The sequence below is a fragment of the Salvelinus namaycush genome, chromosome 8, assembly GCF_016432855.1.
Source record: "Salvelinus namaycush isolate Seneca chromosome 8, SaNama_1.0, whole genome shotgun sequence".
Lineage (NCBI taxonomy): Eukaryota > Metazoa > Chordata > Actinopteri > Salmoniformes > Salmonidae > Salvelinus > Salvelinus namaycush.
This window is the reverse complement of record NC_052314.1, coordinates 4167170-4455527: the sequence shown is the minus strand read 5'-3', so window position 1 is coordinate 4455527 and position 288358 is coordinate 4167170. Positions and strand designations below refer to the sequence as shown.

The following is a 288358-nucleotide window of genomic DNA, read 5'->3' as shown; positions in this document are numbered from 1 at the left end:
CGCCATAACGCTTTTTAGACTTCAATAGCCTAGATGAGTTGTCTCATGAGTCAAGAAGGTATACCTAATGTACTTCTGTTGGTATTTGATCAGCAACAAGTAATACTGTATTGCAACAATGTACCAGTTACCTACCTGAATCATAACAGGTTACCTTCCTGAATCATAACAGGTTACCTTCCTGAATCATAACCAGTTACAAACCTGAATCCACATCACTTACATTCCTGAATCACAACCGGTTACCTTCCTGAATCACAACCGGTTACCTTCCTGAATCACAACCGGTTACCTTCCTGAATCATAACCGGTTACCTTCCTGAATCACAACCGGTTACATTCCTGAATCACAACCGGTTACATTCCTGAATCACAACCGGTTACCTTCCTGAATCACAACCGGTTACCTTCCTGAATCACAACCGGCTACCTTCCTGAATCATAACCGGTTACCTACCTGAATCAGACGGGTCAAGGTGCTGAACAGCCAGTGTTTGCTATAAACTGTCTCCCCTATAGCATCCACTTTTTCCCCGCCCTGCTCCCCCTCTCTGTCCGGGGGTGGTGAGGGGTTACGGTCCATGACAGGAGAGTTCGCCGGGGAGGATGACCGGATGCTGGAGTTGTCGTCATCCACGCTGTGGTTCTCTAAACAGAAACATAATAAGGTAAGGTAAGACGCACAATGCTGGCTGCTACCTCTGGAGGTGTGCAGGGCCAGATTCAGTGCGTAAAACGTTCTCGAACATTGCAGATATACATATTTTTTTCCTGCCATGTCATTGTCAGAGATGGAGGTCTGTTTTTATCTAGGTAATTTCTATCTGAACGTTCCAAAACGTCGCGTCCTGCTGAATGCGCCCCAGGATAGGGTAAGGACGGCTTCACAGGGGGAAGCTAGCTACCTAGCTACATTTCGCCGGTCGATGTTGGCTAGTAAATGTTCCTGGAATGTTAGCCAAGACAGAAGATCAAGGCTATCAAAGCCTTAAAAATATAATGACCTAGCCTTTGCAAGCTAGCCATGTTAGCTGCTCAGACCGGCTCGTTTCAATAGCTCTATTAACGTTAGTGTCCCTGTGCACATTACAACAAAGCTATCAATTTCCTTGAGCTCACCCATGAATGATGACTGTTGTTCCTCGAGTATAATGATGGGTCTATATCACTGTATTATCCAGAAACGAATGTTCACTTTAGTCGAGTTGCTTGCTAACCAAAACAAACATTGCTAGTCACGGCTAATGTTTTCAAATGAGCCTCCAACGCAAGAGAAGGAACGCGCATGCGTGTGAAGTGTATCATACCACAGAGTTTCTAAACCCAGAGGCACAACATCGCGAGATTTCCGGGAACGCTTGCGAAACAGACCATGCCGGGGTTTGAGGAGTCAATGAGAGAATTGAAAAAAGCCTTCCTTCGATAACACCGACAGTGTTCCTGCGGTTTGGTACACCAGAAGTACATTCATTTCCAATCAAACGCTGCGTATGCATAGACGGCTTGGCATAAATGGTAGCAGAAGGTGAATGTTGAACTTTTGTTGTACAGATATCCAGATGATTAACGGTTAAATAAAACAAATAAAAATGATGCTGCGTACCAAAATCATTACAGCTGTGATGGAAACAGGAATTTCGGTAACATTTTGTAAATACCAACAGATCATTTGTTAGTTTGACATGGTGGGAACTTTTTGTGTCGGTCAAATTAATTATGCGAGAAATGGCGGTGGAAACGCCTTTACGCTCAAATATTGATATAATAACTATCATCAAAGTAAACTTGGAGTCACTCCGATGACATGTTGTGTGGTCCTCCGCCTACAACTCGAGAAACCATGCAGTTTATTACGCTTTGATCACACCGACAGTGTTTTGCATCTTGGTACACCAGAATTTTTCATTCATTTCCAGTAAAGGCGTTTGCCTTGCAGAGTCAGTTGCATTATGTACGATGTGGTGCATACGTTGGATTTATCGAACGTATGCGTCAAACTGTATGTGTAGACGGCTTGACAGAAACTGTAGTGGAAGGTGAATGTTGAATTTTTGTTGTGTACACATCCAGACGATCCTGCGTACTATTTTGCGTATTCGCTGTCGGTGGTTTCGAAGCATTAGGCTACAGGTTAAATAAATGATGAACTTCACAGTGAAATGAGTTTGATGCTCTTTTCCAATAAATGCAGAGGGTCTTATTCAGGTGACATCTTTTTCAAACAGAAATGTGCATCCTGCTGCACAAACTCCAAACAGTTCTGGGACACTGTAAAGTCCATAGAGAATAAGAGCACCTCCTGCCAGCTGCCCACTGCACTGAGGCTAGGAAACACTGTTACCACCAATAAATCCTCGATAATTGAGAATTTCAATAAGCATTTTTCTACGGGTGGCCATACTTTCCACCTGGCCACCCCTACCCTGGTCAACAGCCCTGTACCCCCCACAGAAACTTGCCCAAGCCGCCCCCATTTCTCCTTCACCTAAATCCTGATAGCTAGATAACAAAGTCTGGACCCCTACAAATCAGACGGGCTTGACAATCTGGACCCTCTCTTTCTAAAATTATCTGCCGAAATTGTTGCAACCCCTATTACTAGCCTGTTCAACCTCTTTCGTATCGTCTGAGATCCCAAAAGATTGGAAAGCTGCTGCGGTCATCCCCCTCTTCAAAGGGGGAGACACCCTAAACCCAAATTGTTATAGACCTATATCCATCCTGCCCTGCATTTCTAAGGTCTTCGAACGCCAAGTGAACAAACAGATTACCAACCATTTCGAATCCCACCATACCTTCTCCGCTATGCAAACTGGTTTCCGCCATCGATAAAAGACAGTACTGTGCAGCCGTCTTCATCGACCTGGCCAAGGCTTTCGACTCTGTCAATCACCACATTCTTATCAGCAGACTCAATAGCCTTGGTTTCTCAAATGACTGCCTTGCCTGGTTCACCAACTACTTCTCAGACAGAGTTCAGTGTGTCAAATCGGAGGGCCTGTTGTCCAGACCTCTAGCAGTCTCTATGGGGGTGCCACAGGTTTCAATTCTCTGGCAGACTTTTTTCTCTGTATATATCAATGATGTCGCTCTTGCTGCTGGTGATTCTCTGATCCACCTCTATGCAGACGACACCATTCTGTATACCTCTGGCCCTTCTTTGGACACTGTGTTAACTAACCTCCAAACAAGCTTCAATGCCATACAACTCTCCTTCCGTGGCCTCCAACTGCTCTTAAATGCAAGTAAAACTAAATGCATGCTCCTCAACCGATCGCTACCAGCACCTGCGCGCCCTTCCAGCATCACTACTCTGGACGGGTCTGACTTAGAATATGTGAACATCTACAAATACCTAGGTGTCTGGTTAGACTGTAAACTCTCCTTCCAGACTCACATTAAGCATCTCCAATCCTAAATTAAATCTAGAATCGGCTTCCTATTTCGCAACAAAGCATCCTCCACTCATGTTGCCAAACATACCCTTGTAAAACTGACTATCCTACTGATCCTTGACTTCGGCGATGTCATTTACAAAATAGCTTCCATCACTCTACTCAGCAAACTGGATGCAGTCTATCACAGTGCCATCCGTTTTGTCACCAAAGCCCCATATACTACCCACCACTGCGACCTGTATGCTCTCGTTGGCTGGCCCTCGCTTTATATTCGTCACCAAACCCACTGGCTCCAGGTCATCTATAAGTCTTTGATAGGTAAAGCCCCGCCTTATCTCAGCTCACTGGTCACCATAGCAGCACCCACCCATAGCACGCGCTCCAGCAGGTATATTTCACTGGTCACCCCCAAAGCCAATTCCTCCTTTGGCCACCTTTCCTTCCAGTTCTCTGCTACCAATGACTGGAATGAACTGCAAAAATCACTGAAGCTGGAGACTCATATTTTCCTCACTAACTTTAAGCACCAGCTGTCAGAGCAGCTCACAGATCACTGCACCTGTACATAGCCCATCTGTAAATAGCCCATCCAACTACTTCATCACCATACTGTTATTTATTTTTGCTCCTTTGCACCCCAGTATTTCTACTTGCACATTCATCTTCTGCACATCTATCACTCCAGTCTCTATCACTCCAGTGTTTAATTGCTAAATTGTAATTATTTCACCACTATGGCCTATTTATTGCCTTACCTCCCTTATCTTACCTCATTTGCACACACTGTATATATACTTTTTTTTCTATTGCGTTATTGACTGTACGTTTTGTTTATTCCATGTGTAACTCTGTGTTGTTGTTTGTGTCACACTGCTTTGCTTTATCTTGACCAGGTCGCAGTTGTAAATGAGAACTTGTTCTCAACTAGCCTACCTGGTTAAATAAAGGTGAAATAACTAGCCTACCTGGTTAAATAAAGGTGAAATAACTAGCCTACCTGGTTAAATAAAGGTGAAATAACTAGCCTACCTGGTTAAATAAAGGTGAAATAACTAGTCTACCTGGTTAAATAAAGGTGAAATAACTAGCCTACCTGGTTAAATAAAGGTGAAATAACTAGCCTACCTGGTTAAATAAAGGTGAAATAAAATAAAATACCCAGCCTTAAGTCTACATCAGCACCACCTTGTCAGAAAGTCCTGGCGAGAGCCCTGATTGTATATCTCTAAACGTTTTTCTAGTTAATTTTTAAATAAACATGGTGCTTGACTGCCGTTTGACAAATACAAGTATTCTGGCTCATGTCCATAATAGTTTCATCATGTAGACTGGTTTACCCTCAGAGCCTGCCAGCACTGTATCTACAAGCTGTTGGCAAAAGCGCATGTGCAAAGACCAGAGGAGGCACATTTGCTTTTTAACGCAACAGTTTGGGACAAAACTATCGGTAGAGTTGGAAACACATTGAACATTCTATGTTCATTCGGTACACACAATTTAATTTTGTGTGCACTGTCATCACGCACTGATTTTTACTGCAACAAGTCCGTCTGGTGGGAAAATGTGCATATTCTCTTCATGCCGATTTTAGAATATTCACTTGAAAATCTGTCTCCAATTAGATGGAAACCTAGCTATGCATGAGCTTAGCTAGCCAACCTCGCCATGGGGCGACCCAAGTGGCGCAGTGGTCTAAGTCACTGCATCTCAGTGCTAGAGGCGTCACTACAGATCCTGGTTCGATTCCAGGCTGTATCACAACCGGATGTGATTGGGAGTCCCATAGGGCGGCGCACAATTGGCCCAGTGTCGTCCGGGTTAGCCTTTGGCCGGGGTAGGCCGTCATTGTAAAATAAGAATTTGTTCTTAACTGACTTGCCTAGTTGAATAAAACATTTAAATGACATCGCTTACAAGTGTGATGGGGGACTTCTATTGGAGAAGCAGCTCTAGCCTGTCTTCATACTGTACTGTCTTTGGAATTCGCAAAAAACAGTATGCAAAGGTTTAGATGACGCTGTGCTCTACGTGCCCAAATTGATGACGTATGCAGGGCTGACAACCTTGGAAGTGAGATTTCCTATGTGAATTTCATTGCTCCCTGGCACAACCCCTAGATGGGAGGAAAATATTACTGTTTTAAAGCTCATTTCCTGCAATTCTACATATTTTGACATGGCTTAGGGCTATTACCAGGGTGGAAAATAAAAGGAATAAAAACCACAAGTCAGGTGTATTCAGGATGCTTTGAACATTAAATGAACACTCACAATTTGACGATTTTGTTACTTTGAAAAAAAATTTTTTTGGGGGGGGTGAAATTTAAAGTATGCTAATATTTATTTTAGGTGCTCTGACATTTTACTCAGACAGTCCAGTCAAAAGGGAGAAACAGTGGTGGAGCTTGGAAGCAGGGATTGATCCCTGTTCTCAGGTGGAAAGTATGTGACGCGTTGGCTCTGCACCGGAAATACTAATATTAATGGTTGACGGCAGTGGGTAACCAAATCATAGATTGTAGTCTCCTTGTCCATAGACCGCTTTCAAGGTAGAAACATTTTGTATTTTGTAATTTGGGTGAACTCTCTTTAAAATAGGACCACCCCTGATCTATGTTTCTCAAGTGCTGGGTATTGGAAAATGCGTTGACGGCTTGACTGAAATGGTAGCAGAAGGTAAATGTTAGAACTTTTGTTGCACACATATCGAGATGATGCTGTGTACCATTTTGCGCAAAATCCCTAAATGTAAAAATCCCTAAATGTGTGATTGAGGGGTAACAAGGTCAATTTGATGTGCGAGTCGCGAATATCATCCGTGGAATCGGCGATTTGCCTTCAAAATAAAAGTCCCCCATAATGCCCATGGAAACTGATGCAAACGGATAGCAATAGTGGAATCATGCCACAATTGGACTATATAATACTAAACAAGGTTGGAATGTTATATAAATTCAACAAAATAGAATAATAGTTAATTTGACATAAAAAATGTAAAATAATTTGAAATCACACTGTGGATGTAGTGTATTAGAATTCAGAATTACATTGAGGGCATACTTATATGCACTGTACAGCCTTACCTCTGGATCTCGGGTTAATGAAATGGGGTATCAACCTACACATTCACAATTCTGAAGAGTTCCCAGAAATATTGGCGTCGTTGCTCATTTTGTGGAACTTTAACTGGTTGAAATCACCTCACTATTCTGCCTATTTTGTGTCTTGAACATTCATATTGAAATGTCCAGGTTTAAAACAAAATCAAATAAGGTAGATTAGCTTTAATATTGCAGATAGATTTTGGTTTCCATCAATGTAATTGTCTGCATCATTTTCAATCCCCATATATATTTTTTTGTAAATAATGTGGCGTACATCAGGTCAGCCAGCAAGGGGACACTCGTCAATGCCTGGTTACAGACGGAGTCTACATCACGAGGCGATTGCTCCCTCTGCTGGACGTGCCAGGTCTCGATGGGCTCTCCGGCCAGGACTAATTAGGGCTGATTGTGGTTGGTGAGTAATCAAAGGACTGATTGCGCACCAGCTGAACGAGTCGCATAAAGCTGCCACAATGGCAGCACACGAGAGAGGGGACTGGGGGATAGTCATGCGCAGTACCAGAGATAACAGAGGGAGCTCGGTTTTGTTCCCCACAGGAAACAGCAAGATTCCGGAACACAGAAGACGGAATCTCCTGGAGGAGACCTATTATATTTTTGTTATTTAATAAACAGCCTTGAAACCGAACTAATACAACTCTGTCTGTAAACGTCTTGACCAAACCCCCTGGTCTGCCAGAATATATATATATATATATATATTTGTATATATTTGATATATATTATCTCTATTATTTTCCCCTAACCCTACCACCCCTCCCCTAAACTAATGGACAACAACACTTCTACTTCCAGCTTATACATACTATATACATTTTAGAGACACAGTATATTGTACAATAATTCTCTTTTATTTGTTATTAGTCCCACCCTTCAGCTCCATTCAACTCCTCCCATCTGTCTCTTAACACCATCCCGTCTTCTGTTTGCCATATATTTGCCATAACTGTGCTGTGATGTTCTACAAATGTTCTGACATTTTTATATTCTCATAGTTTTTACAGATTTTTTTATTAAAGATACACATTTTTCCTGAGAGTATTATTATTTTATTGATTGATTGACTATGACTTTTTAAATCACCCAGCAGTGCTATTTGCAGAGTTAGCTACAGGTAAATGTTGCAGCCTTACCAGGGGATCTTGGGTCCATGAAATGTGGGCGTCCCAGAGTAGGCTGATACCCCATTTCATGGACCCAAGATCCATAGGTAAGGCTGTACAGCATCCATACCTGCTATTGACCTTACCATCCATGTCAACTGTACAGCATCCATACCTACCATTGACCTTACCCTCCATGTCAACTGTACAGCATCCATACCTGCCATTGACCTTACCCTCCATGTCAACTGTACAGCATCCATACCTACCATTGACCTTACCATCCATGTCAACTGTACAGCATCCATACCTGCCATTGACCTTACCCTCCATGTCAACTGTACAGCATCCATACCTACCATTGACCTTACCCTCCATGTCAACTGTACAGCATCCATACCTGCCATTGACCTTACCCTCCATGTCAACTGTACAGAACCCATACCTGCTATTGACCTTACCCTCCATGTCAACTGTACAGCATCCATACCTGCTATTGACCTTACCCTCCATGTCAACTGTACAGAACCCATACCTGCTATTGACCTTACCCTCCATGTCAACTGTACAGCATCCATACCTACCATCGACCTTACCCTCCATGTCAACTGTACAGCATCCATACCTACCATCGACCTTACCCTCCATGTCAACTGTACAGCATCCATACCTACCATCGACCTTACACTCTATGTCATCTTTATCAAAGCACTGTACCTACAGTACAGACCATTCTTCACAACACTTCAATTCATTCGTAAGAAGTGTGTAAGCAAATTATCACCTCGCAATTTAAAAAAATATAAATTAATGGAATGCTTATGAATGTACAGCATTTGAATGTGTAATGTACGCACGGGTTCGCTTCACGCCATTCACAGAATAATAACATACGATAGATAACCTCTAATTACACAACAATGTCCATCTTATTTACAATGACGGCCAAACCCCGGGCGACACTGGGCGCCACCCTATGGGACTCTCAATCACGGCTGGATGTGATACAGCCTGGATTTGAACCTCTTGCACTGAGATGCAGTGCCTTAGACCGCTGCGCCATACGGGAGCCCTAAGAGTCTAGCCAGGGAGCCAGTACGTTGTTAGATTGCCTATATAACGTCTTATGAAATTGTCACCCAGGCTGTAAAGGGTCTGAAAGTCTTCAGAATATGGGCAGGACCAGGATGTAGCACTGTTAATGACCTCGGTTGATCCTCCTTCAAGAGAGACAGATGGTAGATAGAAGGTGACACAACCCTGAACCATGTCTAGATGACTCTATCCCTGATAGAACCCTTCTACTGAGCTGCTGCTGCTGCTGCTGCTGGGGGACAGACACTGGCTACATCCCAAATGGATCTCTATTACCTATATAGTACACTACTTTTAACTAGAGGCCTATGGTAGATAGAAGGTGACACAACCCTGAACCATGTCTAGATGACTCTTGTATGTCCCTGAAATTGTGTATAAGAGATCATACAAAACGTTTTTTAATGATTTCCTATGTTGAAAATATTTTTGTTTGTCTGTAATGTAGACCATCCGGAAGCTGCAGTTGATTAATTTATGAAATGATTTCTTGAATTCTTTTTTCTTGTTAACCTCTCTGGGATAGGGGGTGGTATTTTCACGCCCTGATGAAAAGCGTGCCCAAAGTAAACTGACTGTTTGAACTGTTAAGGCTCCATGGATTGATGAGGAATTGAAAAACTGTATGGTTTGAAAGAGCCGGGGCAAAATGAAAGAGCCGGGGCAAAATGAAAGAGCCGGGGCAAAATGAAAGAGCCGGGGCAAAATGAAAGAGACGGGGAAAATGAAAGAGCCGGGGAAAAATGAGTGGCTAATAAGCACCCTTTACTGGTTTCAACAGCTGACCAATCAGCTTGCTGACAACTCTGCAAACTTTATGAAAAAAACATGGTGTTTGGCCAGACACAATGCTATTTCTCTGTAAACAGACATTCAGCATGCTTATAGAGAAGGGCACTCAACATGTACTGCACTGACACAAATGACTGACGATTGATTGGAAATACATAGATAATAACAAGATTGTGGGAACTGTACTGTTAGATTTCAGTGCAGCCTTTGATATTATTGACCATAACCTGTTGTAGAGAAAACGTGTGTGTTTATGGCTTTTCAACCTTACCACTTGACGCAGTAAGGAGAGTGAAGTTGCTAAATAGTGTAGCCAGCAGTGTGGTGAGGAGGAGAAGGCTACTGTGTCCAGAAGCAACTTCACTTTTAATTTTCAGGATTCAGGATCACTCAAACATTGTTTTGAAGCTTTGTTTTACTATTGACAGTTACAGCTGAGTTCAGGATTGTATATCGATTCGCTCTCCTTAAATATTTGTATATCTGATGTATTAGTTGCAAGACTACAAAGCTTGTAGGGATTTGTAGTCTTGCACGATGTCTACTTTGAATCTCAGAGTAAATAGAGTAGAATATATTGATAAATGTCACATTGTCCAAGAGATATTTAGATGGTTATCAAATCGTCATGACAGGGTAAGCCTACACGGAACACAGGTCTTATATGAAAGTGTTTTTAAAATCCCCTTATGGGAAAAAAATGAATGGTTGAAAAACGATTAGAACCATTTCCCTGTTTGACCTCCAGGTTTTATGGGTATTATGACACCTCCACTGTGGGACTCTATAGCTCCAATGAGTGACTAAATGACTTCTGGACATGAAGGGTCCAAGGAGCTCCTCCTCACCACTTCATATCAGGCTGACAGTTATTGCACATTTAATAAATACATCTACAGTACATAAAAAAACATTTTTTTTTTCAGATAAACTGATTTATTCCGAACACTCTCTCAACTCCCAACTTCGGCAGTTCAAAATTCTCACGGAAGTTTCTAGCCACTAGCTAGCTTGGAAGGGGCTCGTCAGGAGGACTGACTGAAATGACTGAATCGAATCCGTTGGCCTCCACTTGACCTTCGCTGCGCAATATACGTCATCAATTTGGGCAGCAGGTGTGTCCGTATAGTCTCTCCCATATCGGAAAGGTGTGTCGCTGGTGCCACAGTGCTGCCGAGCTCCTACTGTATGCTACAGGAGTTTGAAAGGTGTGTCGCTGGTGCCACAGTGCTGCCGAGCTCCTACTGTATGCTACAGGAGTTTGAAAGGTGTCACATTCTACCCCTCCTTTTCTTTTCTCCAATAGTTAATTTCCTGGTTGTGTTTTTTTTTCTTGAATTCCCAGCTTCAATTGAAATTGACATGGTTTATAATAAGTGCCTAATTCCGGTATATATATTACTACAGTTTGTTAGATGTTTTGAGTTTTAGGTCCCGCTCTAAATGATGCGCAGCTTAAAAAGGCTTCATAAACACTACATAAATGTTGATTCCCAGGACCACCCATACGCATGACTGTAAGTCGCTTTGGATAAAAGCGTCTGCTAAATTGTATATAGTATACTATATTTCACTAAAACATTTCCAGGAAAGCCCAACGTCTTTCCCTCCTGGGTGCATAGTCCTGACCTCAACTTCCCCCACAATGCTGTGCCGCAGGATGACACTCTAAAGTGCAGTCACGCACAGCAAAACACGTTGCTTGGGCCTTTTTACCTACTTCTGTTTTTTTTCTCCCTCTTGGTTTTGTTTTTCCAGGTTTTGGATTAAATCCCATTTTTTTCTGGTTTTTGTCACACTTTTTTAATAGAAAAACAACTAAAATGTGATTTTCTGTGTTTACAACAATGCTTAAACAACATCAGGGGATTTTTTTAGTATATATTTTTATTTCACCTTTATTTAACCAAGTAGGCCAGTTGAGAATAAGTTCTCATTTACAACTGCGGCCTGGCCAAGATGACTTTTGAGGTCTGGGAAAATGTAAGGTTGAGAACTTGTTATTTTTAAGGTTGGAACCAACATGCAGTACCTTCAGCTGGACGAGAGGCAAGAACCATTCGTCCACCAGCTCAGGAACAAGCTACACTATTCACAGTCCTGTGTAATGTTCAATGTACAGTACCAGTCAAAAGTTTGGACACACCTACTCATTCCAGGGTTTTTCTTTATTTTTTTACTATTTTCTACATTGTATAATAATAGTGAAGACATCAAAATGATGAAATAACACATATGGAATCATGTAGTAACCAAAAAAGTGTTAAACAAATCAAAAATGTATTTTAGATTTGAGATTCTTCAAAGTAGCCAACCTTTGCCTCTATGACAGCATTGCACACTCTTCACTACAATGTAGAAATTAGTAAAAAATAAAAACCCTTGAATGAGTAGGTGTGTCCAAACATTGGACTGGGGCTGTAATTGCATTGCTGGACTTCATGTATTTGTATTGTTTAAAAAAATGTACAAATAAAAGCAAATGTATGGTTTTTAACATGTCTATAATGTTTTTTTTTTTTTTTAGCTGTTAATGATAATTCCCTAAGTGTTTAATACATTGGTGTTTACATCATTAAGTCTTTACGGATGTGTTATGAATGACCGAAGGTGTCTCACATCAAACTAAGTACTACAGGACACTACATAAAGTGTAGATAAATAGGTTATTAACGCTCTGATGAATTATGAAGGTTCTCTCATGATCAGCAGGTTACTGCCGGGTGTAAGAGGTATTTACATGGGTTGATGGACCTGCAAAGCTTGCGTTTGTGTGTGTGTGTGCGTGTGTGTCTCTGTGTGTGTGTGTGTGTGTGTGTGTGTGTGTGTGTGTGTGTGCGTCTCTCTCTGTGTTTGTGTGTGTGTCTGTGTGTGTGTGTGTGTGTGTGTGTGTCTCTCTCTGTGTGTGTGTGTGTGTGTGTGCGTGTCTGTGTCTGTGTGTGTCAGAACCAAGATGATTTGGACTAGTCCAACCTGAGACTACGGCATCAGGTATTCCTCTTCTGTTCCCATGGAGACTGGGGATTGATTACATCCTGTTACAAAAGGTGCCAACATTTTGTGGCTGATCTTTCAGCAGGAAAGTGTGTTAAAGACCTGACTGGGCCCAGCACCATGTGGTAAGGATAGTTATATAGTTCTGTTAAAGACCTGACTGGGCCCAGCACCATGCGGTATGGATAGTTATATTGTTCTGTTAAAGACCTGACTGGGTCCAGCACCATGCGGTATGGATAGTTATATTGTTCTGTTAAAGACCTGACTGGGTCCAGCACCATGCGGTATGGATAGTTATATTGTTCTGTTAAAGACCTGACTGGGTCCCGCACCATGCGGTATGGATAGTTATATTGTTCTGTTAAAGACCTGACTGGGTCCAGCACCATGCGGTATGGATAGTTATATTGTTCTGTTAAAGACCGGACTGGGTCCAGCACCATGCGGTATGGATAGTTATATTGTTCTGTTAAAGACCTGACTGGGTCCCGCACCATGCGGTATGGATAGTTATATTGTTCTGTTAAAGACCTGACTGGGTCCAGCACCATGCGGTATGGATAGTTATATTGTTCTGTTAAAGACCTGACTGGGTCCAGCACCATGCGGTATGGATAGTTATATTGTTCTGTTAAAGACCTGACTGGGTCCAGCACCATGCGGTATGGATAGTTATATTGTTCTGTTAAAGACCGGACTGGGTCCAGCACCATGTGGTATGGATAGTTATATTGTTCTGTTAAAGACCTGACTGGGTCCAGCACCATGCGGTATGGATAGTTATATTGTTCTGTTAAAGACCTGACTGGGTCCAGCACCATGCGGTATGGATAGTTATATTGTTCTGTTAAAGACCTGACTGGGTCCAGCACCATGCGGTATGGATAGTTATATTGTTCTGTTAAAGACCTGACTGGGTCCAGCACCATGGATAGTTATATAGTTCTGTTAAAGACCTGACTGGGCCCAGCACCATGCGGTATGGATAGTTATATTGTTCTGTTAAAGACCTGACTGGGTCCCGCACCATGCGGTATGGATAGTTATATTGTTCTGTTAAAGACCTGACTGGGTCCAGCACCATGCGGTATGGATAGTTATATTGTTCTGTTAAAGACCGGACTGGGTCCAGCACCATGTGGTATGGATAGTTATATTGTTCTGTTAAAGACCTGACTGGGTCCAGCACCATGCGGTATGGATAGTTATATTGTTCTGTTAAAGACCGGACTGGGTCCAGCACCATGTGGTATGGATAGTTATATTGTTCTGTTAAAGACCTGACTGGGTCCAGCACCATGCGGTATGGATAGTTATATTGTTCTGTTAAAGACTTGACTGGGCCCAGCACCATGGATAGTTATATTGTTCTGTTAAAGACCTGACTGGGCCCAGCACCATGGATAGTTATATTGTTCTGTTAAAGACCTGACTGGGTCCAGCACCATGGATAGTTATATTGTTCTGTTAAAGACCTGACTGGGCCCAGCACCATGCGGTATGGATAGTTATATTGTTCTGTTAAAGACCTGACTGGGTCCAGCACCATGCGGTATGGATAGTTATATTGTTCTGTTAAAGACCTGACTGGGTCCAGCACCATGGATAGTTATATTGTTCTGTTAAAGACCTGACTGGGCCCAGCACCATGCGGTATGGATAGTTATATTGTTCTGTTAAAGACCTGACTGGGTCCAGCACCATGGATAGTTATATTGTTCTGTTAAAGACCTGACTGGGCCCAGCACCATGCGGTATGGATAGTTATATTGTTCTGTTAAAGACCTGACTGGGTCCAGCACCATGCGGTATGGATAGTTATATTGTTCTGTTAAAGACCTGACTGGGTCCAGCACCATGCGGTATGGATAGTTATATTGTTCTGTTAAAGACCTGACTGGGTCCAGCACCATGCGGTATGGATAGTTATATTGTTCTGTTAAAGACCTGACTGGGTCCAGCACCATGCGGTATGGATAGTTATATTGTTCTGTTAAAGACCTGACTGGGTCCAGCACCATGCGGTATGGATAGTTATATAGTGTGTGTTTGTGTACTGAGGAACATGTAACTTGGTTCCAGAAGAAAGACTCTTTCCATTTCTTTATGTTCATCAAGTTACGTTTTTCTTTATGTTGTAGTCTTTCATCAAAGTCAGTGTTTCTTGGTGTGACGTCGTCCCCAGGCTATTGAACACACAGCACATATAAGCCTGGGATATCAACCATTCAGAGTTGGCCTTAGTGGGACTGACCATGGAATTCTATAGGAGCGATCTTATTCGGTAAAGTATTTGTCATCATCATTACTTAACATGGCTAAACCCTGCCCATTGCCACAATGTATCTTGTTAAAATGGTATGTTAAACCTCACCCTATATAATGAAGGCCAAGTTCGATGCGTTGGTCCACTGCGTGGACCATGCGTTGGTTCTGCGCATTTGGGCGGAAGTGTCTGGGAACAAGATTAGGTGTAATGTGACTAACATGACATCACTTTAGAGCGTATGACATCACTTTAGAGCGTATGCCATCACTTTAGAGCGTATGACATCATTTTAGAGCTATGCCATCACTTTAGAGAGTATGACATCACTTTAGAGCGTATGACATCACTTTAGAGCGTATGACATCACTTTAGAGTGTATGACATCACTTTAGAGCATATGACATCATATGACATCACTTTAGAGCGTATGCCATCGCTTTAGAGCATATGACATCATATGACATCACTTTAGAGTGTATGACATCACTTTAGAGAGTATGCCATCACTTTAGAGAGTATGACATCACTTTAGAGCGTATGACATCACTTTAGAGCGTATGACATCACTTTAGAGTGTATGACATCACTTTAGAGCATATGACATCATATGACATCACTTTAGAGCGTATGCCATCGCTTTAGAGCATATGACATCATATGACATCACTTTAGAGCGTATGCCATCGCTTTAGAGCATATGACATCATATGACATCACTTTAGAGTGTATGACATCACTTTAGAGCATATGACATCATATGACATCACTTTAGAGCGTATGACATCACTTTAGAGTGTATGACATCACTTTAGAGCATATGACATCATATGACATCACTTTAGAGCGTATGCCATCGCTTTAGAGAGTATGACATCACTTTAGAGCGTATGCCATCACTTTAGAGCGTATGCCATCGCTTTAGAGAGTATGCCATCACTTTAGAGCGTATGCCATCGCTTTAGAGAGTATGCCATCGCTTTAGAGAGTATGCCATCACTTTAGAGAGTATGACATCACTTTAGAGAGTATGACATCACTTTAGAGAGTATGACATCCTTTAGCACAACATGTTACCCTTTATAAAGCACATGTTTATAGCATATTCGACATAGTGGGTTATAAACTTATGTCACATTTGACATTGGTGGTTATGTCACACAGTTATGCCACATTTTGAACCCTTTATAAAGCATGACATATGGTTATAGATGAGTTTTTAACACATTTATGTAGTGCTTATAAAGGCATTATGAAGCCTTTATAAGCTGAAAGTCATTTAAAGCAGGATCGAGTTTCAATTTAGATTAAAGAGAAACACACATTATACCTAAATTAAAGTTAAATTAAAATTAACTTCCCGGTGAAATAGCCCACATAAAATGTGAAAACCCATATGTAACCTCCTCGAGGGAGTGTCTGGTGTATGGATTAACCCACACGTATCAGTCAGTGACAAGTATTTGATCAAACATAACAGTGTCAACAACAGACTACAATAACGCATTGTTAATAAACGTAATGACATTTCTAAGAAAGGAGGGCAATACAGCCTCCCTGCCATCCACCCTAAACCAACACTGTAGACTACCTGCTGCTAGATGGAGGAAGGGAATGGGTGAGGTCATGACCAAGTGTACAGCTATCTAGCTGAAGGGAGTGGTTCGACTCATGCGCTTAACTTGGACGGTATAAAGATGCCTGTATTTGACCTTGGAAGGGTTTCTATGGTGCAGCAACATATCTGACAACTGGCTGGCTGTCATTCTGTTTTGAATGGGACAGAACTGTACATTACTGTTTTGCTGCCAAGATACTGTAGCCAAGATACTTTAGCCAAGATACTGAGGCCAAGATACTGTAGCCTAGATACCGAGGCCAAGATACTGTAGCCAAGATACCGAGGCCAAGATACTGTAGCCTAGATACTGTAGCCAAGATACTGAGGCCTAGATACTTTAGCCAAGATACTGTAGCCAAGATACTGTAGCCAAGATACTTTAGCCAAGATACTGTAGCCAAGATACTGTAGCCAAGATACTGTAGCCAAGATACTTTAGCCTAGATACTGAGGCCTAGATACTTTAGCCAAGATACTGTAGCCTAGATACTGTAGCCAAGATACTGAGGCCTAGATACTTTAGCCAATATACTGAGGCCAAGATACTGTAGCCAAGATACTGTAGCCTATAAATTCATGGAATGCTTACAGTTGAAGTCGGAAGTTTACATACACCTCAGCAAATACATTTAAAATCAGTTTTTCACAATTCCTGACATTTAATCCTTGTAAAAAATTCCCTGTTTTAGGTCAGTTAGGATCACCACTTTATTTTAAGAATGTGAAATGTCAGAATAATAGTAGAGAAGGATTAATTTCAGCGTTTATTTCTTTCATCACATTCCCAGTGGGTCAGAAGTTTACAAACACTCAATTAGTATTTAGTAGCATTGCCTTTAAATTGTTTAACTTGGGTCAAATATTTTGGGTAGCCTTCCACAAGCTTCCCACAATAAGTTGGGTGAATTTTGGCCCATTCCTCCTGACAGAGCTGGTGTAACTGAGTCAGGTTTGTAGGCCTCCTTGCTCACACATGTTTTTCAGTTCTGCCCACACATTTTCTGTAGGCTTGAGGTCAGGTCTTTGTGATGGCCACTCCAGTACCTTGACTTTGTTGTCCTTAAGCCATTTTGCCACAACTTTGGAAGTATGCTTGGGGTCATTGTCCAGTTGGAAGACACATTTGCAAACAAGCTTTAACTTCCTGACTGATGTCTTGAGATATTGCTTCAATATATCCACATAATTTCAGTTCCTCATGATGCCATCTATTTTGTGAAGTGCACCAGTCCCTCCTGCAGCAAAGCACCCCCACATCATGATGCTGCCACCCCCGTGCTTCACGGTTGGGATGGTGTTCTTCTGCCCCCTTTTTCCTCCAAACATAACGATGGTCATTATGGCCAAACAGTTATATGTTTCATCAGACCAGAGGACATTTCTCCAAATGTATGATCTTTGTCCCCATGTGCAGTTGCAAACCGTAGTCTGGCTTTTTTATGGCGGTTTTGGAGCAGTGGCTTCTTCCTTGCTGAGCGACCTTTCAGGTTAGGTCGAAATAGGACTCGTTTTACTGTGGATATAGATACTTTTGTACCTGTTTCCTCCAGCATCTTCACAAGGTCCTTTGCTGTTGTTCTGGTATTGATTTGCACTTTTCGCACCAAAGTACGTACATCTCTAGGAGACAGAACGCGTCTGCTTCCTGAGCGGTGTGACGGCTGCGTGGTCCCATGGTGTTTATACTTGCATACTATTGTTTGTACAGATGAACGTGGTACCTTCAGGCGTTTGGAAATTGCTCCCAAGGATGACCAGACTTGTGGAGGTCTACAATTCTTTTTTCTGAGGTCTTGGCTGATTTCTTTTGATTTTCCCATGATGTCAATCAAAGAGGCACAGAGTTTGAAGGTAGGCCTTGAAATACATCCACAGGTACACCTCCAATTGACTCAAATGATGTCAGTTAGCCTATCAGAAGCTTCAAAAGCCATGACATAATTTTATGGAATTTTCCAAGCTGTTTAAAGTCACAGTCAACTTAGTGTATGTAAACTTCTGACCCACTGGAATTGTGATACAGTGAATTATAAGTGAAATAATTGTCTGTAAACAATTGTTGGTAAAATGACATGTGTCATGTACAAAGTAGATGTCCTAACCGACTTCCCAAAACTATAGTTAATTAATAAGAAATTTGTGGAGTGGTTGAAAAACGAATTTTAATGTCTCCAACCTAAGTGTATGTAAACTTCCGACTTCAAATGTATATATTCTCATCCCATTCCTTTACTAGATTGTGTGTATTAGGTTTTGTAATGCTTATGTATGTACAGCCTTTGAATGTGTAATGTACGCACGGGTTCGCTTCACACTGTTCACAATGTGGTAGCCAGGGCACAAAAACAGCGGAGAAGTTGAGACTAGCACTTCATAATTGGCGTGCCCTTGAATGACAAGGAGTTGACAAGATAGCAGAAACCGACTGTCACCCAGGCTGTAAAGGGTCTGAAAGTCTTCAGAATATGGGCAGGACCAGGATGTAGCACTGTTAATGACCTCGGTTGATCCTCCTTCAAGAGAGACAGATGGTAGATAGAAGGTGACACAACCCTGAACCATGTCTAGATGACTCTATCCCTGATAGAACCCTTCTACTGAGCTGCTGCTGCTGCTGCTGCTGGGGGACAGACACTGGCTACATCCCAAATGGATCTCTATTACCTATATAGTACACTACTTTTAACTAGAGGCCTATGGGGCCTGGTCAAAAGTAGTGTACTAAATAGGGACTAGGGTGTCATTTAAGACTCAGCCACATTTTGTCACTGGTGTCATCCAGGCCTCAAGCATACTGGTACATGCATCACTACACAGTTTAAACTGAACGGTTGAAGTGCTCTTAACCTGTGTAATGTTGACACATTCACCTTAGATTACAGGAAGTACGAGGCGTTTACGATTATGAGGATGTAATAAAGTGATCATGACTCTAATCTGAGGTATTAATCCATATTGATCATGTAAATAGTGATGCTGATGCTGAGATATACTTGATTGAGGTTCAATCAGGAGGATATATAAGAAAACACAGTAGGAAGTATTTTTGGTGGTTGCTATAACAACTCTTAAGTGGGATTCAAACTGTAGGGCCCAAATGAGTCAAGTGAAGCTGAGCCGTACAGGGTCGGCCTGGTTACACATCCAGCATTGTTGTTGAATAGGACAATGTAAAAAGGGTCAACCTTATAATGTGTATTAGGCTATTTACTCCATATAATGTCCATATTCACACAATATCGTTGCTTTTTCAATATTGTTTCATGCTCAAACAACTGGAGTAGCCTAGTGGTTCGAGTGTTGGGCCAGCAGCGAATCCCCGAGCTGACAAGGTAAAAATCTGTCGTTCTGACCCTGAACAAGGTGGTTAACCCACAGTTCCCCGGGAGCTGAAGATGTGGATGTTGGTTATGGCAGCCCCCCGCACCTCTCTGTTTCAGAGGGGTTGGGTTAAATACAGAAGACACATTTCACTTGAATGACTAGGTATCCCCCTTTCCCTTGAAAGTCCTATGGGGCCTTTGGCTGTCCCCATAGGAGAACCCTATTTGGTTCCATGTAGAACCCTTTTTGGTTTCATGTAGAACACTTTTGGGTTCCATGTAGAACCCTCTGTGGAACCTAAAATGGTTCTTCTACCTGGAACATAAAATGGTTCTTCAAAGGGATCTCCTATGGTGACCGCCGAACAACCCTTTTAGGTTCTGGACATCACCTTGTTTTCTAAGAGGTGCTATACCTTAAATAATCAAACGATGCATCATTGAAGGAGGCACGACACTGTCTCCGTTATGAATATAGAGTATTTATTGTAAGTCCAAAGTTAAAAACATTGCTTTTTTCGTTTTTTAACATTTACATTCAGCATAAAGGAAATAATAGATAGTAAAGGGGATTTCTGAAAGTGGTTGAATTTCCTTAGACAGGGCTGGAATAAACACAAATCTGGGCCACTGTACAATAACAGTTTAGAGAACCCCCCCCCCCCCCCCCCCCCTCTTGGCAACGAAGAGAAAATGTTGCTGTTTTAAAGCTAATTTCCTGCAATTCTTCAAATTTTGCAATGACTTATGCCGTGTTCTTATGTTATCTGATTGCCCAGTCGTTAATCTGGCCCTGTCAATAGACATGTTTACCATGTCTCAATAAAGATGTCTGACATCCTCCTTCTGATGGGTGTGAACTGACAGACAGATTAAACAATGCCATTATAAAGGAGGCTGTCGAGCAGAACTCTACACTTTTACCTGAAGCCCACTTCACCTGGACACTAACTATGGGGTGGACAACTCTGTGGTTGTGTGTTCTCGCTCTGCCACTAACGAGCGCCGTCCAGGTGAAAGCCAAGAAAGGTAAGACGATACAGGATCATTTTGGAAATAGCAGTGATTTATTTTGATCTATGCAGACAAAGACAAACAGTCAAACATAGAAATAGATACTGTATAGAGATGGCGTTAGATTAAGTTTCTATCTATTTCGAGGCAACTATCAGTCAGGAACAGACACATTTTGTTATTATGAACAATTTTGCTTGGAGCTAATCTGAGTGCAGTCTTTCTAAGAGTGTCATATTTTTTAATATCTTGATTCACAATCCACTACAATTGGATATTTTGAAATAAATGCTGCATTATTTACAATTTACAGCAAAGTTATAAATTGTGTCTCTTTCTGATTCCATAAATTTAAAGTGGGTAACTTTTTCTGTTTTCGTCTCCATAGCTCGCCAGTCCAACCATGTGAACAGCATCTGCAGCACCTGGGGCAGAGAGCACTTCAAGACCTTCGATGGAGACGTGTACCAGTTCCCAGGGACGTGTGAATACAACCTGGCCTCCGACTGCCACTCTGAGTCCTACCAGGAGTTCTCTGTGCACCTGAAGAGGAACGAGGCTACTGAGACCGAGGGGAACCCTACGGTCAAACACGTAGTGGTCACTATCAACGACCTGGTCTTCCATCTGACCAAGACTCAGGTCGCGGTCAATGGAGAAATGTAAGTTTTCCACAAATGTTTTATGTTATGTGTCCTCTAATTCATCAGGGATGTTACACTGAGATTTACATCCTCTTTCAAGCGAGCCAAGGAAAAATCAATTAGACTGTCATAAATAAATAAATAAATTGTTGATATACTCTATCTATCTATCTATCTATCTATCTATCTATCTATCTATCTATCTATCTATCTATCTATCTATCTATCTATCTATCTATCTATCTATCTATCTATCTATCTATCTATCTATCTATCTATCTATCTATATATATATACCATTTCCTCTCTGCAAAAAGTAATGGATTTATATTATGCTGTTACCTATTCCCATCTGAGACAGTACTCTGACATATTTCCAGGGATTCCATTTTGAATTCAAAGGATTTAACTGTATTTTGTGTCTCTTTGTTGTTAATTGACACATTGGTACATTTCTATGTGATCTCTATTATTAATTATGTTCTTCATCCTTATTCCCAGTGTAACTCTGCCATACTACAATGGAGGAGTCCAACTGGAGAGGAATGCAGTTTACACCAAACTTTACTCCAAGGTTGGCCTGGTTGTCATGTGGAATGGAGAAGATGCCGTCATGGTAAGCTTTTATAAGAATCAAAACATTACTTAGAAGAATGCATACAGAAGTGTATTTATTTATTTGCTTTGTAAGAATCAATAAGTTCATTGAAATTGACTGCTGTCATTAAACAGTGAACAGTGTAAAACGAACCCGTGCACATACACAGATACCATGTGTGTGACTGTGTGAGAGTGAAGTCTTGTATCTCATCTCAATATCTGCGCTGCTGCTCGTGGCAACGGCATTTCTCTGAGTCTACCTTAGAGAATAGTTGACCCATCACTGTTTGCGTTAGGTGGAGCTGGACACGGAGTATACCAACCGTACCTGTGGTCTCTGTGGAGACTTCAATGGCCTTCCAGTCCACAGTGAATTTATTCATGATGGTGAGCATTTCTAAGAATTATTAGCGTTACAATTCATGAGGATTATAACATGTATAGTCATTTATAACACACTTTTAATAATTTATATTAATATGTACAAGTATTTCTAATGGCTTATTCCTGTAAGGTTTTAAGGTGTTAAGTGTAATCAATATTTTCCAAGTGGCTAATATTATCATTTATTACATGTATAGTCAGTTATAACGAATTTCTAAGCATTTATCTAAATATATATAATGACTTATTTAGTTGTTATTATTAACATGCTATTTATTTATATATTCTAAGTGACTGTTATATATTCTTATATCTAGTAGCATCAGTGTAATTTCACACAGGTTGTAAGTTCATTAATATACATTTATACCCATTTATATGCGTTTTTAATCACTTATTGATGAAGGATGACATCGTGTTATTTCCGTGCAGGTCGTAAAGTGAGCCCCATTGAGTTTGGAAACAGGCAGAAGGTCCACAGGCCCAACGAGGACTGTGAAGACCCCTATGAAGAGGAAGAGGAAGATGAACCTGCAGACGTTCAGCCTAAAGAGGACACATGCAAGGAGTTTGTAAGTTCTACCTCCAGTCTGTTCAGCCTGACAAATAGACTACAGTATTTCCATGTACTTCACTTCATTCTATTGATTTATTTGACTGCCATATGGAACGAATAAAGTTCAAATATGGCATAATATTATTCGTATTGCAACTTACAACCTCCTCCTCCTTCTCTTCCCCCTCTTCCTCCTTAAAACCTCTTATGCGTCCTCTGCCTGCCTCCTCCTCTCCCACTCCTTCTCTCTCACTCCTCTTCTCCCTCCACCTCCTTTCCACCTCTACCTCCTCCTCCTCCCCCTCCTCTCCCACTCCTTCTCTCCCTCCACCTCCTCCACTTCTCCCTCCACCACCTCCGCCCCTCTTCCTCCTCTCCCTCCTCTTCCACCTCTAACTCCTCCTCCTCCTCTTCCTCCTCTACCACTCATCCTCCTCCCCCTTCTCTCCCTCCACTTCCTCCTCTTCCACCTCTACCTCCTCCTCCTTCTCTTCCTTCTCTCCCACTCCTCCTCCTCCCCCTTCTCTCCCTCCACTTCCTCCGCCTCTCTCGTCCTCCTTCTCCTCTCCTCCTCCTTCTCTCCCTCCACTTCCTCCTCCATCTCCTTCCCTTCTTCCACCTCCTCCTCCTCACCCTCCTCCACCCCCTCCTCCTCTCCCTCCTCATTCACCTATACCTTCCCCTCATTCACCTCTTCCTCCTCCTCCTCCTCTTCCTCCTCCTCTTCCTCCTCCTCCTCCTCATTCACCTATACCTTCTCCTCATTCACCTCTTCCTCCTCCTCCTCCTTCCCCTCCTCCTTCTCTCCCTCAACTTCCTCCTCTTCTCCCTCCACTTCCTCCTCCTCTCTCCTCCTCCACCTCTTCCTCCTCCTCCTCCTCCTCTCCCTCCTCATTCACCTATAACTTCTCCTCCTTCACCTCTTCCTCCTCCTCCTCCTCCTCCTCCTCAGCATGCCCAGTGTGACCAGCTCCTGCGCTCGGCGTTGTGGAGCTCCTGTGGTGCGGTCGTGAACCCTGAGCCCTACATCCAGGCCTGTGTTCAGGACCTGTGTGGCTGCAGCAACACTTCTGATAGCTTCTGTGTCTGCAGCACCCTGGCAGAGTACTCCAGACAGTGCTCCCACGCCGGGGGACAGCCACCCCACTGGAGAACAACAGCCTTCTGTGGTAATGGGACATCTCAATAACTGTCTGGGTGTTCAGGAAAACATTTACTGGATTACAGTACAGTTGTAGATCAAAAAGTCACATGCAAAAAAATAACTCTTTATTGTCCATAGTCAGCTTCAGATCACACAAATGTCTAAAAATATAAATAAATATATATATACATATTAACATATAATAATAAAATGCACTATAATTGATTTTCTTTGTTTTCTTAGACAAGCAGTGTCCGTTCAACATGGTGTATCTGGAGAGTGGCTCTCCCTGCATGGATACCTGTACCCACTCAGACACCAGCTCCCTGTGTGAAGAACACCTGATGGACGGCTGCTTCTGCCCTCACGGTCAGCCTTTAACCAGAACACACCTCAATGTATCAGTATAACAGTGATGATAGAGAACTACAACACACCTCAATGTATCAGTATAACAGTGATGATAGAGAACTAGAACACACCTCAATGTATCAGTATAACAGTGATGATAGAGAACTACAACACACCTCAATGTATCAGTATAACAGTGATGATAGAGAACTACAACACACCTCAATGTATCAGTATAACAGTGATGATAGAGAACTACAACACACCTCAATGTATCAGTATAACAGTGATGATAGAGAACTAGAACACACCTCAATGTATCAGTATAACAGTGATGATAGAGAACTACAACACACCTCAATGTATCAGTATAACAGTGATGATAGAGAACTACAACACACCTCAATGTATCAGTATAACAGTGATGATAGAGAACTACAACACACCTCAATGTATCAGTATAACAGTGATGATAGAGAACTACAACACACCTCAATGTATCAGTATAACAGTGATGATAGAGAACCAGAACACACCTCAATGTATCAGTATAACAGTGATGATAGAGAACTACAACACACCTCAATGTATCAGTATAACAGTGTTGATAGAGAACTACAACACACCTCAATGTATCAGTATAACAGTGATGATAGAGAACTACAACACACCTCAATGTATCAGTATAACAGTGATGATAGAGAACTACAACACACCTCAATGTATCAGTATAACAGTGATGATAGAGAACTACAACTCACCTCAATGTATCAATATAACAGTGATGATAGAGAACCACAACACACCTCAATGTATCAGTATAACAGTGATGATATTATATATTTAGTCATAATACACATTTGGTTTACATTTAGTAATAATACATATAATTTATAAAGTGTATTTGTACAGATTTCGTTATTATACAGTTCGTTCCATTATACCACAAATTGCATTAGACTAACTCACTGTATCTCATTCTGTGACGTTCACGACATGTTGTATGTTTTCACCACTCTGGAGGGACTGTGGTGACGTTCATGACATGTTGTATGTTTTCACCACTCTGTAGGGACTGTGGTGACGTTCACGACATGTTGTATGTTTTCACCACTCTGTAGGGACTGTGGTGACGTTCACGACACGTTGTATGTTTTCACAACTCTGTAGGGACTGTGGTGACGTTCATGACATGTTGTATGTTTTCACCACTCTGTAGGGACTGTGGTGATGTTCATGACACGTTGTATGTTTTCACCACTCTGTAGGGCCTGTGGTGATATTCATGACATGTCTGTTTTCACCACTCTGTAGGGTCTGTGGTGACGTTCATGACATGTTGTATGTTTTCACCACTCTGTAGGGACTGTGGTGACGTTCGTGATGACATGTTGTATGTTTTCACCACTCTGTAGGGACTGTGTTTGATGACATCTCAAAGCGGGGGTGTGTCACTCAGGACCAGTGTCAGTGCAAACATGACAAAATTTACAACTCTGGGGAAGTATTCAGACAGGACCGTGAAGAATGGTGAGTCAAAGGTTTAGACTTAAAGTGCTCAATGTAAAGCACTGTACAGTTAAAATAACAAGTTAAGTTAAGACAGAAGTCTTAACAGAGGGTTCATGTATCTGGTTTATCCTGTAAATTACTTCATCATTTATTTTGTGTCTGTGATTCAGTGTCTGTCACCATGATCAGTCGTCCTGTAAATGACTTCATCATTTGTTCTGTGTCTGTGATTCAGTGTCTGTCACCATGGTCAGTGGTCCTGTAAAAGTCTGCCCAGCCCTGGTACATGTGCAGTTGAGGAGGGTTCACACGTGACGACCTTCGATGGGAAAGCATTCACCTTCCATGGGGACTGCTACTACCCCTTAGCCAAGGTGGAAAGCAAGGTAACTGACAATTACACTACACTTTTATGAAGAGACAATCTAGATAATAAGTGGATGACATTTTATATGTCACAACGTTTTCTCATAAATTTTTTGTTTTAGTTTTTTTGTTTTCCCTTCTCTGTTTCAGGATGAAGCCAGTCCAAAGTTCACTGTGCTGGTCCAGCTGGTTCCCTGTATAAGACAGAAGTTTGACACTTGCCTCAAGAGTGTTGTGGTCTTGTTAAACAATGATAGAAACAACGTGAGTATTACCTTCATTAAAAGATGGAGATTTGACATATACACTTGAACATATACACATGTATATTATACACTATCTCTGTGTATTTACAGTCAGGTACAAATTAAAAGGCATCCTTGATAAAGATGAGCAAGAAAGACTATTTAATGAAGCTCTTTGGCCACACACACACCAGGGGTGGGTTTGGTGTCAAAAAGACGAATCATATGCAAAACAGAGCTCGATACCTGCTGTATAAAATGGTGGTGGATCTTTGATCTATGGGGCTTTTATGCTTCCACTGGTCTGTATGGAGGAATGGTCTAAGATACTTCCCAATGTGTTCTCCAGTCTCCTAAAACCTTCTAGAGAAAGGCTCAGTGTTGTTATCCTCGCAGGGTGAGGTATTGAAAAATAATGAAAACATGGGTGCCAATCATTTTGGATCTGACTGTATAAGTACTTATATGTATGTAAAATGTATATACTGCACATATAGTCTTGTGTTGAATAGGATTAGTTGATCATGGCTTTTGTTTTCATTTTCCAGGCTTTGGTGATTACCGCCGATGGGAAAGTCAGCCACAATGCACAGATCACTCTGCCTTACAACACAGGTGGGACATGGAATAATTAATAAGCAATTATGCCCGAGAGGGTGTGATATATGGCCAATATACCATGTCTAAAGGCTGTTCTTGGGCACGACGCAACTTCCCTTACCAATGTTACATTGGTCATATACTACAATCCCCCAAGGTGCCTTATTGCTATTATAAACTGGTTACCAACGTAATTAGAGCTGTAAAAATACATATTTTGTGATACGGTCTGATATACCACATCTGTCAGCCAATCAGCATTGAGGGCCCGAATCACCCAGTATATAATAAAGATTATGTACACTCTTCTATGTTATGAAAGTGCAACCAGTAACATATAATGAACATAGAATGAAACATTCGCCTGTATAGATATCAACTGCGTATTTCTATGTATTATTACACTGTGCTTCCAAAGCTATTGACACAGTAATAAGTACACTAATGTTTAATGTTAATTTAAAAAAAAGTTTAAATAAAAAATGAATCATATTTAATTTAATGGTAATCCCCCCCATCCCCCAACCCCCCTTTCTGTTCCCAGCTGACATTAGTGTACATTGTCCATATTAGGACTACCTCAGCAGGAACTCTTTCAGTCTTGTTCCCATCTGTCATTAGTCAATTTGTTTGTCTTCCCGTAGCTGACATCAGTGTGTTCAAGCCGTCGTCCTTCCACATGATTCTCCAGACCAGCTTTGGGCTGCAGGTTCAGATCCAGCTGGTCCCTATCATGCAGGTCTATGTCACCCTGGACGAGAGCTACAAGACCAAGACACAAGGTAAGTTAACTCCTAAGTTGTAGGCATATACCTCTGAAGGTGAGCAGATATCAGTTATATATGGCGTTTGAATTTTACTTTATGTAAATGTAATAAAAATTTGAAATTTTATCATTAAAATAATAAAAACAGCAAGAAATTACAAAAATGGTGTTGATTTCTGTTTGGTGTAGGTTTATACAGTGTTGATTTCTGTTTGGTGTAGGTTTATATGGTGTTGATTTCTGTTTGGTGTAGGTTTATATGGTGTTGATTTCTGTTTGGTGTAGGTTTATACGGTGTTGATTTCTGTTTGGTGTAGGTTTATACGGTGTTGATTTCTGTTTGGTGTAGGTTTATACGGTGTTGATTTCTGTCTGGTGTAGATTTATACGGTGTTGATTTCTGTTTGGTGTAGATTTATACGGTGTTGATTTCTGTTTGGTGTAGATTTATACGGTGTTGATTTCTGTTTGGTGTAGGTTTATATGGTGTTGATTTCTGTTTCTATTTCTTCTAGGTCTGTGTGGGAACTTCAACAAGGTTCTTTCTGATGACATGAAGACCCCTCAGGGTATGGTGGAGGGAACAGCCTCTTCATTTGGGAACTCCTGGAAGGCTAATCCTACCTGTAGAGACAGAGAGGAGAGGCTGGACGACCCCTGCTCCCTCAGTGTGGAGAATGGTAAGCCCTCTTCACAAACTCTTTAGTTGAAGATTAACCCTTACATAACTCGATGAAAAGCAGAACATAAGCATTTCATAAATGTTTATGTCAACAACCGCAGTATCATGTCGTTGGATCCAAAGCGATGCAGCAAGCAGCAGTTTATACAGTATCAGACATATTTGAACTCTTGCCATCTTCTGTTTACTCAGAGAACTATGCTAAACATTGGTGCTCCATGCTAAGAAGTTCTGACAGCACTTTTGCCAAGTGCCATGCCATGGTAGACCCCGAGCTTTACTACAAGGTAATACATTTTGTATAAATGTAACTGTTACGTTTAATAGAGTTACGTCTGGTTTGGAACGCTCACAATTATATCTTGGCTGGTTGTGGTATATGTACACTTTATTACTGTTTTGAATGTTGTTTGTAATACTGTTTGTCATGCGAAAGCTCTGGCCAATGAGATTTGTCTTATATTTAATACGTGTGGAACATTTACTTAAACTTGATATTTTCTGCAGCGATGCACGTACGCTAGCTGCAACTGTGAGAAGAGTGAAGACTGCCTGTGTGCCGTCTTCTCCTCCTATGTACGAGACTGTGCTACCAAGGGAGTGGTCCTGTCGGGCTGGAGAGAGAACGTGTGTGGTAAGTGATTTACACTTCTCATATTTATGTCTTGTCGTATATTAGTGAAAGGAGATGACAGTAGAGGCCTCTCCTGGCTACCAATGAAAGGTTCACTGAAATTCTGATTAGAATATACGCATTCTGCAAATGGTTCTACTGCCATCGCTAAACGTATGGGAGACAGGGGACAACCCTGGCAAATTTGACTGCCATTGCAAAAAGTAGGGGAGACAGGGGACAACCCATGGCGGATTCCACTGTCATTGCAAAAAGTAGAGGAGACAGGGGGTAACCCTGACAAATTCCCCAACCTCCCCGGTTGTGAAGGTTTCTAAAAGTTTTTATTGTGGCATCTAGTTTGTATGACAACCACATTTTGTATTTATTCTTGGGGAATAAATGAATACCTTGACCAGAGCTAAAAAATAAATTACCGTGTCTTCTCATCTCATCTGATGTCAACTTTAACAACACTTACTTACTTAATCCTCTTCCTTCCTGGAGTAAAATAGAGCCTTTAGTGAAGTTTTCCAACACTGCCAATCTTAACTTTATCCAACACTTTACATATTTCCCTGCAACCAGACAAATACACTGGTAACTGCCCAGCGTCTCAGACCTACTCTGACCAGCTCCAGAGATGTCAGCTGACTTGTAGCTCCCTGGCCAGCAAACGCCAGGGTTGTACCAACGACTTCCTCCCCGTGGATGGTTGCTCCTGCCCGGACGGACTCTACATGGATGATAGGGGCACCTGTGTACCCATGGACAAATGCCCCTGCTTCCACAACGGGGTCCACATCAAGCCTGGGAAGTCCATCAACATTCAGGAGGAGCACTGGTAAGAGACTGTTTCTATCTAATAAAGTGTCTAGCTACCTATTTAAGTGACTACTTACCGACCTACCTACCTACCCGTCTACTTATTTACCTAACTTACCTACCTACCAAAGCAGCAAATTTGTCATATTATCTGCTAGTATAAAAAGTACACAATCCTGCAATGTTACTCCAATATTAAAATAGCTCATGATATCATGTGTGTTCTTCTAGTGTCTGCAACAATGGGAAGCTTCACTGCCGTTCCTGGAAAATGCGTTCAGAGAGTAGTAAGTAGCCTTTCTGTATCCCTTTGCTATTCATATCCCATTATTCCTTTGATGTGTACAGTATTTTACCTAGACTTGTGTTCAAATACTATATGAGAGATAATTTAAATTACTTGAGTCCAGGACTAGGCTTAATCTGTTTTAAACCGGCCCTAGAAGTATTTGAAAGATAGTATTTGAACCCAGATCTAAATTGACAACTTATTGTGTAATAATAATGAAACTGCTTCTGTTACAGCCTGCCAGTCGCCGAAGGTGTTCTTGAACTGCTCCAATGACCTGGGAGTACAGTGTACACGGAGCTGTAGGAACCCAGATTTCATGGACTGTGTGAGTTGACTTGTTGACTTCCATTAGTACCTGACCTAAGGGTTGACTTCTTTATTTAATTCCGTCTCTCTCCTTGACCACAGTTCTCCGCAGAGTGTGAGTCTGGGTGCAAGTGTCCCATGAGTCTGTGGGAGGATGGGAAAGGTATGTGTGTGAAAAAACATGAATGCCCATGCAGCCATGATGGATTCCTCTACGCCCCAGGAAAACAGATCCCAAACGGATGTAACACTTGGTGAGTTATTGAGCTTTTATGGTTATATGTTATTATCTGATATAAAACGATACAATGTGAGGTTATGTGGTATGATATGACATTGTATGATATGGTACCATAAATAATAGAAATTCTAGACTAAAACGAAATGGAATGAGATTTCATGACACAAAATGAGGGCTTCCTTCATCCTCTCTAGCTAATGTGATCAGGATTGTATTTGAAGAGGATATTTGACTTAGTGTCTCTCATACTGTACACATGTAGCACCTGTAAGAGTGGGAAATGGGAGTGCACAGATAAGAAGTGCCCAGGAACCTGTACCATCTACGGCAGTGGCCATTACAAAACCTTTGATGAGCGCACATATGGCTTCCAAGGAAAATGTGGCTATGTGGCTGTCCAGGTAATCAATGCTTATCAGGACATCTCAATACATTGCAATTTATTTCAATTAAATTGTGATGTGTTTTTATACAAAAAAAATATGTTTGTATAATAGTACTGCTGTTGTCTTCTATATTACCAACTAATCATTTAAATTGCAAAAGTCTCATTTGGTTTCTAAAGTACTCTCTCCCCCTGTCTCTCTTTTAAGAACAAATGTGGGAACCGGCCTGTCCAGGACAACTTCATGGTGATCACAGAGAACATACCGTGTGGAACCACAGGCACCACTTGCTCCAAGTCTGTCAGGGTTCAACTGGGGGTAAGACTGGACAAAAGACTCCCTCTAACAGGCGGCTGGTGGCACCTTCAATGGGAAGGATGGGCTCACAGTAATGGCTGGAACGGAATGAATGGAATGGCATCAAATGCATGACTGGTTTTGATGTGTTTGATACCATTCCATTTACTCCACTCCAGGCTTTATAATGAGCCGTTCTCCTTTCTATATCGGTTGGATCATATTGAGAGATCATTTGACATTCATACATACAATAACAATACATCATTTTGCGTTATTTAGCAAATGCTCTTATTCAGAGCGACTTATTCAGAGTGGCAGTACAATTAGTGAATTCAACTAAAGTAGGTAAAATGACCATCACAATCATTGCAAGTAAAACTTTCTTCCAAATAGCCACTAACCTCAAAAATCAGTACGACATTCAAGCCATTTTTTTTCTTCATAAAAAGCTTTAGAAAGTGTATTGTTTGTCATAGTTTTGCAAAATTCCAGTAACTTTCCCCAACTTCCCTGTTTTTCCAGAAATCATAATTGCAAATTTTCTGAAATTACGAGGGAATAAGGAGGAAATCCTTCTGGAAAACCTGGGATTTTGGGGAAAGTTACCAGAATTTTGCAACCCTAATTGTCTGTGAACAGGAAGTGATAAATCCTTATCCTTACAGAGAACAGAGCTGAAACTATCAAAGGGGACTTATGAAATGGTGAACCTAGGAGTGGGCTCTCAGATCCAGTACCGAGTGAGGACCGTCGGTCTGTACCTGATTGTTGAGTCAGACATCGGGATCGCAGTGCTGTGGGACCGCAAAACTACCGTCCGCATCGTCCTGGAGCCACAGCATAGTGTAAGTTTAGTGTTGAAGGGTTAACACATAGAGAACCTGTGATGAAATAGACTCGAAATAGATGAACAAGACATCAGACATCAGTATGCATTGTGTATTGCTAACAGTGACTGATTTGGTACAGTTCCACTGTGTATGCCTTATCGTTTCTATGTGTCTATAGGGAGCAGTGTGCGGCCTGTGTGGGAACTATAATGGAGACGGCAGAGATGACTTCACCACGCAAGGTCAGCTAGTAGTCAGCAGCCCTGTGGATTTTGCTAACAGCTGGAAAGTGTCAAGCACTTGCCCCGACGCAGAAAGCAACGTGGACCCATGTGGCGCCAGACCCAACCGTCACAACTGGGCTAAGATGCAGTGCAGCATCATCACAGGAAAGACTTTCCAACTGTGCCACAAGAAGGTACAGTGCTGCAGCGGATTGCTATGTATATACCATACAATTATAAACCTAGTGAAAGTATCAGGCAGAACACTGAAAGACTGGTGGACAGTCAAACTTCTGAACCAAAAAATACACCCAAATCGTTTAAAACATTGACTTTCTTGTCATCCTCATATGATTTTTATATGTGTTTTGAAAAATGCTGTAAGAAACAAAATAAAACAAAAAAAATAAAGTATTAGTGCATCTTGTGTGCTCTCCCTGTATGTGTTTTACAGGTAGACCCTACTCTGTACTTTGAGAACTGTGTGAAAGACTCCTGTGCCTGTGATACTGGTGGAGACTGTGAGTGTTTCTGTACAGCTGTAGCAGCCTACGCCCAGGCCTGCACTGAAGCTGGAGTCTGTGTTGCATGGAGAACACCAGAGATCTGTCGTAAGTACAACACATATTTTTTGGGGGTTCATTATGCTTGTGTCCCAAAGGTCACACACTTCCACTGTTTGACTGTCAGGCTTGGCATTGAAATGATTTGACATGTCTGGTGTAATTTGACTGATTAGAATTTACAATGCTAAGTAAATGAATATGTTGTTGAAAGAACCCAAACTTGGTGACAATGTGAGGATGTGGATCTAAAGTATATTTTAGCTTGTTGGTTTAAACAGATATCTTAATGTGTAACGTTATAGTGGATGAATTTGACCAGGGTACCTAGGGTTCTGATAAAAAGTAATGCACTTCATATGGAATAGGGTGCCACTTGCTGAGGGCATGCAATGTGTATTCAGTGTATGAACCTGTACGTTTTCCCTTTTGTAGCTGTGTTCTGTGACTACTACAACGATCCAGGTGAATGTGAATGGCATTACAGCCCTTGCCACACACCTTGCTACAAGACCTGTCTGAATCCAAATGGGACCTGTGACAACCCTCTTCCCAATCTGGAAGGTGAGGCAGCATGCTATTTGATTTGATTGGCATCAGCCTGCATGTTTGTTCCATATGCACATGCCCTTCTTTGCAAAATATGAATTTCATTATATTCATTATATTTAATAACTCAATCAAAACAACTAAATCACAATGTCTTCTTTATAGGTTGTTACCCACAATGCCCTCCAGATAGGCCAATATTTGATGAAGAGACCGGGGAGTGTGTTGAGGAATGTGTTAATAAAACAACAACAACACCAACACCAACAACAACACCGTGGACACCAACAACTACCACATTGACAACAGAACCTCCAACAACAACACCAACACCACCAACAACCACACCAACACCACCATCAACAACAACAACACCAATACCACCAACACCAACAACAACAACAACCACACCAATACCACCAACAACAACCACACCAATACCGACAACAACCACACCAATACCACCAACAACTATCCCCCAGACAACAGAGCCAACAACTACTCCTTGTATTCCTACCTGTGAGTGGTCAGAATGGTATGATGAAGATGATGATAAAGACAAGAGCGACTGGGAAACGTATTGGAATATCACACAGAGTGGAAAAGAAGTGTGTGAAGATCCACAGGATATTGAATGTGTAGCTACAGACTATCCTGATACGAGCCTAGAGGACTATGTAGCTTCGACAGGCCAAGTTGTGGAGTGCGATGTTGACTTCGGATTAATATGTGAAGAAAAAAAACAGACTCAGAGACCATATAAGTGCAAGAACTATAAGATTAGAGTCCTGTGCTGCGTTGAATGTTTATCAACAACATCACCAAAACCAACAACACCACCAACAACAACAACAACACCTTCACCACCACCAACAACAACAATACCAATACAAACAACAACAACAACACCAATACCAACAACAACAACAACACCAATACCAACAACAACAACCACACCAATAGATACAACAACAACAACAACACCAACAACAACAACCACACCAATAGATACAACAACAACAACACCAAAACCAACAACAACAACACCAACACCAACAACAACAACACCAACAACAACAACCACACCAATAGATACAACAACAACAACAACACCAAAACCAACAACAACCACACCAATAGATACAACAACAACAACAACACCAAAACCAACAACAACAACCACACCAATAGATACAACAACAACAACACCAAAACCAACAACAACAGCCACACCAATAGATACAACAACAACAACAACACCAACACCAACAACAACAACAACAACACCACCAACAACCACACCAATACCAACAACAACAACCACAACAACAACAACAACACCCATACCACCAACAACAACAACACCAACACCACCAACTACAACAACACCAATACCACCAACAACCACACCCATACCACCAATACCATCAACAACTACACCAACAACAACACCATTACCACCAACAACTACCACAGCAACAACAACACCAATACCAACAACAACACCAATACCAACAACAACACCAATACCAACAACAACAACAACCACACCAATACCACCAACAACAACACCAACAACAACAACAATAACACTATTACCAACAACAACAACACAACCAATACCAACAACAACAACCACACCCATACCATCAACAACAACAACAACCACACCAATGCCAACAACAACACCAATACCAACAACAACACCAATACCAACAACAACACCAATACCAACAACAACACCAATACCAACAACAACAACAACCACACCAACAACAACAACAACAACACCAATACCACCAACAACAACCACACCCATACCAACAACAACCACACCAACACCAACAACAACCACACCCATACCAACAACAACCACACCAACAACAACAACAACAACACCAATACCACCAACAACAACCACACCCATACCAACATCAACCACACCAACACCAACAACAACCACACCCATACCAACAACAACAACAACACCACCAACAACAACAATACCACCAACACCAACAACAACCACACCAATACCGACAACAACCACACCAATACCACCAACAACTACCCCCCAGACAACAGAGCCAACAACTACTCCTTGTATTCCTACCTGTGAGTGGTCAGAATGGTATGATGAAGATGATGATAAAGACAAGAGCGACTGGGAAACGTATTGGAATATCACACAGAGTGGAAAAGAAGTGTGTGAAGATCCACAGGATATTGAATGTGTAGCTACAGACTATCCTGATACGAGCTTAGAGGACTATGTAGCTTCGACAGGCCAAGTTGTGGAGTGCGATGTTGACTTCGGATTAATATGTGAAGAAAATAAACAGACTCAGAGACCATATAAGTGCAAGAACTATAAGATTAGAGTCCTGTGCTGCGTTGAATGTTTATCAACAACATCACCAAAACCAACAACCCCACCAACACCAACAACAACAACGACAACACCTTCACCACCAACAACAACCACACAAACAACAACAACAACACCACCAACAACACCAATACCAACAACAACAACACCACCTTCACCACCAACAACACCACCAACAACAACAACACCACAAACAACAACACCACCTTCACCACCAACAACACCACCACCAACAACAACAACACCACAAACAACAACAACAACACCACCACCAACAACACCACCAACAACAACAACAACAACACCACCACCAACAACAACAACCACACCAATACCACCAACAACAACAACACCCATACCACCAATACCATCAACAACACCACCAACAACAACAACACCACAAACAACAACAACAACAACACCACCAACAACAACAACAACAACACCACAAACAACAACAACACCAACAACACCACCAACAACAACAACACCCATACCACCAATACCACCAACAACAACACCAACAACAACAACACCAACAACAACAACAACCACACCAGTGCCAACAACACCCATACCACCAATACCATCAACAACACCACCAACAACAACAACCACACCAATGCCAACAACAACAACAACAACACCAACAACAACAACACCAATACCACCACCAACAACAACAACAACAACACCCATACCACCAGTACCATCAACAACACCACCAACAACAACAACAACCACACCAATGCCAACAACAACAACACCCATACCACCAGTACCATCAACAACACCACCAACTACAACAACACCCATACCACCAATACCATCAACAACAACACCAACAACAGCAACACCCACACCACCAACAACAACAACAACAACACCCATACCACCAATACCATCAACAACACCACCAACAACAACAACAACCACACCAATGCCAACAACAACAACACCCATACCACCAGTACCATCAACAACACCACCAACTACAACAACACCCATACCACCAATACCATCAACAACACCACCAACTACAACAACACCCATACCACCAATACCATCAACAACACCACCAACAACAACAACAACCACACCAATGCCAACAACAACAACACCAACAACAACAACACCCATACCACCAATACCATCAACAACAACACCAACACCAACAACACCAACACCAACAACAACAACAACAACACCAACAACAACAACACCAATACCACCAACAACAACAACAACACCAATACCATCAACAACACCACCAACAACAACAACAACACCAATACCACCAACAACACCACCAACAACAACAACAACACCAATACCACCAACAACAACAACACCCATAACACCAATACCATCAACAACAACAACCACACCACCAGTGCCATCAACAACACCACCAACAACAACAACAACCACACCAATGCCAACAACAACAACACCCATACCACCAGTGCCATCAACAACACCACCAACAACAACAACAACCACACCAATGCCAACAACAACAACAACCACACCAATACCAACAACAACAACACCCATACCACCAGTGCCATCAACAACACCACCAACAACAACAACAACCACACCAATGCCAACAACAACAACACCCATACCACCAATACCATCAACAACAACACCACCAACAACAACAACACCCATACCACCAATACCATCAACAACAACACCCATACCACCAACAACAACAACAACAACAACACCCATACCACCAACAACACCAACAACAACAACACCCACACCACCAACAACAACAACAACAACACCCATACCACCAGTACCATCAACAACACCACCAACAACAACAAAAACCACACCAATGCCAACAACAACAACACCAACACCAACAACAACAACAACACCCATAACACCAGTACCATCAACAACAACACCAACAACAACAACAACACCAACACCATCAACAACACCAATACCACCACCAACAACAACACCCATACCACCAATACCATCAACAACACCACCAACACCAACAACAACAACACCAACAACAACAACAACAACAACCACACCAATACCACCAACAACAACAACACCCATAACACCAATACCATCAACAACACCACCAACAACAACAACCACACCAATGCCAACAACAACAACAACACCCATACCACCAATACCATCAACAACAACAACACCAATACCACCAATACCATCAACAACACCACCAACAACAACAACAACAACAACCACACCAATACTACCAACAACAACAACAACCACACCAATACCACCAACAACAACAACACCCATACCACCAATACCATCAACAACACCACCAACAACAACAACCACACCAATACCAACAACAACAACAACCACACCAATACCAACAACAACAACAACACCAATACCACCAACAACAACAACACCAATACCAACAACAACAACAACACCAATACCAACAACAACACCACCAACAACAACAACAACCACACCAATACCACCAACAACAACACCCATACCACCAATACCATCAACAACACCACCAACAACAACAACCACACCAATACCAACAACAACAACAACCACACCAATACCACCAACAACAACAACACCAATACCAACAACAACAACAACACCAATACCACCAACAACAACAACACCAATACCACCAACAACAACATCAACAATACCACCACCACCAACAACCACACCAACACCACCAACAACAACATCAACAACAACAACCACACCAATACCAATACCAACAACAACAATACCACCAACAACCACACCCATACCACCACCAACAACAACACCAATACCAACAACAACAACACCAATACCACCAACAACAACAACACCAATACCAACAACAACAACCACACCAATACAAACAACAACAACAACACCAACAACAACAACCACACCCATATCACCAACAACAACAACAACAACCACACCAATACCACCAATACCATCAACAACAACAACACCAACACCAACAACAACACCCATACCACCAACAACAACAACACCAACACCACCAACACCATCAACAACAACAACCACACCAATACCACCAATACCATCAACAACAACAACACCAACACCAACAACAACACCCATACCACCACCAACAACAACAACACCACCACCACCACCACCAACAACTACCACACCTAAACCACCAACTACAACGGAAGCCATAACTCTAACCACAACCCCAACGACAACAGAAGAATCAACCACAACCCCCAGGACAACTGAAAAACCAACCACACCCACCCCTGTCATAGACACCACAACCACTAAAGCTCCTACAACACCTAAACCACCAACTACAACAGAAGCCACAACTCCAATGACATCCACATCACCAACAACCCATGAATCAGTTGTCACCGGTCCTCCAATAACTGTTCCGACACCAGTAACAGGAGGTGTAGTCAGTTCAATGCCAACCACAACTGGGACACCAACCCCACCACCAATCACTTGTCCTGAGTGGGACAAAGTGGTAAGTACCTCAATATAACCATCCCATAATCAACTGGGCTCCCTTAACTTTGATAACACATAGCCAACATTTGATGTCAACGAGGGTCGAAAAGTCCTTTCAGAGACTTATCAATTGATTCCTGTGTGAATTGTGAAAGATCTCTGATGACGTGTAATTTTCTATTCTCTCGAAAACATCAGCAAAATGAGACTTTCTGGCTGTGCAACTGCACTTTGGCCAGATGCATTGAAAACAACACCATTGAGATCATCGCATACAAATGCCCAGAGCCTGAGCCAATCACATGTACCAATGGCAAGAAACCAGTGCTACAGTGGGATGAGTTCTACTGCTGCCAACACTACGTGTGTGACTGTGAGTTGTGAAAGCTTCTTCTTCTCCTCCTCTGACCTGGTCAAGAAGGTCGATGGCCATGTCCAGTTTCTGTAATAACATACACGTCCTTATCACTAACATTTGGAATAACACTCAATATAAATATTACTTCAGAAAAAAAAATTGTTAACAGAGGATCGTAATGTCTGTCTGCTTTATAACAGTGTTTATTTTCATTACAGGTGTCTGTGAGGGTTGGGGAGACCCCCATTACATCACCTTCGACGGGCTCTTCTACAGCTTCCAAGGGAACTGTACCTATGTGCTGATGGAGGAGATGTGGCCGCGTCACCAATTTAAGATCTACATCGACAATGTCAACTGTGATCCCACCGAGGATGTGTCTTGTCCTCGAGCCATCATCGTGTCCTACCGCTCAACAGTTATAACACTGAAGAATCACAACCTCATTGGAGCTGCTCAGTTGGAGGTAACTTAAGTGGATAAACTGGCTCAGAAATCAATATAAGCAATTAAGGCCGTATATACGTTGAATGGCTGGATTTGGGGCCTAAAGGACTGGGGAAAAAATCTTTGAAAATGAAAGACAATTCTCTTCCATTATTTCACTCTCTGAACTGAATTGTGTATTAGTTCTCAACATCCGTAGCTTTCATTGATACAAAATATGAAGTTGATGTTCTCCATCAACTTAATTCAACCTGTAATGTCATGATATTAGTAAGTCACCTTGCCTTTCTTTAAGAGATCCTGAAGATGGATTGATCTCTCTCTCTCTTCCATCCCTTTTTCCTATCCTTTTCTATCCCCCCATCCGTCCGTCTCTCTTTCATCCCTCTCTCCCTGCCATCTGTCTTTCAGGCTCTTATTGATGGAGTTTCCCTGAGACTACCCTTCACACGGCACGGTGTGAAGGTGATGAACTCTGGTATCAACATGGTCTTGGAGATAGCACACCTCCAGGTGGTAGTTACCTTTGGTGTCACTGGCTTCAGCGTCAACCTTCCTTGGCAACACTTTGGCAACAATACACAGGGTCATTGTGGTAAGGACTTAGTTTCATTCATTTGTTGTCCTCAAACTCTGTATCTTGTGCATTTAAACAAACAGCTATAAGAGCTGAGAAATGATTGTGAATCACTTAACTTAAACAGAGAGAGGTCACGTGGTATTCTGAGCAGGGTGTGAGAAAGACTAATGGAGTGATCCTTGAATTGATGGAAATCATTTAGCCAAGGTTGCAGGTGAACAACTAGCCTGGTCCCAGATCTGTTTGGGTTCTTTATACCAAAACCCTATGGTTGTTGTCAGATATCGAACCTTAGGGTTTGGCAAGACAGCACAAACTGATCAGGGACCAGGGTAGCAAACAATGGTTTGGGCTTTCCTGTCTGGTGTCTGATATTTTTACTGTATGTGCTGTACTAAATGTGAGAAAGCTTCAACAAAGGTTTCCAATGTATGTATTACTTTTAATAGCTGCAAATGTCAAAATAAACGACTTGAACCTGAACTGTATGAATCTCTTTCAGGAACATGTAGCAACAACCAGGCTGATGACTGCATGTTGCCAGGAGGTCAGCTGGTGGAGAACTGTGCTGTGATGGCAGACTACTGGCAAGCCAAGGACATCTCCCAGCCTGACTGCCATGTGCCACCTGGAATCCCCACCAACTCTCCTCTCCCTGAACCCACACAGAAGCCATGCAAGCCAGACTCCTCTGTCTGTGATCTCCTGAAGGACAGGTAAACCTCCCTAAAGGCACTGTGATCTCCTGAAGGACAGGTAAACCTCCCTAAAGGCACTGTGATCTCCTGAAGGACTGGTAAACCTCCCTAAAGGCACTGTGATCTCCTGAAGGACAGGTCAACCTTCCTAAAGGCACTGTACATGTTCTCTAATAAAATATCATGCTTAGGGTGATCACATTTAAATGACCCAAATGCAGGACTGTGTGGGAATGTTGCCAGCTACTACATTGAACAGTCTTTCAGGAGTGGCCAGCTACTCCATTGAACAGTCTGTGCTGATTGGCCAGCTACTACATTGAACAGTCTGTGCTGATTGGCCAGCTACTACATTGAACAGTCTGTGCTGATTGGCCAGCTACTCCATTGAACAGTCTGTGCTGATTGGCCAGCTACTCCATTGAACAGTCTGTCAGGAGTTTAAGTAAAGTTAGAAGTCCTGTTGTAACGATCAACAATCTAACTTATCACAGGCTAAATTCTCACATGCAATGATGTAGCTCTTTACCTCTAAACTATACACAGAAGTGTGTTTTGTGTCTGACAGAAACATATATGATTCTTACAGTGTATTTGGAAGGTCTGTTTCTCATATACCTTCATCTCTGGTTTTCAACACACAGCATTTTTGCAGCCTGTCATCCGTTTGTCTCACCTGACAACTTCTACAAGGGCTGTGTCTATGACAGCTGCCACGTGTCCAACCCAGCGGTGGAGTGCACCAGTCTGCAGACATACGCTGCTGCCTGTGCCCAGTTTGGAGTATGCATCTACTGGAGAAACCACACCGAGCTCTGTGGTAGGCTTACTGTACTCGTTATAAAAATCCAGACTCACCATGTTAAATAGGACTCACCTAATAAGGATAGATAAATAAGTTCACCATTGAAGAGATAGGAAGTACTATGTAGATGACCAGGAACCAGGAACTGTGTAGATGAGACCAGGAACGATACTATACTAACACAACTTAGTATGTGTTGTAGATCAGACCAGGAACAATACTATACTAACACAACTTAGTATGTGTTGTAGATCAGACCAGGAACAATACTATACTAACACAACTTAGTATGTGTTGTAGATCAGACCAGGAACAATACTATACTAACACAACTTAGTATGTGTTGTAGATCAGACCAGGAACAATACTATACTAACACAACTTAGTATGTGTTGTAGATCAGACCACACAATAGAGGAGGGGGGTTTCTATTTGTAAATATTAGATTAGTGCATTTTTGTATTTGAAGTGATAAATGATGGAGATAGTGGACATCCTTGTCTGGTTCCTCTTTGTAATGTGTAAAATAGTATCGGGCTTCAGTCCTACAATCAACTGATTGTAAATAATTAGTCAGAACATTTTTCCATGGTGATAACACTTTTTACATTAGCAGTTGTCACAAAGTGCTTATACAGAAACCCAGCCTAAAACCCCAAACAGCAAGCGATTCAGATGTAGAAGCACGGTGGCTTGGAAAAACTCTTTAGAAAGGCAGGAACCTAGGAAGAAACCTAGAGAGGAACCAGAATCTGAGGGGTGGCCAGTCCTCTTCTGGTTGTGCTGGGTGGGGATTATAAGAGTACATGGCCATTAAGGCCAGATTGTTCAACAGCAGGTTCAGTCGAGAAAGAAAGAGAGAGAGGGAGAGAGAGAGAGAGGGTCGAAACAGCAGGTCCTGGACAAGCACATCCGTTGAACAGGACAGGGTTCCATAGCCGCAGTCACAACAGCAGAAAATGGATCAGCATTACGACCAGGTTGACTGGGGACAGGCACAGCCAGGAGTCGTCAGGCCAGGTAGTCCTGAGGCATGGTCCTTGTGCTCAGGTCCTCTGTGAAGGGAGAGAGAGAGAGATGAATTATAGGTAGCATACTTAAGATCACCCAGGACACCAGAGAAGACAGGAGAATGATACCAGATAGGACATTCTGACCCTAGCCCCCCGGCACACAGACTATTGCAGTATGTATACTGGAGACTGAGACAGAGGGTTCGGGTGTCACTATAGACTGAGTTGTATCTTTCTTCAACAGCCAGCGACTGCCCAGCTGACAAAGTCTACAAGCCCTGCGGTCCTGCAGAACAGCCAACCTGTGATGACAAGTAGGTTTCTATTTAGAGATTGGCTAGCGGCATGTTTTATGTTAACTGAGGTAGACAACGTTATGACTGTCAAATAAGACAAAGAGAAAATACCTACCTACAGTTAAAGATAGAGTTGCTGTACATTGGAAATAGGAGTTGTCACTGTAATGTTGTGTTCTACAGTCCAGACGAGTCTAGGATGAACTTCACCACAGAAGGCTGCTTCTGTCCTGATGGGATGAAACTCTTCAACAAGGAATCAGGGATCTGTGTTGATAAGTGTGGTGAGTGTTCCCAGTTACTGCCATTGGTCCATTTCATGTTGACGATACAGAGAAGATGGTTAGGACTTTAGCCTTTTCAAGGATGTTTCAGGTCTATGAATGTTCTACTAAATGGTGGTGTTTGTGTTTTTGAAGGATGCCTTGACCCTGAAGGTGTTCCGCGAGAGGTAAGTTAGACCTTTTGGTTTTGATTCATCGTTATTTTATTTTACTACTTAATAATAGCCTGTTATCTAGTCCACTGGCTCTGTCATGGATGATGCCAGAGGTTTCTATGAGGACCTACTTACAGCGTCCACACAGCATTATTCCACATTGTCTGAAACCCAAATGCCCCCCTTATGCCCTATAACCTATTTAGTGCACTACATTTGACCAAACCCATTGATAGAATCACACTCCCTTCTTGTTGTATCTCATCACAGTTCAACGAGAGGTTTGAGTACAAGTGCCAGGATTGCGTTTGTTTGGAGTCCACCAAGGCTGTGACCTGTAAACCCAAGGTCTGCTCCAAACCACCAGTAGAGATATGCACTGGTCCAGGCTTTGTATATGTCAACCAAACCGATCCATCCGATCCATGCTGCTCCAGCCTCGTCTGCCGTAAGGATCTCCCAACACTTTTTCACCTTACATATTATAATCAGATCTATTTCAACAGTATTGTGCCGACCTGAACCGTACTGTGCAGGCTTGGATATGTTCTTTTCACATTGTCCTTTCCAGCACGGTTCCAGGAACTGTGGTGGACGTGTAACCAGGCCAGTGCCGTACAGCTGGGCTCAGCTCAGTCGTGTTGAAAACACACACATAGTGAAGACATGAATCAGCTCATATTATAATGTCCATACTCTGTTATTGTTTCCCCTTCTAGGTTGTGACAGCAGCACTTGCCCACCAACCAACATGAACTGTCCTATTGGGTTCGTGCCAGTGGTTTCAGTCCCGGAGGGAAAATGCTGTCCAGAGCACACATGTGGTAAAGTCTCTTTACCTAGATCTACACTATCTAGACTATCTACATGTGGTATGGTCTCTTTACCCAGATCTATACTATCTAGACTATCTACATGTGGTAAAGTCTCTTTACCTAGATCTATACTATCTAGACTATCTACATGTGGTAAAGTCTCTTTACCTAGATCTATACTATCTAGACTATCTACATGTAGTAAAGTCTCTTTACCTAGATCTATACTATCTAGACTATCTACATGTGGTAAAGTCTCTTTACCTAGATCTATACTATCTAGACTATCTACATGTAGTAAAGTCTCTTTACCTAGATATATACTATCTACATGTGGTAAAGTCTCTTTACCTAGATCTATACTATCTAGACTATCTACATGTGGTAAAGTATCTTTACCTAGATCTATACTATCTACATGTGGTAAAGTCTCTTTACCTAGATCTACACTATCTAGACTATCTAAATGTGGTAAAGTCTCTTTACCTAGATCTATACTATCTAGACTATCTACATTTGGTAAAGTCTCTTTACCTAGATCTATACTATCTAGACTATCTACATGTGGTAAAGTCTCTTTACCTAGATCTATACTATCTACACTATCTACATGTGGTAAAGTCTCTTTACCTAGATCTATACTATCTACATGTGGTAAAGTCTCTATCTTGTATTGCTGTGTTTTTATTGCTGAGATAATCATGGATTGGTTGTCTGTGTCTCTCTCTCAATTGGTTGTTTGTCTCTCTTGTCTCTTCCAGAGCCTAAAAGAGTTTGTCTTCACAAAGGCGTTGAATACCTGGTAATGACAAACTGTTCTGCTCTCTCATCTGAAATGTTTATTACATAAATTAACACTGTTTATATATACTTGTTTTAATATATTGCAGTACATGTACAGTAAATCTCATGCGCTATATGGGTTCATGTCAAATAGTTTCGAAGAGAGTGGGTTTCCTTGATCCACTGTGATAGAGAGAGTGGGTTTCCTTGTTCCACTGTGATAGAGAGAGTGGGTTTCCTTGTTCCAATATGTCAGAGAGAGTGGGTTTCCTTGTTCCACTGTGATAGAGAGAGTGGGTTTCCTTGTTCCAATATGTCAGAGAGAGTGGGTTTCCTTGTTCCACTGTGTTAGAGACTGTGGAAATCCTGGTTCCCCTGTGTTAGAGACAGTGGAAATCCTGGTTCCCCTGTGTTAGAGACAGGTGGTATCCTTGTTCCCCTGAAGTAATGTGTAATGTAATGAGTTACTTGTTCTTCTAGCCCAATTCTAAAGTACCAGGATCAGAGTGCCAGGAGTGCACCTGCACCAACAAAGTGGACCCCAAGTCTGGTCATTACCAAATTGACTGTGGATTCATGCAATGTGACAAAGATTGTGAAAAGGTAAGAACTGGTATAGCTGCCGTGTCTGCTCACATTTCAAATATTTACCAAAAGTTGAAATACCATTGAGTACCTTAAACTTATTCAGTCAACAAGTTTTTATACTTTAATCGGCTGGTTTCCTAGACCCAGATTAAGTAATTAAGTAAACCTTGTCTGATTCAGAACTGCCGACAGATTAATCCTAGTCCTTGATTTAAAAAAAAATCTCAATTGGAAGTGAGGCATCCGGGCGGTGAGGCATCTGTTCTTGAGTTATTCTATTCTATAGAGTCTACTGGGAAGGCTATCGGTTGTATTCACACTTTAATAACATGTATAATTATTATCATTATTTTTAGGTGTTGCCGCAAGTCACTCATGTGTTCCTCTTGTCCTGCAGGGATATGAGTACCAGGAGCCAGACTATTCCTCAGATGACTGCTGTGGTAAATGTGTTCAGACCCACTGTGTCCTCCAGATCAATGGGACCAAGCAGTTGTTGAAGGTAGGTAGCGGTTCTGTCAGTTTAACTGTCACAGATTAACTAAGAAGTAGCAAGTAGTTCTCTGATAAATATCTATATTGTTGTGTGTGTGTGGGGGGGGGGGGGGGGGGGAACAAGCTTCCCCATAATGTGAGGACAGAGGAGTGCCTGCCCATCTTCCTAAAACCTCTGACACCCTACCTCTTTAAAGAGTGTCTTAAATAAATCCCAGTCCGCCCCACCCCCTACGATTGTGGTATGTTGTTGTCTCACTTAGCTATCTTATGACAAATGCACTAATGTAAAAACGTTTTGGATAAGAGCGTCTGCTAAATTACAAACATTTGTGTGTGTGTGTGTGTGTGTGTGTGTGTGTGTGTGTGTGTGTGTGTGTGTGTGTGTGTGTGTGTGTGTGTGTGTGTGTGTGTGTGTGTGTGTGTGTGTGTGTGTGCCCAGCATGGAGATACATGGTCAGCTCCTGGTGACAAGTGCCAGCAGTACAGCTGTGTGAAAAACGGTGATAACTATCTGACCCAGAGCTCCAACATCCATTGCCCACCCTTCCAGCAGGCCAACTGCCAGCCTGTGAGTACAGTACACAACATAACAAGAACAGAAAGGCCAGCCTGTGAGTACAGTACTCAACATAACAAGAACAGATAGGCCAGGCTGTGAGTACGGTACACAAAATAACAAGAACAGAAAGGCCAGCCTGTGAGTACAGTACAGTACTCAACATAACAAGAACAGATAGGCCAGCCTGTGAGTACAGTACACAACATAACAAGAACAGATAGGCCAGCCTGTGAGTACAGTGCAGTACTCAACATAACAAGAACAGAAAGGCCAGCCTGTGAGTACAGTACTTAATATAACAAGAACACATAGGCCAGCCTGTGAGTACAGTACTCAACATAACAAGAAAAGAAAGGCCAGCCTGTGAGTACAGTACTCAATATAACAAGAACAGATAGGCCAGCCTGTGAGTACAGTACTCAACATAACAAGAACAGATAGGCCAGGCTGTGAGTACAGTGCAGTACTCAACATAACAAGAACAGAAAGGCCAGCCTGTGAGTACAGTACTCAATATAACAAGAACAGATAGGCCAGCCTGTGAGTACAGTACTCAACATAACAAGAAAAGAAAGGCCAGCCTGTGAGTACAGTACTCAATATAACAAGAACAGATAGGCCAGCCTGTGAGTACAGTACTCAACATAACAAGAAAAGAAAGGCCAGCCTGTGAGTACAGTACTCAACATAACAAGAACAGAAAGGCCAGCCTGTGAGTACAGGACACAACATAACAAGAACAGAAAGGCCAGCCTGTGAGTACAGTGCTCAACATAACAAGAACAGAAAGTCCTGCTCACTGCATATGCTCTCGATTACCAACATTACTGAAAATGTTTCGATACACAATCATTTTCATCAGATCGACAGTACAGTACACACGATATACCAGTTTTCATTTGACAGAAAAATTACTTCACTTATCCTAATATGAAATGTATTATGTAAAGAAAACGTTGAAACTTTTTTCTCCACAGGGTTCAATTCAGACCGCTGCAAACGGCTGCTGTAGAATTTGTAAGTATGAAAGTGAAATATTCAAAGCTGTTAACAATTTCATATCAGGATTGGAATATGATCAGATTCATGCATCATAAAACCACTGATATTCCTAATTGATCATGATTGAGAAGGAGAGCCACCTTGTAGTCAGTGGACTCAAACAGGTGCAGCTCTTTTTCATGGTCTTTCCAGACGGATCATGTATAATGGTGTGTCTCCCTCCAATACCAGGTGTGGAGAAGGACAAGGCCTGTAAGAGAGGATCCATGAAGAGTTTCATCAACCACAAGAACTGCCAGTCTATTGAGGAGGTGGAGATGCCGTACTGTGAGGGATCCTGCAACACCTTCACCAAGTGAGTGTGGAAACAATGCAAATATCACAACCAAGTGGAGCCTCATAACAGCCACAACACCATGGGGAGGTTTCCACTATCCACTTTAAGCAGAGTGATGGACTGAAAATCATTTTAAATGAATCTCTATTGAACATGCTTCTTAGTCCAGGACTCGGTTTAATCTGGGGGGAACATACCCCCCATATGTATTTGTGTTTTGTGAAACATGTCATTTGTTGAGGTGTCTTTGTCTCTTGGGAAGTAGATGATCTCTTAATCTCTGTGAACACCTCTCTTTCACTCCCGTCCTCCAGGTACTCTGCGATGGCTGCGTCTCTGGACCACTCGTGTGCCTGTTGCCAGGAGTCCCGGTCCAGTAACCGCACGGTGGACCTACAGTGTCTGAATGGAGATGTGGTGCCCTACACCTACCTACACGTGGAGGAGTGTAACTGCAGACACAGCGACTGCCACAGAGCCATTAGGGTGCCTGTCCGTAAGACACGCAGCAACACGCTGGTGTAAATGGGATCCGTACTAATCCAGATGGGACGAGTCCAGCACCAATCCACTCGCTGCTTACTAAAGAAGACCCTGCTTCACATGGCTGTTATTTATCTAATCGCTTTGATTTATATGTAAAATGTAGGTTAAATGATATTTAAAATGTAGAAACTTATGCTTACTTATCTTATTAAAATGCAACCTTTCAAATACTTATGTCCGTTGTTTGTTTTCTTGTAGAAGTCCATGCACCTTGTTTAGGAAAGCTTTGTTCTATTAAGCTGTGAAACCTCTTTAGCCTTCTTCACACTGGCAGTTTTGAAGAGATCCCCCCCCAAGAAATGTTGCATACCCGATTAGAATCTGTTTATTTTCCAACAGTTTGAACAGCCAAAAAGAACATGGAAGCAGATATTTCCAGCCACATTTCAAACCACCTTCGTAGGTCATTCGACTTGTGTCTGAGCGGTCCAATCTCGCTCAATTTGACCTCAGGTGGTTTTAAGACTGTTATTTGGCATATTGCTGGCCAGCTACTTTGTTCACAGTTTGACAAGAACGTTTGGTAGCTAACTAGTTTGTGAATCGTTTACAAACAAATTACTGAATGTGCTAGAAAGCTAAACAGTTACCTAGCTAGCTAGTAGACTGCTGTGGCTAGCTAAACAGCTACCTAGCTAGTTAGTGGACTGCTGTGGCTAGCTAAACAGCTACCTAGCTAGCTAGTGGACTGCTGTGGCTAGCTAAACAGCTACCTAGCTAGCTAGTGGACTGCTGTGGCTAGCTAAACCGTTACCTAGCTAGCTAGTGGACTGCTGTGGCTAGCTAAACAGCTACCTAGCTAGCTAGTGGACTGCTGTGGCTAGCTAAACAGCTACCTAGCTAGCTAGTTGACTGCTGTGGCTAGCTAAACAGTTACCTAGCTAGCTAGTTGACTGCTGTGGCTAGCTAAACAGTTACCTAGCTAGCTAGTGGACTGCTGTGGCTAGCTAAACAGCTACCTAGCTAGCTAGTTGACTGCTGTGGCCAGCTAAACAGCTACCTAGCTAGCTAGTGGAATGCTGTGGCTAGCTAAACAGCCAACTAGCTAGCTAGTTGACTGCTGTAGCTAGCAGCTAAACAGCTACCTAGCTAGCTGGTTGACTGCTGTGGCTAGCTAAACAGCTACCTAGCTAGCTAGTTGACTGCTGTGGCCAGCTAAACAGCTACCTAGCTAGCTAGTTGACTGCTGTGGCCAGCTAAACAGCTACCTAGCTAGCTAGTTGACATGCTGTCGCTAGCTAAACAGTTACCTAGCTAGCTAGTTGACATGCTGTGGCTAGCTAAACAGTTACCTAGCTAGCTAGTTGACTGCTGTGGCTACCTAGCTAGCTAGTTGACTTCTGTGGCTACCTAGCTAGCTAGTTGACTATTGTGGCTAGCAAAAAACCGACTTGTTTTGATAATCTGGATAAATTGGATAATCTTGTCCTTTGAGACATTAAACGTGTTCTTACACTCTGATTCTGAACATTCAAAGCAACTAGGAAATGTCCATGGCAGGCAATATTGTCACCTTAGCTTGCTACTTAACGTCTGAGTGTTAGGAAGCATGAGCGCCACCACCAATTAGCCTACACCACTGCTCACACATTACTAAGACAACTAGCATAGCCATGTCAACAAATGACTGCTGTCTGAATACACACATGAAGGTGATTTGGTCACTTGTAACTGTTTAGACAGTCAGTATTGGTGAACCACTGATCCGTTCACATCCCTTTGTCTTTTGCCAATGTTAGGGACCCCCATACATACAAACAGTGCTTTTAACACACTTCTTTATTCCTACACTTTGCACTTCAAAATACATTTCAGCTCTGTTAAAAAATACACTCAATAAAAATAATTATATTTATCATAGTGATTCAGGAGTAACTTTAAAACAGAACAATATGACCAACCAACATTAGACAACTATCCAGAAACCACTCATAATGCTGAGGTGAATAAATTACAGTGATGAGAGAATAGTCAGTTTAACTGATAACTAAATTAGTAGTGCCAAGGCAGCAGCTACTCTTCCTGAAGTTTATTATGGATCCCCATAAGTTCCTGCCAAGCAGCAGCTACTCTTCCTGGGGTTTATTATGGATCCCCATTAGTTCCTGCCAAGGCAGCAGCTACTCTTCCTGAAGTTTATTATGGATCCCCATTAGTTCCTGCCAAGGCAGCAGCTACTCTTCCTGGGGTTTATTATGGATCCCAATTAGTTCCTACCAAGGCAGCAGCTACTCTTCCTGGGGTTTATTATGGATCCCCATTAGTTTCTGCCAAGGCAGCAGCTATACTTCCTGGGGTCCAGCAAAATTAAGGCAGTTATATATATATTTTTAAACATTACAATATATTCACAACAGATTTCACAACACATTAAGTTTGTACCCTCAGGCCCCTACTCAACTACCATATATCTACAACACAAAATCCATGTGAACGTGTATGTATGGTGCGTATGTTATTGTGTGTGTGTGTATGCATGTGTCTGTGCCTATGTGCCTATGTTTGTGTTGTATTTTTATCTGTTTTTGAAATCTATTTTTACTGCGTGCATTAGTTACTTGATGTGGAATAGAGTTCCATGAGGTCATGGCTCTATGTAGTACTGTAAAGAGACCTCTGGTGGCATGTCTTGTGGGGTATGCATGGGTGTCCGAGCTGTGTGCCAATAGTTCAAACAGACAGTTTGGTGCATTCAACATGTTAATACTTCTCACAAATACAAGTAGTGATGAAGTCAATCTCTCCTCCATTTTGAGCCAGGAGAGATTGACATGCATATTATTAATGTGAGCCAATTGAAAAAAGTAAGAGCCCCAGACACTTACCCTGGGGAATTCCTGATTTTACCTTGATTATGTTGGAGAGGCTTCCATTAAAGAACACCCTTTGTATTCTGTTAGACAGGTAACTCTATATCCACAATATGTCAAGGGGTGTAAAGGGGTGTAAACCCTGTGTTTTTGTTACGTGTTTGTTTGGTCTTTGTCCCCATGCCCTTACACGGCACGCCCTTACACGGCAAAACCCATATTATGCATTCCTGCATCTGTCTCCCGGATCCTTCATACCGACGTGACACAGTCATGTATTAAAGTAATGACGGCCTGTCATTTCTCTTGACTTATTTGAGCATTTCTTGCCATTATATGGACTTGGTATTTTACCAAATAGGGCATTCTTCTGTATACCAACCCTAAATTGTCACAACTGTTTAGCTCAAACACAAGAAGTAAAGAAATTCCACAAATTACCTTTTAACAAGGCACAGCTGTTAATTGAAATGCATTCCAGGTGACTATCTCATGAAGCTGGTTGAGAGAATTCCAAGAGTGTGAAAAGCTGTAATCAAGGCAAAGGGTGGCTACTTTGAAGATTCTCAAATATAAGATATATTTAGATTTACAGTATGTAACACTTTTTTGGTTGCTAGATGATTCCATATGTGTTAAATTATAGTTTTGATGTCTCCACTATTATTCTACAATGTAGAAAATAGTACAAATAAAGAAAAACCCTGGAATGAGTAGGTGTGTCCAAACTTGTGACTGGTACTGTATATTCTTAAACAGAACCTTTTGTTAGAAAAATAACATGCTGTTAAATAAAACAAAACATAAAATGATCCCAAAACTGTGAACATACATTTTGTGTGCATCACACACTCCACATCAAACATAAAATGACTCCTGACATAATGAAACATTGTCCCATAATTACATCTCAGAAATTAATTAAACTCCTTTCAACCTTCAAGTATAGTATACAAAAGTGGAGAATGTGGAAGGTATGTAGGTGGTGTATTGGAGTAATGTGTGGTGGGGTAAGGTGCAACTTGGTAGTGTGGTGGGGTAAAATAAGGTGTTTCCCATCTTGGCACATAAGGTAGACTACAGGCCCCAACTGTGTTAACTACTGGCTATAGTGAAGGCAGTGTCTCGTAGGTAAGCATTAGTCTTGGTCTTCTATCTTTGGGGGACCGTCTGACTTGCTCCTTAGTCGGATCTTGGTCTAATTGTCTATTGTCCCTAACAGGCTCTTAATTCCCTACATCGACTTCAGCTTTATCAGGCTGATCCATTTCAGGTAAGTACTTGTTCTTAGATTTGTCTTTCATGTCTTTCATTTCCAGCCGCGTCCTCAGAGCATGCGCAGACCAGCTGGATGATGTGTTTATGGGCATATTCAATCTCTCCCTATCCCAGTCTGCTGTACCCACATGTTTCAAGGTGGCCACCATTGTTCAGGTACCAAAGAAGGCAAAGGTAACTGAACTTAATGACTATCGCCCTGTAGCACTCACCTCTGTCATCATGAAGTGCTTTGAGAGACTAGTCAAGGATCATATCACCTCTACCTTACCTGCCACCCTAGACCCACTTCAATTTGTTTACCGCCCCAATAGGTCCACAGACGATGCAATCGCCATCACACTGCACACTGCTTATCCCATCTGGACAAGAAAAATACCTATGTAAGAATGCTGTTTGTTGACTATAGCTCAGCATTCAACACCATAGTACCCTCCAAGCTCATCATTAATAAGCTCGAGGCCCTGGGTCTGAACCCCGCCCTGTGTCCTAGACTTCCTGACGGGCCACCCCCAGGTGGTGAAGGTAGGAAACATCACCTCCACTCCGCTGATCTTCAACACTGGGACCCCGCAAGGGTGCATGCTCAGCCCCCTCCTGTACTCCCTGTTCACCCATGACTGAGTGGCCAAGCACGCCTCCAACTCAATCATCAAGTTTGCAGACAACACAACAGTAGTATGCTTGATTACCAACGATGATGAGACAGCCTACAGGGAGGAGGTGAGGGATCTGGGATTGTGGTGCCTGAAAAACAACCTCTCACTCAACGTCAACAAAACAAAGGAGATGATCGTGGACTTCAGGAACAGCAGAGGGTGCACCCCCATATCTACATCGACGGGACTGCAGTGGAGAAGGTGGAAAGCTTCAAGTTCCTTGGTGTACACATCACTGATAAACTGAAATGGACCACCCACACAGACAGTGTGGTGAAGAAGGCACAACAGAGTCACTTCAACCTCAGGAGGCAAAAGAAATTTAGCTTGTCACCTAAAACCCTCACACATTTTTACAGAAGCACAATTGAAAGCATCCTGTCGGGCTGTATCACCGCCTGGTATGGAAACTGCACCGCCGGCAACCGCAAGGCTCTCCAGAGGGTGGTTCATTCTACCCAACGCATTACCGTGGGCAAACTACCCACCCTCCAGGACACCTACAGCACCCGATGTCACAGGAAGGCCAAAAAGATCAAGGACATCAACCACCCGAGCCACTGCTTGTTCACCCCGCTATCATCCAGAAGGAGAGGTCAGTACAGGCGCATCAAAGCTGGGACCGAGAAACTGAAAAACAGCTTTTATCTCAAGGCCATCAAACTGTTAAACAGCCATCACTAGCACATTAGAGGCTGCTGCCTATAGGCATAGACTAGGAATCACTGGCCACTTTAAGGAATGGAACACTAGTCACTTAATAATGTTTACATATCTGGCATTACTCATCTCATAAACTCAGCCATAAAAGAAACGTTCCTTTTTCAGGACCCTGTCTTTCAAAGATCATTCGTAAAAATCCAAATAACTTCACAGATCTTCATTGTAAAGGATTTAAACACTGTTTCCTATGCTTGTTCAATGAACCATGAACAATTAATGAACATGCACATGTGGAACGGTCGTTAAGACACTAACAGCTTACAGATGGTAGGCAATTAAGATCACAGTTATGAAAACTTAGGACACTAAAGAGGCCTTTCTGCTGACTCTGAAAAACGCCAAAAGAAAGATGCCCAGGGTCCCTGCTCATCTGAGTGAACATGCCTTAGGCATGCTGCTAGGAGGCATGAGGACTGCAGATATTGCCAGTGCAATAAATTGCAATGTCCGTACTGTGAGATGCCTAAGACAGCGCTACAGGGAGACAGGACAGACAGCTGATCGTCTTCGCAGTGGCAGACCACGTGTAACAACACCTGCACAGGATCGGTACATCCGAACGTCACACCTGCGGGACAGGTACAGGATGGCAACAACAACTGCCCGAGTTACCTCAGGAACACACAATCCCTCCATCAGTGCTCAGACTGTCCGCAATAGGCGGAGAGAGGCTGGACTGATGGCTTGTAGGCCTGTTGTAAGGCAGGTCCTCACCAGACATCACCGGCAACAATGTTGCCTATTGGCACAAACCCACCGTCGCTGGACCAGACAGGATAGGCAGAAAGTGCTCTTCACTGACGAGTCGCGGTTTTCTGTCTCACCAGAGGTGATGGTCAGATTTGCATTGATCGTCGAAGGAATGAGCGTAACACCGAGGACTGTACTCTGGAGCGGGATCGATTTGGAGGTGGAGGGTCCGTCATGGTCTGGGGCGGTGTGTCACAGCATCATTGGACTGAGCTTGTTGTCATTGCAGGCAATCTCAATGCTGTGCGTTACAGGGAAGACATCCTCCTCCCTCATGTGGTACCCTTCCTGCAGGCTCATCCTGACATGACCCTCCAGCATGACAATGCCACCAGCCATACTGCTCATTCTGTGCGTGATTTCCTGCAAGACAGTAATGTCAGTGTTCTGCCATGGCCATCGAAGAGCCCGGATCTCAATCCCATTGAGCATGTCTGGAACCTGTTGGATAGGAGGGTGAGGGCTAGGGTCATTCCCCAGTAATGTCTGGGATACTTGCAGGTGCCTTGGTGGAAGAGTGGGGTAACATCTCATAGCAAGAACTGGCAAATCTGGTGCAGTCCATGAGGAGGAGATGCACTGCAGTACTTAATGCAGCTGGGGGTCACACCAGATACTGACTGTTACTTTTGATTTAGACCCCCCCCCCCCTTTGTTCAGGGACACATTATTCAATTTCTGTTAGTCACATGTCTGTGGAACTTGTTCAGTTTATGTCTCAGTTGTTGAATCTTGTTATGTTCATACAAATATTTACACATGTTAAGTTTGCTGAAAATAATTACAGTTGACAGAGAGAGGACGTTTCTTTTTTTGCTGAGTTTGTGTATACTGTTTTCTATACTATTCTACAGTATCTTAGTCCGTTCCGCTCTGACATCGCTCGTCCATATGTATATAGTCTTGATTCATTACTTCTTAGATTTGTGTGCATTGGGTACACGTTGTGTAATTTGTTAGATGTTACTTGTTAGACATTACTGCACTGTCGGAGCTAGAAGCACAAGCATTTCGCTACACCCGCAGTAGCATCTGCTAACCATGTGTATGTGACCAATAAATGTTGATTTGATTTGATTATTGTATTTACCTCAAACACAACACTTTGTGTTCAGGACAAAAGTGAATTGCTTTGCCACATTTTTTGCAGTATTACTTAAATGTTTTGTTGCAAACAGGATGTTTTGGAATATTTGTATTCTCTACAGGCTTCCTTTTGTCACTCTGTCAATTAGGTTAGTATTGTGCAATAACTACAATGTTGTTGATCCATCGTCAGTTTTTCTCGTATCACAGCCATTAAACTGTAACTGTTTAAATTCACCATCGGCCTCATGGTGGAAATCCCTGAGTGGTTCCTTCCTCTCTGGAACTGAGCAAGAAAAGACATCTGTCACTCTGTAGTGACTGGGTGTATTGATGCACCATCCAAAGTGTAATTAATAGCTTCACCATGTTCAAAGGGATTATTCAATGTCTACTGATATTCAGATATTCAATGAATAATGATAATAACGACGATGGTGAGAGCCCAGTACAGCCTAACCCATTAATTATAGGCTATTGTTACTTTCTGTCTCTACAAGCATAATGTTTCAATGTCTATAGTCATGTGACAAATAGTTTTTTTTTTAGTTGAAACGTCCAAATGTCAGCCTGTACAGCATCCATACCTGCTATTGACCTTACCCTCCATGTCAACTGTACAGCATCCATACCTGCTATTGACCTTACCCTCCATGTCAACTGTACAGCATCCATACCTGCTATTGACCTTACCCTCCATGTCAACTGTACAGCATCCATACCTACCATTGACCTTACCCTCCATGTCAACTGTACAGCATCCATACCTGCTATTGGCCTTACCATCCATGTCAACTGTACAGCATCCATACCTACCATTGACCTTACCCTCCATGTCAACTGTACAGCATCCATACTTGCTATTGACCTTACCCTCCATGTCAACTGTACAGCATCCATACCTGCTATTGACTCAGTGGAGGCTCATCAGAGGAGGAAGGGGAGGACCATCCTCCTCAGTGAATTTCAGAAAAAAAAACATTAAAAAAGTTATCCTTTTTAGATAAAACTATACTGAATATATTCACGTCACCAAATAACTGATTAAAACACATTATTTTGCAATGAAGGTCTACAGTAGCCTCAACAACACTCTGTAGGGTAACACCATGGCGTAGCCGGAGGTCAGCTAGCTTCCATCCTCCTCTGTGTACGTTGACTTCAATACAAAACCTAGGTGTAAGGCCTGGGTGTCGGAGTGTGAAGTCAAGCGCAGGAAACAGCAGGTGCAATAACAAATGTTCTTTAATGAACACGGAGAAACTAGGCCACCCTACTAACCCACTGGGTGTACTCCTTAAACAACCCCAGACACGGGGGGGAAACGAACACAGTCCAGCAAACACGATGCACGAAACAAACACCACTACTTACTAACAAACAATCCCGCACAAAGAAACGTGCGGGCCGGCTGACTAATAAGCCCCACTAATTACACCCTAATACAAAACAGGTGAACCCAATAAACACATAGGGAGGGGGAGAAAAGGATCAGTGGCAGCTAATAGGCCGGTGACGACGACCGCCGAACGCCACCCGAACGGGAAGGAGAGCCTGCCTCGGTCGAAGTCGTGACACTAGGAGGCTTTTGGTATTACTAAAATATTGCACCAGGGCCCGCCGGTGTAACTGCTTATTGACTGTACACTAACATTACTGCATGATTGTAGCCTGTTTACTATCATGTTAGTTATATTAGCTACGCTGACTATTACATTACTTTAGCTAAAATGGTGACAACGATGTAGGCTGTGTGTATCGGTCTGGGTTGGAAAGTTTTTTTCCTCCTGGTCATATACAGCTGATGTGTTGTCCATTGAAGTCCACAAGCGAATGGAAGAGAAGGAATACAACGTGGCTGTCATGAGAGTGAACTCTGTTTACACTTGATCAGGGGTGTATTCCTTCTTTATCAAAGCACTGTACCTACATTGCAGACCATTCTACACAACACTAAATTTGCAAACATTTCTAAAAACCTGTTTTTCTTTGTCATTATGGGGTATTGTGTGTAGATTGAAAGGGAGAAAAAAACGATTGAATACATTTCAGAATAAGGCTGTAACGTAACAAAATGTGAAAAAGTCAAGGGGTCTGAATACTTTCCCGAATGCCCTGTATATTGTGTCTTATGAAACATTCATGTTTGGCGTGCCCTTGAATGACAAGGAGTTGACAAGATAGCAGAAACCGACTGTCACCCAGGCTGTAAAGGGTCTGAAAGTCTTCAGAACATGGGCAGGACCAGGATGTAGCACTGTTAATGACCTCGGTTGATCCTCCTTCAAGAGAGACAGATGGTAGATAGAAGGTGACACAACCCTGAACCATGTCTAGATGACTCTATCCCTGATAGAACCCTTCTACTGAGCTGCTGCTGCTGCTGCTGCTGGGGGACAGACACTGGCTACATCCCAAATGGATCTCTATTACCTATATAGTACACTACTTTTAACTAGAGGCCTATGGGGCCTGGTCAAAAGTAGTGTACTAAATAGGGAATAGGGTGTCATTCAGGACTCAGACACGTTCTGTCACTGGCGTCATCCAGGCCTCAAGCATACTGGTACATGCATCACTACACAGTTTAAACTGAACGGTTGAAGTGCTCTTAACCTGTGTAATGTTGACACATTCACCTTAGATTACAGGAAGTACGAGGCGTTTACGATTATGAGGATGTAATAAAGTGATCATGACTCGAATCTGAGGTATTAATCCATATTGATCATGTAAATAGTGATACTGATGCTGAGATATACTTGATTGAGGTTCAATCAGGAGGATATATAAGAAAACACAGTAGGAAGTATTTTTGGTGGTTGCTATAACAACTCTTAAGTGGGATTCAAACTGTAGGGCCCAAATGAGTCAAGTGAAGCTGAGCTGTACAGGGTCGGCCTGGTTACACATCCAGCATTGTTGTTGAATAGGACAATGTAAAAAGGGTCAAATTTATAATGTATATTAGGCTATTTACTCCATATAATGTCCATATTCACACAATATCGTTGCTTTTTCAATATTGTTTCATGCTCAAACAACTGGAGTAGCCTAGTGGTTCGAGTGTTGGGCCAGCAGCGAATCCCCGAGCTGACAAGGTAAAAATCTGTCGTTCTGACCCTGAACAAGGCATTTAACCCACAGTTCCCCGGGAGCCGAAGATGTGGATGTTGGTTATGGCAGCCCCCCGCACCTCTCTGTTTCAGAGGGGTTGGGTTAAATGCAGAAGACACATTTCACTTGAATGACTAGGTATCTCCCTTTCCCTTGAAAGTCCTATGGGCCTTTGGCTGTCTCCATAGGAGAACCCTTTTGGGTTCCATGTAGAACCCTCTGTGGAACCTAAAATGGTTCTTCTACCTGGAACATAAAATGGTTCTTCAAAGGGATCTCCTATGGTGACCGCCGAACAACCCTTTTAGGTTCTGGACATCACCTTGTTTTCTAGGAGGTGCTATACCTTAAATAATCAAACGATGCATCATTGAAGGAGGCACGACACTGTCTCCGTTATGAATAGATAGTATTTATTGTAAGTCCAAAGTTAAAAACATAGCTTTTTTCGTTTTTTAACATTTACATTCAGCATAAAGGAAATAATAGATAGTAAAGGGGATTTCTGAAAGTGGTTGAATTTCCTTAGACAGGGCTGGAATAAACACAAATCTGGGCCACTGTACAATAACAGTTTAGAGAATCCCCCCCCCCCCCCCCCCCCTCTTGGCAACGAAGAGAAAATGTTGCTGTTTTAAAGCTAATTTCCTGCAATTCTTCAAATTTTGCAATGACTTATGCCGTGTTCTTATGTTATCTGATTGCCCAGTCGTTAATCTGGCCCTGTCAATAGACATGTTTACCATGTCTCAATAAAGATGTCTGACATCCTCCTTCTGATGGGTGTGAACTGACAGACAGATTAAACAATGCCATTATAAAGGAGGCTGTCGAGCAGAACTCTACACTTTTACCTGAAGCCCACTTCACCTGGACACTAACTATGGGGTGGACAACTCTGTGGTTGTGTGTTCTCGCTCTGCCACTAACGAGCGCCGTCCAGGTGAAAGCCAAGAAAGGTAAGACGATACAGGATCATTTTGGAAATAGCAGTGATTTATTTTGATCTATGCAGACAAAGACAAACAGTCAAACATAGAAATAGATACTGTATAGAGATGGCGTTAGATTAAGTTTCTATCTATTTCGAGGCAACTATCAGTCAGGAACAGACACATTTTGTTATTATGAACAATTTTGCTTGGAGCTAATCTGAGTGCAGTCTTTCTAAGAGTGTCATATTTTTTAATATCTTGATTCACAATCCACTACAATTGGATATTTTGAAATAAATGCTGCATTATTTACAATTTACAGCAAAGTTATAAATTGTGTCTCTTTCTGATTCCATAAATTTAAAGTGGGTAACTTTTTCTGTTTTCGTCTCCATAGCTCGCCAGTCCAACCATGTGAACAGCATCTGCAGCACCTGGGGCAGAGAGCACTTCAAGACCTTCGATGGAGACGTGTACCAGTTCCCAGGGACGTGTGAATACAACCTGGCCTCCGACTGCCACTCTGAGTCCTACCAGGAGTTCTCTGTGCACCTGAAGAGGAACGAGGCTACTGAGACCGAGGGGAACCCTACGGTCAAACACGTAGTGGTCACTATCAACGACCTGGTCTTCCATCTGACCAAGACTCAGGTCGCGGTCAATGGAGAAATGTAAGTTTTCCACAAATGTTTTATGTTATGTGTCCTCTAATTCATCAGGGATGTTACACTGAGATTTACATCCTCTTTCCAGCGAGCCATGGAAAAATCAATTAGACTGTAATAAATAAATAAAGTGTTGATATACTCTATCTATCTATCTATCTATCTATCTATCTATCTATCTATCTATCTATCTATCTATCTATCTATCTATCTATCTATCTATCTATCTATCTATATATATATATATATATATATATATATATACCATTTCCTCTCTGCAAAAAGTAATGGATTTATATTATGCTGTTACCTATTCCCATCTGAGACAGTACTCTGACATATTTCCAGGGATTCCATTTTGAATTCAAAGGATTTAACTGTATTTTGTGTCTCTTTGTTGTTAATTGACACATTGGTACATTTCTATGTGATCTCTATTATTAATTATGTTCTTCATCCTTATTCCCAGTGTAACTCTGCCGTACTACAATGGAGGAGTTCAACTGGAGAGGAATGCAGTTTACACCAAACTTTACTCCAAGGTTGGCCTGGTTGTCATGTGGAATGGAGAAGATGCCGTCATGGTAAGCTTTTATAAGAATCAAAACATTACTTAGAAGAATGCATACAGAAGTGTATTTATTTATTTGCTTTGTAAGAATCAATAAGTTCACTGAAATTGACTGCTGTCATTAAACAGTGAACAGTGTAAAACGAACCCGTGCAGATACACAGATACCACGTGTGTGACTGTGTGAGAGTGAAGTCTTGTATCTCATCTCAATATCTGCTCTGCTGCTCGTGGCAACGGCATTTCTCTGAGTCTACCTTAGAGAATAGTTGACCCATCACTGTTTGCATTAGGTGGAGCTGGACATGGAGTATACCAACCGTACCTGTGGTCTCTGTGGAGACTTCAATGGCCTTCCAGTCCACAGTGAATTTATTCATGATGGTGAGCATTTCTAAGAATTATTAGCGTTACAATTCATGAGGATTATAACATGTATAGTCATTTATAACACACTTATAATCATTTATATTAATATGTACAAGTATTTCTAATGGCTTATTCCTGTAAGGTTTTAAGGTGTTAAGTGTAATCAATATTTTCCAAGTGGCTAATATTATCATTTATTACATGTATAGTCAGTTATAACGAATTTCTAAGCATTTATCTAAATATATATAATGACTTATTTAGTTGTTATTATTAACATGCTATTTATTTATATATTCTAAGTGACTGTTATATATTCTTATATCTAGTAGCATCAGTGTAATTTCACATAGGTTGTAAGTTCATTAATATACATTTATACACATTTATATGCGTTTCTAATCACTTATTGATGAAGGATGACATCGTGTTATTTCCCTGCAGGTCGTAAAGTGAGCCCCATTGAGTTTGGAAACAGACAGAAGGTCCACAGGCCCAACGAGGACTGTGAAGACCCCTATGAAGAGGAAGAGGAAGATGAACCTGCAGACGTTCAGCCTAAAGAGGACACATGCAAGGAGTTTGTAAGTTCTACCTCCAGTCTGTTCAGCCTGACAAATAGACTACAGTATTTCCATGTACTTCACTTCATTCTATTGATTTATTTGACTGCCATATGGAACGAATAAAGTTCAAATATGGCATAATATTATTCGTATTGCAACTTACAACCTCCTCCTCCTTCTCTTCCCCCTCTTCCTCCTTAACCTTTTATGCGTCCTGTCCTCTGCCTCCTCCTCTCCCACTCCTTCTCTCTCACTCCTCTTCTCCCTCCACCTCCTTTCCACCTCTACCTCCTCCTCCTCCCCCTCCTCTCCCACTCCTTCTCTCCCTCCACCTCCTCCACTTCTCCCTCCACCACCTCCGCCCCTCTTCCTCCTCTCCCTCCTCTTCCACCTCTAACTCCTCCTCCTCCTCTTCCTCCTCTACCACTCCTCCTCCTCCCCCTTCTCTCCCTCCACTTCCTCCTCTTCCACCTCTACCTCCTCCTCCTTCTCTTCCTTCTCTCCCACTCCTCCTCCTCCCCCTTCTCTCCCTCCACTTCCTCCGCCTCTCTCGTCCTCCTTCTCCTCTCCTCCTCCTTCTCTCCCTCCACTTCCTCCTCCATCTCCTTCCCTTCTTCCACCTCCTCCTCCTCACCCTCCTCCACCCCCTCCTCCTCTCCCTCCTCATTCACCTATACCTTCCCCTCATTCACCTCCTCCTCCTCTTCCTCCTCCTCCTCCTCTTCCTCCTCTTCCTCCTCATTCACCTGTACCTTCTCCTCATTCACCTCTTAATCCTCCTCCTCCTTCCCCTCCTCCTTCTCTCCCTCAACTTCCTCCTCTTCTCCCTCCACTTCCTCCTCCTCTCTCCTCCTCCACCTCTTCCTCCTCCTCCTCCTCCTCTCCCTCATTCACCTATAACTTCTCCTCCTCCACCTCTTCCTCCTCCTCCTCCTCCTCAGCATGCCCAGTGTGACCAGCTCCTGCGCTCGGCGTTGTGGAGCTCCTGTGGTGCGGTCGTGAACCCTGAGCCCTACATCCAGGCCTGTGTTCAGGACCTGTGTGGCTGCAGCAACACTTCTGATAGCTTCTGTGTCTGCAGCACCCTGGCAGAGTACTCCAGACAGTGCTCCCACGCCGGGGGACAGCCACCCCACTGGAGAACAACAGCCTTCTGTGGTAATGGGACATCTCAATAACTGTCTGGGTGTTCAGGAAAACATTTACTGGATTACAGTACAGTTGTAGATCAAAAAGTCACATGCAAAAAAATAACTCTTTATTGTCCATAGTCAGCTTCAGATCACACAAATGTCTAAAAATATAAATAAATATATATATACATATTAACATATAATAATAAAATGCACTATAATTGATTTTCTTTGTTTTCTTAGACAAGCAGTGTCCGTTCAACATGGTGTATCTGGAGAGTGGCTCTCCCTGCATGGATACCTGTACCCACTCAGACACCAGCTCCCTGTGTGAAGAACACCTGATGGACGGCTGCTTCTGCCCTCACGGTCAGCCTTTAACCAGAACTCACCTCAATGTATCAGTATAACAGTGATGATAGAGAACTACAACACACCTCAATGTATCAGTATAACAGTGATGATAGAGAACTACAACACACCTCAATGTATCAGTATAACAGTGATGATAGAGAACTACAACACACCTCAATGTATCAGTATAACAGTGATGATAGAGAACTACAACACACCTCAATGTATCAATATAACAGTGATGATAGAGAACTACAACACACCTCAATGTATCAGTATAACAGTGATGATAGAGAACTACAACACACCTCAATGTATCAGTATAACAGTGATGATAGAGAACTACAACACACCTCAATGTATCAGTATAACAGTGATGATAGAGAACTACAACACACCTCAATGTATCAGTATAACAGTGATGATAGAGAACTACAACACACCTCAATGTATCAGTATAACAATGATGATAGAGAACTACAACACACCTCAATGTATCAGTATAACAGTGATGATAGAGAACTACAACACACCTCAATGTATCAATATAACAGTGATGATAGAGAACTACAACACACCTCAATGTATCAGTATAACAGTGAGGATAGAGAACTACAACACACCTCAATGTATCAGTATAACAGTGATGATAGAGAACTACAACACACCTCAATGTATCAGTATAACAGTGATGATAGAGAACTACAACACACCTCAATGTATCAGTATAACAGTGATGATATTATATATTTAGTCATAATACACATTTGGTTTACATTTAGTAATAATACATATAATTTATAAAGTGTATTTGTACAGATTTCGTTATTATACAGTTCGTTCCATTATACCACAAATTGCGTTAGACTCACTGTATCTCATTACTGTATCTCATAACTCACTGTATCTCATTCTGTGACGTTCACGACACGTTGTATGTTTTCACCACTCTGTAGGGACTGTGGTGACGTTCACGACACGTTGTATGTTTTCACCACTCTGTAGGGACTGTGGTGACGTTCATGACACGTTGTATGTTTTCACCACTCTGTAGGGACTGTGGTGACGTTCATGACATGTTTGTTTTCACCACTCTGTAGGGACTGTGGTGATATTCATGACACGTTGTATGTTTTCACCACTCTGTAGGGACTGTGGTGACGTTCATGACATGTTTGTTTTCACCACTCTGTAGGGACTGTGGTGATATTCATTACATGTATGTTTTCACCACTCTGTAGGGCCTGTGGTGATATTCATGACATGTCTGTTTTCACCACTCTGTAGGGCCTGTGGTGATATTCATGACATGTCTGTTTTCACCACTCTGTAGGGACTGTGTTTGATGACATCTCAAAGCGGGGGTGTGTCACTCAGGACCAGTGTCAGTGCAAACACGACAAAGTTTACAACTCTGGAGAAGTATTCAGACAGGACCGTGAGGAATGGTGAGTCAAAGGTTTAGACTTAAAGTGCTCAATGTAAAGCACTGTACAGTTAAAATAACAAGTTAAGTTAAGACAGAAGTCTTAACAGAGGGTTCATGTATCTGGTTTATCCTGTAAATGACTTCATCATTTATTTTGTGTCTGTGATTCAGTGTCTGTCACCATGATCAGTCGTCCTGTAAATGACTTCATCATTTGTTCTGTGTCTGTGATTCAGTGTCTGTCACCATGATCCTTGGTCCTGTAAATGACTTCATCATTTGTTCTGTGTCTGTGATTCAGTGTCTGTCACCATGATCCTTGGTCCTGTAAATGACTTCATAATTTGTTCTGTGTCTGTGATTCAGTGTCTGTCACCATGGTCAGTGGTCCTGTAAAAGTCTGCCCAGCCCTGGTACATGTGCAGTTGAGGAGGGTTCACATGTGACGACCTTCGATGGGAAAGCATTCACCTTCCATGGGGACTGCTACTACCCCTTAGCCAAGGTGGAAAGCAAGGTAACTGACAATTACACTACACTTTTATGAAGAGACAATCTAGATAATAAGTGGATGACATTTTATGTCACAACGTTTTCTCATAAATTTTTAGTTTTAGTTTTTTTGTTTTCCCTTCTCTGTTTCAGGATGAAGCCAGTCCAAAGTTCACTGTGCTGGTCCAGCTGGTTCCCTGTATAAGACAGAAGTTTGACACTTGCCTCAAGAGTGTTGTGGTCTTGTTAAACAATGATAGAAACAACGTGAGTATTACCTTCATTAAAAGATGGAGATTTGACATATACACTTGAACATATACACATGTATATTATACACTATCTCTGTGTATTTACAGTCAGGTACAAATTTAAAGGCATCCTTGAATAAGATGAGCAAGAAAGACTATTAAATGAAGCTCTTTTGGCCACGCACACCAGGGGTGGGTTTGGTGTCAAAAAGACGAATCATATGCAAAACAGAGCTCGATACCTACTGTATAAAATGGTGGTGGATCTTTGATCTATGGGGCTGTTATGCTTCCACTGGTCTGTATGGAGGAATGGTCTAAGATACTTCCCAATGTGTTCTCCAGTCTCCTAAAACCTTCTAGAGAAAGGCTCAGTGTTGTTATCCTCGCAGGGTGAGGTATTGAAAAATAATGAAAACATGGGTGCCAATCATTTTGGATCTGACTGTATAAGTACTTATATGTATGTAAAATGTATATACTGCACATATAGTCTTGTGTTGAATAGGATTAGTTGATCAAGGCTCTTGTTTTCATTTTCCAGGCTTTGGTGATTACCGCCGATGGGAAAGTCAGCCACAATGCACAGATCACTCTGCCTTACAACACAGGTGGGACATGGAATAATTAATAAGCAATTATGCCCGAGAGGGTGTGATATATGGCCAATATACCATGTCTAAAGGCTGTTCTTGGGCACGACGCAACTTCCCTTACCAATGGTACATTGGTCATATACTACAATCCCCCAAGGTGCCTTATTGCTATTATAAACTGGTTACCAACGTAATTAGAGCTGTAAAAATAAATGTTTTGTGATAGGGTCTGATATACCACATCTGTCAGCCAATCAGCATTGAGTGCCCGAATCACCCAGTATATAATAAAGATTATGTACACTCTTCTATGTTATGAAAGTGCAACCAGTAACATATAATGAACATAGAATGAAACATTCGCCTGTATAGATATCAACTGCGTATTTCTATGTATTATTACACTGTACTTCCAAAGCTATTGACACAGTAATAAGTACACTAATGTTTAATGTTAATTTAAAAAAAAGTTTAAATAAAAAATGAATCATATTTAATTTAATGGTAATCCCCCCCATCCCCCAACCCCCCTTTCTGTTCCCAGCTGACATTAGTGTACATTGTCCATATTAGGACTACCTCAGCAGGAACTCTTTCAGTCTTGTTCCCATCTGTCATTAGTCTATTTGTTTGTCTTCCCGTAGCTGACATCAGTGTGTTCAAGCCGTCGTCCTTCCACATGATTCTCCAGACCAGCTTTGGGCTGCAGGTTCAGATCCAGCTGGTCCCTATCATGCAGGTTTATGTCACCCTGGACGAGAGCTACAAGACCAAGACACAAGGTAAGTTAACTCCCAAGTTGTAGGCATATACCTCTGAAGGTGAGCAGATATCAGTTATATATGGCATTTGAATTTTACTTTATGTAAATGTAATAAAAATTGGAATCTTAATCACCGGGGCTCATTAAAATAATAAAAACAGCAAGAAAGTACAAAAATGGTGTTGATTTTTGTTTGGTGTAGATTTATACGGTGTTGATTTCTGTTTGGTGTAGATTTATACGGTGTTGATTTCTGTTTGGTGTAGGTTTATATGGTGTTGATTTCTGTTTCTATTTCTTCTAGGTCTGTGTGGGAACTTCAACAAGGTTCTTTCTGATGACATGAAGACCCCTCAGGGTATGGTGGAGGGAACAGCCTCTTCATTTGGGAACTCCTGGAAGGCTAATCCTACCTGTAGAGACAGAGAGGAGAGGCTGGACGACCCCTGCTCCCTCAGTGTGGAGAATGGTAAGCCCTCTTCACTAACTTTTTAATTGAAGGTTAAGCCTTACATAACTCAATGAAAAGCAGAACATAAGCATTTCATAAATGTTTATGTCAACAACCGCAGTATCATGTCGTTGGATCCAAAGCGATGCAGCAAGCAGCAGTTTATACAGTATCAGACATATTTGAACTCTTGCCATCTTCTGTTTACTCAGAGAACTATGCTAAACATTGGTGCTCCATGCTAAGAAGTTCTGACAGCACTTTTGCCAAGTGCCATGCCATGGTGGACCCCGAGCTTTACTACAAGGTAACACATTTTGTATAACTAAAACTGGTACATTTCAATTGAGTTACATCTGGTTTGGAACGCTCACAATTATATCTTGGCTGGTTCTGGTATATGTACACTTGTACATATTTGTCCTGAACTTTCTGACTGTTTTGAATGCTGTTTGTAATACTGTTTGTAATGCGAAAGCTCTGGCCAATGAGATTTGTCATATATTTAATACGTGTGGAACATTTACTTAAACTTGATATTTTCTGCAGCGATGCACGTACGCTAGCTGCAACTGTGAGAAGAGTGAAGACTGCCTGTGTGCCGTCTTCTCCTCCTATGTACGAGACTGTGCTACCAAGGGAGTGGTCCTGTCGGGCTGGAGAGAGAACGTGTGTGGTAAGTGATTTACACTTCTCATATTTATGTCTTGTCGTATATTAGTGAAAGGAGATGACAGTAGAGGCCTCTCCTGGCTACCAATAAAAGGTTCACTGAAATTCTGATTAGAATATACGCATTCTGCAAATGGTTCTACTGCCATCGCTAAAAGTATGGGAGACAGGGGACAACCCTGGCATATTTTACTGCCATTGCAAAAAGTAGGGGAGACAGGGGACAACCCTGGCGGATTCCACTGTCATTGCAAAAAGTAGAAGAGACAGGGGGTAACCCTGACAAATTCCCCAACCTCCCCGGTTGTGAAGGTTTCTAAAAGGTTTTATTGTGGCATCTAGTTTGTATGACAAACACATTTTTTATTTATTCTTGGGGAATAAATGAATACCTTGACCAGAGCTAAAAAATAAATTACCGTGTCTTCTCATCTCATCTGATACCAACTTTAACAACACTTACTTACTTAATCCTCTTCCTTCCTGGAGTTAAATAGAGCCTTTAGTGAAGTTTTCCAACACTGCCAATCTTAACTTTATCCAACACTTTACATATTTCCCTGCAACCAGACAAATACACTGGTAACTGCCCAGCGTCTCAGACCTACTCTGACCAGCTCCAGAGATGTCAGCTGACTTGTAGCTCCCTGGCCAGCAAACGCCAGGGATGTACCAACGACTTCCTCCCCGTGGATGGTTGCTCCTGCCCGGACGGACTCTACATGGATGATAGGGGCACCTGTGTACCCATGGACAAATGCCCCTGCTTCCACAACGGGGTCCACATCAAGCCTGGGAAGTCCATCAACATTCAGGAGGAGCACTGGTAAGAGACTGTTTCTATCTAATAAAGTGTCTAGCTACCTATTTAAGTGACTACTTACCAACCTACCTACCTACCTACCCGTCTACTTATTTACCTAACTTACCTACCTACCAAAGCAGCAAATTTGTCATATTATCTGCTAGTATAAAAAGTACACAATCCTGCAATGTTACTCCAATATTAAAATAGCTCTTGATATCATGTGTGTTCTTCTAGTGTCTGCAACAATGGGAAGCTCCACTGCCGTTCCTGGAAAATGCGTTCAGAGAGTAGTAAGTAGCCTTTCTGTGTCCCTTTGATATCCCATTATCCCTTTGATGTGTACAGTATTTTACCTAGACTTGTGTTCAAATACTATATGAGAGATAATTTAAATTACTTGAGTCCAGGACTAGGCTTAATCTGTTTTAAACCGGCCCTAGAAGTATTTGAAAGATAGTATTTGAACCCAGATCTAAATTGACAACTTATTGTGTAATAATAATGAAACTGCTTCTGTTACAGCCTGCCAGTCGCCGAAGGTGTTCTTGAACTGCTCCAATGACCTGGGAGTACAGTGTACACGTAGCTGTAGGAACCCAGATTTCATGGACTGTGTGAGTTGACTTGTTGACTTCCATTAGTACCTGACCTAAGGGTTGACTTCTTTATTTAATTCCATCTCTCTCCTTGACCACAGTTCTCCGCAGAGTGTGAGTCTGGGTGCAAGTGTCCCATGAGTCTGTGGGAGGATGGGAAAGGTATGTGTGTGAAAAAACATGAATGCCCATGCAGCCATGATGGATTCCTCTACGCCCCAGGAAAACAGATCCCAAACGGATGTAACACTTGGTGAGTTATTGAGCTTTTATGGTTATATGTTATTATCTGATATAAAACGATACAATGTGAGGTTATGTGGTATGATATGACATTATATGATATGGTACCATAAATAATAGAAATTCTAGACTAAAACGAAATGGAATGAGATTTCATGACACAAAATGAGGGCTTCCTTCATCCTCTCTAGCTAATGTGATCAGGATTGTATTTGAAGAGGATATTTGACTTAGTGTCTCTCATACTGTACACATGTAGCACCTGTAAGAGTGGGAAATGGGAGTGCACAGATAAGAAGTGCCCAGGAACCTGTACCATCTACGGCAGTGGCCATTACAAAACCTTTGATGAGCGCACGTATGGCTTCCAAGGAAAATGTGGCTATGTGGCTGTCCAGGTAATCAATGCTTATCAGGACATCTCAATACATTGCAATTTATTTCAATTAAATTGTGATGTGTTTCTATACAAAAAAATATGTTTGTATAATAGTACTGCTGTTGTCTTCTATATTACCAACTAATCATTTAAATTGCAAAAGTCTCATTTGGTTTCTAAAGTACTCTCTCCCCCTGTCTCTCTTTTAAGAACAAATGTGGGAACCGGCCTGTCCAGGACAACTTCATGGTGATCACAGAGAACATACCGTGTGGAACCACAGGCACCACTTGCTCCAAGTCTGTCAGGGTTCAACTGGGGGTAAGACTGGACAAAAGACTCGCTCTAACAGGCGGCTGGTGGCACCTTCAATGGGAAGAATGGGCTCACAGTAATGGCTGGAACGGAATAAATGGAATGGCATCAAATGCATGACTGGTTTTGATGTGTTTGATACCATTCCATTTACTCCACTTTAGGCTTTATAATGAGCCGTTCTCCTTTCTATATCGGTTGGATCATAATGAGAGATCATTTGACATTCATACATACAATAACAATACATCATTTTGCATTACTTAGCAAATGCTCTTATTCAAAGCGACTTATTCAGAGTGGCAGTACAATTAGTGAATTCAACTAAAGTAGGTAAAATCACCATCACAATCATTGCAAGTAAAACTTTCTTCCAAATAACTACAAAAATCAGTACGACATTCAAGCCTTTTCTTCTTCATAAAAAGCTTTAGAAAGTGTATTGTTTGTCATAGTTTTGCAAAATTCGGGTAACTTTCCCCAACTTCCCTGTTTTTCCAGAAATCATAATTGCACATTTTCTGAAATTACAAGGGAATAAGGAGGAAATCCTTGATTCCTCCAACAAGCATTTCTGGAAAACCTGGGATTTTGGGGAAAGTTACCAGAATTTTGCAATTGTCTGTGAACAGGAAGTGATAAATCCTTATCCTTACAGAGAACAGAGCTGAAACTATCAAAGGGGACTTATGAAGTGGTGAACCTAGGAGTGGGCTCTCAGATCCAGTACCGGGTGAGGACCGTCGGTCTGTACCTGACTGTTGAGTCAGACATCGGGATCGCAGTGCTGTGGGACCGCAAAACTACCGTCCGCATCGTCCTGGAGCCACAGCATAGTGTAAGTTTAGTGTTGAAGGGTTAACACATAGAGAACCTGTGATGAAATAGACTCGAAATAGATGAACAAGACATCAGACATCAGTGTGCATTGTGTATTGCTAACAGTGATTGATTTGGTACAGTTCCACTGTGTATGCCTTATCGTTTCTATGTGTCTATAGGGAGCAGTGTGCGGCCTGTGTGGGAACTATAATGGAGACGGCAGAGATGACTTCACCACGCAAGGTCAGCTGATAGTCAGCAGCCCTGTGGATTTTGCTAACAGCTGGAAAGTGTCAAGCACTTGCCCCGACGCAGAAAGCAACGTGGACCCATGTGGAGCCAGACCCAACCGTCACAACTGGGCTAAGATGCAGTGCAGCATCATCACAGGAAAGACTTTCCAACTGTGCCACAAGAAGGTACAGTGCTGCAGCGTATTGCTATGTATATACCATACAATTATAAACCTAGTGAAAGTATCAGGCAGAACACTGAAAGACTGGTGGACAGTCAATCTTCTGAACCAAAAAATACACCCAAATCGTTTCAAACATTGACTATCTTGTCATCCTCAATGATTTTATTCATGAACATGTCTATTGCTGTATGTGTTTTGAAAAATGCTGTAAGAAACAAAAAAAATACAGTATTAGTGCATCTTGTGTGCTCTTTCTGTATGTGTTTTACAGGTAGACCCTACTCTGTACTTTGAGAACTGTGTGAAAGACTCCTGTGCCTGTGATACTGGTGGAGACTGTGAGTGTTTCTGTACAGCTGTAGCAGCCTACGCCCAGGCCTGCACTGAAGCTGGAGTCTGTGTTGCATGGAGAACACCAGAGATTTGTCGTAAGTACAACACATCTTTTTATGGGGTTCATTATGCTTGTGTCCCAAAGGTCACACACTTCCACTGTTTGACTGTCAGGCTTGGCATTGAAATGATTTGACATGTCTGGTGTAATTTGACTGATTAGAATTTACAATGCTAAGTAAATGAATATGTTGTTGAAAGAACCTAAACTTGGTGACAATGTGAGGATGTGGATCTAAAGTATATTTTAGCTTGTTGGTTTAAACAGATATCTTAATGTGTAACGTTATAGTGGATCACTTTTGACCAGGGTACCTAGGGTTCTGATAAAAAGTAATGCACTTCATATGGAATAGGGTGCCACTTGCTGAGGGCATGCAATGTGTATTCAGTGTATGAACCTGTACGTTTTCCCTTTTGTAGCTGTGTTCTGTGACTACTACAACGATCCAGGTGAATGTGAATGGCATTACAGCCCTTGCCACACACCTTGCTACAAGACCTGTCTGAATCTAAATGGGACCTGTGACAACCCTCTTCCAAATCTGGAAGGTGAGGCAGCATGCTATTTGATTTGATTGGCATCAGCCTGCATGTTTGTTCCATATGCACATGCCCTTCTTAACAAAGTCTTAATATTTTTTTTGACCTCAACTTTATTAAATGTAAGAACTCAATCAAAACAACTAAATCACACTGTCTTCTTTATAGGTTGTTACCCAGGATGCCCTCCAAAAACGCCTATATTTGATGAAGAGACCGGGGAGTGTGTTGAGATATGTGTTCCAACACCAATACCAACACCAACACCAACACCAACACCAACACCAACACCAACACCAACACCAACAACAACACCGTGGACACCAACAACTACCACATTGACAACAGAACCTCCAACAACAACACCAATACCACCAACACCAACACCACCAACAACCACACCAACACCACCATCAACAACAACAACACCAATACCACCAACAACAACAACACCAACAACAACAACAACACCAATACCACCAACATCAACACCAACACCACCATCAACAACAACAACACCAATACCACCAACATCAACACCACCAACAACAACACCAATACCACCAACATCAACACCAACACCACCATCAACAACACCAATACCACCAACACCAACACCACCAACAACCACACCAACACCACCAACAACCACACCAACACCACCATCAACAACAACAACACCAATACCACCACCAACAACAACACCAACAACAACACCAATACCACCAACAACAACAACACCAATACCAACAACAACAACAACACCAATACCACCAACAACAACCACACCAATACCAACAACAACCACACCAATACCGACAACAACAACAACAACACCAACAACAACACCAATACCACCAACAACAACAACACCAATACCACCAACAACAACAACACCAATACCACCAACAACAACAACACCAATACCACCAACAACAACACCAATACCACCAACAACAACAACACCAATACCACCAACAACAACAACACCAATACCACCAACAACAACCACACCAATACCAACAACAACCACACCAATACCGACAACAACAACAACAATACCACCAACAACAACAACACCAATACCACCAACAACAACCACACCAATACCGACAACAACAACAACAATACCACCAACAACAACACCAATACCACCAACAACAACAACACCAATACCACCAACAACAACAACACCAATACCACCAACAACAACACCAATACCACCAACAACAACAACACCAATACCACCAACAACAACAACACCAATACCACCAACAACAACCACACCAATACCAACAACAACCACACCAACACCAACAACAACCACACCAATACCGACAACAACAACAACAATACCACCAACAACTATCCCCCAGACAACAGAGCCAACAACTACTCCTTGTATTCCTACCTGTGAGTGGTCAGAATGGTATGATGAAGATGATGATAAAGACAAGAGCGACTGGGAAACGTATTGGAATATCACACAGAGTGGAAAAGAAGTGTGTGAAGATCCACAGGATATTGAATGTGTAGCTACAGACTATCCTGATATGAGCTTAGAGGACTATGTAGCTTCGACAGGCCAAGTTGTGGAGTGCGATGTTGACTTCGGATTAATATGTGAAGAAAAAAAACAGACTCAGAGACCATATAAGTGCAAGAACTATAAGATTAGGGTCCTCTGTTGCGTTGAATGTTTATCAACAACATCACCAAAACCAACAACAACAACAACAACACCTTCACCACCAACGACAACAACACCAATACCAACAACAACAACAAAACCAACACCACCACCAACAACAACAAGACCAACAACAACACATTCACCACCAACGACAACAACAACACCTTCACCACCAACGACAACACCAACAACAACAACAACACCAACGCCAACACCACCAACAACAACAACAACAACACCAATACCAACCACAACACCAACACCACCACCAACAACAACACCAACAACAACACAAACACCACAAACAACAACAACACCAATACCACCAACAACAACAACACCAATACCACCAACAACAACGACACCAATACCACCAACAACAACAACACCTTCACCACCAACAACAACGACACCAATTCCACCAACAACAACCACACCAATACCACCAACAACAACAACACCAGCAACAACACCAATACCACCAACAACAACAACAACATCAACACCAACAACAACAACACCAATACCACCAACATCAACCACACCAATATCAACAAAAACAACCACACCAATACCACCAACAACAACAACCACACCAACACCACCGCCAACAACAACACCAACAACAACAACACCAATACCACCAACAACCACACCAACAATACCAACAACGACAACACCAATACCACCAACAACAACAACACAGAAACCAACAATAACAACACCAAAACCAACATTACCACCAACACCACCAACAACAACAACAACACCTTCACCACCAACAACAACCACACCAACACCACAAACAACAACAACACCAATACCACCAACAACAACCACACCAATTCCACCAACAACAACCACACCAATACCACCAACAACAACCACACCAATTCCACCAACAACAACCACACCAATACCACCAACAACAACGACACCGTCACCACCAACAACAACAACACCAATACCACCAACAACAACCACACCAACACCACCAACAACAACACCAATACCACCAACAACAACCACACCAATACCACCAACAACAACAACAACACCAGCAACAACACCAATACCACCAACAACAACAGCACCAATACCACCAACAACAACATCAACACCAACAACAACAACACCAATACCACCAACATCAACCACACAAATATCAACAAAAACAACCACACCAATACCACCAACAACAACAACCACACTAACAACAACACCAACACCACCGCCAACAACAACACCAACAACAACACCCATACCACCAACAACAACCACACCAATACCACCAACAACCACACCAACAATACCAACAATGACAACAACACAGAAACCAACAACACCAAAACCAACAACACCACCAACACCACCAACAACAACACCTTCACCACCAACAACAACAAAACCACCAACAACAACGACACCAATTCCACCACCAACAACAACACCAATACCACCAACAACAACCACACCAATACCACCACCAACAACAACAACACCAGTAACAACACCAATACCACCAACAACAACAACAACATCAACACCAACAACAACAACACCAATACCACCAACATCAACCACACCAATATCAACAAAAACAACCACACCAATACCACCAACAACAACAACCACACCAACACCACCAACAACAACAACACCAATACCACCAACAACAACGACACCGTCACCGTCACCACCAACAACAACAACACCAAAACCACCAACATCAACAACACCAAAACCAACAACAACAACCACACCAACAACAACACCAATACCACCAACAACAACGACAAAGTCACCACAAACAACAACCACACCAATACCACCAACAACAACACCAATACCACCAACAACAACCACACCAATACCACCACCAACAACAACAACACCAATACCACCAACATCAACAACACCAAAACCAACAACAACAACCACACCAACACCACCAACAACAACACCACCTTCACCACCAACAACAACCACACCAATACCACCAACAACAACAACAACACCAGCAACAACACCAATACCACCAACATCAACAACACCAAAACCAACAACAACAACCACACCAACACCACCAACAACAACAACACCTTCACCACCAACAACAACCACACCAATACCACCAACAACAACAACACCAGCAACAACACCAATACCACCAACAACAACAACAACATCAACACCAACAACAACAACGCCAATACCACCAACATCAACCACACAAATATCAACAAAAACAACCACACCAATACCACCAACAACAACAACCACACCAACACCACCAACAACAACAACACCAACAACAACACCAATACCACCAACAACAACAACAACACCAGCAACAACACCAATACCACCAACAACAACAACAACATCAACACCAACAACAACAACACCAATACCACCAACATCAACCACAGCAATATCAACAAAAACAACCACACCAATACCACCAACAACAACAACCACACCAACACCACCAACAACAACAACACCAACAACAACACCAATTCCACCAACAACAACGACACCGTCACCACCAACAACAACAACACCAATACCACCAACATCAACAACACCAACACCACCAACAACAACCACACCAACACCACCAACAACAACCACACCAATACCACCAACAACAACAACAACACCAGCAACAACACCAATACCAACAACAACAACATCAACACCAACAACAACAACCACACCAACAACCACACCAATACCACCAACAACCACACCAACAATACCAACAACCACAACACAAATACCACCAACAACAACAACACAGAAACCAACAACAACAACACCAATTACTACATCAACAACACCAATACCACCAACAACAACCACACCAATACCACCAACAACAACCACACCAATACCACCAACAACAACAACACCAATACCACCAACAACAACAACACCAATACCACCAACAACAACACCAACACCACCAACAACAACAACACCAATTCCACCAACAACAACAACAACAACAATTCCACCAACAACAACACCAATTCCACCAACAACAACAACACCAATACCACCAACAACAACCACACCACCACCAACAACAACAACAACACCAATACCACCAACAACAACAACAACACCAATTCCACCAACAACAACAACAACAACACCAACACCACCAACAACACCAATTCCACCACCAACAACAACAACAACAATTCCACCAACAACAACCACACCACCACCACCACCAACAACACCACCAACAACAACGACACCACCAACAACAACAACACCAATACCACCAACAACAACCACACCACCACCACCACCAACAACTACCACACATAAACCACCAACTACAACGGAAGCCATAACTCTAACCACAACCCCAACGACAACAGAAGAATCAACCACAACCCCCAAGACAACTGAAAAACCAACCACAACCACCCCTGTCATAGACACCACAACCACTAAAGCTCCTACAACAACACCTAAACCACCAACTACAACAGAAGCCACAACTCCAATGACATCCACATCACAAACAACCCATGAATCAGTTGTCACGGGTCCTCCAGTGACACCTCCAATAACTGGTCCGCCAATAACAGATAATCAAGTCAGTTCAATACCAACCACAACTGGGACACCAACCCCACCACCAATCACTTGTCCTGAATGGGACAAAGTGGTAAGTACCTCAATATAACCATTCCATAATCAACTGGGCTCCCTTAACTTCGATAACACATAGCCAACATTTGATGTCAACGAGGGTCGAAAAGTCCTTTCAGAGACTTATCAATTGATTCCTGTGTGAATTGTGAAAGATCTCTGATGACGTGTCATTTTCTATTCTCTCGAAAACATCAGCAAAATGAGACTTTCTGGCTGTGCAACTGCACTTTGGCCAGATGCATTGAAAACAACACCATTGAGATCATCTCATACGAATGCCCAGAGCCTGAGCCAATCACATGTACCAATGGCAAGAAACCAGTGCTACAGTGGGATGAGTTCTACTGCTGCCAACACTACGTGTGTGACTGTGAGTTGTGAAAGCTTCTTCTTCTTCTCCTCTGACCTGGTCAAGAAGGTCGATGGCCATGTCCAGTTTCTGTAATAACATACACGTCCTCATCACTAACATTTGGAATAACACTCAATATAAATATTACTTCATACATTTCTTTTTGTTACAGAGGATCGTAATGTCTGTCTGCTTTATAACAGTGTTTATTTTCATGACAGGTGTCTGTGAGGGTTGGGGAGACCCCCATTACATCACCTTCGACGGGCTCTTCTACAGCTTCCAAGGGAACTGCACCTATGTGCTGATGGAGGAGATGTGGCCTCGTCACCAATTTAAGATCTACATCGACAATGTCAACTGTGATCCCACCGAGGATGTGTCTTGTCCTCGAGCCATCATCGTGTCCTACCGCTCAACAGTTATAACACTGAAGAATCACAACCTCATTGGAGCTGCTCAGTTGGAGGTAACTTAAGTGGATAAACGGGCTCAGAAATCAATATAAGCAATTAAGGCCGTATATACGTTGAATGGCTGGATTTGGGGCCTAAAGGACTGGGGAAAAAATCTTTGAAAATGAAAGACAATTCTCTTCCATTATTTCATTCTCTGAACTGAATTGTGTATTAGTTCTCAACATCCGTAGCTTTCATTGATACAAAATATGAATTTGATGTTCTCCATCAATTTGATTCAACCTGTAATGTCATGATATTAGTAAGTCACCATGCCTTTCTTTAAGAGATCCTGAAGATGGATTGATATCTCTCTCTCTTCCATCCCTTTTTCCTATCCTTTTCTATCCCCCCATCCGTCCGTCTCTCTTTCATCCCTCTCTCCCTGCCATCTGTATTTCAGGCTCTTATTGATGGAGTTTCCCTGAGACTACCCTTCACAAGGCACGGTGTGAAGGTGATGAACTCTGGTATCAACATGGTCTTGGAGATAGCACACCTCCAGGTAGTAGTTACCTTTGGTGTCACTGGCTTCAGCGTCAACCTTCCTTGGCAACACTTTGGCAACAATACACAGGGTCACTGTGGTAAGGACTTAGTTTCATTCATTTGTTGTCCTCAAACTCTGTATCTTGTGCATTTAAACAAACAGCTATAAGAGCTGAGAAATGATTGTGAATCACTTAACTTAAACAGAGAGCGATCACGTGGTATTCTGAGCAGGGTGTGAGAAAGACTAATGGAGTGATCCTTGAATTGATGGAAATCATTTATCCAAGGTTGAAGGTGAACAACTAGCCTGGTCCCAGATCTGTTTGGGTTCTTTATACCAAAACCCTATGGTTGTTGTCAGATATCGAACCTTAGGGTTTGGCAAGACAGCACAAACTGTGCTGTGGTTTGGTCTTTCCTGTCTGGTGTCTGTGTCTGATATTTTTACTGTATGTGCTGTACTAAATGTGAGAAAGCTCCAACAAAGGCTTCCAATGTATGTATTACTTTTAACAGCTGCAAATGTCAAAATAAACGACTTGAACCTGAACTGTATGAATCTCTTCCAGGAACATGTAGCAACAACCAGGCTGATGACTGCATGTTGCCTGGAGGTCAGCTGGTGGAGAACTGTGCTGTGATGGCAGACTACTGGCCAGCCAAGGACATCTCCAAGCCTGACTGCCATGTGCCACCTGGAATCCCCACCAACTCTCCTCTCCCTGAACCCACACAGAAGCCATGCAAGCCAGACTCCTCTGTCTGTGATCTCCTGAAGGACAGGTAAACCTCCCTAAAGGCATTGTACAAGTTCTCTAATAAAATGTCCTGCTTAGGGTGATCACATTTAAATACCCAAATGCCTGGAACGTGTGGGAATATGGACGACTACTCCATTATACAGTCTGTAAGGAGTGGCCAGCTACTCCAATGATCAGTCTGTCAGGAGTTTGAGTAAAGTTAGAAGTCCTGTTGTAACGATCAACAATCTAACTTATCACAGACTAAATTCTCACATGCAATGATATAGTTCTTTACCCCTAAACTATACACAGAAGTGTGTTTTGTGTCTGACAGAAACATATATGATTCTTACAGTGTATTTGGAAGGTCTGTTTCTCATATACCTTCATCTCTGGTTTTCAATCCACAGCATTTTTGCAGCCTGTCATCCATTTGTCTCACCTGACAACTTCTACAAGGGCTGTGTCTATGACAGCTGCCACGTGTCCAACCCAGCGGTGGAGTGCACCAGTCTGCAGACATACGCTGCTGCCTGTGCCCAGTTTGGAGTATGCATCTACTGGAGAAACCACACCGAGCTCTGTGGTAGGCTTACTGTACTCGTTATAAAAATCCAGACTCACCATGTTAAATAGGACTCACCTAATAAGGATAGATAAATAAGTTCACCATTGAAGAGATAGGAAGTACTATGTAGATGACCAGGAACCAGGAACTGTGTAGATGAGACCAGGAACAATACTATACTAACACAACTTAGTATGTGTTGTAGATCAGACCAGGAACAATACTATACTAACACAACTTAGTATGTGTTGTAGATCAGACCAGGAACAATACTATACTAACACAACTTAGTATGTGTTGTAGATCAGACCAGGAACAATACTATACTAACACAACTTAGTATGTGTTGTAGATCAGACCACACAATAGAGGAGGGGGGTTTCTATTTGTAAATATTAGATTAGTGCATTTTTGTATTTGAAGTGATAAATGATGGAGATAGTGGACATCCTTGTCTGGTTCCCCTTTGTAATGTGTAAAATAGTATCGGGCTTCAGTCCTACAATCAACTGATTGTAAATAATTAGTCAGAACATTTTTCCATGGTGATAACACTTTTTACATTAGCAGTTGTCACAAAGTGCTTATACAGAAACCCAGCCTAAAACCCCAAACAGCAAGCGATTCAGATGTAGAAGCACGGTGGCTTGGAAAAACTCTTTAGAAAGGCAGGAACCTAGGAAGAAACCTAGAGAGGAACCAGAATCTGAGGGGTGGCCAGTCCTCTTCTGGTTGTGCTGGGTGGGGATTATAAGAGTACATGGCCATTAAGGCCAGATTGTTCAACAGCAGGTTCAGTCGAGAAAGAAAGAGAGAGAGGGAGAGAGAGAGAGAGGGTCGAAACAGCAGGTCCTGGACAAGCACATCCGTTGAACAGGACAGGGTTCCATAGCCGCAGTCACAACAGCAGAAAATGGATCAGCATTACGACCAGGTTGACTGGGGACAGGCACAGCCAGGAGTCGTCAGGCCAGGTAGTCCTGAGGCATGGTCCTTGTGCTCAGGTCCTCTGTGAAGGGAGAGAGAGAGAGATGAATTATAGGTAGCATACTTAAGATCACCCAGGACACCAGAGAAGACAGGAGAATGATACCAGATAGGACATTCTGACCCTAGCCCCCCGGCACACAGACTATTGCAGTATGTATACTGGAGACTGAGACAGAGGGTTCGGGTGTCACTATAGACTGAGTTGTATCTTTCTTCAACAGCCAGCGACTGCCCAGCTGACAAAGTCTACAAGCCCTGCGGTCCTGCAGAACAGCCAACCTGTGATGACAAGTAGGTTTCTATTTAGAGATTGGCTAGCGGCATGTTTTATGTTAACTGAGGTAGACAACGTTATGACTGTCAAATAAGACAAAGAGAAAATACCTACCTACAGTTAAAGATAGAGTTGCTGTACATTGGAAATAGGAGTTGTCACTGTAATGTTGTGTTCTACAGTCCAGACGAGTCTAGGATGAACTTCACCACAGAAGGCTGCTTCTGTCCTGATGGGATGAAACTCTTCAACAAGGAATCAGGGATCTGTGTTGATAAGTGTGGTGAGTGTTCCCAGTTACTGCCATTGGTCCATTTCATGTTGACGATACAGAGAAGATGGTTAGGACTTTAGCCTTTTCAAGGATGTTTCAGGTCTATGAATGTTCTACTAAATGGTGGTGTTTGTGTTTTTGAAGGATGCCTTGACCCTGAAGGTGTTCCGCGAGAGGTAAGTTAGACCTTTTGGTTTTGATTCATCGTTATTTTATTTTACTACTTAATAATAGCCTGTTATCTAGTCCACTGGCTCTGTCATGGATGATGCCAGAGGTTTCTATGAGGACCTACTTACAGCGTCCACACAGCATTATTCCACATTGTCTGAAACCCAAATGCCCCCCTTATCCCCTATAACCTATTTAGTGCACTACATTTGACCAAACCCATTGATAGAATCACACTCCCTTCTTGTTGTATCTCATCACAGTTCAACGAGAGGTTTGAGTACAAGTGCCAGGATTGCGTTTGTTTGGAGTCCACCAAGGCTGTGACCTGTAAACCCAAGGTCTGCTCCAAACCACCAGTAGAGATATGCACTGGTCCAGGCTTTGTATATGTCAACCAAACCGATCCATCCGATCCATGCTGCTCCAGCCTCGTCTGCCGTAAGGATCTCCCAACACTTTTTCACCTTACATATTATAATCAGATCTATTTCAACAGTATTGTGCCGACCTGAACCGTACTGTGCAGGCTTGGATATGTTCTTTTCACATTGTCCTTTCCAGCACGGTTCCAGGAACTGTGGTGGACGTGTAACCAGGCCAGTGCCGTACAGCTGGGCTCAGCTCAGTCGTGTTGAAAACACACACATAGTGAAGACATGAATCAGCTCATATTATAATGTCCATACTCTGTTATTGTTTCCCCTTCTAGGTTGTGACAGCAGCACTTGCCCACCAACCAACATGAACTGTCCTATTGGGTTCGTGCCAGTGGTTTCAGTCCCGGAGGGAAAATGCTGTCCAGAGCACACATGTGGTAAAGTCTCTTTACCTAGATCTACACTATCTAGACTATCTACATGTGGTATGGTCTCTTTACCCAGATCTATACTATCTAGACTATCTACATGTGGTAAAGTCTCTTTACCTAGATCTATACTATCTAGACTATCTACATGTGGTAAAGTCTCTTTACCTAGATCTATACTATCTAGACTATCTACATGTAGTAAAGTCTCTTTACCTAGATCTATACTATCTAGACTATCTACATGTGGTAAAGTCTCTTTACCTAGATCTATACTATCTACATGTGGTAAAGTCTCTTTACCTAGATCTATACTATCTAGACTATCTACATGTGGTAAAGTATCTTTACCTAGATCTATACTATCTACATGTGGTAAAGTCTCTTTACCTAGATCTACACTATCTAGACTATCTACATGTGGTAAAGTCTCTTTACCTAGATCTATACTATCTACACTATCTACATGTGGTAAAGTCTCTTTACCTAGATCTATACTATCTACATGTGGTAAAGTCTCTATCTTGTATTGCTGTGTTTTTATTGCTGAGATAATCATGGATTGGTTGTCTGTGTCTCTCTCTCAATTGGTTGTTTGTCTCTCTTGTCTCTTCCAGAGCCTAAAAGAGTTTGTCTTCACAAAGGCGTTGAATACCTGGTAATGACAAACTGTTCTGCTCTCTCATCTGAAATGTTTATTACATAAATTAACACTGTTTATATATACTTGTTTTAATATATTGCAGTACATGTACAGTAAATCTCATGCGCTATATGGGTTCATGTCAAATAGTTTCGAAGAGAGTGGGTTTCCTTGATCCACTGTGATAGAGAGAGTGGGTTTCCTTGTTCCACTGTGATAGAGAGAGTGGGTTTCCTTGTTCCAATATGTCAGAGAGAGTGGGTTTCCTTGTTCCACTGTGATAGAGAGAGTGGGTTTCCTTGTTCCAATATGTCAGAGAGAGTGGGTTTCCTTGTTCCACTGTGTTAGAGACTGTGGAAATCCTGGTTCCCCTGTGTTAGAGACAGTGGAAATCCTGGTTCCCCTGTGTTAGAGACAGGTGGTATCCTTGTTCCCCTGAAGTAATGTGTAATGTAATGAGTTACTTGTTCTTCTAGCCCAATTCTAAAGTACCAGGATCAGAGTGCCAGGAGTGCACCTGCACCAACAAAGTGGACCCCAAGTCTGGTCATTACCAAATTGACTGTGGATTCATGCAATGTGACAAAGATTGTGAAAAGGTAAGAACTGGTATAGCTGCCGTGTCTGCTCACATTTCAAATATTTACCAAAAGTTGAAATACCATTGAGTACCTTAAACTTATTCAGTCAACAAGTTTTTATACTTTAATCGGCTGGTTTCCTAGACCCAGATTAAGTAATTAAGTAAACCTTGTCTGATTCAGAACTGCCGACAGATTAATCCTAGTCCTTGATTTTTAAAAAAATCTCAATTGGAAGTGAGGCATCCGGGCGGTGAGGCATCTGTTCTTGAGTTATTCTATTCTATAGAGTCTACTGGGAAGGCTATCGGTTGTATTCACACTTTAATAACATGTATAATTATTATCATTATTTTTAGGTGTTGCCGCAAGTCACTCGTGTTCCTCTTGTCCTGCAGGGATATGAGTACCAGGAGCCAGACTATTCCTCAGATGACTGCTGTGGTAAATGTGTTCAGACCCACTGTGTCCTCCAGATCAATGGGACCAAGCAGTTGTTGAAGGTAGGTAGCGGTTCTGTCAGTTTAACTGTCACAGATTAACTAAGAAGTAGCAAGTAGTTCTCTGATAAATATCTATATTGTTGTGTGTGTGTGGGGGGGGGGGGGGGAACAAGCTTCCCCATAATGTGAGGACAGAGGAGTGCCTGCCCATCTTCCTAAAACCTCTGACACCCTACCTCTTTAAAGAGTGTCTTAAATAAATCCCAGTCCGCCCCACCCCCTACGATTGTGGTATGTTGTTGTCTCACTTAGCTATCTTATGACAAATGCACTAATGTAAAAACGTTTTGGATAAGAGCGTCTGCTAAATTACAAACATTTGTGTGTGTGTGTGTGTGTGTGTGTGTGTGTGTGTGTGTGTGTGTGTGTGTGTGTGTGTGTGTGTGTGTGTGTGTGTGTGTGTGTGTGTGTGTGTGTGTGTGTGTGCCCAGCATGGAGATACATGGTCAGCTCCTGGTGACAAGTGCCAGCAGTACAGCTGTGTGAAAAACGGTGATAACTATCTGACCCAGAGCTCCAACATCCATTGCCCACCCTTCCAGCAGGCCAACTGCCAGCCTGTGAGTACAGTACACAACATAACAAGAACAGAAAGGCCAGCCTGTGAGTACAGTACTCAACATAACAAGAACAGATAGGCCAGGCTGTGAGTACGGTACACAAAATAACAAGAACAGAAAGGCCAGCCTGTGAGTACAGTACAGTACTCAACATAACAAGAACAGATAGGCCAGCCTGTGAGTACAGTACACAACATAACAAGAACAGATAGGCCAGCCTGTGAGTACAGTGCAGTACTCAACATAACAAGAACAGAAAGGCCAGCCTGTGAGTACAGTACTTAATATAACAAGAACACATAGGCCAGCCTGTGAGTACAGTACTCAACATAACAAGAAAAGAAAGGCCAGCCTGTGAGTACAGTACTCAATATAACAAGAACAGATAGGCCAGCCTGTGAGTACAGTACTCAACATAACAAGAACAGATAGGCCAGGCTGTGAGTACAGTGCAGTACTCAACATAACAAGAACAGAAAGGCCAGCCTGTGAGTACAGTACTCAATATAACAAGAACAGATAGGCCAGCCTGTGAGTACAGTACTCAACATAACAAGAAAAGAAAGGCCAGCCTGTGAGTACAGTACTCAATATAACAAGAACAGATAGGCCAGCCTGTGAGTACAGTACTCAACATAACAAGAAAAGAAAGGCCAGCCTGTGAGTACAGTACTCAACATAACAAGAACAGAAAGGCCAGCCTGTGAGTACAGGACACAACATAACAAGAACAGAAAGGCCAGCCTGTGAGTACAGTGCTCAACATAACAAGAACAGAAAGTCCTGCTCACTGCATATGCTCTCGATTACCAACATTACTGAAAATGTTTCGATACACAATCATTTTCATCAGATCGACAGTACAGTACACACGATATACCAGTTTTCATTTGACAGAAAAATTACTTCACTTATCCTAATATGAAATGTATTATGTAAAGAAAACGTTGAAACTTTTTTCTCCACAGGGTTCAATTCAGACCGCTGCAAACGGCTGCTGTAGAATTTGTAAGTATGAAAGTGAAATATTCAAAGCTGTTAACAATTTCATATCAGGATTGGAATATGATCAGATTCATGCATCATAAAACCACTGATATTCCTAATTGATCATGATTGAGAAGGAGAGCCACCTTGTAGTCAGTGGACTCAAACAGGTGCAGCTCTTTTTCATGGTCTTCACAGACGGATCATGTATAATGGTGTGTCTCCCTCCAATACCAGGTGTGGAGAAGGACAAGGCCTGTAAGAGAGGATCCATGAAGAGTTTCATCAACCACAAGAACTGCCAGTCTATTGAGGAGGTGGAGATGCCGTACTGTGAGGGATCCTGCAACACCTTCACCAAGTGAGTGTGGAAACAATGCAAATATCACAACCAAGTGGAGCCTCATAACAGCCACAACACCATGGGGAGGTTTCCACTATCCACTTTAAGCAGAGTGATGGACTGAAAATCATTTTAAATGAATCTCTATTGAACATGCTTCTTAGTCCAGGACTCGGTTTAATCTGGGGGGAACATACCCCCCATATTTATTTGTGTTTTGTGAAACATGTCATTTGGTGAGGTGTCTTTGTCTCTTGGGAAGTAGATGATCTCTTAATCTCTGTGAACACCTCTCTTTCACTCCCGTCCTCCAGGTACTCTGCGATGGCTGCGTCTCTGGACCACTCGTGTGCCTGTTGCCAGGAGTCCCGGTCCAGTAACCGCACGGTGGACCTACAGTGTCTGAATGGAGATGTGGTGCCCTACACCTACCTACACGTGGAGGAGTGTAACTGCAGACACAGCGACTGCCACAGAGCCATTAGGGTGCCTGTCCGTAAGACACGCAGCAACACGCTGGTGTAAATGGGATCCGTACTAATCCAGATGGGACGAGTCCAGCACCAATCCACTCGCTGCTTACTAAAGAAGACCCTGCTTCACATGGCTGTTATTTATCTAATCGCTTTGATTTATATGTAAAATGTAGGTTAAATGATATTTAAAATGTAGAAACTTATGCTTACTTATCTTATTAAAATGCAACCTTTCAAATACTTATGTCCGTTGTTTGTTTTCTTGTAGAAGTCCATGCACCTTGTTTAGGAAACCTTTGTTCTATTAAGCTGTGAAACCTCTTTAGCCTTCTTCACACTGGCAGTTTTGAAGAGATTCCCCCCCCCAAGAAATGTTGCATACCCGATTAGAATCTGTTTATTTTCCAACAGTTTGAACAGCCAAAAAGAACATGGAAGCAGATATTTCCAGCCACATTTCAAACCACCTTCGTAGGTCATGCGACTTGTGTCTGAGCGGTCCAATCTCGCTCAATTTGACCTCAGGTGGTTTTTAGACTGTTATTTGGCATATTGCTTGCTAGCTACTTTGTTCACAGTTTGACGAGTATGTTTGGTAGCTAACTAGCTTGTTAATCGTTTACAAACAAATTAGTAAATGTGCTAGAAAGCTGAACAGCTACCTAGCTAGCTAGTGGACTGCTGTGGCTAGCTAAACAGCTACCTAGCTAGCTAGTTGACTGCTGTGGCCAGCTAAACAGCTACCTAGCTAGCTAGTGGACTGCTGTGGCTAGCTAAACAGCTACCTAGCTAGCTAGTGGACTGCTGTGGCTAGCTAAACAGCTACCTAGCTAGCTAGTTGACTGCTGTGGCCAGCTAAACAGCTACCTAGCTAGCTAGTGGACTGCTGTGGCCAGCTAAACAGCTACCTAGCTAGCTAGTGGACTGCTGTGGCTAGCTAAACAGCTACCTAGCTAGCTAGTTGACTGCTGTGGCTAGCTAAACAGCTACCTAGCTAGCTAGTTGACTGTTGTGGCTAGCAAAAACCAACTTGTTTTGAAAGTTGGATAATCTTGTCCTTTGAGGCTTTAAAAGTGTTCTTACACTATGATTCTGAACATTCAAAACAACTAGGAAATGTCCATGGCAGGCAATATTGTCACCTTAGCTTGCTACATAACTTCTGAGTGATAGGAAGCATGAGCGCCACCACCAATCAGCCTACACCACTGCTCACACATTACTAAGACAACTAGCATAGCCATGTCAGCAAATGACTGCTGTCTGAATACACACATGAAGGTGATTTGGTCACTTGTAACTGTTTAGACAGTCAGTATTCCAAAACAAATGTGAAAAACAAAACTGATCTGAGCATTAAATCCTGCAGTGTAAACAAGGCTTTAGCTCTTAGGTGGATGGCAGTTAGAGAGTCATCGCTGACATTATAATACAGAAATATATATTTGTTGTTTCATGTTTTATCATACAGTACTAAAGTAGTACTATATTTACAAGAGGTTAGGATTAACCCTGCAATCAAAAATTAACATCACGATATGGTCACCTAAAGGATGGTGTCATGGTCCAAGGACAATTTTAGCACTTTCTATCATGGTCCCCTGGATGGTTTTGTCTAGTTCCCGGTTTGTTTCCGGGGCCGTCACCTGATGGTTCCAAAGAAACACACCACCCGTTGTTACTATTTTCTACTATGAAATAACATATGGAATCATGTAGTTAAACAAATCAAAATATATTTTAGATTTGAGAGTCTTCGAAGTAGCCACCGTTTGTATTGATGACATCTTGGCATTCTCTTGGCATTCTCTCAACCCGCTTCATGAGGTAGTCACCTGGAATGCATTTCAATTAACAGGTGTGCCATGTTAAAAGTACATTTTTGGAATTTCTTTCCTTCTTAATGCGTTTGAGCCAATCAGTTGTGTTTTGACAAGGTAGGGGTGGTATACAGAAGATAGCCCTATTTGGTAAAAGACTAAGTCCATATTATGTCAAGAACAGCTCAAATAAGCAAAGAGAAATGACAGTCCATCATTTCTTTAAGACATGAAGGTCACTTCGGAAAATTTCAAGAACTTTGTGCAGTCGCAAAAACCATCAAGCGCTATGATGAAACTGGCTCTCATGAGGACCGGCACAGGAAAGGAAGACCCAGAGTTCCCTCTGCTACAGAGGATACGTTTATTAGAGTTACCAGCCTCAGAAATTGCAGCCCAAATAAATTCTTCACAGAGTTCAAGTAACAGACACATCTCCACATCAACTGTTCAGAGGAGACTGCGTGAATCAGGCCTTCGTCGTCGAATTGCTGCAAAGAAATCACTACTAAAGGACACCAATAAAAAAAGAGACTTGCTTGGGCCAAGAAACACGATCAATGGGTATTAGACCGATGGAAATCTGTCCTTTGGTCTGATGAGTCCAAATTTGAGATTTTTGGTTCCAACCTCCGTGTCTTTGTGAGACGCAGAGTAGGTGAACGGATGATCTCCGCAAGTGTGGTTCCCACCGTGACGCATGGAGGAGGAGTTATGATGGCGTGGGGATGCTTTGCTGGTGACACTGTCAGTGATTTATTTAGAATTCAAGACACACTTAAGCAGCATGGCTTCCACAGCATTCTGCAGCGATTCGCCATCCCATCTGGTTGGTGCTTAGCGGAACTATCATTTGTTTTTCAACAGGACAATGACCCAACACATCTCCAGGCTGTGTAAGGGCTATTTGACCAAGAAGGAGAGTGATGGAGTGCTGCATCAGATGACCTGGCCCCCACAATCACCCGACCTCAACCCAATTGAGATGGTTTGGGATGAGTTGGACCGCAGCGTGAAGGAAAAGCAGCCAACAAGTGTTGGAAAAGCATTCCAGGTGAAGCTGGTTAAGAGAATGCCAAGAGTGTGCAAAGCTCTCATCAAGGCAAAGGGTGGCTACTGTCATAACTCTCCTGTGACGATCTGAAGGATCAGGTTACAGTGGGTCCGACCTACAGCGTGCTCTCTCTCGTAGAGGGGGAACGTCGTGACGATCTGAAGGATCAGGTTACAGTGGGTCCGACCTACAGCGTGTTCTCTCTCGTAGAGGGGGAGAGCGGGAAGTCGGCTGTTTTATGGCGGTCGTAAAATACGCTGCCTCTATGCTCTGTAGTGTTTGAGATTGGAATGTAAACCGTGGAACACAGAGAGACACTGGGGCATCAAAAGTTTAAATAATTAAACAATATTTATATTTTTGAGAATGTGGGAGTGGTCCGTGGACACTTAAGGGACAGTCGTGTTGAGTGTGTTTCATTTCGTGATGGACAGGAAACACACATTACTGTGTCTCTGGTTGTGTACACTTTATCAATTATGGGGTTTACATCTAAATGCTGTGAAAAGTACAGTGGGGCAAAAAAGTATTTAGTCAGCCACCAATTGTTTAAGTTCTCCCACTTAAAAAGATGAGAGAGGCCTGTAATTTTCATCATAGGTACACTTCAACTATGACAGACAAAATGAGAAAAAAAAATCCAGAAAATCACATTGTAGGATTTCTTATGAATTTATTTGCAAATTATGGTGGAAAATAAGTATTTGGTCAATAACAAAAGTTTATCTCAATACTTTGTTATATACCCTTTGTTGGCAATGACAGAGGTCAAACGTTTTCTGTAAGTCTTAACAAGGTTTTCACACATTGTTGCTGGTATTTTGGCCCATTCCTCCATGCAGATCTCCTCTAGAGCAGTGATGTTTTGGGGCTGTTGCTGGGCAACACGGACTTTCAACTCCCTCCAAAGATTTTCTATGGGGTTGAGATCTGGAGACTGGCTAGGCCACTCCAGGACCTTGAAATGCTTCTTACGAAGCCACTCCTTCGTTGCCCGGGCGGTGTGTTTGGGATCATTGTCATGCTGAAAGACCCAGCCACGTTTCATCTTCAATGCCCTTGCTGATGGTAGGCTTTGTTACTTTGGTCCCAGCTCTCTGCAGGTCATTCACTAGGTCCCCCCGTGTGGTTCTGGGATTTTTGCTCACCGTTCTTGTGATCATTTTGACCCCACGGGGTGAGATCTTGCGTCCCAGATCGAGGGAGATTATCAGTGGTCTTGTATGTCTTCCATTTCCTAATAATTGCTCCCACAGTTGATTTCTTCAAACCAAGCTGCTTACCTATTGCAGATTTAGTCTTCCCAGCCTGGTGCAGGTCTACAATTTTGTTTCTGGTGTCCTTTGACAGCTCTTTGGTCTTGGCCATAGTGGAGTTTGGAGTGTGACTGTTTGAGGTTGTGGACAGGTGTCTTTTATACTGATAACAAGTTCAAACAGGTGCCATTAATACAGGTAACGAGTGGAGGACAGAGGAGCCTCTTAAAGAAGAAGTTACAGGTCTGTGAGAGCCAGAAATCTTGCTTGTTTGTAGGTGACCAAATACTTATTTCCCACCATAATTTGCAAATAAATTCATTAAAAATCCTACAATGTGATTTTCTGAGAAAAAAAAATCTCATTTTGTCTGTCATAGTTGAAGTGTACCTATGATGAAAATTACAGGCCTCTCTCATCTTTTTAAGTGGGAGAACTTGCACAATTGGTGGCTGACTAAATACTTTTTTGCCCCACTGTATATGATTAAATATGAAACTAGTTGTGAAAAGATTAAATGTGGTGTTAGCCTTCTAAATGAGAGTATGGATTTTCATATGAAGTTTAACTGGTCAGTGGCCATGCCCCCGTGAGCCCAGCCATTACAGCAGGCATCATGGAACACCCCCTTCTTCTACTAAGTATAAAACCTCTTCTGACAAAATGTACATTAGATCAGAAAACATGAAACGTAGCTACACGTTGAAATGGTTGGCAACTCTACAAGAGTCAAAAACGCAGGGACAAGGTACCCACGTTGAAATGGTGAAGAAATCTACAAACTAAAGAACAATTATTCAGACTGCAGCTGTTTAAATACTTTAGTCTGGTAAATACATCCGATACTAAGAACATTCCCAAATGGTACTCTGAAGTGTATCAATTCTAACAACCTACGACTTTGATCTCTGGTGGACAAACCAGAGGCTCCCTGTCAACTGACTATCCAGCAGACGGACCGGCGATTGCAGAGAGGGACAGCCAAAACAGACACTCGGAAATATGTAAACTGCAATTTATTTTCGAATGAGCGGTTGTTCATGTTCAAAGTATTAGCAATTTCCATGAGTTATCAGCTATGAGTTTCCTGATCTTGAGCGGTCCCCACCCCTTTCCTTTGTCTACCAAGCCGTCATATCGGTTTCGTATGCTAGGGACTTTTTCTTTGTATCATGTAGTAACCAATGTGTGACTATTTGTGTGTGTGTTTATGCAATTCTGTGATTAAGTTAGTTAGTAAATAAATAATTAAACCAATTTGTATATCGCTGATTCATGATTCTATGCTAGGGTTCGTGCAGATATCCAAGGGTTTGCGACGTTCAGTAATGAGACTGATGAGGTAAAATTCATTAATAAGTGACTGTTTTTATAAGATATGAAAATATAGTTATATTCAGGAAATTGAAACTCTATAAACAACATGTTCCCGTGGTGCCCTGACTTCCTAGTTAATTAAAGTTCCATGATTAGTTTAATAGCGTAATTAAATTACACAGAATTGATTTGATAATATACAGTTTTCACATAGTCAACGACACTACTTTGAAGAATCTCAAATCTCAAATATTTTTTGTTTTGTTTAACCTGTCTGGCTCTGGCGTTCCGCTAGCGGAACTCCTCCCACATTCCACTGAAAAGGCAGAGCGCGAAATTCAAAAGATATTTTTTAGAAATATTTAACTTTCACACATTAACAAGTCCAATACAGCAAATGAAAGATACACATCTTGTGAATCCAGTCAACATGTCCGATTTTTTAAATGTTTTACAGCGAAAACACCACATATATTTATGTTAGCTCACCACCAAATACAAAAAAGGACAGACATTTTTCACAGCACAGGTAGCATGCACAAAGCCAACCTAACTAACCAAGAACCAACCAAACTAACCAAGAAACAACTTCATCAGATGACAGTCTTATAACATGTTATACAATAAATCTATGTTTTGTTCGAAAAATGTGCATATTTGAGGTATAAATCAGTTTTACATTGCAGCTACCATCACAGCTACCGTCAGAAATAGAACCGAAGCAGCCAGAGTAATTACAGACACCAACGTCAAATACCTAAATACTCATCATAAAACATTTCTGAAAAATTGATGGTGTACAGCAAATTAAAGACAAACATCTTGTGAATCCAGCCAATATTTCCGATTTTTTAAGTGTTTTACAGCGAAAACACAATATAGCATTATATTAGCTTACTACAATAGCCTACCACACTACCGCATTCATTCATCAAGGCACGTTAGCGATAGCAATAGGCACGTTAGCGATAGGGAATAAACCAGCAAAATATATTAATTTTCACTAACCTTCATAAACCTTCATCAGATGACAGTCCTATAACATCAGGTTATACATACACTTATGTTTTGTTCGAAAATGTGCATATTTAGAGCTGAAATCAGTGGTTATACATTGTGCTAACGTAGCATCTTTTTCCCAGAATGTGCGGATATTTTTATGACACTCCAACTATTCTGACCAAATAACTATTCAGAAACGTTACTAGAAAATACATGTTGTATAGGAAATGATAGATACACTAGTTCTTAATGCAATCGCCGTGTTAGAATTCTAAAAATAACTTCATTACGACATCCAGCTTAGGTATAGCGAGAGAGTGCCCAAACTCTGGGCACAAACGACTATTTCACATGTTCGACAGATATATGAAATAGCATCATAAAATGGGTCCTACTTTTGATGATCTTTCATCAGAATGTTGTACAAGGGGTCCTTTGTCGGGAACAATCGTTGTTTGGATTTAGAATGGCCTCTTCTCCAGTCAATTAGCACGGAAAGCTAGCAAAGTGGCGCTAAGCTCTCCTTCCTGAACAAAGGCACACAACGCAACACGCCTAACGTCCCGAATAAATTTCAATAATATAATAAAACTATATTGAAAAAACATACTTTACGATTATATTGTCACATTTATCAAATAAAATCAAAGCCGGAGATATTAGTCGTCCATAACGACAGCTTATCAGAAGGCAAATCCAGGTCCCTTCTCGCGCTCTCCAGAAAACAGGAAACTGGTGACACGTCATGCCAAGAGCTATTATTCAACCCCAGATCAAGTTACACACTCAATTTCTTCTCTCACTGCTTGTCGACATCTAGTGGAAGACGTATGAAGTGCATGTATTCTAATAAATATTAAGGACATTAATAGGCAGGCCCTAGAACAGTGCATCGATTTCAGATTTTCCACTTCCTATCAGGAAGTTTGCTGCAAAAGGAGTTCTGTTTTACTCACAGATATAATTCAAACGGTTTTAGAAACTAGAGAGTGTTTTCTATCCAATAGTAATAATAATATGCATATTGTACGAGCAAGAATTGAGTACGAGGCCGTTTAAATTGGGCACAATTTTCCCCCAAAGTGAAAACAGCGCCCTCTGTCCTCAACAGGTTAACACTTTTTTGGTTACTACATGATTCCATATATGTGTTATTTCATAGTTCTGATGTCTTCACTATTATTGTACTATGTAGAAAATAGTAAAAAAATAAAGAGAAACCCTTGAATGAGTAGGTGTGTCCAAACTTTTGACTGGTACTGTACATGATTACATTGTGAATGTCCTCAACCGCAAGGCTCTCCAGAGGGTGGTGTTGTCTGCACAACGCATAACCGGGGGGAAAACTACCTGCCCTCCATGACACCACCCAATGTCACAGCACCCGATGTCACAGGAAGGCCAAAAAGATCATCAAGGACATCAACCACCCGAGCCACTGCCTGTTCACCCCGCTATCATCCAGAAGGCGAGGTCAGTACAAGTGCATCAAAGCTGGGACCGAGAAACAAAAAAACAGCTTCTATCTCAAGGCCATCGGACTGCTAAAGAGCCATCACTAGCTCAGAGAGGCTGCTGCCTACACTGAGACCCAATCACTGGCCACTTTAATAAATGGATCACTAGTCACTTTAAACAATGCCACTCTAAATAATAGGTTTACATATCTTACATTACTCATATCACATGAATATACTGTATCTTATACCATCTATTGAACTTTGCCTATGCCGCTCGGCCATCGCTCATCTATATACTTATATGCACATATTCTCATTCACCCCTTTAGATTTGTGTGTATTAGGTAGTTGTTGGGGAATTGTTAGATTACTTGTTAGATATTACTGCACTTTCGGAACTAGAAACACAAGCATTTCGCTACACCCGCAGTAACATCTGCTAACCATGTGTATGTGACCAATAACATTTGATTTTATTTGATACACACATAAACACACCCACACACCCGACACATACACACACACAAACAAACACACACACACACCACTCACACACACCACATTTACCTAACTGAATAGGCCTATAAGTAAGCCTTGACGTAGCCAGAATGAGACATAGAACACTAGTCTTTCTCCTGTTTCTGTAGTGTGAGTCAGCTTGATGTACAGTACACCCCCTAGACAGGACACTAGTCTATCTCCTGTTTCTGTAGTGTGAGTCAGCTTGATGTACCAATACACCCCCTAGACAGGACACTAGTCTTTCTCCTGTTTCTGTAGTGTTTCTGTAATGTTCCACTTTAGGGCTTACAGAATGTGGTTGTTTTAAATTAATTTGTATAAGACTGGAATTGGATTGAAGGGTGAGAACTCAATGGCAGTTACATTTTTGAAATTGACCAAAAACCTTGTTCCCACCTGGAAAGAGCTGTCTGGTAGACAAGATTAAATTGACCCCAACTCTGTTTGTGTGTCTCCCGGATGCTAGGTACTCTGCATAGAAAAACACCTTGATGTCAGGAGATGTCTACCAGTAACAGGAAGGTGGAGATGGAAGGTACCAGATTTACGTTGACAAGTTTGGCTGCCATCACACTGAGTGTGACAAGCAGAACCCCTTAGGCTAGGCCTAGAAGAATGTTGTTGAATTAACAATCTTTTGAAATGGCTGTATCAACTATCTTATTTACATTAAAGGGGATTCAAACAATAACAAATAGTTTTTTTGTTTCATTTGTTTTTGTTCATTTAAAAAAAAGAATGCCGCTTTAACTGCATGAAATATTTAACTAGGCAAGTCAGTTAAGAACAAATTCTTATTTACAATGATGTCATACCGGGGAACAGTGGGTTAACTGCCTTGTTCAGGGGAAGAACAACAGATTTTTACCTTGTCAGCTCAGGGATTCAACCCTGCAACCTTTCGGTTACTGGCCCAAAACTCCAACCACTATCAATCAATCAAGTTTATTTTATATAGCCCTTCGTACATCAGCTAATATCTCGAAGTGCTGTACAGAAACCCAGCCTAAAACCCCAAACAGCAAGCAATGCAGGTGAAGAAGCACGACTACCTGCCACCCCATTTATACCTGCCACCCCACTAGGCTACCTGCCACCCCATTTATACCTGCCACCCCACTAGGCTACCTGCCACCCCATTTATCTTAATTAAGGGTAACCAAGGGTCTCTCTAATTGTCTTATAGGCTACTTATAGACTACCTTCATCTCTACATTATTATAGACATGCATTTGTCTAGCTTTTCTATGCAAACATATTAAACTTAATTAAAAAGCATGAAGGCATTTTCTTTCGAGTTTTATTATTTGTTGTTTGTTGCAGGGATGTGTGACTTGTGTTGGAAATCATGGATTAAAGAACTAATTAAATTATAGCCTTATACCGAGTGGCTGCTAAAGGTCCTGATGCTTCTGTGCACGAGCATGTACTTTACAAACCGTCTCTGCTCTCTACTCCTTCAACTGTTCAGAGAACATGTTACTCTAACGAATGGTGCTTTTTTTAACAAAGTTAGATCAAAGCTGAATCAATGTCTGCAAGATCACATAGTGATAATATTGTACATTACAGAACCCAATGTAATAGCATAGTTTAACGTTACTGTAAGAAGAAAAGAAACACATAAAAGATGTTAGGGTGATTGTGCAAATGGTTGCATTTTTCTCTCTTGTGGGGAAAACTAAATAGCGCGCACCACTAGGTAAAATATATTCAGATGACGTTTCAACAGTAATTTTTCTAGGAATTATCATTCATGATTGAGAGTGAGAAATGTGAGTTACAAACATAACGTAGATGTAAAGAAAGTCACACGTGCGCAGAACACGATTAGGATCTTCAGTTCTGCAGAAATGGGATCCAAGGGGGCGGGACGCGGCCGGCAAAATTATATAACTGCGTCTATTAAAGGGGCAATCCCGCAGTTCAAACAATAACAAATGGATCCACTTTTTGGAGAAAAAAATGGAGGGATGGGGCTGGAGAAATTAAACCACTCTCAAATGCATATACAAAGCTATAGATGCAAGGACTGACCATCCATGACTATACAGTGTTAGTTTACAAACAATGGAATAAGTTATATTTTTCAAGAATCAATGCGTATATCATCCATTTAAAAATCCGAAAATGTATGTAGCAATCGCAGATTACTCACTGAAATCTGCAACATTGATTACCCATTCCAATACATTGATGTCAAAAATTGCACAAGACAAAATTAGGCTACACAATATTTATGCACTCACCAACTATTTTTGATGAGCTGTTTCTATGCGGATGTTATTGAATGTAACCAACTGGCTACCTACCGGTCATTTCCAGAGATCCTCTCACTGACAGTAATCAAATAAATCTATATTTTGTTTTACCAATTATATTTTCATGAATGTGTCTCTCATTTCAATATGTAGCTAATATTCACCTAAATATATTGAAACTATAGATGGCATTTTTAGCCGAACATATTTTTAGACTTCGCTTGTTGTTCCACCGGAGGAATTTGAATGTTGCACAACTTGGCAGCCGTATCGATGGAGGAGCACGAAGTACAAGTGGGCACAGTTTTATCATAAATATCGCGTTTAAATAACAATTGCACGTAAATAAATTGTATGCTTCACATCGGCACAACACGAAAACAATATATCAACTGCAACAGCGTTGGAGTTTGAGGTAATTATGATTGTTTTAGCTAACGTTACATGGAATTTTCTTGACAAGTCTGTCTCCGCGGCTGAGTTAGCCAGCTCGCTACCTAGATCGTTAGCATTAGCAAGCTCAACAATCGATACTCTGTCCTGTTTTGGTGTGCTGAAATGTACATATGCTAAGCATTTTTAACTAACAGCTGGTTGTTAGTTGGGTGTATTTGCAACATAGTGTAGGGTGTCCAATTTAAAAACGCATATTTTGACCAATGGGTCAAATATGTTTATTGTGTAGATGACACTCTAAGAAAACCAACGATGCAAACATGTCTCTATCGTAATCTGTTCAACAGTTTGAGTTTTTACCTTTTTGTAAAATGACTAGAATTAGGGTGACTACATCAATGGAGGCCAGAGAAAAAAAGTGGTAAAAAAATCTGGAAAATTGCATCGCGTGGTTTGGCTGGAATCTGTGCAGTAATTACAGTAAGGCTACTGGCTTCCTGGCAGGCTCACTTTCCCGTTGAACTAGTCATATTTCTAATCGAATCCGCAGGACATAAGACTATATAGAGGTCAAATAAACAGGTAGTATTTATATATTTTAGTATACGGTTTTCATAGTAAGTCGAAATTCCTGTTTTTTTCCCGAAGATTACTCACAAAAACAATCCAGTCTCTGAAATGTAAACGGAGCACTGAACGTATAACTTTACCAAGCATTTTATATTTAATTCAGCTCGTGTCATGCTAATTTAGGTGTTTGCGACTCGCGGAAACAACTGTGAAGACGACAACCACAAAATGGAAAATCCTCAAGTTTTTACGAGAAACCTACGTCGATGTCAACAGTCACGGGTGTAACGTTACTAGGTTACGAAATCCGACTTTTTGTATAAAATGCTAATGATATCTTAGAGAAAGACCCCACTGAACGATTCATAACATTTTAATGATGATATTTGTTATAAAATACCAAGACAAAGAGAAGTGACATTTCATCACCATAGCGTGTTTTAACCCACTACATAGTCTTAGCGCAGACTTTCTAAACCCAGAGGCGCAACATCGCGAGAACCGGGAACTCTTGCAAAACAGACCAGGCCGAGTTTTGTGAAGTCAATGAGAGAAGTTCATTCTTGTTTTCTTTCTCCCATAGTTGTTAATTTTCTCAATCTAAAAAGGCACAACCTAGATTCGAGCCAATGGCTTAAGTATCAATCAATCAAATTGACGGTACAGTTGAAACCAGGGTTCATCTGTGAAGATAACACTTCTCCAGCGTACCTGTGGTCATCGAAGGTGGGCATTTACACACTGAAGTCAGTTACGATGCCAAACTATAGTCAGGTTAAGACCCTGGTGAGGACGACGAGCACGCAGATGAGCTTCTCTGAGACAGTTTGTGCAGATATTCTTCGATTGTGCACACCCACAGTTTAATAAACTGTCCGGGTGGCTGGTCAGACAATCCCGCAGGTGAAGAAGCCAGGTGTGGAGATCCTGGGCTGGCGTGGGTACACGTGGTCTGGGGTTGAGGCCTTTTGGACATACTGCCAAATTCTCTAAAATGACTTATGGTAGAGAAAAAACATTTAAATTCTCTGGCAATGGCTTAGGTGGATATCCCTGCAGTCAACATGCTAATTGCACGCTCCCTCAACTTGAGACAACTGTGGCATTGTTGTGTGACAAAACTACACATTTTAGACTGGCTTTTTATTGTCCCCAGCACAAGTTGCTCCTGTGTAATGATCATGCTGTTTAATCAGCTTCTTGATATGCTATACCTGTCAGGTGGATGGATTATCTTAGCAAAGAAGAAATGCTCACGAACAGGGATGTAAACAAATGTATGTACAACATTTTAGAGAAATACTCTTTTTGTGCATATGGAACATTTCTGGGATCTTTTATTTCAGCTCAAACGTGGGACCAACACTTTACATGTTGTGTTTTATATTTTTGTTCGGTGTGTATATATAGCTCTTTACCTTACCACTAATACGCATATTCTACCCCTCTTCTCTCCCTCGCAGCCATGACAGCGTTGTCGGAGGAGGTGCTGCTGGTGGTGAAGAAGGTCCGACAGAGGAAGCAGGATGGAACCCTATACCTGATGGCAGAGAGGATAGCCTGGGGACCAGAGGGGAAAGACCGTTTCACCGTCAGCCACCTGTATGCTGATATACGTTGTAAGTTCAGAGTACCAGGCTACCGGCAGAACAGCTCACACAACACTTTGGCTTTGGCTCAGTCTTGTGAAAGTCTATCTGTACTGCGCTGGCTACACACCCAACATGGTTTCTGTTTATTTAAAAAAAAAAAAAAAAAAAATCACCTTTATTTAACCAGGTAGGCTAGTTGAGAACAAGTTCTCATTTACAATTGCGACCTGGCCGAGATAAAGCAAAGCGGTGCGACAGAAACAACAACAGAGTTACACATGGAATAAACAAACATACAGTCAATAATACAGTAGAAAAAAGTCTATATACAGTGTGTGCAAATGAAGTAAGATAAGGGAGGTAAGGCAATAAATAGGCCATGGTGGCGAAGTAATTACAATATACCAATTAAACACTGGAATGGTAGATGTGCAGAGGATGAATGTGCAAGTAGAGATACTGGGGTGCAAAGGAGCAAGATAATTAAATAAATACAGTATGGGGATGGGCTGTATACAGATGGGCTATGTACAGGTGCAGTGATCTGTGAGCTGCTCAGACAGCTGGTGCTTAAAGCTAGTGAGGGAGATATGATTCTCCAGCTTCAGTAATTTTTGCAGTTCATTCCAGTCAGAGGCAGCAGAGAACTGGAAGGAACGGCGGCCGAAGGAGGAATTGGCTTTGGGGGTGACAAATGAAATATACCCGCTGGAGCGCGTGCTACGGGTGGGTGCTGCTATGGTGACCAGTGAGCTAAGGCGGGCTTTACCTAGCAAAGACTTGTAGATGACCTGGAGCCAGTGGGTTTGGCAACGAGTATGAAGCGATAGTGATAGACTGCATCCAATTTGTTGAGTAGAGTGTTGGAGGCTATTTTGTAGATGACATCGCCGAAGTCGAGGATCGGTAGGATGGTCAGTTTTACGAGGGTATGTTTGGCAGCATGAGTGGAGGATGCTTTGATTTGAAATAGGAAGCTGATTCTAGATTTAATTTTGGATTGGAGATGCTTAATGTGAGTCTGGAAGGAGAGTTTACAGTCTAACCAGACACCTAGGTATTTGTAGTTGTCCACATATTCTAAGTCAGAACCGTCCAGAGTAGTGATGCTGGACGGGCAGGCAGGTGCGGGCAGCGATCGGTTGAAGAGCATGCATTTAGTTTTACTTGCATTTAAGAGCAGTTGGAGGCCACGGAAGGAGAGTTGTATGGCATTGAAGCTCGTCTGGAGGTTAGTTAAGTGTCCAAAGAAGGGCCAGAAGTATACAGAATGGTGTTGTCTGCATAGAGGTGGATCAGAGAATCACCAGCAGCAAGAGCAACATCATTGATGTATACAGAGAAGAGTCAGCCCGAGAATTGAACCCTGTGGCACCCCCATAGAGACTGCCAGAGGTCCGGACAACAGGCCCTCCGGAACCAGGCGAGGCAGTCATTTGAGATTCCAAGGCTGTTGAGTCTGTCGATAAGAATATAGTGATTGACAGAGTCGAAAGCCTTGGCCAGGTCTATGAATACAGCTGCACAGTATTGTCTCTTATCGATGGGGGTTATGATATCGTTTAGGACCTTGAGCGTGGCTGAGGTGCACCCATGACCAGCTCTGAAACCAGATTGCATAGCGGAGAAGGTATGATGGGATTTGAAATGGTCGGTAATCTGTTTGTTATCTTGGATTTCGAAGACCTTAGAAAGGCAGGGTAGGATAAATATAGGTCTGTAGCAGTTTGGGTCTAGAGTGTCTCCCACTTCGAAGAGGGGGATGATCGCGGCAGCTTTCCAATCTTTGGGAATCTCAGACGATACGAGAGGTTGAACAGGCTAGTAATAGGGATTGCAACAATTTCGGCAGATACTTTTAGAAAGAGAGGGTCCAGATTGTCTAGCCTGGCTGATTTGTAGGGGTCCAGATTTTGCAGCTCTTTCAGAACATCAGCTATCTGGATTTGGGTGAAGGAGAAATGGGGGAGGCTTGGGCGAGTTCCTGTGGGGGGTACAGTGCAGTCGATCGGGGTAGCCAGGTGGAAAGCATGGCCAGCCATGATGCTGGAAAGGACAACGTGGAAATAACATTTAAGCACAGTACTGTGATAAAGGGGTAACGAGAGGTTTCTTGTTATGAATGGATTGTTTACATGATTAGTAGTAAGACCTGAGCCTTTTTTCTTTCTCCCAACCCTGTGCAGGTCAGAAGATCAGCCCAGATGGCAAGGCCAAGATTCAGCTGCAGTTGGTCCTACACACAGGGGAGAGCACCAACCTCCACTTTTCCAACGAGAGCACTGCCCTGAAAGACCGCGATGCAGCCAAGGACCTCCTTCAGCAGCTGCTGCCCAAGTTCAAGAAGAGGGCAAACAAGGAACTGGAGGAGAAGAACAGGTGAGGAACAAATTACATGGATCCCCTTAACTTTCTCGGTCACTGTGAAGTATTCACCAGAAACCAAACGGAACCAAACAGGTAGGGACTTACCTGAATTTGTCCATTTAGAAATACTTCTGTTCTCGTTGCGCAACATTTTTGCAATGTTGTGTGACTAATGAATACACCCGAGATCTCCATAGTTTCAACATCACGGAAAGATTCCAGCACAATGCCACTTATACTTAACTAGATTGCAAAAGAAAATGCCAGCTAATATTTACTTTTGCTTCCTCTTAGAACAGTGTGATCATGATTTCTGACTAGAAATATCTTATTGACTGTATGTGTGCTAAGTGAATAACCAACCGAAAGGCTGTTTGTAATGTATTGTTTTTGTCTCTAGAATGTTACAGGAAGATCCGGTGTTGTTCCAGCTGTACAAGGATCTGGTGGTGTGTCAGGTGATCAGCGCTGAGGAGTTCTGGGCCAATCGGCTGAGCATAAACAACGTGGATCACTCCCTCTCCAACAACAAGCAGGAAGTTGGCATCTCGGCAGCCTTCCTGGTGAGCTCAGCGATAATGATGGCTGTGTCCCAAATGGCACCCTATTCCCTCCATGGGTTTATCCCATAGTAGTGCACTATAAAGGGAATGGGGTGCCATTTTGGACAAAGCTTTCCCATTGTCAAACTGTCCCAGTGTCCTGTATCTGTCTGTCTTGCACATGGTGACACCAATCCAATGCTTTCAAATGTGTAGGGACTACTACAAAATTCTGGAGAAACACTGATTTTTTTAGGAAACGGGGATTGTGGATGGATAAAGTCCTTTTTGTTATTTCAGGCGGACATCCGGCCCCAGACAGATGGCTGCAACGGCCTTAGATACAACCTTACCTCTGACATCATCGAGTCAATCTTCAGAACGTACCCTGCAGGTAAGACACCTCGGGTTCTCTGTCATGGAAACCAATGGGAAGAGTTGAAAACGATGTTGTCACTACACCTACTTGGTGGTCGACCCGTAATGATTGGTCGTGCGTGCTAGATGGGACTTTGGGCCCTGTTGGAATACCTTTCCAATAAATGCTTTAATCCAAAGCAACTTAGTCATGCATGCGTCTGCTAAATGGCATATAATTATATTTATATTATATACACTGAGTGTACAAAACATTAGAATATTCCTAATATTGAGTTGCACCCCATTTTGCACTCAGAACAGCCTCAATTCGTCTGGCCATGGACTCTACAAGGTGTCAAATGTTCCACAGGGATGCTGACCCATGTTGACTCCAATGCTTCCCACAGTTGTGTCAAGTTGGCTGGATGTCCTTTGGATTGTTGACCATTCTTGGTACATACGGGAAACTGTTGAGCGACAACTCAGCAGCATTGCAGTTCTTGACTCACTCAAACCGGTGCACCTGGCACCTATTACCATAACCCGTTAAAAGACACTGAAATATTTTGTCTTGTCCATTCACCCACTGAATGGCACACATACACAATCCATGTCTCAATTGTCTCAAGCCTTATAAATCCTTCTTTAACCTGTCTCCTACCCTTCATCTACACTGATTGAAGTGGATTTAACAAGTGACATCAATAAGGGATCATAGCTTTCCCCTGGATTCACCTGGTCAGTCTGTCATGGAAAAAAGCAGATGTTACTGATGTTTTATGCACTCTGTGTATGTAACCTTCGAATGCAGCCTTCTTCACTTGGTTATCCCTGATCAGTAAATGATTGGATAAGGGAAGGTATCCAACCAGATCAGTGATTACATAAAATAAGGAGGAAGGATGTTTGTTTTTTAATGTATTCAAACGGGGCCATGTTGTTGTCTTTTGCCTCACACCAGTGTCCTATATTGTCCTGTCGTTGACAAACTTAACGTTTCCTTCCCAGTGAAACAGAAGTACGGTGAGAACGTTCCTCATGACATGACAGAGAAGGAGTTCTGGACGCGGTTCTTCCAGTCCCACTACTTCCACCGAGACCGCATCAACACGGGCCTGCAGGACATCTTCTCCGAGTGTGCAAAGCAGGACGAGAAGGGTACAAACACTTCTCACTTGGAGGAGAGCACTCAATGGGCTTATAGTCTTCTGGTTCAGAAAATAATCGTATTTTTTGTTCATAGAGATAAGGGAATGTCTACTCACTCCCTGGATTTGACTTTTTTTGTTCTTTTTTTTGTCCAGCTCCTTTTATTATATTAGTTGTGTGTGTGTGTAAAGCCTCTACCATCTACACCTAAAGCATATTGCAAGAGAGTGATACCAATATAATGATGCTGTAATGATTAGTATCAGTTTAATGCTGTGCCTTTCCATATTCTGCAGGCCTGAAGTCCATGGTGTTCCAAGGAGTGAAGAACCCAATGGTGGACCTGTTGTCACTGGAGGACAAGTCGTTAGACGAGGTGATGATAGGTTGTTGGGCACTTTACACCATTAGGAACCAAAAATGATCTACCTGAATTTACCTCTTTATTTAAAATTAAAAAAACAATTGCAACGGTTTTTGCAAATGAATACATCCCTACAGTTTACAATCCAGTGTTTCTACAAGCAGATTAGTCTCCTCAACTTGCTCAATTTCCACATTATTTATTACAAGATTTAGTTAATGATTTGTCCCAAATACAAAGCTTTTAGTTTTTGAAATATTTGGGACTACCCTTTTTCTTGGCACCCACTCTGAAACTGACTGCAGCTCTTTGTTAATTGTTACAGTCAATTAAGTTGCTGTGGTAGCTGACGTGTATAGTGTTGAGTCACCGGCATACATAAACACACAGGCTTTACTCAGAGCCAGTGGCAGGCCGGTCATTAGGGAAGATTTTAAAAAGTACGGGGCCTAGACAGCTGCCCTGTGGAATGCCTGACTCTACCTGGATTTTGCAGGAGAGGCTTCCATTAAAGGACACCCTCTGTGTTCTGTTAGAAAGGTAACACTGGTTCATTCTTTTTGTGCCGTTTTCACAACCCAGTTTATAATCTTGGGACGCCACAAAATCCAGGTGGTATTTTGTTGAATGTCGGAGAGGTTGTGAGCATTCATTCACCTTCTAATGCTGCCTGCCAGCTCACCCGACAATTCTTAACCTTTACCCTCCAATTCTTAACCTTTGGGCCTCCCGAGAGGTGCAGTGGTCTAAGTAGCTGTGCCACTAGAGATCATGGTTCGAGTCCAGGCTCTGTCGCGACCGGGAGACCCATGGGGCGGCGCACAATTGGCCCAGCGTCCTCCGGGTTAGGGGAGGGTTTGGCCGGCAGGGATGTCCTTGTCCCATCGCTCTCTAGCAACTCCTGTGGCGGGCCGGGCGCAATGCACGCTGACACGGTCGCCAGGTGTACAGTGTTTCTTCAGACACATTGGTGTGGTTGGGTTCCGGGATAAGCGGGCGTTGTCAAGAAGCGGTGTGGTTGGATTGTGTTTCAGAGGACGCACGCCTCTTGACCTTCGCCTCTCCCGAGTCTCATCGCTGCAACTCCCGTACAGACAAGACTGTAACTACCAATTGGAAACCCCGAAAATGGGGAGAAAAAGGGGCAAAAAAAAAAATCCCTTACCCATAAGGTGGGAAACAGTTGGTCCTCTGTTGGGAGAGCAAAGGGTTGTGGGTTTGATTCCCGCTGGGGCCACCATATGTAAAATGTATGCACATATGACCAGGTGTCTTTGGATAAAGGCTTCTGCTAATGGTTTATTATATTATTCAGTATGTCCTCTCTCCAGGGTTATGGGACTAACTCCACCTTCTACGTCCAACACTAATCACTGTCCTCTCTCCAGGGTTATGGGACTAACTCCACAGGGCCTTCTACGTCCAACACTAACAAGACAGTGAAGGAGAACAGTAACTCTGCCATAATCAAGAGGTTCAACCACCACAGTACCATGGTGCTGGCAGCAGGCTCCGGAAAGAAAGCGTGAGTTGACGATTGAGTACATTCTCAAAAGTGATCATCTCTGCGTTTTCACTGCAGACCCATGTGCTAACCTAGCGGTCTGTCTGTCTTCATAGGGATGCTCCTAACGGTCAGGCCTGTGAGACTAGCAGTACAGATGGAAACTCTAGGGATTCAGACTTCTTCCAACCACCCATTAAGAAGGTACGATAATATCTCTGTTATTGTGAAGGCAAATCATACTAGATAAAGGCTTGTTTAAGCGCTGGGCTTTTATAAATATACTGAACAAAAATATAAATGCAACATGCAACAATTTTTCTAAGATTTTACTGAGTTACAGTTATATATAAGGAAATCAGTCAATTGAAATAAATTCATTAGGCCCTAATCTATTGATTTCACTTGACTGGGAATACAGATACCTTATTTATTTTTTAAGTAGGGGCGTGGATCAGAACCACCATTTGCCTCATGCAGAGCATCATATCTCCTTCGTATAGATTGATCAGGCTGTTGATTGATCAGGCTGTTGATTGATCAGGCTGTTGATTGATCAGGCTGTTGATTGATCAGGCTGTTGATTGTGGCCTGTGGAATGTTGTTCTACTCTTCAATGGCTGGGCGAAGTTGATGGATATTGGTGGGAACTGGAACGTGCTGTTGTACACGTCGATCCAGAGCATCCCAAACATGCTCAATGGGTGACATGTCTCGTGAGTACGCAGGCCATGGAAGAACTGGGACATTTTCAGCTTCCAGGAATTGTGTACAGATCCTTGCGACAAGGAGCCATGCTTTATCATGCTGAAACATGAAGTGATGGTGGCAGACGAACGGCACGACAACCGGCCTCAGGATCTCGTCACGGTATCTCTATGCATTCAAATTGGAATCAATAAAATGCAATTGTGTTCGTTGTCGTTAGCTTATGCCTACCCATACCATAACTCCACTGCCACCATGGGGCACTCTGTTCACAATGTTGATATCAAAAAACTGCCCCCCCCCGCCCCCCTCCGGTTAGACGTACTGCCCAATTCTCTAAAAAAGACATTGGAGGCGGCTTATGGTAGAGAAATTAACATTAAATTCTCTGGCAACAGCTCTGGTGGATATTCCCGCAGTCAGCATGCCAATTGCACGCTCCCTCAACTTGAGACAGCTGTGGCGTTATGTGACACAACTGCACATTTTTTTAGTGGCCTTTTATTGTCCCCAGCACAAGCTGCACCTGTGTAATGATCATGTGTTTAATCTGCTTCTTCATATGCCACACCTGTCAAGTGGATTGATTATCTTAGCAAATGAGAAATGTTCTCAAACAGGGATGTAAACAAATTTGTGCACAACATTTCAGAGAAATAAGCCTTTTTGTGCATATGGCAAATTTCTGGGATCTTATTTCAGCTCATGAAACATGGGACCAATACTTTATATGTTGCGTTTATATTGTTGATCAGTATATACTGTATTTTCTAGCTGTGAAACATGGGACCAACACTTCACATGTTCTGTTTATATTTCTGTTCGGTGTACATTATGAGCATTGACACACAGTAAAACGCATTCATCACTCTGCCCATGCTGCGGCTATAGGCTCTTACCCTTTATGATGGTACAGAGAGCAATACAATGTGCTTCCTTTCCAAGAAGAGTTGGAACTTTTTTTGTTATTAAAGCTGTGGTGTATTTCAGGTGAAAATACAAGATGTCATAGAGTATGAGGACCTTCATAGGGAGAATGGGAAGAAGACAGTCGCTCTGAACCTCAAGAAGTCTGACAGGTGGGTTCTATATCACTGAGTGGGTGCTCTGCTTTCTCTCTGGTGTGGTTGTTCATGGACACCATACTTTGGAACTAGTGTGCTCTGGCTCGGCTCTCTGGCCCTCTGGCTCGGCTCTCTGGCCCTCTGGCTCGGCTCTCTGGCCCTCTGGCTCGGCTCTCTGGCCCTCTGGCTCGGCTCTCTGGCCCTCTGGCTCGGCCCTTTGGCTCGGCTCTCTGGCCCTCTGGCTCCTCTCCAGGAATGTCCAGTCGAATTGAAGTCTGTGAATTCAGGAAGTAAATTGAAATTCCAATTCAATAATTGAAAAAAATTATTCAATGATTTCTCAATAAACTGAAAAGTAGAAGCTATTTAATTCTAAAGTTCAATTTTTTTATTTTTAAATCACTGCCTTATATTCAAATTGGGCTCCCGAGTGGCGCAGCGGTCTAAGACACTGCATCTCAGTGCTAGAGCGTCACTAAAGACATCCTGGTTTAATTCCAGGATGTGTCACAACCGGCCGTGATTGGGAGTCCCGTAGGGCGGCGCACAATTGGCCCAGCGTCGTTAGGGTTTGACCGGTGTAGGCCGTCATTGTAAATAAGAATTTGTTCTTAACTGACTTGCCAACTTAAATAAAATAATAATTGACCACAACCCTGGTTCTCTCACACTTTAGTGATGGGAAGAATGGCTCTTTTTACAGGTTATTATTTTTATTAAACCTTTATTTAACTAGGCAAGTCAGTTAAGAACAAATTCTTATTTACAATGACGGCCTAGGAACAGTGGGTTAACTGCCTTGTTCGGGGGCAGAATGACAGATTTTTACCTTGTCAGCTCGGGGATTTGAACTAGCAACCTTTCGGTTACTGGCCCAACGCTCTAACCACTAGGCTACCTGCCGCCCCTGCCGTTCAGTCAAAAATAAATTGTTCGACTCATTTCGTTCATTTGAGTTAGTAATGCCTGGAGAGCATGCCGGACGCCATGATGCCATTACCGGACGCCATGGTGCCATTACCGGACGCCATGGTGCCATTACCGGACGCCATGGTGCCATTACCGGACGCCATGGTGCCATTACCGGACGCCATGGTGCCATTACCGGACGCCATGGTGCCATTACCGGACGCCATGGTGCCATTACCGGACGCCATGGTGCCATTACCGGACGCCATGGTGCCATTACCGGACGCCATGGTGCCATTACCGGACGCCATGGTGCCATTACCGGACGCCATGGTGCCATTACCGGACGCCATGGTGCCATTACCGGACGCCATGGTGCCATTACCGGAGCTGCCATTACCGGAGCTGCCATTACCGGAGCTGCCATTACCGGAGCTGCCATTACCGGAGCTGCCATTACCGGAGCTGCCATTACCGGAGCTGCCATTACCGGAGCTGCCATTACCGGAGCTGCCATTTGTGACTGGTTTTGGTTCTACAAAGCTGTGTCCATCATACCATTTGATAATCAATGAATTTCCTTCATTCTTGCACCATGCGATCAATGATCAGTTCTAATCATGTCTTTGTCTTCTCTGTGCTGCCTGCAAACATAATCTATTTCTCCTCACGCCAGTTGTTGGTTCGGGGCACGTCTCCGGAGCCTCTCGGCGCGTATTAATCCCGCTGTAGAATTCATTGCGGCCAGCAGGTCGAAAAGAACAAATAAAATGAACGAGTCAGTAAAGAGTCGTTCAAAAAGAACTGATAAAATGAATGAGTCAGTAAAGAGTCGTTCAAAAAGAACTAATAAAATGAATGAGTCAGTAAAGAGTCGTTCAAAAAGAACTAATAAAATGAATGAGTCAGTAAAAAGATTTGTTCAAAAAGAACGACTCATTCGCAACTAAAGAAAATCACTAATACTCTCATTACTTACTAGGTGTTGTCCAATCAATTTTGTAACTACTCCCTCTTCTAATCAGGGCTGATTTGGAAAAAGCTGTTCAAAAGAGGACATTGTATTATTTCTTTGTACTCGCTGACGAAGGCCATGCAGCTGAAACGCCTCTTTAAAACAAAAAACAAAAACATTTTCTATTGAACATGCCATACAATTTTTATTAATTATATGAAGAGTGCCTTGGTCCTTATTTCTTTTTGATAACTCATGGTAATGTTGTTAATTACCTCTCTGTTCTTGCAGGTACTCTCATGGTCCCGTGCCTCTCCTGCCCCAACAGTACACCACCAGTCAAGACATCGTCAACTCTGTCAACTGCATAAAGCATGAAATAGCCAGCTACAGGCCCTGCCTTACTCAGGTTAGATACCCCTCTGTTTCTCCACTAATCTCGGGAAACCCAGAACTAAAAACTTCCGTTATTGCGTCAGAGGCTCGTTTTTTTTAAGGTTCTAGGCAGGAGAGGTTTAAAGTATGTTTGTTGTTGAAATCTGTTTTTATATTTGTTCTAAAGGTCCTTTTTTAACAGTCGTAATCCTCCCTTTACAGGTGATGTCCAGCAGTACAGCCAGTTCTGCCATCGCTGCCCTCTCCCCAGGGGGCGTTCTCATGCAGGCATTAGCACAGCAAGCCATTAACCGTGAGTTTTTACTGATGCCCGTTAGTTCAGGTTTATTTACCTAATGAATAGTCCTGTCGGCCCCGGGCCAGTCAGTCATCAACACAGATGTTCTCCTATGTTATTGCTTCTGTTTCCCTGGTTACAGAGATGGTTCCCAACGACGTTCAGGAGGAGCTGAAGCATCTGTACACGGCTGCTGGGGAGCTGCTGAGACACTTCTGGTCCTGTTTTCCTGTCAACACACCTTTCCTGGAAGAGAAGGTGACTACTGCTTGAAGGGGGCAATCTGCAGTTCAAACAATAACAAAACCTGCCCCACCACTGTTTTGATAAACAGTTGAGGAATATTGCTGGAGAAATGTTAACCACTCTCAAAGCCTTTGACCATCCATCTACTGCAACCCTCAGTCTACAATCGCGTGGGTTGTCAGTACAGCGGACGACGAGTACCGCGTCGGTCTGCGGACCCCAAACCGATCCAAATGTAGCATGCATTGGTCAGAAAATAGATTCAAACATTAGGAATTTGCCGATTTTTACTAATGTTTTGTTCATAATTTATTTTTTTGTATCTTCCGAAAATGCCTAATCTTTTGTGACAACTGGTGCGTCCCCTCTCCATCGGTGTGGAACTAAGCATTTAACTGTGTTGTCATTGATCTACAAGTCATTTTGCAAGCCGATCAACTCAAGGCAATATCAGTAGCCTAATGTAAACTGTGCACAGTGCTCAACATCGCACGCTTACCAATGCGAGGTAGACAGCCTGATCTTACACATCTCCACTGCACCTTCAGCATTCAAAATGGACGAAAAAAGAAAGCCTGTTTTACTTAAGTAGAAGTAGCTAAGCTACCGGAGAGACAATTCATCTGGCTATAGGTTACCTGCTGAACGGGGCTTACAATAGATTTTATTTTATTTATTCAGGTTCACCCCATCGGCAATCGTTTAGGTATTTTTTTGCATTAAACAATCGGTGCATATGGTCATTTTTAGATGTACATTGGTAAAGTTGATCATTTTCATAAGGAGGACAGCGATCACTTTGCAAGGCGTATGACCAAAACGAAGGGAGAAAACATCAGTAAACTTCCAAACGGTTAAATCCATTCTGTTTTGAGATGGGTGGTGAAGTCAAAGATGGGTTATAAACTCAGTGGTCAGTTTATTAGGTACACTAATCTAGTACCGTGTTGGATGCCCCCCCCCCCCCCCCCCCCCGTTAGCCTCCAGAACAGCTTGAAATCTTTGGGGCGTGGAAACGTTGATCAATTGTTATCAAGGGACCTAACGTGTTCCAGGAAATCATTCCCCACACCGTTACACCACCAGCCTGTACTGTTGACACCAGGCAGGATGTGGCCTTGGACTCGTGCTGCCTTTGCAAATCCTGACTCTGCCATCAGCATGACGCAACAGGAACTGGTATTTGTCACAACAGGAACTGGTATTTGTTGGACCAGGCAATGTTTTTCCACTCATTTGTGCGGTGTTGGTGATCGCGTGTCCACTGGAGTCGCTTCTTGGTTACAGCTGGTAGGAGTGGAACCCGGTGTGGTCATCTCTGCTGTAATAGACCATCCGTGACAAGGACCGTCGAGTTGTGTGTTCCCGAGATGCCGTTCTGCACACCACTGTTGTACTGCACCTTTATTTGCCTGTTTGTGGCCCGCCTGTTAGCTTGCATGATTCCTGCCATTCTCCTTCCACCTCTCATCAACGAGCTGTTTTTCACCCACAGGACTGCCACTGACTGGATGTTTTGTTTGATTTGATTTGTTTGTCTCACCGTTCTCAGTAAACCCTAGACACTTTCGTGCGTGAAAAGCCCAGGAGGAACGGCCGTTTCTGAGATACTGGAACCGGGGATCAAACAACGCTAGGTCACTTAGGTCACACTCGTTTTGCCCATTCCAATGTTCAATCAAACAGTAACTGGATGCCTGTCTGTCTGCTTTACATAGCAAACCACGTGACTCACTGTAGGAGCAAACTATTGTTGTGTACGGGGTGGTGTACCTAATAAACTGACCCTTGAGTGTATGTATAGTCATTGGCTATGTAATAGCTAATTTATAAACTATGAATATTGATACATTTTCTAGCGTAAAAACGACAAGTTAATTAGTGGGTGATGGTGATTTCAGAACCAAAGTGGGGGGGGGGGGGGAAACAGGCTACATTGTCCCCTTCCCCTAATCTGACAGTGGTAGTTGTCTAGTCTCCTTTATGGCCCTACTCTGGTAGTGGGGTTGTAGATGCCTAGTCTCCATTATGGCTCTAATATGATAGTGGTAGATGTATAGTCTCCTTTTTGGCTCAGATCAGGTGCCTACATAGTACATACATAATTTGCACACAGTCTCACACAGTCTGCTCAGGCAGAACCAGCCCACCCACACACACACAGCTAGCTCATTTGGATCCAGCCCAGAGGCCCCGCTCATGAGCTCCAACTGCAGCAGATTTTAATGTAGAATGGAAAATGTATGTATTTATGCAACAAATGTTAGCGCATCGAATCGTATCACAATCAATTCGTTCTCTAATCAAACCGAATTGCACCAAATTGTTTAAAACTAAAACGTATCGTTCCTGTATCGGAGCCCGTGTGTCTAGATGCGTATCGTATCATCTTGAAAGAGAAAGATGCACATCCCTCGTTGTCTGTCGTTGGGGTCATGGGGTCAATCTATGAATTTGAGAGGGGTTTCAGTCTTACTACCCTATCTATCATCTCTATAGCAACAAGTGAAGGCTATTTTGCAGAAGAAAAAAAACATTTTGACTCTGCCGCCATTGACTCTTACATGTCTTTTATCCTCTGTGTGTGTCAGGTGGTAAAGATGAGGTCCAACCTGGAGAGATTCCAGATGACCAAGCTCCGCCCCTTCCAGGAGAAAGTCCAGCGTCAATACCTGAGTACTAACGTAAGGCCCCGCCCACAGACTCATTATTTACATCGGGTAGCTAATAGTGGCCCCACCTAGAGACTCATTATTTATATCGGGTAGCTAATAGTGGCCCCGCCTAGAGACTCATTATTTATATCGGGTAGCTAATAGTGGCCCCGCCTAGAGACTCATTATTTATATCGGGTAGCTAATAGTGGCCCCACCTAGAGACTCATTATTTATATCGGGTAGCTAAGTGGCCCTGCCCACAGACTCATTATTTATATCGGGTAGCTAAGTGGCCCCGCCCACAGACTCATTATTTATATCGGGTAGCTAAGTGGCCCCGCCTAGAGACTCATTATTTATATCGGGTAGCTAATAGTGGCCCCGCCTAGAGACTCATTATTTATATCGGGTAGCTAATAGTGGCCCCGCCTAGAGACTCATTATTTATATCGGGTAGCTAATAGTGGCCCCGCCTAGAGACTCATTATTTATATCGGGTAGCTAATAGTGGCAGAGTTGGTAGAGGTCCTGTCTGGATCAGTCGGTAGAGGTCCTGTCTGGATCAGTCGGTAGAGGTCCTGTCTGGATCAGTCGGTGGGGCACGGTGCTTGCAACGTCAGGATTGTGTGTTCGATTCCCACTGGGGCCACCTGTACGCATGCATGACTAAGTCGCTTTGGATAAGTGTCTGGTAAATATTATATATAATACTATAGACTAACATTTTCAAAGAGAACCTTGCATACTGTCTACAGAGGGTGTCTTTATCTGTAACACTTGTGAGAGCTCTGGTACATTTCTTCATCCCCTCAGAATATGATGCCTTTGTTTTTAAATCTCTCCTACAGCTTACTGGTCACCTTGAGGACATGTTTCAGATGGCCTACAATAAATTCCACGCCTGGCAAACACGTCGGATGATGAGGAAAACCTGAGAGGGGAGAAACGCATGGCTTTATCAGAGAGAATGGAAAGAAGAGCAAGATGACAAAGAATGAATGAACGAGTACAAGATGGATGGACAGACCTTATTCTACCTACCAGGCTGTTGTGACAGAGGAGAGACAGACGGCGTAGTCGCCCCCCGGGGGTGAGATGAAGATTCAGACGGGTGCTGCTGTTAGCCTGCTAACACCCCACAGGTCCAGCAGACACAGACTGACACACTCACTGGGTCTCAATCACAAATTACTCCTATTAGTTTCTTTGTTTCTTTGCGTTTTCCTCCGTGAATGGGATTCATGGGAAGATGTTGGGGTCATGACTCTCCGCTATAAGGTTTGAACAAACATAGGCAAACTTTTTTATTTTAAATTTGTATAAAACGACCAAACTTCAGACAGGAAGTCAAAAAAGGAACTCAGGAACTGAACAGACTATGTTAAATAACAATACATTTTTATAAGCAAAAGGACTGTGTGATGTGAAGCTTAACTTAATGTGAGATGCTCTCAGTACAGAGACTGAAAGATGGAGAGCTCAGCACAGATACCACGCCCTTTCTCCAGTCCTCCCAGGCCTTTTCCCGGGAGCTGAGAACCGGGCCCAGGGAACCTGTCTGTACAGTGGAGGCTGGCTGGCAGGCAGGCAACTGAATATAGCAATACTGTAAAGACATTTGTCTACCGTATGGCTACGTCCCATAGGGCACGCTATTCCCTAGATGGTGCACAGCATTTGACAAGGGCCCTCAGAGCCCAATTGGCCCTGGGTCAAAAGTAGTGCACTGTATAGGGAATAGGGTGCTATTTGAGATGGTGACTCTGCCCCCAATCACACTTTAAAACTGCACTGGTATGTAATGTCTGTTCTGTTTCTAGCTGCACTGAAGACAAACTGTCTGGATGTTACTCAAACATTAAAGTGAAATATAATAATGTTTTTTTTGTTTATTCTGTCTTGACTGGTTTTTAGCTTGTTTCTTTGTGTGTTTTAGTCGTTGGTGAGGCTGTTGTATATCATCCCCTAGGATGATGTTGACACTGATCTGAGGTCATTTTTGCTTTTCCCCACTAATGGTTAAGGTTAGGGGAAGCTGATCCTAGATCTGTACCTAGGGGGAAACTACACACCCCAGAGCTGTGTTCAACCAGAATAATTACATGTAGTTGTTGTTGTCTCAAATTCTTCAGAAATGCCCATCTGTCAGAATGAAGACTACAGTAGGCTCTCTATCGTAGCCTGGTTATACCAGAGTGAATGTGCTAATTGTGTTCAGTCTGGTGGTTTAACCAGGCTATGGGCTCTCATCAGGGCCGTATTCACAAACTGAGTAGGAGTGCTGATCTAGGATCAGATGTATTATCTGAGAAAGAAGAAACCCACACACTGCTCTTGCTAGAATCGCTGCTCTTTATTAAGCTTTACGTATCCGTCAGAGCAGTGTGCGGATTTCTTTATTTTTTTCACATGTTATTCAATTGTTACCATGCACCTGCAAATAAATATAGCTCGGATGTGCGAGTGCCTTTTTGAATTTTGATTCATTATGACCTAAAAGGCAAACTGATCCTACATCAGCACTACTATTCTGGGAGGCTTTATGAATCAAGAGAAAATAAGCTCTGTAAAGCAGTGTTACTCTCATGGTGTGTTGCGTTTAGGTTAACATTTGACAGCCTCTTTGTCGTAGAGATGGAACAATATTTTTGTCTCATGTTCTTTTTTGATATCATCTAGCATGGAGGAATCCAGTCTGTGCAATCATTTCATTCCTTACATCCAAAATGGCAGTCGGGCTCCCGAGTGGCGCTAGAGGTGTCATTACAAACCCTGGTTCGATTCCAGGCTGTATCACAGCCGGCCCGTGATTGGGAGTCCCATAAGGGGTCGCACAATTGTCCCGGCGTCGTCCGGGTTTGGCCTGTTCTTAACTGACTTGCCTAGTTAAATTTAAAAAATACAATTCCCTACATAGTGCACTACTTTTGACTGGAGTACTATGTAGTGCCATTTAGGAAGCAACCCTATCATCTCATGTTAGTGGGCTATTTTGGTGTGTGCTGCAGAGGATGTCTTGGGCATTTTCTCATGTTTCAATCAATAGAGGGTTGCTAATGGACTGCACCACTAACCCAACACTTGCCTATGAAGTGTTCCTGCGCCACTGAAAGTAGTGCACACTCACAGAAACAAGATGCGAGGGGGGTTCTATTTCCATGAACCTAAAACATAGATTTATTATGAAGGTCTACATGTATTATTATGCACAGTGAACTAATCAGCCATGTCTTATTCTACACACTGACAAACCATCACGCAGGGTTTTTATTTTATTTTTGCTGACAAACGAATGATCATGGTTACATTCATTTAAGAACTCGTGGATTTAAACATGTCAAATAACATTTTTGGTACTGAACAGTCTAGTGTAGTAGGGACACACCTCCTTGAAAGACTAGTACCAGTCAATTCTGACTTTTCAGGAAGTGTCCCACCACAACCGTAGGCGGAGGAGTCGACAGTTCATTCTAGCTAGAAAGTAAACAATTAACGTTAGACACACGGCTAAGGACATGAACTGATAGTAACTGTGTATCACGAAGATTGGATCGCGATTTAAACAGCGGGACTGTAATGCCTGGTAAGTTTGTCACAAAACTAAACAAACGATTGCCTAGCCGCTAACGTTAGCTCGCTAACTTTCCCTAACCCATGCAAGCGAGACCGCTGGTTAGCTTGCTAATTAACGTTACCTATCAAACAACAATATTTGATAATGGACAATGGTCAGTCAGACACAAAGCTGACTATTCAAAACAAATAAACGGAACTTAGTTTGCGTTTTTCCACATTAGATAGCGAAGATATGCGATTTTCCATTGTATCGGGGGATTGTGGAGGCACTTTCCCACTACGCAGGGTCCCGTGATGCCCAGCCATCGTTTAGGTCATTTATTCATACTACCTACCGACCCCCAAAAGTTTACAAATGCCTTCAAATCAAGCCAAAACCAGTTACTTTCAGATGGCCAACTAAATTCAAGCGCTGTTGACTAAGATATACAATGTAAAGTGAACAAACCTAACTTAGTTTACACAGTTTTCAGCAGCAAGTGTTACTTTCATTATCTAACGTTAGCTGTGACAACTGGCTGCATTGTCGGAATGTGAACGTTTGTTGTCAAGTTCTTTGCAGTGAGCTAGCTGTCAGATGGTGGTTCAAAGTCATTTAAAGTAAAACCCTTTAGCTTAGGTTCAGAGATTAAACTTTTTTTTGGTTTGCTGATCATACATTTTCTCAAAAGGTTTTCCCTAATATGCATTAGTGCTTTTTACAGTTACCTTTTTTTTTTAACTCTTGGTAGCTGGTGGGGGAAAGTGGAGTCATGATGTTTCCATTTGAGAGGAGGATGGTGAGAGTCATATGACAGAAGGCAGCTGAGGGTTGGTTAATACTGGTAGGTCCCTATAAAATTTCCCTTTGCGGGAAAACGCAGACGGAATCCAGACAAATTAAACGGGAATTAAACAATATTCAAAAATGTATTGAACTTAGTAGGAAATAAACAATGTATTTAACTTATTGGAAAATGCATCAGTGACTTGTATTTTCCTGCAACTTTCTGAAACTGCTCAGGAATGCTCCTGTCTGTCCGTTATTACAGAGGACAATTTGGACGGGATATATATATTTTTTATTCCCCAAATTGTCTTCTGTAATTATTTCTTGTTTTTGTTTTCATAAAATTGACAGTTATGACGGAAGCCTGGAGTTGTTTTTTTTCTAGGCGTGAAGATATTTCAATAAATCCAGGCGATAACAGGCTGCTGCTACACTGATAATTCGACCCCTTTTTTTTCCTCTCAAGTGTCTAAACCATACCAAACCATCTTTGGTATAGTGTCGCAATAATGTTTGAATTGAGGAAGTGCGATCATAATCATTTAGTTATTTTAGTGATCCGCAGTACTTCCTAAATGCCCCCCAGCCTTCAGAGGGGTGAGCTAAACATTGCAGCTGCACTTGAGATGCGTTTTAAAGGCTATGGATGACAAATGTAATTTATCATTTCTAAACTTTTAGGTCAGTTGTATGATGCTTCGCGATCTATTAACAGCAAGGGTTGCATTAAATATGCGCAATATTTTTTACTGATGCGTTTGGCAATATTCATACGCACAAAACAGAAACAAAAGCATTCACTGTGAAAGTTGATACGTGTAGGCCATTCATGTATAGTTCATGCGCAGCACTTCGTTCATTTTATCGAATCAGTTACTGTTTTCTTGCTCAAACCGGCGAGCAACACCTGTCAAACTCAGACATTTCTCTCAAAACACACGGATGTCAATTCGCACGGGACTAGTATTATCAGAGGAGCTTGGAGTTCGCCCCAAAAAACTAGGTTATTCAGGCTGGAATTGTTACTCGGGATTCGGACGGGATTTAAATAACAGATGTGGTGTTTAGTGCTCGTGCACATAATTACATTACTCGACCTCCCTCAGTAAAACTAATCCCGGGATGGGATACATTTTACCGGGCAGGTCATTTAGTTATGTGTACGAGTACAAACCACATCCGTCATTTTAGTCCCGTCCGAATCTGCCATGGCAGTAATTTGTACTATTATCCCAGCTCTAAAAACCCTACAGTTTTTCGGCAAACTCCCAGGTCCTCTGATAGTACTTATCCCGTGCGAATCGTCATCCAAGTGTTTTTGAGGGATATTACAGAATTTAACAGATGCTGCACACAATTTGTGTAAAAACATGGGAACAAATTGATGCTTAAAACAAAGCGTTATGTAGGCAGCCTACAGATGAATGATCTGTTTTGTCACATATCTAGTGCCATACTTCTCTTTTAAAAGATGAAGTGGACGATATTGTGCAAATGAATTGCCAAATGCGTCAGTTAATTAAATGTCTGCATAGGTTACAGACAGTTCATGATTCTTATTGATATACATTATTATTTTGACTTTCTCCGACATGAATGCCAATATTAGGCTATCCCTGGACATGTCAAATATCTTCACGCCTAGAATAGCATCCAGGCTTCCGTTATTAACGGTCCATTTTGAATTAGGGAAAACACTTTTTATTTAACTTTTATTTAACCAGGTAGGCCAGTTGAGAACAAGTTCTCATTTACAACTGCGACCTGGTCAAGATAAAGCAAAGCAGTGCGACAACAACACAAATTACAGGTACATGCTGGAGTGATATTTACATAATAATACTAGTCCCGTGTGATTAGGGTTTAGGGTTAATATCTAGCGGAATGCTGTCATGATTATTTGCATCAATTCAGTGGCCGTTTCGTTTAGCAAACTGCAGTCACTTGAGCACTACAGTAACACCGCTAACCAAACAACGCTCTCTGATTGGTGCCGCGTACAGTGTTGCCATGTTCGCGGTTTTCTAGCCTTTGAAAAATATGTCGCAGGGGACAATGTATGGGTTGCGGGTTTTTTGGGCTATTTTTAAGTTGCACCGCGGCCGCCATGTAATTTCTCTTTAAAATGTATATAGATATTAGTAAACAGACACCTCACAAGTCCTCAACTGGCAGCTTCATTAAATAGTACCCACAAAACACCAGTCTCAACATCAACAGTGAAGAGGCAACTCCGGGATGCTGTCCTTCTAGGCAGAGTTCCTCTGTCCAGTGTCTGTGTTCTTTTGCCCATCTTAATCTTTTCTTTTATTGGCCAGTCTGAGATATGGCTTTTTCTTTGCAACTCTGCTTAGAAGGCCAGCATCCCGGAGTTGCCTCTTCACTGTTGACGTTGAGACTGGTGTTTTGTGGGTACTATTTAATGAAGCTGCCAGTTGAGGACTTGTGAATTGTCTGTTTCTCAATCTAGACACTCTAATGTACTTGTCCTCTTGCTCAGTTATGCACCAGGGCCTCCCACTCCTCTTTCTATCCTGGTTAGAGCCAGTTTGCGCTGTTCTGTGAGCAAGAGGACAAGTACATTAGAGTGTCTAGATTGAGAAACAGACACTTCACAAGTTGGCCATATACTGGCCATATACCACACCCCCTTGTGCCGTATTGCTTAATCATAGCAGTCAAACAAGTTACATTGACATTCATTGATGGGAAACGATCTAGCGAGTTTAATTAGGGCAAATGATCTTTTCTCTTGCGACATTCAAATACATCTCAATAGTTTTTTTTGTTTTTTTTAGAAAACCGAAATTTGTTTCTAACGTCGTTACTACGATATTCCTTCTTAATTGGCTCGATAACGTTATGGAAAAAGGGTTTATTGTATAAATATGGCAGTTCCTCTCTGGGCTATTTTTCAGGCCTTCTGGGACAGGTTTTGGGCTACAAATGTTAGCTAGACCTGGCAACTCTGGCCGCATGCACACTTGTACCTACACACACAATGCAACATGCAACATTTCTTCAATCCCCCCCCCCCCCCCCCCCAGACCTCAAAATTGGTCTCCTGATGTGGTTTAAGCGTTGTTGTCGACTTTGAACTTCCAATGTTGTTTTGTATTTTTATTTAAATAGTGTAATTTTGAGGAAGAACTGGGATAAACAGATTGTATAGGGCCCTACACTAGGAAGTTGAGGGCACCTGAGGGTTAGCCAACTCTAGGCAGCTGAGGCTTAGCCGACTCTAGGCGGCCGAGGCTTAGCCGACTCTAGGCGGCCGAGGCTTAGCCGACTCTAGGCGGCCGAGGCTTAGCCGACTCTAGGCGGCCGAGGCTTAGCCGACTCTAGGCGGCCGAGGCTTAGCCGACTCTAGGCGACTAATGAACGAGGAGCAGACAGAGGGCTAGCTGAGCTGCATCTTTACAATTTACACAGGATGATACATTTCTCTGATTAAATAGGGCTGGCTACAACATAACAATGTTTTGTCTTAGCATTGTGTATGACAGAATGACATTTTGACATTGTCACCAAAGCCCCAGACACTACCCACCACTGCGACCTGTACGCTCTTGTTGGTTGGCCCTCGCTTCATACTTGTCGCCAAACCCACTGGCTCCAGGTCATCTACAAGTCTCTGCTAGGTAAAGCCCCGCCTTATCTCAGCTCACTGATCACCATAGCAGCACGCGCTCCAGCAGGTATCTCTCACTGGTCACCCCCAAAGCCAATTCCTCTATCTACCTCATCCCCATACTGTATTTATTTATTTATCTTGCTCCTTTGCACTCCAGTATCTCTACTTGCACATTAATCTTCTGCACATCTACCATTCCAGTGTTTAATTGCTATATTGTAATTACTTCGCCACCATGGCCTATTTATTGCCTTAACTCCCTTATCTTACCTCATTTGCACTCACTGTATATAGATTTTTTGTTTTCTTTTTTCTACTGTATTATTGACTGTAAGTTTTGTTTATTCCATGTGTAACTCTGTGTTGTTGTATGTGTCGAATTGCTATGCTTTATCTTGGCCAGGTCGCAGTTGCAAATGAGAACTTGTTCTCAACTAGCCTACCTGGTGAAATAAAAAAAATAACAAAAATAAAATTTTGGTTTGATTAGACTGTGCTAGTCAGTCTTCTAGAAAAACTTTTTCTATGGCCCCTAGACCAAGCTTTTTACAAAATCTGTTGCTCAAGGTGTGCTTCTCTGTGTGTGTGTGTGTGTGTGTGTGTGTGTGTGTGTGTGGTGTCTGGTACTGTGACAGCAGGAAATAAAACAATATATTCTCTCTCCATCATTTCCTTCCCCCTCTCACCTTCTCTATCCCATTCTCTCCTTCTCTCTAAGCTGGTCAGGACTGAAACCATGCCCATGTTACCTGTAGTGCCTGAAGTCCAGAGTCATGTGCTGGCTGAGTTTGACTGTCTGGACCCCCTGCTCTCTGCCCTCCGCCTGGACTCTGGCAGGCTTAAGGTAGGTCACGCATGCACGTTATTATTAGTTGAGAAAAGTTTACAGGTTCGACTCCAAAAATTCAATTGATTTGTTGAAGGAAGAGATATCAAGTGGATTGTAAGGTTTTTATTTAAGTCAGTTAAGAACAAATTCTTATTTACAATGACAGCCTACCGGGGAACAGTGGGTTAACTGCCTTGTTCAGGGGCAGAACTACAGATTTTTACCTTGTCAGCTCGGGGATTCGATCTAGCAACCTTCAGGTTACTGGCCCAACGCTCTAACCACTACCTGCCGCCCCTAGTGTATTGAATTTAAAAAATAAAATTACTTTCCAGCTCCTGTGAATAGTTTGTTTTAGTCTGATTAATCAGTCTATAATACACAATTGATATATACAGCCTGGCACGTTGGAGTGCAAAATCGTGTAAATGTTCGTTACAAGCCAGAATGTTGAATTTACATTTGAACTTATTCTACTGGTTGTCTGTGTGGTTTGTCCTTCAGCTGTTCGAAATTTGAGACAAAATATGTAGAAATATGTTTGTATTTCCGATCTTCTGTGACGTAAACACTAGCACAATATGTAAACGATAGCACGATATGTAAACGATAGCACAATATGTAAACGGTTGCAGGTAGCACAATATGTAAACAGATAGCACAATATGTAAACGGTAGCACAATATGTAAACGGTAGCACAATATGTAAATGGTAGCAGACAGCACAATATGTAAACGATAGCACAATATGTAAACAGTAGCACAATATGTAAACGATAGCCCAGTGTAACCCAACCACAGACCGAAAGTTGCTCGCTGGCAGTGGCAAACCTACCGGCTCTCTAGAAAGTTGGGCAAACAATACCTTCCTGTGGATATTTTGTCTCAAATTTCGAACAGACAACCGGTAGAATACATTTAAATGTTTTTTTTTTTTTCAACATTCTAGCTTGTAAGGAACATTTACACTCCAATGTGTCAGGCTGTATATATCAATTAATTGTTTATTGAAGCCTGATTTTAATCAGACTGTGTTTTGAAAACTCTCTCTTTTCTTGTCTGTCAGTGCACCTGCCTGGCGGTATCGAGGAAGTGGCTAGCTTTAGGAACATCAGCTGGAGGGCTGCACCTCATCCAGAGGGAAGGATGGAAGCAGAGGCTCATCCTCACACACAAGGTAGCGTATATAATGTTGTCGTCTTCTCCCTGGTAATAAAATTCAATAATAAACGGCTTGACAGGATATATAAGACCAGTTTGTTGTTGTTGTTAGATAGATACTGTACATACTCCTGTTTTTAAGAACATTGCACGAGCGAGCCAGAACAGCACATCTCCTGTTTCTGTAGTGAGGCAGCTTGATGTACCAGTACACCCCCTGGACAGGACACTAGTCTATCTCCTGTTTCTGTAGTGAGGCAGCTTGATGTACCAGTACACCCCCTGGACAGGACACTAGTCTATCTCCTGTTTCTGTAGCAAGAGGCAGCTTGATGTACCAGTACACCCCTGGACAGGACACTAGTCTATCTCCTGTTTCTGTAGTGAGGCAGCTGTATGTACCAGTACACCCCCTGGACAGGACACTAGTCTATCTCCTGTTTCTGTAGCAAGAGGCAGCTGTATGTACCAGTACACCCCCTGGACAGGACACTAGTCTATCTCCTGTTTCTGTAGCAAGAGGCAGCTGTATGTACCAGTACACCCCCTGGACAGGACACTAGTCTATCTCCTGTTTCTGTAGCAAGAGGCAGCTGTATGTACCAGTACACCCCCTGGACAGGACACTAGTCTATCTCCTGTTTCTGTAGCAAGAGGCAGCTTGATGTACCAGTACACCCCTGGACAGGACACTAGTCTATCTCCTGTTTCTGTAGTGTGAGTCAGCTTGATGTACCAGTACACCCCCTAGACAGGACACTAGTCTATCTCCTGTTTCTGTAGTGAGGCAGCTTGATGTACCAGTACACCCCCTAGACAGGACACTAGTCTATCGCAGGGCCTTACCCATAATCCATCTCCTTAATTCTGTGTGCCAGGTCCCATTTTTCCTGTCTTTGGTATGACTCGGCCAGGGATCAATAAGTGTACTATTTCTTCTATTCCAGGAGGGATCTATCACTCAGGTGTCATGTTGTCCACATGATGAAGACTTTATTGCTGTGGCAACAAGGTAAAAAAAAATGTTTTAAAAATAACTCAAAGCATAGAAACTAATTTTGAAGTTCACATGTTTACTTACTTTCAGTGACTTCAACTACTTCAATAAGTAAGTGTCAGGCTTTTTGAGTTTGCTTTCCTGTCTCTTGTCCTCTAGTCAGGGTCTGGTAGTCTAGGTGTTAGTACTATACTACTGTCTCTTGTCCTCTAGTCAGGGTCTGGTAGTCTAGGTGTTAATACTATACTACTGTCTCTTGTCCTCTAGTCAGGGTCTGGTAGTCTAGGTGTTAATACTATCCTACTGTCTCTTGTCCTCTAGTCAGAGTCTGGTAGTCTAGGTGTTAATACTATCCTACTGTCTCTTGTCCTCTAGTCAGGGTCTGGTAGTCTAGGTGTTAATACTATCCTACTGTCTCTTGTCCTCTAGTCAGGGTCTGGTGGTAGTCTAGGTGTTAATACTATCCTACTGTCTCTTGTCCTCTAGTCAGGGTCTGGTAGTCTAGGTGTTAATACTATACTACTGTCTCTTGTCCTCTAGTCAGGGTCTGGTAGTCTAGGTGTTAATACTATCCTACTGTCTCTTGTCCTCTAGTCAGGGTCTGGTAGTCTAGGTGTTAATACTATACTACTGTCTCTTGTCCTCTAGTCAGGGTCTGGTGGTAGTCTAGGTGTTAATACTATCCTACTGTCTCTTGTCCTCTAGTCAGGGTCTGGTGGTAGTCTAGGTGTTAATACTATCCTACTGTCTCTTGTCCTCTAGTCAGGGTCTGGTAGTCTAGGTGTTAATACTATCCTACTGTCTCTTGTCCTCTAGTCAGGGTCTGGTGGTCTAGGTGTTAATACTATCCTACTGTCTCTTGTCCTCTAGTCAGGGTCTGGTGGTAGTCTAGGTGTTAATACTATCCTACTGTCTCTTGTCCTCTAGTCAGGGTCTGGTAGTCTAGGTGTTAGTACTATCCTACTGTCTCTTGTCCTCTAGTCAGGGCCTGGTGGTGATCTGTCTGTCTGTCTGTCCTCTCTCAGTCAGGGCCTGGTGGTAGTGTGGGAGCTTCAGCTGGAGCGTCGTGGCAGACCAGAGAGGGTCAGTGTTTCCTGGGAACACCGTGGCCAGACGGTCACCTCTCTCTGCTGGGACACCGCAGCCCTCAAGGTGTTTGCTGGGGACAAGGGGGGCAAGGTGTCCTTCCTCCGCGCTGGATCCTCCAAACTCGGAAAGGTAGTGGGAACTCACCGTTGGGTTTTATTTTGGGGAGGTGAAAGTTATATTAGCCTGGTCCCATCTCTATTTGTGCTGTCATGCCAACTCCTATGGTCTTTGTCATGCCAACTCCTATGGTCTTTGTCATGCCAACTCCTATGGTCTTTGTCATGCCAACTCCTATGGTCTTTGTCATGCCAACTCCTATGGTCTTTGTCATGCCAACTCCTATGGTCTTTGTCATGCCAACTCCTATGGTCTTTGTCATGCCAAATGTCTGGCATGAGAACACTGGTAATGGTTGGCTGTACAGCAAACATCTGGCACCAAGCTAGGAATAGCTACTGCACTTAATTAATTGATTATCAGGTACAGTTTTTTCCCCCCGTCCCCATTCCCGTGATCTATTTACAATCTCCATCTTACTTATCCTGTCTATTCCCACGATCCTTTGTTCTGTGTTGTCCAGGGCTCAGCGTTTGTGATCTTCCCCATCCAGACCATCACTACTGTGGATTCCAGGGTGGTTCAGCTGGGTTATCTGGACGGACGACTACTTGTGTCCTCTCTCAGCCGCTGCTACCTCTGTGACACGGAGAGGTGAGTGTGGGGATGTAACTGGGGGCAGTAGGCCGCCCAGATGTTACAGAAGTGTTGTGGAAGCATAGAAGAAGATATTTTTTTTATATTTAATATAAAAAATAAAAAATGTATTAACATTTTAATATTAGTGTGTAATATTATCTGGTCAATGTCTCAGGTTTGGTCTATAAGGTTAAAAGTACGACACAGTTCCTCCTCTCACGATCCACAGGGAGAAGTTCTGGCGTGTCGGTAACAAGGAGCGTGATGGGGAGTACGGAGCGTGTTTCTTCCCTCTGAGCCGTGGCGTGACTGCTGGCCAACCTCCTCTGCTGTACTGTGCCAGGCCTGGGTCTAGAGTCTGGGAGGCCAGCTTCAGTGGAGATGTCCTCAGCACGCACCAGTTTAAACAGCTGCTGGCCGTACCATCTGTACCTCTCATCAGCTACAGGTGTGTGTACGGTGGCCTTCAGGAAATATACCCTTTTGACTTATTCTACATTTTGTTGTGTTACAGCCTGAGGTCAAAATGGATTAACCTCTCTGGGATCAAAATGGATTAACCTCTCTGGGATCGATCGGGACGTGAGCGTCCCACCTCGCCAACAGCCAGTGAAATTGCAGGGTGTCAAATTCAAACAACAGAAATCTCATAATTAAAATTCCTCAAACATACAAGTATTATACACCATTTTAAAAATAAACTTCTTGTTTATTATTCAGTGTCCGATTTCAAAAAGGCTTTACGGCGAAAGCACACCATGCGATTGTTAGGTCAGCGCCTAGCCACAAAACCATACAGCCATTTTCCAAAGAAGTAGAGGTGTCACAAAAGTCAGAAATAGCCTTAAAATTAATCACAAACCTTTGATGATCTTCATCTGATGGCACTCCCAGTTCTCCATGTTAGACAATAAATGTTAGTTTTATTCGATAAAGTTCATCTTTATGTCCAAATACCTCCTTTTTGTTAGCGCGTTTAGTCCAGTAATCCAAATGCACAAAGTCCAGACAAAGTCAAAAAAGTTCCATTAAAGTTCGTAGAAACATGTCAAACGATGTATATAATCAATCTTTAGGATGTTTTTATCATAAATCTTCAATAATATTCCAACCAGACAATTCCATTGTCAATAGAAAGGAAAGAGAACGAGCGTCGCGCTTACGCGTGAGACTAAACTAATGTCTTTCATCTTGACCACTTGTTGAAACAGCTCTTATTCGATCCCCTTTCACAATACAAGCCTGAAACAACTTCTAAAGACTGTTGACATCTACTGGAAGCCTTAGGAAGTGCAATCTCACAGACACAGGATATTGGATAGGCAATCACTTAAAAAACTACAAACCTCAGATTTCCCACTTCCTGGTTGGATTTTTCTCAGGTTTTTGCCTGCCATATGAGTTCTGTTGTACTCACAGACATCATTTTAACAGTTTTTGGAAACTTTAGAGTGTTTTCTATCCAAATCTACCAATTATATGCATATCCTAGCTTCTGGGCCTGAGTAACAGGCAATTTACTCTGGGCATGCTTTTCATCCAAACTTCCCAATGCTGCCCCCTATCCCAATGAAGTTAAATAGTTTTTAGTTTTTTTAACCCATCGACACACAATACCACATAATGACAAAGTGAACACATGTATTTTGTTTTATTATTTATTGAAAATTAAATCTAGATATCTAATTTACATAAGTATTCACACCCCTGAGTCAATACTTCATAGAAGCACCTTTGGTGGCGATTTACAGCTGTGATTCTTTCTGGATAAGTTTAAGAGTTTTCCACACCTGGATTGTGCAAGATTTGCACTTTATTTATATTTTCATTCATCAAGTTGGTTGTTGATCATTGTTAGTCAGCCATTTTCAAGTCTTGCCATAGATTTTCAAGACGATTTTTAAGTCCAAAACTGTAACTAGGCAACTCAGGAACAATCAATGTCGTCTTGGTAAGCAACTCCACTTTTTTTTACCCATCTACCAATAGGTGCCCTTCTTTGTGAGGCATTGGAAAACCTCCCTGGTCTTTGTGGTGGAATCTGTGTTTGAAATTCACTGCTTGACTAACATGCTGACCAGACGGGACACGTCACTTGCGCGAGCTTGGCAAAATAAATGTAGAAATCCATGTTATTCAATTATTGCACCCACACTGCTCGCGCGCGCCAACGAGCATCTGCGTTACCAAGGGCTAAAATAGAAGTCATTCCTATTTCTGACGGAGATCGCGCTGAAAGTCCTGCCTCTCCCATCTCCTCATTGGTTTATAGAAGCAGGTACCCACGTGCCATCTCCTCATTGGTTATACCCACGTGGGTGATTGTAAGACGAACTGTTTTGCCGGTAGTCGTGGTAATACGATGAACGTTTAGATGCGATCACCATATAAGTTCAACGATGAAAAAGCCTGGAAGGAGGAGAGATGACTAGAAACGATTCGGTTGGACGTTTTATGTGTGGATTAATTTGTCGGAGTAGAGGACCTTGTGCAGTTCAGGTAAAATAACAACTCAATGTTTATATCCCAGGACAAATTAGCTAGCAACAGCAAGCTAACTAAATAGGACAAATTAGCTAGCAACAGCAAGCTAACTAAATAGGACAAATTAGCTAGCAACAGCAAGCTAGCTAAATAGGACAAATTATCTAGCAACAGCAAGCTAGCTAAATAGGACAAATTAGCTAGCAACAGCAAGCTAACTAAATAGGACAAATTAGCTAGCAACAGCAAGCTAGCTAATTGCCATACATGTTTAATGCTTTTCGACCTGTCCCCAAATTAATGTCATTGGTTCAGAGTTTGTTTTGATATTTTAACCTGTGTGTCGTGATCGCGTTTGGTGTGGGGGGACAAAATACATTTATGCTCGATAGCGCACGATGGCGCACGCTCGCAGCTGGTTTGGGTTCTGTGTACGGGACCTTAGAGATAATTGTATGTGTGGGGTACAGAGATGAGGTAGTCATTCAAACATTGTGTTATACACTATTATTGCACACAGAGTGAGTCCATGCAACTTATTATGTGACTTGTTAAGCACATTGTTACTCCTGAACTTATTCAGGCTTCCCATAACAAAGTGGTTGAATACTTAGTGACTCAAGACATTTCTCAAAATATAATTCCACTTTGACATTATTGGGGTATTGTGTGTAGATCAGTGACCTAAAAATATTTTTTAAATTCCGGCTGTAACAACAATGTGCAAAAAGTCAAGGGGTGTGAATACTTTTTGAAGTGTGTGTTTGTGTGTGTGTGTGTGCGTGTGTGTGTGTGTGTGTGTGTGTGTGTGTGTGTGTGTGTGTGTGTGTGTGTGTGTGTGTGTGTGTGTGTGTGTGTGTGTGTGTGTGTGTGAACCTCTAGGTCCGAGAATCTAGGGTGATTGACTCTGTACATTGTAAGCTAATATATACAGTACTAGTCAAAAGTTTGGACACCTGCTCATTCTAAGGTTTTTCTTTATTTTTACTATTAGAATAATAGTGAAGATATCAAAACTATGAAATAACACATATGGAATCATGTAGTAACCAAAAAAGTGTTAAACAAACAAAATATATTTGAAATTCTTCAAATAGCCACCCTTTGCCTTGATGACAGCTTTGCACACTCTTGGCATTCTCTCAACCAGCTTCATGAGGTAGTTACCTGGAATGCATTTCAATTAACAGTTAAACTATTTGCCCAAGATGGATAGTGATGGAGAGCTGCATCAGATGCCCTGGCCTCCACAATCCCCCGACCTCAACCCAATTGAGATGGTTTGGGATGAGTCGGACCGCAGAGTGAAAGAAAAGCAGCCAATAAGTGCTCAGCATATGTGGGAACTCCTTCAAGACTGTAGGAAAAGCATTCCAGGTGATGCTGGTTGAGAGAATGCCAAGACTGTGCAAAGCTGTCATCAAGGTAAAGGGTGGCTATTTGAAGAATCTCACATCTTTTTTGGTTACTACATGATTCCAAATGTGTTATTTCATAGTTTTGATGTCTTCACTATTATTCTACAATGTAGAAAATAGTAAAAATAAAGAAAAACCCTTGAATGAGTAGGTGTTCTATAACTTTTGGACAAATAGCTAGCATTTCGGTAGCACGACTGGGTAAGACGCTTCAGGAGGGCGGTCACGTGTTTACGAGGCAGAGGTCCTGGGTTCGAGCCTCTGTATGAGCAGAAGGAAGCTGTACTCGCTTTAAAGCCATGTGACGTCCTTTACACTAATTCTGTTTTTTGTTTTTTTTATCTGCAGAAGTGAGCCCCATTACAACCCAGCCCAGAAGAGTTCCCAGTCCATAGCCTTCCCCAGACTGTTATACTTTGGGGATCAGAACCTGCTGACCTGGACAGACTCGGCTATCTATGTCTTCACTCCTCAGAGTGGCCAGGTACTGCTGTGGACCGAGGTCAAAGGTTAGTAGCAGTAGCTTTAGGTAGTAGTTCAGCATTCTCCAATAACAACAAACTAACTACACTGAACAAAAATATAAACGCAACATGTGATGTGTTTGGTCCCATGTTTCATGAGCTGAAATAAAAGATACCAGAAATGTTCCATACGCACAAAAATGTTATTTCTCTCAAATGTTGTGCACAAATGTATTGACATCCCCTGTTAGTGAGCATTTTTCCTTTGTCAAGATAATCCATCCACCTGACAGGTGTGGCATATCAAGAAGCTGATTAAACAGCATGATCATTACACAGATGCACCTTGTGCTGGGGACAATAAAAGGCCACTCTAAAATGTGCAGTTTTGTCACACAACACAATGCCACAGATGTCTCAAGTTTTGAGGGAGCGTGCAATTGGCATGTTGACTGTAGGAATGTCCACTGCTTTTTCACCTGTGGGATTGTCGGGGAGGAGTGTGTGTAATGACTATTTCTGTCTGTAATAAAGCCCCATTGTAGTGAAAAGGGCATTCTGATTGGCTGGGCACCCATGGCTGCACCCCTGCCAAGTCATGTGAAATCCATAGATTAGAAATCGTTGCATGTTGCGTTTTTATAATTTAGTTCAGTATATATTGTATTTGAGTGTACATTTCAGATCTGTGACTATTTATGTCTCTAGATGTTTCTAGATGTTTCTCTACTACCCTTCGGTTAAAAAGCCAAAAAGATGAATTAATGATCTGAAAAGAAAATGGAGACGCTCAATTATTATTATTATTTTTTCTTCAGACGTGGTTGAGATAGCGGTGTACCGCAACGAGGTGTTCTGTCTCCATGGTGACGGCCGCTTGTCCCACCTCTCGCTGTTGTCTGTGGAGCGGTGTGTCGACAGGCTGCTACGCAGGGAGGCGTGGTCTCTAGCGGCCACGGTCTGTGTGATGTTCCAGCATGCGATCGCCCCCAGCAAGGTGAGACTCATATTACTACAGGTCTCTTATGGCGCTTATAGTTCGAATCAAGAGTTAGACTCTTTATTACGTTGTATTTTTTATTTTATTTTTTATTTGGTTCAGTTGGTTTCACAATGCCAAAATGTCAAACTAACAAAAAGTTCCTAAACAAAACCACATATCCATGCAAGCATTTATTTATTGGACAAAAAAAAATGCTCATGTTAAATCCATGTATGATTATCATGAAGCATCACTTGTGTGTCCCAAACTTCATATTCCTTTCGCTATTGGTCTTCCAACCACATGCAGGAGGAAACGGCCTCTCAGAGCCGGCCCGCCCATTAGGCAGAATTAAGCCTTGATCTACCACATTCATAGACTCTAACTGCTTTAGCACCTATTGACGATAGTATCTTCCTTACAGAGGGCTTTTTGTTAAGAGCCCAGACGCGCGGTCTGAAACGTTAACACACGCATCGCTTGCGGTACCGTTTTGGAAACATGGTGACTATATCTTTCATGTCAGCCAGGAAATATATATATTTTTTAAATGGTTAAATTGGTACACATCTTAGGGTTAGTGTTTCCCCACACGGCCATATCTTCATGTTAAAGCGTTTACTGACAGACGGGAGACAAACGACACCACCTGGGATAAATTTCTAATCTAACCTGCTCTGAACACCTGTGTGTGAATTTAACTCAGGAAGTGTAGTTTAGTAGGATGGAGGCTCCATAGCTGTATGGATCTGTAACTGCTGTAGGGAGAAGGCAGAATGGCTGAGAGCTGCAGGGAGAAGGCAGAATGGCTGAGAGCTGCAGGGAGAAGGCAGAATGGCTGAGAGCTGTAGGGAGAAGGCAGAATGGCTGAGAGCTGTAGGGAGAAGGCAGAATGGCTGAGAGCTGCAGGGAGAAGGCAGAATGGCTGAGAGCTGCAGGGAGAAGGCAGAATGGCTGAGAGCTGCAGGGAGAAGGCAGAATGGCTGAGAGCTGCAGGGAGAAGGCAGAATGGCTGAGAGCTGCAGGGAGAAGGCAGAATGGCTGAGAGCTGCAGGGAGAAGGCAGAATGGCTGAGAGCTGCAGGGAGAAGGCAGAATGGCTGAGAGCTGCAGGGAGAAGGCAGAATGGCATTAGCCCACACCAATGGAGACAGCTAGTTCCACATACATGTCAGTACATACACACCACAAGTAGGTCACACGTCACTACCTACACACCACCAGTAGGTCAAACGTCAGTACCTACACACCACCAGCAGGTCACACGTCAGTACCTACACACACCACCAGCAGGTCACACGTCAGTACCTACACACCACCACCAGCAGGTCACACGTCAGTACCTACACACAACCAGCAGGTCACACGTCACTACCTACACACACCACCAGCAGGTCACACGTCACTACCTACACACAACCAGTAGGTCACACGTCAGTACCTACACACAACCAGTAGGTCACACGTCAGTACCTACACACACCACCAGCAGGTCACACGTCAGTACCTACACACACCACCAGCAGGTCACACGTCAGTACCTACACACACCACCAGCAGGTCACACGTCAGTACCTACACACACCACCAGCAGGTCACACGTCAGTACCTACACACACCACCAGCAGGTCACACGTCAGTACCTACACACACCACCAGCAGGTCACACGTCAGTACCTACACACACCACCAGTAGGTCACACGTCAGTACCTACACACACCACCAGCAGGTCACACGTCAGTACCTACACACACCACCAGCAGGTCACACGTCAGTACCTACACACACCACCAGTAGGTCACACGTCAGTACCTACACACAACCAGTAGGTCACACGTCAGTACCTACACACACCACCAGCAGGTCACACGTCAGTACCTACACACCACCAGCAGGTCACACGTCACTACCTACACACCACCAGTAGGTCACACGTCAGTACCTACACACCACCAGTAGGTCACACGTCACTACCTACACACCACCAGTAGGTCACACGTCAGTACCTACACACCACCAGTAGGTCACACGTCACTACCTACACACCACCAGTAGGTCACACGTCAGTACCTACACACAACCAGTAGGTCACACGTCAGTACCTACACACAACCAGTAGGTCACACGTCAGTACCTACACACACCACCAGCAGGTCACACGTCAGTACCTACACACCACCAGTAGGTCACACGTCAGTACCTACACACACCACCAGCAGGTCACACGTCAGTACCTACACACACCACCAGTAGGTCACACGTCAGTACCTACACACACAACCAGCAGGTCACACGTCAGTACCTACACACAACCAGTAGGTCACACGTCAGTACCTACACACACCACCAGCAGGTCACACGTCAGTACCTACACACCACCAGTAGGTCACACGTCAGTACCTACACACACAACCAGCAGGTCACACGTCAGTACCTACACACAACCAGTAGGTCACACGTCAGTACCTACACACAACCAGTAGGTCACACGTCAGTACCTACACACACCACCAGTAGGTCACACGTCAGTACCTACACACACCACCAGCAGGTCACACGTCAGTACCTACACACACCACCAGTAGGTCACACGTCAGTACCTACACACACCACCAGCAGGTCACACGTCAGTACCTACACACACCACCAGCAGGTCACACGTCAGTACCTACACACACCACCAGCAGGTCACACGTCAGTACCTACACACACCACCAGCAGGTCACACGTCAGTACCTACACACACCACCAGCAGGTCACACGTCAGTACCTACACACACCACCAGCAGGTCACACGTCAGTACCTACACACACCACCAGCAGGTCACACGTCAGTACCTACACACACCACCAGCAGGTCACACGTCAGTACCTACACACACCACCAGCAGGTCACACGTCAGTACCTACACACACCACCAGCAGGTCACACGTCAGTACCTACACACACCACCAGTAGGTCACACGTCAGTACCTACACACACCACCAGCAGGTCACACGTCAGTACCTACACACACCACCAGCAGGTCACACGTCAGTACCTACACACACCACCAGTAGGTCACACGTCAGTACCTACACACACCACCAGCAGGTCACACGTCAGTACCTACACACACCACCAGCAGGTCACACGTCAGTACCTACACACACCACCAGCAGGTCACACGTCAGTACCTACACACACCACCAGCAGGTCACACGTCAGTACCTACACACACCACCAGTAGGTCACACGTCAGTACCTACACACACCACCAGCAGGTCACACGTCAGTACCTACACACACCACCAGCAGGTCACACGTCAGTACCTACACACACCACCAGCAGGTCACACGTCAGTACCTACACACACCACCAGTAGGTCACACGTCAGTACCTACACACACCACCAGCAGGTCATACGTCAGTACCTACACACACCACCAGCAGGTCACACGTCAGTACCTACACACACCACCAGCAGGTCACACGTCAGTACCTACACACACCACCAGTAGGTCACACGTCAGTACCTACACACACCACCAGCAGGTCACACGTCAGTACCTACACACACCACCAGCAGGTCACACGTCAGTACCTACACACACCACCAGTAGGTCACACGTCAGTACCTACACACACCACCAGCAGGTCACACGTCAGTACCTACACACACCACCAGCAGGTCACACGTCAGTACCTACACACACCACCAGTAGGTCACACGTCAGTACCTACACACACCACCAGCAGGTCACACGTCAGTACCTACACACACCACCAGCAGGTCACACGTCAGTACCTACACACACCACCAGCAGGTCACACGTCAGTACCTACACACACCACCAGTAGGTCACACGTCAGTACCTACACACACCACCAGCAGGTCACACGTCAGTACCTACACACACCACCAGCAGGTCACACGTCAGTACCTACACACACCACCAGCAGGTCACACGTCAGTACCTACACACACCACCAGTAGGTCACACGTCAGTACCTACACACACCACCAGTAGGTCACACGTCAGTACCTACACACACCACCAGTAGGTCACACGTCAGTACCTACACACACCACCAGCAGGTCACACGTCAGTACCTACACACACCACCAGCAGGTCACACGTCAGTACCTACACACACCACCAGTAGGTCACACGTCAGTACCTACACACACCACCAGCAGGTCACACGTCAGTACCTACACACACCACCAGCAGGTCACACGTCAGTACCTACACACACCACCAGCAGGTCACACGTCAGTACCTACACACACCACCAGCAGGTCACACGTCAGTACCTACACACACCACCAGTAGGTCACACGTCAGTACCTACACACCACCAGCAGGTCACACGTCAGTACCTACACACACCACCAGCAGGTCACACGTCAGTACCTACACACACCACCAGCAGGTCACACGTCAGTACCTACACACACCACCAGCAGGTCAAATAGAGGAGAGACGTTGTACCGTGAGGTGTTGCTTTATTTGTTTATTGAAACCAGGTTTGCTGTTCATTTACTGTATATGAGATGGAAGGGAGTTCCATACACTCATGGCTCTGTATAATACTGTACGCTTCCTTGAATTTGTTCTGGACCTGGGGGCTGTGAAAAGACCCCTGGTGGCATGTCTGGTGGGGTAAGTGTGTGTGTGTGTCAGTACTGCGTGTAAGTTGACTATGCAAACAATTTTGAATTTCCAACACATGAATGTTTCTTATAAAAACAAGAAGTGACAAAGTCAGTCTTTCCTCAACTCTTTGCCAAGAGAGACTGGCATGCATAGTATTTATATCAGCCCTCTGATTACAATAACAACGTAACTAGGTCTTTCCTTGCAACACTCAACCACACGACTGGACAATAATCAAGATAAAACCAGAGGCTGCAGGACTTGCTTTGTGTGGTGTCAAAAAGGCAGAGCATCTCTTAATTACGGCTAGACCTCTCCCTATCTTTACAACCATTGTATCTATATGTTTTGACCATGACAGTTTACAATCTAAGGTAACACCAAGTAATTTAGTTTCGTCAACTTGTTCAACAGCCACACTATTCATTACCAGCTTCAGCTGAGGTCTAGAACTTAAGGAATGATTTGTATATCCTCCGTGCTCATTTGTTTACCGTTCCCAGGCCAGGAAGTCGATTCCCATCGACCGACTGGATCACCTGAGGTCACAGCTGAGTGTGACCACCCACCTGGATCTGATTGGCCAGCTGGAGGAAGTGGTCGCCAAGCTGGAGCCTCTAGACTCCGCCTCCAGCAGTCGCAGGAGCAGCATCTCCTCTCATGTGAGTCTGTCCGGAGGTGCTGTTTGTCCCTATTAGGACACAGTAGTTCTGAACTATTAAAGGTAGTTGACGAGATGTTCAGTATACTTTTATAACCCATACACAACACATACATACATAACAAGCAGTGCGGGACGTAAGCCTTTATGTCCTTATGAATGTGTTATGAAGTCTTTGTTGGTACCCTCAATCTATTCTTTATCCAGGAGAGCTTCAACGTCCTGGACTGTGGCATCTACCGTGTCATTAGCCGGCGAGGCAGCCAATCAGACGAGGAGACCAGCTCCCTGGTCAGCCAATCGATGCTTGAGGAGGAGCGGCTGAAGGAGTTTAGCTTCGTTCAGGAGGAGGAGCAGCAGCAGGGGGCGGAGCATGGTAAGAGACAGGTGAAAGGTTCTGTTTAATGACCCACCAATACCAGCCCTGAGGAAGTTCTCTAAACAAAATGGGGGAGGGAAATAACAATGTTTTGTAGCATTTACGGTGGCGTGATTTCATTTTGTACGGGAAGTCAAATGTGAATGAAACTACTGTATAATAAACCCTTAATAGCATTACGGAGCGGACCCTTTTTTTTCAATGTCAGACTAAAATAACATACCCAAATCTAACTGCCGGTAGCTCAGACAACTGAAGCAAAGATATGCGTATTATTGATACTATTTGAAAGGAAAACACTTTGAAGTTTGTGGAAATGTGTAATTAATGTAGGAGAATATAACACAATAGATCTGGTAAAAGATAATACAAGCGCCTCCAACAACACATAAAACATCATATAATTCTGCCCCCAAAAATTATGACAAATGCTTTTAACTAGTGGGATAATGGACTTTTTTAGGGTGAGTGGTGCTGATGCTGCCCTGTGGTAAGCAGTGCCCACTTCGTCAAAGGCAGGGGCGTTAAATATGTTTCTTGTCCATTCCCAGCATGCCTCTCTCCAGGGTGCTGTTGGAGAGGCTCAATGTAGCAGATATAAGCTAATGGTAGAGATAATATAACACATTAGATCTGGTCAAATATAATACAAACAAAAAAACATGCGTTTTCTTATTTTTGGGGGGGCGTCTTCGGCGTCGTCTTTGAAATGCAAGAGAAAGGTCAGACAGGGATGTGGGATTCTAGGTGTAATTTAGACGTTGTCCACAAGATGGCAGCTGTGTGTGTGCAAAGTTTCAGACTGATCCATTGAAGAATTACATCACTACACAATATTTTGTCAGCCAGGTGTACTTCACGAGTCTGCCCAAATGTCCCGAATTGGTCAATTGATACATTTTCAAGTACATAACTACAGAGAACATACAAAAATGCTATGGTAATAAAAAAATATATAAGTTTACACACTCCCAGGAATGTCATACATGATAGATAATTAGCTTCCCTACAGAAAATACACTAACCTTTACACATCAAGATGGCCGGGCGGGTGTGGAGCCAGAGACAGCAGGGGGGTCAAACTGTAGAACCCAGTTCCTACATTTGAATATAAAAATGGATTTTATCAAATAAAACTACGCTACATTTTATCTCAGGATGACAAATCAGAGCAAGATTACTGAATGTAAGTACATTATTTACCTTCAGAGGTGAATGTATCAAACCAGTGTCCGTGATAAAAGGTGTTTTGTTGTTGTGCACTATCCTCAAACAATAACATGGTCTTTGTTCACTGTAATAGCTACTGTAGATAGAACACTGCAGTTAGATTAACAAGAAGTTAAGCTTTCTACCCATATAAGTCTTTCCCGGAAAGTTGGATGTTTACAACGTCATTCTAGTCACATTATCGCATATTGAACAACAACTGTCCCGGTTTAGGGACACCGATTCAGTAGTATCATCCTCTACATATTACCACATCAGTTTTTTGGGGTGTTTATTGTCATCTTATTTATATTTTTGGGGGCCAGTGGTTTTGTGCACTTTTTTTACAGCATCGGCTGCTTGCATTCTCTCCTCTCATCCTCCCTCTCCTCTCATCCTCCATCTCTCCCTCCATCCTTTCTTCCTCCAGATCCCCAGAGCGGTGGTGGTTTGGAGGTTACTGAACCCAGCGCTAACCACCAGTTCCACCTCCCCCTGTCATTCCGCCCCAAACACTCCCGCATCGCCCTGCAGGCCGTCAGAGACAGGTGATACATCCATCTACAGAGCCTAAAGAAGCCTCTGTGACGTGATACTGAAATATATCTTTTTTTAGTCAAATGCTATGGTATATTCATTTAGCTTAGCCTTTATTTAACCAGGATGAAAATCCTTAGAGGTTAAAAACCTATTTTCTGACGCCCGAGGTCGACTTATGAATCATCAACTGATAGCCTACACGTTCTTGATAGGTGACATGCATCATTCTTTGTGTAGAAATCTTGCGGTGGCTAGTAATGAACATAATCAATATAGATATCTCTAGTTAGTCCTTTGTGAAAATAAGTCCTTTACTAACAGGTTGTATGTAGACTGAAAGAGAAGTGAAAGTTGTAATTTTAAATTAACTTTGCTTCAAGGTGAAACCAAAGGAAATGCAGCTGTTCTCTCTGATAGGTGGAAAAGGGAAGTAACCCTGACAACCACATTTTAAATAACCGTTTTTATTCAAGACTTACATTCACTGCCTTTCGTCTACAGATGCATTCGGTACGTTTCACTTCACTTACGATTTCAATTCAGATTCCACATTATCACGCTGTTTGTATTGTTTGTGACTGAGGTGGTGTTGACCGTTCCTCTGGTCTTAGTGTCTGTAGTTACATGTGGCTGAGGTGGTGTCAACCGTTCCTCTGGTCTTAGTGTCTGTAGTTACATGTGACTGAGGTGGTGTTGACAGTTCCTCTGGTCTTAGTGTCTGTAGTCACATGTGACAGAGGTGGTGTTGACAGTTACTCTGGTCTTAGTGTCTGTAGTTACATGTGACAGAGGTGGTGTTGACAGTTCCTCTGGTCTTAGTGTCTGTAGTTACATGTGACAGAGGTGGTGTTGACAGTTACTCTGATCTTAGTGTCTGTAGTTACATGTGGCTGAGGTGGTGTTGACAGTTCCTCTGGTCTTAGTGTCTGTAGTTACATGTGGCTGAGGTGGTGTCGACCGTTCCTCTGGTCTTAGTGTCTGTAGTTACATGTGACTGAGGTGGTGTTGACAGTTCCTCTGGTCTTAGTGTCTGTAGTCACATGTGACAGAGGTGGTGTTGACAGTTACTCTGGTCTTAGTGTCTGTAGTTACATGTGACAGAGGTGGTGTTGACAGTTCCTCTGGTCTTAGTGTCTGTAGTTACATGTGACAGAGGTGGTGTTGACAGTTACTCTGATCTTAGTGTCTGTAGTTACATGTGGCTGAGGTGGTGTTGACAGTTCCTCTGGTCTTAGTGTCTGTAGTTACATGTGACTGAGGTGGTGTTGACAGTTCCTCTGGTCTTAGTGTTTAGTTACATGTGACTGAGGTGGTGTCGACCGTTCCTCTGGTCTTAGTGTCTGTAGTTACATGTGACAGAGGTGGTGTCGACCGTTCCTCTGGTCTTAGTGTCTGTAGTTACATGTGGCTGAGGTGGTGTTGACAGTTCCTCTGGTCTTAGTGTCTGTAGTTACATGTGACTGAGGTGGTGTTGACCGTTCCTCTGGTCTTAGTGTCTGTAGTTACATGTGACTGAGGTGGTGTTGACAGTTCCTCTGGTCTTAGTGTTTAGTTACATGTGACTGAGGTGGTGTCGACCGTTCCTCTGGTCTTAGTGTCTGTAGTTACATGTGACAGAGGTGGTGTCGACCGTTCCTCTGGTCTTAGTGTCTGTAGTTACATGTGGCTGAGGTGGTGTTGACAGTTCCTCTGGTCTTAGTGTCTGTAGTTACATGTGACTGAGGTGGTGTCGACCGTTCCTCTGGTCTTAGTGTCTGTAGTTACATGTGACTGAGGTGGTGTCGACCGTTCCTCTGGTCTTAGTGTCTGTAGTTACATGTGACTGAGGTGGTGTCGACCGTTCCTCTGGTCTTAGTGTCTGTAGTTACATGTGACTGAGGTGGTGTTGACCGTTACTCTGGTCTTAGTGTTTAGTTACATGTGACTGAGGTGATGTCGACCGTTCCTCTGGTCTTAGTGTCTGTAGTTACATGTGACTGAGGTGGTGTTGACCGTTACTCTGGTCTTAGTGTTTAGTTACATGTGACTGAGGTGATGTTGACAGTTCCTCTGGTCTTAGTGTCTGTAGTTACATGTGACTGAGGTGGTGTTGACCGTTACTCTGGTCTTAGTGTCTGTAGTTACATGTGACTGAGGTGGTGTTGACAGTTCCTCTGGTCTTAGTGTTTAGTTACATGTGACTGAGGTGGTGTTGACCGTTACTCTGGTCTTAGTGTCTGTGGTTACATGTGGCTGAGGTGGTGTTGACCGTTACTCTGGTCTTAGTGTCTGTGGTTACATGTGACTGAGGTGGTGTTGACAGTTACTCTGGTCTTAGTGTCTGTGGTTACATGTGATTGTGTCACTGACTGTACCAGGGTATATTTTTCTAAACAGTGTTGCCATGTCTTGGTGGTCAGCTAAAGTCAAGATGGTTTTATATTTTAATTTTTTTAATTTAACTATGCAAGTCAGTTAAGAACAAATTCTTATTTACAATGACGGCCTACCAAAAGGCAAAAGGCCTCCTAAGGGGGGACAAGGGCTGGGATTAAACATTTAAAATATACGACACACATCACAACAAGAGAGACACCACAACACTACATAAAGAAAGACCTAAGATAACAACATAGCAAGTCAGCAACACATGACAACACAGCATGGTAGCAACACCACATGACAACAACATGGTAGCAACACAACATGGCAGCAGCACAACATGGTAGCAACACCACATGACAACAACATGGCAGCAACACCACATGGCAGCAGCACAACATGGTAGCAGCACCACATGACAACAACATGGTAGCAACACCACATGACAACAACATGGTAGCAACACAACATGGCAGCAGCACAACATGGTAGCAGCACCACATGACAACAACATGGTAGCAACACCACATGACAACAACATGGTAGCAACACCCCGTGACAACAACATGGTAGCAACACCCCGTTACAACAACATGGTAGCAACACCCCGTGACAACAACATGGTAGCAACACCCCGTGACAACAACATGGTAGCAACACCCCGTGACAACAACATGGTAGCAACACCCCGTTACAACAACATGGTAGCAACACCCCGTGACAACAACATGGTAGCAACACCCCGTGACAACAACATGGTAGCAACACCCCGTTACAACAACATGGTAGCAACACCCCGTGACAACAACATGGTAGCAACACCCCGTTACAACAACATGGTAGCAACACCACATGGCAGTAGCACAACACGGTGGAACCACAAAACACGGTACCTACATTATTGGGCACAGACAACGGCACAAAGGGCAAGAAGGTAGAGACACCTTAAACTGTCGTATGGTTTTGTCTGTTTATTCTTTACTTACAGTCTACAGATGTGACCTGTAGGAAAGATCTATATATATATTTCTAAAATGTTTACTGGGTCTGTGTCATAAGTGAGTCCGTAGATAAGCCACTACTTCAGACAAGAGGACAGTGGCATTTCAGAGTGGGCTGGTGTCACAGCAGAGCTTTCTACTACAGCCTGGATTCTAACTGTCCTACGTGTCTTTTGCTCAGTGTCTCCAGTTTTGTGAAGAAGACTACTGAGAAGATCAACACTCTCCAGATGAACTCTGACCTTTGGCCACGTCCCCCTGACCCTAAGGACGGAGGTCAAGGACATGTGGAGGCCGTAGCTACCACTGTACCGTTCCCAGAGGACGTTGACCACGAGTGAGTTGAGATATTGGCTTGCTTTTTTTCTTTCTTGTACTGATCTCTACTATTGATTCTATAGTCTATATTCTATAGTCTGTCTTGGACAGCTTTAGCGATGTCCATTCAGTAGGAAGCTGTCTTAATTTTCAAAGCAAAGAAATGGACCTGCTGCCAGACCAAATGATTGTCTTCCCTTCCCTATCCTCCCTTGTATTGTGTTTTACCCAGGGAGTGTCTGGACCAAGGAAATGCAGAGACTGATCTACAGGACCTGATAACAGCTACAGAGAAAGGACTGTGAGTACAGAGCAACACTACAACCCTGTTTATTATACGTGACTGTACAGGACATGGTAACCTTCTAGGACATGGTAACCCTGGATACATACCCCTCTAGGACATGGTAACCCTGGATACATACCCCTCTAGGACATGGTAACCCTGGATACATACCCCTCTAGGACATGGTAACCCTAGACTCATACCCCTCTAGGACATGGTAACCCTATACCCCTCTAGGACATGGTAACCCCATACCCCTCTAGGACATGGTAACCCTAGATACATACCCCTCTAGGACATGGTAACCCTCTAGGACATGGTAACCCTAGATACATACCCCTCTAGGACATGGTAACCTTAGATACATACCCCTCTATGACATGGTAACCCTCTAGGACATGGTAACCCTAGATACATACCCCTCTAGGACATGGTAACCTTAGATACATACCCCTCTATGACATGGTAACCCTCTAGGACATGGTAACCCTAGATACATACCCCTCTAGGACATGGTAACCCTAGATACATACCCCTCTAGGACATGGTAACCCTAGATACATACCCCTCTAGGACATGGTAACCCTAGACTCATACCCCTCTAGGACATGGTAACCCTAGATACATACCCCTCTAGGACATGGTAACCCTAGATACATACCCCTCTAGGACATGGTAACCCTAGATACATACCCCTCTAGGACATGGTAACCCTAGATACATACCCCTCTAGGACATGGTAACCCTAGATACATACCCCTCTAGGACATGGTAACCCTAGATACATACCCCTCTAGGACATGGTAACCCTAGATACATACCCCTCTAGGACATGGTAACCCTAGATACATACCCCTCTAGGACATGGTAACCCTAGATACATACCCCTCTAGGACATGGTAACCCTAGATACATACCCCTCTAGGACATGGTAACCCTAGATACATACCCCTCTAGGACATGGTAACCCTAGATACATACCCCTCTAGGACATGGTAACCCTAGATACATACCCCTCTAGGACATGGTAACCCTAGATACATACCCCTCTAGGACATGGTAACCCTAGATACATACCCCTCTAGGACATGGTAACCCTAGATACATACCCCTCTAGGACATGGTAACCCTAGATACATACCCCTCTAGGACATGGTAACCCTAGACACATACCCCTCTAGGACATGGTAACCCTGGATACATACCCCTCTAGGACATGGTAACCCTATACCCCTCTAGGACATGGTAACCCTAGATACATAGCCCTCTAGGACATGGTAACCCTAGATACATACCCCTCTAGGACATGGTAACCCTAGATATATACCCCTCTAGGTCATGGTAACCCTAGATACAAAGCCCTCTAGGACATGGTAACCCTAGATACATACCCCTCTAGGACATGGTAACCCTAGATACATACCCCTCTAGGACATGGTAACCCTAGATACATACCCCTCTAGGACATGGTAACCCTAGATACATACCCCTCTAGGACATGGTAACCCTAGATACATACCCCTCTAGGACATGGTAACCCTAGATACATACCCCTCTAGGACATGGTAACCCTGGATACATACCCCTCTAGGACATGGTAACCTTAGATACATACCCCTCTAGGACATGGTAACCCTAGATACATACCCCTCTAGGACATGGTAACCCTAGATACATACCCCTCTAGGACATGGTAACCCTAGATACATACCCCTCTAGGACATGGTAACCCTAGACACATACCCCTCTAGGACATGGTAACCCTGGATACATACCCCTCTAGGACATGGTAACCCTATACCCCTCTAGGACATGGTAACCCTAGATACATACCCCTCTAGGACATGGTAACCCTAGATACATACCCCTCTAGGACATGGTAACCCTAGATACATAGCCCTATAGGACATGGTAACCCTAGATACATACCCCTCTAGGACATGGTAACCCTAGATACATACCCCTCTAGGACATGGTAACCCTAGATACATACCCCTCTAGGACATGGTAACCCTAGATACATACCCCTCTAGGACATGGTAACCCTGGATACATACCCCTCTAGGTCATGGTAACCCTAGATACATACCCCTATAGGACATGGTAACCCTGGATACATACCCCTATAGGACATGGTAACCCTGGATACATACCCCTCTAGGACATGGTAACCCTAGATACATACCCCTCTAGGACATGGTAACCCTAGATACATACCCCTCTAGGACATGGTAACCCTAGATACATACCCCTCTAGGACATGGTAACCCTAGATACATACCCCTCTAGGACATGGTAACCTTAGATACATACCCCTCTAGGACATGGTAACCCTAGATACATACCCCTCTAGGACATGGTAACCCTAGACACATACCCCTCTAGGACATGGTAACCCTATACCCCTCTAGGACATGGTAACCCTAGACTCATACCCCTCTAGGACATGGTAACCCTAGATACATACCCCTCTAGGACATGGTAACCCTAGATACATACCCCTCTAGGACATGGTAACCCTAGACTCATACCCCTCTAGGACATGGTAACCCTATACCCCTCTAGGACATGGTAACCCTAGATACATACCCCTCTAGGACATGGTAACCCTAGATACATAGCCCTCTAGGACATGGTAACCCTAGATACATACCCCTCTAGGACATGGTAACCCTGGATACATAGCCCTCTAGGACATGGTAACCCTAGATACATGTCCCCCTCTAGGACATGGTAACCCTAGATACATAGCCCTCTAGGACATGGTAACCCTAGATACATACCCCTCTAGGACATGGTAACCCTAGATACATACCCCTCTAGGACATGGTAACCCTAGATACATACCCCTCTAGGACATGGTAACCCTGGATACATAGCCCTCTAGGACATGGTAACCCTAGATACATACCCCTCTAGGACATGGTAACCCTGGATACATAGCCCTCTAGGACATGGTAACCCTGGATACATAGCCCTCTAGGACATGGTAACCCTGGATACATAGCCCTCTAGGACATGGTAACCCTAGATACATACCCCTCTAGGACATGGTAACCCTATAGCCCTCTAGGACATGGTAACCCTAGATACATAGCCCTCTAGGACATGGTAACCCTGGATACATAGCCCTCTAGGACATGGTAACCCTAGATACATACCCCTCTAGGACATGGTAACCCTATAGCCCTCTAGGACATGGTAACCCTACACCCCTCTAGGACATGGTAACCCTAGATACATACCCCTCTAGGACATGGTAACCCTAGACACATACCCCTCTTGGACGGCAGGCAGCCTAGTGGTTAGAGCGTTGGACCAGTAACCGAACGGTTGCTAGATCGAATCCCCGTGTTGACAAGGTAAAAATCAAACTGTCGTTCTGCCCCTGAACATTGCAGTTAAACCCAATGTTCCCCGGGTAGGCCGTCGTTGTAAATAGAATTTGTTCTTAACTGACTTGCCTAAATTGACAAATCAAAGATGTATAGCTAATCTGATTTATAATACCCTTTTAATTGAACAGGGTTTTTATTGTACCCATCTTAGCTCTCAGATCCAGGATCCCTTGGTTCTGTTGGACCCAGCCTGTCTAATAGAAACTCTACAGGAGTGGATTCCTGTGTTGGAGAGGGTTCTAGGTCCTGAGCCGGATCTAGGTCTGGGAAAGCAGAGTCCAGCTGGTGAGGGTCACCCCGGTGTGAAGGAGACGGAAGATGCTGCAAACTCTCCAGAGAATGTTCAGTCTGAGATCCCCTCGAGCTCTCCTGAGGAACTGACAAAGGACGGCCAGGAGGAAGGGAGGACAGGAGAGGATTCCCCACAGCAAAATGGAGGACAAGAGGACCAGAGGGAGGCTCAGGACCACCACAGACCTGACAAGGCCTCCACTGAAGAGAATCTGAGGGTGTGGTCCCCCAAACCTCTCCCCCCAGACCTCCAGGCTCACCTTACCCAGCTGGCCACTCTGTACCTGGAGCTGGCCTATTTTGGGGACCCTGTTGTCCAGAAAGAGAGGGGTGTAGTAGGCGTCAATGCATTCTTGAGACGGTTCTTCTTCCTTCTGGACCAGGAGCGGGTGAGGAGGATGTGTCTACTCGGCTACGGGGACCAGCCTGAGGTCCACACCTCCTTCATGGAGGCCATGCTAGGTGTGTACCATGGACAGTTTCTATGAAACACACACACACACACACACACGTTCACTATTAAAAGGGCTTTTCTCCCCTGCCAGAGCTAACCCAGTCCAGTAAGGTGGTAGAGGTGATCCAGAAAGGAGACCTGCTCAAATCTCTACGCTGTCTCAGAGAACTACAACCCTGGAGCGCTCCGATGCTCCTCGCTCACCTGCACAGGTAGATAAGCCCTCCTCCCCTCTGCTCCCTCCTCCCCTCTCCTCTCTCTCCCTCACCTCTCCTCCTCCCCCTCTCCCCTCCCTCCTCTCTCTCCTCCCTCCCCTCTCTACTTTTTCCTCCCTCCCATCTCTACTCTCTCCCCTCTTTCCCTCTCTCTCCTCCCTCCCCTCTACTTTCTCCTCACTCCCATCTCTACTCTCTCCCCTCTTTCCCTCTCTCTCCTCCCTCCCCTCTACTTTCTCCTCACTCCCATCTCTACTCTCTCCCCTCTTTCCCTCTCCTCTCTCCTCCCTCCTCCCCTCTCCCGCCTCTCTCCTCACTTCTCCCCTCCCTCCTCTCTCCCAGTCAACCGCAGCTTCACCTAGCTTTAACAGTCAACCACTAGCTTTAACAGTCAACCACTAGCTTTATTAGTCAACCACAGCTTCACCTCACTTATGTTAACCACAGCTTCGCCTTTAAAAGTCAACCGCAGCTTCAACAGTCAACCACAGCTTCAAATCACTTTACCAGTCCACCACAGCTTCACCTATTTTTAACAGTCAACCGCAGCTTCACCTATTTTTAACAGTCAACCACAGCTTCACCTCACTTGACAGTCAACCACAGCTTCACCTCACTTGACAGTCAACCACAGCTTCACCTCACTTGACAGTCAACCACAGCTTCACCTCACTTGACAGTCAACCACAGCTTCACCTCACTTGACAGTCAACCACAGCTTCACCTCACTTGACAGTCAACCACAGCTTCACCTCACTTGACAGTCAACCACAGCTTCACCTCGCTTTGACAGTCAACCATTAGCTTTAACAGTCAACCACAGCTTCACCTATTTTTAACAGTCAACCACAGCTTCACCTCACTTGACAGTCAACCATTAGCTTTAACAGTCAACCGCAGCTTCACCTAGCTTTAGCAGTCAACCACAGCTTCACCTAGCTTTGACAGTCAACCGCAGATTCAACAGTCGACCACAGCTTCGCCTCGCTTCGACAGTCAACCACAGCTTCACCTCGCTTTGACAGTCAACCATTAGCTTTAACAGTCAACCACAGCTTCACCTATTTTTAACAGTCAACCACAGCTTCACCTCACTTGACAGTCAACCATTAGCTTTAACAGTCAACCGCAGCTTCACCTAGCTTTGACAGTCAACCGCAGATTCAACAGTCGACCACAGCTTCGCCTCGCTTCGACAGTCGACCACAGCTTCGCCTCGCTTCGACAGTCGACCACAGCTTCGCCTCGCTTCGACAGTCGACCACAGCTTCGCCTCGCTTCGACAGTCGACCACAGCTTCGCCTCGCTTCGACAGTCGACCACAGCTTCGCCTCGCTTCGACAGTCGACCACAGCTTCGCCTCGCTTCGACAGTCGACCACAGCTTCACCTCACTTGACAGTCAACCATTAGCTTTAACAGTCAACCGCAGCTTCACCTAGCTTTGACAGTCAACCACAGCTTCACCTCACTTGACAGTCAACCATTAGCTTTAACAGTCAACCGCAGCTTCACCTAGCTTTAACAGTCAACCGCAGCTTCACCTCACTTGACAGTCAACCATTAGCTTTAACAGTCAACCGCAGCTTCACCTAGCTTTGACAGTCAACCACAGCTTCACCTCACTTGACAGTCAACCATTAGCTTTAACAGTCAACCGCAGCTTCACCTAGCTTTAACAGTCAACCGCAGCTTCACCTCACTTGACAGTCAACCATTAGCTTTAACAGTCAACCGCAGCTTCACCTAGCTTTGACAGTCAACCACAGCTTCACCTCACTTGACAGTCAACCATTAGCTTTAACAGTCAACCGCAGCTTCACCTAGCTTTGACAGTCAACCGCAGATTCAACAGTCGACCACAGCTTCGCCTCCTGTTGTGTTCGTTTCATGTTAAATAATTCTGTGTTCGCTGTCCATAATGACCGCCCCATTATAGCTGATTATAAATCCATAATAATACATATATTATCACCTAATGTTGTGTTAGATCTTTTATCAACTGAAGTTATTGTGAACATTACAAGTTTTGAACTTCTATTTGCTATTTATGGCCTGTAGGCCTCGTTGACCTGAGCTCATACAACTCGTTTTTGAGTTTAAAAAAAGCATAATGTACGGATTATTTTGACTATAACAAATACTCAGATGAAACATATTGTGCTATTTATCACAGACTACTTTGTGTCAAAGTTTAACAAGGACTCTCTCCTCCTCACCAGTGTCATGATCAAAGATATGATCAAGAGCCTCACATACAGCATATCGTTTGGTCATTGTGCTGCCATGGAATGAATTGTGAGCAAAGCCTCAAAGAATCTTTATATACCAGAGCTGCGAGAAGAGTTCTATATATTATTGAAACAATGCTGTGATTGTTTGTGAGAATGCCAACAGGTGTGGTTCCCATGGTTCCCATGGGGGGAAAGGTTCTATTGGGAAAGGTTCCTGTGGGGGTTGCCATGGAAGCCAAGAAGGGGAGTGAGGTGTGTGTGTGTGTGTGTGTGTGTGCGCTCAAACACACATGCATGTGGGGGTCTGGGAGAGGAAGTGTGTCCATCTGATGAATGGACATGTGCCTGAACTCAATTTTATATACTAACTGTAGTCTCACCCATTTCATTTCTAATGACCGGTCATTTTTGACCGAGAACACCACAGGTGTACAAAAGTTAAATAATACACCCAAAATGTCATGAAAATCGTCCATATTTATTTTGTGTGTTCAGATGCCCTGTGTGGACAAAGTCATGAAACCTTATGACAATCAGATTAAACGAACTACATTTTTCAGAGAGAAAATGTGTAAATCGGTCCAATTTGACCGGAATACAGCAGGAGGGTTAAGTCACCTGAGCATCATAATGTCTGTCTCACTCGTCAGTAGTTCATGATAACGTTCTCTAAATCTCCTTCCTCTCCTCTTTTTGTGTAGGTTGTATGAGAAGCATGGAGAGTTAGCAGTTCGCTCCTTCACCCAGTTCTACCCTACAATCCTCCCCTCTGACATCACAGCCATGGCCAAACATAGCCACTTCCTGGCTTACCTAGACAACCTTGTCCAATCATGGGCCGAGGAACAAAGGTAGGTTTACACTAAACCATGAAGTACAATGTTTTTATAGATCTTTCTCTCCATTTTTAAAGAGTTAATGAATGTATGTCGTGGAAAATGAACCTTTGTGAACTGTTCCTAAGATCTGTGGTTCGTCATGTAAGTTGAGAGGGGTGTATCTTGGCTATAAAAGATCTTTGTATTTTTCTGTAGTCACTCTCAATGGTTCATTATAGATAGTGAATTGTTGAATGTCAAAGGCTAAAGCTTAAAACTTATTAAAGATGTAGTTTAAGTATAACTCTGACTGGTGTGTAGTTTGTAACTCTCCTCATTTGTTAATACAGGAAAATGCCACCACATCATCATGTATCACAGCCCTCAATATGAATACATCTAGGTCGTGTTCATTAGGGTACACAACGGAAAACATTTTATAACGTTTTGCAACAGAAACTCCTCAAATCCAGGTTATCCCTCTGTGCTTCAGTACATTCTTCTATTTGGTACCTAATGAACACCATGCTGTTCTGTTTCTCTCCCTTAGACTGTCGTTCCTTGGGTCCCTCCTCCAACCAGAGACTCTGCGACAGGATTGGCTGGAGCTGGCCCTTACCCACGATGCACCTCAAAAGAGCGACACACTGACCACAGACGGACAACCGAGATGGCACTCCCATTTCTTCAGCTGGGGTTATGGTCGTCTCCTGTCCCTCCTGATCCACCTTCCAGCTGACCTGGCCTCCAAACAGAAGATGGCTGAGACATGCAGGAGCCACGGGTAAAGACCATTTTATATATATATATATATATATATATATATATATATATATATATACAACGTTAGGTATTTTTAAACGTTAATAATCGATCAATTTGAAGACGGGATGATATGTGTTCAATACAAAAAGAAAACAAACTGACGCAACTTTTTTCGTAACGTGCCTCTCTCAAAAAATTTACTTCATGTGACCCTCATTTACGATAGCCCTACTTCTTCATTACACAAAGGAATAACCTCAACCGATTTCCAAGGACTGGTGACATCCAGTGGAAGCGGTAGGAACTGCAAGCAAGTCCATTAGAAATCTGGTGTCTCTAAGAAAACTAATTGAAAAGACAGTGACATCAAAAAAAACATTTTTTTATTTGTCCTCAGGGTTTTGCCTGCTACATAAATTCTGTTATTCTCACAGACATGATTCAAACAGTTTTAGAAACTTCAGAGGGTTTTCTATCCAAACTAATAATCTATCCAAACTAATCTACTAATAATATGCATATCTTATATTCTGAGGATGAGTAGCAGGCAGTTGAATTTTGTCATGCTATTTATCCGAAAGTGAAAATGCTGCCCCCTGCCCACAAGAAGTTAAGATATGAAAGTCAGTCAATCTGGAAAATTTTAAGAACTTTTAAAGTTTCACCAAGCGCTATGATGAAACTGGCACTCATGAGGACGGCCACAGGAAAGGATGACCCAGAGTTACCGCTGCTGCAGAGGTAGTTCATTAGATTTACAGCGGGTAAATTGCAGCCCAAATAAATGCTTCACAGAGTTCAAGTAACAGACACATCTCAACATCAACTGTTCAGAGTAGACTGTGTGAATCAGGCCTTCATGGACAAATTTCTGCAAAGAAACCACTACTAAAGGACACCAATAAGAATATGGGTCTTGCTTGGGCCAAGAAACATGAGAAATGGACATTAGACCGGTAGAAATCTGTCCTTTGGTCTGATGAGCCCAAATTGGAGATTTTTGGTTCCAACCGCCGTGTCTTTGTGAGACGCAGAATAGGTGAACGGATGATCTCTCCATGTGTGGTTCCCACCGTGAAGCATGGAGGAGGAAGTGTGATGATGTGGGGGTGCTTTGCTGGTGATTTATTTAGAATTATCGGCTCTTAACCAACCGTGCTATTTTGTTTGTTTTTTCACATTGTTCGTAACTCGTTTTGTACATAATGTTGCTTCTACCGTCTCTTATGACCGAAAAGAGCTTCTGGACATCAGAACTGGGATTATTCACCTCAAACTGGACGAGGAGTTCTTCTTCAATGAGTCGGACGCTTCTTCTTTGGGATCTAAACACCTCAAACTTAGATTCGTCTGTCCATAACACTTTTTTCCAATCTTCCTCTGTCCAATGTCTGTGTTCTTTTGCCTATCTTAATCTTTTCTTTCTATTGGCCAGTCTGAGAGATGGCTTTTTCTTTGCAACTCTGCCTAGAAGGCCAGTATCCCGGAGTCGCCTCTTCACTGTTGACATTGAGACTGGTGTTTTGCGGGTACTATTTAATGAAGCTGCCAGTTGAGGACTTCTGAGGCGTCTGTTTCTCAAACTAGACACTCTAATGTACTTGTCCTCTTGCTCAGTTGTGCACCGGGGCCTCCTACTCCTCTTTCTATTCTGGTTAGGGCCAGTTTGCGCTGTTCTGTGAAGGGAGTGGTAGACAGCGTTGTATGAGATCTTTAGTTTCTTGGCAATTTCTCGCATGGAATAGCCTTAATTTCTCAGAACAGGAATTGACTGATGAGTTTCAGAATAAAGGTATTTGTTTCTGGCCATTTTGAGCCTGTAATTGAACCCACAAATGCTGATGCTCCAGATACTCAACTAGTCTAAAGAAGGCCAGTTTTATTGCTTCTTTAATCAGAACAACAGTTGTCAGCTGTGCTAACATAATTGCAAAATAGTTTTCTAATTATCAATTAGCCTTTTAAAATGATAAACTTGGATTAGCTAACACAACGTGCCATTGGAACACAGGAGTGATGGTTGCTGATAATGGGCCTCTATACGCCTATGTAGATATTCCATAAAAAAATCTGCCGTTTCCAGCTACAATAGTCATTGATAATATTAACAATGTCTACACTGTATTTCTGATCAATTTGATGATATTTTAATGGACAAAAAAGTTGCTTTTCTGTCAAGGACATTTCTAAGTGACCCCAAACGTTTGAATGTGTGTGTGTGATGTACTTAAATACTGATCATGGGTGAAGAGACATTACTTGATTTCTGCCAGGAGGGGGCGATATCATGTCACCATTTAATGCAGGCTAATGTTTTTCCATGTGTACCTGTGTTGTTAGGACTGTTATAATGACTGTGTTCTCTGTGCAGGTACTGGACTGGCTATGTGTACCTGTGCTGTGAGCTCCAGCGTCGTACAGAGGCTTTCTCTACCATCTGTAGACTGGATGACATGAGTCTGCTGGAGGAACCCAGTGGTAATGACTCTCATAGTAATCATTTGAATTAAGAAGGGATTAGCCTCTCAATGTACTACTACTACTACTACGGTTTAGTAAATATTTGGTCTACATGATCACAACCCTGAATGCTCTTATCTCTCTCTCTCTCTCTCTATATATATATATATATATATATATATATATATATATATATATATATATATATATATGTGTCTTTAATGAACTCTCTCCTGGTGTGATTCTCAGGCATGGTGCCTCAGACCATGGATGAGTGGAAGATGCTTCTCCAGCTGTCTCAGCAGTGTAGTAACAGCAGACCGACTGACCATATCCCAACCCCGGCTCCCACCCCCTCCTCGGCTCCCACCCCCTCCTCGGCTCCCACCCCCTCCTCGGCTCCCACCCCCTCCTCGGCTCCCACCCTCTCCCCGGCTCCTACCCCCTCCCCGGCTCCTACCCCCTCCCCGGCTCCCACCCCCTCCTCGGCTCCCACCCCCTCCTCGGCTCCCACCCCCTCCTCGGCTCCCACCCCCTCCTCGGCTCCCACCCCCTCCTCGGCTCCCACCCCCTCCTCGGTTCCCACCCCACCCTCGGCTCTCACCCCCTCATCGGCTCTCACCCCCTCCTCGGCTCCTACCCCCTCCTCGGCTCCTACCCCCTCCCCGGCTGCTACCCCCTCCTCGGCTCCTACCCCTTCCCTGGCTCCCACCCCTTCCCTGGCTCCTACCCCCTCCCCGGCTCCTACCCTCTCCCTGGCCCTAGCCTCCAACGGGACCAGCCCCAGCCTGACCAACGGTGACTCTGCAGCTGACCATATCCAGACAGAGGTGACTCCAGAGAACCTGGTCTTGCGTCTGGCCCGGGCTGTGGGCCCCGACCGGGCCCTTGGGGCCCTACAGGAGGTGGGGATGCAGTCGGACATGGAGCTGGGGCCACACTCCACCCTGGTCTGTGAGCTGCTACGTGTGGCTGAGAAGAGACAAAGGTGGGTGATGGATGATACCAGGTACTATGATACCAGGGACTATGATACCAGGGACGATGATAACAGATACCAGGGACTATTATACCAGATACCAGGTACTATGATACCAGGGACTGTGATACCAGGGACGATGAAACCAGATACCAGGGACTGTGATACCAGGGATGATAACAGATACCAGGGACTGTGATACCAGGGAATATGATACCAGATACAAGGGACTATGATACCAGGGACGATGATACCAGATACAAGGGACTATGATACCAGGGACGATGAAACCAGATACCAGGGACTGTGATACCAGGGACTGTGATACCAGATACCATTATACCAGATACTGTGATACCAGGGACGATGATACCAGATACCAGGGACTATGATACCAGGGACTATGATACCAGGGACTGTGATACCAGGGACTGTGATACCAGGAACTGTGATACCAGGGACTGTGATACCAGATACTGTGATACCAGGGACTATGATACTAGGGACAATGATAACAGATACCAGGGACTATGATACCAGGGACTATGATACCAGGGACTATGATACCAGGGACTATGATACCAGGGACTATTATACCAGATACCAAGGACTGTGATACCAGATACCAGGGACTATTATACCAGATACCAGGTACTATGATACCAGGGACTGTGATACCAGGGACGATGAAACCAGATACCAGGGACTGTGATACCAGGGATGATAACAGATACCAGGGACTGTGATACCAGGGAATATGATACCAGATACAAGGGACTATGATACCAGGGACGATGATACCAGATACAAGGGACTATGATACCAGGGACGATGAAACCAGATACCAGGGACTGTGATACCAGGGACTGTGATACCAGATACCATTATACCAGATACTGTGATACCAGGGACGATGATACCAGATACCAGGGACTATGATACCAGGGACTGTGATACCAGGGACTGTGATACCAGGGACTGTGATACCAGGGACTGTGATACCAGATACTGTGATACCAGGGACTATGATACTAGGGACAATGATAACAGATACCAGGGACTATGATACCAGGGACTATGATACCAGGGACTATGATACCAGGGACTATTATACCAGATACCAAGGACTGTGATACCAGATACCAGGGACTGTGATACCAGATACCAGGGACTATGATACCAGATACCAGGGACTGTGATACCATATACCAGGGACTGTGATACCATATACCAGGGACTGTGATACCATATACCAGGGACTGTGATACCATATACCAGGGACTGTGATACCATATACCAGGGACTGTGATACCATATACCAGGGACTGTGATACCATATACCAGGGACTGTGATACCATATACCAGGGACTGTGATACCATATACCAGGGACTGTGATACCATATACCAGGGACTGTGATACCATATACCAGGGACTGTGATACCATATACCAGGGACTGTGATACCATATACCAGGGACTGTGATACCATATACCAGGGACGGTGATACCATATACCAGGGACTGTGATACCATATACCAGGGACTGTGATACCATATACCAGGGACTGTGATACCATATACCAGGGACTGTGATACCATATACCAGGGACTGTGATACCATATACCAGGGACTGTGATACCATATACCAGGGACGGTGATACCATATACCAGGGACGGTGATACCATATACCAGGGACTGTGATACCATATACCAGGGACTGTGATACCATATACCAGGGACGATGATACAAGATACCAGGGACGATGATCAGCTAGTTAAAAAAACAATGTCATTGATTGATATCATAACAATCATCCCCTAGACAACACAAGGTTATACAAATAGGGCCCTAGACAACACAAGGTTATACAAATAGGGCCGTAGACAACACAAGGTTATACAAATAGGGCCCTAGACAACACAAGGTTATACAAATAGGGCCCTAGACAACACAAGGTTATACAAATAGGGCCCTAGACAACACAAGGTTATACAAATAGGGCCCTAGACAACACAAGGTTATACAAATAGGGCCCTAGACAACACAAGGTTATACAAATAGGGCCCTAGACAACACAAGGTTATACAAATAGGGCCCTAGACAACACAAGGTTATACAAATAGGGCCCTAGACAACACAAGGTTATACAAATAGGGCCCTAGACAACACAAGGTTATACAAATAGGGCCCTAGACAACACAAGGTTATACAAATAGGGCCGTAGACAACACAAGGTTATACAAATAGGGCCCTAGACAAGACAAGGTTATACAAATAGGGCCCTAGACAACACAAGGTTATACAAATAGGGCCCTAGACAACACAAGGTTATACAAATAGGGCCCTAGACAAGACAAGGTTATACAAATAGGGCCCTAGACAACACAAGGTTATACAAATAGGGCCGTAGACAGCACAAGGTTATACAAATAGGGCCCTAGACAACACAAGGTTATACAAATAGGGCCCTAGACAGCACAAGGTTATACAAATAGGGCCCTAGACAACACAAGGTTATACAAATAGGGCCCTAGACAACACAAGGTTATACAAATAGGGCCCTAGACAAGACAAGGTTATACAAATAGGGCCCTAGACAACACAAGGTTATACAAATAGGGCCCTAGACAACACAAGGTTATACAAATAGGGCCCTAGACAGCACAAGGTTATACAAATAGGGCCCTAGACAAGACAAGGTTATACAAATAGGGCCCTAGACAAGACAAGGTTATACAAATAGGGCCGTAGACAACACAAGGTTATACAAATAGGGCCCTAGACAACACAAGGTTATACAAATAGGGCCCTAGACAACACAAGGTTATACAAATAGGGCCCTAGACAAGACAAGGTTATACAAATAGGGCCCTAGACAACACAAGGTTATACAAATAGGGCCCTAGACAACACAAGGTTATACAAATAGGGCCCTAGACAAGACAAGGTTATACAAATAGGGCCGTAGACAGCACAAGGTTATACAAATAGGGCCCTAGACAACACAAGGTTATACAAATAGGGCCGTAGACAGCACAAGGTTATACAAATAGGGCCCTAGACAACACAAGGTTATACAAATAGGGCCCTAGACAGCACAAGGTTATACAAAAACCACACATGATACTAATGTTCCTGTCTTTCTCCTGTCTACCCCAGGGCTCTGATCCAGACCATGCTGGAGCGCTGTGATCGCTTCCTCTGGTCCCAGCATGCTTAGCGAGACAACACCAACCAACGCGCCAAGCGGGTCCTCAACCAACGCCATTCAGAACAACTATTACGGACAACTGCTATGGGGAGCAATGTTGGGGTCAATTCCATTTCCAATTCAGGCAGTTAAACGGAAATTTAAATTCCAGTTATCCACATTGAAAAAGCAATTTAATTGACTGAATTGAAATGCAATTGACCCCTGATCTGATCCAGAGCCGATCTGATCCGAAACAAGTTAAATTACCCTTAATGTGACCACAATGCTTACTAACTACTTTTTAAACTGGGCTATAATCATTTATGTTGTACCGTTCATGACTACTTTTTAAACTGGGCCATAATAATTTATGTTACACCATTCTAGAATGCAACTCTGTTTGACCTGGTACAGTCAAGACAGACGACTGTATTTAAGTTGTTATATTTTATAGTTGCCAAAAACCCTGCCTTACCGAAGAAATATGGGATTAATCTTATGAATTATCTGAAAGTATTGTTTTTGAATTGTAAGGTCCTCGGATGCATTTTCAATCCTGATGATGGTATATCTGACTTTTGTTATTAACGACGATTTCCTCCTTGGGTCAAACTACTGCGACATGGTTATAAAGCACCTGAAATGAATTGTTTTGAAGACAATTGTGAAAATATAATTTTATTGAAATGCTCTAATCTATTAATATAATATTTAATGTGAATAATAAAATATATGATGATGATCAGATCCCACTGACTGTTATTATTACAAATCAAACTTTATTTAAAGAACGCTTAAAAATGGGAGAAAGGCTTACTACCTCCCAGGATAAATGGATGTTTTCACGTTGTCGTGTGTGGAAGAAGTGAACGACACATGCAGAGTGTGTCTCTTGTGCAAGCGGGTGAAGTTGTTGTGTTGGTAGTACTGTCATTAGAGAAAGTATTAATAACACTGGAATGAAATGAGCCTTTGTTTTCTCGTGAAACGGTGCGTGATAAATACACACCTGGAACATCAGCGAGATAACAACTAGGAGGAACGAGAGAGAAAGTACAGAAACGTTGTTGTGATATCTTGAACTCCTTCTAAAAGAGACAAAAAATGTACGTTTAAAAAATATATATCTCAAAAATAAAACATTACATTTTCAATTGAACAAATTTGATTGACCTCAAAAAATGAGCTCGATCTTCCAAAAACAGTCCTCATGTTATCTCTCCTTCTCCTCCGGTCCTTCGCATAATCCTCTCCACTCACTCATCTCCTATCTCATCCGGTCCTTTCTTGCCCACCTGGTCGTGTCATTGGAAGCCCCTGGCTTAGTGACAATCAGATTCAAAGGTTTTGACATTTGGGCAGAGCCACTGAAGACACTGACACTCAGTGTTTAGAACAGAGAGACAGATAGACGGGCGAACAGATAGACGGGAAACATTTTTTTTAATTTAATTGAAAACTGTGGAATAATATGGACGATGTCACCGTTACATTCCATGCTGTTTATCCTGATCGGAATTACAGCTGCCTTTTTTTTGTTGAAAGAGTCAAATCAGCACCTAGAATTGTTGCTTTCTGATTCTTTGCGGTGGGATTCATAGCTATTACATGTAGATGAATAAGAAATCTACTGGTCCGTTGAGTCGTTCTCTAAGACACGTGTCCTTCATACCCCATTAATGAATCCAGAGGGGGGGGGGGATTTGTATAGCCTCTAATGAACACGTGTCTCTGGAGTTGTGCCTTCCTCATCTGACAGATCTGTAGGCTTCTGTTTAATCTAGAGATTATCATCCAAATACTGGTGCTTGAGGAAACGTTTTAAGAGGATGGTTTTAAATACAGGCATCTTTAACATAATGCTCCCTAATGTCGGTGTTCTTCATGACATAAAGAAACTCCATTCTATGGATTGTAAATGTGTTTTTTTTATTTTTTTACATACTGTAGATGAATTCTAGCTATTGACTCAATAGACAAAATGGTTGAATGCTGAGAAGAATCTATCCGCTCTCGGATTGCAATAAGAGTTCAAATGGTTCTGGTCAACAAGACTCGACAGAGAGTTCTTTGATGTTGAGGGGTTGTCACCAGACACACTGATAAGTGGATTCTGGACATTCCTAGTGACCACACACACACACACACACACACACACACACACACACACACACACACACACACACACACACACACACAAAACCTGTTGACTGTGCTGCCAGAGTATAAAAAGAGTCAACTTCACCTGCTTTTAAGGAAGACATGCCACACACACACCTGTTGATTGAAACTCAAGATGCTTAGTAGCGCCCTTTAAGGTACATATTATTAATTCGGGCCTCATAAACATGCATTTAGGTTATTAAGTCTGTATGGTACTAAATGACACAGCCGTTTCAAACACCAGCACCTTCAAATGAACACTGGTTGATGCCTAATTCTGACCTGCTTCTTTTGGAGACCTGCTTCACTAACAGATAGATGGACATGCCACCCGTGGTAAGGATTCCTCTTTTTTATATGACGTCACCTTCTACCTTATTTACCTTCTTTCCATTCCAATATTATAAGGCAATATAAATGGATGTGACAGTAGACTACCTCTGTGTTGATCTGAAAGTAGACTACCTCTGTGTTGATCTGAAAGTAGACTACCTCTGTGTTGATCTGAAAGTAGACTACCTCTGTTGATCTGAAAGTAGACTACCTCTGTTGATCTGAAAGTAGACTACCTCTGTGTTGATCTGAAAGTAGACTACCTCTGTGTTGATCTGAAAGTAGACTACCTCTGTGTTGATCTGAAAGTAGACTACCTCTGTTGATCTGAAAGTAGACTACCTCTGTTGATCTGAAAGTAGACTACCTCTGTGTTGATCTGAAAGTAGACTACCTCTGTGTTGATCTGAAAGTAGACTACCTCTGTTGATCTGAAAGTAGACTACCTCTGTGTTGATCTGAAAGTAGACTACCTCTATGTTGATCTGAAAGTAGACTACCTCTATGTTGATCTGAAAGTAGACTACCTCTGTTGATCTGAAAGTAGACTACCTCTGTGTTGATCTGAAAGTAGACTACCTCTATGTTGATCTGAAAGTAGACTACCTCTATGTTGATCTGAAAGTAGACTACCTCTGTTGATCTGAAAGTAGACTACCTCTGTGTTGATCTGAAAGTAGACTACCTCTGTTGATCTGAAAGTGGACTACCTCTGTTGATCTGAAAGTAGACTACCTCTGTTGATCTGAAAGTAGACTACCTCTATGTTGATCTGAAAGTAGACTACCTCTCATGATCTCGTGACAGAGTGTAAAATGTGGTTCTAGGTTCCCAGACTACCTCTATGTTGATCTCGTGACAGAGTGTAAAATGTGGTTCTAGGTTCCCAGACTACCTCTATGTTGATCTCGTGACAGAGTGTAAAATGTGGTTCTAGGTTCCCAGACTACCTCTATGTTGATCTGAAATGTCTCCTGTCTTGTTGTTGTAGGGTCTCCTGCTTGTTCTGTCTCTAGCTCTGCTCTGCTGTCTACCTCACCCGGCCTCACCAACCGAGCTAGCTCACAATGACTCAGGTACACTGTGCTGTGTGTTAAATGGCCTGTTGAGAACAATTCATATTGTCATGAGATTATAAGACATTTTTAAAAGGGGGTCATCCATGTTTATGACAAGAATTGATAATTGGATCCTATTGGATCACCTGTTGTATAATTAAAGGGATTGTTGGGAACCGATTATGTCGTCCAATATAATAAAGGGTAGTGTCATATCAGTTATTATTGATCAGTGTCATTAGTTAGGTTTCTATCCAAACGGTGACAGATTCCCATGCGAATATTCTAAAATCCGCAGTGGACCAAATGGACTTGTTGCTGATTTTTTTTTAAATCATTGTGTGATGACATATTGTACACAAAAAAAACAAATTTTCTGCTTAAGTTTTCATGCTTTCATGTTTAGATATCTAAAATTCAAAATGTGTTTCCATCGCATTTTCCACTCTTTCACTACCGAATCTGTTGCATTAAATAGCACACGTTCCCAATCTGGTTCTTGGCGCGTTCGCTCTAGCCAACAACCGATTCAGTGCGGTTCGGCTAGTCTACATTATGGATAATAGGGACAATAATTGTATTTGTCAAGCATCGATCGGAAAGGATCATCATTATTGGAAAGGATCATCAAGCTCACAACCTTGGACACAACCATCCTGTGAAGTTCATCATCATTTATTTATTCTGTAGCCTAATAAACTGCGTGCTTTCCCGACGAGTTGTAGTGGGATGAACACACAGCTGGCTGCCACACATGTCAATGCGTGACTCCAAATGTGTACATTGCGCGCATAAAAAGGTCGGGCAGAAACCTAGTTAGAGAGCGTTTTCTGGAACATTTTGTATCTTAAAATGTATATGCACACACTATACTATAAGTGTGGCGATGTGGTTATTAAGGTAATTACACATGCGCGCCGCCAGGTGGTGCAGCACTTTGAGTAGCATTGTTAAGAGTATTGGAACGTACCCCGACACACGTTGAGTGCAGCTGCTTGCCTGTTACGCAACGCTCTGGGTTAGTAATAAACTCACCTGTTTATAAAGGGCTACTACTCCTTGACTCATTCCAAGGCATAAAGAGTTCCATGGGTTATTCATTGTATTGTATCATCTCCAGGGGTTCCCTATCTGCGCTCTACGTTGGTAGAGGAGGCTCTGAAAAGGGCTTTAGAACGTACCAATGCTGCTTACGCCCACACCAAGGAGAGGTGAGCCAATAGAAGAAGATTATCCTCAGTAAAATGCTAGGATTATTTGTGAAAAGCCATGTTGATGTCTATGAAAAGAGAAATGCTATTTACCAATTAGGGTCTGCCTGTCTGTCTGTTCATCTGCCTGTCTGTCTGTTCATCTGCCTGCCTGTCTGTTCATCTGCCTGCCTGTCTGTTCATCTGCCTGCCTGTCTGTTCATCTGCCTGCCTGTCTGTTCATCTGCCTGTCTGTTCGTCTGCCTGTCTGTTCATCTGCCTGCCTGTCTGTTCGTCTGCCTGCCTGTCTGTTCGTCTGCCTGCCTGTCTGTTCATCTGCCTGTCTGTTCATCTGTCTGCCTGTCTGTTCATCTGCCTGTCTGTCTGTTCATCTGCCTGCCTGTCTGTTCGTCTGCTTGCCTGTCTGTTCATCTGCCTGCCTGTCTGTTCATCTGCCTGCCTGTCTGTTCATCTGCCTGCCTGTCTGTTCGTCTGCTTGCCTGTCTGTTCATCTGCCTGCCTGTCTGTTCATCTGCCTGCCTGTCTGTTCATCTGCCTGCCTGTCTGTTCGTCTGCCTGCCTGTCTGTTCATCTGCCTGCCTGTCTGTCTGATAATATGGGTACTATCCTCTGTCCTTCCAGAGTGAAGACATCCCTGTCGGAGGGTGCTCTGAGACCCAGCGACCTCCTAGCCCAGTTCAAACAGATCGGACCCCAGACCAGGAGGCACATCAGCGCCGCTGAGCTGTTGGACAATACAGTGGAACTGATCAGAGAGATGGTCTACACCAGTACCATGGCCCAGTCCAGTCTACCTGGTACTGTCTAACCCATGGCCCAGTCCAGTCTACCTGGTACTGTCAAACCCATGTCCCAGTCCAGCCTACCTGGTACTGTCAAACTCATGTCCCAGTCCAGTCTACCTGGTACTGTCAAACTCATGTCCCAGTCCAGTCTACCTGGTACTGTCAAACTCATGTCCCAGTCCAGTCTACCTGGTACTGTCTAACCCATGTCCCAGTCCAGTCTACCTGGTACTGTCAAACTCATGTCCCAGTCCAGTCTACCTGGTACTGTCTAACCCATGTCCCAGGCCAGTCTACCTGGTACTGTCTAACCCATGTCCCAGTCCAGTCTACCTGGTACTGTCAAACTCATGTCCCAGTCCAGTCTACCTGGTACTGTCAAACTCATGTCCCAGTCCAGTCTACCTGGTACTGTCAAACTCATGTCCCAGTCCAGTCTACCTGGTACTGTCTAACCCATGTCCCAGTCCAGTCTACCTGGTACTGTCAAACTCATGTCCCAGTCCAGTCTACCTGGTACTGTCTAACCCATGTCCCAGGCCAGTCTACCTGGTACTGTCTAACCCATGTCCCAGTCCAGTCTACCTGGTACTGTCTAACCCATGTCCCAGTCCAGTCTACCTGGTACTGTCAAACTCATGTCCCAGTCCAGTCTACCTGGTACTGTCTAACCCATGTCCCAGGCCAGTCTACCTGGTACTGTCTAACCCATGTCCCAGTCCAGTCTACCTGGTACTGTCTAACCCATGTCCCAGGCCAGTCTACCTGGTACTGTCTAACCCATGTCCCAGTCCAGTCTACCTGGTACTGTCAAACTCATGTCCCAGTCCAGTCTACCTGGTACTGTCTAACCCATGTCCCAGTCCAGCCTATCTGGTACTGCCTAACCCTAACCCATGTCCCAGTCCAGTCTACCTGGTACTGTCTAACCCATGTCCCAGGCCAGCCTACCTGGTACTGCCTAACCCATGGCCCAGGCCAGCCTACCTGGTACTGCCTAACCCTAACCCATGTCCCAGTCCAGCCTACCTGGTACTGCCTAACCCTAACCCATTGTCCAGTCCAGTCTAAATGGTACTGCCTAACCCTAACCCATGTCCCAGTCCAGCCTACCTGGTACTGTTTAACCTTAACCCATGTCCCAGTCCAGTCTACCTGGTACTGTCTAACCCATGGCCCAGTCCAGTCTACCTGGTACTGTCTAACCCATGTCCCAGGCCAGCCTACCTGGTACTGCCTAACCCATGGCCCAGGCCAGCCTACCTGGTACTGTCTAACCCATGGCCCAGTCCAGTCTACCTGGTACTGAACTATCATATTACACATATACTACATAGCCGACCTGATCCGAGCTGTGTTGGCCTTGTTACCATAGTTGCTGGAACTATGTCAGAAAACACAGTATGGTTTGAGTCAGCGGTACAGTTTGGGTTGTGTGTCAATCTCCCCCAACAGACCTGTTGAGTGAGGATCTGCAGGTTCTCCTACAGGCTTCAAGCTGTTCCCCAACAGACCTGTTGAGTGAGGATCTGCAGGTTCTCCTACAGGCTTCAAGCTGTTCCCCAACAGACCTGTTGAGTGAGGATCTGCAGGTTCTCCTACAGGCTTCAAGCTGTTCCCCAACATACCTGTTGAGTGAGGATCTGCAGGTTCTCCTACAGGCTTCAAGCTGTTCCCCAACAGACCTGTTGAGTGAGGATCTGCAGGTTCTCCTGCAGGCTTCAAGCTGTTCCCCAACATACCTGTTGAGTGAGGATCTGCAGGTTCTCCTACAGGCTTCAAGCTGTTCCCCAACAGACCTGTTGAGTGAGGATCTGCAGGTTCTCCTGCAGGCTTCAAGCTGTTCCTCTGAGATGCAGAGACCTCTCCGTAACAATGCGTTCACACTATACAACGGCATCGCACAGTGAAACATCGGAAGCCATTCACTTTCAATGGAAGTAAAGCGAGAGAAGCGGAGTGGGCGGGGGAACCGTTGAGCAATGCGAGCAATGGCATGGGCGAAGGAGCTGAACAGGGCGGGACTAAAGTTGGGGAAAGCTGAACTTTATGAAAATCCTCTGCAATAACGCAAAGCGAGGGACCAATCGAAGCTCGCCATAGCTTCCAACCCCTACTGGATTGGCTGTCAATGGCTGTTGATACGTAGCACTACCTAGCTCGCTTGCTAGCTTGTTAGCACCCACATGAGGGTGGGTGGGTGCGGCAGGGGCAGCAGGGTAGCCTAGTGGTTAAAGCGTTGGACTAGTAACCGAAAGGTTGCAAGTTAGAATCCCCGAGCTGACAAGGCACAAATCTGTCGTTCTGCCCCTGAACAAGGCAGTTAACCCAGTGTCCCTAGGCCATCTTTGAAAATAAGAATTTGTTCTTAACTGACTTGCCTAGTTAAATAAAGGAAAAATTTAAAAAATGAGGGCGAGGCTAGTTTGGCTAGGAGAGGCCTCTTGTGTAGTGTGAACGCTCTGTAAGACTGTCTGTCTGTCTCTTCTCCCTCCCTCCCTCCGTCCCCCAACAGACCTGTTGAGTGAGGAGGACATGCAGGTTCTACTGCAGGCTACAGGCTGTTCCTCTGAGATGCAGAGACCCCTCTGTAAGACTGGCTGTCTGTCTGAACGCTACCGCTCATTCACCGGGAAGTGCAACAACAGGTCTGTCTGTCTGTCTTGTCTGTCTGTCTGTCTTGTCTGTCGTACCCCTGCACGTTGACTCGGTGCCGGTACTACTTGTATGTAACCTCATTATTACCTCGTACCCCTGCACGTTGACTCGGTGCCGGTTCTCCTCGTATGTAGCCTCATTATTACCTCGTACCCCTGCACATTGACTCGGTGCCGGTACTACTTGTATGTAACCTCATTATTACCTCGTACCCCTGCACGTTGACTCGGTGCCGGTTCTCCTCGTATGTAGCCTCATTATTACCTCGTACCCCTGCACGTTGACTCGGTGCCGGTTCTCCTCGTATGTAGCCTCATTATTACCTCGTACCCCTGCACGTTGACTCGGTGCCGGTTCTCCTCGTATGTAACCTCATTATTACCTCGTACCCCTGCACATTGACTCGGTGCCGGTTCTCCTCGTATGTAACCTCATTATTACCTCGTACCCCTGCACATTGACTCGGTGCCGGTTCTCCTCGTATGTAACCTCATTATTACCTCGTACCCCTGCACATTGACTCGGTGCCGGTACTACTTGTATGTAGCCTCATTATTACCTCGTACCCCTGCACGTTGACTCGGTGCCGGTTCTCCTCGTATGTAACCTCATTATTACCTCGTACCCCTGCACATTGACTCGGTGCCGGTTCTCCTCATATGTAGCCTCATTATTACCTCGTACCCCTGCACATTGACTCGGTGCCGGTACTACTTGTATGTAGCCTCATTATTACCTCGTACCCCTGCACGTTGACTCGGTGCCGGTTCTCCTCGTATGTAACCTCATTATTACCTCGTACCCCTGCACATTGACTCGGTGCCGGTTCTCCTCGTATGTAACCTCATTATTACCTCGTACCCCTGCACATTGACTCGGTGCCGGTTCTCCTCGTATGTAACCTCATTATTACCTCGTACCCCTGCACGTTGACTCGGTGCCGGTTCTCCTCGTATGTAACCTCATTATTACCTCGTACCCCTGCACATTGACTCGGTGCCGGTACTACTTGTATGTAGCCTCATTATTACCTCGTACCCCTGCACGTTGACTCGGTGCCGGTTCTCCTCGTATGTAACCTCATTATTACCTCGTACCCCTGCACGTTGACTCGGTGCCGGTTCTCCTCGTATGTAACCTCATTATTACCTCGTACCCCTGCACATTGACTCGGTGCCGGTACTACTTGTATGTAGCCTCATTATTACCTCGTACCCCTGCACGTTGACTCGGTGCCGGTTCTCCTCGTATGTAACCTCATTATTACCTCGTACCCCTGCACATTGACTCGGTGCCGGTTCTCCTCGTATGTAGCCTCATTATTACCTCGTACCCCTGCACGTTGACTCGGTGCCGGTTCTCCTCGTATGTAACCTCATTATTACCTCGTACCCCTGCACGTTGACTCGGTGCCGGTTCTCCTCGTATGTAACCTCATTATTACCTCGTACCCCTGCACGTTGACTCGGTGCCGGTTCTCCTCGTATGTAACCTCATTATTACCTCGTACCCCTGCACGTTGACTCGGTGCCGGTTCTCCTCGTATGTAACCTCATTATTACCTCGTACCCCTGCACGTTGACTCGGTGCCGGTTCTCCTCATATGTAGCCTCATTATTACCTCGTACCCCTGCACGTTGACTCGGTGCCGGTTCTCCTCGTATGTAACCTCATTATTACCTCGTACCCCTGCACGTTGACTCGGTGCCGGTTCTCCTCGTATGTAACCTCATTATTACCTCGTACCCCTGCACGTTGACTCGGTGCCGGTTCTCCTCATATGTAGCCTCATTATTGTTATTTTATTGTTATTATTTCCTTATTTTTGTTTCAAATGTTGTATTTTTTTTTAAATTTACTTTTTAACTCTGCATTGTTGGAAAGGGCTCGTAAGTAAGCATTTCACTGTAAGGTCTACACCTGTTGTATTCAGCATTTCACTGTAAGGTCTACACCTGTTGTATTCAGCATTTCACTGTAAGGTCTACACCTGTTGTATTCAGCATTTCACTGTAAGGTCTACTACACCTGTTGTATTCAGCATTTCACTGTAAAGTCTACACCTGTTGTATTCGGTGCATGTGACAAATACAATTAGATTTGATCTTGTGGCTGTCTATCCATCTCTCTGCCTGTCTGTCTCTTTTTCTCTCGCTCTGTCTGCCTGTCTGCCTGACAACGTCCAGCCAGTAGGGTTCAGATTGAAACTATAGTGTACAAATGAAATGAGTGTTTGATTTGACATGACTTGTAGTTTGTGTATGTCACCCACGTTGTCAACCCTCTCCAGACAGCACCCTAAGTGGGGTGCAGCCAATACCCCGTATTCCCGCTGGCTCCCCCCAGAGTATGAGGACGTCAGAGGGGTCCCTAGGGGCTGGGACCCTGAACACACCTACTATAACTACACCCTGCCCCCGGTAAGAGTCCTATCCTATCTACTACACCCTGCCCCAGGTAAGAGTCCTATCCTATCTACTACACCCTGCCCCAGGTAAGAGTCCTATCCTATCTACTACACCCTGCCCCAGGTAAGAGTCCTATCCTATCTACTACACCCTGCCCCCGGTAAGAGTCCTATCCTATCTACTACACCCTGCCCCAGGTAAGAGTCCTATCCTATCTACTACACCCTGCCCCCGGTAAGAGTCCTATCCTATCTACTACACCCTGCCCCCGGTAAGAGTCCTATCCTATCTACTACACCTTGCCCCAGGTAAGAGTCCTATCCTATCTACTACACCCTGCCCCAGGTAAGAGTCCTATCCTATCTACTACACCCTGCCCCCAGTAAGAGTCCTATCCTATCTACTACACCCTGGCCCCTAGTAAGAGTCCTATCCTATCTACTACACCCTGCCCCAGGTAAGAGTCCTATCCTATCTACTACACCCTGGCCCAGGTAATAATCCTATCCTATCTACTACACCCTGTCCCCAGGTAAGAGTCTCATAACTACACCCTGCCCCCTGTAAGAGTCATATAACTAAACCCTGGCCCAGGTAAGAGTCCTATCCTATCTACTACACCCTGCCCCAGGTAAGAGTCCTATCCTATCTACTACACCCTGCCCCCGGTAAGAGTCCTATCCTATCTAACTACACCCTGCCCCAGGTAAGAGTCCTATCCTATCTACTACACCCTGCCCCAGGTAAGAGTCCTATCCTATCTACTACACCCTGCGCCAGCTAAGTCCTATCCTATCTACTACACCCTTTCCCAGGTAAGAGTCATATCCTATCTACTACACCCTTTCCCAGGTAAGTGTCCTATCCTATCTACTACACCCTTTCCCAGGTAAGTGTCCTATCCTATCTACTACACCCTGCCCCCGGTAAGAGTCCTATAACTACACCCTGCCCCAGGTAAGAGTCCTATCCTATCTACTACAACCTGCCCCCGGTAAGAGTCCTATCTAATCTACTACACCCTGCACTGGTAAGAGTCCTATCCTATCTCTGGCTACATTATCCCTATATAGTGCACTGCTGTTGACCTGAGCCATTATAAGCCTCTGTTCAACACGGAATGTTTCCTCTGTCATTTTACTCTACGTCAGGTCAGCTGTAAAACCAAACTCACTGTAATAACCTCACCTTTCTCACTCTCTCCTCCTCTCCTCCCACCTCCCTCCAGGTGCGCCTGGTATCCCAGGACGTTCTCTACACCCACAATGAGAACATCTCTCTGGACTCATCTCTGTCCCACCTGCTGGTGGAGTGGGGTCAGTGGATCGACCATGACTTCGCTCTGACCCCTCAGAGTCCCAGCACAGCTGCCTTCAGGACCGGGGCCGACTGCACCCGCACATGCAGCCGGGACACTCCCTGCTTCCCTATACAGGTGAGGCACTCCCTGCTTCCCTATACAGGTGAGGCACTCCCTGCTTCCCCATACAGGTGAGGCACTCCCTGCTTCCCCATAGAGCTACAGGTCAAATCAAATCAATCACAATTTATTGAAAGTGTAGTTAAGGTCTTAGCATTGAAACAGAGAAGTCCAGAACAGAGCAACAGAGAAACAGTGAAGTCCAGAACAGAGAAACAGAGAAGTCCAGAACAGAGCAACAGAGAAACAGTGAAGTCCAGAACAGAGCAACAGAGAAACAGTGAAGTCCAGAACAGAGCAACAGAGAAACATAGAAGTCCAGAACAGAGAAACAGAGAACATAGAAGTCCAGAACAGAGAAACAGAGAACATAGAAGTCCAGAACAGAGAAACAGAGAAACAGTGAAGTCCAGAACAGAGAAACAGAGAAACAGTGAAGTCCAGAACAGAGCAACAGAGAACATAGAAGTCCAGAACAGAGAAACAGAGAAACAGTGAAGTCCAGAACAGAGAAACAGAGAAGTCCAGAACAGAGAAACAGTGAAGTCCAGAACAGAGCAACAGAGAAACATAGAAGTCCAGAACAGAGAAACAGAGAAACAGTGAAGTCCAGAACAGAGAAACAGAGAAGTCCAGAACAGAGCAACAGAGAAACAGTGAAGTCCAGAACAGAGCAACAGAGAAACATAGAAGTCCAGAACAGAGAAACAGAGAACATAGAAGTCCAGAACAGAGAAACAGAGAAACATAGAAGTCCAGAACAGAGAAACAGAGAAACAGTGAAGTCCAGAACAGAGCAACAGAGAAACATAGAAGTCCAGAACAGAGCAACAGAGAAACAGTGAAGTCCAGAACAGAGCAAGAGAGAAACAGAGACGTCCAGAACAGAGAAACAGTGAAGTCCAGAACAGAGAAACAGAGAAGTACAGAACAGAGCAAGAGAGAAACAGAGACGTCCATAACAGAGAAACAGAGCAACAGGATACAGACTGACAGTACATTGACAAAAGCCATGAAGCAGGTGCACCTCTCCCTTACTACGGAAAGTGCTTTGAAAGTGCTTTGGAAAAGCCAAGCGCTATATAAATGCAATTATTTTCTTATTACATCTTCCCTGGGCACAACAATCCCTGCTTCCCTTTACAGGTGAGGTACACCTGTCCTTCCTTGTCATGTGACCCAGCTGGTTCTGTTTCTGCTCCTTTCTTCTTTCTCCCACTCGTCTGTTTTTACTCTCTTCTTTCTACCACTCGTCTGTTTTTACTCTCTTCTTTCTCACTCGTCTGTTTTTACTCTCTTCTTTCTCACTCGTCTGTTTTTACTCTCTTCTTTCTACCACTCGTCTGTTTTTACTCTCTTCTTTCTCACTCGTCTGTTTTTACTCTCTTCTTTCTACCACTCGTCTGTTTTTACTCTCTTCTTTCTCACTCGTCTGTTTTTACTCTCTTCTTTCTCACTCGTCTGTTTTTACTCTCTTCTTTCTCCCGCTCGTCTGTTTTTACTCTCTTCTTTCTACCACTCGTCTGTTTTTACTCTCTTCTTTCTCCCGCTCGTCTGTTTTTACTCTCTTCTTTCTCCCGCTCGTCTGTTTTTACTCTCTTCTTTCTCACTCGTCTGTTTTTACTCTCTTCTTTCTCCCGCTCGTCTGTTTTTACTCTCTTCTTTCTCCCGCTCGTCTGTTTTTACTCTTTTCTTTCTCACTCGTCTGTTTTTACTCTCTTCTTTCTCTCGCTCGTCTGTTTTTACTCTCTTCTTTCTCCCGCTCGTCTGTTTTTACTCTCTTCTTTCTCCGGCTCGTCTGTTTTTACTCTCTTCTTTCTCCCGCTCGTCTGTTTTTACTCTCTTCTTTCTCCCGCTCGTCTGTTTTTACTCTCTTCTTTCTCCCGCTCGTCTGTTTTTACTCTCTTCTTTCTCCCGCTCGTCTGTTTTTACTCTCTTCTTTCTCCCGCTCGTCTGTTTTTACTCTCTTCTTTCTCCCGCTCGTCTGTTTTTACTCTCTTCTTTCTCCCGCTCGTCTGTTTTACTCTGTTTCTTTCTATCCATCTTCTCTCATCACTGCAGTCCATATTCACTAACCCACCTTCCCCTCCTAACGCTAACCCACCTTCCCCTCCTAACGCTAACCCACCTTCCCCTCCTAACGCTAACCCACCTTCCCCTCCTAACGCTAACCCACTTTCCCCTCCTAACGCTAACCCACCTTCCCCTCCTAACGCTAACCCACCTTCCCCTCCTAACGCTAACCCACCTTCCCCTCCTAACTCTAACCCACCTTCCCCTCCTAACGCTAACCCACCTTCCCCTCCTAACGCTAACCCACCTTCCCCTCCTAACGCTAACCCACCTTCCCCTCCCAACGCTAACCCACCTTCCCCTCCCAACGCTAACCCACCTTCCCCTCCTAACGCTAACCCACCTTCCCCTCCCAACGCTAACCCACCTTCCCCTCCCAACGCTAACCCACCTTCCCCTCCTAACGCTGACCCACCTTCCCCTCCTAACGCTGACCCACCTTCCCCTCCTAACGCTGACCCACCTTCCCCTCCTAACGCTGACCCACCTTCCCCTCCTAACGCTAACCCACCTTCCCCTCCTAACGCTAACCCACCTTCCCCTCCCAACGCTAACCCACCTTCCCCTCCTAACTCTAACCCACCTTCCCCTCCTAACGCTAACCCACCTTCCCCTCCTAACGCTAACCCACCTTCCCCTCCTAACGCTAACCCACCTTCCCCTCCAAACTTTAACCCACCTTCCCCTCCTAACGCTAACCCACCTTCCCCTCCTAACGCTAACCCACCTTCCCCTCCTAACGCTAACCCACCTTCCCCTCCTAACGCTAACCCACCTTCCCCTCCTAACGCTAACCCACCTTCCCCTCCTAACGCTAACCCACCTTCCCCTCCTAACGCTAACCCACCTTCCCCTCCCAACGCTAACCCACCTTCCCCTCCTAACGCTAACCCACCTTCCCCTCCTAATGCTAACCCACCTTCCCCTCCCAACGCTAATCCACCTTCCCCTCCTAACGCTAACCCACCTTCCCCTCCCAACGCTAATCCACCTTCCCCTCCTAACGCTGACCCACCTTCCCCTCCTAACGCTAACCCACCTTCCCCTCCTAACGCTGACCCACCTTCCCCTCCTAACGCTAATCCACCTTCCCCTCCTAACGCTAACCCACCTTCCCCTCCTAACGCTAACCCACCTTCCCCTCCTAACTCTAACCCACCTTCCCCTCCTAACGCTGACCCACCTTCCCCTCCTAACGCTAACCCACCTTCCCCTCCTAACGCTAACCCACCTTCCCCTCCTAACTCTAACCCACCTTCCCCTCCTAACGCTAACCCACCTTCCCCTCCTAACGCTAACCCACCTTCCCCTCCTAACTCTAACCCACCTTCCCCTCCTAACGCTAACCCACCTTCCCCTCCCAACGCTAACCCACCTTCCCCTCCCAACGCTAACCCACCTTCCCCTCCTAACGCTAACCCACCTTCCCCTCCCAACGCTAACCCACCTTCCCCTCCCAACGCTAACCCACCTTCCCCTCCCAACGCTAACCCACCTTCCCCTCCTAACGCTAACCCACCTTCCCCTCCTAACGCTAACCCACCTTCCCCTCCTAACGCTAACCCACCTTCCCCTCCCAACGCTAACCCACCTTCCCCTCCCAACGCTAACCCACCTTCCCCTCCCAACGCTAACCCACCTTCCCCTCCCAACGCTAACCCACCTTCCCCTCCCAACGCTGACCCACCTTCCCCTCCTAACGCTAACCCACCTTCCCCTCCTAACGCTAACCCACCTTCCCCTCCTAACTCTAACCCACCTTCCCCTCCTAACGCTAACCCACCTTCCCCTCCTAACGCTAACCCACCTTCCCCTCCTAACTCTAACCCACCTATCCACTTTGTTTTTGTTTTTTTCTTTTTGAAATTATCTTTATTGGCACTGTGCTTTACTAGCAGGCTTTACTTTTAATTCTGTAACAATGATTCCATTTCATGGAGCGGTCTGCAATTGCTACATCCATTTTTTTTTTACTTATACCCATTGATTGTTGAATATTATAACTTATAAATATAAATGCCTCATGAGTTTAGTTCAACTGTCACACTCTATCAGAACCCAGAATATAAACTTGTTTTTCTTCAATGTTTGTAAACAAAGTAGATGTAAAGGTGTGTACGTTATTTAGAAACTGTTCATCGTCCTATAGCGGGCAAGGGGCAGGGCTGTGGGCCAGAAGGTTGTGGGTTCTCAGACCACCATGGACAAGGGGCAGGGCTGTGGGCCAGAAGGTTGTGGGTTCTCAGACCACCATGGACAAGGGGCAGGGCTGTGGGCCAGAAGGTTGTGGGTTCTCAGACCACCATGGACAAGGGGCAGGGCTGTGGGCCAGAAGGTTGTGGGTTCTCAGACCACCATGGACAAGGGGCAGGGCTGTGGGCAGGAAGGTTGTGGGTTCTCAGACCACCATGGACAAGGGGCAGGGCTGTGGGCAGGAAGGTTGTAGGTTCTCAGACCACCATGGACAAGGGGCAGGGCTGTGGGCCAGAAGGTTGTGGGTTCTCAGACCACCATGGACAAGGGGCAGGGCTGTGGGCCAGAAGGTTGTGGGTTCTCAGACCACCATGGACAAGGGGCAGGGCTGTGGGCCAGAAGGCTGTGGGTTCGCAGACCACCATGGACAAGGGGCAGGGCTGTGGGCCAGATGGTTGTGGGTTCGCAGACCACCATGGACAAGGGGCAGGGCTGTGGGCCAGAAGGTTGTAGGTTCTCAGACCACCATGGACAAGGGGCAGGGCTGTGGGCCAGAAGGTTGTGGGTTCTCAGACCACCATGGACAAGGGGCAGGGCTGTGGGCCAGAAGGTTGTGGGTTCTCAGACCACCATGGACAAGGGGCAGGGCTGTGGGCCAGAAGGTTGTAGGTTCTCAGACCACCATGGACAAGGGGCAGGGCTGTGGGCCAGAAGGTTGTGGGTTCTCAGACCACCATGGACAAGGGGCAGGGCTGTGGGCAGGAAGGTTGTGGGTTCTCAGACCACCATGGACAAGGGGCAGGGCTGTGGGCCAGAAGGTTGTGGGTTCTCAGACCACCATGGACAAGGGGCAGGGCTGTGGGCCAGAAGGCTGTGGGTTCGCAGACCACCATGGACAAGGGGCAGGGCTGTGGGCCAGATGGTTGTGGGTTCGCAGACCACCATGGACAAGGGGCAGGGCTGTGGGCCAGAAGGTTGTGGGTTCTCAGACCACCATGGACAAGAGTAGCGGGGAAATATCTCCTTTTGTAATAAAGGCATTGCATGAATCTACCATTTTGTATTTGCGGGTCCGAGTACAAGTAGCCTTTTATAAACGCATTTCATGCAATTCTACATAAGTTTACACGACTGGAGACCCTAGCAGGATCTTTTTCACTACACTAATTACCAGCTAAAAATGGACAGAGAGAAAGGCCTATGCATTCATCTTCTCATAAGCCTATTTCTCCAATGCCAAATCAGTGTGTCTTGTTTGTAGCGAAACTGTCCCCGTTTGAATTCAATCTGAGACGTCATAATGAATCTAAGCATGGTACTTTTAAAAGTGAGACCTACTTTTCCCAACCTCGACTGAGTAGGCCCTACCTACGTAAAAACAAATGTAAGCTTTACCCTGCTGCTACTCTTCCGTGGCAGCAATACATTGGTTGAATCAATGTTGTTTCCATGTCATTTCAATGAAATTGACGTTGAACCAACGTGGAATAGATGTTGAATTGACATCTGTGCTCGGTAGGTCACAAGTGTTTCACCTAGAAGCTGTCTGGGTTTAAAACATCTTCTATATTACAAAAATGATAGCGACAGATGACTTCACAATCAAAGTAAAATGGTTGTCTTCTCCACTATAGAAGGTTGTAGCTCAGCCTCCGAATGTCATAGAGACAAACCAATGATATTCTTACATTCGTCGGAGTCACATCTTTCCCGCCTTTTTTTTTTTTTTTTTACATCTTGTTTCTAGTATAAAGCATCACAGACCAAAGTGCTGGATCCATTTTCTTTTCTTCAAATCTTAAGCTAACAAAGGGTAGGTCTATGCTTTTTGACATTTTCTTTAACAAAAGGTAGGCAGACCTGTGGCATATCCTCACATACCCCCTCAATTTGAGTTCTGATTTGAACTTAACACACCAAGCCGTTAACTGACACGGAGGTAAGCTATTTAAAGAGTGCGTGGTGGGTGGAAGAACTGGCCGACAAAATCTATGGATATAGCAGCCTATAGCCTAATGTCGTCTGTCAAACAGGTAGGCCTACCTCCTATTTCTTAAATAGGAAGAACACACACACTTCCCCTCTCCCCAGATCCCGCTGTCAGACCCTCGTACTGGTATACAGAGCTGCTTACCTTCCTTCCCCTCTCCCCAGATCCCGCTGTCAGACCCTCGTACTGGTATAGAGAGCTGCTTAACTTCCTTCCCCTCTCCCCAGATCCCGCTGTCAGACCCTCGTACTGGTATACAGAGCTGCTTAACTTCCTTCCCCTCTCCCCAGATCCCGCTGTCAGACCCTCGTACTGGTATACAGAGCTGCTTAACTTCCTTCCCCTCTCCCCAGATCCCGCTGTCAGACCCTCGTACTGGTATACAGAGCTGCTTACCTTCCTTCCCCTCTCCCCAGATCCCGCTGTCAGACCCTCGTACTGGTATACAGAGCTGCATGCCTTTCTTCCCCTCTCCCCAGATCCCGTTGTCAGACCCTCGTACTGGTATACAGAGCTGCTTACCTTCCTTCCCCTCTCCCCAGATCCCGCTGTCAGACCCTCGTACTGGTATACAGAGCTGCTTACCTTCCTTCCCCTCTCCCCAGATCCCGCTGTCAGACCCTCGTACTGGTATACAGAGCTGCTTACCTTCCTTCCCCTCTCCCCAGATCCCGCTGTCAGACCCTCGTACTGGTATACAGAGCTGCTTACCTTCCTTCCCCTCTCCCCAGATCCCGTTGTCAGACCCTCGTACTGGTATACAGAGCTGCTTACCTTCCTTCCCCTCTCCCCAGATCCCGTTGTCAGACCCTCGTACTGGTATACAGGGCTGCTTAACTTCCTTCCCCTCTCCCCAGATCCCGCTGTCAGACCCTCGTACTGGTATACAGAGCTGCTTAACTTCCTTCCCCTTCTCCCCAGATCCCGCTGTCAGACCCTCGTACTGGTATACAGAGCTGCTTACCTTTCTTCCCTTCTCTCCAGATCCCGCTGTCAGACCCTCGTACTGGTATACAGAGCTGCTTACCTTCCTTCCCCTCTCCCCAGATCCCGCTGTCAGACCCTCGTACTGGTATACAGAGCTGCTTACCTTCCTTCCCCTCTCCCCAGATCCCGCTGTCAGACCCTCGTACTGGTATACAGAGCTGCTTACCTTCCTTCCCCTCTCCCCAGATCCCGCTGTCAGACCCTCGTACTGGTATACAGAGCTGCTTAACTTCCTTCCCCTCTCCCCAGATCCCGCTGTCAGACCCTCGTACTGGTATACAGAGCTGCTTAACTTTCTTCCCCTCTCCCCAGATCCCGCTGTCAGACCCTCGTACTGGTATACAGAGCTGCTTACCTTCCTTCCCCTCTCCCCAGATCCCGCTGTCAGACCCTCGTACTGGTATACAGAGCTGCATGCCTTTCTTCCGCTCGGCGCCCAGCTGTGTCGGGAGCGAAGCCTTCACCGGGGCCACACCCCACCATCACCGGGAGCAACTGAACGCCATCACCTCATTCGTGGACGCCAGTATGGTGTACGGTAGCTCCTCCCCCATGGCTGCGGCCCTGAGGAACCTCTCCTCTCCACTGGGTCTTCTGGCCCTCAATGATCAGGCCTCAGACCAGGGTCTCGCCTACATGCCCTACCTGCCTCGCCTACAGGGACGCCTGGATCCCTGTGGGCCACGAAGCGGGTCTGGGGCCAACTTCACCGGAGCCACAAGTGCCTCTGACACATCTGCTACTGCGCCAACAGAACAGGAGAATATTACATCCTGTTTCCAAGCAGGTATGTTACAATCCATCAATTAATCAATCAATCAAACAAAAACATGTATAAAGACCTTTTTGCAACATCTCTCACAAAGTGCTTTACAGTAACAACCTAGTTATCTGCTGCTATAAACTGTGTGCCTAGATACAGAATGTTTCTATAGCAACGCACATGCCCCGCCCACCTGAGGGTCTGTCTTTTTCAGCAGTATTTCCTGTGTTTGAGGGATGCAAAATCCACTTAACACTTTAAATCTCGCTGGATTGATTGCTTTAATTTTACTCCTGTGACTCTTTTATACTCTTGCTTGTGCCTGATGTTTTCCCCCGTTAGCGTTACCACCGCGGAAATGTTCGCAATGACCTGTCAAACACACCCCGGTAATGGCTGACATGGGCTCAATGGGATACATTGTCAATCTATAAGAACGTTAAAGCTTAGTCAGGGATTTAACGCACCGTCTCCACACTTACATCACAAGAAAGAGTAGAAAGATAACTTTATTTTGATGGGTGTACATTTTTTTTTTTTTTTTTTTATAAATATTTTTTTATCAGAGGGTGTCCCGCTATTGACACACTTGCTGAATTATGCAACAGAACGTGACAACAACAGTAATTAATGAGGCAGTCTAGACACTGCTGCTGAGTGCTGGTAGGGTAGACAGAACAAGTGTTTGGTGGTTACACTCATTTATGTTAATTCATTCATCTATATATGCAAATAATCCTGTATGTTTATGCAAACGAGGCACACATAATTTTCTTTGTTTTAACACAAACTATTCAAAAATCCCTGAACTCCATTCATTATAATGTCTAGGCAAGTAAAATGTTTTATGCTTTATAATTCAGTCAATATCTGAATTATATTGTATTTATTAGAATTGTTTTCAAAACCTTTGAACAATTTCTATGATCGTTGTTAATGTACTGTAGCAGACCTCAGGTTAAACATCCTGTAGGAATGTTCTGGTCAGTTGACTAGTGGTAATGTACTGTAGCAGACCTCAGGTTAAACATCCTGTAGGAATGTTCTGGTCAGTTGACTAGTGGTAATGTACTGTAGCAGACCTCAGGTTAAACATCCTGTAGGAATGTTCTGGTCAGTTGACTAGTGGGAATGTACTGTAGCAGACCTCAGGTTAAACATCCTGTAGGAATGTTCTGGTCAGTTGACTAGTGGTAATGTACTGTAGCAGACCTCAGGTTAAACATCCTGTAGGAATGTTCTGGTCAGTTGACTAGTGGTAATGTACTGTAGCAGACCTCAGGTTAAACATCCTGTAGGAATGTTCTGGTCAGTTGACTAGTGGGAATGTACTGTAGCAGACCTCAGGTTAAACATCCTGTAGGAATGTTCTGGTCAGTTGACTAGTGGGAATGTACTGTAGCAGACCTCAGGTTAAACATCCTGTAGGAATGTTCTGGTCAGTTGACTAGTGGTAATGTACTGTAGCAGACCTCAGGTTAAACATCCTGTAGGAATGTTCTGGTCAGTTGACTAGTGGGAATGTACTGTAGCAGACCTCAGGTTAAACATCCTGTAGGAATGTTCTGGTCAGTTGACTAGTGGGAATGTACTGTAGCAGACCTCAGGTTAAACATCCTGTAGGAATGTTCTGGTCAGTTGACTAGTGGTAATGTACTGTAGCAGACCTCAGGTTAAACATCCTGTAGGAATGTTCTGGTCAGTTGACTAGTGGGAATGTACTGTAGCAGACCTCAGGTTACAGATTGTGGTCAAAGTTCAACATCAGGGACACTCAGAGTCAATCTTAATGTGAATTATTGTTTATTGTCAGCGTGCTGAAAAGGTTCCAACCAACTCAATGCACCATAGTACACATGTCAATCAGGAGCTCTGCCTGGTCAGACCCAGCAGTTGTCTTATATACGGCTATACACAGATAAGTTATATTTGCTTGATTTAGCATAATTAATTAATCATTACCGTTTTGTTTCATTCATGTGACAGACCAATACTGGTTCATAACATGTGAAAGACTAGTAACTCTAGTAACTGTATGTCTATGGGTCAAACTTCCTGTATTCTGTTGTCTAGGTGACTCACGGGCCAATGAGCACCTTGATAGCTCTTCCTTCTAGTAACTGTATGTCTCTGGGTCAAACTTCCTGTATTCTGTTGTCTAGGTGACTCGCGGGCCAATGAGCACCTTGATAGCTCTTCCTTCTAGTAACTGTATGTCTCTGGGTCAAACTTCCTGTATTCTGTTGTCCAGGTGACTCACGGGCCAATGAGCACCTTGAAAGCTCTTCCTTCTAGTAACTGTATGTCTCTGGGTCAAACTTCCTGTATTCTGTTGTCTAGGTGACTCACGGGCCAATGAGCACCTGGGGATGATAGCACTCCACACGTTGTTCCTGAGGGAACACAACAGATTGGTCAGAGAGCTGCACCTCCTCAACCCTCACTGGAGCCCAGACACCTTGTACCAGGAGGCCAGGAAGATCATGGGGGCTGTCCACCAGGTACACACACTATGGGTTGGTTTTCCAGACAGATGAAGCCTCCTCCCGGGTCTGGATTCTAGGTGCTTCTGTTTCCCAGACAGATGAAGCCTCCTCCAGGGTCTGGGTTCTAGGTGCTTCTGTTTCCCAGACAGATGAAGCCTCCTCCAGGGTCTGGGTTCTAGGTGCTTCTGTTTCCCAGACAGATGAAGCCTCCTCCAGGGTCTGGATTCTAGGTGCTTCTGTTTCCCAGACAGATGAAGCCTCCTCCAGGATCTGGGTTCTAGGTGCTTCTGTTTCCCAGACAGATGAAGCCTCGTCTAGGTGCTTCTGTTTCCCAGACAGATGACGCCTCCTCCAGGGTCTGGGTTCTAGGTGCTTCTGTTTCCCAGACCGATGACGCCTCCTCCAGGGTCTGGGGTCTAGGTGATACAGCTCTGTGTCCCCTTCTACTTGCTCTCTGTTTCTTTTGCTTCCTATTGTTTATTAGTTGTATGTACGGGATACACCGTCCAACGAAATGCTTACTTGCAGGTTCCTTCTGGACAATACAACAACAAATAGAAATACAAGATAAGAATACCAACATAAAGTAAATGTCTCAGTAGAATAGAATAATCACTTTAGCATCAGTATAATCCAGGAAGACACAATTTATACTATATTTACATGTGTTTTGGGGAAGGGGCGATTGTGTGAGAATCAGAGCAGGTGGTCAGTCCAGGTCAAGTGTTCAGAAGTCTGATGTCTTGTAGATAGAAACTGTCTCTGAGCCTGTTGGTCTCAGACCTCCTCCTCCGGTACCGTCTGACCAACAGTAAGCGAGAGAACAGCTTGTGGCTGAGGGAGGGGGGGGGAGCTACAGGCCTTCCTCAGGCACTGTTTTGAGTAGATGTCCTGGATGGGTGGGAGCACGGTCCCACCCACGGTCTTCAACACCCACTGGAGGGTCTTGCTGTTGTGGACGGAGCAATTCCTGTACCAGGCCGTGATGTAACCGGTCAGGACGCTCTCGATGGTGCAGCGGTAGTATTTGGAGAGGACCCGGGTTGGCATGCAAAATGTATTCAGCCAATTTAGGAAGTAGAAACGCTGTTGCGCCCTCTTGACAAGAGTCGTGGTTTTGTTGTTCCACGTCATGTCCTCTGTGATGTGGACGCCGAGGAACTTAAAACGTCTGACTCTTTACTGCAGTCCCGTTGATGTGGATCAGGGCATGCTCCCTCCTCTGTTTCCTGAAGTCAACAATCAACTCCTTTGTTTTGCTGACGTTGAGGGAGAGGTTGTTGTCCTCGCACCACAACGCCAGTTGGTTATCAGGCCTACAAGTGATGATGGAGTCGGTGTCGTGCTTTCTGTTTTCTGTATTGCAGACAGTGACACGGACCTAAAGTAAGAATACTGCCTCACCCCTGATCTCTTCCTCCCTCAGATCCTGACCTGGGAGCACTATTTGCCCAGGGTCCTGGGTGAGACCCCCACCTCCCTCCTGATGCCTCCGTACAAGGGCTACGACCCTGAGATTGACCCCAGCATCGCTAACGTCTTCTCAGCCGCCGCCTTCCGCTTTGCCCACGTCACCGTGCAGCCGATGGTGGCCCGCCTGGGCCCTGGGTACAGCCTCGCCCCACAGCACCCACCTCTGCCCCTACACCACTCCCTCTTCGCATCCTGGAGGGTCGTACAGGAGGGTGAGAACATTTTATATTAGGGGCCGGTTTCCCGGACACAGTCCTGGACTAAAAAGTATTCTCAATAGAAAATATCCATTTGAAATAGGTTTTTAGTCCAGCAGTAGGCTTAATCTGGGTCCGGGAAATTGGCCCAAATGTTTTTAGCAGAAGCTCTTGTCTTACCCGGAGAGACTTAAAATCAGTGCATTAAACAAAAGTAAGTAAAACCACCACATACAGTGAGCTCCAAAAGTATTGGGACAGGGAATTTATCTGTTGTTATTTTGGCTTTGTACTCCAGCACTTTGGTATGAAATGATACAATGACTATGAGGTTAAAGTGCAGACTGTCCACTTTAATTTGAGGGTATTTTGATCCAAATAGTGTGAAATTACAACACTTTTTGTACATAGTCCCCCCCATTTTAGGGGACCAAAAGAATTGGGCCAAATTCACTTATATGTGCAATCTCTCTCTCCTCTCTCATCTTTTTCCTCTCTCTCTCCCACTTCTCCCCCACCTCTCTCTCTTTTCTCCCCCACCTCTCTCTCCCCCACCTCTCTCTCTCCCACTTCTCCTCCCTCTCTCCCCACCTCTCATCCACCTCTCTCTCATCTCGCTCATCCACCTCTCTCCTCTCTCTCCCCCACCTCTCGCCTCTCTCCCCACCTCTCATCCACCTCTCTCTCATCTCGCTCATCCACCTCTCTTCTCTCTCTCCCCCACCTCTCTTCTCTCTCTCCCCCACCTCTTTTCTCCCTCTCTTCTCTCTCTCCCTCACCTCTTTTCACCTCTCACCTCTCTCCCACCTCTCTCCCCTCTCTCTCTCCCCCACCTCTCTCCCCCACCTCTCTCCCACCTCTCCTCTCTCTCTCCCACCTCTCTCCTCTCTCTCCCCCACCTCTCTCCCACCTCTCTCTCCTCTCTCTCCCCCACCTCTCTCCCACCTCTCTCTCCTCTCTCTCCCCCCCCTCTCTCCCCCACCTCTCCCACCTCTCTCCTCTCACCTCTCTCCTCTCTCTCTCCCACCTCTCTCCTCTCTCTCTCCCACCTCTCTCCCCCCCCTCTCCCCCACCTCTCTCCCAACTCTCTCCTCTCTCTCTCCCACCTCTCTCCTCTCTCTCCCCCACCTCTCTCCCACCTCTCTCCTCTCTCTCCCCCACCTCTCTCCCACCTCTCTCTCCTCTCTCTCCCCCACCTCTCTCTCCTCTCTATCCCACCTCTCTCCCCCACCTCTCTCTCATCTCTCTCCTCTCTCTCTCCCACCTCTCTCCCCCACCTCTCTCCCGCCTCTCTCCCACCTCTCTCTCCCACCTCTCTCTCCCACCTCTCTCTCCCACCTCTCTCCCATCTCTCTCAGGGGGTATAGACCCAGTGCTGCGTGGCCTCCTCCTATCCCCAGCCAAGCTCCAGATGCCAGGCCAGATGATGGTTGAGGAGCTAACTGAGAGACTGTTCCAGGCCCAGGGTGGGATGCCACTAGACCTGGGTGCCCTCAACCTGCAGCGGGGCCGAGACCACGGTCTGCCTGGTAATATTAGTACTATATTACTATACTATATTATATAGACCATGGCCTGCCTGGTAATATTAGTATTATATTACTATACTATATTATATTATATAGACCATGGCCTGTCTGGTAATATTAGTACTATACTACTATACTATATTATATAGACCAAAGCCTGCCTTGTAATATTAGCACTATATTATATAGACCAAAGCCTGCCTTGTAATATTAGTACTATATTACTATACTATATTATATAGACCACGGCCTGCCTGGAAATATTAGTACTATACTACATTATATAGGCCATGGCCTGCCTGGTAATATTAGTACTATATTACTATACTATATTATATAGACCATGGCCTACCCTGTTAATATTAGTACTATATTACTATACTATATTATATAGACCATGGCCTGCCTGGTAATATTAGTACTATATTAATATACTATATTAGATAGACCTTGGCCTGTCTGGTAATATTAGTACTATATTACTATACAACATTATATAGACCATGGCCTGCCTGGTAATATTAGTACTATATTACTATACTATATTATATAGACCATGGCCTACCCTGGTAATATTAGTACTATATTAATATACTATATTATATAGACCATGGCCTGCCTGGTAATATTAGTACTATATTACTATACTATATTAGATAGACCTTGGCCTGTCTGGTAATATTAGTACTATATTAATATACTATATTAGATAGACCTTGGCCTGTCTGGTAATATTAGTACTATATTAATATACTATATTAGATAGACCTTGGCCTGTCTGGTAATATTAGTACTATATTACTATACTATATTATATAGACCATGGCCTACCCTGGTAATATTAGTACTATATTACTATATTAATATACTATATTAGATAGACCTTGGCCTGTCTGGTAATATTAGTACTATACTATTATACTATATTAGTACAGGCCTACCTGATCCCTGCTGGTTATATTAAACAGTATACAGTACTTATAGTATACTCTCAAACATACTTGTTAGAAGACGGCCCAACCGGACTTATCCTTGTTCTCAAACTCACATGTTAGAAGACGGCCCAACCGGACTTATCCTTGTTCTCAAACTCACATGTTAGAAGACGGCCCAACCGGACTTATCCTTGTTCTCAAACTCACATGTTAGAAGACGGCCCAACCGGACTTATCCTTGTTCTCAAACTCACATGTTAGAAGATGGCCCAACCGGACTTATCCTTGTTCTCAAACTCACATGTTAGAAGACGGCCCAACCGGACTTATCCTTGTTCTCAAACTCACATGTTAGAAGACGGCCCAACCGGACTTATCCTTGTTCTCAAACTCACATGTTAGAAGACGGCCCAACCGGACTTATCCTTGTTCTCAAACTCACATGTTAGAAGACGGCCCAACCGGACTTATCCTTGTTCTCAAACTCACATGGTAGAAGACGACCCAACCGGACTTATCCTTGTTCTCAAACTCACATGTTAGAAGACGACCCAACCGGACTTATCCTTGTTCTCAAACTCACATGTTAGAAGACGGCCCAACCGGACTTATCCTTGTTCTCAAACTCACATGTTAGAAGACGGCCCAACCGGACGTATCCTTGTTCTCAAACTCACATGTTAGAAGATGGTCCAACCGGACTTATCCTTGTTCTCAAACTCACATGTTAGAAGATGGTCCAACCGGACTTATCCTTGTTCTCAAACTCACATGTTAGAAGACGGCCCAACCGGACTTATCCTTGTTCTCAAACTCACATGTTAGAAGATGGTCCAACCGGACTTATCCTTGTTCTCAAACTCACATGTTAGAAGATGGTCCAACCGGACTTATCCTTGTTCTCAAACTCACATGTTAGAAGATGGTCCAACCGGACTTATCCTTGTTCTCAAACTCACATGTTAGAAGATGGTCCAACCGGACTTATCCTTGTTCTCAAACTCACATGTTAGAAGATGGTCCAACCGGACTTATCCTTGTTCTCAAACTCACGTTAGAAGATGGTCCAACCGGACTTATCCTTGTTCTCAAACTCACATGTTAGAAGATGGTCCAACCGGACTTATCCTTGTTCTCAAACTCACATGTTAGAAGACGGCCCAAACGGACTTATCCTTGTTCTCAAACTCACATGTTAGAAGACGACCCAACCGGACTTATCCTTGTTCTCAAACTCACATGTTAGAAGACGGCCCAACCGGACTTATCCTTGTTCTCAAACTCACATGTTAGAAGACGACCCAACCGGACTTATCCTTGTTCTCAAACTCACATGTTAGAAGACGACCCAACCGGACTTATCCTTGTTCTCAAACTCACATGTTAGAAGACGGCCCAACCGGACTTATCCTTGTTCTCAAACTCACATGTTAGAAGATGGTCCAACCGGACTTATCCTTGTTCTCAAACTCACATGTTAGAAGATGGTCCAACCGGACTTATCCTTGTTCTCAAACTCACATGTTAGAAGATGGTCCAACCGGACTTATCCTTGTTCTCAAACTCACATGTTAGAAGATGGTCCAACCGGACTTATCCTTGTTCTCAAACTCACATGTTAGAAGATGGTCCAACCGGACTTATCCTTGTTCTCAAACTCACATGTTAGAAGATGGTCCAACCGGACTTATCCTTGTTCTCAAACTCACATGTTAGAAGATGGTCCAACCGGACTTATCCTTGTTCTCAAACTCACATGTTAGAAGATGGTCCAACCGGACTTATCCTTGTTCTCAAACTCACATGTTAGAAGATGGTCCAACCGGACTTATCCTTGTTCTCAAACTCACATGTTAGAAGACGACCCAACTGGACTAATGCTTGTTGTTTTATCTCCATTTGTTTTCTGCATTCCTCTACCCCTCTTCTATGTATCCCTCCATCAATCTCTCCTTCCCCTACTTCCTGTTCTACCAGGTTACAGCTCGTGGCGTGGGCTCTGTGGCCTCTCTGTTCCCAACACCACCTCTGACCTTGCAGGTAGATAGATAAACAGAATATTTGATCATTATAAAAAAATACATTATATCCAAACTCATTGAGAACCTGTTTTCATATTTGTATACACCGCACTAGTTTTCATTGTGGTCCTCCTAATTCCAAACACATAAGTGTATACAATGCACCATACTACATTTAAAACCATGAATGATAATATAAGACAAAAAAAAAACGTGTTCCAACGTATTTCCATCACGTTCGTCTGACCTCTGGCCTGGCAGGTATTCTGGGTAACTCTGGTCTGGCTGAGAAGTTCCTGTTGTTGTACGGGACGTCCCAGAACATCGACGTATGGGTGGGGGCCATCTCAGAGCCTCCTCTACCTGGGGGCCGGGTGGGACCCCTCCTGGCCTGTCTGCTGGCCAAGCAGTTCAGAGCACTGAGAGACGGAGACAGGTGAGATGAGATGGTGTTAGACTATTGTTCAGTTCAGAGCACTGAGAGACGGAGACAGGTGAGATGAGATGGTGTTAGACTATTGTTCAGTTCAGAGCACTGAGAGACGGAGACAGGTGAGATGAGATGGTGTTAGACTCTATTGTTCAGTTCAGAGCACTGAGAGACGGAGACAGGTGAGATGAGATGGTGTTAGACTCTATTGTTCAGTTCAGAGCACTGAGAGACGGAGACAGGTGAGATGAGATGGTGTTAGACTCTATTGTTCAGTTCAGAGCACTGAGAGACGGAGACAGGTGAGATGATGTTCCACTCTATTGTGTAACAGTAAGGCTTTCATCCCTGTTCTAACCCCAAGCTGGGCTCGGACCAGGGACCCTCTGCACACATCAACACTCTCAAAAACAATGTTAAGGTGTTACAAGGTTGTGAAACACAAACACATGTAATAACAACTAGGCTGGATTTCAATCCGATCGGCCCTTTTTGGCTATGCACCATTTAAAGGCATTGTTACCGCGGTCGCAGAGATCACATTCTAAGTAAATGCTGCAGATGCCGAGTCAATCGGAAATGACCTATAAATGTGACCCGCGCTACAACACGGATCGTCCGCAGACCGGATGTGACCCGCGCTACAACGCGGATCGTCCGCAGACCGGATGTGACCCGCGCTACAACGCGGATTGTCCGCAGACCGGATGTGACCCGCGCTACAACGCGGATCGTCCGCAGACCGGATGTGACCCGCGCTACAACGCAGATCGTCCGCAGACCGGATGTGACCCGCGCTACGACGCGGATCGTCCGCAGACCGGATGTGACCCGCGCTACGACGCGGATCGTCCCCAGACCGGATGTGACCCGCGCTACGACGCGGATCGTCCGCAGACCGGATGTGACCCGCGCTACAACGCGGATCGTCCCCAGACCGGATGTGACCCGCGCTACGACGCGGATCGTCCGCAGACCGGATGTGACCCGCGCTACGACGCGGATCGTCCCCAGACCGGATGTGACCCGCGCTAAAACGCGGATCGTCCGCAGACCGGATGTGACCCGCGCTACAACGCGGATCGTCCGCAGACCGGATGTGACCCGCGCTACAACGCGGATCGTCCGCAGACCGGATGTGACCCGCGCTACAACGCGGATCGTCCGCAGACCGGATGTGACCCGCGCTACAACGCGGATCGTCCGCAGACCGGATGTGACCCGCGCTACAACGCGGATCGTCCGCAGACCGGATGTGACCCGCGCTACAACGCGGATCGTCCGCAGACCGGATGTGACCCGCGCTACGACGCGGATCGTCCCCAGACCGGATGTGACCCGCGCTACAACGCGGATCGTCCGCAGACCGGATGTGACCCGCGCTACAACGCGGATCGTCCGCAGACCGGATGTGACCCGCGCTACAACGCGGATCGTCCGCAGACCGGATGTGACCCGCGCTACAACGCGGATCGTCCGCAGACCGGATGTGACCCGCGCTACGACGCGGATCGTCCCCAGACCGGATGTGACCCGCGCTACAACGCGGATCGTCCGCAGACCGGATGTGACCCGCGCTACAACGCGGATCGTCCGCAGACCGGATGTGACCCGCACTACAACGCGGATCGTCCGCAGACCGGATTGAGTCCTGGGCTTAGACAGGTTTGCCATATATATTGTTTGAATGAATAGATTGTATATTGATCATTTCAAAAAAATCCATGAATCTCATGACCATCTACACTTAGTGGGCACAACTTTAATAACACCTGCTCTTTCCATGACATAGAATGACCAAGTGAAAGTTTTGATCCCTTATTGATGTCACTTGTTAATTAAATCGACTTCAATCAGTGTAGATGAAGGGAAGGAGACAGATTAAAGAAGGACTTTTAAACCTTGAGACAGTTGAGACATGGATTGTATGTGTGCCATTCTGAGTGTGAATGGGCAAGACAAAATATTGAAGTGCCTTTGAACGGCGTATGGTAGTAGGTGCCAAGCGCACCGGTTTGAGTGTCAAGAACTGCAACGCTGCTGGGTTTTTCACGCTCAACAGTTTCCCATGTGTGGTCCACCAAGCCAACTTGACACAACTGTGGGGAAGCATTGGAGTCAACATGGGCCAGCATCCCTGTGGAACGCTTTCCACATCGAATTGATGCTGTTCTGAGTGCAACTCAATATTAGGAAGGTGTTCCTAATGTTTTGTACACTCAGGGTATGTCTGAGATGCTGCCCACTCAATGTGTCTGTTTGAATCGGCCCTAAAGTATGTCTGCCTACCCAGCAACCTCTCCCACTCTGTCAGGTTCTGGTGGGAGAGAGAGGCTGTGTTCACCAGCACCCAGAGAGCTCAGCTTCACACCGTGTCCCTGTCCCGTATCATCTGTGACAACACGCACATCACACGTGTTCCCTCCGACCCATTCAGCCGTACGGTCAGCCCAGAAGACATGCTGGCCTGCAGCCACCCCCTCATCCCTCACCTTAACCTCTCTGCCTGGAAGGAGCCTGACACAGGTACTGTTCTCCTAACCCTCATCCCTCACCTTATCCTCTCTGCCTGGAAGGAGCCTGACACAGGTGCTGTTCTCCTAACCCTCATCCCTCACCTTAACCTCTCTGTCTGGATGGAACAGGTACTGCTCTCCTAACCCTCATCCCTCACCTTAACCTCTCTGTCTGGATGGAACAGGTACTGTTCTCCTAACCCTCATCCCTCACCTTATCCTCTCTATCTGGATAGAACAGGTACTGTTCTCCTAACCCTCATCCCTCACCTTATCCTCTCTGTCTGGATGGAACCAGACACATGTGCTGTTCTCCTAACCCTCATCCCTCACCTTATCCTCTCTGCCTGGAAGGAACAGGTGCTGTTCTCCTAACCCTCATCCCTCACCTTATCCTCTCTGTCTGGATGGAACAGGTACTGTTCTCCTAACCCTCATCCCTCACCTTATCCTCTCTGCCTGGAAGGAACAGGTACTGTTCTCCTAACCCTCATCCCTCACCTTAACCTCTCTGTCTGGATGGAACAGGTACTGTTCTCCTAACCCTCATCCCTCACCTTAACCTCTCTGTCTGGATGGAACAGGTACTGTTCTCCTAACCCTCATCCCTCACCTTAACCTCTCTGTCTGGATGGAACAGGTACTGCTCTCCTAACCCTCATCCCTCACCTTAACCTCTCTGTCTGGATGGAACCAGACACATGTGTTGTTCTTCTAACCCTCATCCCTCACCTTAACCTCTCTGCCTGGAAGGAGCCTGACACAGGTACTGTTCTCCTAACCCTCATCCCTCACCTTAACCTCTCTGTCTGGATGGAACAGGTACTGCTCTCCTAACCCTCATCCCTCACCTTAACCTCTCTGCCTGGAAGGAGCCTGACACAGGTGCTGTTCTCCTAACCCTCATCCCTCACCTTAACCTCTCTGTCTGGATGGAACAGGTGCTGTTCTCCTAACCCTCATCCCTCACCTTAACCTCTCTGCCTGGATGGAACCAGACACAGGTAGAGAAAGAGGGAGGGAAAGGATAGAGATTGGACATGGAGTCAGTAAAGAAATCTAGCAACTACATGGTATGCAAGATACGTGTATTTAGTAGATCAGGGATTCTGTGCAGAGCCCTGCTCAGGCTGCTCCTCTACAACAGGCTGTCGACTTTCATCTGACCTCCTCAGGTGTGGTCCAGTTGCCAGGTTACAGACAGGCTTCTCTCTACTGTGACCTCATCATCATTAGGTTATCACTGTACTTCCTTCCTCCTCCTCCCCCTTAGATCCCAGTTGTGGTCCAATCCCCAGGTTACAGTCAGGCTTCTCTCTGCTCTGTGACTCCGTCATCTACTACCAGTGTGGTCCAGGCTATCAGCTGATTGGTCCATCCTCTGTGACCTGTGACCCCAACAGCTATCAATGGAGTCCTGCTCCCCCAACCTGCCACGGTAGGGTGTGTGTGTGTGTGTGTGTGTGTGTGTGTGTGTGTGTGTGTGTGTGTGTGTGTGTGTGTGTGTGTGTGTGTGTGTGTGTGTGTGTGTGTGTGTGTGATTTTAATTAAGGCACTACAGTCGACATGCATGTCTTTAGTTTTGTATTCTGACTGATTTGCTGTAGATGTCGATGAGTGTGCCGATCAGCCAACCCCGTGCCCCCAAAACATGGACTGCCTCAACACACCTGGGTCATATATGTGCACAGGTAGGCATTCTATACATTCTATACATCTATATAATCTATTCATACTATACATCTATATAATCTATTCATACTATACATCTATATAATCTATACAATCTATTCATTCTATACATCTATATAATCTATTCATTCTATACATCTATATAATCTATTCATCTATACATTCTATACATCTATACATTCTATACATCTATATAATCTATACCTTCTGTGCATTCTATACATCTATACATTCTATATATTCTATACATTCTATACATATATACATTCTATACATCTATGCATTCTATACATTCTATATATTCTATACATATTCTGTACATCTATACATATTCTGTACATCTATACATTCTGTACATCTATACATTCTGTACATCTATACATTCTATATATTCTATACATTCTATACATATATACATTCTATACATCTATGCATTCTATACATTCTATATATTCTATACATTCTATACATATATACATTCTATACATCTATGCATTCTATACATTCTATATATTCTATACATATTCTGTACATCTATACATATTCTGTACATCTATACATATTCTGTACATCTATACATTCTGTGCATCTATACATTCTATACATCTATACATTCTATACATCTATACATTCTATGTATCTATATACTCTATACATTTTATACATATACATTCTATACACATTATATACATTCTATACACCTATCCTTCTATACACATTATATACATTTTCTAATGTATCTGACCATCAGATGTTAATCAATACTAATGTATCTGACCATCAGATGTTAATCAATACTAATGTATCTGACCATCAGGTGTTAATCAATACTAATGTATCTGACCATCAGGTGTTAATCAATACTAATGTATCTGAACATCAGATGTTAATCAATACTAATGTATCTGACCATCAGGTGTTAATCAATACTAATGTATCTGACCATCAGGTGTTAATCAATACTAATGTATCTGACCATCAGATGTTAATCAATACTAATGTATCTGACCATCAGGTGTTAATCAATACTAATGTATCTGACCATCAGATGTTAATCAATACTAATGTATCTGACCATCAGGCGTTAATCAATACTAATGTATCTGAACATCAGATGTTAATCAATACTAATGTATCTGACCATCAGGTGTTAATCAATACTAATGTATCTGACCATCAGGTGTTAATCAATACTAATGTATCTGAACATCAGATGTTAATCAATACTAATGTATCTGACCATCAGGTGTTAATCAATACTAATGTATTTGACCATCAGATGTTAATCAATACTAATGTATTTGACCATCAGATGTTAATCAATACTAATGTATCTGACCATCAGACCTTAATCAATACTAATGTATCTGACCATCAGGTGTTAATCAGTACTAATGTATCTGACCATCATATGTTAATCAATACTAATGTATCTGACCATCAGATGTTAATCAATACTAATGTATCTGACCATCAGGTGTTAATCAATACTAATGTATTTGACCATCAGATGTTAATCAATACTAATGTATTTGACCATCAGATGTTAATCAATACTAATGTATCTGACCATCAGAAAGGACCTTTTATATTTGGTAACGCTTCAGTATTACAGATTGAATAGAGTCCTTAATAAACATATTGAACAAGTGTTCCTCTGTCTGTTTGTGGTGTGTTCCAGACCTGGACCTGTCCTCCCTGTCTGCAGTCTCAGTAGTGTCTGCTGTAATAGCTGTGGTTGGTGGTGTGGCCATCATGTTCGTGATACTGGCCTGTTGTAGAAGGTACGTCATTATAATGATGTCCAGGTGATAACGGTCATTGTAATGTATCAGGGTTGGGGTCAAGTTCATAATGTCCTTGTCAATTCAGGAAGTAAACTGAAATTCTATGTCTTATTTCATTCATTGACAAGTATAACTTACTTATAAAATGTTTTATTAAAATGAAATTGACCCCAACCCTCGTAGATGTTGCTTAACAAATGTTATGTAACATTTCAAAAACTATATATATATATTTTATTTTATTTTATATCCTTGCAGGTATTTTCCAAAGAAGCCAGAACCGATAAACAGAACCGATAAACAGAACCGATAAACAGTGGTTTCTGTAAGAGGGACAGATAACCAAGCGACACCTCTGGAAATATAGTCCTTACATATTTTATTACATTTTAGTATTTTGTTTTAAAAATGTGACATATATCCTAAAAGTATGCACTTGAATGTGTTGATATTAAAACGTAAATTCAGATTATTTGTTAGATAATAACCTGAAAATAAGAAATAACTGAATTGTAACCTCATTTTAGACCACAGTCACATTAGGTCTGACTCAAAGTGCAGAAAGTAATTCGCTGTATTTGGTGCATATGTGCCGCCGTACAGTATTTGGACAGTGACCATTTTTTTGTTGTAGTTCTGTTTAGTGACAAAAAATGACGCAATACATTATTTACCATTTCATTTCTATTGGCCATCCAACAAGTTTGAGTTACAAGCTTGATGTAGTTGTGTGATAGGAATATGGGACCAAATACTACACTTTTTACTACTTTATTAATACACATAAGTGAATTTGTCTAAATACTTTTGGTTGCCTAAAAGTTAAATGTACAAAAAAGTGCTGTAATTTCTAAACGGTTTACCTGAAAATGCCCTCAAATTAAATCTGACAGTCGGCACTGTCAGCTTTGAAATCCAAATTGCTGGAGTACAGAGCCAAAACAAAACGTGTCACAGTCCAAATACTTGGATATCAGTGTATTTGTCTGTTCTAGTCAACGTGTTTGAAGCCCATAAACCTGAACAAGCTAACAGCATTAAAGGGCGTTGCAGTTTTAAAAAAATATATATGTTTTGTCGTCACATACACCGGATAGGTTCAGTGAAATGTGTTGTTTTACCGGTTCAGCCATAGTAGTACGGCACCCCTGGAGCAAATTAGGGTTAAGTGCCTTGCTCAAGGACACGTCGACAGATTTTTCACCTTGTCGGCTCAGGTATTTAAATCAGTTAGTAACCGGGAAGAAACACTTGTCCGGAACACTTGTTAAACATCTTGGAAGCATGTCCCTGTTCGGTACCTATGACAGCTTTCCGGACCGGTAATGCCATTCTGAGAGAGACAGGTCGCGTTCCAGGCCGACTATAGGCAGCGTTTAATGGTTTGCGTGTCAAATTGCTATATCACATGATCAGTCAGGCAACTGCAATGTAGTCAGTCTGGAATGCCGTCGGCCACATTTATGATTACCAGTATGTTCTTGGATCTCTGTGCCATATTCCCCTCCCTTCAAACCTGTTTAGCAACAACTGTGGGCGTGGGAGGGAGTCGACTGGAGGCTTTTTGTATCAGAGGGTAACCAACCATCCACTTCTTGGTAACAACCTAAATCTAGTGACCTACCTGGGCCCTGAGGTCAAATATGTCTCTTTACTAGAAGGATTCCACAGTATATGATTTGTAGGCTACTTCAGGCAGGGCTTCTGTGGGTTAAAGCCACACTAATGCGGAGCGATTAACTGGCATTTTGGTTATTTTTCATTTTATAAACAACTAATTGACAGATGTTGGTTCAATGATTTATTTTCCTGTGAGCTCAATGCACACCTTGCACAGTTTCTCTACAGATTAAAAACAGATCCAGGCTGAACTGTGCGATGTAGTAGGGAGTTGTAGTTTCCAGCAGGCCAATATTCTTCATAGTTTATCGCAGAAAACGTGGTAATTAACTACAATGACCATAATCCATTGCACACCTACTTGTCCGTTCTGTGTATATTTTATGCCTGCTACAGAAGAGACAGAAGAATGCATGATCATGAGGGGATATTGAGATGAGATGACTTGGAATTAAATAAGTCATCAAATGTAATATACACAATAACTGAAATATTTTATTAAGGTAGAGTAATTGTGTTGTCACAGCATTCAACCCACAATGTGCTTCTACACCTGCATTGCTTGCTGTTTGGGGTTTTAGGCAGGGTTTCTGTACAGCACTTTGAGATATCAGCTGATGTAAGAAGGGCTATATAATTACATTTGATTTGACATAATGCATAGTGCATTTAATGTAACAAATATATATATATCGAAATCGAACAGTGATTTTTTAATTTGTATATAATCAAACGGACACCAAACCGACCTCAAAAAGCACTAATCGCTCAGCACTAAGCCACACTTTTTAATTTGTGAAAAGTGTGCAACCAAGGCACCCTAAAAAATGCAGGCAATGGAAGCAAATGCATCACATGGTATTTTCACATACAAATAGAACTCAGGTCTCGATCCCTGAAGCGTTCCAGATCCCTGAAGCGTTCCAGATCCCTGAAGCGTTCCAGATCCCTGAAGCGTTCCAGATCCCTGAAGCGTTCCAGATCCCTGAAGCGTTCCAGATCTCTGAAGCGTTCCAGATCCCTGAAGCGTTCCAGATCCCTGAAGCGTTCCAGATCCCTGAAGCGTTCCAGATCTCTGAAGCGTTCCAGATCCCTGAAGCGTTCCAGATCCCTGAAGCGTTCCAGATCTCTGAAGCGTTCCAGATCCCTGAAGCGTTCCAGATCCCTGAAGCGTTCCAGATCTCTGAAGCGTTCCAGATCCCTGAAGCGTTCCAGATCCCTGAAGCGTTCCAGATCCCTGAAGCGTTCCAGATCCCTGAAGCGTTCCAGATCTCTGAAGCGTTCCAGATCCCTGAAGCGTTCCAGATCCCTGAAGCGTTCCAGATCCCTGAAGCGTTCCAGATCCCTGAAGCGTTCCAGATCTCTGAAGCGTTCCAGATCCCTGAAGCGTTCCAGATCCCTGAAGCGTTCCAGATCCCTGAAGCGTTCCAGATCCCTGAAGCGTTCCAGATCCCTGAAGCGTTCCAGATCCCTGAAGCGTTCCAGATCCCTGAAGCGTTCCAGATCCCTGAAGCGTTCCAGATCGCGTGATAGAAATGTAAACATAACAGCAGTCTCCACTATCGCGGGAACATTTCCTTTACATTTAAATCACGCTGTAACGCTGAACTTCAGCAATACGGATTGAATAGAGCCCTTCATTTCTATGATACATCTACATTACTTTTTTTTTATTTTACATGATTTGAGCATCTATCATTTGCCATGACTAATCATTGCAGATTCAAGAGACTATAACAGAGACAGCAGACTAGACCAGACAACTCACTGGTCACTATATATTTACTATCATTCTACAGCGTGACCGTGTGACTCTTGGAGAATATGATCATACTGGTTGTTATATTGCCGTGATAAGGAAAAGATTCCCGAGCTCATAACATGACTCTCTTAACCAATCAGATCGAGCTTTTCGCTAGACCCGCAATAACATCTGCTAAACACGTGTATGTGACCCAATTAAAAAATGTATTTGTTTTTTGATCAAGCGTTTAGTCCGCATCGCCTCTGTTTTGGCGGTGTCGGAGATGGAACTGCGTTCAGAGCTGTCGAAGCCACACCCACCCCCAAGATCAGAACGAGAAAGTATAGGCTATATAGAAATAATGACGCTCAAATTGAAAAATCTTTAAACGAAATAATGACGTGTAGATCACATATCACATTCCAGTGTTCGAAGTTGTAAACAACGCTGCATGTGATTTCTCTTAATGAGACTCTATGCAGCCAATGACAATGTCCACTTTAGGTATAATGCCGGGTGCTGCTTGTTGATTTCACAGCTCTTAACGCAGTTGTTCCACCTCCGACACTGTCAAAATATCAGCTATGCAGATGTCGGCTAAAGGGGATCTGATTCGGGCCCTAAGGCTGCGTTTATATAGGCAGTCCAATTCTGATATGTTTTTCACTAATTGGTCTTTTGATCAGATCTTTTCACATCAAATCTTTTCATATCAGATATTTTTCTGAGCTTTTAGCATGTTCTGCACTGACACAAATGACTGATGATTGGCTGAAAGAAATTGATAAGAAGATTGTGGGAGCTGTTTTGTTAGACTTTCAGTGCAGCTTTTGATGTCATTGATCATAACCTTTTGATGAAAAAAAAAACGTGTGTTATGGATTTGCATCCTCTGCCTTATTATGGATTGAGAGTTAACTATCTAATAGAACACAGAGGGGTTTTTCATTAATGGAAGCCTCTCTCATGCAAATTCAGTTGAGTGTGGTGTACCGCAGGGCAGCCGGTTAAGGTCATTCTTGATTTCTGTTTTTACAAATGACCCTCCACTGACCTTGAATAAAGCCTTGGTTTCTACGTACGCTGACAATTCAACAGTATTATAAATAACATACACTTAACATAGAGCTCCAGTCAGTTTTAGAATGGGTAACTAGCAATAGGCTGGTGCTAAATATCTCAAAAACTAAAAGCATAATTTTTCAGACAAATTACCCACTCAACCTTGTTTAGGTCTTTTATTGAATAAATGTGGCTATTGAGCAAGTTGAGGAGACTAAACTGCTGGGTGTAACCCTAGAGAGCAAGCTTTCATGGTCAAAACATACTCAATGGTTGCTAAAATGGAAAGAGGTCTGTTCATGATAGGGTGTTGCTCTATCAAAGTGTCAGTAGCATGCGTGTCAGTCTCTCCTGGCTCAAAGTTGAGGAGAGATTGACTGCATCCCTATTGGTCTTTGTGCGAGGTGTTGAAGGTACCGAACTGTCCGTTCAAGCAGTTGGCACACAGTTCAGACACTCCATCTGTACAACACAAGACATGCAACCAGCCGTCTCTCTTCACAGTCCCCAGGTCCAGAACAGAGGCTGGGAAACACACAGTATTAAATAGAGTCCATGACTACATGGAACTCTCTGCCACCCCAGGTAACTCAAGCTAGCACTAAAAACAGATAAAACAAACCAGATAGAAGAACACCTTATGGAATGACGAGGACTGTGAAGAGACAGACATTTTGATATATCTCGTATTGTAATCTGCACTGTACTATGCATTAGACCGTGATACTGTGTGTATGTACTCATATGAAGGCTATGTGTGACATTTTAAATGTATGTATTTCAGTCCTCGACTAATAATGTTCTTTCCGTACTATCTATTGTTTCCTGTGGACCCCAGGAAGAGTAGCTGATGCTTTTGCAGCGACTAAAAGGGGATCCTAATAAATACCACGACCAATTAGTGGACAAAAGATCAGAATCGAGCTGCCTGTGTAAACGCAGCCTGAGAGGAAAGCAGTTACTATTGCACGTTCAGACATGAATAGTGTTCATTTAGTTTGATAAGGCTTTTCATGCAAGGTATGGCTAATACACACTACAGTATATGGCTATGTATCCGTGCAAAGCTACACATTATTTGGTCATGTATGGCTTATATATTATTATTATTATACAAAATAGTAGAGAATTTTACATGACATGTTACAGGAGTGAAACTACAACTGCCATTTTAAAACGATTATATTTCCCAACTAGATAGTCATTTAAAAAGTGAATACATTGGGAGTGTTAGGGAGAAACAACGTATTGCTTAAATCATCCATGGTTGGTTTATCATCCCATTACGTTAAATAACAAAATGACCTGTAACCTCCTATTTCTAGGATAGTCATTGCTAAAACTGTCACAGCATCCCGAATGAAGACGAGGATATTTGAGAAGAGCGAATAGGCTTTTCGTTCAGGACTTTTATTAATTCTGGCACCGTGTAACTGCAATTGGCAGCTCCTATTCACCAAGTAAAATTCTGGGTACGTGTAAATGTTCTTGGCAAATAAAGTGAATCTGATTTCTTTTTTTAATTTCTTTTTTATTTAACTGAAGTACCTGAATGTAACACACTATTTCTGAACTGGTTAGGACTGAACAGCCTAAAGGCAGCTGTTGTCTTTATCCGCACTTAGAAATCTGCGGAGTGAATCCCTGCACTTCTATAACCCATTCTAACTACAGATGTATTCTCGTGAATAAGCCATGCAAGGCATTTACAATGTAGTGCAAGAATCTATCAAGGTTAAGGCAAAGTAAGAGGTGGTCTGGTTTGCTGCAATGGTTCTACGGAGAGAGGAGACAACGGTGGTTCTAAGGTGACTGGAGACAACGGTGGTTCTAAGGAGAGAGGAGACAACGGTGGTTCTAAGGAGAGAGGAGACAACGGTGGTTCTAAGGTGACAGGAGACAACGGTGGTTCTAAGGAGAGAGGAGACAACGGTGGTTCTAAGGAGAGAGGAGACAACGGTGGTTCTAAGGTGACAGGAGACAACGGTGGTTCTAAGGTGACAGGAGACAACACCTAGGGGTAATGCAGCAGTACTGGAGGGTATATGGCACTGTGTGAATGAAAAGTGGGCAGCATAGTTCTCCTGAGGGCTCCATCCGGTTTCTGGGTCCTGCATGTCCTCCTGAGGGCTTTTCACACTGCTGAGCCAAACTGAACTGAGCCAAACCAGCCCAGTTCGGTTTGGGTTGTCCCGACAGTGTGAAACCGGTACAGGTGATCTGACTCTCAAATCGTACTGTGTCTCTGTACAGTTGATTGGTGACTCCTGTCTTCTAGCCCTGGGCCGTGTTCACTGGGCACGAAGAGGAAGAAATGAGCTAATTTTCATTGTCCGTTGCGCAACATTTTGAAACGTTTTGCTACGGTGTGCCCTAATAAACACGACCTAGGTCTACTGTGACATCTCCTCCCATCTGTCCTCCTATTCCTGGTCTGTGAGGTAGAAGCCCAGCTTGGCCACAGTCATCTCCCTCCGTAGACGTGTCACCTCCCAGAACATCTGCTCAGCTGGGGGGGGGGCAGAGACAGACAAAGACAGGAGGGTTGAAATGGTTTCAGTCAGTTTCAGAACGCCAGACAGATTTAATGTCTTTAACTTATTGCCATTGTCATTTTTTCACTGTTAAAATGGGTCTATTGTTGATCTCTCTGTGTCTATCTTTTAGAAGGGGGACGTCAGACTTACCGTCATGTCTGACCAGGCCCTGCTGAATATAACGGATATAGGTGAAGAAGTTACACACGGTTGCGATCTAGAGGAGCGGAATTGAGGAAGGGCTCACACACACTTTCAAACAAAAAGTTCTCTCACATAGGCCTACCTGATAAAAGTATTAATAAACACAAAAAGGTAGTCATATTTATATGTCTATAGATGTTGAGGAGGATAAGTGAATACATACATTTTATTTTCAATACATTTTCAAATATATTTTTCAAAAAACAACAAACATGGTTGCTAGGTACCCGTGCCCTGCTGGAGGGAGAGATATAGTAGTAACTCTCTTCGTCACCCAGTTTGATTTGGTGCTTACAGGACCGGGATATGCCGCTCAACGCACACTTCCTGTTATAGAGGCAGAGAAAAAAGGAAAAAAAAAAAACACACTAACTCACTCATTTATGGAATTCTACGGCGTCTGGTTTCCCGGACACAAATTAAGCTTAAACATGTACTTAAAAGCACTTTCAAGGGAGATTCTCCACTGAGAAAGTTCTTTCATCCAGGACTAGGCTTAAACTGGGTCTGGGAAACCGGCAATACATGTAGAAGACATGACAACATGATTGTTAGTTGTTTAACATCAGAAATGGAACAAATAAAATGACCTTAAAAGCTGAACACTGAACAGATATGGAGTCGCTTCCTCCACGGATGGAGTTAGTTACATCTGAGAAATGTTAGTATATTAGACTACAGACAAGCTGCCTTACAAGACCTGTGTATGTTAGACTACAGACACACTGTGAGGACAGACAAGATGCCTTACAAGACCTGTGTATGTTAGACTACAGACACACTGTGAGGACAGACAAGATGCCTTACAAGACCTGTGTATGTTAGACTACAGACACACTGTGAGGACAGACAAGATGCCTTACAAGACCTGTGTATGTTAGACTACAGACACACTGTGAGGACAGACAAGCTGCCTTACAAGACCTGTGTATGTTAGACTACAGACACACTGTGAGGACAGACAAGCTGCCTTACAAGACCTGTGTATGTTAGACTACAGACACACTGTGAGGACAGACAAGCTGCCTTACAAGACCTGTGTATGTTAGACTACAGACACACTGTGAGGACAGACAAGATGCCTTACAAGACCTGTGTATGTTAGACTACAGACACACTGTGAGGACAGACAAGCTGCCTTACAAGACCTGTGTATGTTAGACTACAGACACACTGTGAGGACAGACAAGATGCCTTACAAGACCTGTGTATGTTAGACTACAGACACACTGTGAGGACAGACAAGATGCCTTACAAGACCTGTGTATGTTAGACTACAGACATACTGTGAGGACAGACAAGCTGCCTTACAAGACCTGTGTATGTTAGACTACAGACACACTGTGAGGACAGACAAGCTGCCTTACAAGACCTGTGTATGTTAGACTACAGACACACTGTGAGGACAGACAAGATGCCTTACAAGACCTGTGTATGTTAGACTACAGACACACTGTGAGGACAGACAAGCTGCCTTACAAGACCTGTGTATGTTAGACTACAGACACACTGTGAGGACAGACAAGCTGCCTTACAAGACCTGTGTATGTTAGACTACAGACACACTGTGAGGACAGACAAGCTGCCTTACAAGACCTGTGTATGTTAGACTACAGACACACTGTGAGGACAGACAAGATGCCTTACAAGACCTGTGTATGTTAGACTACAGACACACTGTGAGGACAGACAAGCTGCCTTACAAGACCTGTGTATGTTAGACTACAGACACACTGTGAGGACAGACAAGCTGCCTTACAAGACCTGTGTATGTTAGACTACAGACACACTGTGAGGACAGACAAGCTGCCTTACAAGACCTGTGTATGTTAGACTACAGACACACTGTGAGGACAGACAAGCTGCCTTACAAGACCTGTGTATGTTAGACTACAGACACACTGTGAGGACAGACAAGTTGCCTTACAAGACCTGTGTATGTTAGACTACAGACACACTGTGAGGACAGACAAGATGCCTTACAAGACCTGTGTATGTTAGACTACAGACACACTGTGAGGACAGACAAGCTGCCTTACAAGACCTGTGTATGTTAGACTACAGACACACTGTGAGGACAGACAAGCTGCCTTACAAGACCTGTGTATGTTAGACTACAGACACACTGTGAGGACAGACAAGCTGCCTTACAAGACCTGTGTATGTTAGACTACAGACACACTGTGAGGACAGACAAGCTGCCTTACAAGACCTGTGTATGTTAGACTACAGACACACTGTGAGGACAGACAAGCTGCCTTACAAGACCTGTGTATGTTAGACTACAGACACACTGTGAGGACAGACAAGCTGCCTTACAAGACCTGTGTATGTTAGACTACAGACACACTGTGAGGACAGACAAGATGCCTTACAAGACCTGTGTATGTTAGACTACAGACACACTGTGAGGACAGACAAGCTGCCTTACAAGACCTGTGTATGTTAGACTACAGACACACTGTGAGGACAGACAAGCTGCCTTACAAGACCTGTGTATGTTAGACTACAGACACACTGTGAGGACAGACAAGATGGCAGTGAACAACAACAAGACATGCATGGCTGGACAGAGTGCTGGAGGGCATTCTGATGAGAGAGGAAGGGGTTAGCATACAGGACAGTGAACAACAGAGCACAGAACAGTTTGTTGTTAGTGGAAAATAAAAAAAGGTAATGAAATGATTCGCTCCTAAAGTTACTTACGTCTCTACTGCTGCCTTCAAGCCACTGGGGGAAAATAATTCAATCAACATTTGATTAGGAAGCATGAGGTGAAGCAGTGCCACCTTAGCAGTGTAGCCCATTGATTCAACTCATTAGGACTCAGAGAAAAAAAACAGAACAGATTTGTGAAGAGAAAAACTAAACTAATCCATAGAAAGTCAGACCAATCAAGTTTGCATAATTTGTCACGGAGTCACGAATAATGATATTCATTATAGATGACAGGTGTAATTGTGAAAAGTCACCAAGAGGAGAGAGAGTGTTGATTTGAGCATGAATATTAATTGAATGAGAACGAGAGACAAGATGGGTGTGGTTCAGTTGTGATTACTGTTGTCATGACCAATATCACGATACTCTGAAGTATCACAGCAAGGAAACAAAACATGAAGCGGACTACATTTTCTGAGGAAAACAGTCCCAATGTTTAAAAATAAAAACAACCTTAAAACATTATAATAAAGTTGTGATCACGTTTTAATAACATTTGAGGGATAACTCACTTGGGCCCGCCACACTCTATGGCGTTGGCTTTGACCATGGGTAAAGCTGACATGGCCACCGGCTCGATGGTTAAAGAGTTGTTCTCCACTGCACTCTGTACTGACTGAGACAACTGTGGCCCAGAGTCACAATGCATTAATAACAACAACAAACTATACATGCACACAAAAGCCTTTCCCCGCCCGACACACGTACATGTATTAACATATTATGCTAATAGAATAGTTACGGTATTCTATTATGCTAATATAATAGTTATGGTATTAGTTACGGTATTCTAATATGCTAATATAATAGTTATGGTATAATATTATGCTAATATAATAGTTATGGTATTATATTACGCTAATATAATAGTTACGGTATTCTATTATGCTAATATAATAGTTATGGTATACTATTATGCTAATATAATAGTTATGGTATACTATTATGCTAGTATAATAGTTATGATATCCTATTATATTATGCTAACAAAATAGTTATGGTATACTATTATGCTAATATAAAAGTTATGGTACTGTATTCTATTCTGCTATTAGAATAGTTATGGTATTCTATTCTGCTATTAGAATAGTTATGGTATTCTATTCTATTGCGCTATTAGAATAGTTATGATATTCTATTCTATTCTGCTATTAGAATAGTTATGGCATTATATTATATTCTGCTATTAGAATAGTTATGGTATTCTATTATATTCTGCTATTAGAATAGTTATGGTATTCTATTCTATTATGCTATTAGAATAGTTATGGTATTCTATTATATTCTGCTATTAGAATAGTTATGGTATTCTATTATATTCTGCTATTAGAATAGTTATGGTATTCTATTATATTCTGCTATTAGAATAGTTATGGTATTCTATTATATTCTGCTATTAGAATAGTTATGGTATTCTATTATATTCTGCTATTAGAATAGTTATGGTATTCTATTCTATTCTGCTATTAGAATAGTTATGGTATTCTATTCTATTCTGCTATTAGAATAGTTATGGTATTCTATGTACAGAGAAACATGCAGGTACTGGTACCTCAGATCGTGTGAAGGAGAGGCAGGGGCTGATGTCCTCCCTGTATATCCGCACCAGGAAGGCTGAACTTCTGTCCAGACTAGGTCTGTTTCTCCAGGTCAAGAACTCTGCATACAGAATGTTGTCCATCTGAGGAGAGGAGATATAATTGATTAGTTATTTCCCTGTATTTGATTTGCTGTGGATATGGATTGATATGTAATAAACATGATTGTATTAGGGAATAGCTTACAGTCCTGTGAAAAAGTATTTGACTCCTTTCTGATTTTCTCTATTTTGTACATTTTTGATACTGAATGTTATCAGATCTTCAACCAAAACGTAAGATTAGATAAAGGGAACCTGAGTTTACGAAAATAAAATGGATACTTATTTAATTAACAAAGTTATGCAACACCAAATTCCCCTGTGTGTAAAAGTAATTCCCCTTTACACTCAATAACTGGTTGTGACACCTTTAGTTGCAATGACTGCAACCAACCACTTCATGTAGTTGTTGATCAGTCTCTTACGTCGCTCTGGAGGAATTTTGGCCCACTCTTGCATGCAGAACTGCTGTCTGTGAGCTGATGCTGAAGAGCAGCTGGGTCATGCAATAAAACAATGATCCAAAACACACAATCAAGTCTACATGAAAATGGCTAAAAAACAACACATTTAAAGTGTTGAAATGGCCTATTTAAAAGTTCAGACTTAATCCCAAATGAGATGTTGTGGCGGGACTAGAAACGAGCAGTTCATGCTTGAAAACCCACAAATGTCGCTGAGTTAAAGCAGTTCTGCACGGAAGAGTGGGCCATAACTCCTCCAGAGCGATGTGAGAGACTGATCAACAACTACAGGAAGAATTTGGTTGGATTTAATACAGCTAAAAGGTGGCACAACCAGTTAAGGTGGCACAACCAGTTATTGAGTGTAAGGTGGCAATTACTTTTCACACAGGGGCATTGGGTGTTGCATGACATATCAGGTATGAAGATAAGACCCAGATGGAGACCACGTCGAATAAACAATAGTTTAATATTCCAACAGGGGCAGGCAATAGACAAGTCAAGGCAGGCAGGGGTCAGTAACCTGGAAACGGGAGACAAAGGGCTGTGAGACATGGGTTTGACCCTGGACACATGAAAGGTGGGATGTATACGAAGGGTATGGGGCATCAGAAGCAGAGGGGCTAATGATCTTGGAGATGGGGAACGGGCCGATAAACCGGGGGGAAGAGTTTGCGGGATTCCACCCGAAGGGGCAGATCCCGGGTGGATAGCCATACCTTCTGCCCGAGACGATACCGGGGAGCCGGGGTCCGATGGCGATCCGCTTGTCGTCGATACCTGGAGGTGGTCTTGAGGGCTGACCGGGCTCTCCTCCAGGTACGATGACAGCAGCGGACAAACATCCTGACAGAAGGGTATGCCAACCTCCTCTTCCTGCTCAGGGAAGAGCGGGGGCTGATACCCCAGGGAACACTCAAACGGTGATAGGCCAGTGGCAGAGCAAGGAAGGGTTTTGCGGGAGTATTCCACCCACACCAGCTGCTGGCTCCAGGTGGTGGGGCTGGTCGGAGACCAGGCAGCGCAGGGTGGTCTCGAGGTCCTGGTTGACTCGCTCCGACTGGCCGTTAGACTGGGGGTGGAACCCGGAGTACAGGTTGGCCGACGACCCAATGAGGGTGCAGAACGCCTTTCCAGAATAAGAACTGAGGGCCGCGGTCGGAGACCATGCCCACGGGCAGTCCGTGGATCCGGAAGACGTGCTGCACCATGAGCTGGGCCATCTCTTTGGCAGAGGGTAGCTTGGGGAGAGGAATGAAGTGGGCGGCCTTGGAAAAGCGATCCACCATGGTCAGGATGGTGGTGTTGCCATCAGACGGGGGGAGACCCGTGACAAAGTCCAAGGATATGTGAGACCAGGGGCGATGAGGGATGGGCAGAGGTTGGAGGAGTTCAGCCGGAGCTTGTCGAGGGGTCTTGTTCTGTGCACAGACCTTGCAGGCGGTGACAAAGGCGGTGACGTCCAGAACCATGGTAGGCCACCACCGGGAGCCTGGGTGGCAGGCAAACCTGGAGGAATGGGCCCACTCCAGTCCCGCGGGGCGGACAGCGTCAGGCACAAACATCCGGTTTTCTGGGCCCCCCCTCTCAGGGTTTGGCTGGGACCGCTGCACCTCCCAGACCTGTTTCCCAATACTCCAGCTGAGTGCCGTTGCCAGGCACGAGGTGGGAAGGATGGTCTCGGGCTCTGTGGAGGTAGCTGTGGGGTTATAGCGGCGAAACAGGGCATTCTTGAACCCCAGCCGGTAGGAGAGGGAAATGTTGAACCGGGTAAACAACAGGGCCCATCTTGCCTGCCTGGAGTTGAGGCGCTTGGCGGTGCAGAGATACTCCAGGTTTTTGAGCTTGGTCCACAAAATGAATGGATGTTCCGCCCCTTCGAGCCAGTGCCTCCATTCATCCAATGCCATTTTCACCGCGAGAAGCTCCCAATTCCCCACATCGCAATTCCTTTCCGTGGCGGTGAGACGGTGGGAGAAGGCGGCGCAGGGATGCAGCTTCAAGGTTCAGGGCAGAACGTTGAGACAGAACAGCCCTCACTCCCACATCCGAAGCATCGGCCTCCACCACAAACTAACGGGAAGGGTCCGGATGAACCAGGATCGGATACCGTGGTGAAGCAGTGTTTAAGATCCCGGGAATGCCCGGTCCGCGGCCGTGGACCACGTGAACGGAACCTTGGTAGAGGTGAGGGAAGACAGGGGAGAGGCCAGGGTGCTGTAACCCTGGATAAAATGGCGATCAAAGTTGGCGAACCCCAGGAAGCGTTGCAGCTGCACCCTGTACGTAGGCTGAGGCCAATCCACCATCGCTTTCACCTTCTCAGGATCCATCTTGATGCTCCTAGCAGAGATGATGTAGACCAAAAAGGGAATGGTGGAGCGATGGAAGTTGCACTTTTCCGCCTTAAATGAACAACTGGTTCTTCAGAAGGCACTGGAGAACCTGCCGGACATAGAGCACACGTTCTTGGGGGGAGCGGAAGAATACCAGGATGTCATCAACGTAGACAAAGATGAACCGGTTCAGCATGTCGCGGAGAACGTCATTCATCAGAGCCTGGAACACGGCAGGGGCGTTGGTGAGGCCAAAGGGCATGACCAGATATTCGTAGTGGCCGCTGGCCGTGTTGAAGGCGGTCTTCCACTCATCCCCCTCTCGTACCTACAACAGGTGGTAGGGCGTTACGTGGATCCAGCTTGGAGAACACAGTGGCACCCTGGAGCGGCTCAAAGGCCAAGGAAATGAGTGGTAGCGGATAACGGTTCTTTACAGTGATGTCATTGAGTTCCCGGTAGTCAATGCACAGGCGTAGGGTCTTGTCCTTCTTCTCCACGAAGAAGAACCCTGCACCAGCGGGAGAGGAAGAGGGACGGATAAATCCAGTAGCTAGGGAGTCCCCAACGTGGTCCTCCATAGCCTTGGTTTCAGGTCCCGACAGCGAGTACAGACGACCACGGGGTGGCGTGGTGCTAGGGAGAAGGTCAATCCCGCAGTCATAGGGGTGGTGCGGCAGAAGGGAAGTGTCTTTTTACCAGGCACGAGGACACAAAATGACCAAAAGTCCCGCAATACAGACAGCTCCTTGTGCTGATCCGATGTTGCCATTCCACTGGCGACAGCCCAGCCCTGCCCAGTTGCATGGGCTCAGAAAACAGTGCCTCGGCCGTCCTCGATGATTCTCGTGGAAGGTCGGGAAATCTCGGGTGCTCTCTGCTACGGGAACGCCGGGGACTTCCGGGATTACTCGGAGGCAAGGTGTAATCCCTGGACGTGCGAGTGAAATCGAATTTCCTCTCCATTCGTCGTTCCCGCAACCGTCCATCAATGCTAGCAGCGCCACCCCACCGGCCAATCCACCTTCCCGGAAGCCCCGGTTACCTCCTCCTGAACGCTTTAATGGAGAGCCGAGCACCCGTCGGGCATTTCTAGCTATGTGTGCCCTCATTTTCGAGCTTCAGCCCTCCCCCTTCACCTCGGATCGCTCCAAAATAGCTTACTCCATCACTCTGATGTCTGGAAAGGCCCTCACCTGGGCTACCGCCATATGGGAACAGCAGCCGGCCATATGCGCGAGCCTGGAGGGGTTCGTGGGAGAGGTGAGGAAGGTCTTTGATGCCCCGTTCTCTGGGAAAGAAGCAGCCCAGAAGCTAATTCAGCTCTGGTAGGACACCTGCACTGTGGCCGACTACGCGGTCGATTTACGTACGTTGGCAGAGGAGAGTGCGTGGAACCCGGAAGCACTGTTCGACATGTTCCTGCACGGCGTCTTGTAAGAGGTTAATATTCCAACAGGGGCAGGCAATAGACAGGGGTCAGTAACCCAGAGGTGGGGCAACGGTACCGGGCGGCAGACGGGCTCAGGGTCAGGCAGAGGTCGGTAATCCAGAGGGGGGCAAAGGTACAGGTAGGCAGGCGGGCTCAGGGTCAGGCAGAGTGGTCAGGCAGGCGGGCTCAGAGTCAGGACAGGCAAGGGTCAAAACCAGGAGGACGAGAAAAGAGAGACTGGAAAAAGCAGGAGCTGAGAACAACACGCTGGTTGACTTGAACAAACAAGACGAACTAGCACCAGACAAACAGAGAACACAGGTATAAATACACAAGGGATGTACACAGGGAAGACACCTGGAGGAGGGTGGAGACAATCACAGACAGGTGAAACAGATCAGGGTGTGACATAACTCTGTTTATGAAATAAGTATCCATTTTATTTTATTTTTATAAACTCTGGTTCCCATTATCTAATATTAGGTTTTGGTTGAATATCTGATAACATTCAGTATCAAAAATTTGCTAAAGTAGAGACATTTTAAAAGGGGGCAAATAGTTTTTCCACAGCACTGTAGGTAGTTTAGTGTAGACAGCACACTACAGCTCACTACCACTTCCACATTCTATCCCCCAGGGGGCAGCAGCAACCTTGTCCAAATGCTGAGTCTGCTTGATAAGCGCATCAGGTGATGGTCGGTCAGTGTCCCAGTTGGCAGAGCCGTGAGGCTGCTGGTTCGTTTAGTGCCACGAGGCTTTTCATTTGTTTTCGAGTTTGGCCATACCTTTTAGTACATATTTATGTTATGTCACCATCTGAACAAATAACGATTTGCTTGGACTGGCCGACCAAGAGGTCAAGAGGGAGCTGACCCTGGACTTAAAAGGTAAGGTATCCGTCTCCTTGGTACATACATGTAACATCTAGGCACATACGCTGATTTCACACTTACAGTAGATGCACATCTTAAAATCAGGTTGAAGACTAGTTAACTGGGACTAAGACTTAGCAGTGCAACAATATAATAAGTGCAACAATATTAGCAGGCTAGTTATCGGTTTGGTAACAATTGTAAGTGCGGTGAAGACGTAAGACAGGTGCGTTCCCTTGGGGAAAGGGAAACGGGAGATAACCATTCATGTTTAAGTACCATATGTAATGTAGTTGTCACTTGTTAGTCTATAATTATCTGTTGTGTAATTAGGTACTGATGTCATTACTTTTAACCGGTTTAAACCGGTTTAACTGTCAGTGCCAGTGTTGAATGTTAAAGTTTGACACTAGACATACTGATAATGTATCTGTGACACTGTGTGATTCTGTAGAATCTGATGATGTAACTTCCTATAAGCGTCTCGGGCTGGTGTTTTACAGAACATTAGGTGCTGTGTGGTTAATATAGAGGTAACTACGAAAATAAAGGAAATACCAACATACAGTGTCTTAATAGGATGTTGGGCCACCACCAACCGCCAGAACAGATTCAATGCTCCTCGGTATATATTCTACAAGTGTCTGGAACTCTATTGGAGGGATGAGACACCATTCTTCCATGAGAAATTCCATAATTTTGTGTTTTGTTGATGGAAAACACTGTCTCATGCGCCGCTTCAGAATCTACCATAAGTGTTCAATTGGGCTGAGATCTGGTGACTGAGACACATCCTCTATGTTCCTTTGAGAGCCCTCTTTCAGTCACTGAGATCTGGTGACTGAGACACATTCTCTATGTTCCTTTGAGAGCCCTCTTTCAGTCACTGAGATCTGGTGACTGAGACACATCCTCTATGTTCCTTTGAGAGCCCTCTTTCAGTCACTGAGATCTGGTGACTGAGACACACCCTCTATGTTCCTTTGAGAGCCCTCTTTCAGTCACTGAGATCTGGTGACTGAGACACATCCTCTATGCTCCTTTGAGAGCCCTCTTTCAGTCACTGAGATCTGGTGACTGAGACACATCCTCTATGTTCCTTTGAGAGCCCTCTTTCAGGCACTGAGATCTGGTGACTGAGACACATCCTCTATGTTCCTTTGAGAGCCCTCTTTCAGACACTGAGATCTGGTGACTGAGACACATCCTCTATGTTCCTTTGAGAGCCCTCTTTCAGTCACTGAGATCTGGTGACTGAGACACATCCTCTATGTTCCTTTGAGAGCCCTCTTTCAGTCACTGAGATCTGGTGACTGAGACACATCCTCTATGTTCCTTTGAGAGCCCTCTTTCAGTCACTGATATCTCTTCTTCTAGCCATAATGGGCAACTGGGCATTTTTATACATGACCCTAAGCACGATGGGATGTTAACATGACCCTAAGCATGATGGGATGTTAACATGACCCTAAGCATGATGGGACGTAAACATGACCCTAAGCATGATGGGACGTTAACATGACCCTGAGCATAATGGGATGTTAACATGACCCTGAGCATGATGGGACGTTAACATGACCCTAAGCATGATGGGACATTAACATGACCCTAAGCATGACGGGATGTTAATTGCTTAATTAAACTCAGAAACCACAACTGTGTGGAAGCACTTGCTTTCAATATACATTTTAATCCCTCATTTACCCAAGGGTTTCCTTTATTTTGGTAGTTACCTTAGTTACCTGTATAAAGGGCCTTCTCAGAAAAGATCTGCTAGACATTTTCTTTGCTTCTGCTCTGGAGATGTTCTCCCTGAATTCTTGTAATGACCGGATTGATGGTGATTGGTTTTACAGATCACTGTTCTGCTTTTTTCACCCCGAATTCCAGTTACAATGACGGACATTCACTTAGTCACTTACGTCCATATAAAAATGATCTAGATAACATTACACTGTAGAGGACCAAGAGACATTCACTTAGTCACTTAGGTCCATATAAAAATTATTTTTGTGTGTGTAATATTACTGTACGTTGTCTTTTTTAAGCGCATGAACAAATTAATTTCCCCCCTGTAGGAAAATAAAGTTGATCTAATCTAGTCGGCCGAAAAAATAAATAAAATAAAATAAAACTGACCCATGAACCATAATTTACATCCTGATCATACTTTTAAGCAGGAATAATGGCTACAGAAATGCCTCCATATACAAAGCTTCCCATGATAGAGTATCCAGGTGAAAGCTATGATCCCTCATTGATGTCACTTGTTAAATCCACTTCAAATCAGTGTAGATGAAGCGAAGGAGACAGGTTAAAGAAGGATTTTTAAGCCTTGAGACAATTGAGACATGGATTGTGTACGTGTGCCATTCAGAGGGTGAACGGGCAAAACAAAAGATTTAAGTGTCTTTGAATAGGGTATGGTAGTAGGTGACAGGTGCACCAGTTTGTGTCAAGAACTTCAACGCTGCTGGGTTTTTCACACTCAACAGTTTCCCCTGTGTATCAAGAATGGTTCACCACCCAAAGGACATCCAGCCAACTTGACACAACTGTGGGAAGCATTGGAGTCAACATGGGTCAGCATCCCTGTGGAATGCTTTCGACACCTTGTAGAGTCCATGTCCTGACGAATTGAGGCTGTTCAGAGGGTAAAAGGGGAGGAGAGGTGCAACTCAATATTAGGACGGTGTTCATAATGTTTTGTACACTCAGTGTATAGGCGCTGTTATAAAGTCCTTTTTAATTTCAGTTGTCCCAAAGAGTTTTACAGTCACCCCATCCTAGACCCAAAGACCAAGCAGAATTACAGTGGCAAAGGAACAACAAGAAGGAAACCTTGAGGAACCAGAGGTGTGTGGTTACCTGGCGGCTGAGAGACCGTGGCCTCTCCCCCTGCTCTGCCCAGTAGGGTTCATAGGTCACAGAGACAGAGTGACCCGGAACCAGACATAGAATCAGCAAGAGGAGTGTTGGAACAGTAGGCTGAGAAAGGAGAGATGGAGAGAAGGACAGATGGAGGGAGGGAGGGAGAGAGGAGGGAGGAAAGAAGAAGATATGGAGGGAGGAAGGGAGGGAGAGAAGGAGAGATGGAGGGAGGAAGGGAGGGAGAGAAGGAAAGAAGGGGATGAGGGATACAGGGAGAGAAGGAGATGGAGGGATGGAGAGAAGGAGAGATGAGGGAGAGAAGGAGATGGAGGGAGGGAGGGAGAGAAAGAGAAATGGAGGGAGGGAGAGAAAGAGAGATGGAGAGATTGAAAGAGAAAGAGGGCAGGGAAAGATGATGACGATCAAGAGAAAACAGGAAGATGAAAATAGAAAGGGAAGAAAGCTAGAGAAATGAAGAAAAAAGGGAAGTAAGGAGAGAAATACATTGACAAGAGTTATAGTGGGAAGCAGCAGAAGAGTTATAGTAGGAAGCAGGGTTATAGTAGGAATCAGTAGTAGAGTTATAGTAGGAATCAGTAGTAGAGATATAGTAGGAATCAGTAGTAGAGTTATAGTAGGAAGCAGTAGTAGAGTTATAGTAGGAAGCAGTAGTAGAGTTATAGTAGGAAGCAGTAGTAGAGTTATAGTAGGAAGCAGTAGTAGAGTTATAGTAGGAAGCAGTAGTAGAGTTATAGTAGGAAGCAGAGTTATAGTAGGAAGCAGTAGTAGAGTTATAGTAGGAAGCAGAGTTATAGTAGGAAGCAGTAGTAGAGTTATAGTAGGAAGCAGAGTTATAGTAGGAAGCAGTAGTAGAGTTATAGTAGGAAGCAGAGTTATAGTAGGAAGCAGTAGTAGAGTTATAGTAGGAAGCAGAGTTATAGTAGGAAGCAGAGTTATAGTAGGAAGCAGTAGTAGAGTTATAGTAGGAAGCAGAGTTATAGTAGGAAGCAGTAGTAGAGTTATAGTAGGAAGCAGAGTTATAGTAGGAAGCATTAGTAGAGTTATAGTAGGAAGCAGAGTTATAGTAGGAAGCAGTAATAGAGTTATAGTAGGAAGCAGAGTTATAGTAGGAAGCAGTAGTAGAGTTATAGTAGGAAGCAGTAGTAGAGTTATAGTAGGGAGCAGAGTTATAGTAGGAAGCAGTAGTAGAGTTATAGTAGGAAGCAGAAGCAGGGTTATATTAGGAAGCAGTAGTAGAGTTATAGTAGGAAGCAGAGTTATAGTAGGAAGCAGAGTTATAGTAGGAAGCAGAGTTATAGTAGGAAGCAGTAGTAGAGTTATAGTAGGAAGCAGTAGTAGAGTTATAGTAGGAAGCAGAGTTATAGTAGGAAGCAGAGTTATAGTAGGAAGCAGAGTTATAGTAGGAAGCAGTAGTAGAGTTATAGTAGGAAGCAGTAGTAGAGTTATAGTAGGAAGCAGTAGTAGAGTTATAGTAGGAAGCAGTAGTAGAGTTATAGTAGGAAGCAGAGTTATAGTAGGAAGCAGTAGTAGAGTTATAGTAGGAAGCAGAGTTATAGTAGGAAGCAGAAGCAGAGTTATAGTAGGAAGCAGTAGTAGAGTTATAGTAGGAAGCAGTAGTAGAGTTATAGTAGGAAGCAGTAGTAGAGTTAGTTCCGAAGACCATTATTTTCATCAGTAGTGTCCAGTGAATTCTACTAGATGAAAAGCAGAAATGTGTATGACATCCTGGCATTTAAAGCAGACAACAACAACAAAAATGCACATGCTATAAAACGTTGTATTTTTTGTAAAAAAACAAAACGCCTACTACTTAGAAAAGCATTATGGGTATTCAGACACGGCCGGTCTGTAGTCTGAAGGCGGCTGGACCTACCTCTTTGTCCTCTCTGACTGGTTGCAGGTCAGAGGGCAGGTCTGAGTGCCCACCAGGGCCCAATGGGAGGGCACCACTGGCACTCTTGTTGCGTGTGTGCCCTCCTCCATGGTGGGGGCTGGCACCCCTGGACCTAGTGCCCGGGGAGAGGAGCTGAGGGTGGGCCTGGCGGTTGGGGGAAGACGGGGTGGATGTCAGGACCATGGTCTTCAGGGCGGACACCTCCGCCTGCAGGACATCACTCTGGGGAGAGACAACAACACAAGTGGTTATAGACAGTAGTTATGGATTGTACCCATCCCGACACACACACACACACACACACACACACACACACACACACACACACACACACACACACACACACACACACACACACACACACACACACACACACACACACACACACACACACACACACACACAGGCCCACACACACAGGCCCACACACACAGGCCCACCTCTCTAACCCTGAAGGATAAAGTCTTTAGTTTAAATAGGAGACATAAACGGACCTTGTCCTGAGCCTCCTTCAGCTGTTTCTCTGCTGCTGCTTGTTTCACGTTGGCTTCACGCACCATCCTGTGAGCTTCCTATAGGGAAACAGCAAAAAAAGGACATAGTTAACATGCAGGATCCACACCTTTCTAAGTCCAGATGTACTTGTACCATCGTCAGTTCAGCTAGCTGTAGGTTATAGCAGGCCTAGCAGTCAGTCCTTCACTAGTTCAGCTAGCTGTAGGTTATAGCAGGCCTAGTAGTCAGTCCTTCACCAGTTCAGCTAGCTGTAGGTTGTAGCAGGCCTAGTAGTCATTCCTTCCTACCTCAAACAGACTGGCAGTTAGCTCCTCCAGCTCCTGCTCTAGTTGATCCCGGATCTGTGACAGACGCTCACACTCCTTATCCTTCAGCTTCAGCTCCTGGGAGGGGATAGAAGAGGTGTAGGGTAGACCTGGGTCAGAATAGAAGAGGTGTAGGGTAGACCTGGGTCAGAATAGAAGAGGTGTAGGGTAGAACTGCAGCAGAATAGAAGAGGTGTAGGGTAGAACTGCAGCAGAATAGAAGAGGTGTAGGGTAGAACTGCAGCAGAATAGAAGAGGTGTAGGGTAGAACTGCAGCAGAATAGAAGAGCTATAGGGTAGAACTGGGTCAGAATAGAAGAGGTGTAGGGTAGAACTGCAGCAGAATAGAAGAGGTGTAGGGTAGAACTGCAGCAGAATAGAGGAGGTGTAGGGTAGAACTGCAGCAGAATAACAGAGGTGTAGGGTAGAACTGGGTCAGAATAGAAGAGGTGTAGGGTAGAACTGGGTCAGAATAGAAGAGGTGTAGGGTAGAACTGCAGCAGAATAGAAGAGGTGTAGCGTAGAACTGGGTCAGAATAGAAGAGGTGTAGGGTAGAACTGCAGCAGAATAGAAGAGGTGTAGGGTAGAACTGCAGCAGAATAGATGAGGTGTAGGGTAGAACTGCAGCAGAATAGAAGAGGTGTAGGGTAGAACTGCAGCAGAATAGAAGAGGTGTAGGGTAGAACTGCAGCAGAATAGAAGAGGTGTAGGGTAGAACTGCAGCAGAATAGATGAGGTGTAGGGTAGAACTGCAGCAGAATAGAAGAGGTGTAGGGTAGAACTGCAGCAGAATAGAAGAGGTGTAGGGTAGAACTGCAGCAGAATAGAGGAGGTGTAGGGTAGAACTGGGTCAGAATAGAAGAGGTGTAGGGTAGAACTGCAGCAGAATAGAAGAGGTGTAGGGTAGAACTGCAGCAAAATAGAAGAGGTGTAGGGTAGAACTGCAGCAGAATAGAAGAGGTGTAGGGTAGAACTGCAGCAGAATAGAAGAGGTGTAGGGTAGAACTGCAGCAGAATAGAAGAGGTGTAGCGTAGAACTGCAGCAGAATAGATGAGGTGTAGGGTAGAACTGCAGCAGAATAGATGAGGTGTAGGGTAGAACTGCAGCAGAATAGAAGAGGTGTAGGGTAGAACTGCAGCAGAATAGATGAGGTGTAGGGTAGAACTGCAGCAGAATAGAAGAGGTGTAGGGTAGAACTGCAGCAGAATAGAAGAGGTGTAGCGTAGAACTGCAGCAGAATAGAAGAGCTGTAGGGTAGAACTGCAGCAGAATAGAAGAGGTGTAGGGTAGAACTGCAGCAGAATAGAAGAGGTGTAGGGTAGAACTGCAGCAGAATAGAAGAGGTGTAGGGTAGAACTGCAGCAGAATAGAAGAGGTGTAGGGTAGAACTGCAGCAGAATAGAAGAGGTGTAGGGTAGAACTGCAGCAGAATAGAAGAGGTGTAGCGTAGAACTGCAGCAGAATAGATGAGGTGTAGGGTAGAACTGCAGCAGAATAGATGAGGTGTAGGGTAGAACTGCAGCAGAATAGAAGAGGTGTAGGGTAGAACTGCAGCAGAATAGATGAGGTGTAGGGTAGAACTGCAGCAGAATAGAAGAGGTGTAGGGTAGAACTGCAGCAGAATAGAAGAGGTGTAGGGTAGAACTGCAGCAGAATAGAAGAGGTGTAGGGTAGAACTGCAGCAGAATAGAAGAGGTGTAGGGTAGAACTGCAGCAGATTAGAAGAGGTGTAGGGTAGAACTGCAGCAGAATAGAAGAGGTGTAGGGTAGAACTGCAGCAGAATAGAAGAGCTGTAGGGTAGAACTGGGTCAGAATAGAAGAGGTGTAGCGTAGAACTGCAGCAGAATAGAAGAGGTGTAGGGTAGAACTGCAGCAGAATAGAAGAGGTGTAGGGTAGAACTGCAGCAGAATAGAAGAGGTGTAGGGTAGAACTGCAGCAGAATAGAAGAGCTATAGGGTAGAACTGGGTCAGAATAGAAGAGGTGTAGGGTAGAACTGCAGCAGAATAGAAGAGGTGTAGGGTAGAACTGCAGCAGAATAGAGGAGGTGTAGGGTAGAACTGCAGCAGAATAACAGAGGTGTAGGGTAGAACTGGGTCAGAATAGAAGAGGTGTAGGGTAGAACTGGGTCAGAATAGAAGAGGTGTAGGGTAGAACTGCAGCAGAATAGAAGAGGTGTAGCGTAGAACTGGGTCAGAATAGAAGAGGTGTAGGGTAGAACTGCAGCAGAATAGAAGAGGTGTAGGGTAGAACTGCAGCAGAATAGATGAGGTGTAGGGTAGAACTGCAGCAGAATAGAAGAGGTGTAGGGTAGAACTGCAGCAGAATAGAAGAGGTGTAGGGTAGAACTGCAGCAGAATAGAAGAGGTGTAGGGTAGAACTGCAGCAGAATAGATGAGGTGTAGGGTAGAACTGCAGCAGAATAGAAGAGGTGTAGGGTAGAACTGGGTCAGAATAGAAGAGGTGTAGGGTAGAACTGCAGCAGAATAGAAGAGGTGTAGCGTAGAACTGGGTCAGAATAGAAGAGGTGTAGGGTAGAACTGCAGCAGAATAGAAGAGGTGTAGGGTAGAACTGCAGCAGAATAGATAAGGTGTAGGGTAGAACTGCAGCAGAATAGAAGAGGTGTAGGGTAGAACTGCAGCAGAATAGAAGAGGTGTAGGGTAGAACTGCAGCAGAATAGAAGAGGTGTAGGGTAGAACTGCAGCAGAATAGATGAGGTGTAGGGTAGAACTGCAGCAGAATAGAAGAGGTGTAGGGTAGAACTGCAGCAGAATAGAAGAGGTGTAGGGTAGAACTGCAGCAGAATAGAGGAGGTGTAGGGTAGAACTGGGTCAGAATAGAAGAGGTGTAGGGTAGAACTGCAGCAGAATAGAAGAGGTGTAGGGTAGAACTGCAGCAAAATAGAAGAGGTGTAGGGTAGAACTGCAGCAGAATAGAAGAGGTATAGGGTAGAACTGCAGCAGAATAGAAGAGGTGTAGGGTAGAACTGCAGCAGAATAGAAGAGGTGTAGCGTAGAACTGCAGCAGAATAGATGAGGTGTAGGGTAGAACTGCAGCAGAATAGATGAGGTGTAGGGTAGAACTGCAGCAGAATAGAAGAGGTGTAGGGTAGAACTGCAGCAGAATAGATGAGGTGTAGGGTAGAACTGCAGCAGAATAGAAGAGGTGTAGGGTAGAACTGCAGCAGAATAGAAGAGGTGTAGCGTAGAACTGCAGCAGAATAGAAGAGCTGTAGGGTAGAACTGCAGCAGAATAGAAGAGGTGTAGGGTAGAACTGCAGCAGAATAGAAGAGGTGTAGGGTAGAACTGCAGCAGAATAGAAGAGGTATAGGGTAGAACTGCAGCAGAATAGAAGAGGTGTAGGGTAGAACTGCAGCAGAATAGAAGAGGTGTAGGGTAGAACTGCAGCAGAATAGAAGAGGTGTAGCGTAGAACTGCAGCAGAATAGATGAGGTGTAGGGTAGAACTGCAGCAGAATAGATGAGGTGTAGGGTAGAACTGCAGCAGAATAGAAGAGGTGTAGGGTAGAACTGCAGCAGAATAGATGAGGTGTAGGGTAGAACTGCAGCAGAATAGAAGAGGTGTAGGGTAGAACTGCAGCAGAATAGAAGAGGTGTAGGGTAGAACTGCAGCAGAATAGAAGAGGTGTAGGGTAGAACTGCAGCAGAATAGAAGAGGTGTAGGGTAGAACTGCAGCAGAATAGAAGAGGTGTAGGGTAGAACTGCAGCAGAATAGAAGAGGTGTAGGGTAGAACTGCAGCAGAATAGAAGAGCTGTAGGGTAGAACTGGGTCAGAATAGAAGAGGTGTAGCGTAGAACTGCAGCAGAATAGAAGAGCTGTAGGGTAGAACTGCAGCAGAATAGAAGAGCTGTAGGGTAGAACTGCAGCAGAATAGAAGAGCTGTAGAGTAGAACTGCAGCAGGATAGAAGAGGTGTAGGGTAGAACTGGGTCAGAATAGAAGAGGTGTAGGGTAGAACTGGGTCAGAATAGAAGAGGTGTAGCGTAGAACTGCAGCAGAATAGATGAGGTGTAGGGTAGAACTGCAGCAGAATAGATGAGGTGTAGGGTAGAACTGCAGCAGAATAGAAGAGGTGTAGGGTAGAACTGCAGCAGAATAGATGAGGTGTAGGGTAGAACTGCAGCAGAATAGAAGAGGTGTAGGGTAGAACTGCAGCAGAATAGAAGAGGTGTAGGGTAGAACTGCAGCAGAATAGAAGAGGTGTAGGGTAGAACTGCAGCAGAATAGAAGAGGTGTAGGGTAGAACTGCAGCAGAATAGAAGAGGTGTAGGGTAGAACTGCAGCAGAATAGAAGAGCTGTAGGGTAGAACTGCAGCAGAATAGAAGAGCTGTAGGGTAGAACTGGGTCAGAATAGAAGAGGTGTAGCGTAGAACTGCAGCAGAATAGAAGAGCTGTAGGGTAGAACTGCAGCAGAATAGAAGAGCTGTAGGGTAGAACTGCAGCAGAATAGAAGAGCTGTAGAGTAGAACTGCAGCAGGATAGAAGAGGTGTAGGGTAGAACTGGGTCAGAATAGAAGAGGTGTAGGGTAGAACTGGGTCAGAATAGAAGAGGTGTAGGGTAGAACTGGGTCAGAATAGAAGAGGTGTAGCGTAGAACTGCAGCAGAATAGAAGAGGTGTAGGGTAGAACTGCAGCAGAATAGAAGAGGTGTAGGGTAGAACTGCAGCAGAATAGAAGAGGTGTAGGGTAGAACTGCAGCAGAATAGAAGAGGTGTAGGGTAGAACTGCAGCAGAATAGAAGAGGTGTAGGGTAGAACTGCAGCAGAATAGAAGAGGTGTAGGGTAGAACTGCAGCAGAATAGAAGAGGTGTAGCGTAGAACTGCAGCAGAATAGAAGAGGTATAGGGTAGAACTGCAGCAGAATAGAAGAGGTGTAGCGTAGAACTGCAGCAGAATAGAAGAGGTGTAGCGTAGAACTGCAGCAGAATAGAAGAGGTGTAGGGTAGAACTGCAGCAGAATAGAAGAGGTATACTGTATAACAAGATGGGCCTCAGCCACCTTCTGTGCAGCATCTAGCTGCTCTCTGAGGATCTCTGATCCCTTCTCTCTGATCTCCAGGGAAGAGCTCCGGAGGCGGGACACATTGTCTTCATGCTCCCCGCCCCGGGCACCCTCCAGCTGGGCAGCACGCTCCAGCCTGCTGCCCTCTCTGCCCCTGGCCTGGGTACCCTGCTCCTGGGGCCTGGCGGGCCTGGGGTCACCCTGCCCTCCACCCTCCACCCTGGGGATTGGACCTGGCTCCAGGTCTACCAACCTTTAGAAAACAAAAGACGAGATTTAAAAACTTGTCTGTTAAGTGCAATGGCTACATGAACATGTAAGCTAACTAGCCCCTTCAGCTGCTTGTTTGAGATATTAAGAAAGTTAGGTAGTTAATAGGGGGGGGGGGCTCCCGAGTGGCGCAGCGGTCTAAGGCACTGCATCTCAGTGCTAGAGGTGTCACTACAGATCCTGGTTCAATTCCAGGCTGTATCACAACCGGCCGTGATTGGGAGTCGCATAGGGTGGCGCACAATTGACCCAGCATGGTCCGGGTTATGGTTTGGCCGGGGTAGGCCGTCATTATAAATAACAATTTATTCTTAACTGACTTAGTTAAATACATTTTTAAAAAGGTATATAATAAGGAATTGGTTGTCAAATCAAATGTTGTTTGTGACATGGAATACAACGGGTTTAGACTGAATTAAGCTATATACAGGGAGTAACAGATCAATGTGGAGTTATATACAGGAAGTACCAGATCAATGTGGAGCTATATACAGGAAGTACCAGATCAATGTGGAGCTATATACAGGAAGTACCAGTACCAGATCAATGTGGAGCTATATACAGGAAGTACCAGTACCAGATCAATGTGGAGCTATATACAGGAAGTACCAGTACCAGATCAATGTGGAGCTATATACAGGGAGTACCAGTACCAGATCAATGAGGAGCTATATACAGGGAGTACCAGTACCAGATCAATGTGGAGCTATATACAGGGAGTACCAGTACCAGATCAATGTGGAGCTATATACAGGAAGTACCAGATTAATGTGGAGCTATATACAGGGAGTACCAGATCAATGTGGAGCTATATACAGGAAGTACCAGATTAATGTGGAGCTATATACAGGACGTACCAGATCAATGTGGAGCTATATACAGGACGTACCAGATCAATGTGGAGCTATATACAGGAAGTACCAGTACCAGATCAATGTGGAGCTATATACAGGGAGTACCAGTACCAGATCAATGTGGAGCTATATACAGGGAGTACCAGATCAATGTGGAGCTATATACAGGAAGTACCAGATCAATGTGGAGCTATATACAGGGAGTACCAGTACCAGATCAATGTGGAGCTATATACAGGAAGTACCAGATCAATGTGGAGCTATATACAGGAAGTACCAGATCAATGTGGAGCTATATACAGGGAGTACCAGTACCAGATCAATGTGGAGCTATATACAGGAAGTACCAGATCAATGTGGAGCTATATACAGGGAGTACCAGATCAATGTGGAGCTATATACAGGAAGTACCAGATCAATGTGGAGCTATATACAGGGAGTACCAGATCAATGTGGAGCTATATACAGGAAGTACCAGTACCAGATCAATGTGGAGCTATATACAGGAAGTACCAGTACCAGATCAATGTGGAGCTATATACAGGGAGTACCAGTACCAGATCAATGTGGAGCTATATACAGGGAGTACCAGATCAATGTGGAGCTATATACAGGAAGTACCAGATCAATGTGGAGCTATATACAGGGAGTACCAGTACCAGATCAATGTGGAGCTATATACAGGGAGTACCAGTACCAGATCAATGTGGAGCTATATACAGGGAGTACCAGTACCAGATCAATGTGGAGCTATATACAGGAAGTACCAGTACCAGATCAACGTGGAGCTATATACAGGGAGTACCAGATCAATGTGGAGCTATATACAGGAAGTACCAGATCAATGTGGAGCTATATACAGGGAGTACCAGATCAATGTGGAGCTATATACAGGACGTACCAGATCAATGTGGAGCTATATACAGGACGTACCAGATCAATGTGGAGCTATATACAGGACGTACCAGATCAATGTGGAGCTATATACAGGAAGTACCAGTACCAGATCAATGTGGAGCTATATACAGGGAGTACCAGTACCAGATCAATGTGGAGCTATATACAGGGAGTACCAGATCAATGTGGAGCTATATACAGGGAGTACCAGATCAATGTGGAGCTATATACAGGGAGTACCAGATTAATGTGGAGCTATATACAGGGAGTACCAGATCAATGTGGAGCTATATACAGGGAGTACCAGATTAATGTGGAGCTATATACAGGGAGTACCAGATCAATGTGGAGCTATATACAGGGAGTACCAGTACCAGATCAATGTGCAGAGGTCCGAGTTATTTGAGACAGTGCATTCGTAAAGTTTTCAGACCCCTTCCTGTCTATATAAGGTCCCACAGTTGACAGTACATGTCAGAACAAACACCAATCCATGAGGTAGAAGGAATTATCCGTAGAGCTACGAGACAGGATTGTGTCGAGGCACAGATCTGGGGAAGGGTGCCAAAAAATGTCTGCAGCATTGAAGCTCCCCAAGAGCACAGTGACCTCTGGAATTCCAGAGTTCCTCTGTGGCGATGGGAGAACCTTCCAGAAGGACAACCATCTCTGCAGCACTCAACCAATCAGGCCTTTATGGTAGAGTGGCCAGATGGAAGCCACTCCTCAGTAAAAGGCACATGACAGCCCGCTTGGAGATTGCCAAAAAGGCACCTAAAGGACTCTGTGACCATGAGAAACAAGATTCTCTGGTCTGATGAAACCAAGATTGAACTCTTTGGCCTGAATGCCAAGCGTCACGTCTGGAGGAAACCTGGCACCATCCCTACAGTGAAGCATGGTGCTGGCAGCATCATGCTGTGGGACGTTTTTCAGTGGCAGGGACTGGGAGACTAGTCAGGATTGAGGGAAAGAGGAACAGCGCAAAGTACAGAGAGATCCTTGATGAAAACCTTCTCCAGAGTGCTCAGGACCTCAGACTGGGACAACAGGACAATGACCCGTGTCCCGTAGTCCCGTAGTCCCGTGTGGCTCAGTTGGTAGAGCATGGCGCTTGCAACGCCAGGGTTGTGGGTTCAATTCCCACAGGGGGACCAGGGTTCAATTCCCACAGGGGGACCAGGATGAATATGTATGAACTTTCCAATTTGTAAGTCGCTCTGGATAAGAGCGTCTGCTAAATGACTTAAATGTAAATGTAACCCTAAGCACACAGCCAAGACAACACAGGAGTGGCTTCATGACAAGTCTCTGAATGTCCTTGACTGGCCCAGCCAGAGCACGGACTTGAACCTGATCGAACATCTCTGGAGAGACCTGAAAATAGCTGTGCAGCGACGCTCAAAATCCAACCTGACAGAGCTTGAGAGGATCTGCAGAGAAGAATGGGAGAAACTCCCCCAAATGCAGGTGTGCCAAGCTTGTAGCGTCATACCCAAGAAGACTCGAGGCTGTAATCGCTGCCAAAGGTGCTTCAACAAAGTATTGAGTAAACGGTCTGAATACTTATGTAAATGTGATGTTTTTGCTTTGTCATTATTGGGTATTGCGTGTAGAATAAGGCTGTAACGTTAACAAAATTTGGAAAAAGTCAAGGGGTCTGAATACTTTTCGAATGCACTGTAGACATGTACATGAAGGCAGGGTAAAGTGACTAGACGTCAGGATAGATATTAATAAGATAAACAAATAAAGAACAGGGTAACGATGCTTCGTGGGTGTCAGTTGTTGATGTGTGCAGAGGGTCCAGCAGCAGCAAATTATGAATGTGAAAGTGTGTGTGCACGTGTGTGTTGTCTCGATATGCGTCAAGATCAATTCAGATAGTCTGTGTAACCATGATCAACAACTAGATTCAGCCCCGGGACGATTTTTTTAATTTTTTTATAGCGATGGTCAGGGTGACGGAACCTAATTACAAATACTTTGTAGACTGCAAACGGACCGCAAGAAGCACAAAACAGATATAATATTTGACTAAAGTATTAGGAAGGTGTTTAATGTTTTGTACACTGTGTTTATCTCAAGTAACAGTGAAATGCCGTTCTTGCAAACTCTAACCCCTACAAATGCAGTAATCAATAACAATGTAATACTAGAAGAAGAAAAACAAGGTATAACAAAAACACACAAGATATACAAATATATAGAACACACTTAAGTAAGCAAGGGTCAGTTCCAGTAGCATACTTCCAAGGATACTGGATCCAGTAGTAGATATGTATAAGGAGGGTAAAGTGACTAGGAATTAGGACATACGATATATCTCTATTATAAACTGGGTGGTTCGAGCCCTGAATTGGCTGACAGCCGTTGTAGATCCTTATCGTATGTGTGATTATAATGTGATTCATAACATGAATGCAACGTCTGCATATTTGTCCTGATCACGTTTGTCTAGAAGTACACACACACACACACACGCATCATTATCAATGATTATGCTGAAAATATAATTGAAAACAATAATATCATAAACATCACACCGTCGTTTAAGAATCGCCACAACATGCGAGGGCTGAACTTGTCCTAATGCCCATTATGTCAATCGGAACAGCACACATTCACCGGATTTCCCATTCCAGCTCTCCGCCCTTACCCTCTCACCACCCGGCTAGAAGATTCACCTCGTACCGTCGCCGGACCTCGATGGCATCACTTTATGTTTCCATAAATTCCATAAATTGTTACAGTAACCGTTAACTTGCTGACGATATTATTCCACTTAGAAGGATGCAATCGTTTCAAAACAATGTTACTATTAAATAATGCTGACGAAACGCTAATGGGCTACAATGTTTCATCGAGATATCCAACTAGATAAAGTTAGTCGAATGTTATTTTGTTACTCAAGTTTTGAGTCGCTGTATACGACTTTTGTTTGCGATGCGTTGTAAGATAAGTCTATTTTCATTCCTGCTCATTCCGATAGTAAAAAAGGACGAAATGTGTTGTCAATCTGCCGTAAGTCACATGATGACACGCATCCTCCCATCCCAACCCGTTTCCAGTTTAAAAATAAACATGGCCAAACATTTCCCTAGGGTGTTGTTAGAACACATTATTGTCAAACAGAATATTGGCGTTCACAGTATATCTGGCATATGACATTATTGTGGTACAAAATGAAGATTCGTCATGGTTATATGAAGACAATCCTAAAAGCTACAGGCTTGGAACCAACCTACAGCTGTGAAGGACAATAACAAATCAAACCCAGAATGATGTCTGTCTTACCTTCCAACCTCACACCTCTCTTCTTTTGTCTCCTCTCGGTGGGAGTGATATTTGGCTCTCCCTCTCTTCTGAGCCTGCTCTAGAACACTGGGTTTACCATAGAACATGGTGTTGGAGTATACCTGGATACCAGATCTGGCGGATACTAGAACCTCATACCCTGGGTTGGTGGCAGAGGCAAGGGGTGGAGAGGAGGACAGCTGGACACTGTGGAGACCCTCAAACGCATCCATGGTTTTCCAGGTAGAGTCACTAAATCCAACTGCAGTTTAATGTCACTTCAGTTACTGTGAAGGTTGTGGCTTCTGTGAAATCATGATTATGGGAAGAGTTCTGCCACCTTCTTCTATCTTCTTTTACTTTACCTCTTGTGTCTGGTGTTGTAGGAGGACCCCTCACTTGAGTAGTCTGAAATACACTTTCCTTGGTTCCACATTTGTTTACCTGATGCCTACCTGGGAAACATAAAAAGACATGTAACATTAATAGAATAAATTATAATAGATTAGAATATAATAGAATAGAATTGAATAGAAAATACTTCAGTGGACTTTCAACCTACCGAATCAATGAGGTCCTAGGCCTAATTTTAATCAACCGACCAGTCCACTCCACTCCTGCCGGGGACTTCAACTCGCCCCTCTCCTGGCCAAATGAAACTCCACTCCTGCCGGGGACTTCAACTCACCCTCTCCTGGTCAAATGAAACTCCACTCCTGCCGGGGACTACAACTCGCCCCTCTCCTGGTCAAATGAAACTCCACTCCTGCCGGGGACTACAACTCGCCCCTCTCCTGGCCAAATGAAACTCCACTCCTGCCGGGGACTACAACTCGCCCCTCTCCTGGCCAAATGAAACTCCACTCCTGCCGGGGACTACAACTCGCCCCTCTCCTGGCCAAATGAAACTCCACTCCTGCCGGGGACTTCAACTCGCCCCTCTCCTGGCCAAACTCCACTCCTGCCAGGGACGACAACTCGCCCCTCTCCTGGCCAAATGAAACTTAATGTGTTATTTTCTTTCATATAAATATAAATATTCACGCTAAACAATGGGCATACTTATCAAATTGCGCTTTTATGTCATGTAAGCCTATTCGTTTAGGATGGGTTATTTATTCAGACAAGTTTACAGATTGACTGGCTATACGGAGTATGGACTGCTCTGCAAACTTTTGACAATGGAATGCAGAAGGTATAGCAACTCACCATGTATTGTCCAAACTTGGTAATCAATGAATGGCAAAATACTGTACAAAATACTGAAAACGTTCTTAATCTTAGTTACATGTTATGTCATTCGACCCGAAAGTTACAGAGGACAGAAAAAACAGCACAGTCCGAAGGTCACCTCCTGTTCAGTTCGTGTCATTGTTCTCTTCATCCACACACAGTGAACCGGTTGATATTACTAACACCTCAAGCCTCCTGCTGACCTGCAATGCACATCGCTACCACCAGGTGGCGATGGACAGGTTTGAATCACAATTACACTACATGACCAAAAGTATGTGGACACCTGCTCGTCAACATCTCATTCCAAAATCATGGGCATTAATATGGAGTTGGTCCCCCCCCCCCCCTTTGCTGCTATAACAATCTCCACTCTTCTAGGAAGGCTTTCCACTAGATGTTGGAACATTGCTGTGGGGACTTGCTTCCATTCTGCCACAAGAGCATTAGTGGAATCGGGCAATGATGTTGGGCGATTAGGCCGCAGTCGCCATTCCAGTTCATCCCAAAGGCGTTCGATGGGGTTGAGGTCAGGGCTCTGTGCAGGCCAGTCAAGTTCTTCCACACCGATCTCGACAAACCATTTCTGTATGGATCCCACTTTGTGCATAGGGGCATTGTCATGCTGAAAGAGGAAAGAGCCTTCCTCAAACTGTTGCCACAAAGTTGGAAGCACAGAATTGTCTAGAATGTCATTGTATGCTGTAATATTAAGATTTCCCTTTACTGGAACTAAGGGGCCCAGAGACAGTTTGGAACTAGGTACTGAGTGTTGCAACCGAGGACAGACGATTTGTACACGCTACCCGCTTCAACACTCGGCGGTCCCATTCTGTGAGCTTGTGTGGCCTGCCACTTCGCGGCTGAGCCGTTGTTGCTCCTAAACGTTTCCACTTCACAATAACAGCACTTACAGTTGACCGGGGAAACTCTAGCAGGGCAGACATTTGACGAACTGACTTGTTGGAAAGGTGGAATCCTATGACGGTGCCGCGTTGAAAGTCACTGAGCTCTTCAGTAAGGCCATTCTACTGCCAATGTTTGTCTATGGAGATTGCATCACTGTGTGCTCGATTTTATACACCTGTCAGCAGCGGGTGTGGCTGAAATAGCCAAATCCACTAATTTGAAGAGGTGTCCACATACAGCTGTATATAAAATGTATAAATTCATTAGTTTTGGTGGTTAGCATGGGACTCCCGAGTGGCGCAGTGGTCTAAGACACTGCATCTCAGTGCTAGAGGTGTCACTACAAACACCCTGGTTCGAATCCAGGCTGTATCACAATCGGCCGTGATTGGGAGTCCCATAGGGCAGCGCACAATTGGCCCAGTGTCGTCTGGGTTTGGCCGGGGTAGGCCATCATTGTAAATAAGAAATTGTTCTTAACTGACTTGCCTTAGTTAAATAAATAAAATGTAGCTATACTTGTTGAAGAACTCAGCCCACCATTCTGACAGATCCTCTGGTCCCAAGGATAGAATAGACCCTTTACCTTTCAGAATAGATTGGAGGACACACATTATGTTGAACACGAGTGGCAAATGCAAGAACAAAATAAGTGTTTGTGTGTGTATGACGGCCAAGGCTCAAACCCATATGAGTTGTAGAGTCCGTTAGCCCGCTAAGCCAAAGCAACTCTCCGGGTCCCAAGTAAGGTTAGAGTTACTCGTCACCATGCCAACTCTCTTACATGAGAAATGAAGAGGGGAAAGTGGGGAGATATTCATTTAATATGTGATCTTACAAAATAATTGGGTTGCGATATGTTGCAGCCTGGTCAACCACTGAATCGTTTTTTTAAAATAGAAATGTGGTTGTTACTTTAAACATTTACTGTTTTAATGTGTGTTGTGTTGTACACAGATTTGAGATTAGCTCGGGACCAGGCCTTACAATGAAGCTTTGTTGCAGAAACAGCTGAACACATCAAGTGACCAGAGGTCTACGAGTACTCTCCTTTCCTCTCCTTCGGAGGTCTACGAGTCCCTCATTCTCCTTTCGGAGGTCTACGAGTCCCTCATTCTCCTTTCGGAGGTCTACGAGTCCCTCGTTCTCCTTTCGGAGGTCTACGAGTCCCTCGTTCTCCTTTCGGAGGTCTACGAGTCCCTCGTTCTCCTTTCGGAGGTCTACGAGTCCCTCGTTCTCCTTTCGGAGGTCTACGAGTCCCTCGTTCTCCTTTCGGAGGTCTACGAGTCCCTCTCCGTTCCTCTCCCACATCTGTCTCTCCAACATTCTCTACCAAGACTGGCAACACACATTCCCTTAACGCAGTGAGTATATCACATACAATCAATCTGATCAATCATTGTATAACTTGTATTCAATAGGGTATAACTAAAGGGAAGTGAATACATATTCGACTGAGTTATTCATCTCTCTAATGTGTGTGTGATGCACAGTGAGTATATTGTAGATATGATATACAATCAATCTATGAAGATGTAGATAAATGGATGTGAATATTATGATCTCGATTGAGTTGGAAAGCTTTAGTCCAGACGCGTCTGATTTATTGTGGATAGCTCCGTATGTGATGCTGAGTGTCTATGAAATGACTCTCTGTTAACTACCACATCCTACTTCCTCGCTCTGCTGAACTTTACCCTTAAATAGCACCGTGTCTTCAGATAGTGGATCCATGAGGTAATACCTGTAAGAATCACCTCTCCTGTTAGTTCGTGTTTGAGTAGATGTGTGACCTCATGATGTCAAGTGTTTTGGAGAGTAGACTGGTGAAACAGACAGTGACAGTAGGTGTAGGAACATTTTGATACTGATAAGAGAATTAAGTTCTCCTGTTCATTAACCAATTCAATTTGTTTACTCAGTCTGCGCTATCAGGATTTGTATGATACTGATAGAAATAAAACAGACAGAGGCCCAGTCTACAAAAGTCAAATGTTTATTCACGGAACGTTCTGCCGTGCACAGTACAAAGACCATCAATTTATAATGACACACATACTTCCACACAAACCATCAAATCCGCCCGCCAATAGAGTGTAGGGGAGTCCGTGAGAATAGCGTCTTCCTGCCCTCCCCTGAGATAGGGAGGGACCTGGGACTGGGAAGTTCTCAGTGTCCCGGCCAAGGTCGCCCCGAATCTGGCTCAGACAGTCTGTTATCAAAATACTAGACACATTGTCCCCGAAACATTGATTCTGACTAAGAACTATACTCCAGGATATATTATTATTCCCCTGACTCAAACCATCACACAGTATTATAATAATCAAATGATTCTAACACTTATATAAATGCATTATAATAGTCTAATGATTCAAATCAATTTCATACAATCACATGGTTTCAGGAGTGTAATATTCTAATCATTTATTAAAACACATTTCCTTATCAGATACACAGAGGACAGCTTTCTCAGTCTGTGCTGAAGCCAGTCAACCAGCCAGCCAGCTAGTCAACCAGCCAGCCAACCAGTCAGCCAGCCAGCCAACCAGTCAACCAGCCAGCCAGCTGGTCAACCAACCAACCAGCCAGCCAGTCAACCAACCAGTCAGCTAGTCAACCAACCAGCCAGTCAGCCAGCTGGTCAACCAACCAACCAGCCAGTCAGCCAGCTGGTCAACCAACCAACCAGCCAGTCAGCTAGTCAACCAGCCAGTCAACCAGCCAGCCAGCTAGTCAACCAACCAACCAACCAGTCAGCCAGCCAGCTAGTCAACCAACCAACCAGCTAGTCAACCAACCAACCAGTCAGCCAGCCAGCTAGTCAACCAACCAACCAGTCAGCCAGCCAGCTAGTCAACCAACCAGCCGGTCAACCAACCAGCCAGCCGGTAAACCAACCAGCCAGCCAGTCAACCAACCAGCCAGCCAGCGACTGGTAGCGATGACGGTAACGTACTCGCGGAGGGTTGCTGACGCGTGATAGGGTCCTTCTCTCATCTGCTCCTCCGATGGAAGCATCTACAAGCTGCGTTGGAGAGAACTGATCATCTTCACTACACTGCTCCTTCAGCAGGTAGGTAGCCTAGTGGTTAGAGTGTAGAGGTGGCAGGTAGCCTAGTGGTTAGAGTGTAGAGGTGGCAGGTAGCCTAGTGGTTAGAGCGTTGGACTAGTAACCGAAAGGTTGCAAGATCGAATCCCTGAGCTGACAAGGTAAAAATCTGTCGTTCTGCCCCTGAACAAGGCAGTTAACCCACTGTTCCCCAGTAGGCTGTCATTGAAAATAAGAATTTGTTCTTAACTGACTTGCCTAGTTAAATAAAGGTCAAATAAATAAATAAAAATATATATACACACACACAGGTAACTTCATATATACAGTTAACTTCATATACACAGGTGACCTCATCATATATTATGCATTTATAACACTTGGATAATGAACTTCTTTCAATAAAGCGTTTCACTGGTTGAAATGAAGTCTCATTTGATTAAATACTACACCTATCCTGTGTTTATCAGATCAATGCAGATGAAGGGAGTTAGATAGAGATTAACCAGATTTAGAATATTTTTTAATTTAGGTTTAAAAAAAATCTGTTTCTGTATATTTATATATATATGAAATACAAAATCAGCCTTTAACTAGTTAAATCATGTTTCTAGTCTATTGCATAGTTACAATGTGTAACCATTGATGTCCCAGGACCAAGATTGGTAAACACTGTTGAAGTGTATAATACATACAGGCAGACACAGCATCATTCAAGGAATAGAGTTTGATACTCCTGGTATTGAATATGACTGAAAAATAAATGTCTCACAGACATTCATACCTGAACAGCACCTTTATTTGCCAAGGTACAGTACATGATCAGTGAATATATCCAATGTATAGGCTGCACTGTGGGGATATCATGCTTGGTAATAACTACATGTATATAGGACTCGCATCCTTGGCACAAAGTTATATTATACACGATCCATACGCTTCATTAATGTCATTCAGAATGTTTTGAAGTCGATACAACTGGCTATGGTAGCTGAGGTTCTGAACTAATATTTATACCAAACGTTTTAGGGTCCATACACAGATTGGCTACATAGCTAGCTACACATCCATAGGCATACAGGTATTTTTATCCTCCGCTACACAATAAGCAAGAAAATAGTTCGCTAGCTACAATACATCAGCTGCATTGCATTGGAAATATCAGCAAGGCAAGCTTACAAAATTGTACATCCAATTTGAAATAAATGTTTTAGTTAGCTAGATTCTTTACATCCACTGTTTCACATGATGACAGCCTGGTTTGCTGGTTCTCTCAGGAATCCCTAACACATTAAAACACAAATTACAATTTCATATGTCACAACACCCCATAAAGCTAGCTAGCAGGCTGGCTAATGTTAGCTAGTCAGCTAGTTTGCTAAATAGCGATGTTTCGTAAATGAACTTAATGACAAAATATGCATAATCGTTTGTCTCTACATTAACATATTCCTCTCAACTGTACTTTTTTTTTTTTTTTTTTTTAACAAGATTCGTTATGACAATTAATTACCTACATTTGCTTCCATACTAGTATTTTTGTCAGCCATCTTTGCTTTAGAAAGTCTCCTGCGATGGGTCGCATAGCGTCAAATGCATCATGGGAACCACTCGATATGATTGGTCATCACCAGTGATTTGCATAAAGTTGGGAAATGTTGAAAGGTTTCACTGCCTCCCACTCCATGTCGCCCAACTGTCCCCAGCCCTCTCCACTTTTCACCGCTTTCCTTCCATTGAACATGAACGGGAAGAGGTGTTTCACAGCGTGCTAGTTAGTGTACACGGGACATTAACTTTCACCCCTGGCGCCCAGGTAAAAGAAAGTCGGGGTAGGCCGTACCAGTAAAACGTGAGCCTATCACAATTAATACAACATGCCCCAAAAAACTATAGGCTAATATCCCATTATTTAACATTACTACATGTCAGCTGCATGAAACATGTGCGTACTGACTGCAAGCCAATAAGCTCCAACTTTAGCATTGTGGTTTGAGGAGAACACTTCAAGGCAGAGATGAGTGGCCGAGATCGTACAGTGCATGCACCAATTCAAGCTACAAGTGTAGGCCTCAATGACAATGGCAGCATTTCATTACACGATATGTGTAAAAAATTATATAGCCTAATTAGCTTACTCCTGTCTATACATAAATACATAAAAATAAATACAAAATAGGCTGCAGCATGATTTGGCCACAGAGGATCATTAGCGTCTTTTTAAAAAACGGGATTGTTTTAAATGGCATAGCCTACAGTCGAGAAGAGCAGCGCACGGTGCAAATACCAAATTGTTATGGTTGTGCCTGTCAGTGAAAAGCAGAGACACCCAAGACAGGCATATCGCAAAATGGCTATTGCTGTAAAGAGATTTACAATAGACTCCATTCTGTCTTTTAGTTATTGAATTTCTTAACTTAATTGAGCAAACAGTAGCCTCTTTTATTGGGCACCAGCGGAGAACATTTAACCTTTATTTAACTAGGCCAGTCGGCCATATCCCGGTGAGTGTGCATATTCACCGTCTTTATTAGTGCCACTTTTGTTTGTTTTTGGACAATAAGACAAACAAATTAAAATAAAGTAGGGTGGTTGATCGGGGTGGACGTATACCCTGAATGTCTATAAGCAAGCCAACGGTTGCGAGTTTGAATCTCATCAGGGTACAACTTTAACATTCGAGCTAATTAGCAACTTTTCAACTAATTACTGTTGAGCTACTTTTCAACTATTTAGCATGTTAGCTAACTTCTTCACCTTACCCTTCCTCCTAAACTTAACCCTAACCACTAGCCTAGCTAACGTTAGCTAACTGGCCACCTAGCTAGAATTTGTAAAGTACCATACTTTTGGCAAATTCGTAACATTTTGCTAATTTGTAACAATGTACATTATTAAAATTTGGTAACATATATCGACAAATTAATATATAGCATACGAAACATAAGAAATGGAGTGTCTTGCATTTACATATGGATTAATATAAAATTCTCTGAGACCAGGTTGCGTCGACTGGATAGTTGTTTCTATGGAGAAGCCATCACTTACAAGTCAGAGTACCTTTCAAAATAAAAGTCCTCCACACTGGCACGTCCCAAAAGCGTGTTTGTATTGGTCCAGCAGTCACCCCTCCATATTCATAAATAAAAACGTAATGTAGAGGTCAACAATGCATACCAGCAAAAGTCAAGAGTCATACGTTCACATTGAGGCTCTCTAAAAAGTATACTGGGTACAAAAATGTAAGGTGATTAAATCTATATTCGCATGCATGAGATTTACTTGATTCTTTTTTCTTTTTTTTTTTAAATCTGTGCAGAAAAATGTATATAATTGTATATTACCTGTATATTAACTCATCAGCTTGTAGTCCTAAAACCTGGAAATTGGTTAACTCTGGTTCATTCAGCCATTCCTATGGGGGAAATTAATGGGTGAAAAAAAGGGGTTTTGGGATAAACAGACAAAATAAGGTCTGAGGTTAACACAGGCTTTAGGAGATCTTATATGTTTTGTTCTATGAGATACTATCAGTTAGTTAACATGACCTTTATAAAGTATGAAGCCTTCACGTGCTTGTTTTGATGACATAAAAGCGTCAAAATTCACCCCCAAAAAGTGACATTAGCTGATGAATATTAATCGCATAGAACAAAACCTATAAGATAAAATAAATATATAAACTATAATGTTAACCGCAGACGGAGTGTTTATCAAAAAAATAAAAATAATTTCCCCATAGGCTTTGGCCCACAAGCCATGGCGGAGTAAGCCTTCGATTGCAAATGTAAATTAGATTACAAGACTATTCAGCATAACGTTTGTGGTTAGTTGAGACACCCGCAGGGGTTCAAGCAACAACAACAACAAATATCCCCATGACTGAAACTTAAAGTCGATCTCAGATCGATTGTCTGGGGCCAAGTTTACCTTCCCCTTTCATGGAAAAAGTGACCATCGTGCCTTTAGGTAAAGAGGATGATTTTGTACATGTATTAAAACTGGGAGGGTTCTCCCCAGGACAATTTTTATGTAGAACATTTTAAAATCAAATGTTATTGGTCACGTACACATTGTTAGCAGATGTTATTGCGAGTGTAGCGAAATGCTTGTGCTTCTAGTTCCGACAGTGCAGCAATATCTAACAAGTAATATCTAACAATTCCACAACAAAACCAAATATCTAACAAATTCCACAACAAAACCTAATACACACAATCTAGTAAAGGAATAGGATGAGAATATATACAGTTGAAGTCGGAAGTTTACATACACTTAGGTTGGAGTCATTAAAACTCGTTTTTCAACCACTCCACAAATTTCCCGTTAACAAACTATAGTTTTGCAAGTCGGTTAGGACATCTACTTTGTGCATTATTCTGTTTCATTTGTCTGGAAGCCAGACGATGTCCGCGACGGGGCTGGTTTTCTCGTCATAATCTGCGATTGTCTGTAGACCCTGCGCCACATACGTCTCGTGTCTGAGTGGTTGAATTGCAACATTTTACTCCGAAATGTATGAAAATAAAAATGCTGACACTAAAAATATACATCAAGAAATGAGTCCATTAACATATTGGTAAAAATATGAATGATTTTAACATATTGGTCCATATTATCATATGTGCTACATCATATGGCCCATATATATATATATATATATATCATTATCACCTGTAGCCCAACTGATGCAGCATCGTGGCTATAAATAAATAGGTTGAAGCCTGGGGTTGGCTGCATTTACCCCATTAGACACATCCTGATTGTTAATAATATTTTTATTGTATATTAAAATAAAATTGTTTTCTACTACAAAAAGGATGCCATTGCCCAAAACTGCATTTGTAAAATGATGCCACACTCGCAATTGCATGAGTAGACAAACGTGATTAGCAATGTAAAAAAAAAAAAAGGCCAAAATTACTTTTCAAAATACTTTTTGTTTGTTGACAAAATGAACATGGGAAGTGTGAGCAACAAATAAAGCATGTCATTTCAGATCAACAGAGAAAATAATTTGGCAATATATTTAGTCTGTATTAGACTGCCATCTCCAAACCAGACTGTTATTGAAGATATACACTTCTCCAGAATCCATATAGGATGGAAATCCATCTATTTCTGCTCAGGTGAGTAACAATATATATATATATTTTTTACCTCCCAGTCCCTTTTGTTATTGGTTGTACAGTTTGGAAGGCCGGCCCCTTCTCAAGTTTGTCACAGTTCCACTGGATATCCCTTCGTGTGAACAACGTAAAATGACCATCTTCAGAACCGTAGACATGTTCTACTCATTTTATTCAAGAGAATTTTTGAAATGTAAATCAACATTTATTTAAAAAAATATATTTTAAAAATTCTTTGCTACATTCCTTGCACTTATCTGAAGTCACTTCAGGTGTCCGTCAGCCAGACGATTCTATAATATAATACATGCAAAAGAACAAACGTAACAAAAATACAATATAAAACCCATTTTGTCCCAGTACCCAGTGTTTAAATGGGCAGAGCCTCCATTTTAGGAGGAGAGTGCCAGATACCAGAACTGGTACGTTTGAGGTAGCGAGGTTTGTTCTTGTAGAAGATGCGGTCCAACATTGGGGGTTCAATCTCTCCATAGTGACAGTCCACGTCCGTTGGGTTGAAATATTGCTTCTTCATGGTCTGTTTCAGCTGGTCGCCTAGAGGGGAGTACAGGTTCGCTTTAATAAATATGTTAAGGAGTTGGCTCCGACTTTTCTGGACCCCTCTTCCCCGGGGGCTAAAAGGTCTCTGCTCTACTCCCAGAGAACATGTTACTCTAACGAATGGTGCTTGTTTAATAAAGTTAGATCAAAGCTGAATCAAATGTCTACAAGATCACATAATGATAGTATTGTACATAACAGAACCCAATCTAATAGCATAGTTTAACGTCACTGTAAGAAAGATTAAAAACACCACTTCATTTCCTATATGAGTTTAGGATGATTGCGTGTTTCTACACCTGCATTGCTTGCTGTTGGGGGTTTTAGGCTGCGTTTCTGTACAGCACTTTGTGACATCAGCTGATGTAAGAAGGGCTTTATAAATACATTTGATTGATTGAGTGAAGTGCCCGTTTGAGAGAAATGTGACCAAACCCAACAGCGTGAGCCACTAGGCAAAACATGTCCTTTGATTTAAACCACACACAAGTATGCTACAGTTGTTTAACACCACCTGCTCTACAAGTCACCCTCTGTGCCCAATCTGTGCCCAAGTCACCCTCTGTGCCCAATCTGTGCCCAAGTCACCCTCTGTGCCCAATCTGTGCCCAAGTCACCCTCTGTGCCCAATCTGTGCCCAAGTCACCCTCTGTGCCCAATCTGTGCCCAAGTCACCCTCTGTGCCCAATCTGTGCCCAAGTCACCCTCTGTGCCCAAGTCACCCTCTGTGCCCAAGTCACCCTCTGTGCCCAAGTCACCCTCTGTGCCCAAGTCACCCTCTGTGCCCAAGTCACCCTCTGTGCCCAAGTCACCCTCTGTGCCCAAGTCACCCTCTGTGCCCAAGTCACCCTCTGTGCCCAAGTCACCCTCTGTGCCCAAGTCACCCTCTGTGCCCAAGTCACCCTCTGTGCCCAAGTCACCCTCTGTGCCCAAGTCACCCTCTGTGCCCAAGTCACCCTCTGTGCCCAAGTCACCCTCTGTGCCCAAGTCACCCTCTGTGCCCAAGTCACCCTCTGTGCCCAAGTCACCCTCTGTGCCCAAGTCACCCTCTGTGCCCAAGTCACCCTCTGTGCCCAAGTCACCCTCTGTGCCCAAGTCACCCTCTGTGCCCAAGTCACCCTCTGTGCCCAAGTCACCCTCTGTGCCCAAGTCACCCTCTGTGCCCAAGTCACCCTCTGTGCCCAAGTCACCCTCTGTGCCCAAGTCACCCTCTGTGCCCAAGTCACCCTCTGTGCCCAAGTCACCCTCTGTGCCCAATCTGTGCCCAAGTCACCCTCTGTGCCCAAGTCACCCTCTGTGCCCAAGTCACCCTCTGTGCCCAAGTCACCCTCTGTGCCCAAGTCACCCTCTGTGCCCAAGTCACCCTCTGTGCCCAAGTCACCCTCTGTGCCCAAGTCACCCTCTGTGCCCAAGTCACCCTCTGTGCCCAAGTCACCCTCTGTGCCCAAGTCACCCTCTGTGCCCAAGTCACCCTCTGTGCCCAAGTCACCCTCTGTGCCCAAGTCACCCTCTGTGCCCAAGTCACCCTCTGTGCCCAAGTCACCCTCTGTGCCCAATGTGAAACACTGTACACATAAAGAGCTAAATTCCCATAAAAACTGAGCTCAAAATGGCTGGCATGCAGATGCAGCATTGACATTTTACTGGTAAAACTGTAACAATTATCAATGAGAAATGTGAAGGGAGGGCGACCATGTTTTTTTTTTTTGGGGGGGGGGGGCCTTGCGGTAAAGAAACACATGCACAGAACAGAACGGCTCATTCCAGCTGGATCCAAGGAGGTTGGAACGGATGGATACCTATGGACCCGCAGCCGATGTTATAAACTCATGGTAAGTTACCCAACATCAGGTTTAAAAGTAGACTTAGCAATGTGCCATAATACACAGCGGGGCCAATTCCTGCTTATAGAAAACAAGAATTGAAATCTACCCAAGACGGCCACTATTGGATTTTCCCAATATGACCCCTGGCTTGATGTGGAAATGGCTCATTTCAGAATCAAGAGACTATTTTTATATTTTTTTAATGTCTTTTCACTAAGAAGCCTCACCGATAATGTTACATGTAATACCGATTATGTTATAATTTATACTGATTCGGTTATATTGCAGTTTTAACCGTCTTTGGAGGACAGTAAAATAAAAAATATTGAGTTTCTTCTCAATGTACCCTTGGCCCATTTGGGGATGTGTTTCCTTGGTGCCGACTCATCATCAGTAGAGTCCTCACTGTTCTGGTCCATCCCATAGTCCTCAGGGTTGGTGTTGAGAATAATGGGCTTGTTGCCCCCCTTAGGAGTGATCTCATACGACTGGGGAGACCGCTCGATATCTACAGTGACGTTGATTACTCCTCCCTTCCCTACGGGCGTCTTCATCGTGGGCCATGGGAGAACATGAAGGTATATTATGGATACATGTTCTATTAAATAAACGAGGCTCTATGCAGACCGACTGAATAAACAAGGCTCTATGCAGACCGACTAAACAAACAAGGCTATATGCCTTTCTCAGAAGTAGAGCTAGCTCTAGATGTTATTCGGTGTCCTTTCCACATCAGCTACCCCATAGTCTCCTCACCTGAACTTCAGCAGTCAGGTGACTCTTGGCAGCAGTGGTGGCAGCCTCTGTTTCTGTCTGTCTGTCTGCTTCTCTATGTCTCTCCTCCTCAGCTTGCCTCTGCTGCTCCTCCTGGTGCGTAGAACATAAAACGATTTAGTAAAAAAATAAAAAGGTACATACACTGAGTATACAAAACATTATGAACACCTGCTCTTTCCATGAGTCTGACCAGGTGAATCCAGGTGACAGCTATGATCCCTTATTGATGTCACTTGTTAAATCTACTTCAGTGTAGATGAAGCGGAGGAGACAGGTTAATGAAAGATTTTAAAGTCTTGAGACAATTGAGACATGGATTGTGTATGTGTGCCATTCGGAGGGTGAATGGGCAAACAAAAGATGTAAGTGCCTTTGAACATGATATGGTAGTAGGTGACAGGCGCACCGGTTTGTATCAAGAACTGCAACACTGCTCTGTTTTTCATACTCAACAGTTTCCCGTGTTCCAAGAATGATCCACCATCCAAAGGACATCTAGCCAACTTGACACAACTGTGGGGAAGCATTGGAGTCAACATGGGCCAGCATTCCAGTGGAACGCTTCTGACACCTTGTCGAGTCCATCCCTTGACAAATTGAGGTTGTTCTGAGGGCAACTCAATATTAGGAAGGTGTTCTTAAATGTTTGGTATACTCAGTGTAGGTTTTGGTGGATTGAGCCACACAGGGCCCAGTTCATTGGGGTATATCGTAGCAAAATGTTTGACAACAGAAAACAAAAAGTTTGTTCTTGGACAAATCCATGTAGTCCCTCCTAAGGTTGCACATTTTGGGGAATATTCAGAGGTGGAAACTTTCCATGGGAATTATCGGGAATATATGGGAATTAATATTAATACCATTTAAATGTAGATGAACATAAACCATTTAGCATATCATATGGAGACATAAACATAAACATAAACCTTTTACCTTATCATAAGTAGACATAATTGCAAATTAATAAATCCTTCCAATTGACATTAAAAAAAACAATTTAGTTACAAAATTACCTTTAATTAAATGAGTTGACTCATCACATGGGATGATTTCACTGAACAACAAAAGGGAATATTGAATGATCCATCGCATCCCCCAAAAACATTTTCAACATACATCTGTAAAATGATAGTCTAGAAACTAAAGCTTTGGTTGTCTTCCTCTCAGGCGTCCATGTCTTCTCCCTGGACCTCCTCAATGTCCACCTCTTTAACATCAGACTCCGAGGCCTCATCTTCACTGTCACTTTCCAACCTTGAGGATGGCTCTTTGTCAGTCTCAAAAAGCCTCAAATTTGCCCGGATGGACACCAATTTTTCAACCCTTGTATTGGTCAGCCTGTTGTGTGCTTTGGTGTGTGTTCCCAAACAAGGACCAGTTGCGCTCTGAGGCGGCTGATGTTGGTGGGATTTGGAGGATGATGGCGGCAACAGGGGAAAGAGCCACAGATCCACAAAGTCCCTTCCACCAGGTGGCTGATGAGATATGTTGGCACGACTGCCATATTGCATCTCCATCCCAAAGCCCTTGCTTGGAAGTGTACTTCGCCAGACTGCCAAGAACCTTGCCCTCATCCAGGCCAAGGTGGCAAGACACAGTAGTGATGACACCATAGGTCTTGTTGATCTCTGCACCAGACAGGATGCTCTTGCCAGCATACTTGGGGTCCAACATGTACGCTGCGGCGTGTATGGGTTTCAGGCAGAAGTCTTCATGCTTTTTGATGTATTTCAGAACTGCAGTTTCCTCTGCTTGGAGCAACAGGGAAGTGGGCAGGGCAGTACAGATTTCTTCTCTTACATCTGTAAGCAGAGTCTGAACATCAGACAGGAGCGGTAGGTAGCCTAGTGGTTTGGGGCGGCAGGTAGCCTAGTGGTTTGGGGCGGCAGGTAGCCTAGTGGTTTGGGGCGGCAGGTAGCCTAGTGGTTTGGGGCGGCAGGTAGCCTAGTGGTTTGGGGCGGCAGGTAGCCTAGTGGTTTGGGGCGGCAGGTAGCCTAGTGGTTTGGGGCGGCAGGTAGCCTAGTGGTTTGGGGCGGCAGGTAGCCTAGTGGTTTGGGGCGGCAGGTAGCCTAGTGGTTTGGGGCGGCAGGTAGCCTAGTGGTTTGGGGCGGTAGGTAGCCTAGTGGTTAGAGTGTTGGACTATTAACCCGAAAGGTTGCAAGATCGAATCCCCGAGCTGACAAGGCAAAAATCTGTCGTTCTGCCCCTGAACAAGGCAGTTAGCCTAGGAACAGTGGGTTATCATTGTAAATAAGAAATTGTTCTTAACTGACTTGCCTAGTTAAATAAAAGGTAAAATGTAAAAAAGGATGGCATTGTCTCCCTCAATCCGTGCAATGGCTACGGCAATAGGTTTCAGGAGTTTGTCTGCTTACCACTCTCTCCCAAAATACATAATCTAGGAGGATCCTCTTGATGGGGCTGTCCATATCGGCAGACTGTGATATGGCCATTTCTTGGAGAGACTCCTTCCCCTCCAGGAGACTGTAAAACATGATGACAACACCACCCCAACGGGTGTTGCTGGGCAGCTTCAATGTAGTGCTCTTATTCTTCTCACTTTGCTTGGTGAGGTAGATTGCTGCTATTCACCTACCTAACCATTTCCTTGGCTCTCTTGTAGAGTGTATCCATTGTTTTCAGTGCCATGAGGTCCTTGAGGAGCAGATTCAATGCATGAGCAGCACAGCCAATGGGTGTGATGTGAGGGTAGGACTCCTCCACTGCACAGACCAAGCAGCCTTCAAGTTCGCAGCATTGTCTGTCAAATACCTTCTGTGGTCCAAGGTCATTGATGACTGTCTTCAGCTCCTCTGCAATGTAGAGACCGGTGTGTCTGTTGTCCCTTGTGTCTGTGCTCTTGTAGCATACTGTTTGAGGGGTGGAGATGTAGTTAATTATTCCTTGCCTACGAACATTCGACCACCCATCAGAGATTATTGCAATGCAGTCTGCTTTCTCTATAGGATTTGCTTGACCTTCACTTGAACTCTGTTGAACTCTGCATCCAGCAAATGAGTAGATAAAGCATGTCTGGTTGGAGGGGTGTATGCTGGGCGAAGAACATTCAGAAATCTCTTCCAATACACATTGCCTGTGAGCATCAGAGGTGAACCAGTTACATACACAGCTCGAGCAAGACATTCATCAGCATTTCTCTGACTACGTTCCTCCATTGCTTCAAAATAACTTCTGATTCCAGGAGGACCATGAGCTGTTGCTATCGATAAGGTGTCTGATTTATAATTTTCACCTCGAATAGAAGTAGGACTTTTGTCAGAGGTTGCTTGTTGTGAGCACCGAGGGAACTTTATGCACTTGGCCAGATGATTCTGCATCTTTGTTGCATTCTTCACATATGATTTGGCACAGTATTTGCAAATGTACACAGCTTTTCCTCTACATTAGCTGCAGTGAAATGTCTCCACACATCAGATAGTGCCCATGGCATTTTCCTGTAAAGATTAGAAAAAATATATAAAAAACCCCACATACAATGCCATGTACAGATAAATAGTTAAGCAGTTAGATTAAAACAATATTTATTTTTTTATGAAACATGTATGGTAACAGGTGAATTAACACTCCTCAGTTAGCAGGCTCAGGCAAGCTAAAACCCACATGGTAGCAAAAACTAACTAGCAGAAATTGTTAAGTTAGAAATTATTTAAACACACTTTGCTGTAGGCTACTATTTACTAGTTAACAAAAAAATTATGCATGTCATAGAAAATATATTCACCCCACCCAGTATTGTAATCAAAACTTACCAGAAAGCATGTAGTCCTTGGCTCAGACAGTGTAGTAGTGTGGGCTCAATAGCATCTCATTAGTGTGTAAGATCTTGAGAATCAGCTGTACATGTGATGGAAGAATGCACTGTGCATGCAGAGGGTTGCAATTCCATTGAATTGGGGATAGTTTAACCAAAATATGCCACAAGACCTAGAATTGCCTTGTGTGTATCCCACAAAAAAAGGTTCACTGTTATAAACTAACTTTATTTATGAATTTTAGCAAAATCCCCCAAATTCCCAGGTTTAACTTCCCATGGAAAAATTCCGGAAATTTATCAGAAAGTTTCCAACCCTTTGTAACCCTAGTCGCTCCCCTAAAGCATGACTTACCCTCCTCCTCTCCAGCTCCCTCTTCTCACCCAACTCGTTCCTCTCTTTCTCTCTGGCAGCTCTCTCCACTTCTCTCTGAAGAGCAAAGGCCTGTTCCCTCTTCACTCGCTCCCTGAAACACACCATTTTCAGTAACAGCCTTCTGTCTCCACAACAGAAATAACATTCCTGCTATTTTAATGTTTTTTTAATTATCCTTTTTAATTATATACAATGAGTAAAAATATAAACACAACATGTAAAGTGTTGGCCCCATGTTTCACGAATTGAAATAAAAAAATCCCAGAAATTTTCCAAGAGCACAAAAAGCTTATTTCTCGCACATTTTTTGCACAAATTTGTTTACATCCCCGTTAGTGAGCATTTCTCCTTTGCTAAGATAATCAATCCACTTGACAGGTGTGGCATATCAAGAAGCTGATTAAACAGCATGATAATTACACAGGTGCACCTTGTGCTGGGGACATTAAAAGGCCACTAAATGCCACAGACGTCTCAAGTTGAGGGGGTATGCAGTTGGCATGCTGACTGTAGGAATGTCCACCAGAGCTGTTGCCAGATAATTTAATGTTAATTTCTCTACCATAAGCCGCCTCCAATGTCATTTTTGAGAATTTAGCAGTACGTCCACAACCGCAGACCACGTGTAACCACGCCAGCCCAGGACCTCCACATCCGGCTTCTTCACCTGTGGGATTGTCTGAGACCATCCACCCGGACAGCTGATGAAACTGTGGGTTTGCACAACCAAAGTCTACACAAACTGTCAGAAACTGTCTCAGGGAAGCTCATCTGTGTGCTCGTCATCCTCACCAGGTTCTTGACCATTCCACAGGCCACAATCAACTCTATGTGAAGGAGATGTGTCACGCTGCATTTTATTTGATCAGGTAAGTTGACTGAGAACACGTTCTCATTTACAGCAATGAGCTGGGGAATAGTTACAGGGGAGAGGGGATGAATGAGCCAATTGTAAGCTGGGGATGATTAGGTGGCCATGATGACCATGAGGCAAATGGTGGTCATACCAGATACTTACTGGTTTTGATCCACCCCCCTACTAAAAAAATAAATAAACATTTAAAAAAGGTATCTGTGACCAACAGATGCATATCTGTATTCCCAGTCATGTGAAATCCACAGATTAGGGCCTTATGAATTTAATTTAATTGACCGATTACCTTTTATGAACTATAACTCAGGTTAAATCTTTGAAATTGTTGCATGTTGCGTTTATATATTTTTATCTGTGTAGTTCGCTATGGAAAAGTACATTTCAGCAGCATCTCGTCTCGCTCTCTCCTGATCCTTCTCCAGCTCCATCGCTAGTCGGGCCTCAGCCATCTTGCGAGTCCTCTCCTGTTCCTTCTCTATCGCTAGTCGGGCCTCAGCCATCTTGCGAGTCCTCTCCTGCTCCTCTTCTGCTCTCCTCTTAGCCTGCAGCTCCTGCTGACGCTTCTCCTCCTCCTCCTCCTAGGGACAAGGGTTACATTAACAACCCACCCCTGCCTTAAGGATATTTGTATTAAATTCCAGATCAACCCCGAGGCAGGTCTGAGATGATTGGATAGGTAGTAGCGTCGGCTTGCCCTCTAAATAGGCCAGTCACCTATCCAATAATCTAGAGCAGGGTCTCCCAAACCCTGGGTGCACGTTTAGTTGTTTACCCTAGCACTACACAGATTATTCAAATAATCAAAGCTTGATGAGTTGGTTATTTGAATCAGCTGTGTAGCGCTAGGGCAACAAAACACCCAGGGTTTGGGGTGGGGGCCAAGAGCAGTGATCATCCAACAGAGCAGAGGTCACCAACTTTTTCCCTGAGTCAAGATCACTTTGAGTCAAAATGCAAGCAGAGATCTACTGCTCAGATTTAAAAATAATAATAATATATATATATATATGTGTTGGCAGTGCTGAATAACAACATCAGTGTTTCACTCTCTCTCTAGTCATGGTTTTAAAAAGGTTTTACATTTTCCAGTGTCAACTTCGCTGTGCGTTCAAGGCTTCTTTTTTACAGTCTATAGCTCAAGAAAGCTCCGTGTCTGCACAGTTATCTGATTGGCCAGCGGTAGTCCTATAGGTGCACTTGATTTGCTCTCTGGGCCTGCTGGATAGGCAGAGTTCTACCTTCAGACATATGAAATGGGAACACTTTGCCTTCCCGGGCTGCTGAATCAAGTGCACCTACCACCAACAGCACAAAAACGAAAGAAAACAATAGGAATGGAATGCTTTATATATATATATATATATATATCATTGTTTTTTTGTTTACAGAAATGTTTGTCGATCGACTAGGAACGCCTTGGAGATCGACCAGTCGATCGATGGGTTGGTGAACACTGCACTAGTTTTAGCCGTGGGCCGTTTTTTTAAATGAGTGGATGGGTAAGGGGCCAGAACATAATTACAAATAATTTGTAGACTGCAAATTGACCACAAGAAGCCCAAACAGATATTTGGCTAAAACAATCATTTCAAACCTTGCTTACATCCTAAATATATGATAAGTATGCATCTCTATGTGTGGTAATACTTGGGAACAGATTTCCAAAATTAAAGTAACTTGGAGCTGATTTAGTGTTCATAATGTCCAACAAAATAAATATATATATATATATATATTTAAAAAAAATATACAGACATACACACTTCTTTTGTTCAGAAAACTTGGGGGGCCAAATAAAATCACCTGCGGGCCAAATTCAGCCCACGGGCCGCCAGTTAGGTAACCCTGACCTAGGGGGACTAGGGGTTGGTTTGACATAGCCAGGGATGCAATTAAAATATATATATATTTTTTTAATTGAACCCTTATTTTACCAGGTAAGTTGACTGATTTTACAGTAATGACCTGGGGAATAGTTACAGGGGAGAGGAGGGGGGGATGAATGAGCCAATTGGAAGCTGGGGGTGATTAAGTGGCTGTGATGGTATGAGGACCAGATTGGGAATTTAGCCAGGACACCGGGGTTAACACCCCTACTCTTATGAGTGCCATGTAATCTTTAGTGACCACAGAGAGTCAGGACACCGGGGTTAACACCACTACTCTGACCACAGAGAGTCAGGACACTGGGGTTAACACCCCTACTCTGACCACAGAGAGTCAGGACACCAGGGTTAACACCCCTACTCTGACCACAGAGAGTCAGGACACTGGGGTTAACACCCCTACTCTGACCACAGAGAGTCAGGACACTGGGGTTAACACCCCTACTCTGACCACAGAGAGTCAGGACACTGGGGTTAACACCCCTACTCTGACCACAGAGAGTCAGGACACCGGGGTTAACACCCCTACTCTGACCACAGAGAGTCAGGACACCGGGGTTAACACCCCTACTCTGACCACAGAGAGTCAGGACACCGGGGTTAACACCCCTACTCTGACCACAGAGAGTCAGGACACCGGGGTTAACACCCCTACTCTGACCACAGAGAGTCAGGACACCGGGGTTAACACCCCTACTCTGACCACAGAGAGTCAGGACACCGGGGTTAACACCCCTACTCTGACCACAGAGAGTCAGGACACTGGGGTTAACACCCCTACTCTGACCACAGAGAGTCAGGACACCGGGGTTAACACCCCTACTCTGACCACAGAGAGTCAGGACACCGGGGTTAACACCTCTACTCTGACCACAGAGAGTCAGGACACCAGGGTTAACACCCCTACTCTGACCACAGAGAGTCAGGACACCGGGGTTAACACCACTACTCTGACCACAGAGAGTCAGGACACCGGGGTTAACACCCCTACTCTGACCACAGAGAGTCAGGACACCGGGGTTAACACCTCTACTCTGACCACAGAGAGTCAGGACACCAGGGTTAACACCCCTACTCTGACCACAGAGAGTCAGGACACCGGGGTTAACACCCCTACTCTGACCACAGAGAGTCAGGACACCGGGGTTAACACCCCTACTCTGACCACAGAGAGTCAGGACACCAGGGGTTAACACCCCTACTCTGACCACAGAGAGTCAGGACACCAGGGGTTAACACCCCTACTCTGACCACAGAGAGTCAGGACACCAGGGGTTAACACCCCTACTCTGACCACAGAGAGTCAGGACACCGGGGTTAACACCCTACTCTGACCACAGAGAGTCAGGACACCAGGGTTAACACCCCTACTCTGACCACAGAGAGTCAGGACACCGGGGTTAACACCCCTACTCTGACCACAGAGAGTCAGGACACCGGGGTTAACACCCCTACTCTGACCACAGAGAGTCAGGACACCGGGGTTAACACCCCTACTCTGACCACAGAGAGTCAGGACACCGGGGTTAACACCCCTACTCTGACCACAGAGAGTCAGGACACCGGGGTTAACACCCCTACTCTGACCACAGAGAGTCAGGACACCGGGGTTAACACCCCTACTCTGACCACAGAGAGTCAGGACACCGGGGTTAACACCCCTACTCTGACCACAGAGAGTCAGGACACCGGGGTTAACACCCCTACTCTGACCACAGAGAGTCAGGACACCGGGGTTAACACCCCTACTCTGACCACAGAGAGTCAGGACACCGGGGTTAACACCCCTACTCTGACCACAGAGAGTCAGGACACCAGGGTTAACACCCCTACTCTGACCACAGAGAGTCAGGACACCGGGGTTAACACCCCTACTCTGACCACAGAGAGTCAGGACACCGGGGTTAACACCCCTACTCTGACCACAGAGAGTCAGGACACTGGGGTTAACACCCCTACTCTGACCACAGAGAGTCAGGACAACGGGGTTAACACCCCTACTCTGACCACAGAGAGTCAGGACACCAGGGTTAACACCCCTACTCTGACCACAGAGAGTCAGGACACCGGGGTTAACACCCCTACTCTGACCACAGAGAGTCAGGACACCCGCTTAACGTCCTATCCGAAAGACAGCAACCTACACAGGGCAATGTCCCCAATCACTGCCCTGGGGCTTCAGGGTAGTTTTTTCGACCAGAGAAAAGGGTGCCTCCTACTTGGCCCTCCAACACCACTTCCAGCAGCATCTGGTCTCCCATCCAGGGACCGACCAGGACCAACCCTGCTTAGCTTCAGAAGCAAGCCAGCAGTGGGATGCAGGGTGGTATGCTGCTGGCATTATAAACTATATATAAAATATTAACCAATCAATGTCAGGATATTTGTCTCACAGCTTGTTGAATCTTCTTCCTCCTCAGTTCCAGCTCGTCCTGGCGTTTGGTGGCCACCTTCTTCCTGGCTTTCTCCTCTGCCACACGCTCCACTCGCAGCTGGGGAACAACAGGGGAAAATGGTTGAGCACTTGTGTCAATATGTACTTCACAGTTCTACTTCTCATAAAAAATAAATCTAATTCAAGTTAATTGTCAAGCTCTCCTACGGTGTCGTGTTTCTCAATCTGGAGAATCTTCTTCTCTTTCTGTTCTTCCTTCACCCGGGCCTCCACTACCCTCCGTAGCCGTTCATCCCTCTTCTTCTTCATCTCTTCCTGTTTCCTCCTCTTCTCTTCCTCCATCTTCTTCCTCCTCTCCTCTTCTTGCTCCTGCTTCTTCTTTAGTGCTTCCAGTTTCAGGCGCTCTCTTTCCTAGAACAAAAACACACTGATGTCACAGAGGAATCAGCTCTCCTAGTACATTGACAGTTCACCATGCATTGTAGTGGCAACTCATTTGGAACTGAGTGAAATCAGTGTTATATATATATATATACATACATATACACTACTCAAAAAAATAAAGGGAACACTTAAACAACACAATGTAACTCCAAGTCAATCACACTTCTGTGAAATCAAACTGTCCACTTAGGAAGCAACACTGATTGACAATAAATTTCACATGCTGTTGTGCAAATGGAATAGACAAAAGGTGGAAATTATAGGCAATTAGCAAGACACCCCCAATAAAGGAGTGGTTCTGCAGGTGGTGACCACAGACCACTTCTCAGTTCCTATGCTTCCTGGCTGATGTTTTGGTCACTTTTGAATGCTGGCGGTGCTCTCACTCTAGTGGTAGCATGAGACGGAGTCTACAACCCACACAAGTGGCTCAGGTAGTGCAGCTCATCCAGGATGGCACATCAATGCGAGCTGTGGAAAGAAGGTTTGCTGTGTCTGTCAGCGTAGTGTCCAGAGCATGGAGGCGCTACCAGGAGACAGGCCAGTACATCAGGAGACGTGGAGGAGGCCGTAGGAGGGCAACAACCCAGCAGCAGGACCGCTACCTCCGCCTTTGTGCAAGGAGGAGCACTGCCAGAGCCCTGCAAAATGACCTCCAGCAGGCCACAAATGTGCATGTGTCTGCTCAAACGGTCAGAAACAGACTCCATGAGGGTGGTATGAGGGCCCGACGTCCACAGGTGGGGGTTGTGCTTACAGCCCAACACCGCGCAGGACGTTTGGCATTTGCCAGAGAACACCAAGATTGGCAAATTCGCCACTGGCGCCCTGTGCTCTTCACAGATGAAAGCAGGTTCACACTGAGCACATGTGACAGACGTGACAGAGTCTGGAGACGCCGTGGAGAACGTTCTGCTGCCTGCAACATCCTCCAGCATGACCGGTTTGGCGGTGGGTCAGTCATGGTGTGGGGTGGCATTTCTTTGGGGGGCCGCACAGCCCTCCATGTGCTCGCCAGAGGTAGCCTGACTGCCATTAGGTACCGAGATGAGATCCTCAGACCCCTTGTGAGACCATATGCTGGTGCAGTTGGCCCTGGGTTCCTCCTAATGCAAGACAATGCTAGACCTCATGTGGCTGGAGTGTGTCAGCAGTTCCTGCAAGAGGAAGGCATTGATGCTATGGACTGGCTCGCCCGTTCCCCAGACCTGAATCCAATTGAGCACATCTGGGACATCATGTCTCGCTCCATCCACCAACGCCACGTTGCACCACAGACTGTCCAGGAGTTGGCGGATGCTTTAGTCCAGGTCTGGGAGGAGATCCCTCAGGAGACCATCCGCCACCTCATCAGGAGCATGCCCAGGTGTTGTAGGGAGGTCATATAGGCACGTGGAGGCCACACACACTACTGAGCCTCATTTTGACTTGTTTTAAGGACATTACATCAAAGTTGGATCAGCCTGTAGTGTGGTTTTCCACTTTAATTTTGAGTGTGACTCCAAATCCAGACCAAATCCAGACCTCCAAATTTGATTTCCATTGATAATTTTTGTGTGATTTTGTTGTCAGCACATTCAACTATGTAAAGAAAAAGTATTTAATAAGAATATTTCATTCATTCAGATCTAGGATGTGTTATTTTAGTGTTCCCTTTATTTTTTTGAGCAGTGTAGTATAGTCATATAGTATAGTAATATAGTATAATCACATAGTATAGTATAGTCATAAGGTATAGTTGTATAGTATAGTTATGTAGAATAGTCATATTATCGTGTAGTCATATAGTATAGCCATGTAGTATAGCATTGTCACATAGTATAGTCATATGGTATTGTCATATAGTATAGTCATATAGTATAATACAGTCATAAAGTATAGTCATATAGTATAGTTATATAGTATTGGCATATAGTAGTGTCACATAGTACAGTATTGTCATATAGTACAGTATTGTCATATGGTATAGTATAGTCATATATTATAGTATAGTCATATATTATAGTATAGTATAGGCATATAGTATAGTCATATAGTATAGGCATATAGCATAGTCATATAGTATAGTATCGTCATATAGTATAGTCAAATAGCACAGTGCAGTCATATAGTATTGGCATATAGTAGTGTCACATAGTATAGTATTGTCATATAGTATTGTCGTATAGTATAGTCATATATTATAGTATAGGCATATAGTATAGTCATATAGTATATGCATATAGTATATTCATACAGTATAGTCATATAGTATAATATAGTCATATAGCATAGTCATTTAGTATAGTCACATATTATTGTCATATAGTATTGTCACATAGTATAGTATTGTCTTATGGTATAGTATTGTCATATAGTATAATATAATATAGTCATATATTACAGCCATATAGTATAGTATAGGCATACGGTATAGTCATATAGTATAGTCATATAGTATAGTATAGGCATACGGTATAGTCATATAGTATAGTCATATAGTATAGTATAGTCATATAGCATATCCATATAGTAGTGTCATGTAGTATAGTTATATAGTATAGTCATATAGTATAGGCATATAGTATAGTCACATAGTATTGTCATATAGTATTGTCACATATTATAGTATTGTCATTTAGTGCAGTATAGTCATATAGTATAGTATAGTCATATAGGATAGCCATAGAGTATAGTTGTATAGTATAGCCATATACTACAGTATATAGTAGAGTATAGTCAAATGGTATAGTTTAGTCATACACACTTTTTGAGCAGTGTTATATATACATATATATATATATTTTTTAATGGGACGACAAATGGAAAAGGGAAGCGTGAGTAAGATTAATATGAGACTAAAAAAGGCACCAAGGGTGATTTCTGAAATAAAACCCATCTCAAGGGTGCCTTAACAAAGATTTGCAGAGTAAAAGTCAAATGTATTTCAATGATAACCATTAGTTGGCGAGGAGCGAACGTATGTGTTTATTTGGAAAAGACCCAGCAAATGCCTTAAAACAAGTTAAACATATAAACCCTTTGTGTCCCCCCCTTTGGAACCTAACACCATTGTTACAGATGGGGAGGGAGAAAGGGGGACGGACGGACAAGTAGAGCTGTACCAGTGAAGTGACAGACCAAACACACCCCCACATATCCCACTAGATTCCTCTGATACGTACCACGAGACCACTGCCTGACTGTAGATGGGACCGGGAGAGAAAGATAGTTAACAAAGCTTCATATGTTCTGATAAGATTGGGATTCATGTTTTAAAAATCACACTGAAATCCTTTTGGCTCAAAATGAAAAACAACACTATGGGTGTAATGGTTCACCAAAACCCACAGTGTTGGTTCAGTACGTATTGCGGTTCTGGGTGGGGGGGGGGGGGGGGGTCACGGTTCGGTACGTATTGCGGTTCTGGGTGGGGGGGGGTCACGGTTCGGTACGTATTGCGGTTCTGGGTGGGGGGGGGGGGGGGGGGGGGGGTGTCACGGTTCAGTACGTATTGCGGTTCTGGGTGGGGGGGGTGTCACGGTTCGGTACGTATTGCGGTTCTGGGTGGGGGGGGGGGGGGTCACGGTTCGGTACGTATTGCGGTTCTGGGTGGGGGTGGGGTCACGGTTCGGTACGTATTGCGGTTCTGGGTGGGGGGGGTGTCACGGTTCGGTACTTATTGCGGTTCTGGGTGGGGGGGGGGTCACGGTTCGGTACGTATTGCGGTTCTGGGGGGGTGGGGTCACGGTTCGGTACGTATTGCGGTTCTGGGGGGGGGGTCACGATTCGTACGTATTGCGGTTCTTGGGGGGGTCACGGTTCGTACGTATTGCGGTTCTGGGGGGGGTTCACGGTTCGGTATGTATTGCGGTTCTGGGGGGGGTCACGGTTCGGTATGTATTGCGGTTCTGGGGGGGGGTCACGATTCGTACGTATTGCGGTTCTTGGGGGGGTCACGGTTCGGTACGTATTGCGGTTCTGGGGGGGGGTCACGATTCGTACGTATTGCGGTTCTTGGGGGGGTCACGGTTCGTACGTATTGCGGTTCTGGGGGGGGTTCACGGTTCGGTATGTATTGCGGTTCTGGGGGGGGTCACGGTTCGGTACGTATTGCGGTTCTGGGGGGGGTTCACGGTTCGTACGTATTGCGGTTCTGGGGGGGTTCACGGTTAAAACACCACAGATAATTAACTAGCAGCCTAGCTCCAGGCTCTTGGTCATTGTAGCATAGGGTAGCCTAGTGGGCAGGTAGCCTAGTGGGCAGGTGGCCTAGTGGGCAGGTGGCCTAGTGGGCAGGTGGCCTAGTGGGCAGGTGGCCTAGTGGGCAGGTGGCCTAGTGGGCAGGTGGCCTAGTGGGCAGGTGGCCTAGTGGGCAGGTAGCCTAGTGGGCAGGTAGCCTAGTGGGCAGGTAGCCTAGTGGGCAGGTAGCCTAGTGGGCAGGTAGCCTAGTGGTTAGAACGTTGGGCCAGTAACCGAAAGGTTGCTAGATCGAATCCCCGAGCTGACAAGGTACAAATCTGTCGTTCTGCCCCTGAACAAGGCAGTTAGCCCACTGTTCCTAGGCCGTCATTGTAAAATAAGAATTTGTTCTTACCTGAATTGCCTAGTTAAATAAAGGTCAAATAAATCCATTAAACTTTGAATTCCATCTTCCATTGATGAGATAAATCTCCTAAACTGCTTTGCCACACCGCGGAGACTCTGTGGACTGTAGAGACGCTTGTGATGACTTGTGATTGGCCAACGACAAGCTACACGCGCCACTCTTGCGTAGGCTATTCTCGTTGAGCAGTGACGACATACCGTTTACGTTTTATCCACAACTCTGACCGTCGCCGTTGTAATCTACCGTGAAGCCGAAAAATGTTCCCAAACGATGGAAGATCTGCAAATTCTGGTTTAAAAATCGTCCCCAAACGATGGAAGATCTGCAAATTCTGGTTTAAAAATCGTCCCCACCACTCGACATCCCACAGAACTAGTTCTTGTTTTCAGCTCAGATTTACTCAAGAGGCAATGGCATACAACGCAGCTTAGGCATTACCTATAGGCCTAGTGTTTATATTAAGCAAAAATGATGTATTCATTCTGGTTCACAGTGCGGACTGAACAGATGTCCTCGTAGCGAACGGTTCGGTATGTATTGCGGTTCTGGGGGGGGGTCACGGTTCGTACGTATTGCGGTTCTGGTTCGGTATGTTACACTAAACAGTTTTATGAGATGTGATCAGGACTACATTTGGGCAAAGGGATAGGTCAGTTATGGAATAAGGGCCGAGGGGGTGTGGTATATGGCCAATATACCACGGCTAAGGGTTGTTTCGAAGGCACGACGCAACGCCCGTAGCCCTGGACACAGCCCTTAGCCCTGGACACAGCCCTTAGCCCTGGACACAGCCCTTAGCCCTGGACACAGCCCTTAGCCCTGGACACAGCCCTTAGCCCTGGACACAGCCCTTAGCCCTGGACACAGCCCTTAGCCCTGGACACAGCCCTTAGCCCTGGACACAGCCCTTAGCCCTGGACACAGCCCTTAGCCCTGGACACAGCCCTTAGCCCTGGACACAGCCCTTAGCCCTGGACACAGCCCTTAGCCCTGGACACAGCCCTTAGCCCTGGACACAGCCCTTAGCCCTGGACACAGCCCTTAGCCCTGGACACAGCCCTTAGCCCTGGACACAGCCCTTAGCCCTGGACACAGCCCTTAGCCCTGGACACAGCCCTTAGCCCTGGACACAGCCCTTAGCCCTGGACACAGCCCTTAGCCCTGGATACAGCCCTTAGCCCTGGACACAGCCCTTAGCCCTGGACACAGCCCTTAGCCGTGGTATACCGACCATAAATCACAAACCCCCGAGTTGCCTTATTGCTTTTATAAACTGGTTACCAAGGTAATTCGAAAAAAATAAGAAAATGTTTTGCCATACCCATATATATCACAGCTGTCAGCCAATCAGCATTCAGGCCTTGAACCACCCAGTTAATAATTTAAATGATATATGAGCGGAGGATGTCAGAAGAGGAGGACTTCCTTATTCCTCAGGAAGTAGCATATCCCAAGGGCTCCTAAATAAACAATGAAGAAGATAAAAACGAACCTTGAGGTCGACACTGCCCGGCGTGGTGTGTTTGATGAAGGACTTTATGACCGTGCTGCGACCCAGAGAGCTGGGGGTCATCATCCGCATCTGGTTCTTCTGGACCGTGTGGAGGAACGACCTCACGTTGGGCCTCACCTAAAAGTAGACAAAAAAAATAAAAAATACACAGGCTGCATTTACTACATCAGGGTCTATTGAATACATATGACACTATGATTAACCCTTTAACCCCCGTGGAAGAACTGGCCCACTCTGTGCCAGACAAGCTAGAGAGAAATCATGGTTGAAAAATGTCATTACAACAAGTAAACAACCACAAAATGGTTTAAAATGACAAATTCAAAATGTTTTTTTTTTTTTTTTTACACATTTTTCACTCGAGACACTTTTGAAAAGAAAAACATTGCTATATCCAAAAGAGACAGCCGTATGTCTTAGTTCTTACACTCTGGCTCTTCTTGAGGAGTGAAGGCCACTTCCCGGGGGTCTGGAAGTCCTCTCTAGCTTCTGCTGCTACTCTGCGCTTGGCACGGAGGCGAGGACCCAGACTTGATGGTGGCTTCTTACCACTGCCATCTAGGAATAAATGGAATAAGGACATTAACCACTAATAAAAATCTCATTGCTTGCACACACACATTTGGCAGATATTAAATTGCAGGTGCAGCAAACATTTTCTGTTTCTTGCTCCAGCAGTGCATTAGTGAATAATACACAAATCCCCAAAGATAAACTAAATTAAGAAATATCAGAAAGAGTCCGGGAATATAGATATGGTGGTGTGCAAAAACAGTATATGAATAAACAAAGGTGTGTACAGTAGTTATTTAGGATGAGCCATGACTACAAGACAGTATATACACTGCATTCAGGAAGTATTCAGACCCCTTCCATTTTTCACATTATTACGTTACAGCCTTATTCTAAAATATATTTTTTTCATATCTACACACAATACCCCATAATGAAAAGTGAAAACAGGTTTAAAAGTGTTTGCAAATGTATTAAAAATATAAACAAATACCTTATTTACAAATGTATTCAGATCCTTTGCTATGAGACTCAACATTGATCTCAGGTGCATCCTGTTTCCATTGATCATCGTTGAGATGTTTCTACAACTTGATTGGAGTCCACTTGGGCTAAACTCCAATTGATTGGACATGATTTGGAAAGGCACACACCTCCCTATATAAAAAGGTCCCACAGTTGACAGGGCATGTCAGAGCAAAAACCAAGCCGCGAGGTCGAAGGAATTGTCCGTAGAGCTACGAGACGGGATTGTGTCGAGGCACAGATCTGGGGAAGGGTACCAAAACAACGTCTGCAGCATTGAACACAGTGGCCTTCATCATTCTCAAATGATAGAATCTTGGAGCCACAAAGACTCTTCCTAGAGCTGGCCGCCCGGCCAAACTGAGCAATCGAAGGAGAAGGGCCTTGGTCAGGGAGGTGACCAAGAACACGGTGGGCACGCTGACAGAGCTCCTCTGTGGAGATGGTTGTCTTTCTGGAAGGTTCTCCCATCTCCGCAGCACTCCACCAATCTGGCCTTTATGGTTGAGGCACATGACAGCCTGCTTGGAGTTCACCAAAAGGCACCTAAAGGCAACTAAAGGACTCTGACCATGAGAAACAAGATTCTCTGGTCTGATGAAACCAAGATTGAACTCTTTGGCCTGAGTGCCAAGCATCCCGTCTGGAGGAAACCTGGCACCATCCCTATGGTGAAGCATGGTGGTGGCAGCATCATGCTGTGGGGATGTTTTTCAGCGGCAGGGACCGGGAGACTAGTCAGGATCGAGGGAAAGAGTAACGAAGCAAAGTATTGAGAGATCCTTGATGAAAATCTGCTCCAGAGCGCTCAGGACCTCAGACTGGGGAGAAGGTTCAACTTCCAACAGGACAACGACCCTAACCACACAGCCAAGACAACACAGGAGTGGCTTCGGGACAAGTCTCTGAATGTTCTAGAGTGGCCCAGCCAGAGCACGGACTTGAACCCGATCAAACATCTCTGGAGAGACCTGAAAATAGCTGTGCAGCGATGCTCCCCATCCAACCTGACAGAGCTTGAGAGGATCTGCAGAGAAGAATGGGAGAAACTCCCCAAATGCAGGTGTGCCAAGCCTGTAGCATCATACCCAAGAAGACTCAAGGCTGTAATCCCTGTCAAAGGTGCTTAAACAAAGAACTGAGTAAAGGGTCTGAACACTTATTCCTCTATATTAAAAAAGACCAGCTGTAAATAATAACGCAAGCTTATGGAAAAACGTTGTATTTCATTGCAGCTGCAGTGCTGGTTGTAGCATGAGTGGAAGTAGGGAGAACGCAATTGTTCTGGCTGTTTAACAGAGTGTTGACAATGCTGAACAACAACTTAAACATGAACTAAACACAAACAGCAGCTCGTCTAGTCATGATTTTAAAAGTTTTGGAATCTCACATTATCAACTTTGCTGTGCATTCAAGGCTTCTTTTTACAGTCTATGGCACGAGGAAACTGCAGACACGGTGATCTGAGCCATCTGATTGGCCAGCGGTAGGCCTATAGGCTCACTTGATTTTCTCTCTGGACCTTTTGGGTAGGTGGAGTTCTACCTTCACATGAAATGGTTCATAATGGGAACACTTTGCCTTCCCGGCGCTAGGGCTGCTGAATGAAGTGCACCTATCACCAACAGCACAAAACAAATGAAAAATAATAGGAACGCAAGGCTTTATCGTTGTTTTTTTTTTTACAGAAATGTTTGGTAATCAACTAGGAATGGCTTCGTGACCACTGGTCTAGGGTGTCAGGTAAGGTGGAGGTGATATGATCCTCAACTAGACTCACAAAGCAGTTCATGATGACAGAAGTGAGGTGGGTAAAGGAACGATGGTGGACATCTTGAAGCAAGTGAGAACACACTGGGATAGGGAGATTGACGGACATATTCAACACTCCAGCCAGATGCTTTGAGAACGCGGCTTGGTATGCCGCTTGGGCCGGCAGCCTTAAAATGTCTTAAGTCACATCGACCAAGGAGAATGAGAGCTCAGTCCTCGTGAGCGGCACTTGTTTCCTTAAAAGGTGCAAAGAAGGTGTTTGTCCAGGAGCAAGGTGTCGGTGGCACAATGTTGCTGGTAACTCCCTTATCTCACCTCATTTGCACTCACTGTATATACTTTTGTTTTTATTTTTTTCTACTGTATTATTGACTATGTTTTGTTTATTCCATGTGTAACTCTGTGCTGTTGTATGTGTCGAATTGCTTTGCTTTATCTTGGCCAGGTCACAGTTGCAAATGAGAACTTGATCTCAACTGGCCTACCTGGTTAAATAAAGGTTAAATAAAATTTGTAAAACTTTTTTAAAGATGCAGGTTAGCTAGCAAGAAATATGAATCGCTTTGCTAGCAAGCTAGCTATGCTGAACGAATGTTAGCCAGATTGAATTTACGAACACACTCTGGCTATCTAATCTGATTTCAGAGCACTCTCGTCTGGGTGTGCCAGAGCTCAGAATACCCGATGAATTTACAAAACGCGCAATACCCGCTGAATGTGAACGCTGCGGGTAAACGTTTGCAAAAAAAAGAAGAAAAAAGAGCGAATTTAAAATTGTTTCCAGCAGCACAGTTAATCACCAACGCTCTAGATAACATTAACACAGCCTATCCAGCTCTGCTAGGGGTAGTAAAACGGTCAGAGTGAGCTGTTCTCTCATTTATGTCTGGAAGAAGCTAGCCAACTTTAGCCAGTTAGGTTGGGTGTTTGACTGCTGTTGTGAGTTAGACTTGGATCAACCCTACTCCTCGGCCAGAAGGTCCAGTGTCAATAGTGTAGTGTGCGCTCTGAATTTACCAAGCAGACAATCTGACAAGGCTCTGAATTTACCAAGCAGGCAATCTGACAAGGCTCTGAATTTACCAAGCAGGCAATCTGACAAGGCTCTGAATTTACCAAGCAGACAATCTGACAAGGCTCTGAATTTACCAAGCAGACAACGCTCTGAATTTAGGAACGACCCAGAGTGCACACTGACACACCGGAGGCAATTTACGACCGCACAATTAGGTTTCCAATCAAATGTCTTTTGGCATTAATCAAATGGGCGGGCAGGCAGTGAAGTGTTTTTACAGACACCTATGATTACACAGGTTAGAACCAATGCATTTACTTCCTTGTTTTTTCCACTCCCTGTTTGAACAGGGCCGTAAGGGGGAAACATGTGCTTGGGTATGTGGTACGACGCAGCTTTGGAATGATGCAGCTTTGGAATGATGCACGAGGCAGATCTGGTATGATGCAGCTTTGGTATGATGCAGCTTTGGAATGATGCCCGATGCAGATCTGGTATGATGCAGCTTTGGAATGATGCAGCTTTGGAATGATGCAGCTTTGGAATGATGCACGAGGCAGATCTGGTATGATGCAGCTTTGGAATGATGCCCGATGCAGATCTGGTATGATGCAGCTTTGGAATGATGCAGCTTTGGAATGATGCACGAGGCAGATCTGGTATGATGCAGCTTTGGTATGATGCAGCTTTGGAATGATGCAGCTTTGGAATGATGCACGAGGCAGATCTGGTATGATGCAGCTTTGGTATGATGCAGCTTTGGTATGATGCAGCTTTGGTATGATGCACGATGCAGATTTGGTATGATGCAGCTTTGGAATGATGCACGATGCAGATCTGGTACGACACAGCTTTGGTACGACACAGCTTTGGAATGATGCACGATGCAGATTTGGTATGATGCAGCTTTGGAATGATGCACGATGCAGATTTGGTATGATGCAGCTTTGGTAGGCGTGTGCCAGTCTTGTCTTGCTGATGATGGTGTGAGGTATGGTGATGGTGATGTGAGGTATGGTGATGGTGGTGTGAGGTATGGTGATGTGAGGTATGGTGTGGTAGTATGGTGATGTGAGGTACGGTGATGGTGGTGTGAGGTACGGTGATGGTGGTGTGAGGTACGGTGATGGTGGTGTGAGGTACGGTGATGGTGGTGTGAGGTACGGTGATGGTGGTGTGAGGTACGGTGATGTGAGGTATGGTGTGGTAGTATGGTGATGTGAGGTATGGTGTGGTAGTATGGTGATGTGAGGTACGGTGATGGTGGTGTGAGGTACGGTGATGGTGGTGTGAGGTACGGTGATGGTGGTGTGAGGTACGGTGATGGTGGTGTGAGGTACGGTGATGGTGGTGTGAGGTACGGTGATGATGTGTGAGGTACGGTGATGATGGTGTGAGGTACGGTGATGATGGTGTGAGGTACGGTGATGATGGTGTGAGGTACGGTGATGATGGTGTGAGGTACGGTGATGATGGTGTACGGTGATGATGGTGTGAGGTATGGTGATGGTGTGAGGTATGGTGATGGTGTGAGGTATGGTGATGGTGTGAAGTATGGTGTGGTAGTATGGTGATGTGAGATATGGTGGTGTGAGGTGTGGTGATGTGAGGTCGGGTGGTGTGAGGTATGGTGGTGTGAGGTGGGGTGAGGTATGGTGATGGTGTGAGGTATGGTGAGGGTGGTGTGAGGTATGGTGATGTATGGTGGTGTGAGGTATGAGGTATGGTGATGGTGTGAGGTATGAGGTATGGTGATGGTGGTGTGAGGTATGGTGATGATGGTGTGAAGTATGGTGTGGTAGTATGGTGATGTGAGATATGGTGGTGTGAGGTGTGGTGATGTGAGGTCGGGTGGTGTGAGGTATGGTGGTGTGAGGTGGGGTGAGGTATGGTGAGGGTGGTGTGAGGTATGGTGATGTATGGTGGTGTGAGGTATGAGGTATGGTGGTGGTGGTGTGAGGTATGAGGTATGGTGGTGGTGGTGTGAGGTATGGTGGTGGTGGTGTGAGGTATGGTGGTGGTGGTGTGAGGTATGGTGGTGGTGGTGTGAGGTATGGTGGTGGTGGTGTGAGGTATGGTGGTGGTGGTGTGAGGTATGGTGGTGGTGTGAGGTATGAGGTATGGTGATGTGTGAGGTATGGTGGTGGTGTGAGGTATGAGGTATGGTGATGTGTGAGGTATGAGGTATGGTGATGGTTTGAGGTAGGGTGGTGTGAGGTATGGTGATGGTGTGAGGTATGGTGATGTGTGGTAGAGAGAGAGATATAATCGTCTGTACCTGATCCAGAGTCTGGTGTGAGGTATGGTGATGTGTGGTAGAGAGAGAGATATAATCGTCTGTACCTGATCCAGAGTCTGGTGTGAGGTATGGTGATGTGTGGTAGAGAGAGAGATATAATCGTCTGTACCTGATCCAGAGTCTGGTGTGCCAGTCTTGGCCTTGTTGATGATCGAGGCTGGTGTTGGCATGGTGGGAGGTGCCTGGGCCATGGAGCGGGTGAAACAACGAACCTCAACACTAACAGCCCCTGGGTGGTTCGACACCGTGTTAAACTAAAATAAGAGATGAGTTTAGACGATAAATTTCACTATGATACATCAATATATTTACATGTGGAGAACACAGCTAGATAAAGCTAGATAGACATGGTATAAATGACTAAACAGGTTTGTCAGGATACCTGAATTTTGACTTCGATAACAGGTTTTGTATCATGATACCAAAAACACAACAAAAAAAGTAACAGAATTAAGACTGGGCATTATTTTTTCAAACATTTAACAATATGTTGATACCTGGTAGAACAAAATTACAAATATATGTTTTCTATATTCAATTACTTACAAAAAATAAAACAGTAAATAAGAATATTTTCAATTTTACTTATACAAAACCATATGGTGAGACTCAGACCATTCAAAATCATTGTACAATTATATCGGTTTTAAAATGTAATTTGATACATCAGGGTTAATTTGCTCATCTATGAACATAATATTGGGCTAAATTCCATTCATTAAACCTATGTTTTTCCCACATTTTGTTGTTACAAGGTGGGATTAAAATTGATTTCATTTTAGTTTTTTTGGCCAAATATCTACACAAAATGCTAAATGTCAAAGTGGAAGAAACGATTATAAAAAATGTAAACAAAATATATTTTTTAAATGAGTGAATCTTGATTACTTAAGTATTCAACCCCGAGTGAATACCCCCTTGGCAGCAATTACAGCTGTGATGCTTTCTGGGTAAGTCTAAGAGCTTTGCACACCTGGATAGCACAATATTTGCAAACATCCTTTTTATATTCTTCAAGCTCTATCAAAGTTGGTTGTTGATCATTGCTAGACAGACATTTTCATGTCTTGCCATCGGTTTTCAAGCCGATTTAAGTCAAAACTGACGGGGCTGTAGTGGAGCAGGTCGAGAGTTAAGTTCCTTGGCGCCCACATCACTAAAACGATCATGGTCCAAACACACCAAGAGAGTCGTGAAGAAGGCACGACAACACCTTTTCCCCCTCAGGAGAAGAGATTTGGCATGGGTCTCCAGATCCTCAAAAGGTTCTACAGCTGCACCATCGAGAGCATCCTGAATGGTTGCATTACCCCCGGCTATGGCAACTGCTCGGCATCCGACCGTAAGGCGCTACAAAGGGTAGTCACTGGGGTCAAGCCTCCTGCCATCCAGGACCTATATACTAGGCGGTGTCAGAGGAAGGCCCAAAAAATTGTCTAAGACTCCAGTCACCCAAGTCAGACTGTTCTCTCTTCTACCGCACAGCAAGCAGTACCAGAGCGCCAAGTCTAGGTCCAAAAGGCTCCTTAACAGCTTCTACCCCCCCCCCCCCAAGCCATAAAACTCCTGAACAATTAGTCCAGGTGGCCATTTGATTATCTACAATAAACCCCCCCCTCCCCCCTGCTGCTACTCGCTGTTTATTATCTAAGCATAGTCACTTTACCCCCACCTACATGTACAAATTACCCCGACTAACCTGTTCACCCGCACATTGACTCGGTACCGGTACCCCCTGTATATAGCCTCGTTATTGTTATTTTAATGTGTTACTTTTAAATTGTATTATTTACTTTATTTGGTAAATATTTTCTTAAACTGCATTGTTGGTTAAGGGCTTGTATAAGTAAGCATTTCACAGTAAGGTCTACTACACCTGTTGTATTTGGCGCAAGTGACAAATACAATTTGATTGCCATGCTGAATATACGTTCATGTTACTGTCAAAAATAATTAGAATTTAGTTGCTAGTAGAATAACATTACAATATAAAATCGTTTTTCATGTCGTTTTGCACTGCACCCCTTTCATTTTGCTTTGTTGTTTCTTTCGGCCCTCATGGCCTGCTCTGTAAGCCAAGTATTCCTATAGGTCGCTTCTGGAGCCAGTTCTGTTAACAAGCTGTGGAGGTCAGAGGTTTTCGTTAGAAGGAGCCATTCTGTCAGCATTTTCCCCCCTCCCTCTCACTTGCTACTCAAAAGTGGCGTGTTACTGTGTCAGCTGCATTCGCAAGAAGCCTTGCTAGCTTACTACTGTCCCTTTGAGACGATTCAGACAAATGACTAGACAGATGCGATCCTCTCGATCCGTATACGATGTGAGACACATTTGACAGAAGAACCGAAAGTAACAAAAGAGCTAGCACCGAAACCGGTTTGTAGTATATTCTATTATCCAAAAAGTAACAAAAAATTTCTACATACCGTGCAACACTACCAATCAGGATTGAGGTCCATTTTTTTTTTTTCCCCAATCAGGAAAATCTCAATTGGAATTTTTGTTTACTTCTTGAAATGTATTGGAATGATCCCCATCTTTCAGATACATGCATCTACCAGGTGCCAAGTTTCCTACCTCAGGAGAAGTCTCAGGACCAAGACATCCTGTCTCCGTTGGCTCCTCTGACAACACCCTGCCATATACACAACAGTTGATCAGATACATGACTCAGGGGCTGCGTCCCAAAAACACGTCCCTTCGTGGATTTGACAGAAAATGACTGGTATGTGTTAACTCCCTCTAACCCACGTCTACACCAATCCAGTGCTTTTAAAATGTGGGCGTCTACACCAATCCAGTGCTTTTAAAATGTGGGCGTCTACACCAATCCAGTGCTTTTAAAAATGTGGGCGTCTACACCAATCCAGTGCTTTTAAAATGTGGGCGTCTACACCAATCCAGTGCTTTTAAAAATGTGGGCGTCTACACCAATCCAGTGCTTTTAAAAAGTGGGCGTCTACACCAATCCAGTGCTTTTAAAATGTGGGCGTCTACACCAATCCAGTGCTTTTAAAATGTGGGCGTCTACACCAATCCAGTGCTTTTAAAAATGTGGGCGTCTACACCAATCCAGTGCTTTTAAAAAGTGGGCGTCTACACCAATCCAGTGCTTTTAAAATGTGGGCGTCTACACCAATCCAGTGCTTTTAAAATGTGGGCGTCTACACCAATCCAGTGCTTTTAAAATGTGGGCGTCTACACCAATCCAGTGCTTTTAAAATGTGGGCGTCTACACCAATCCAGTGCTTTTAAAATGTGGGCGTCTACACCAATCCAGTGCTTTTAAAATGTGGGCGTCTACACCAATCCAGTGCTTTTAAAATGTGGGCGTCTACACCAATCCAGTGCTTTTAAAATGTGGGCGTCTACACCAATCCAGTGCTTTTAAAAATGTGGGTGAACTAGTGAACGAGGAATAAGAGATAATTGGGATGTCACTCCCGTCTATAACCTTAGCGTACAAATGACAACAGAAGTACTAACATTTAGACATGACAATATTTGATTAACAGGACTTACCCATCTGTCTGCACCTTGACCTCCTCATCACCGTCAACTTCCACATCTTCTACAGTAGACAGACACAATCAATAAACGTGGTAAGGACGTCCAAACCATTCCTAAAATGTATATAATTTACAGGGTTGTGCCAACATGGCCATTCTCGTAATCGTATCAATAAATTGACAGTTGATAAATCGGATGATACTAGTGATAAAGTGTTTTAATATGCCTAAAAGGGATGTTGGCAAAATGGCTCCCTGCACATTCACTGCAAAAAAAATTTTTTTTGCAGATTAGTCCAAGGAGGGTTGGGTGTGTCCTCAACTTGCAGCAGGCAGCCAAATTCGCCATCACTCTGTCAGAATGTAAATTAGCATTTCATATTTTCCCCCCTACCCTAAGCCCCACTTGCTAGATATTATGCACATTGATAGCAAACATCCTCGCCATGTGATTTATCATAGTAGCAGGCAGCAGCAAATCTAAATGATCAGACCGAAAAACATGCGAGGAAAAGTGATCGGATTAAAATTCTGAAGCGAGTGGACGGAGAAATCAAGGTTCACTCTATCCAATCAGAGCAGCAGGATCAACATACAGCCCGCCCTTCTCTTTACAGACAGGCGACCTAGCCAGTTGAGTTATTTAGACCATGCACATGACTGACTCAAAGACAGTATGGTTTACAAAAACTGTGACTGACATGAGAAAGATGCTTGCTGGAACCCATCCACCACTAAACTAACACGACCAGCCACATTTACCATCCACCACTAAACTAACAAGACCAGCCACATTTACCATCCACCACTAAACTAACACGACCAGCCACATTTACCATCCACCACTAAACTAACACGACCAGCCACATTTACCATCCACCACTAAACTAACACGACCAGCCACATTTACCATCCACCACTAAACTAACACGACCAGCCACATTTACCATCCACCACTAAACTAACACGACCAGCCACATTTACCATCCACCACTAAACTAACACGACCAGCTACATTTACCATCCACCACTAAACTAACAAGACCAGCCACATTTACCATCCACCACTAAACTAACAAGACCAGCCACATTTACCATCCACCACTAAACTAACAAGACCAGCCACATTTACCATCCACCACTAAACTAACACGACCAGCCACATTTACCATCCACCACAAAACTAACACGACCAGCCACATTTACCATCCACCACTAAACTAACACGACCAGCTACATTTACCATCCACCACTAAACTGACACGACCAGCTACATTTACCATCCACCACTAAACTAACACGACCAGCCACATTTACCATCCACCACTAAACTAACACGACCAGCCACATTTACCATCCACCACTAAACACGACCAGCCACATTTACCATCCACCACTAAACACGACCAGCCACATTTACCATCCACCACTAAACTAACACGACCAGCCACATTTACCATCCACCACTAAACTAACACGACCAGCCACATTTACCATCCACCACTAAACTAACACGACCAGCCACATTTAAAATCCACCACTAAACTAACACGACCAGCCACATTTAAAATCCACCACTGAACTAACACGACCAGCCACATTTAAAATCCACCACTAAACTAACACGACCAGCCACATTTACCATCCACCACTAAACTAACACGACCAGCCACATTTACCATCCACCACTAAACACGACCAGCCACATTTACCATCCACCACTAAACACGACCAGCTACATTTACCATCCACCACTAAACTAACACGACCAGCCACATTTACCATCCACCACTAAACTAACACGACCAGCTACATTTACCATCCACCACTAAACTAACACGACCAGCTACATTTACCATCCACCACTAAACTAACACGACCAGCCACATTTACCATCCACCACTAAACTAACACGACCAGCTACATTTACCATCCACCACTAAACTAACACGACCAGCCACATTTACCATCCACCACTAAACTAACACGACCAGCCACATTTACCATCCACCACTAAACTAACACGGCCAGCCACATTTACCATCCACCACTAAACTAACACGGCCAGCCACATTTACCATCCACCACTAAACTAACACGGCCAGCCACATTTACCATCCACCACTAAACTAACACGGCCAGCCACATTTACCATCCACCACTAAACTAACACGACCAGCCACATTTACCATCCACCACTAAACTAACACGACCAGCCACATTTACCATCCACCACTAAACTAACACGACCAGCCACATTTACCATCCACCACTAAACTAACACGACCAGCCACATTTACCATCCACCACTAAACTAACACGGCCAGCCACATTTACCATCCACCACTAAACTAACACGGCCAGCCACATTTACCATCCACCACTAAACTAACACGGCCAGCCACATTTACCATCCACCACTAAACTAACACGACCAGCCACATTTACCATCCACCACTAAACTAACACGACCAGCCACATTTACCATCCACCACTAAACTAACACGGCCAGCCACATTTACCATCCACCACTAAACTAACACGGCCAGCCACATTTACCATCCACCACTAAACTAACACGGCCAGCCACATTTACCATCCACCACTAAACTAACACGGCCAGCCACATTTACCATCCACCACTAAACTAACACGGCCAGCCACATTTACCATCCACCACTAAACTAACACGACCAGCCACATTTACCATCCACCACTAAACTAACACGACCAGCCACATTTACCATCCACCACTAAACTAACACGGCCAGCCACATTTACCATCCACCACTAAACTAACACGGCCAGCCACATTTACCATCCACCACAAAACTAACAAGACCAGCCACATTTACCATCCACCACTAAACTAACACGACCAGCCACATTTACCATCCACCACTAAACTAACACGACCAGCCACATTTACCATCCACCACTAAACTAACACGACCAGCTACATTTACCATCCACCACTAAACTAACACGACCAGCCACATTTACCATCCACCACTAAACTAACACGACCAGCTACATTTACCATCCACCACTAAACTAACACGGCCAGCCACATTTACCATCCACCACTAAACTAACACGACCAGCCACATTTACCATCCACCACTAAACTAACACGACCAGCCACATTTTTTTAATCGACCTAAAGAAAAAAAACTGCCTTTGCACTGCAAAGTCAACGTTGCACAAACGCGAGTGTTTTGGTCGCAGTCTCAAACCCTGAGCTAGGTTGTCTGTCCTTGTATTTAATTTATGTTCGCTTGCGCTTGTTAGCGTCTACTATAGGAATCCACCAGTACTGAGTTAGCATAAAAATATACATTTCTGTGAAGGAAATAGCGTCCCTTCTGTGCATGTGCACTGCCAGTAATACCGTATACCCTGGTATGGTACAGGAACGGCATGACCATCTGGATAGCACCAAACCGTACATCACATCAACTCTATTCAGTCTAATGGCACAACGTCATATTTCATCACTCACCAAGCCCGCTGACGTTACTGCTGCAGGTGGAGCTGCCCAGCCGAGCCTTCTTCTTCTTCAGGAAGGATCTCCTGGAGGCTCTGCGGACAGACTCCTGGGTCATGCTGTTTCTCAGCCCTGCCAGGGAGAGCCGCACAGTCAGGGAGTGTCTCACGGAGCGCCGCCTGGCGTCCAAGTGCGTGGCAGCAGCGATGACCATCTTAATGGCGGCGCGGCCTGGAGAACGCTCCGCGCTGGGGTTCATCTGGAGCTCTGCAGACTGCCGCTCGGCGGCTGAGATCTTAACTACGGCTTCAGTTATGTGGCTTTGGGTCTGACGGGAGCGAGAGGGTGTGAAACACAGGGGCTGGCTGGAGTCTGAGCTGGACTCCCCCCTATTACTCTCAGCCTCCTCCTGCATATTCTCCTCCTGGATCTGGCTGATGGAGCTGGACACCTGCTGCTGTGCCTCCCCCAGCTGGAAGGAGGAGGTCTGAGCAGCTCCTTTGCAGGTGCTGCGTACAGGTGATGCCACCTCAGGCTGGGTGGTCTGTTTGGTTCTGCGAGCGCGTGAGGGTTCGACCAGCTCTTCCCTTGTGACTGGGGATCCTCCTTCATCCTCTGCTATCAGGTTCAGGGTGGTGGACACGGAAGAGCGACGCAGGTTACTGCGCTTGCCCTTGGAGAAGCTGCAGGAGGGTCAAAGAAATGAGAGAGAGAGACACACACTCTGTTATTTTAAGGCGTTGTCAGCACCATTACACACCAGGTCAAGTTCCTGGTACATGCAAATGTGTTGACGAATAACGGTGATTCTGATAACTGTACAACATTTTTATTTTACCAGTTAAGTTGACTGAGAACACATTCTCATTTACAGTAATGACCTGGGGAATAGTTACAGGGGAGAGGAGAGGGATGAATGAGCCAATTGTAAGCTGAGGATGATTAGGTGACCGTGATGGCATAAGGGCCAGATTGGGAATTTAGCCAGGACACCTGGGTTAACACCCCTACTCTTAAGACAAGTACCATGGGATCTTTAGTGAACACAGAGTCAGGACACCCGCTTAACGTCCTATCTGAAAGACAGCACCCTACACAGGGCAATGTCCCCAATCACTGCCCTGGGGCATTTTTTTAGACCAGAGGAAAAAGTGCCCCCTACTGGCCCTCCAACATCACTTCCAGCAACATCTGGTCTCCATCCAGGGACTGACCAGGACCAACCCTGCTTAGCTTCAGAAGCAAGCCAGCAGTGGGATGCAGGGTGGTATGCTGCTGGCATAACGTATAGAGTATCACTATGATTAACGTGATGGATCATACATGAAAAGGTTATACTGAGACATGTCTGGACAGAAAACAACACAGGAGCCTACCGTCAAGGCAAATTAACAGGATAACCCACCGTCTCCTGTTGCGATTTTCATTCTGACCCACAGATAGACGTTTCCTACGGTTGCTTTTCTTCTGTGATGGAGTCTTTGGCATCAATTCCGGTTCCGCACTGAAGTCACTGAGACATGAAGAAAAATCTAGTGTTAATAAGAATGACTCCAGAAAGAAAGGTCAACAGCTGTAGGATGAATTCTTCCTTCTGCCAATCATCACTTTACAGAATTTTAAATAATGACACAAAACAATTAGCTCAATGTGTGTCTATGACAAGGGTGGGGTCTTTTTCCTCCCACCTTGAGAATATGCGGTTGGCTTCGTGCTGGATCTCAAACAGCCACACCATGTGGTCATTTTCAATTTCATTGGCAAACGCTTGTATGTTCACATCGAACATCTGCATCAGGGTGCGTGTTGAGGTCAGTACAGAGCTCATAGCCGATACCTGTGAAAGACCGGTTTAAAAACGGATTATTACATATTTGATGAGATGTGTTAAACCTCCTCTCGTAGATAAATTAATCGTTTCTCCCATCTAAAATGGGCTATCTAGGAAGGACAATAAACGAAGTTGTTTAGTGAACATAATATCGCACAAGATTTTAACGTACGGTCATGCTTTTTAACCAAACATTGCAGATAATGTTAAACATTACATCAAATGACACACAAAGAATAAACAGTGACACGACAACCATCCAGACAATTCATGACAATAATAAAACATGTACAAAACAAACATTTATTTTATCAAATGTTAGCTAACTTGGGATTTATCGTTACAAACTGGCTAACAAGTGAACTAGATTATTTTTAGTTTGAGCTATCCCGTGCATTTCCGCAGTGGCCTCCAAATGGTCAAGAATCAGAGCTAGCTATCATCCCTGCAGTTTACACAAAAAATATACAAAGTAAATAAATATGTTGAAGAAACAGAAAGCTAGCTAATGCCGGTTTAGCCAAACTAGCGAGTTGTTAAAATGTTAGCGGCCCGGTGAATTTATAGCGAATGTAGGCTAAACCTAATTTAAGGCAAATACAAATACTTGAATACCATAAAACTCTTCCGGCTTCGACAAAATACAATCCGTTTCGCTGCGATAGCAGTTCACTCTACATTGCAGAGGACTTCAATAATGTTCATAAAAAGCATTAAATCGTATAATCCACCATTATCATTATCTGCCCAACATAATTGTCTTTTCTCCAATTTGATTTCTACACCCGCTGAAACCCGTTTAAATTGTTCTAAACTGTCTGAGCCAATTGGGGACTGGTTTGTAATGCCGACCCCCAGTCTGCTCCTCCCCATAGCCAATCAAACCCGAGAGCAGATGTCCGGTCTCGTACACTGAGGGGATTCGATTATCTGGCCCGGGTTACACCGTCGAGAGGAGTTTGTATCGGGTGAAATGTGATTGCATTCGTTTTGGCCCCTTTCAAAACCCACTGGGAAGTCGGCGCAAAACCTCAGTGATGTAGCCTAGGCTAGATTAATCACGTGGAGTAATAAAGGCATAATTTGTAGTGATGTTTGTTTTGTCCTATATTTGTATTTAATTTATTTTTTATGTTTAATCCCAGCCCTCGTCCCCGCAGGAGTCCTTTTGCCTTTTGGTAGGCCGTCATTGTAAATAAGAGTTTGATCTTAAACTGACTTGCCTAGTTAAATAAAAGTTAAACAAAAAATAAAATAAATAAAAGGGCATGAATGAAAGAACTTCCTCCAGCTGAGCAGCAAAATGACTATGCTTTATTGGAACATCCCAAGCAGGTAACCAGTGCTGGAAAAATCTGCCCGACAATTAACAGTCAAGCCATCCATCTGTCCTCAGTCATGTCCAACATGGGAGTCAAGTTTGATCCTTCTCTGTCCTTTGATGCTCATACAAAACATATGTACAGACATCAATTTTCCCTCTAAGAGATATCGCCAGGCTCAAACCACAGCCAGATGCCGAGAAACTCTTCCACGCCTTCATCTTCTTCCGGATTGACTTCTGCAAAACTGTGTTCCCAGTCAGATCACTTCAGAGGCTACAACGTCTCCAGAATAGTGCTGCCAGAGTCCTGATCAGGACCAAGAAGTCAGCCCACATCACCCCCATCCTTACTGAACTCCACTGGCTACCTGTCACCTGTAGGATTTACTTTAAAATCCTCCTCCTAGTGTTTAAAGTCCTGAATGGGTTGAGTCCCACATACATCAAAGACGTCATTCCCATCAATGAGCCACATCGCACTCTCGCCTATAGCAACTCCCTACTGTTTAAGGTCCCCAAGACACGTGTCTGTACTATGGGGTACCGAGCCTTCTGCTCCCTTACCCCTCGCCTATGGAATGCTCTCAATGACCGTCTGAAAGCCGCTTCATCAATCTGAACGTTTAAAACAGTCTTTAAAACACATTTCTACAGACTGTCTTTCTTAAAGTCCTAACCTGGAAAATACTTTTAGGATTTAAAACCCATTTCTACAGACTCTCTTTCTTAAAGTCCTAACCTGGAAAGTACTTTTAGGATGTATAATTGCTAATTCCTGCCTTGATTCTAACTATATGGTGTTCATATCGTATTTTTTATTTTATTATCATAATTTTTTATTTTTGCCTATGTAGAGCTTTTGAGATAACACTGTAAAGCGCGATACAAATGAAATGTATTATAATGTTTTGTTATTAATGAGTAGGATTCTGTGTTAGCAGATAAAGCGTTTTTATCAAATGCAATCACTTTTGCATTTGATAAAAAAACGCTTTCTCTGCATTTCCATCGAAAACTAGTTTGAAAATTCGAACACATATTTAATTGAAAATAGATAGTATGTTTCTGGACGATGCAGCATATTGCCTTGTTTGACAATTTGACCGAACGGCGCAGAGTGCTCGATTTGAGAAGGGCGCTTCTCCCGGCTTTGCCGGTTCACGTCACCGCTCAGGTTATTAATAGGTTCCAGTCACTGATTCAAACCATCCAATCAGATGAGTGTTTTTTGTTCAAGATATAAAAATCTTTGTCTCTTTGATGTTATTCATGTTCCAGCAAATCATACTATTCAATCATGTACTGTAGCTGGCTAGCTGCAAGTCTGAGCATATTGAGGTAGAAAGGCTTGGCAGATGTTTTTTTAATGTTTATTATAATGATGTGGAAAATAAACTATGATTTTCACAAACTACAAAAATGTAAACATTGGCGCAAATGCATCTCTGAGTTCATCTAGGTTTAGCTAGGTCTGCTATGATATTAGATACAAAGAATTCAGATTATAAAACATCTTCTCTTTTTAGTCATAAAAAATACATTTGATTTTTGATTTTCTAGCCTGAATTCAAAATGGATTAAATCGTTTTTTTCTCTCACCCATCTACACACAATACCCCATAATGACAAAGTAAAAACATTTTTGTAGAAATGTTTGCAAATGGATTGAAAATGAAAGACAGAAATATGTCATTTGCATAAGCATTCACACCTATGATATAGTACTTTGTAGAAGCACCTTTGGCAGCCTTTCTGGGTAAATCTCTAAGCGCTTTCCACTCCTGGATTGTGCAACATTTGCCCATCCTTATTTTCTAAATTCTTGAAGCGTTGTCAAATTGGTTGTTGATCATTGCTAGACAACCATTTTCAGGTCTTGCCATAGATTTTCAAGTAGATTTAAGTCAAAACTGTAACTCGGCCACTCAGGAACATTCACTGTCTTCTTGGTAAGCAACTCCAGTATATATTTGGTCTTGTGTTTTAGGTTTATTGTCCTGCTGAAAGGTGAATCATCTTTCCAGTGTCTGGTGGAAAGCAGACTGAACCAGGTTTTCCTCTAGGAAAATACTCCTCAGTCCTTAACGATTACAAACATACCCATAACATGATGCAGCCACCACTATACTTAAAAATATAGAGCGTGGTACTCAGTAATGTGTTGTATTGGATTTGCCCCAAACATAACACTTTTTATTCAGAACAAAAATGTCATTGCTTTGCCACATTACTTTAATGCCTTTTTGCAAACAGGATGTATATTATGGAAGGTATTTATTTTGTACATGCTTCTTTCCTTTTACTCTGTCATTTAGGTTAGTATTGTGTAATAACTGTAATGTGTTCTATCACAGCCATTCAACTCTGTAACTTTTTAAAATCATCATTGGCCTCATGGTGAAATCCCTGGGCGGTTTCCTTCCTCTCCGGCAACTGAGTTAGGAAGGACGCCAGTATCTTTGTGTAGTGACTGGGTGTATTGATACACCATCCAAATGTGTAATTAATAACTTCACCATCCTCAAAGTGACATTCAATGTCTGCTTTTTTAATTTACCCATCTACCAATAGGTGCCCTTCTTTGCGAGGCATTAGAAAACCTCCCTGGTCTTTGTGGTTGAAATCCCCCCCCCACCACTAGCTGTGGAATCTGCCCCATGATTTGACCGTCTGCACATGTGCAGTATGAGAGAAGCAACCTCAGGGCGGAGTCAACCTGCCGACCACACGTTTTCATTTACAGAGGCTTTCCAGACAGACAAGCGGACAAGCGGACAAGCGGACAAGCGGACAAGCGGAGCCGGGTTCGTAGCTCAGTGTGTTCGCCTGGACATGTTCAGTACAACAAAAACGTCTTGGAACGTTCCATATAGAAATGTCATGAATAGAACTGAGGTGATTCATGAGAATCAGAGACATGTTTGTTCTACATAACACATCTCTATCCATAACACGCACACACACATTCATACTGACTCTACCCACGCACACACACTCATATACAATCCTCATTTATGCTGCTGCTACTCTGTTTATCATATATCCTGATGCCTGGTCACCTTACCCCTGTACATATCTACCTCCATCACACCAGTATCACCTGCACATTGTTAATATGGTACTGGAACTGACCCTGTATATAGTCACCTTACCCCTATACATATCTATCGCCCATCACTCCAGTATCCTTGCACATTGTTAAGTCTGTCAAAAGTGCGCAGGTTTGAGCATGTGTCTGTGTGCCATCACATCTCTATCAAGCCCAAAAGGAGAGAGAGAGAGAGAGAGAGAGAGAGAGAGAGAGACAGAGAGAGAGACAGAGAGAGAGACAGAGAGAGAGACAGAGAGAGAGACAGAGAGACTCTACCTAATCCTACAACTGAACCTGGTGGAGAGGACTACAGAGAATCATCTCACAGTGAGAACCTTCGCAGCGTCTGTGAGACTCGAGGATCTCCGTCAGGTTTTAAGCCAGTCAAATCAAAGAGAACAAAGATGATAAAAGGACAAAGATCCCGTATCAATACTAAAGGGTAGGAAATCCACACAGACATGTTACATCCTGTTGTTGTAGGGTGTGTGGCAAGTTTTTTTCTTTTACATTGGGTACATTTGATTAAACGTGATTAAACATGTGCAAACTCATACAAAGGATAAAGAACAGCTCTTTTGTGGATATTTGTGGATTCTGTTTTCACTCCACAGAAAGGTCACCTCCAAACTCCTGCTGCAGACAGGTTTACTTGTCATCTTTGTAGTAAAATGTTCATCTTCAACAGTAGGCTGATAGAGCACACGAGGAACCACACAGGGGAGAAATCACATCACTGCCGTGATTATGGCGAAGGATTCAGTCGGAGTGAACCTTTAAAAGTGTACACGAGGAGCCACACAGGGGTACTGTCTTTCTGGGGGAAATGTCTTGAGACAGAAGATTGAGAGACACAGTTTAACTCCCAGCTGTGAGAGGCACCTCAGGACACTACTATGTACATGAAGGCCCGGTAAAGTGACTAGGCATCAGGATAGATAATAATAAGGTAGATATGTACATGAAGGCATGGTAAAGTGACTAGGCATCAGGATAGATAATAATAAGGTATTTGAGGTAGATATGTACATGAAGGCATGGTAAAGTGACTAGGCATCAGGATAGATAATAATAAGGTATTTGAGGTAGATATGTACATGAAGGCATGGTAAAGTGACTAGGCATCAGGATAGATAATAATAAGGTATTTGAGGTAGATATGTACATGAAGGCAGGGTAAAGTGACTAGGCATCAGGATAGATAATAATAAGGTATTTGAGGTAGATATGTACATGAAGGCAGGGTAAAGTGACTAGGTATCAGGATAGATAATAATAAGGTATTTGAGGTAGATATGTACATGAAGGCAGGGTAAAGTGACTAGGTATCAGGATAGATAATAATACGGTATTTGAGGTAGATATGTACATGAAGGCATGGTAAAGTGACTAGGCATCAGGATAGATAATAATAAGGTATTTGAGGTAGATATGTACATGAAGGCAGGGTAAAGTGACAAGGTATCAAGATAGATAATAATACGGTATTTGAGGTAGATATGTACATGAAGGAAGGGTAAAGTGACTAGGCATCAGGATAGATAATAATGAGGTATTTGAGGTAGATATTTACATGAAGGCATGGTAAAGTGACTAGGCATCAGGATAGATAATAATAAGGTATTTGAGGTAGATATGTACATGAAGGCAGGGTAAAGTGACAAGGCATCAGGATAGATAATAATGAGGTAGATATGTACATGAAGGCAGGGTAAAGTGACTAGGCATCAGGATAGATAATAATGAGGTAGATATGTACATGAAGGCAGGGTAAAGTGACTAGGCATCATCTGTCCTCTACCGCTAACCAATATCAAACAGGACAGAGCATCGTCTGTGAGGCACAAAGCAGGCTGACGTGCCTCGTCTTCATCGGACGACATAAATATAGGTTGTATTTACAATGGTGTTTGTTCTTCACTGGTTGCCCTTTTCTTGTGGCAACAGGTCACAAATCTTGCTGCTGTGATGGCACACTGTGGTATTTCACCGAGTAGATATGTGAGTTTCCTTTCACTGCTAGGCTAATTAACATAGCTATCCCCCCTAGTCAGCTCAAGTTTAGTTTTTACATCTGATACCAACGTAACGTAAATCATAAATGAGCGTATGTCCACAACAGTTCTCACAGGCTACTGTCTGGGCAAGAAACAGCAAAAACTAAACATGTGTAACAGTATAACTTTAGTACGTCCCCTCGCCCCGACACGGGCGCGAACCAGGGACCCTCTGCACACATCAACAACGGTCGCCCACGAAGCATCGTTACCCATCGCTCCACAAAGGCCACGGCCCTTGCAGAGCAAGGGGCAACACTACTAATAGGTTTCAGAGTAAGTGACGTAACTGATTGAAACGCTACTAGCGCGTACCCGCTAACTAGCTAGCCATTTCACATCCGTTACACATGCACTGTCGGGATAACTTGCGGTGGCCCTCCCCGTGCCCAGACCCCCCCCCCCCCCCCCCCCCCCCCCCCCTCTCTACCAACCACAAGGACACCTGGCATGGAAACATTCTCCAGGCATTTCCCTTGATTGGCAGACAACAGGGTGACTGGCAGACAACAGGGTGACTGGGGTATCAGAGTTATATAGCAGGTTTGCATGATCAATAAACATGGATTGATCGTGTCGCGGTGACCCTCCTGGTCGGCAGGCACCATCTGAATCTGTCAAGACTAAAGACTTCACCAAGAGCTGGCACCATTTTAACCTGTCAAGACTAGAAAGCATCACCAAAAGCTGGCACCATCTGAACCTGTCTAGACTAGAGACTAGAGCAGGCACCATCTGAACCTGTCTAGAATAGAGACTAGAGCAGGCACCATCTGAACCTGTCTAGAATAGAGACTAGAGCAGGCACCATCTGAACCTGTCTAGACTAGAGACTAGAGCAGGCACCATCTGAACCTGTCTAGACTAGAGACTAGAACAGACACCATCTGAACCTGTCTAGACTAGAGACTAGAGCAGGCACCATCTGAACCTGTCTAGACTAGAGACTAGAACAGACACCATCTGAACCTGTCTAGACTAGAGACTAGAGCAGGCACCTTCTGAACCTGTCTAGACTAGAGACTAGAGCAGGCACCATCTGAACCTGTCTAGAATAGAGACTAGAGCAGGCACCATCTGAACCTGTCTAGACTAGAGACTAGAGCAGGCACCATCTGAACCTGTCTAGACTAGAGACTAGAGCAGGCACCATCTGAACCTGTCTAGACTAGAGACTAGAACAGGCACCATCTGAACCTGTCTAGACTAGAGACTAGAGCAGGCACCATCTGAACCTGTCTAGACTAGAGACTAGAGCAGGCACCATCTGAACCTGTCTAGAATAGAGACTAGAGCAGGCACTATCTGAACCTGTCTAGAATAGAGACTAGAGCAGGCACCATCTGAACCTGTCTAGACTAGAGCAGGCACCATCTGAACCGGTCTAGACTAGAGCAGGCACCATCTGAACCGGTCTAGACTAGAGCAGGCACCATCTTCACCCTCCATAATTTTTTTCTTCTTTAAATAACTTTTATCACCTTTTCTATGTTTGTCTGTATACTGTAATTAAGCTTTCAGCTGCCAATGTGTATAAGACTAATAGTTAAGATCAGAGTTTTTATCTGACATTCCGCACTTCCACCACTAGATGTCACTAGGGGGCTGTTTTGTCCTCTGGCTGGCTTCGTGCCACGGGTGAGAGCCTCAAACCCTGGGAAAACCAGCGCTTTTCCCCATATAAGGTTGCGATCCATCCGCTTCCCTCTCTTCCTCCTTTCCTCTCACTCTATCTTTCTCAGACCGGAGGGATATTTTAGAGAGAGAGAGAGAGAGAGAGAGAGAGAGAGAGAGAGAGAGAGAGAGAGAGAGAGAGAGAGAGAGAGAGAGAGAGAGAGAGAGAAAGAGAGAGAGAGTCTAGGCCAGCCAGGCCTACCTTATTAGGAGCTGAGCTGGTTGTCAGCAGCTTTATTCCTACAGGACAGTGTTTGGTCTCTACCTCTGTCCTACTATCGCTGTTCACAGCACATAGATGGAACTAGCAGATGGGCCTGTCTGGGACTAATACCTATGTATGGATGGGAACCATATTACATTTGAATCATTAAGCAGATGCTCTTATTCAGAGCAACTTCGGGTTAAGTGCCTTGCTCAAGGGCAGATCAACAGATTGTTCACCTAGTCGGCTCCGGGATTCGAACCAGAAAACTTTGGTGTGTGTGTGCGTCTGCGTGTGTGTGTGTGTGTGTGTGTGTTTCTGCGTGTGCATCTGCGTGTGTGTGTGTGTGTATGTGTGTATGTGTGTGTGTGTGTGTGATACTGACTGGTATCTATGTATGGATGGGGAACCTACAGTAGGCCTCCTAAGATTTTGTTGAGTCTATATAAAACACTTTGGGCTGGTTTCCTGGACACAGAGTAAACCTAGTCCTGGACTATAAAGAATTTCAATAGAGATACTCCATTGAGCATGCTATTTAGTCCTGGAATAGTGTTAATCTGGGTCAGGGAAACAGGCCCGTAAATTTGCAGTGTCTTGGAGATGCAATGTTGCCTGAAGTAGCTTCACCTTACAACTGTTAGTAGGATCAAACGATGACAACATTCTGTTGATCAGTAATATTGGTTCAAAATTAACACACACATGAACTCTCTCTCCTTTCCTCCTCTCTCTCTCTCCTTTCCTCCTCTCTCTCTCTCCTTTCCTCTTCTCTCTCGCTCCTTTCCTCCTCTCACTCTCTCCTTTCCTCATCTCTCTCTCTCCTTTCCTCCTCTCTCTCTCCTTCTCTCCTCTCTCTCTCCTTTCCTCCTCTCTCTCTCGCCTTTCCTCCTCTCTCTCCTTTCCTCCTCTCTCTCTCTCTCTCTCTCCTTTCCTCCTCTCTCTCTCCTTTCCTCCTCTCTCTCTCCTTTCCTCTCTCTCTCTCTCTCTCTCCTTTCCTCCTCTCTCTCTCCTTTCCTCCTCTCTCTCTCCTTTCCTCTCTCTCTCTCCTTTCCTCTCTCTCTCTCTCTCCTTTCCTCCTCTCTCTCCTTTGCTCCTCTCTCCTTTCCTCCTCTCTCTCTCTCCTTTCCTCCTCTCTCTCTCCTTTCCTCCTCTCTCTCCTTCTCTCCTCTCTCTCTCATTCTCTCCTCCTCTCTCTCTCCTTTCCTCCTCTCTCTCTCATTTCCTCCTCTCTCTCTCATTTCCTCCTCTCTCTCTCTCCTTTCCTCCTCTCTCTCTCTCCTTTCCTCCTCTCTCTCTCCTTTCCTCCTCTCTCTCTCCTTTCCTCCTCTCTCTCCCCTTTCCTCCTCTCTCTCTCTCCTTTCCTCCTCTCTCTCTCCTTTCCTCTCTCTCCTTTCCTCCTCTCTCTCTCCTTTCCTCCTCTCTCTCTCCTTTCCTCCTCTGTGGGAAGGTCGTGGACATTGTTCCAGCTGTTCTCTTCATTTTCTATTTTTTTCTCTCCTTCCAATGATGTGAGACATCTGGTTACCAGGCACGCTAGCAAGCAACGGGACACACAGGGTGGGGGGCTTGGATTGAGTGTGTGTGTGTGTGAGAGAGATGGGGGAGAGAGCGAAAGTGTGTGTGTGTGTGTGTGTGTGTGTGAGAGAGAGAGAGTGAGACAGGGAGAGAGAGTGTGTGTGTGTGTGTGTGTGTGTGTGTGTGTGTGTGTGTGTGTGTGTGTGTGTGTGTGTGTGTGTGTGTGTGTGTGAGTGAGCGGAAGCCTAAACATTCAGACACTCACAAACATCAGGCAGATTGATGGCTCCATTGCCAGCAGATGCACGGAAATGTTACCAGCCAAACAGACAGGCAGCCAGACAGACTGTCAGCAAGACCTTCAAGTTTACAGCAACTACTTGTACACTGTGTTTGTTTCCCAAATGGAACCCTATTCCCTATATAGTGCACTACTTTAGACCAGAGCCCTTTAGAACCCTATTCCCTATATAGTGCACTACTTTAGACCAGAGCCCTATGGAACCCTATTCCCTATATAGTGCACTACTTTAGACCAGAGCCCTATAGAACCCTATTCCCTATATAGGGCACTACTTTTGACCAGGACCCATAGAGCTCTGGTGAAAAGTGGTACACTATATAGGGAATATGGTGCTATTTGGGACACATGGTCCTTTGTAGCTCAGTTGGTAGAAGATGGCGCTTGTAACGCCAGGGTAGTGGGTTTGATTCCTGCGACCACCCATACGTGAAATGTATGAACGCATGGCTAAATAGCTTTGGCTAAAAGCTTCTGCTAAATGGCATAATTTTATCTGTAGCACTACTGGGCTTACTGGGCTTCCACTACTGGGCTTCCTCTTCAGAGGACGAGTGTTGAATGATCTAAGATCAGTTTGGCTTTTTTCCAATTATAATGAATTAATAAAGGGGGACCTGATCCTAGTTCAGCACTCCTAGTCTCATACGCTTTATGACTATGAGACATAAAGACACTAAATACACTTGGATATGGAAACTATCCCTTCACTTGGACACGATGTGGTAGCAGATAAAAACTATCCCTTCACATGGACATGATGTGGTAGCAGATAGAAACTATCCCTTCACATGGACATGATGTGGTAGCAGATAAAAACTATCCCTTCACATGGACATGATGTGGTAGCAGATAGAAACTATTCCTTCACATGGACATGATGTGGTAGCAGATAGAAACTATCCCTTCACATGGACATGATGTGGTAGCAGATAGAAACTATTCCTTCACATGGACATGATGTGGTAGCAGATAGAAACTATCCCTTCACATGGACATGATGTGGTAGCAGATAAAAACTATCCCTTCACATGGACATGATGTGGTAGCAGATAGAAACTATTCCTTCACATGGACATGATGTGGTAGCAGATAGAAACTATCCCTTCACATGGACATGATGTGGTAGCAGATAGAAACTATTCCTTCACATGGACATGATGTGGTAGCAGATAGAAACTATTCCTTCACATGGACATGATGTGGTAGCAGATAGAAACTATTCCTTCACATGGACATGATGTGGTAGCAGATAGAAACTATTCCTTCACATGGACATGATGTGGTAGCAGATAGAAACTATTCCTTCACATGGACATGATGTGGTAGCAGATAGAAACTATTCCTTCACATGGACATGATGTGGTAGCAGATAGAAACTATTCCTTCACTTGGACATGATGTGGTAGCAGATAGAAACTATTCCTTCACATGGACATGATGTGGTAGCAGATAGAAACTATCCCTTCACTTGGACATGATGTGGTAGCAGATAGAAACTATTCCTTCACATGGACATGATGTGGTAGCAGATAGAAACTATTCCTTCACATGGACATGATGTGGTAGCAGATAGAAACTATTCCTTCACTTGGACATGATGTGGTAGCAGATAGAAACTATCCCTTCACATGGACATGATGTGGTAGCAGATAGAAACTATTCCTTCACATGGACATGATGTGGTAGCAGATAGAAACTATTCCTTCACTTGGACATGATGTGGTAGCAGATAGAAACTATCTCTTCACTTGGACATGATGTGGTAGCAGATAGAAACTATCCCTTCACTTGGACATGATGTGGTAGCAGATAAAAACTATCCCTTCACTTGGACATGATGTGGTAGCAGATAGAAACTATCTCTTCACTTGGACATGATGTGGTAGCAGATAGAAACTATCCCTTCACATGATGTGGTAGCAGATAAAAACTATCCCTTCACATGATGTGGTAGCAGATAAAAACTATCCCTTCACATGATGTGGTAGCAGATAAAAACTATCCCTTCACTTGGACATGAAAACTCCTCCTTCGCATTCTAATGTTAAGGAGTATTGTTGGACTTTCATGACCTCTCTTCAGTCATCAGGGACATGTAGTAAACCTAAAAATAGAGTTGAAAGGATTCTCCTACTTACATCAACAGCCATATACAGTCAACCACTGGATACCAACCGCAGTTTTAAAGGAGCAATCTGGGATTCGAGAAAGAAAACCCCCCCCGACAAAGGCGGCAACTTGTTTAGGTTAACGTCTAAGGAACGGCGCTGGAGAAACGTAACCACTCTCAGACCTATTGATGGCTATATATAATTAAAGAATAATTCCCCCCAAAAAATGGATTTACCAATCCCAGATTGTCCCTTTAAAACAGAACACTAGATACACACATACGTTCAAACAGCAATAGACAGTGGAGCAGAGGTTTACAAACACATGCTTTATTAGGTGCTGTCATCCATGTAATATTATTAGACCAACATGGTGATGAAGACTACATGGGATTCATTTCTCTCAACATGATTATTATTAATTCAAGCCTAATATTACTTATTTATTACACATGTATAATATAATATACATAATCCAACAATGTGGCTCCCTGGCAAAGCGGGAGAGATTGACATCAGACAAATGGAAAAATACGAAAATAATATATTTTATCATATTTTATTATGGTAATAATAATAATAAACAATGCATTGCATATTAGGCTTTTACAGAACAGCAAGTCTATAATATTGTGCAATGACCTTTGACCCTCAGCTCTGCGGTGATACACCTCTCCTCCCGCTATCCGTTCCGTTCCCCTCCCTACTTCCCAATAGAAACCTAAGGAGGGAGTTTAGCACTGGGCCCAATAATCTGTCCTTTCTACCAAAGTGTGCACTTGTTCACTTGCTTTCTTGGGTATCAAAGCAAATTCATGGTGAAACTCCCTCTAGTCTAGTCCTCCACCCATCCTCTAGTCAATACCTCCACCTATCCTCTAGTCTAGTCCATACCTCCACCTATCCTCTAGTCTAGTCCATACCTCCACCTATGCTCTAGTCTAGTCAATACCTCCACCTATCCTCTAGTCTAGTCCATACCTCCACCTATCCTCTAGTCTAGTCAATACCTCCACCTATCCTCTAGTCTAGTCAATACCTCCACCTATCCTCTAGTCTAGTCCATACCTCCACCTATCCTCTAGTCTAGTCAATACCTCCACCTATCCTCTAGTCTAGTCAATACCTCCACCTATCCTCTAGTCTAGTTAATACCTCCACCTATCCTCTAGTCTAGTCAATACCTCCACCTATCCTCTAGTCTAGTCAATACCTCCACCTATGCTCTAGTCTAGTCAATACCTCCACCTATCCTCTAGTCTAGTCAATACCTCCACCTATCCTCTAGTCTAGTCAATACCTCCACCTATCCTCTAGTCTAGTCCATACCTCCACCTATCCTCTAGTCTAGTCCATACCTCCACCTATCCTCTAGTCCATACCTCCACCTATCGTCTAGTCCATACCTCCACCTGTCGTCTAGTCAATACCTCCACCTATCCTCTAGTCTAGTTAATACCTCCACCTATCCTCTAGTCTAGTCAATACCTCCATGTATCCTCTAGTCTAGTCCATACCTCCACCTGTCCTCTAGTCTAGTCCATACCTCCACCTGTCCTCTAGTCTAGTCCATACCTCCACCTGTCCTCTAGTCTAGTCCATACCTCCACCTATCCTCTAGTCAATACCTCCACCTATCCTCTAGTCTAGTCTTCCACCTATCCTCTAGTCTAGTCTAGTCCTCCACCTATCCTCTAGTCTAGTCCATACCTCCACCTATCCTCTAGTCTAGTCAATACCTCCACCTGTCCTCTAGTCTAGTCCATACCTCCACCTATCCTCTAGTCTAGTCAATACCTCCACCTATCCTCTAGTCTAGTCTTCCACCTATCCTCTAGTCTAGTCCATACCTCCACCTGTCCTCTAGTCTAGTCCATACCTCCACCTATCCTCTAGTCTAGTCAATACCTCCACCTATCCTCTAGTCTAGTCAATACCTCCACCTATCCTCTAGTCTAGTCAATACCTCCACCTATCCTCTAGTCTAGTCAATACCTCCACCTATCCTCTAGTCTAGTCAATACCTCCACCTATCCTCTAGTCTAGTCAATACCTCCACCTATCCTCTAGTCTAGTCCATACCTCCACCTATCCTCTAGTCTAGTCCATACCTCCACCTATCCTCTAGTCTAGTCCATACCTCCACCTATCCTCTAGTCTAGTCTATACCTCCACCTATCCTCTAGTCTAGTCAATACCTCCACCTATCCTCTAGTCTAGTCAATACCTCCACCTATCCTCTAGTCTAGTCTTCCACCTATCCTCTAGTCTAGTCCATACCTCCACCTATCCTCTAGTCTAGTCAATACCTCCACCTATCCTCTAGTCTAGTCCATACCTCCACCTATCCTCTAGTCCATACCTCCACCTATCGTCTAGTCCATACCTCCACCTGTCGTCTAGTCAATACCTCCACCTATCCTCTAGTCTAGTTAATACCTCCACCTATCCTCTAGTCTAGTCAATACCTCCACCTATCCTCTAGTCTAGTCAATACCTCCACCTATCCTCTAGTCTAGTCAATACCTCCACCTATCCTCTAGTCTAGTCAATACCTCCACCTATCCTCTAGTCTAGTTAATACCTCCACCTGTCCTCTAGTCTAGTCCATACCTCCACCTGTCCTCTAGTCTAGTCCATACCTCCACCTGTCCTCTAGTCTAGTCCATACCTCCACCTATCCAATGCTTTTACATTTGTGAAGGAGTGCACGAGTGCACACTTCAGGAGAAAGGACAGATTATTGGGATTGCAGATTTGTGGATGAGGGGAGCTGTTTTGTATAGTATGAATCAGGACGGGGCTTAGCTTGGCCTGGCGCTGACCTGTGATCGCTTAGCTTGGCCTGGCGCAGATCTGTGATCGCTTAGCTTGGCCTGGCGCAGATCTGTGATCGCTTAGCTTGGCCTGGCTGGTGGTGAGTAAAGTGCTGTGGTCAACAGACTGCTCTGTCTGTGGTCATTTAAAGGAGCATGGAGTGGGTCTGTGGGTCCCAAATGGCACCCTATTCCCTATGTAGTGCACTAATTTTAACTAGGGCCTATAGCACCCTATTCCCTATCTAGTGCACTACTTTTAACCAGGGCCCTGATGTAGTGCACTACTTAGATGAGGGTTTCATTTGGGACGCAGACTCTGTGGGCCACTAAACAAAAACACTAGTGAGGGGAAGAGTGGATCTCTGGTGGGTTCAGAACACTATAGTGTGTGAGGGGAAGAGTGGATCTCTGGTGGGTTCAGAACACTATAGTGTGTGAGGGGAAGAGTGGATCTCTGGTGGGTTCAGAACACTATAGTGTGTGAGGGGAAGAGTGGATCTCTGGTGGGTTCAGAACACTATAGTGTGTGAGGGGAAGAGTGGATCTCTGGTGGGTTCAGAACACTATAGTGTTTGAGGGGAAGAGTGGATCTCTGGTGGGTTCAGAACACTATAGTGTTTGAGGGGAAGAGTGGATCTCTGGTGGGTTCAGAACACGCATGTGTGTGAGGGGAAGAGTGGATCTCTGGTGGGTTCAGAACACGCATGTGTGTGAGGGGAAGAGTGGATCTCTGGTGGGTTCAGAACACGCATGTGTGTGAGGGGAAGAGTGGATCTCTGGTGGGTTCAGAACACGCATGTGGAATGACACTACCAGATTAAGAGGCTCATGGAGTGCAATGACACTACCAGATTAAGAGGGACATGGAGTGCAATGACACTACCAGATTAAGAGGGACATGGAGTGCAATGACACTACCAGATTAAGAGGCTATTGGAGTACAATGACACTACCAGATTAAGAGGCTCATGGAGTACAATGACACTACCAGATTAAGAGGCTATTGGAGTGCAATGACACTACCAGATTAAGAGGCTCATGGAGTACAATGACACTACCAGATTAAGAGGCTCATGGAGTACAATGACACTACCAGATTAAGAGGCTCATGGAGTACAATGACACTACCAGATTAAGAGGCTCATGGAGTACAATGACACTACCAGATTAAGAGGCTATTGGAGTGCAATGACACTACCAGATTAAGAGGCTATTGGATTTCCCCCCAGTTGGTCTTTTAGAGATTGAAGTCTGAAAGTGACTGAATACAGAAAAGTGAAATGAAAATAACGTGGAAATGTTACTGTTACCAGTTTAAAAGTGAAAATATTTCAGCCCATAAAACACAAAGGGTTGTTTTTTCCGGACACAGCAGCGGATGTGCAACACCACCCTCATTCTTTACAGACTAGATGCTGAACTAAAAACCTTGCTGAATGGAGAGAAGAATCTCCATTAGGTTTGGACTAGGCTTTATCTGTGTCCGGGAAAACAGGCCCCTCCAACTGTTAAGAAAGGTCATGGTTTCTGTTTACAGTTTAGGATGTCACACAAAGAAAGCTGTATGGATGTCTATGGTTTGGATCCAGGGTCTGGCACGGAGTCGATGTGAAAGCCTCTATAAGGAGTGTATTTGTGGGGTAGGAGAGTTTTGAGTGGGAGGGACTGAGATCCGTAGTTAGTACAATAGCAGAGTGGGTTGGTGGAAAAGGTGGTGTGTGAATGTGGTGGTCACAAAACAAAATAAATTACTAAGTGGGAGAGCTAAGGGACCAAGATGCCTTGGACCGGTGCAATGTGTGTGGAAGGCAGGATTGTGTGTGGATGGCACCAGAAGAAGGATTGTGTATTCTCATATTAGTGTTCCCCCTTGTGAACATTGTCTATATCCTGTTTTTTTTTACATCACAATCCCATGGGCATTTGGCTGTTGTCACGTCTCTTTGCTACTATGCGAGCCGTTGTCATGACCACAGTTGTCATGGCTACCTGCCATGGATACGGTCCTGTCTTCAAAGTGGGCATAAGACACACACACACAACAAGCCACAGCGATTGGTCAGGACTAAGGAAGAAGAG

The 288358-nt window shown here is 44.0% G+C and overlaps 9 protein-coding genes across 14 annotated transcripts in view; 5 read left to right on the top strand and 4 right to left on the bottom strand.

Moving 5' to 3' along the window:
• saal1 (serum amyloid A-like 1) overlaps nt 1–1264 on the bottom strand; it is a 17073-nt gene extending 15809 nt beyond the window's left edge. Inside the window, exons 1-2 of the mRNA XM_038998610.1 lie at nt 1120–1264; nt 458–648 (exon numbers count right to left, since the gene is read on the bottom strand). Coding sequence (XP_038854538.1) covers nt 458–648; nt 1120–1123 — 195 coding nt within the window. The 5' untranslated portion in view covers nt 1124–1264. The remainder of the gene's footprint in view (nt 1–457; nt 649–1119) is intronic.
• Nucleotides 1265–20547: 19283 nt separating this feature from the next.
• On the top strand, nt 20548–49345 carry LOC120051657 (mucin-2-like). The gene is made up of 39 exons (XM_038998549.1): nt 20548–20572; nt 21122–21395; nt 21879–21993; nt 22274–22364; nt 22794–22933; nt 23870–24086; nt 24305–24430; nt 25828–25942; nt 26160–26298; nt 26441–26554; nt 27084–27150; nt 27780–27917; nt 28417–28581; nt 28776–28870; nt 29091–29217; nt 29785–30040; nt 31123–31261; nt 31454–31564; nt 32212–32391; nt 32555–32794; nt 33055–33211; nt 33878–33948; nt 39801–39975; nt 40179–40426; nt 40819–41002; nt 41490–41703; nt 42330–42505; nt 43748–43817; nt 43983–44083; nt 44219–44250; nt 44509–44686; nt 44958–45062; nt 45815–45855; nt 46317–46439; nt 46822–46926; nt 47362–47490; nt 48459–48498; nt 48715–48838; nt 49135–49345. Exons 1-39 carry the CDS (start codon nt 20548–20550, stop codon nt 49343–49345), a joined length of 5358 nt encoding a protein of 1785 aa, XP_038854477.1.
• Nucleotides 49346–60547: 11202 nt separating this feature from the next.
• Nucleotides 60548–88196, top strand: LOC120051656 (mucin-2-like). Its single transcript, XM_038998548.1, has 45 exons — nt 60548–60572; nt 61122–61395; nt 61859–61973; nt 62254–62344; nt 62774–62913; nt 63837–64053; nt 64272–64397; nt 65716–65830; nt 66178–66328; nt 66457–66570; nt 67099–67165; nt 67795–67932; nt 68218–68382; nt 68577–68671; nt 68914–69040; nt 69607–69862; nt 70079–70134; nt 70367–70458; nt 70542–70693; nt 70943–71081; nt 71273–71383; nt 72036–72215; nt 72379–72618; nt 72889–73045; nt 73434–73562; nt 73722–73790; nt 76416–76952; nt 77268–78004; nt 79120–79294; nt 79498–79745; nt 80138–80321; nt 80796–81009; nt 81380–81555; nt 82749–82818; nt 82984–83084; nt 83220–83251; nt 83510–83687; nt 83959–84063; nt 84672–84712; nt 85174–85296; nt 85677–85781; nt 86213–86341; nt 87310–87349; nt 87566–87689; nt 87986–88196. Exons 1-45 carry the CDS (start codon nt 60548–60550, stop codon nt 88194–88196), a joined length of 7071 nt encoding a protein of 2356 aa, XP_038854476.1.
• Nucleotides 88197–99108: 10912 nt separating this feature from the next.
• gtf2h1 (general transcription factor IIH, polypeptide 1) lies at nt 99109–116771 on the top strand. The gene is made up of 15 exons (XM_038999158.1): nt 99109–99254; nt 101269–101424; nt 103584–103776; nt 104165–104327; nt 104607–104700; nt 105675–105824; nt 106112–106191; nt 107568–107704; nt 107800–107887; nt 109382–109470; nt 111611–111728; nt 111917–112007; nt 112135–112250; nt 114830–114922; nt 115744–116771. The coding sequence occupies exons 2-15, from the start codon at nt 101271–101273 to the stop codon at nt 115828–115830; spliced, it is 1653 nt and encodes a 550-aa protein (XP_038855086.1). The 5' UTR covers nt 99109–99254; nt 101269–101270; the 3' UTR covers nt 115831–116771.
• Nucleotides 116772–118336: 1565 nt separating this feature from the next.
• hps5 (HPS5 biogenesis of lysosomal organelles complex 2 subunit 2) lies at nt 118337–159948 on the top strand. The gene is made up of 21 exons (XM_038998547.1): nt 118337–118478; nt 123593–123718; nt 124770–124880; nt 125812–125876; nt 126887–127079; nt 127531–127661; nt 127876–128094; nt 131897–132057; nt 132831–133009; nt 138141–138299; nt 138506–138674; nt 140317–140434; nt 143970–144125; nt 144339–144407; nt 147942–148543; nt 148627–148747; nt 151685–151834; nt 152352–152585; nt 154938–155044; nt 155276–156014; nt 159170–159948. Exons 2-21 carry the CDS (start codon nt 123611–123613, stop codon nt 159228–159230), a joined length of 3852 nt encoding a protein of 1283 aa, XP_038854475.1. The 5' UTR covers nt 118337–118478; nt 123593–123610; the 3' UTR covers nt 159231–159948.
• A 1835-nt stretch (nt 159949–161783) lies between these two features.
• Nucleotides 161784–194336, top strand: epx (eosinophil peroxidase). The gene is made up of 17 exons (XM_038998546.1): nt 161784–161876; nt 162691–162775; nt 163878–163968; nt 164590–164765; nt 166209–166622; nt 167269–167401; nt 169702–169831; nt 171048–171254; nt 178858–179269; nt 181586–181746; nt 183158–183416; nt 184760–184930; nt 187843–187905; nt 188148–188322; nt 190631–190842; nt 192106–192270; nt 194206–194336. The coding sequence occupies exons 1-17, from the start codon at nt 161784–161786 to the stop codon at nt 194334–194336; spliced, it is 3078 nt and encodes a 1025-aa protein (XP_038854474.1).
• A 4946-nt stretch (nt 194337–199282) lies between these two features.
• rab3il1 (RAB3A interacting protein (rabin3)-like 1) lies at nt 199283–228280 on the bottom strand. 6 transcript variants are annotated; one of them, XM_038999153.1, is made up of 13 exons: nt 228102–228280; nt 227455–227881; nt 226893–227347; nt 221572–221827; nt 216529–216624; nt 216220–216297; nt 215705–215947; nt 205749–205877; nt 204709–204821; nt 204185–204208; nt 201691–201805; nt 201425–201491; nt 199283–201246 (listed from the first exon to the last, which is right to left on the bottom strand). In XM_038999153.1, exons 3-13 carry the CDS (start codon nt 227123–227125, stop codon nt 201161–201163), a joined length of 1440 nt encoding a protein of 479 aa, XP_038855081.1. In that variant the 5' UTR covers nt 227126–227347; nt 227455–227881; nt 228102–228280; the 3' UTR covers nt 199283–201160. The 6 variants fall into 6 exon arrangements, 5 of the variants coding, with proteins under 5 accessions (XP_038855081.1, XP_038855083.1, XP_038855082.1 ...); XM_038999155.1 differs by having other exon boundaries at nt 201706–201805; XM_038999154.1 differs by having other exon boundaries at nt 227581–227881.
• Nucleotides 228281–237370: 9090 nt separating this feature from the next.
• LOC120051652 (inner centromere protein-like) lies at nt 237371–271176 on the bottom strand. The gene is made up of 15 exons (XM_038998545.1): nt 271034–271176; nt 270751–270858; nt 269361–270028; nt 265872–265920; nt 264927–264984; nt 262462–262606; nt 256655–256785; nt 256207–256344; nt 249890–250093; nt 249681–249779; nt 245780–245979; nt 244507–244618; nt 240359–240469; nt 239949–240150; nt 237371–237770 (listed from the first exon to the last, which is right to left on the bottom strand). Exons 1-15 carry the CDS (start codon nt 271171–271173, stop codon nt 237586–237588), a joined length of 2550 nt encoding a protein of 849 aa, XP_038854473.1. The 5' UTR covers nt 271174–271176; the 3' UTR covers nt 237371–237585.
• A 12596-nt stretch (nt 271177–283772) lies between these two features.
• Nucleotides 283773–288358, bottom strand: part of LOC120051651 (protein phosphatase 1 regulatory subunit 12A-like) — a 15037-nt gene continuing 10451 nt past the window's right edge. Inside the window, exon 7 of the mRNA XM_038998544.1 lies at nt 283773–288358. This exon is cut by the window's right edge and continues 297 nt beyond it. The gene's annotated coding sequence lies outside the window, so the exon portion shown is untranslated.

Coding starts and splice junctions, on each gene's coding strand:
- LOC120051657 (XM_038998549.1), top strand. CDS start 20,548: ATGTCTGACATCCTCCTTCTGATGG. Junction 24,087..24,304: donor GAGAACAACAGCCTTCTGTG/GTAATGGGACAT, acceptor TTGTTTTCTTAG/ACAAGCAGTGTCCGTTCAAC. Junction 44,251..44,508: donor CTGAAGGTGTTCCGCGAGAG/GTAAGTTAGACC, acceptor ATCTCATCACAG/TTCAACGAGAGGTTTGAGTA.
- rab3il1 (XM_038999153.1), bottom strand. CDS start 227,125: ATGGATGCGTTTGAGGGTCTCCACAGTGTCCAGCTGTCCTCCTCTCCA. Junction 205,878..215,704: donor CAGTCAGAGAGGACAAAGAG/GTAGGTCCAGCC, acceptor TCCTCTCCTCAG/ATGGACAACATTCTGTATGC. Junction 201,247..201,424: donor GGGCCTGGTCAGACATGACG/GTAAGTCTGACG, acceptor CCCCCCCCCCAG/CTGAGCAGATGTTCTGGGAG.
- hps5 (XM_038998547.1), top strand. CDS start 123,611: ATGCCCATGTTACCTGTAGTGCCTGAAGTCCAGAGTCATGTGCTGGCT. Junction 132,058..132,830: donor GCTGTGGACCGAGGTCAAAG/GTTAGTAGCAGT, acceptor TTTTTTCTTCAG/ACGTGGTTGAGATAGCGGTG. Junction 138,300..138,505: donor GGAGCAGCATCTCCTCTCAT/GTGAGTCTGTCC, acceptor TTCTTTATCCAG/GAGAGCTTCAACGTCCTGGA.
- LOC120051652 (XM_038998545.1), bottom strand. CDS start 271,173: ATGAGCTCTGTACTGACCTCAACACGCACCCTGATGCAGATGTTCGAT. Junction 256,345..256,654: donor TCCTCAAGAAGAGCCAGAGT/GTAAGAACTAAG, acceptor GTCTACTTTTAG/GTGAGGCCCAACGTGAGGTC. Junction 240,151..240,358: donor ACCTGACTGCTGAAGTTCAG/GTGAGGAGACTA, acceptor CCCACGATGAAG/ACGCCCGTAGGGAAGGGAGG.
- epx (XM_038998546.1), top strand. CDS start 161,784: ATGGATGTGACAGTAGACTACCTCTGTGTTGATCTGAAAGTAGACTAC. Junction 171,255..178,857: donor CTCCCTGCTTCCCTATACAG/GTGAGGCACTCC, acceptor CCCTCTCCCCAG/ATCCCGCTGTCAGACCCTCG. Junction 181,747..183,157: donor TCATGGGGGCTGTCCACCAG/GTACACACACTA, acceptor TTCCTCCCTCAG/ATCCTGACCTGGGAGCACTA.
- LOC120051656 (XM_038998548.1), top strand. CDS start 60,548: ATGTCTGACATCCTCCTTCTGATGG. Junction 67,933..68,217: donor CTACAAGACCAAGACACAAG/GTAAGTTAACTC, acceptor TATTTCTTCTAG/GTCTGTGTGGGAACTTCAAC. Junction 84,064..84,671: donor CTGTCCAGAGCACACATGTG/GTAAAGTCTCTT, acceptor TGTCTCTTCCAG/AGCCTAAAAGAGTTTGTCTT.
- gtf2h1 (XM_038999158.1), top strand. CDS start 101,271: ATGACAGCGTTGTCGGAGGAGGTGCTGCTGGTGGTGAAGAAGGTCCGA. Junction 109,471..111,610: donor AACCTCAAGAAGTCTGACAG/GTGGGTTCTATA, acceptor CTGTTCTTGCAG/GTACTCTCATGGTCCCGTGC. Junction 114,923..115,743: donor GTCAATACCTGAGTACTAAC/GTAAGGCCCCGC, acceptor TCTCTCCTACAG/CTTACTGGTCACCTTGAGGA.